Source organism: Pteropus medius, unplaced genomic scaffold (genome assembly GCF_902729225.1).
Source record: "Pteropus medius unplaced genomic scaffold, Ma_sr-lr_union100, whole genome shotgun sequence".
NCBI classification, from domain to species: Eukaryota; Metazoa; Chordata; class Mammalia; order Chiroptera; family Pteropodidae; genus Pteropus; species Pteropus medius.
This window is the reverse complement of record NW_024351647.1, coordinates 311,448-531,378: the sequence shown is the minus strand read 5'-3', so window position 1 is coordinate 531,378 and position 219,931 is coordinate 311,448. Positions and strand designations below refer to the sequence as shown.

The 219,931-nt window shown below is 41.0% G+C and overlaps 5 protein-coding genes, 1 long non-coding RNA gene, 2 other non-coding genes and 5 pseudogenes across 17 annotated transcripts in view; 8 read left to right on the top strand and 5 right to left on the bottom strand.

The window, feature by feature from the left end:
* Nucleotides 1-132: 132 nt before the first annotated feature.
* Nucleotides 133-4,901, top strand: VPS18 (VPS18 core subunit of CORVET and HOPS complexes). The gene is made up of 2 exons (XM_039843855.1): nt 133-2,047; nt 2,775-4,901. Exons 1-2 carry the CDS (start codon nt 158-160, stop codon nt 3,498-3,500), a joined length of 2,616 nt encoding a protein of 871 aa, XP_039699789.1. The 5' UTR covers nt 133-157; the 3' UTR covers nt 3,501-4,901.
* A 2,573-nt stretch (nt 4,902-7,474) lies between these two features.
* LOC120587166 (uncharacterized) lies at nt 7,475-12,673 on the top strand. The gene is made up of 2 exons (XR_005648883.1): nt 7,475-8,068; nt 12,485-12,673. It is a non-coding gene; the product is annotated as an uncharacterized LOC120587166 (long non-coding RNA).
* A 13,207-nt stretch (nt 12,674-25,880) lies between these two features.
* DLL4 (delta like canonical Notch ligand 4) lies at nt 25,881-35,177 on the top strand. Of its 2 annotated transcripts, XM_039843853.1 has the most exons (11): nt 25,883-26,345; nt 26,455-26,724; nt 27,233-27,290; nt 28,082-28,348; nt 28,780-28,840; nt 28,923-29,053; nt 30,557-30,726; nt 30,911-31,130; nt 32,289-32,991; nt 33,496-33,604; nt 34,137-35,177. In XM_039843853.1, exons 1-11 carry the CDS (start codon nt 26,280-26,282, stop codon nt 34,140-34,142), a joined length of 2,061 nt encoding a protein of 686 aa, XP_039699787.1. In that variant the 5' UTR covers nt 25,883-26,279; the 3' UTR covers nt 34,143-35,177. The 2 variants fall into 2 exon arrangements, with proteins under 2 accessions (XP_039699786.1, XP_039699787.1); XM_039843852.1 differs by lacking the exon at nt 34,137-35,177 and having other exon boundaries at nt 25,881-26,345; nt 33,496-34,100.
* A 10,174-nt stretch (nt 35,178-45,351) lies between these two features.
* CHAC1 (ChaC glutathione specific gamma-glutamylcyclotransferase 1) lies at nt 45,352-48,752 on the top strand. Its single transcript, XM_039843854.1, has 3 exons — nt 45,352-46,203; nt 46,618-46,653; nt 47,036-48,752. The coding sequence occupies exons 1-3, from the start codon at nt 45,985-45,987 to the stop codon at nt 47,435-47,437; spliced, it is 657 nt and encodes a 218-aa protein (XP_039699788.1). The 5' UTR covers nt 45,352-45,984; the 3' UTR covers nt 47,438-48,752.
* A 2,193-nt stretch (nt 48,753-50,945) lies between these two features.
* Nucleotides 50,946-51,067, bottom strand: LOC120587277 (uncharacterized; annotated as a pseudogene).
* Nucleotides 51,068-59,276: 8,209 nt separating this feature from the next.
* LOC120587308 (uncharacterized) lies at nt 59,277-59,392 on the bottom strand (annotated as a pseudogene).
* Nucleotides 59,393-59,753: 361 nt separating this feature from the next.
* On the top strand, nt 59,754-59,941 carry LOC120587257 (U2 spliceosomal RNA). The gene has a single exon (XR_005648900.1). It is a non-coding gene; the product is annotated as a U2 spliceosomal RNA (small nuclear RNA).
* A 263-nt stretch (nt 59,942-60,204) lies between these two features.
* Nucleotides 60,205-60,323, top strand: LOC120587275 (uncharacterized; annotated as a pseudogene).
* A 9,791-nt stretch (nt 60,324-70,114) lies between these two features.
* INO80 (INO80 complex ATPase subunit) lies at nt 70,115-174,894 on the bottom strand. 3 transcript variants are annotated; one of them, XM_039843851.1, is made up of 36 exons: nt 174,755-174,894; nt 156,413-156,598; nt 155,871-156,040; nt 155,712-155,779; nt 153,705-153,887; nt 151,591-151,711; nt 150,288-150,502; nt 145,344-145,397; nt 144,321-144,524; nt 141,968-142,163; nt 140,974-141,041; nt 139,968-140,177; nt 139,110-139,190; nt 138,231-138,326; nt 133,088-133,147; nt 132,543-132,685; nt 131,103-131,187; nt 129,998-130,115; nt 128,978-129,063; nt 126,372-126,539; nt 126,019-126,152; nt 124,757-124,824; nt 123,951-124,044; nt 122,934-123,105; nt 108,410-108,550; nt 103,387-103,612; nt 99,238-99,365; nt 92,159-92,253; nt 85,687-85,759; nt 78,998-79,156; nt 78,268-78,370; nt 77,359-77,447; nt 75,155-75,307; nt 74,725-74,884; nt 73,759-73,974; nt 70,115-71,711 (listed from the first exon to the last, which is right to left on the bottom strand). In XM_039843851.1, the coding sequence occupies exons 2-36, from the start codon at nt 156,553-156,555 to the stop codon at nt 71,494-71,496; spliced, it is 4,698 nt and encodes a 1,565-aa protein (XP_039699785.1). In that variant the 5' UTR covers nt 156,556-156,598; nt 174,755-174,894; the 3' UTR covers nt 70,115-71,493. The 3 variants fall into 3 exon arrangements, with proteins under 3 accessions (XP_039699785.1, XP_039699784.1, XP_039699782.1); XM_039843848.1 differs by having other exon boundaries at nt 71,494-71,711; nt 75,155-75,310; XM_039843850.1 differs by lacking the exon at nt 174,755-174,894 and having other exon boundaries at nt 75,155-75,310; nt 156,413-156,555.
* On the top strand, nt 121,749-121,867 carry LOC120587274 (uncharacterized; annotated as a pseudogene).
* LOC120587299 (uncharacterized) lies at nt 162,793-162,911 on the top strand (annotated as a pseudogene).
* Nucleotides 174,895-208,849: 33,955 nt separating the features above from the next.
* Nucleotides 208,850-219,931, bottom strand: part of EXD1 (exonuclease 3'-5' domain containing 1) — a 27,452-nt gene continuing 16,370 nt past the window's right edge. For all 7 annotated transcript variants that reach the window (XM_039843832.1, XM_039843833.1, XM_039843834.1 and 4 more), the window contains 5 exons: nt 216,870-216,974; nt 216,711-216,791; nt 214,511-214,654; nt 213,695-213,886; nt 208,850-210,311 (listed from right to left, as the gene is read on the bottom strand). In XM_039843832.1, the coding sequence (XP_039699766.1) occupies nt 209,670-210,311; nt 213,695-213,886; nt 214,511-214,654; nt 216,711-216,791; nt 216,870-216,974 (1,164 nt within the window). In that variant the 3' untranslated portion in view covers nt 208,850-209,669. The remainder of the gene's footprint in view (nt 210,312-213,694; nt 213,887-214,510; nt 214,655-216,710; nt 216,792-216,869; nt 216,975-219,931) is intronic.
* LOC120587258 (U6 spliceosomal RNA) lies at nt 216,454-216,560 on the bottom strand. Its single transcript, XR_005648901.1, has one exon. It is a non-coding gene; the product is annotated as a U6 spliceosomal RNA (small nuclear RNA).

The window sequence follows — 219,931 nt, the reverse complement described above, 5'->3', positions numbered from 1 at the left end:
GGACCATACTGACAAGTGATGCTGGAGGTCTGGGGTGGGGTGGGGGGTGGAAGGGCCAGGGGCTGAGGTTAAGTCATTGCCTGGGTAGGTGGAATCTGAGGGTGGTAGGGGCAAGGAGGAGGCTGAGGGTGGGAATGGCAGCATCCTTTAGGGTGCCATGCTCTCCCCCACTCCAGGTTCTCACCTGCTGATTGCTCTGAGCAGCACCGAGGTCCTCTACGTGAACCGTAATGGACAGAAAGTACGGCCATTGGCACGCTGGAAGGGGCAGCTGGTGGAGAGTGTAGGCTGGAACAAGGCACTGGGCACTGAGAGCAGCACAGGCCCCATCCTGGTTGGCACTGCCCAAGGCCAGATCTTAGAAGCAGAGCTCTCAGCCAGTGAGGGGGGGCTTTTTGGCCCTGCCCCAGATCTCTACTTCCGTCCATTGTATGTGCTAAATGAAGAAGGAGGTCCAGCACCTGTTTGTTCCCTGGAGGCTGAGAGGGGCCCTGATGGGCGCATCTTTGTTATCGCCACTACTCGGCAGCGCCTCTTCCAGTTCATAGGACGAGCAGCAGAGGGAGCTGAGGCCCAGGGCTTCTTAGGGCTCTTTGCTGTCTACACTGACCACCCACCCCCATTCCGTGAGTTCCCCAGCAGTCTGGGCTACAGTGAATTGGCCTTCTATACCCCCAAATTGCGCTCTGCACCACGGGCCTTCGCCTGGATGATGGGTGATGGGGTGTTATATGGAGCATTGGATAACGGGCGTCCTGACTCCCTGCTGAGTGAAGAGCATGTCTGGGAGTACCCAGAAGGGGTAGGTCCTGGGGCCAGCCCACCCCTGGCCATTGTCCTGACCCAGTTCCACTTCTTGCTGCTGCTGGCGGACCGAGTGGAGGCGGTGTGCACTCTGACTGGGCAGGTGGTGCTGCGGGATCACTTCCTGGAGAAGTTTGGGCCACTGAAACACATGGTGAAGGACTCCTCCACGGGCCACCTGTGGGCCTACACCGAGCGGGCTGTCTTCCGCTACCATGTGCAACGGGAGGCCCGGGATGTCTGGCGCACCTATCTAGACATGAACCGCTTCGACCTGGCCAAAGAGTATTGTCGAGAGCGGCCCGACTGCCTAGACACAGTCCTGGTCCGAGAGGCGGATTTCTGCTTTCGCCAGCGTCGTTACCTGGAGAGCGCCCGCTGCTATGCCCTGACCCAGAGCTACTTTGAGGAGATTGCCCTCAAGTTCTTGGAGGCCCGACAGGAGGAAGCTCTGGCTGAGTTCCTGCAGCGGAAACTGGCCAGTTTGAAGCCAGCTGAGCGTACCCAGGCCACGCTGCTGACCACCTGGCTGACAGAGCTCTACCTGAGCCGACTCGGGGCTCTGCAGGGTGACCCAGAGGCCCTGAACCTCTACCGGGAAACACGGGAGCGTTTCCGTACCTTCCTCAGCAGCCCCCGACATAAGGAGTGGCTCTTTGCCAGCCGGGCCTCCATCCATGAGCTACTTGCCAGTCATGGGGACACAGAACACATGGTGTACTTTGCTGTGATCATGCAGGACTATGAGCGGGTGGTGGCATACCACTGCCAGCATGAGGCCTACGAAGAGGCCTTGGCCGTGCTTGCCCGCCACCGGGACCCCCAGCTCTTCTATAAGTTTTCACCCATCCTCATCCGTCACATCCCCCGCCAGCTGGTGGACGCCTGGATTGAGCTGGGCAGCCGGCTGGACGCTCGGCAGCTTATCCCTGCCCTGGTGAACTATAGCCAGGGTGGCGAGGCCCAGCAGGTGAGCCAGGCCATCCGCTACATGGAGTTCTGCGTGAATGTGCTGGGCGAGACTGAACAGGCCATTCACAATTACCTGCTGTCACTTTATGCCCGAGGCCAGCCAGCCTCACTACTGGCCTACCTTGAGCAGGCCGGGGCCAGCCCGCACCGAGTGCATTATGACCTGAAGTATGCACTGCGGCTCTGCGCTGAGCATGGCCACCACCGTGCTTGTGTCCATGTCTACAAGGTCCTGGAGCTGTATGAGGAGGCTGTAGACCTGGCCCTGCAGGTGAGCTAATGAGTCTTGACCCCATCTAGGAAAGGGGCCTGAAGAGCAATAGCTTCAGAAGCTGAAGGGTTGGGAGGAGTGTGTGGCTGTGGCTAAGGGGTGCTGGCTTTCCTTGCAGAGAGGTGCTATAGTCTAGAGGTTAAAAACACATACTCTGAAGTCACAATTTGAATTCTGATTCTGCCACTTGCTAGTTTCTGAATCTCTCTGTGCCCCCAGATTATTCAGCTGCAAAATGGGGGTAATATTGAACTTCCCTCTTAGGGTTGATTAAAGTACTGTATATGAAAAGCACCCAGGATAGTGCCTGGTGCTTAGGTAAGTTCTACATACATACTGTCACAGTTGCAGAAGGGGAAGATGCTGAGTGGCATTTCTCAAATCATGAATTATCACCTTAAGGACTTACTGAATCAGAATGCCTGAGGACAGGACCCAAAAATCTGTATTTTGATTATGTTCCCCACGTGATTTTTAAATTCACTAATTTTGAAGCCCCGCAATCATAAGTTGCTTTTACATAGCTGTGACAGGGACAGCCCATTACTGACACAGATAACTATCCCAGGCCCCAGAAATCCTGCCTTGCATGCTGCCAGGAATGCTGGGAATCCTGCCTTGAGGCCTTTCCTCAGGCCCAGGGTCTCCCTGGGCATCTGTCTCTCCCAGGATCTCTGTCCTGAGTCAGGGAGGAGTCTTGACCTTAACACTCACGGTCTCTCCACAGGTGGATGTGGACCTGGCCAAGCAGTGTGCTGACTTACCTGAGGAAGATGAGGAATTGCGCAAGAAGCTATGGCTGAAGATCGCACGGCACGTAGTGCAGGAGGAAGAAGATGTGCAGACAGCCATGGCCTGCCTGGCCAGCTGCCCCCTGCTCAAGATTGAGGATGTGCTGCCCTTCTTTCCTGACTTCGTTACCATTGACCACTTTAAGGAGGCTATCTGCAGCTCACTGAAGGCCTACAACCACCACATCCAGGAGCTACAGCGGGAAATGGAAGAGGCCACAGCCAGTGCCCAGCGTATCCGGCGAGACCTGCAGGAGCTGCGGGGCCGCTATGGTACTGTGGAGCCCCAGGACAAATGTGCCACCTGTGACTTCCCCCTGCTCAACCGTCCCTTTTACCTCTTCCTCTGTGGCCACATGTTCCATGCTGACTGCCTGCTGCAGGCCGTGCGGCCTGGCCTGCCAGCCTATAAACAGGCCCGGTTGGAGGAGCTGCAGCGAAAGCTGGGGGCTGCTCCACCCCCTACCAAGGGCTCTGCCCGAGCAAAGGAGGCTGAGGGCGGGGCTGCCGCTGCGGGGCCCAGCCGGGAACAGCTCAAAGCTGACCTAGACGAACTGGTGGCTGCTGAGTGCGTGTACTGTGGGGAGCTGATGATCCGCTCAATTGACCGGCCATTCATCGACCCCCAGCGCTATGAAGAAGAGCACCTCAGTTGGCTATAGGAGGTGTCACCCCAATGGGTGGGCAGGCAGTTGGGAGTAGCTACTTGCTTCCTCTTGGGAAGGCCACACTAGTGTGTGCTCAGTCACCTGGAGACTGCAGGGCTATGACTGTGTTGAGAGGAGTAGAATTATAGCTGTGTAGCTGTCACCCACGAGGTGTCAACTCTGAGTGCACCTGCTGGCAGCCCATGTTGTTCTTCAGAGTTGTCTTAGAGCTGCTATTATGCCTAGCCATCAGCCTGCCTCCCAGTAGAGGGCCTTAGCCAGGAGAGGTCACAATTCTGACCGAATTCCTCTCTTCTGTGCATTTAACAGCTCATTTTTCCTTTTCATTCTCTGTACATATCCAATTCACCTTCTAGAGTGAGAGTTCCATTCTTCCTTTTCATTCTGTGCCTCTTCTCTCCCAGGTTCCAGAAGTGAAAAGACAGCCCTTCCAAATCCTAGGCATTTGGGGTGGTGCTGAAGGTGGGTGTGCTCTTGGGCACACTGTCTAGGGCTCCTTATGACGGGTGCCCTGGGCAGAGGGCTTCATAGAACAGTGAGAACTGATGGGGTGCAGAGCATTAAACTGTTCACACTGCAGTGGTGGCTCTGGGAGTTGATGGCTTTGTGTTGATGCTAGGCTGAGTGGTGTGTGAATGATCTCCAGGAGGGGGTGGGGATTGCCAGGGCCCTGCATGCTTTCAAACCTTGGCCCTTGCTCCTTCACCTGAATGTGTGACAGGATGATTTTGCCATTTTCTGCTCCCTTCCTTGTCGCCCTACTCTATCCTCTCTGACTCGAAGGTTTCAGTTGGAAATTATCACCAACCATCCTGTCTTGGAGCAGGGACTGTTCTTCCCTTTGGCCAGCAGGTGGTGCTGCTCCCCACATAATCCTTCACACTCAGGCTGGTGGAGGCACTGATTTCTCAAGTCATTTTTTCCATTAGTATTTCCTCAGCCTGTTCCTCCCTATTTGTCCCAAGAATTTTCTGGGAGCCTCCACTGCATAACCATAATCTAAGCCCTTCATTCTTCCTCCTTCCACTAGCCCTTACACAGGCTGGATTGTGCTTGCCTTTCTCTTTGCCAGCCTGGATCCCTGCCTTTCCAGGTTCTGCCCAGCTTTGATACTGCCCTACCACTGTCTTGGCATTTAACCATAATATTGAGGTCCAACATGGAGGTGAAACTGCCACTGCCACCATCAATGGCATTTAGAAGAAATTTTTTTTTTTTCTGTCTAGCTCCTGTGACCTGCTCCTTCCTCCAAATTATACTTCTGGGGCCTTCCTGTGACATCAGCTGAGCACCCTTTGCTCCATTGACTGGTGTTCACAGTCCACTGCCTGGCCCTATGGGTGTGGTCTATCAGCTGCCAGACTGAAATAAAATAACAAGTGAACGTTCCTGGAATCAGGTTGGGGTTCTAGCACCTAGCTGGTGACTGCAGTCTTTTTTCTCTCTTCAGTGGCCAAATCCTCTTTCAAGACTTATCTCCTGCAGTCCTGGTGGAATCTTGCCCTGTTGAGTTCCCCAACTAATAGAACAACAACAGGGTCTCTTCAGCGTCTCTGCCAACTTAGAGGGCTGGAAGCTGCTGATCTTCGATGAGCCTCAGACTCCCTATCTTCCCCCAGAAGCAAGAGTGGGAGTAAATGTGTGTGGAGGGGTCTCATTGGGAGGGTAGAGGGCATCATAATCCTGTTCCCTTTCCACTGTTCCAGAAAGATTTGGAGGGCTCCTGCTCCCTTCCTTTCCTTTATGTGGCCTAGGGCTCCCCAACACACCTAGTCATTCCCAGTAGAGGGCTCAGGGGTAGTGTCATGTCTCCCTCTCCTCCCCCGTACCCCCAGTGAGTATTAGGTATAAACTTTGGTCACTTCCAACAGCCTGGGGCTTCTGTCTTTGCACATAATGGGTACCTAATACATGTTAGTTAAACAAACACTGCCCTATTGCTCCCTCCTCCCAGAAGACTTGGCTAAGACAGCCTGGGACACCCCTGCCCCTTCTGTCCTTTCTTAAGCCTGCCCATCTGGTCCTAGGCTGCTTCCTCTTTCCTGGAAAAAGGCCCCAGGCTTCCCTGGCACTGACAGAATGGGGTTCCGTTAAGTCAGGGCAACGGGAAGCCACATCTCTTCAATCCCTGGAAACCAAGAAAGGTCTGGAATGAAGGGGAGAGAGAAGGCCCTCAGGGCCTTGGCCCAAAGCCTGGGGGAGGGCCGAAGGGAGTGGGGGTGGGGGAGCAGCTGCGTGGGCAGAGGCCAAGATGAATGAGCTGCTTCTGGAGCGGTCACTGGAAATAGGAGTGGCCACAGCAGTGACGCTGGGATCAGGGCAGGAGGCCTGTAAACAAGGAAGCCACCTGGGGGAGACGCAGGGCGGCCACTGGTCCTGCGGAGCAGGTGCTTCCTGAGGCCCGCCCTTGAGAGAGCCCTGGGGGGCCGCTCGGCCGAGTCCGCAGCGGGCACTAGGGGGCGCTGTCTACTGGCTTCCCGAACCCACTGGCTGGCTTCCACAGTTACTGGGGGAGTGGCCCTGGGAGGGTGTGCCTACCCAGCGTCTGAGGTCCGGCTTGCCCGCCGGGTCGCCCTCCCTTCTCCTGTCCCCAAGGCAGACTGGCCAAGGGCACCAGCCCTGGTAGGGAGGGAGCGGGGTTCAGAACCGGGCCAGACTGGGTGTGAGCTCATTCCCCCGGGACCACCAATTCTCGCAGTTCCTGCCCCTGCCCCCAAGCCTCTGGTCGCAGGCCCCGCCGGCACCAACTCCATTGGTCGCGAGGGGGCAACGAGGCTACCAGGCTCCAGGCTGCCCTGGGCGCTGCCCCCCTGGCGCCAGAGAAACAAAAGGTTAGAGGGCCCAGAGGGAGCTATCTGGCTCCCCCACCACCATCACCATCACCACCACCATCACCATCACCACCACCACCACCACCACCACCACCACCACCACCACCACGGGGCCGGGTGGGAGGGGACCAAGAGGGGCACACCTCCTCCTAATTTCCCCAGCTCTGCAGATTCTTCCGAGACACTTTCACAGGCGGAAATTCCCAGAGGTCAGAGGAGGGAAACAGTTAATTCTTTTGTGTCTAATGGGTCCCCCCCCTCACGCCTCCCCCAACTTCCTCCTCCTCCGCCCCCCCCCCTGTGTGAACAGGAAGTGGAGAGGAAAAGGTTCTGAGCAGAGCAGCTGGGAGCAGGAGGTAGGGAGTGGGCGGCAGGCTTGGTGCCAGCCCTGCCCCTCATGGTTACTTGCTGGAGGGCCAGACCTACTGTGGCCTGGGAAAGAACCTGCAGCCCCACTGGCGAGTGGCAGGGGAGCTGGGAGTCAGCCTAGAGTTCGAACCCCCCTCCCTCAGCCTGCCCTCACCCCCTGGGTGCTGCACTGGCATTGGGAACTGCAAGGCATCCTCTGCCCAAGACCCAGCTGCCCCTGCCACCGCAGCACCACCCCCCACTGCACGCTGGGCATCCCTAGGCTGGCAGGCATCTTCAGGCAGCCTCCAGTCCTGGCACTGGCTCCAGCCACTCAGCCCCTCAGCCCTGCCAGTTCTTTGAAGCTCATGCAGCGCTTCCTGTTTGGGGCGGGCGATGCCAGGGCCCCTCCCCCACCATTGTTCTGTAGAGACCATAGGTCCATCTGTTGCCCCATGGCGGGGCCCCTAGGCAGTGCCACACGGGAGCAGCACCACAAAGGACGCTGCTGGCAGCTTTGCTTATGTGGAGCGAGGCTGGGCCCTGCAGCAGGTTGAGGATAAATAGTGGTCAGAGGAAGCCCTGGGGTGGACAGTGGGATAGAAAGAGGATGCCAGATCTAGTTCTTGGATAGCTGGAACCCTCAGCTTTCTCCTCCACCTGGAACATGGAGATGATGATATTCAGGGAGCTATACATGCTGAAGCTACCAGGAGAAGGATACTATTCTTATGACCAGATTAAAAAAGGGTGGCCAATAAAAAGGGCACAATGGAGGGTTCTTCTTTCAAGGGAATTATTAGCCCCTGCTTGCTGGATACCCCCTGACTGTGTGCTTTCCTCTTCCTGAGCAGCTTTGCCTATTCTCAGCTTTCTCCTTAAAGTAACCCTTGAGCTGAGCAGTCAGGAATTATGAGATCATGGGAGGTTAGGGTGGCCCTAGGTTGGTGACCAGCACTGATGTCCACTGAGAACAAACCTGGGCAGGCCTGGCAGGAAAAGAGAAAGGGGCACTGGCCCCAGGAAGGTGGGTGCTGCCCCTGGTTCCTAGGCTGCCTGCCATGGCCAAAGCTCTGTTTGTGTTTCCCAGGTGTGGAGGCAGGTGCCGTGTATCTCTACAGCTCACCTCCCCTTCATGGCCTCATCTCACAGCTCTGACCTCAACCTGCTTCTTCCCACGGGGCTGGAAGCCCAGACATGGTTTTGCCCACTTCCCTCTCAGATCCTCATGTCCTGGCAGCCCAGGACATGAACTGCCTAGATCATGGCTCCCAGAAGGTCGGAGATGCAGAGACCTCAGATAGAGGCCATGGAATGATGTGGGACCCTTGTTCGGATAAAAACCTTCATGGATGTGCAATATCTGAGCTTCCCTGGAAGAAGGTGAGCTGGGGGATCCACACCTCTATTTTCTGTCCTTTTCTCCCCTATCCCAATCTCTAGGGGATGCCAGGGTACCCGGGAACCCAGTTTGAAAATCAGCGAACTGCCAATCCTACCTCCTAATTTTATAGATACTGAATCTCCGAGGAGAAATTGGTGGCTGGTGCGAGGCTCCATCCAGGATCCTGTCCTTTCTCCATGAGACTGAGCATCAGCCAGCAGGTCATCCCATGCCTACTGCGAGCCAAACACAGTTCTAGGCCCTTCATTGTGGTTGGTCTTCATCTCCAGCCAAAATTGGTTGTGCCGAGGGGCAGGGAGGTGATCTGGAAAGAGCAAGGGCAAGTCTCTGCTCTGCCATTTACCAGCTGTCAGTTTAATCTCACCCTCAGAACCTCAATTTCTTCACCTGTAAAATGTGAGTAAATATAACAGACCTTGAGAGGCTCAAGTGAAGCTTAGATAAGAGCAGTGCAGCACATCTGCCAGCTTAGCCCACGGCCTGGCACCGGAGCTTGCTTTCTCTTCCATTTTACTCTATGCCTCATTCCTTGGGCACTGGGACCCTTTGCAGCTCTTCCCTCAGAAACCCCTTTGATCTCTTTGGGAATCAGACTGGAATTGGAAGAAAAAGGCTTACATGAGAAGGTTTTTCTGGTTTCTCAAAAGATGGTGATTCTGGGGAAGAGAGGTTCAGGATTGGTATGAAAGAAGAAGCCCTCAGGCATATAGAATATGGCCTCTGAGGTGGGACAGGAGTGCTACGTTAGGAGACAGGATCCTGGTTTCCTGGAGGAGAGAGGGCACAACTCCAGATCCAGGAGATAGAGTAGGCTGAGGGTGTCGGCCCAGGCATGGTTTCTCTGCCAGTCTGCCCTCATGGTCCATCCCAGAGCTTGCACAACAGCCTGGCTGACTGGCTAGCTGGCACTCCTCTGGGAGCCTTAGGAAGTCCCCCTTGTCCCCCCTTGACCTTTGACCTCTTAGGCCTGCTGCAGGCCAGAATTCCAGGCAGCTGTCCTCTCTTTTACCTTCTGTTCCTAGCCATTTCCCTTTACGACTAGATAGCATTCAGAGACACCCCAAACCCTCACCTTACAGCTCATCCTTTCTCGTGCTCTTGGGGACAGACCAGTTGGAGCCTCCCCTCGGGCAGCTCCCTACATGAGCTAGTGGGGACCCTTGGCTATAAGCCAGCAGGACCCTTGTTTGAAGGACCCAAAACTTACAGGAAAGCACCCCCACAGCAAGTGCTCCTGAACTCCTAGGCATTCTCCCAGGTGCCCCGACTCCATCCTTGTCCCAAAGCCAGGCAGGTGAAGCCAGGAACGGCAGACAGAGCCTCCTCTCCCGCCATCCTCTGAGCAGTCAAAGTCCAAAGAACCCTTGATACTGTTCCACATGAAACCGTGTTGCGCCTGCGCCTGACGACACTCAGTTTCACAATCAAATAATTCCCTTTGGTTTTCTAGCGGAATTTTTGCTTTTATTTTTTAGGGTTTCTTGGCCTTTTTTTTAACCAATCCAGTCTCCCCTGGGGCCCCTTACCGTCATCGCACATCCCCCATTTCCGCCCCTAAGGGCCTCCTTTTCATCCCCTGGAATCTGGAAACCCTATGTGTGGGCAGAAACCCCCCAGCATCCCTCACAGCACCCTGGCCCAGCCTGGCCTCCACAGGGGCAGCCTGTTAGCTGGGGAAGAGTCTACACTCCAGGCTGGGGCTGGAAAGGGAGTTTCTCTTTGGACCTTCCCAGCTCAAGCCATGGAGAAGCCGTGTGGTCTAGTGGTTAGGGCTGGAACACATGGGTTCTGTCCCCAGTAATCTCTTTGACTAACGCCAGAAGCCTGGGAAAGTCCCCATGGTACCCAAAGGACTCAGTTTCCCCACTGGCTGAGGGGCTCAGAGCTAGCTTATCTTCTACCTACCTTGGTAAAGAGTTTTTGATCCAAAATTTTTGCTCTGTCACTTACAAGCTGTGTGACCTTGACAAATGGCTTAATCTTTCTGAACCTTAATTTCCTCATCTATGAATTAGAGACTATTATTGTACCTAACTCCTGGTTGTTGTTAGGGTTAAATAAGAAAACATATTCTCAAGAGCCTAGTACCATGTGTCCTGTAATAGCTCGACAAACAGTAGTTGTTATTGTTAATAATAAGTAGAAATACATAATGAGGTGGGGGTGTGTTCTCTGAGGCCTAGGCTGCCTGCCCCTGCCCCTCTTGCTCAGGCTGCCCTGTCCAGACCTTCCTTGGGCCTCCTCTGGCTCTAGAAGGGACAGGGATGCCTTACTATTTGTTGTGGATCAGGGCTGAGGCCCTGCTGCTCTCCCTGTCTCCATGACGACCCCAGCCCCTCCCCTCCTTCCTTCCTCAGGAGTTTTCTGTTTACTGTAAACAGCTGCCCCAGCTCAGCCCTAGCTGATCCTGTCCAGGGTCAGCCAGACCCTCTCTGAACTGGGGACTGGTTTGATGTGTGAAGATCGGGGCACAGTGTCCTGGGCTCCATGAGGCCTTGAACAGGCTCTGTTGTGCCACCTTGACTGGAAGGGAGGGGAAAGGACTGTCACCTCAGACCAGGGCAGCCAGAGCCTCCGAGACAAGGAGATGGAGTGTAATTGAGGAGGACCATGCTGAGGGAGCCTGGTAGAGAGATCACTGGCTTGGCCTTAGACTGACCTGGGTTCAAATCCTGACCTGGATTTGTTCACTGTGTGATCTAATGCTGGGCGTTTAACTTCTCTGAATTTCACTTAGTTTATTGATTTGTAAAATAGAGATAACAACACTCTCCTCAGAGGATTGGTTGCTGTGTACATTGGTGATAATGAATGTAGGTTATCATGGCATGTTGCTAGCTTGCCTTGATGATGGCTGGATTGATTATTTCATCCCTTCAGATTCTCTCCTGCTCGTGGGTCTTGCATGAGTCCTTGCCTATTCCTCCACCTAGCATGCCTCAGTCACACAAGCCTATAAGCATGTGTATGTATGCACAGAGCACATATACACATGCACACAGCAAACACATGGAAGCCTGGTAATGAAATAAAACTTGCAAGTGTCTGAGGCACGGGAGAGACTCTCCATGAAGTTAGAGGAAGAATCTAGCTGTTTCCTAACCCCGTACCTGGGCCCGAATGGACTGACGTTGGAGCTGGGACATCTGTATACACCAATATCACCAAGTTACCACAGCTGCCTAGCTCTCATTCCACTCAGCCTGCAGGATTGCACCCACCCTACCTGCCCAGCTGACCACAGTGCAGGAATACAGGGTACAGCTCCCCTTTCCTGGGAGTCAAGCTTTCAGGACAAAATGTCTGAGAGCAAGGCTCATGGCTCCCAGGTCCCCAGGGGCCCATGTTGGCTCCATTGACTCTCCAGCATCCTTGGAAGTGCCAACTTTTTAGAAGAGCCTTAAAGGGTAAGATTTAGACCTGCCATTTCCCTTACCACTAGAACCAGGGCAGGCTGGGGTTAGGCAGGGGCATTCATTGATTTGAGTCATTCTCCACAGGCCCGTGAGTAAGTGTGGCTCTGGATTTCCAGCTCCTACTCCCCACCAAGATACCCATCGGGGTCTTCCAGGGCTGGGTCCCTGTTGGTCCCAGGTGCAGCCCTGGGGTTCTGCCCTGAGCTCACCTCCCTCTGGAGCGCGGAGTAGCTGCTGGAGGCCTATGGGCATAGCCGATTCTGTTGCCCCAGTGTCCCCTTCCTAACTACTGGGCCTAACTCTGGAGTTTCTGTCCTCGCCCTGGCCTGGGCTGCATGAGAAAGGAGAGGAGCCCCCAGGACTGAAGTCAGCGCCATGGACAGGGCTGGAAATCCCCCACTTCTTACCTTGGCCAGTTGAGGAAACAGCCTCCCGGCAGAGGGCCGCCTCCCGCCAGGGACTTTTCTCCTGGGGGTGACACAGCATACCAGGCAGCGACTGGGACCCCAGCGGCACTTCAGCCAGCCTGGGGGTGAGGAGAATGTCATACAGGACCACTCTCTCCCTTGCAGGAGGCATGGCAGCCAAAGGTCCTAGAACTTATCTGGAACTAAAGCAGGTCCAAGAGGGTGGGCAGGGAGGAAGGAGGCCATGGGGGATGGGGGGAAGGTCCACACTGCTAGTGATGTCTGGTAATTTGATGAGGCCCAAGTGATTCTGCTCCAAGACCCTACCAGCCCCTCCTCCACACTCCCTTTCTTTACCTAGCACCTAATCTGAAACCTGCTCTGGTAGGATACATAGCCTTGCGAATCTCCCAGGGTGATGGTCTCCACACTTTTTTGATTATGAATATTTATGTATAGATTATATACTACAGTCAAAACACATAGTAAATGTTATTAAAGTTCAACTTATTTTTTAGATAAAAAATAAGTCTAATTAGAAATCCTCCTATTTTCCCCCCTCTCCCAATAGATGGCCTGGCTCACTCCTACACACAGCCCCCCATGGAGCCCACCACGCTGACAGATGAAGGCAGGAGAGCCTCTCAGTTTTCTTAATACTGCGCACCACGAACAACTGAGTAACCCACATCCAATGACCTTCTATTTGTTGTTGTCAACTTGAAAAGAAACTTGGCCCTTACGTAAGGCCCTAATGCTACAGTTGTGGTTATGCTGCAGCTCCTGCCCTAAAGGCCCAGGCAGCCTGTCCCTGGAACCACAGCACCCTGATATAGAAAGTGAGTGTTTATCAAGGAAGAATGTTTGCGTGCGTGCGTGCGTGCGTGCGTGCGTGTGTGTGTGTGTGATGTACATTGCTTGTGTGAATGTGTACCCAGGGTGTGCCACTCAAAAAGAACATCAGTGACAGCTTCTGTTTTCTGGTCTGCTGGTTATAGGGGCCTCACACAGGTCACACAGGTAATGAGACACCATTGACCCCTCTGACCTGAGTCATAAGAACCCCTGACATTGAATCAGATACTTTATCTCATCTGCGTCCTCACAACATAACTGTTTAGGTAGGTGAGGCAAGTATCAATATGTCCATGTTGGAGATGAGAAGCCCAAGATACAGGGAGGTGAGGAATTGCCCAAAGTCACACAGTTCGGCAGAGCTGAGTCTCCTGTGTGCTTCCACTCCTCCCAGCATATCTCTCATGTTCTGCAGCTGTGGGGTAGCCTGCCCTTTCTGCCCTATGGGTGGGAAGGCAAGCCTAGGCCCTTCTGCCTGTTCTTGGAAATTTGGCCCAGCCCATGTTAGCAAAGAGCAGGGGCCCCACAGGTAGAGGACAGGGGCCTGACGTTCCTGTCAAGGCCAGAGTTGCCCTGGGCTCCAACGGGTCCGCTGGCAGAGTTGCCAGGGCTTTCTCCATTTGAAAGCTCAGTCCTGTAAGGGTGGCAGAGGGGGAGGATGAAGGGAGGGCTCAACCCTCTGTCCCTTCCCCCCTCACTGACAGCTGTAATCTGCTTGGGAAAATCTCTTTTTTTTCCGCACAGGAAAAAATATTAGTTGTCCCGATAACAAGGAAAACAAAACCCAGCGCAGGGCATCAGAGACTTCCTGAGGCGGAAACAATGTCCAGGGCGCTCGGTGGAGCAGCCGAGCCGGGAGGTTGGGGGGGGCAGAGAGATGACACTGGTCCAGGCCTATCCGGCTGGTGGGGGAGGGGGGTGACAGATCGAGGAACTTGGAAAAACGATCTCCCCCCCAAAACCTTGAAGTCTGGGCTGTTGAGCAGTATCCGGGAAATGATTCAGGACCAGCACACGTCCCCAAACGGCGGCAGGCCCCTTTAGCTCAGGTGCTCTGAGTCCGCCACTCTTTCCTCCTGGTCTCCAGCCTCTTCTCCTGGGTGCTGTCCCACCCCTGGCCTAAGAGGCCTGGGGGTAAGGCAGGAGGGTCCCTTCCAGTGGGCCTGGAGAGGCTATGGGCACCCCACGAGCAGCATTCTCCCGGCTTCTCCCCTGGTGTGCCCATAGCTGCTTCCCTGGGTAACTTTCCATTGTGGACGGTGGAGCAGGGTGGGGCGTCAAGAAGGGGAGAGTGTCTCCAAAGGCCGCACCTGCAGGCCTCTGGTTCCTGTTTCCCTCTCTGCTCCAACACTTATGCTATTTGGTCCAGTGGGTGTAGCCTCTGAGCACTATGGGCTCCAGGGAGGGGCAGGTGAGGGCCTGAAATTTAAAGCCAGGTCCCTGAGCTCGCAGTAAACTGTATGTAGTTCTCAACACTGGCTGTACACAGGGTCACTTAGGAAGCTTTCAGAAAATACTAGTCCCTGCCAGGCCTCATCTCAGACGTTATATCAGAATCTCTAGTGATTCTTGTGTGTAGTCAGGGCTGAGACCCCTGCTCTATGACCCTGTGACCCTTTGGTCACTTGCTGTCTGGTGTCCTCCACCTCTACCATCAGCATTGTCCTCTCAGTTTCAGATTGGGGCCCCTCAGAAATTACCACCTAGCTGGTGGCCTCCAGAGGTGCCTGCAGAGTTCCCTGCCCAGCGGGTGGCCAGCTGCCCAACCCAGTAGCAGGGTCTGGGTTATCCCTGCCCCCTCCCTCTGCTCCTTCTCCTTCCCCCCTGGGCAATGACGCCTGGGGCCTTTGTTCTCAGCCAACAGGAGTGTGACCAGAAACCTACCCACAGCTTAATTACAGCCCCATTCACTGGCCATAGGCTGGCCGCCATCCATATTCAACCTGCCCAGCTTTCCCCGTTTAGCATCCCCCCAGCCCCACAGCCTGTAACCCAGGCAAGCCTGGCACAGCTCCTCCCCACATCCCAGGGTCATCACCAGCTTTGTTTTAAAGAGGACTCAAGGTTCCTTGCTCAGCACAAAACCTAGGGCCCTTAAGAAGGTCTGGGCTCTGAGTACAGAGGCTACGACTTTCCCCCAGCACTGGGGGTTCCTGCCAGGGTGCTGCTGATGTGCCATGCCAAATACTGGGCTTTCATGCTAACCTCTTTAAAGTCAGAGGCCTTTCCTGGTTCGTTTTTGATTGTTCATAAGCAAATACCAGTCACCTAGATCTGTGGGTGCATATGCACACGGAGAGAGCCACTGTCCTTCCTCTCAAAGGCCTTTTCAAGACAGAAGGAAGGGCTGTCATAAGCTATTACAAGATAGTACCATTTGAATTCCCCAAAACCTTCCCAGAACTCCCCACCAGCACAGTGTAGGGAGTATTGCAACCACTCCATAAATGTTGAATGAATATTTAAGTAGAGCAGAGTATGCCCTTCCTCTAGCAGTACGAATAAAGGGAGATATATCTCAGGGGTCAAGGACAAGATGGAGGTTCCAATTGCACAAAATGGGGAGGGGGAGGAAAGAATGAGCCAGGTCCTGCAGCCTAGCTGAAGAGAACTCACTAGGGTTCCTTTGCCCCCAGCTAGGCTTTTACAAACTGAGGAGCTTGCAAGTCTCCAGGGTCTGTCCAGAGGGCCTGTGGGGTACCACCTCTTCTGCCCGAGTCGTCTTGCCCTCCTGGAGAATCACCAGAGATCCTGAGAGGCAGGACCATAGAGCAGGCTTTTCCCTTCTAAGGGGACCTTCTCGGCCTAGAATTCCCAGAGGTCTCCCCTTTTCCTCTGGAGGATCCCAGCCCAGCTCCCAGCCCCCATCACAGCATTTTTCAAACAGGTGGAAGATGCTGTGGACAAGTGACCACCTGGCTGCCGGAGAGGGGAAGCCCCAGTGCATGTCCCTGGGGTTTCAATCTCCCCAGGGGGAAACGGTTTGGCCAAGAAGCTACTGCCTGCTCCCCAGAAGCTTAGGCTTTGACCCTTGGCCTGGGCAGTGGGCAGCAGGCTTCAGGAGCTTGGGGTGAGGGAGCTTCAAAGGGAGGGGCTCCAATCCCAGCTGCCTAGCTCTGGGTACTAACAGGCCACGCCGGGGGCAGCAGAGATTGGGGGCACCACCACCTGCTTTTCCTTGTTTTGTTTTCAGGGCACTAATTACTGTGCTGAGCTCCGAGCTGCCTAATGAGGCCGTTTGGATTTCCTGTTGTTCTGGCTTCCCAAGACCCTTAAAGGGCCAGCATCACACTAGGAGTGGACCTGGGTGGGATATTGACCACTCTGGTAAGGGTGAGCAACAGAGGAGCTATCCCTAGGCTCAGCCTGAATGCCAACGGCAGTGACGAGGGGTTGGTCCAGTACTTCCTGGCTGCTCTCACGCCCTCCATGAGGACCCGTTCAGAAGTGCTCATTCCGGAAGCAGGAGCTTCAGAACTGTGCAGCCTGGTCAGAGCATGGGATGAAAGGGAGGAGGAGGCAAGGAGGCTAGGGCCGAGGAGGAAAGGCTGGTGATGTCACCAGTGCCCAGACTGTGAGAACCACTGCAGCACCAGGCAGGAGGGAAACGCTGTGACGTCCTGCCCCCCTACCCCGCCGGAAAATAAACACTTGTTGTCTGAGAAGCCAGAGCCACTTCTGAAGGGGCAGGCTGGCTAGGCTAGCAGCTCAGAAACAGGCCTGAGCCCAGCTTTGAGCAAAGACCTTTGCCCAATGAGCCCAGCTTTGAGCAAAGACCTTTGCCCAAGGTGGATGCAGAAGTATGGTCAGGCTGCCCCTAACTCAGCCCCTCTGTGGCATACCACCAAATGGGGCTTGTAGGATGTATCTGACTTTTCTGCACCTTGACTCATCTCTGCACATGGAGGAGCTGAGCATAGCTGGGGATGCCAGGGAGCCCTTTTACGATGCTTGATGCAGGCTGCAGATGGACTGGCAGGTCAGGTGTGGGGGGGTGCCTCTCTGCCTCCTGAGTCTCCCTCAGATTTGAGACACAGCCTCAGCCCTAAGACTTGTTCCAAGTGCCCCTCAGGCTGCCTCAGACTGTGGGTCCCCTGGGCCCCAGAAGGACTGGCCTGCAGCACCCTCCCCCACAGACAGGGTGACGACATTGTTGTTCTTATACGGGGCCTTCCGCCTGGAGTTCCGGCTCCACTAAATGGTGGGAATGAGGGTCCCAGGGACAAAACCAGCCTGGTTCCCGCAGCCACCTCAGAATGGACGGAATCCCCATTGTGTGCGGGCGCCTTGTGCCCGCCCTCCACTTGCCCTAGCCGGACATGCCAACAAACAGCTCATTGAGCCTGGGGGAGGGGCCCAGGAGACAACAATGTCCCCCAGCGGGCCAGGGCAGTGAGCTCAGCTGGGGGTGGGGGCTGCTATGAAGGCCAGAGGGCGATGATCTCAGCTTGGGGAGGGCCGGTCCTTGTGACAGGCTGACCCGAGGCTGGCCTCCTTGGTGAGGTGAGGCTGAGAAGGGCTGACCAGGGCTGGCCTCACCCTGGCTGCCCCGCCCCGCAATACTGAGCTGGGAACTGACTGGTGCTTCTCACACTTAAACTGAGCTAGCCCCAGGGCACTAAGCAGGTGCAGCAGGGGGCCCAGCAGAGCCACCCCAGATCTAAGAGGCTGGTGGAACCTCCCTGCGATAGTGCCTTTCCAAAATCCCCTAAGCAAGGCCCAGCCCAAATAGAGCTCTCCCATACCACCAGTCCACACTGGCCACGGCACGACTTGGACGGACAAGAGGATGCACTTTCTATGACCAGAACATCTCAAGAGCAGGGATCAGCCTGGGGAAGGGGTGATGGCCCTGTCCCTGGAGGTATTCAAGCCCTTGGCTATAGAATATAGGGTTGGCTTAAGTGCCCTTGAGAGCTCTCCTCACCTTGAGCTTCTAGATATAAGGCCCCAGCTCATTCCCTCGAGACACCTCTGGACTCCCTTTGTGGGTTCCAGGCCTGAGGTTGGGTGAACCCAGGCCTGATCCAACATTTTATGCTCTTCCAGACAAGTCTGGGCTGCCAGGCAGGGCCTCAGGACTCTGAAGGAAAAGGGAGGAAGTGGGAGGGCTGGCGGGGAGAGTGGCATGGCCAAAGTGGCACCCACTCTCAGTATAGGAGTCAGGGAAGCCCTGATGCCAGTCAAGTTTACAGGGCTCTATCTGGAAATCAGGGGGTGAGATGAGAGAGCAGCTGCTGGCAACAAAAGTGTAGGGCCTGTCCCAGCAGGCCATCAGGGGTCTGGCATTCTCAGGTGCCCAGTCATCTCAGGGACAGGACCCAGGAATCAGTGCATACCTGTCCACCAGCCACACATGCAGAAAGACTTCTAACTGCCTCTGGCCTTCCCTCTGCACTTTCACGCTCCAGACCACCCTGTATGCCACTGCCAGATGGTGTTTGAACACCCTCCTCTGCTCAACAACCCACAGGTTCCCCAATGCCTGTCAGTCGAGTCTGAGTTCATCTGTCTGGTGGATCTCCCGACTCTAGCTGTCTAACCTCATGTCCAACCCCCTCCACATATGAAGTCTGCTCCAGCTGTACCTACTTCATTTCCACCCTGATCCTTTTCCTCTCTCCATTCTCCACAGGAATCCTCTCTTTTCTCTTTATCTAAGTTCTGCTCTTTTCTTGAGGTTAATCCTACTCCCCCACAAAGTCTCCTCTGACCTTTGGAGCCCTAGTCCTTCTCTGAACCCTGGTTCCACAGGTTGTCACATATCTTTTCATGGGCCTTGATTTCATCTGCACATCCATGGGCATCAGGAGCTGAATTCAATGTTCCTTTTGGCCTCACTGACCTTGGCCCAGTGCTAGGCTCATAGTAGACCTCAGCCACAACTGGTTGACTGATGGACCCAAACTTTGGGTATGGACGTGGGCACACACACAGACCCCAGGAAAGCTAACCATGGGGAGCCCCAGATAGAACACGATTTTTGCCTATATTCTCTTCTTTTGATAGCAGTTTAATGGGCTTGTCCGAGCTGTCCCCAGCTTCCTCCTTACCTAGAGAAGGGCCGTGGTAACAGGGACAGGGGATCAATCCACTTAGGAGAGGAGAAGAAGCAAGAGAGAAGGGAGTTGGCCACAGGACAACACAGGGTGGCAGAATGGCTCCAACAAGGAGAGTGTTCATGCTGCCCAAGAAGGACTCATGAGACTGGGCTGAGTGGGCACAAAAAAGGATTGAAGCCCAAGCCCTGTCTACTTCTAAATGTACAGAGTCAGCCAAGTCTGTTCCTGAAACCTCTGGTGTTGAAGACCCTGAGTATTCACCATGGCTCTGGAAATTCACTCTGAGCTCCCAGACCTTAAATCCAGCCTGCCCTTTTGCTGCAAAGTTCAAATGGCTGGACAGCTCCATTGGGCTTGTTTTTCTGAGTGGCAGCCAGAAGGCTGGGGGCAGAGGCAAAGTGTCATTGGCTCACAGTGGCCTAACATTGTCCAAAAATCTCCTTGGGGCTGAGAGGAGTACCAGGTCCTGGACTTCTTCCCTGGGGACAGTCTAGACACAAGAACTCTCTGGGTTGGAGTTTTTTTTGCTTACCACAAGCAAGGCAAGTTACTCATTAGCAAGCATCAACATGCAATTCTCATCAACTCCAGGGGAGAGTTCAACTTGGATTAACAACTGGGATACATAGTGTAGACACTGTCACAGGAAGTTCTCCCATATGTCTAACCCAAATCCTTCCTGCGACAATTGAAGCCTATTTCCTCTCATTCTGACTATGGTGGGAGAAGGAGACAGACAGCTGGTCACCATCCTCTCCTTAAGACCCATTACCTACTTGACCAGGGCAGTTAGGTTCCTCCTCAGCTTTCTCCAGCAAACAGTGACCTACCTACCTGCTCAGGCAACTGTTCACAAAGTTGGCACCTGCCCTTGGTTTCTTTCTCTGTGTATGAGAGTACTTGAAATATAGCACTTCCGGGTTCATGCCTGACCCTTCTTCTCAGGGAGGCTGCAGGGGACCACGGCCTGTCTGAGTAACCCCCACTCCCAGGTTCCTTGGGCTGCGGAGAAGGAGAGGTGCGACCTCACCCCCTATCTCTTGCTTGCTTCAAGTCCTGGGTGGCACCTGGGATCAGAGATCAGAATTTGTGTGAAGAAATTTGGAGAGGTCAGAGTTTCTTCCAGGAGATGAGTTGTTGCTCAGTGGAAGAAGGTGAAGGACACACAAGGACCCAGGGATACCAAGGGGTCAGGGACAATGCTGGGCCTGGATGCTAATGGAAGGCCAGGGCCAGAAGAGGGGAGTGAAGGCTGAGTGGGAGGGTGGGGCTGGAGAGAACTTCCCATCTGTGAAAGCTGACAGAAAAGAGAGGTTTCAGGGACAAATGAGCTGTACACTGGGGAGGGGACAAGAAGAGAGGACAGTGGACACAAGCACAGCCAGGGCAGAGGATGAGCAGGTGAGGAGGCTTCTACAAGGGAAGAAAAACCTTCCGGTAGGGAAGCCAGTCCAAGACCTAGGGCTGAGGGGGTGCCCGAACCTTTGTTTTCAACTTAGGCTCTGTTCTCCTCCCCATCCTCTGTCTTTCAGCACAAGTTGGCAAAAGGTTCTCTTTTGGCCCCATCACTCTCAGCAATGCCTCTGCCCTGTGCCATCCATTCTGTAGCCTTGTAAACCCCTCTCAGCGTTTTATCTGCTCTGAGGGATCTGGGCAGGAGGCAAGGCAGACTGGGCCAAAGCCTGAGTCTGAGGGTCTCCATGCAGAGGCTTTCCTGAGCTTTCCCTCCCTTCCCCTGAGCCTCCGTGCTCACTGGCTAGGGTGGGGACAGGAAGGAGCAAGGGAAGGGGAAGCTAGGGGCTCTGGGAAAGTTGCCGTGGAGGCTGCCTTAAACCCTGGACTCTTCTGTGGCTGGAAATACCCGCTGCATGGCTCCTGGCCCTAGCTTTCCAGGCATCCCCTGGGTTTGGCAAATAAAGCTGGGGCAGCTGCCGGGTCACCACCAAAGAGGGCCCTTGCCTCCAGCCAGCAGCTCTCCACCCTGCCCCTCCTCTCTTTCTTTCTTTCCTCCTGACCAGATTACGGGGGGCTTGGGGAGAATTTCCTTCCTACGCAGTTAAAAGTGGCTTCTCAGGTCAGGGGCCATCAGCTTCTCCTCTCTTGGACCCATTGCCTCTGCAGGCCAAAGCTGTTCTCATCCAGAAAGAGAGGGCCTGGTCCACACTATTACTCCAGCTCCAGGTGCCACCTGCCCTGGGATTCGGAAAAGGCAAAGGAAGAAGAGCATGGTGCTACCCTAGGCCCTCAGGATCCTGGGACCCAGGGAGAGAGGAAGTGGGAGGCCTTCCTAGTCTCCTGAGGAGCCAGAGAAGGCACTCTGTTTCATGCTTAATGGTCTCACCAACTTGGACTTACTTTCCTTGGTACATTTGGGTCATCAGTCATGAGCCATCAGCAGGCAGACAGTCCAGTCTGTGGGTTCCCTTGGTGACTTGGGGAGGGCTGAGTCCCCTGAGCTTCCAGGAGCCTCAATGACCAGGATAGTTCAGAAGTCGAACTCTGCTCTGAGACGCCACTATGAAGGAAGAGGGGTGTCAGCTTGAGACGTATACTTGGCCCTAGCCAGAGGGTCATTTCTGGAAGGCCAAGGCCATGGACAATTAGTTCTTCCAAACCTTCCTCTCTTCTCCAAGCCCATTCTCAAAACTCCAGTCTTCTCCCTCCAGGTAAGAACCTTGTCACATCCTCTTCCCATAAAAGACCCTCACACGTGAAGTTTTCCACAAGGTCCATCTCCTTACAATGACCTGCCTGGCTTCCTTATCTCTTTTTTTTCACCTTATCCCTTATGGCTGTTTGTATTTAGCTCTTTTTCCCTTCCTTTCCTTCTGGAACTCACTTACTGTAAGAGACCTCCCCTCTACTCCAAGTCTACCCCTGAATGTCAGGATGTCACCTGTGGGAAAAGAAATTAATGTTTATTGTATCCTGCGACGCATAATCAGATTTAGTCCCACAGTCACCCTCCCAGGTCACTATCATTATTATCCCCATTGCACAGATAAGAAAACTGAGGTGTAGAGTTAGATTACAAGCCCAAGACCACATGATTGGGAAGTGCCAAAAGCCATGTCCATGTCATGCTTATTCAGCGGACTCAACCACAGGTTGGGGAGAGGTCCCATTCTACCTCAACCCTCCCCATCTCCATCATGAAGGTTCTTCAGAATTCAGTGTCTCTCTGCGACCATGCCCCAGTTCCTATTCTTTCCTCTTTCTCTCACAGGGGCTCTCACATCTTACTATCAGCCACTGCATTCTGCCTCCCCTACCACCACCATGAAGCCCCCAAATGAGTCCTCAAGGCCACCACCAAGTCATCATTTTCCTCTCTTCTCCTGTCTCAGGCCTGTCCTATGGGGAACCTATCCTGTCCCTCGGGAAAGACCCAGAGCAGGCAGTTCCTTGTAGTGACTCCAGTGACAGGCGAACGAGGCCCCGCGGGGCGCCGCCTGCCGAGCGGGAATCCCGGCCCTAACCGCTGGCGCCCCCCGAGGGGAGGGGAGAGGGCGGAGGTGGTTCTGCGGCGGCATCTGTCCCAGGCCGGCGGGAAGCTGCTGCATTAAATTGTAAAATCGATTTATTGACCGGCAGGTGCGAGCAGCGGCAGATGGAGAGTAGCGCTGCCGGGGCGCATCTGCGGGGAGCGGCGGCATCGATCCTGGCCCCCCTCCGAAACTCGTCCGTCCTGGTCCTTTCTCGTCTGCTCTCTCCCAACTGCAGGGCCAAGGTCCGCGGAACAGCGGCGCCTAAGCGGCTAGCGTAGCTTGGCTCCCTCCACCTCCCCCCTCATGGCCTCAGGGCCCGGGCTGCGCCCCCACGGCTGGCAGGGCCTGCCAGCCCCACTGCCCCAGTTGGCACGCGGCGGGCCGGGCTGACGCGTGGCAGCGCCCTGCGGCAGATGAGGCACGCGCCGGCCTCATTTCAATGTGAATGGATCGAATGGAGCAGCCATGTGGCAGCAACAGTTTGCAAATCTCCCCGCCTTCTGTGCAGCTCCCTGGCCGCCGCTCCCTGCACGTGGCCCCTTCTCCACAGCGACCGCAAGTGGCACCCCTAAAGGCTTAAGTGCCCCGCCCAATCCAGGCTAACTACCCTGGCCGCTGGTCTGACCCGTGGGCGCTGTGGCCCGGCCCCCACCGCGCTCCTACTCGGGTGCAGTTTGCCCCACAGAGAGCGCTGTCCCGGGGGTGTAGGGGAGAGGTGGGGTGGACAAAACGGCGCTGGAGGCCTCCAAGCTGCTCCGCCAGCCCAGCGGAGGGCGCATAGGCTACCCAGTTGGGGGAGGGATCCCGAGGCCCTACGCGGCCCCTGTCGCACCCCAATAACCGGGGGTCAGTTTGGGGCACAGCTGGAAGACAACCTTGGCGCTCCTGCCGCGGAGTGCAGGTTCTGCCTGCTGTGGAGCTGTGTGCGGCCGTGAAGCGGAGAGGATGGCAAAAGCAGAAGGCTCCTGGGGCAGAAGCTGTGGGCCTTGCATGGAGCCAGGCCTCGACTCTGCTCTGGCTCAGGACTCTGGGCAGTGTTTCGGGTGCCAGTCGGGGTGAGGAACCGTGGCTCCTCAGAGGGCCCACAATCAGCCCGCGGGAGCCTAGGTCTGTGGGGCCAGCGTCTGGATAGCAGCAGGGTCCGCAGATGTCCACATGGGTCCGACTCCCCAGTGATTTGCAGCCTCCGATTGCCTCACAGCTTCCTGCTTCTGGGAGCTCCCAGTACCCGTATTTAGTTCTTCTGTCTGCAGTTGTCAGTGGCAGAAAAAGGGAGGAGCCCCAGTTGTGGAGACTTTGCATTTCGGTTCCCTGCCCACAGCCCGACCCTCTACTCATCAAATGTGGGCAAAGCTGGACCCCAGCAGATTGGAGCGCTAGTGGGTACTTAGGGACAAGGGAGGCATCCTAGCACAATAATGAACTTCAGATAGGTGCTTCATAAACGCCTTTTGATGGTGGTGATACCTTTCCTCCTTAGGTCAGAGGATTTCTACATCTCTGGGATCCCTTGCATTTCGTGTCTCTGAAGATAATGATGACACTTTTGTTTGGTCCTTGACTGCAAAGTGCTTTGGGGCATATAAATTCGGATGTGTTTGAGGGGTAGAGAATGTTCCAGATCTACTACTGTGAACAAGATGCCTCTTGTGGGACTGGATGTCTCTCTTGAGAGTCTGGCAAGTGCCAGCGCCAGAAAAGAACTAAGTTTTTATGAACTCTCAGACCAGAATTTGGGGGGAAGTGGACAGACTAGGTAGGGCTGGATGTCAACTCGAAGGAGAATGAGGGGCACTCTGCCACCCTAGGTAGATCCAGGGACCCGTAGAGTATGGGCGGAGAGAGGATGAGAAACCCACTTATCAGATTCACTGGGAGGCAAGCCCTGGGCTCCCCCCTCCCTAGGGCCTGGGGACTCCGCCTGCCCATAACCTACATTAACTCTGGAGCGCAGCCTGGGCCCATCTGCCGGCCCCCGCCCCACCTCAGTTCCCCACGCCAACCCGCTCGCGCCAGATGGTGGCTGGGAGGGGTGGCCGTGCGTGGGGGACCCCGGAGCCCGTCTCTTCACCTCGCCCCTCCCCCAAACCCACGCTCCCAACTCAGAGCTTTTTTCATCTCCTCCCCCCCTGCCCCAATCCCACCACCACCCTGAGTCAAAAAATCAGACCACCATGCCGCATAGGCAGCTGTTAGGCTCCTGACCCAAATTTCCCCCTCCATCTCCTCCTCCAGGGGCCCTCATGCTGCTGCGCCGCGTCCCTACTCCCCCCGCGCCGATCTTATCGCAGGACGACAGCCATCGCTGTGCGGGAGGGCTGACAGCTGAAGCTACAGGGCCCCCGCCGCCCTCGGCGTCGCAGAGAGAGAGCTCTCCGGCACCCTCGAGACTGGGAGAAGCTGGCCCTCCCCAGTCTAAGGTCTCCGGGGATCACGCCAGGTTCCGGGAAAGCAGCTGCACTGCCGCCGCTCGGAGAAGTGGGGCCACCCGCGGGAGCCGCGAAGGCGAGACGGGTGAAGCCTCCTGAAACTCAAATGAGTTCGCGCGCTTCCAGTTCCACTCTGCATCTCGCCCTATGAGGAGAGAACCCAGGTCTGCCCGGCCTCAGCCCTTCTTCACCTTGACTCTCCAGTGGCTGGAGCCAACTCTGGATCCAGGAGAGCTCCCCAAGGGAGCGACAGGACGCGGGAGGGGGCTTGGGGCTGCTAGGTTGGGGGGTAGATGGTGGGCGCGGGAGCAAAAGCTGAACCCAGGTGAGGGGAGGCGCTGGAGGTGGGGCCAGACCCTCATTACCATACAGCTGATGCCCCCCTTCTCCTACTTCGGGGACCACGCCCCCTTCCCCCAGCTCTGTGATCTGGCGTCTTGGGGCAGGCACGCGCCAAGCCAAGGCTGGGGTTAGAAGGGAGCAGGCACGCGCTGGACACGCCTCCCGCAATAAGAAGGGAGACGCCCACCAGGTGCAGGGAGGGAGCCCCTGAGTCTTAGACGCTTGGCCCCTCTCCTTGCTCCAAGTGGTCACAGAGAGATTAATGTGCCCGCTGGCTTCCCTGCTGTGCCGGGGACTCATGGTGGGTGGACGCTCGAAGGTTGAGGGCCGATCAGGCGAGGGCTCCCGAAGCTCAGTGAAGGAGATCGGAGTCCGTTGGCGCTGGTTTCACTTTCCGGATATAAGTCTTTTTTACCTGCTCGAGGGCTGCAGGTAACTAGCGTTGCCGCCAGACGCACTGCCCACGGGGACTCCCCAGTGTCTCCACCCGCACGACCATCCGGGAACCACTCGCTCACCTCCCGCCCCATTCTCCCGGCCCTCCAGTGATTCTCCCACTGCAGGGGTCTCCCCGCGTAACCCTGCGATTGCGGAGAACTGGTCTTCTCCGCACGAGCAGAGCTGGGGGACCCATAGGCTGAGAGCGGCACGGAGAGGCGGGGACCTGTGCCTGACTGGCTGGCGGGGAGTGGGGGGAGGCGGGGATGGCGGGGATGGCGGGGGCGGAGGCCCCCTCCGGGCGGCGCTGGGGCTGTAGCAGCAAGAGGCCCGGAGGGGAGGGGAGAGTGACCATGAGTGAGTGACAGGCTACGAGGAGAGGAGCCAATATATATAAGGAAGGCTCCCGAGCGCGCAGGTTTCAGTAGCGGCGCTGAGCGCAAGCTGCGAACACAAGGCCAAGAGCCGCAGCTCAAGCCGCCTCAGTGCAGTGTACCCGGGCACTAGCCGGCTTGCAGCCCCAGGATTAGCCCGAGGACACGTCCTCAGCGCGGCCGCCGCCCAGACGCCCTCACCTGGATTACCTACCGCAGCAATTTGAGCAGAGCTAGCGAGAAGGCGAGGCGGGAGGAAAGCCCCGAGCGGAGCCTGGTTTTTCAGAGACTCCTCCGGCGGGTGGACGCACGGGGAAGCAGCGTCCCGAACCGAGCCGGCTTCAGGTCGGGCGGGTGGAAAGAGCGACGCCCCAGGGAATGGCAGCCGCGTCCCGTAGCGCCTCTGGTTGGGCGCTACTGTTTCTGGTGGCACTTTGGCAGCAGGTAACGTCCCGCGCCCCTCTGCCCCCTCCCGCCGCGCTCGGGGCCTGAAACGCGGGCGTCCGCTGAGCTGATGGCTCCCCTCCCTCCTTCCCTCGTCCCTGTGCAATAGCGCGCAGCCGGCTCCGGAGTCTTCCAGCTGCAGCTGCGGGAGTTTGCCAACGAGCGCGGCGTACTGGCCAGCGGGCGGCCGTGCGAACCCGGCTGCCGAACCTTCTTCCGCGTCTGCCTTATGCACTTCCAGGCGGTCTTCTCGCCCGGTCCCTGCACCTTCGGCAGCGTCTCCACACCTGTGTTGGGCACCAACTCCTTCGCCGTCGGGGACGACAGTAGCGGCGGGGGACGCAACCCTCTCCAATTGCCTTTCAATTTTACCTGGCCGGTGAGCAAAGTCTGGGAGCGCTGGGTGGTCACGAAAGCCGAGAGAAGGGGGCTCCCTGGGACCAAAGCCCTCTCCCCAGATTTCCTCGCTCCTCTTCAAAACAAAACAAGGCAAAACAAGGGAAGTTCTTTTCTGATCCTTTTTTTCCGACTCTCTCACGGGACCTCATCCTCGGAAAGGCTCTCGCCACTCTCCTTCTTCCCAGTTTTACACTCTTTCTTCTCCCAGCTCTTGGGATACGGTTTCCATCACTCACCTTACCAGCGCTTCCCCCACCTTCGAATGGCTCTCGCATACATTCCCAAATCCCTCAACCCTCCTCCTACCCGGAGTTCTCCGCTTTCCTGTGCTCGCGCGCGATGCTGCACGCAGACCCGTTATGTTGACCCGGGCGCAGTAACTGTATCCTGCAATTAGAATAATTAAACCCGCTGCCGCGAGGCACCACCACCTCCCCCCTGCTCACCTCTCCATCTCTGTCTTCTCCCCGCCTCCTTTCGCTTCCCAGGGTACCTTCTCACTCATCATCGAAGCTTGGCACGCGCCGGGAGACGACCTGCGGCCAGGTGAGTAGCTCTCTCCGCAGCCACAGGGGGGCGACACGGCGCAGTGCCGAAAGAGTTAACCAGTAATAATAGGCGGGGGAAGTGCGGGGTCGGGGGGTTGGGGGGGCAGGACGCTTAGCTAGGCTGGGAGCTGCGCCCCGCGCTGGACGCTCGGATTCCGCCTGCTGCCTGGACTCTGAGCACAATTGCGTTTCCTGCGGGTTATTTTTGGCGTGGGAACGCGGGGAGCACGGCGGTGAGAAAAGGCCGAAGCTGCCAGCGCCGCTGACGGGCCCCTTCCTGTATTTTACACCTTTCGCGAATTCCGCTCCTTTGGAAAGGGAATAATGGCTTTGGGATGTTGTTCTGACACAGAGGAAAAGGATATTTCAGCAGCACAACAATTCTCACTTTAAAAAGGAAAAAGAAAAGCATTACCCATCTCTGAGGGCAGAACCCCTGAATGGGCACCAGAGGACCCCTTGTTTCTAGGGTCTTCCCCAGAATGGAGAGTTTTTCTTTTCTTTTTTCTTTTCATTCCTTTCTGTCTCCATTTTGACCTCTTTTCCTCTTTCCTCTGCCTATCTGGTTCCAGAACCCTGGGATATCTTAACATCCTTCTATTGTCCCCTCTTTGAATGATATCAGGCCCCCTGAACACTCACACACACAGGGGAACTAAGCAATGGGACCCTTGGGTTCCTCTGGCCTATGCCTGCTGGCAGGAGGGGGTCATCTGGACAACTGTTTTGATCCAGCAGTTGCTGGCACCCTTGGCTGCCCTTCCTTGACCTGGCCCTCTGCCCCTTCAGAGGCCATGCCACCGAATGCCCTCATCAGCAAGATCACCATTCAGGGCTCTCTAGCTGTGGGCCAGAACTGGTTACTGGATGAGCAGACCGGCCCTCTCCCAACACGGCTGAGCTACTCTTACCGGGTCATCTGCGGTGACAACTACTATGGGGATAGCTGCTCACGCCTGTGCAAGAAGCGCAATGACCACTTCGGCCACTACGTGTGCCAGCCAAATGGCAGCCTGTCTTGCCTGCCCGGCTGGACTGGGGAGTACTGCGACCAGCGTAAGCAGCCAAGCTTCTTCCTGCCTGCCTGGAGGGGGGAGGGTCCCCTGAGCAAAGAAAAAGAAAACGAACAGTGGCATCTTCTCACCACAGCCTGCCTCCCTCACAGCGTAGTTTTGGGTTGCCCACTAGCTGGGCCTCAGAAATAGCTGGGGATACTTAGAACAGGTTTGGGTTCAGATCTCTGTCTTTTTAGTGCTCCTCCCCCTTGTGCCAAAGCCCACAAGGACCCTGTTATTACATTCTATCTAGCCTGGACTCTCCTTCCCTGTGCCACTGGTTCCCTTTAAGACACCCATGGCTCCTCTGGAAGGCCAGGAGTGGGAAGTGAGCCCAAGAGAGCTGGGGCACCCCCAAAGCCAGGAGAGAGAAAGTGGGGCTTCAGAGTCATTGGTATCCCAACCTCACCCAGCCCTATTTTCTTTCCTCAGCTATCTGTCTTTCTGGCTGTCATGAACAGAATGGCTACTGCAGCAAGCCAGCAGAGTGCATGTGAGTAGGGGACAGGAAGTGGGAAGGGGGCATCCCCTTGCCAGGCCCTCAGATCATCCTCAGCCTCTCTTTTGTTCCACAGCTGCCGCCCAGGCTGGCAGGGCCGCCTATGCAATGAATGCATCCCCCACAATGGCTGTCGTCATGGCACCTGCAGCACTCCCTGGCAATGTACCTGTGACGAGGGCTGGGGAGGCCTATTCTGTGACCAAGGTGAGTCAGGGCAAAGAAAGGATGCAGAGGGGATGGGAAAGATGGGTAAGGGGTGAGAACCAGAGTTATCATCTGGACCCTAACTTGCTGACTACTGAGCTGGCTTTCTCCATTATTCTTCAAGGAGCTTGGGACTTTTAATGATCTTTACAACTGGCCTAGAATAAGTTGGTGGGTCCTTCTTCCTCAGGTGTTGGGGAGGCAGGGTGGCTGGAAAAGCCAGGAGATTGAGAAATTGGCAGCCTGGAGCTCATACTCATAAATTCTAATAAGGCCAAAGAGAGAGGGATGCTGGGCTCAGTTCCTCTTTCTACCTCATAGTTACCTATTAATCCCCTAAGTGTTTGCTTACCTGCCAGGGCTGTTTGAATAACTCTCCCCTAAACAGCTGTCTGGTGGGGTGTGCCCACCAGCTGCCTAGAGGCTGTGTGAGCTGGGCCTCTGGGTGGAGTGACATCTAACTGACTTCTTGGTGTGGGCTGTTTCTGCCTGAGCCCACACAGTCTCTTTCTGATGTTTGGTGGGGCCAGTCACTCTTCTAGCTATACAGGGATCTGCCAGCCCCAAGTGTGGGGGAGGGAGCGTTTATCTCCTTCATTCTGTGAGCCAACTGCAGCATGTTCCTCCTATTTTCAGGGTCAAATGGGAAGGCTGCTGCCATGGAAACACCAGCACAAGCTTAAGTAGGGTGGGCAGGGGGCTTGCCAGGATAGAAAGAACTTGCCTAGGACCTGAATTGCTGGCCAACAAGGGGTTGGAATTCAGCCCCTGTATTGTGTGTGTGTGTTGCTTTCTCCCCTTCTCCTCCAAACACACACACACACACACACACACACACACACACTTGCACACACATACACACACACACTCACACCCTGGTTCCTGCCCATTCTCTTTCCTCTGCCCACATTTGCTCCTAAGTGACATAGTCATATACTCATCACAGGCAAACACAGCCCTCACAGTCTTTATATTTACTCTGTCTGGTTCTCCTTCCTTGAACTTCTCAAATAAGAAAACAAATACTAATACTTCAAAATACCATTGTAACGAATTCCCCTTTAAAAATGCCTGATCACTACCTGTGGTGGCTCTTGCCTCCTCTCTACCATTTCCACCTGTCAAAATATTATCTCCCCTTCCAGGCTTATCTCAGCTGCCCCTCCTCCATGAAGCCTTTACTGACTTCCTCCTCAACACGTGGCCTTGCCATCTACTCCTATTCCTAACCTTCATTTTACCCTACCTACCGGTGTTTGTGAGCTTACTTGGCAGGCAGTTAGTTTTCTGTGTTTTTCACCTTTGATTTGCACTGGTCAGATGTGGTTCAAGGTACTTCAATGTACATGTTTTCATTAGGAAAGGAGGAAGGGTATTTGGGCCTGGAAGACTTTGAGTTGAGGCTTCTGGGCCAAACATGGGCAATGAACTTGTACTACAAGGAACCTGGAGGTGGGGACGATTCTCTTACTCTGCTCAGCTGGTTGGTTCCTGCCTCTACAGATCTCAACTATTGCACCCACCACTCCCCATGCAAGAATGGGGCAACGTGCTCCAACAGTGGGCAGCGGAGCTATACCTGCACCTGTCGCCCAGGCTACACTGGCGTGGACTGTGAACTGAAGCTCAGCAAGTGTGACAGCAACCCCTGTCGCAATGGAGGCAGCTGTAAGGTGAGGCCCAGGCCAGCACAGGAAGGCAGAAGTCTGGCCAGGTGGTGCCCCAAGTGTCCCTACCCCAGGCGGCCCATATATATGCAGCCATGGGCAGGCATTCTGGGCAGGTGGGGCCTAATTCCCAGCCATGCATCCTTGCTACCCAGGGTATGACTTTGGCCCCTTTTGGGTCTCTCTCCAGGACCAAGAGGATGGCTACCATTGCCTCTGTCCTCCGGGTTACTATGGCCTGCACTGCGAACACAGCACCTTGAGCTGTGCTGACTCCCCTTGCTTCAATGGGGGCTCCTGCCGGGAGCGCAACCAGGGTGCCAGCTATGCCTGCGAATGCCCCCCAAGCTTCACTGGCTCCAACTGCGAGAAGAAAGTGGATAGGTGTACCAGCAATCCATGTGCCAATGGTGCGTCCTATTGCCTTGCTAACCTGGTGTACCAGCTCTGGGGACAAGAGAGCCGTCTGATAAAGGAGGGTCAGGAGAGGAGGGAAGACTCGTCTGTCACTCTGGACAGGCTGAGATGGGTCCCTATCTGCTCTGGATGGTGAAGAGCTTGCTTGATTAGTAGGGTGGCTTTGGAAGAGGAGCAGGTTAGTACTGGGTGCATGCCTTAGGAGGAGTAGTGTGCACCCTGTGTGGCTTCCCTTCCTAGTCCTGTGTCAGAGCCCTGACTCTGCTGTGGTGGCCTCTGACCTTCCCCAGGAAGTCCTGGGCTAGAGAGAGGGATGTTGGAAGCTTTGTGTCGCTCTTTGAGGGAGGCTGGTGTGGTCAGGGCCCTGCTCCTGAAAGCTTCACCTCACCCCACGGCCAAGAGGAGCCTGGTATGGCACAAGGAATCGAGAATGTTCAGCATCTTTTGCAATGAAAAGCATGCTGGTTAGCTTTGTCTCCTTGGCCTCCTGGTGACCCCTGATGAGGCAGGCGGACAGCACCATGCAGAAAAGAAGCCTCAGGAGCTGGAGAGGGGTCAGAGGGCTGAGATGCAGTCTGCTATCTGGCTAATCACTTAGTTAGCTCCGCAGAGCCAGTTTCTTCATCACTGAATAGGAAACACAGTCTTCTGTGTTTCATGTGGTTACAAAGATTAAATGAAGCAATGATAATTACATTTATTTGAGCATTTACTATATACCAGGCATGTGCTTCTGCCATCATGCATCATCCCACCTAACCCTCAGAGATCTCCTATGGAGGGGATAGCATTATACTCTAATTAACAAATGAGGAAACAGAGGCTTAGAAAAGGTAAAGCAACAGGTGCCAGATCCCCAGCTAGAGATAGCTGAGATTCAAACCCAAGCATATCTGTCTGATTCTGTTGTAAAGCTCTGTGAGATCCCAGTAATTTTTATACATAAGCTCATAGAAGCGTAGTGACCAAGGCCACCTCAACTCCAGGTCTCCTGACTCTTTGTGCAGTGCTCTTTGTAGTGGGACCTGTAAATGCTGGCTGCATTCATGGAGGCAGGAAGACCTGAGCTCATTCCTGGGATGGAGCACTCACCCTCTGCACCAGAGAGGTTCCCAGGCAATTGCTGACTTGTGCCCTGTGTGTACCCACAGGGGGCCAGTGCCTGAATAGAGGCCCGAACCGCATATGCCGCTGCCGTCCTGGATTCACAGGCACCCACTGTGAACTTCATATCAGCGACTGTGCCCGCAGCCCTTGTGCCCATGGCGGCACCTGCCATGACCTGGAGAATGGGCTCGTGTGCACCTGCCCTGCTGGCTTCTCTGGCCGGCGCTGTGAAGTGCGGACACCTAGTGATGCCTGTGTCTCGGGACCCTGCTACAATGGGGCCACCTGCTACACTGGCCCCTCTCCGGACAACTTCGTCTGCAACTGCCCTTATGGTTTTGTGGGCAGCCACTGCGAGTTCCCTGTGAGCATGCCACCCAGCTTCCCCTGGGTGGCTGTCTCCCTGGGTGTGGGGCTGGTGGTGGTACTGGTGTTGCTGGGCATGGTGGCAGTGGCTGTGCGGCAGCTGCGGCTTCGGCGGCCAGACGACGGCAGCAGGGAGGCCATGAACAACTTGTCAGACTTCCAGAAAGACAACCTGATCCCTGCTGCCCAGCTCAAGAACACAAACCAGAAGAAGGAGCTGGAAGTGGACTGTGGCCTGGACAAGTCCAACTGTGGCAAACAGCAGAACCACACATTGGACTATAATCTGGCCCCAGGACCGCTGGGGCGGGGGACCATGTCCGGGAAGTATTCCCACAGTGACAAGAGCTTAGGGGAGAAGGCACCGCTGCGGTTACACAGGTGAGCAGCACCTGGAGGCCCAGGGCCTGGCCACGGACCCCTGCCAGGTACTGCCTGGGCTCCTCCAAGACAGGTGGGAGGCTGGCACCAGGCCCTTGACTGCTTTTAAGCAAATAGGGGGCTTTGCTACTGATCTTCCAATAAGATTTCTGCCAGGGGTCTTTTGTGCCTCTCTCACATTCCTTCATTTATTCATTCATTCATCCGTTCATTCACAAATGTCAAGTGTTCACATTGTGCCTCTTGTGACTTCCATCTTTCCATGGCATGGCTTGCCTCTAGTGGCAGTGCTAGCTTTTGCCAGTCCGGAGACCCTCCAATAAGGTTGGGGGTCCTGTGGCTCTTTTAGGGGCCTATTCCTAACTGCTCCCCAGTCCCCGTGTCTTCTCCCAGAGCTACTTCTGCCAGTGCCCTTTGGCTCTCCAGGGTCCAAGTTAATGCCCCCACCCTCCCCATAACCCTCTATCAATCCCTCCCTTAGCGGCCTGTCTTGTGTTCCCTCAGTGAAAAACCAGAGTGTCGGATATCAGCGATATGCTCCCCCAGGGACTCCATGTACCAGTCCGTGTGTTTGATATCAGAGGAGAGGAATGAATGTGTCATTGCCACAGAGGTGAGTATTGGGCTCATCTGCCCTTCCAGCATGTGTCCTCCTGCCTTTTGAGGATGGGAAAGTGGCCTGGTTACTCTTGACCCCAGGGGCCACTCTGGGGTGGGTCAGGACCCTTCCTTGGCAGGCCAGGTTCATTGTCTCTTGGGTCCCTGCTGGCCTTGTTGCCACAGAGGGTGTGAAACAGGAACCGTGCTAGTGAGCTGGGCCTGGTCTCTTCCCACTGTGTTAGTGCTGGGCTGGGCAGCCGTGGCACCTGGCCAGCTTTCAGGCACTGCTTCCCAGCTGCTGGGGGGTGAGGGTGGTTGCCTTGTGCCCCTCCTGCCCCTTCTCCCTGGCTTCCTCTATTGGCCCACCTTATGCGCACAGGCTCCCAGGCATGTGTGTGTGCTGGGGCAGAAAACCGGGTAGGGCTTCCCTACCTCCCCTTCACCTCACCTGCCCTGTTGGCTTCTCCAAGAGAGGTCTAGGGCAGCCATGGAGGGTGGGCTCATGCCATAGGGTAACCCATTCCCTCACTCTACATGCTCTCCAGGTATAAGGCAGGAGCCTCCCAGGACATCCCAGCTTTGCCCAGCAGCTAGACCTTCCTTCTGCATTGTTTACATTGCATCCTGGATGGGACATTTTTAATATGCAACGTGCTGCTCTCAGGAGGAAGAGGGAATGGCATGAACTGGACAGACTGTGAACTTGCCAAGAGATGCAGTACCTTGCACACCTTCAGGTGTTTGTCTGGCATCAGATTGGCAGCCACACCAGCCAGGGGAACAGAGGAGAGGAAAGGTGCCACTTGGACCTGTCCCGCCAGCGGTGGCCTTCAAAGGGCTCCTTTTGGGCTCTGACCAATTTTCCAGAGGGAGTGGCAGTGGCCCTGTGAGGCCTTGAGCTGCTGTGGCCTCTACTGGAATCTGTGTTTCCAAAAGTGCCTTTGGCCTAGGCTCCATGGTGACAGCTGGGTCCAAATCAGAGAGGAGAGAGGAGGCCAGTAAGGGCAGGGCCATCTGTGGGCCAGGAAACCATCGGGTGCGGCTCTTGGCAGGAGTTGCCCTGCAGGTGAGGTGAGCGACCGAAGCGAAAGGAGCACTTTCTGCCCCATGCCTCCAGCTACTGCAATATGGGCCTTGCTCATAACATCACCCAGCCTCTCCCTGGCCCAGGCCCTCTGGGTAAGGATGTTAGTAAGCCTTACCTGGCTTCCACAGCCTCCAGCCTTGGGTGTCTCTGGGTTCTTGTGAGTAGACAGGTGGGGGGCCAGCCAGGCCTTGCTGGGGAGCTCAGAGCAGTAATGCTGGAAATTCTAGTGAGAGAGAAATTGGGTGTCGTCATCACCTAGGCCCATTCCTGTGGCCTTGAGCTGGGGCTCTGCCCATGCCCACTACTGCCCCCAGTTGATCTTCAGAAATCAATAATATGAGTTTTTATTTTGTTTGGGTTATTTTTTTGTAGTTTATTTTGGAGTCTAGTATTTCGATAATTTAAGAATCAGAAGCACTGACCTTTCTACATTTTATAACATTATTTTGTATATAATGTGTATTTATAATATGGAACAGATGTGTACAGGAGTTTATTACTTCTTGGGTCCTGTCTTTGTGATGGCTGAGTAGATATCCTCTCCCACTCCTCTCTCTCCTTTTCATATTCCTGCCAGCTGCTCAACAAGAACCCCCAGGACCTATGCATACACTTGAGCTTGGCCTCTGTGCTCCAGGCCCTTGTCCCCCTCCAGTCTTTGGGGAGCCTGGCCTTGCCCATCTAGTCCTCAGTCTAGGCCAGCCTTCCCTACATGATGGTTGGAGGCTGGCTATGGCTCCCCATTCCTTTTATGCAACCAATACTCCTTGGGGCATATGCCCCCTGACCTAAATCTATCCCCCTTTTCTCTCCTCAAGTCTGAAGATCATGAGCTCTGGAGTCGGCCTAAGGGATTCAGGAATTTGGGGGTAGGGAACAATCCTGCCTGTTTTCTTCATTTCAAAAAGATTCCCTTCTTGGAGAATAGGGTCTCTGAACCATGATGACATCTGGGTCTTTCCTCCTGACAATTTTAGGTAGGCTGGCCTAGACTCAGGACTAGATGGGCAAGGCCAGACTCCCCTATTATTTTTCCAGCTCCAACAGGGCACTGGTCTTTGGACTTGGGTCTAGCAGCTGAGCAAGAGAGCTGAGTCTGGGCACCTGGTCTGCCCAGGGCTGCCGGAGTTTATTGAAGACTGCAGTGGGGGGAGTGGGGAGGGGTGGCCTTCCTTGGGTCCAGGTTTCTCTGGTTGAGGCACTAATGAAGGAGTTTCCAGTCTCGACTTCATGCCTGGCTTTCTCTAAGGCGAAAGATGGTCCTAAGCTGCCACAGTCCTCTCTCTACAACCATAGACATATCCCCCATGGAGAACAAATGATGAATAAAATGAGCCATTGACAAAAAGCTGAGCAGATGCTCCCAGCTCTGCGAGGCAAAATAGACCCACCAGATGCTCCCAATGGAGTCCAAGTATATGCAGTGCTATTCGCCTCCCTTTTGCTCATCCTCCTTGATACACATACAGCATGCTCGCCCCTGATCTGGGTGCCAGTGCCAGAGACATGAGAGCCAGAGACCTAGGCTCATCACACTCCCTGCACGCACAGGCTCCACGCCTCACTCGTTGCTCCCTGTTCCCCTCGCTGCATTCATAGGGTATCAAACAGGAAAGCATTCAGAGAACTGTTCCCACAGCCTGAGCCGGCAGCAGGGGGAAGAACAACACGACCTCACTCTTCCTGCCCAAAATGAAACAGGAAAGCGGCTCCCGGGCCCTGGGGGGGCGGGGGAAACTGGGCTGGGACACGAAGGCGAGATGACGAGGCTCCCATGTGGGGGACAGGTAGGACACCCGCAGGCCTGCACGTCCACACCACCAGGCTGTGCTGGACTGCACGGCTGCCAGGCCCTCAGAGAAGAGCCCTGGAGAGGAGCTGGCTGGCTAAACCCACTCACCAGCTCTGATACCCTAGACAGGGAGCTACAAGAGCCCACTATGCAGGCTTTCTGGAACAAGAAAGGATCTCTCTGTGGACTTGGTCTGGGAAGCTCCAACCTATAGCTCATGCCTGGTTCCACCTCTAGCAACATGGCCAAAGCTGGGCAGGCACTTGTGGTGTGAACAGGCCACAATGGAGGCCCTTCTCTCCTCAGGATTTCCAGGAGGTCACTCCCTGAGGCTCCAGCCCCTTCTCATAGGTAAGGCACCTAAGACTTTTCTGACCAAATGTCCAGGTGAACAGGAGAGGTCCCAGGCTTGGTAGAAACAAGGCCGGATGATAACTCCACTCACTATGAAGTGCTTTCCATGGCTTAGGAAATGCCCATGTTTAGTCTGCATGGGTATTTCAAAAGAGAATTCAGAGTTCCTTAACAGCCTGGAAGCAGTGCCCTGCCTACAGGATAAATCTGACCGCACAGTGACCTCCAGCTCTGAGGACAGCTGCTTTTCCAGGGCTCATTGGCTGGGAACCACCTGGATATTACTATGAGGAGGTGAGTCAGGGAAAGGCTGTGAAAAAGGAAGGAATGCCTTTATCCTGCTGGGTTCAGCCAGGGTCCCTCTGCTGCCTCAGGGCCATGGTCAGACTGGTCAAGGCGTAGAAAAAAAAAAGGACAGTGGCTCCTACCTATCCACATCCCAGTCTAGATAAGGCCACTAAACTCAGGTAGCATAGATGCTCCACCCCCGACGGGGACCCACATGCGGCACTCCTAGCCTCTCCGTGAGTCCCCAGGATCTGAACCTAGCCCTCCGCCCCACGTGGTCTGTTGCATTCCGGGAAGGGGATGGAAGTGATTCACTCAGGGAACTGTGACTGTCCCTTCCCGGGGAGAGGATGCGCCTGGGAGGTCCCAGCGGCCTCCTCTGGCTGGCCGCGCCCTCCCTCGCGCTCAGGGCGCACGGCCGATCTCGTTGGGCCCGGAGCCCCCAGCGCAGCAGAAGAGGCAGGTGCGGCGCGTTGGCCGGGTCAGCCCTCCACCTGCCGTGGCCGCCGGGCGCCCCGGAGGTCCCGGCTCCCCGCCCCCCGTGCTCTTTGTTACAGCCCGACTTCCTGTTTGCCGCCTCCCGACCTCGGCTCACTTCCCGGGCGGGGAAGCCGCGGAAGGCCGCGAGTTTCTTGGAGACTCCCTCGGCTGCTCGGCTCCGCCTCCTGCGCCTCCGAATCCCGCCCTCCGCCGGGAACGCGCCCGGGCCGCCGCCGGGCACCAGAGGGCGCTGCGCAGCCGTCTGGACTACGCACGGATGGGGCCGCAGGTCCCTCCAAACTCCGGAGTCAGCCCTTCCCCATTCCGGGGCCCCTTGGGAGCAGCAGCTGGACGTGAGCTCAGTTTTCGTCCTTGCCGTGTAGAGCACCCTCCAGGCCTTGACCCCTAAGCTGAGGGAGTAAATTGGAGAGAACTCAGTGAGACGTTTCCCTTTAAATATGCCTCAGGGTTCAAAGAAGCAGGGCCCCTTCGTGTCCTTTGAGTGGTCTGAGCAGCCAGCTCCCTCCCCACCGCTAGCTTTCAGTCCTCCGGCCATCCCTGCCCACAGGCATCCTGAATAGGAGGGAACGGGGTTGGGCTGAAAAGGACAGTGGGTTTGAGTCGCGATGCTGAAGCTCCCTGCCCGCACCACTTCTCATTGCCAGGTGACCTGGGACAAGTCCATACATTTCTTCATTCCCTCCACACTGTTTGTGCACCCTTTATATGCCAGGCATTGGCGATAAAACATGGTCACTGCCCAAGGAAGCTGTCTAGTTAATTATCTTAAACCTCTCAGAGGATAATACTTCTTGCACATTACTATGAGATTGAAATGAGTTAGTGTATGGAAGAGAGACTCTGGCTGTGGGAAGGGACAGCAGGACCCCAAGTCCTCAACAGTCCCCTTCCGCTTGGAGATCTGCCACAAGTGGCTTTTGCCACCTTTGCCCTGGCTTCTGGGGCCCCTGCATCCTTTAACACTCTGGCCAAGAGTGGTTTCAGCCTATTTCCCTCAAGGACCCTCCAAGGCCACGACAGGGTACAAAAAACCAGATGAAGCTAGGGCGAGACACAAAGTAACTGGCATCTCAAGAGTATGGATTTAGTGACAGGTTGGTTATGGGCCCCAGCTGTCCTGTGTCATGGCACCCCCTGCAGGGCAGAGCCAAAGCCCAGCCAGGCATGGCCTGCCTGTCTCCAGTGATGCTTCCTTTTGGCTCAGGTTGGAGGCAAAGCAAGCTCTGGGGCTTAGCAGAAAGGCATGTGCCACTTGGCTTATCTGAAGATTGATGTCCTTTTCCACAGGGGCAGATGTCTGGGTCAGGCCCATTTTACTAGGCCTGGTCTGCTGAGTTTCACCTCCATCAATGACTCCCTTCACTCAGTGCTTCCTCTTCTCTCTGGTAAAAGAGATCTAAAAGGTTCTGGGATCTCCTTCCCATTCTCAGAAGGGGATGGTGTCCTAGCTGCTTTCATTTAAGGGGCTGCACTTTCTTGGCTCTCTGTGGGCTTCAGAGTCTGCTCCCATTGTCAGGTCCCTTTTGAGCAGTCATACTTCTCCACATAGGCTATTTTCTAGGGTTCTCTTCTAAAGCCAGGTCCTACCATACTGCAGCATTTCTATGGGATCTGACATTTGACTCTCATCCCATAAGTCTCCTCTCTGTTCAGCCCTGTCACTCCACTGAAATGCTTTTACTGCAGTTCTCCTTAGCCCTGCAGCCAGCCACTTCCTGCCTCGACAAACTACACCATCCTCTCTCCTTGGAATTGGGAAAGAGGCCCCATCATGCCAACCCTCTGTTGGAGCCCTGGCCTCTCCTCTTCCAGGTAGACTAGACCAGGTCTGAATAACTGGAACCCCGGCCACCCTGGAGTGCCCAATCAGCTGCATCTTCCTCCCTCCTTGGAAGCTGGAAGTGGGCAGGGAGCCAGGTTATCCCACCATCCCATTAACATTTCTGTCAGGACATGGGTGAATCTTTACAGTCCCTGCTTTTGTGGACAGGAGACTAAAGTAACCTTCACCCCTTGGCTCCGGATTCATCTGGTATAACCAGCAGAGCAACTGTCATCTCTTCTCTCCCTTTTCTGAAGTGATCGTATTGAGGGATTCCGTTATTCTTTCTTGCCATTCTTTTGCCAGAGTGTTTGTGGGATGTATGTCCTTCATTCATATGGGCCAAAGACCTAAGGACACACTTATCTATCAGAGGTACGTGGGAGGCGTAGCCCCTCGGAGATAGTGGATTATTTTATTATTTATTTATTTTAGTACCCCTTGCCCTACCCAAGCATACACAGAAAATCTCTCTCTTTACTGAAGCACCTATTCTATTGATAGTGTGCTTGGGGCAGACTATCACTCATTCTGCCTTTTAAAAACAGTGCTTTGGTGCCCTATTTGCTAGGACGATCTGTGAATTGCATGGCAAGAATGAAGAGTGAACAAGCTGGAGGTTTCCTCCACTAAATCAAAAAATACCCTGATCACTTTCCTGACCCACCCAATTCTTCTGAGCTGTGTCAGATTGAGAACTAGGGTAAAAGAAAACATACTCTTCCTGTGTGTCTCATCTACTCTCAGTACTCTATTATAGTAGCAGGTCCCTGAGGTATGTCATTTTATTCAACACTGTTTTGTTATAACGTTAATGAAGAAAAAAAAAATCAATTTCTGGCCAGGACCACTGTCTGTGTGGAGTTTGCATGTTCTCCCCATGTTTGCATGGATTTTCTCTGGGTAATCCAGTTTCCTGTCACATCCCTAAGATGTGCATGTGAAATGAATTGTATCTAAATTATCCCAGTCTGAGTGTGTATGTGTGTGTGAGAGAGAGAGTTCTCCTGCAATGGAAGGGTGTCCTGTCCAAGACTGGTTCCCTCCTGGTGCCCTGAGCTGCCAGGATAGGCTCTGGTCACCCATGACCTTGAACTGGAATAAGTAGGTTGGAAAACCATCATCTTACTTGTTTTTATTAATCTTTCCTAAATGTATGTATAGCTCACATTTATTTCAATGCTTAATATTAGAAGCGTTTGGTGTTTTCATTTAGTTTAGTGATGTTTTTGTGACCAGAAATATGCCATAGTAACTTTACTCTTGTTCATATCAATTGGCCTGTGGTAAAATTGGTTTTGTTATATATCATTTTGCTTAAAGTTACAGTTTCCAAGAACTTATTGATGACTTTAATTGAGGACTTAGTGTACAACACTACCTCACTTCTGACACCAAATGTATGGGTTTTCCACACATCAAGCAATTCTACAACACCAGCTGGTTGTCCTACAATTAAACTCAATCCTGACACTATCTGCCTGGAGATAGCATCATATCTCACAGATTAACGGCTCAATCTCACAAGACTGTCCCCATTTCAGACGCCAACCACAAGTCTAGATTGTTACTTGCATTTCTAACTGACGAGTTATAGATTGGAGGTTTCCCAAACCCCCAGTCTGGGTTCCATTAATTTGCTAAAGTGGATCACAGAACTCAGGATAACAGTTTATTTACTAGATTAGGGTCCCCAACCCCCAGGCCATGGACCAGTACCAGTCCGTGGCCTGTTAGGAACTGGGTCGCACAGCAGGAGGTGAGAGGCGGGGAAGCGACTGAAGCTTCATCTGTATTTGCAGCCTCTCTCCAGCTCCAGCATCACCACCTCAGCTCCACCTCAGATCATCAGGCATTAGATTCTCATAGGAGCACCAGTCCCTGGTGTCAAAAAGGATGGCAACCTCTGTACTAGATTACCAATTTATTATAAAAGGATATATCAGGAACGTCCAGATGGAAGAGATGCATAGGGCAAGATATGTGAGAAGGCAGAGCTTCCATGTCCTCTCCAGGCATGCTACTCTACCAGCATCTCCAACCTGGAAGCTCTCTGAACCATGTTCTTTTGTATTTTTATAGAGGCTTCATTACACAGACACAATTAATTAAATCATTGGCCATTGGTGATTGAACTTAATCTCCAGCTCTTCTCTCCTCTGATCGCATAGTTGGTTTCCCCAGCAACTAGACCCCGTTCTTCGAGGCTTCCCAAAAGTTCTCTCATTAAGATAAACTCAAGTGTGGTTGATAGAGGCTTATTATGAGTAACAGAAGACATCTTTACCACTCTTATCACTTAAGAAATCCCCAGGTTTTTACGAGCTCTGTGCCAGGAAGAGGACAAAGACCAAATATATATATCTTATTATAAATCACAATGTCACAGTAGACTATGGCCCTACTTTAGACAGAATGGAAAGTAAAAAGTCTTGAGTAAAAATAATGAGCCAACATGCATTGAGTGCTCTCATACCAGATGTGTGCTAAGTTGTTTAAATCCTCATCAGAACCTGCGAGGTAGGTGCTATTTTTCCCATTTTACGGTTGAGAAAACCGAGGACCAGAGGCTGTGCCTGGGGTCACCCTGATGGTAAATGGTGGAGTAAGGCTCAAATCTGGGCAAGCTGGGCTTAGAGTCCATGTCTGGGAAGGTTTTTCACCCTGCTGGAATCATCGGCTTCATAAAACAACTTTATCATTTAGCATAATAAATAAACATGACTCTCTAGCTCTTCCTTGTTTCAGATAATTGTGAGCACTAGCACCAGGAGTTGATTGTAGTGACTGGAACGAGAAGTGAGAAGGAACAGATCATAAGGAAATGAGAAGTGACTGCCTAAAGGGGAACAATAAGGAAAGATTAATTTGGGAAAGGTCCAAAAAAAGAAAACCACCAGGTATGCATCATGTGCAAATCATGTGCTACTCTTCAAGGTGGAGGTCATGCTCTCATCACCTCTCATAAGCAGGTGGGCATGACATCTGTAGGTCCTTCCTGAGAAGATTTTAGGAGGAAAGATGGGATGGTTCCTGCAGTTGTTAGAAAGGAACCAGTTGTGTGGATGGTTTACTGCCTAGGAGTGTCCCACTGGGAGGGAAAGAGACAGATGGTGGCAAGGATAAGGAAGGAGTAAGAAAGAGAGATGTTCCCAGGAAGGTGGCCAAGACCTCTGGGACAACTTTTGTGAGGATTCCTATTTTGAGAGGGTCAGGGTTGAACCTGTGTCTTTCAGGATTCCTCCTCTTCTGAACCCCAGGGAGCCCAGATCGTTTTCAAGTAAGAGCTTCACTTCTTTTACCTAGTTTTGTGGAGAACCTTCCATGAGCCAGCACTATGTTGGTTCTCCCGCGTGTTCAAAGATGAAGTCTGCTCTCAGGGAGCTCTCAGGTTCATGGGCGGCAGAATGTTAAATGCCTATCAGCAAGTAGGCTCTGTGGTTGGACTACCTGCCTTCAGTCCCAGCCTCCACAACTTGCCATGTTACCATGAGTAGATTACCTAACTTTTCTGTGCTCCAGTTTGCTCATCTGTGAAATGATATTTATCTCACAAAGTAGTGGAGAAATTTGTAATTAGAATAGATGTAAAAACAATTAGCAAGCTCATGGTGAGCCCTCAATAAATGATTATTTCTGTTATAAGGTGGAGGGAACAGAAAAATAAACAGAAGTGAGTTAAGGAGTTGTGGGAGCACAGAGGAGGGAGTGTCTAATTCTGCCTGGAACAAGTGCTGATTACTAATGACCTCACCAAAGGAGTCATTAAAACGTGGGGCTTTGGTCCCGGTGGGAGGTCTCAGAATGGGCATCTTGAAAATGTTCTCCAAGTGATTCTGATGTGTTACCTGCTTCTTAGCTATTAGAAACCCATTAGCTACGCTTTAAAAGGAACTTTTTATTATTAAAAAGTATACTTCGTAAGCCTTAGAAAATAGAGAAAAGAATCACCCATAATCCCAATACCCCAATATATTCATGTATGGTGCCCAGCCCCATCTTTTCCTTCATGCATTTTGCTTTTGTTTTTAGTTTTAATCGTAGCACATGTGATAGTCATATTTTGCATTTTTACCTTACTATACAATCATAGGCATTTTTACTATATTGTTTTCATAATGGATTTTTATTTTTATTTTTAACTTTTTTTCCTAAAGAGAAATGGGTTATGTTCTCTTAAAAAAATCCAAGACAATCTGAATTGATATAAAAAAGAAAGTGCAAATCTCATAGTTCTACTACTTAGAGGCAATCACTGAACATGCTTATGTGTTCTTTCAAATTTTTTTCTAAGCAAAGAAATATATACAGACTTTTTAAGTTTAAAGAGTTACATCAGTCTATTTTATAATCTGCTTTTCACTTAATTATACATCATAGATTTCTATGTCAATAAATACAGGCATACGTAATTTTCTAATGACTGCACAGATTTAATTTTGTCTATATTAAATTTATGTAATCATCTATTGTTGGATATTTGTTTTCTCTCTGTGTGTGTGTGTGTGTGTGTGTGTGTGTGTGTGTTTCTCCACCATGTGGATTGACCATAATTTACTTATTGAGCTATTTGAGTTATTTAAGTAAGTTTTCTTCTTTTTTTTTTTTTTCTATAATAACACATTGAAAAATCTTCAGGCATATGGCTTTCCCCATATTTTGAATAATTTCCTGGAGTGGAAGTATTGGGTCAAAGGGCAGGGACATTTTATGATTCTTGATTTGTATCACTAAGCTGATTTTTCAAAGAGTTGTTTGTGAAAATTCAGACACTTACAGCAAGGTATCGTTTGTTACCAGTTTTCTGCCTGTCACTCAACCACCCAAAGGTGGTAGATGGAGAGGGGGGTATTCTAAGAAGGTAGCAGCAAAGGAGGTGTCATATGGACTGAAAGGGACAGGATAGAGAGCAGAGGGGAGAGTGAACATGGAGAATGGAGGTTAAAAGAAAGGAATGACAAAAAACAAACAACAATTTTTGCCTGTAATTTTTTCCAACCGGAAAAGTAATTCATGCTCCTTGTAAAATATCCACTTTTCCATAAATGTTTACACTTAATATTGAAAGTCTTCCTCTGCTAACAGTTTAGGTATGTACCTCCAAATTATTACTTTTTTAAATACACATAAATGTAGAACTTGTTTTAAAAGAACTAGCTTCATACTGTACACATTATAGTGCAACATTCCTACTGGAGAATATCTTAGACACCTTTGGAATGATTACTTTAAGTGTGCAGATAACTTTTTTTGTTTCAATATCTAATTAGAATTGAATGAGAAGCAATATTGTCCATTTCCCCTGCCAGAGGGCTCACCCAGACCTCCTCAGCAGTCCCATGAGGGACAGGCCTTCTGTTCTGTTTCCTTTTTCCAGCCAGAGATATCCGCAGGGGACAGCCCCTTGCCGCTCCTTAGGGGGTCAACCCCAGATGACCGGAGAGGATCCTTTATCGGGTCGAGAGACCGGTAGCTGCTCACCGCCCTCTGGGAGCCTCAGTTTGGCTCTCCCAGTCCGCCACTCCCAGAATCTCTGTGCCTAAATTAAGATTAACCCAACCACTGTTACAAGTCCCATGTCCCCGCAAAACTAAACCTATCGCCTCAAGACAGGGCTGGCCTGGCTTTCCTGTCCTTATGGCCTCTCCGCAGATCTGGCCACAAAGTGAGGGCAACAGTTCCAAGCGCTCTGACTGGTTCTTTCCCAGCCTCCTGGCCCCAGGCGTAGCCCTCACGTGAGGCTCGCAAGCTTCGGACTCAGCATCGTAGCCTCTGCAGAACCCTTGCTAGCCCCGTGACTCAGTTTCTCCATTTGCTCACGTGGGCCAACAGCGTGAGGCACCCGTGTGGAATGCGGAGGGGGCCTCCAATAGCTTCTCCAGAGTTCATGCTCCCAGGCGGAGCCCAGAGACAGGCATTTACACCGCCCAGAGCGCTCCTTCTGGCGGTGCCCTGCACTGGCCCTGGTGAGTTCGTGCTGCCTAGGGTGGCAGTGACTCGGCCAGGTGCACCCGCAGGACTGCGGAGGAGACTACTCGCCTGTACCGCCCGCCGCGGTTCATGAAGGGCTCAGGCCATGGAGAGGGCTGTCGAGGAGACTGCCGGTGCCCGCGTCCGTGCCCACTGCCTGCCGCCTGACGCAATCCGAGGCGCCCTTGCTGCATGCAGCCAGTGCTAGGGTAACCTCCCCCGCCGTTGCATCACTCCTGACAGGTTTGCTACAGAGGTGGAGCCGAACCAATCAGCGGGCGCGCCGGGGCGGGGGCAGACGGCTCATTTACCCATTTAGAGGGCGGCGCGGTTAACCGGGCAGCAAAACCCGAAGGTAATTGGCCAAAAGGGGATTTGCCCCGCCCCAATCACCGCGGCAGCTGGCCGCGGTGGGCGGAGGCCTGCCAGCCGGAGGGTTTATAAAGGGCCTTGGATGGGGCCGCGCAGCTGGAGCGACCAAGCGGTGCCAGGCCAGGTGTGCGCGTCCGTCGGTCCTTCCGTGCCCACGCCGGAGACCTGCCCCGGAGGCCGCTCGGGTCCGTCCCTGTGCCCGGCACCATGAAGCAGGAGTCCACAGCTCAGAACAGCCAGCCCGCCTTGCCGCCCGCGCAGTTCCCCCGGGTCGACGTCGACCCCCAAGCGCTGTGGATTTTCGGGTACGGCTCCCTGGTGTGGAGGCCCGACTTCGCCTACAGCGACAGCCGTGTGGGCTTCGTTCGCGGCTATAGCCGCCGGTTCTGGCAGGGAGACACCTTCCATCGGGGCAGTGACAAGATGGTGAGCATCCGACCATGCCCTGGGGAATAAGGGGTGGGGATGGGTTCAGGATAGTGGGTGCTGGTGCTCTGGAATGTCCAGGGCTCTCTGGGCAGACTGTGATGGGGGAAATGTGTAAACTTGTGCCGGGGCTTTGCGGCTTACATTTGTGTGCCCGCCCAGTGGATTACTGTGTGATGATGGCTGGATATGTGATCTTTTGGATCACCGTGTTAATGAATATTTCTGATTATAATCTGGGCCACTGTCATGTGTCTATTTCTCCTGCATCCATGCATCACTCCCTCTACTTTCCCCTGGATGAGTGGGACTCTCTGAGGCCTGGACTGGCTGGGTTAATAAGGGTTTTCTCTGGCACTGATGGTAGAGCTGATTTCTAACCTGTCTTTTTCAAAATCTTTCTTCTCTTCTTAGCCTGGGCGTGTGGTGACCCTTCTTGAAGATCATGAGGTAAGTGCCTGAATGAATAGAGGACCCTGGCACCCAGCACCAAGGGGTATTAGATATCTCTCTGGTTCAAGGCAAGGGTGGTCTAGCTCAGTGCTTCTCACAAGAATCTCCTGAGGATCTTGTTAGAACATGAAAGGCGTATTCCCAACAAGATTACAGGTGATGCCATTGGTTCTCAGACACACTCTGAGAAGTAACCCTGTTTACTCTGGGGCAAGACCACCTCGTCAACCCTTGTTAAGAAAGGGTGAATGTGGGCTTGATGTATTGCTACTAGATGGCTGATCAGCCCTCCTCCCACCTCCCTTATTGAGCATAGTCCTGGAGTGGGACCAGCAAGGAGCTGTTTGTGACTGACCCTGGTATACATGTTTCTTCTTAGGGCTGCACTTGGGGCGTGGCATACCAGGTGCAAGGTGAGCAGGTGAGCGAGGCCTTGAAGTACCTGAACGTGCGAGAGGCAGTGCTCGGTGGCTATGATACCAAGGAGGTCACCTTCTACCCACAAGATACCCCTGACCAACCACTCAAGGCATTGGCCTATGTGGCCACCCCACAGAACCCTGGTTACCTGGGCCCTGCACCTGAGGAGGCCATCGCTACGCAGATCCTGGCCTGCAGTGGCTTTTCCGGCCACAACCTTGAATACTTGCTGCGCCTGGCGGACTTCATGCAGCTCTGTGGGCCCCAGGCACAGGACGAGCACCTGACAGCCATTGTAGATGCTGTGGGCACCATGCTGCCCTGCTTCTGCCCCACCAAGCGGGCTTTGGCACTGGTCTGAGGGGCTGAGCCCCTGAAGGAAGTGCCTACATGGGCATGGGGACCAGGTCTCCACTCCTGTGCACATAGACTTGATACAGCTGGAGGACTCAGTGGACAGTGGGGGCTCCTTTCTCTAAGCCCCTACCTGTCTGTCAGCTTTCAGCTCTCTCCTGCCTAACACTGACTTACTACTTGAAACTTTATTACACCATGTTGGTGTGATGGGCAGGGTGGGGGGCCTGCCCTGGACATAGGGGCCCTGCTGAGCAGTGCCCCACTCCAGGCACATGGTGCCTGACCAGATTCCCCTCAGTGCTGCTGCTAAGCCCACACTACCCAAGCCTCCACCTCTCCAGAAAGCCTCTAAGAGCCTTGACCCTCTGCCCCCACCCCAACCATTCCTTAGCCCCAGAAATACCACTTTTGAAGGATCTCAGCCCACTGTTGGGGGACAAGAGGAAGTGAGGAGAGGGGGCCCTATAGGAACTGAGGCCCCTGTCAGCCCTGTTTATCCCCCCAGGTCCCCAGGACAAATCTGGATCTGGAGTCCAGATATAGCTGCTGAGGCTGGTCCTGGGCCTCTGGCCCATTTGGCTTTGTTTCCCTGTCCTGTGTGTCTGGGACAATCCTGTCTGTCTATTCCCGGGAAGTTTATCACTATAGGTCCCAGCACCATCCCTGTCTATTCCATAATATTATCCATAAACTGAACTCTTATTAGCTGCGCTGTGCAGGAATGTGGTTCTTTCTTCAAATGAGGGGTGGGGTGAGTGAGGTGGTGAAGCCCTGGAAGCCTCATGAGAGGGGAAAGGGTTCCCTCTTCATCTCCATCCCTCCCTCAGGGAGCAGGCAGCTTAGCAGGCAGGCCTGCCAGGTTACACCACTCCCATAGACACCCTTCATGTCTTAGTGCACACAAAGAACACCCTGAGTCATGCAGAATGCAACCCATGCATCTGTACTTGGCAGCCCTGTGAGCAGTGTCCTTGCCACTGACTTGGTACCCTGTGTCTCCTCCCAGCTTCTCTGAGGAGGTTTGCAGACTTGGAGCTCAGACCAGATCTTCTTCCAGTTACAGGGCAAGCTGCTGCCTCTTCCTGACAGGCTAGATCTCTGGCTTCACGCTAGAAGAACATGTGGATGAGGATAGGGTAGTGACAATTTCTGGGAGAGTGCTGGCACAGAGACCTGTGTTCTGGAAGACCTGGTAACCCTTTGACTTCTGAGTTCCAGGTGTTCACTGTTGCCTCCTGGGGTGAGAGCTGTGCCTTCTCACTTATCCTGAACTGCCAGGACTCCCACAATGGAATAAATTACTGGGGTGCCCTCTGGAATACTGCTTGTTCACCCCCTGCCTGCCCTCAGCTACTTCCCCACACTGGCCCCTGGGTGCAAATCTCTGCTGCCAGGATCTCATCCTGACCCTGGGCTCTGCAACTGGGAATGGCCCCTCAGTGGGCTCAGCCTCTGTTCCCGAACCTCCAGAATGGGTGTGGGGCCCAGATGATAGGCTTCAACAGCAGAAGAGCCTGGCTCTAACCCAACCCCTTCCCTCACTGGCCCAGTGACCTTCAGGAAAGTATTCAGCCCTCTGAGTATTATTTTACACTGGAACACTGTGTGGTATGTGTTGCTGCTGCTTTTGTTGTGGCTGGTGTCCTGTATTGATCTGGCTGTCCCTGGCAGGAACAGCTCTGACCAAGTTGAGCAGTGTTGTGCCTGAGGAGTTTGCCCATGTGTTGGCAGCCTTGTGCCTTGGCCATTGATGAGAAAAGTGTGGAGTCCAGCCAGCCTCTTCTGGGAGCTCAGTCAGGACAACAGAACAGGAGGAGGCAGTGTGTGGCAGGGAGCCCTGGGTGGCCGCCTCCTGGGCATCTGGTGCTGGGGCAGGACCAGGAGGCCAGTCTGGGTGCTTGGAGCAGAGCCCTGCTGTATACCAAATGGGGATGGGGAGGGCTGCTTGCTAGTTGCACATGGGTTCAAATTCTTCAAGCTATTTATTCAGCAAGTATATACTAAGCTGCTGTAGGCAAGGCACTGATCTAGGCACTGGGGATATAGCAGTGAAGAAAATCATCCTCCTCAAGAAACTCAGAGCCTAAAAACTCTAAATGGTGACTATTCAGTATGAAATATGCTGTGATGGGAGGAGAACAAGGCACTCAGCTTAGAAAGGGCTCCTGGCCTGGGAGGGGTGGTCAGGAAGGTTTTTTGGGGAGGGAATGATGAGGCTGACCCCTGAGCCTGAGAAGGGGTCTTCAGTGAACAGAGGCAGAGAATAGAATGTGCTAGAGAGGGAAAACAGGGTGAGATTGGCTGGCACAGAGTGGTGCGGGGGAGGGGCTGGGCAGGTGGCAGGACTGCAAGCCACATTCTGCTGGCTGGCCTGGTGAGCTGTGCTGTGGAGGCAGCATTCTTCCTGGGTCAGTGGGGACCTCCTGTGGATTCTAGGCAGGGAAGAGACTGCTTAAGAATGAACACTGGCTGCTGTGTCACATTGGAAGAGGAAGGTCAAAGGGAGGCCAGGGAGAGGTGTAGGTGGCCTGAGCTGAGCTGTGTCAGTGGGCATGGACAGGAGGGTGAGGTCAGCAGGATTTGGTGTAGCTGGTGATGAGGAGAGTGAGGGAGAAGGGAGAGGGCCAGGATTCAGAGTTGGGAAGTTTGGGGGTGATCTGCCCCATGTTAGAGTGTTTGAGTTGGGGGTACCTGTAGAGGGCAGCAGCATCTACATAGATGTTCAGGAGGCAGATGGATATGTGGGTCTAATACTCAGGAGAGAAATCTGGGCTGGAGTTAGAGATTTGGAGCCATACACATTGAGACGGTGCTTGATGCTCTGTGGAGTGGACAGTGGAGAGAATAAAGGGCCTGGGCCAGCCCCGAGGTCCCCATCCTTGGTGACCTGAGTGAAGCAAGAACAGTAGAGAACAAGATGCTCTGAGGTGGAGGAGAACGAGGAGGCCAGGATCATGCTGCCGAGATGTCAAGGACAATAAAGATAGAGGTGTCCACTGGATGAAATGCCGGGGGTCCTTGGTGGCCTCGGTGAGAGCAATTTCAGGAACAGTGGCGGGAAACCAAAGACAGGGACCATAGACAGCTCTCAAGAAATTTGGCTGCTAGAAATTTAGCTGCTAACAGGAGAGAGAAGCAGAGGGGTAACAGAGGGTATGCAGAGGGTGTAGGGGGTCTCAGGACCCCTTTACAGTTTAAAAATTATTGAGGACCCCAAGAGCTTTTGTTTATGTGGGATATAGCTATTGACAACATTTAATGTATTAGAAATTGAAGAGTTTAAAACATGTTTATTAAATTAAAAATAAAAATAATAAATCCATTACACATTGACATGTTTTTAAAGAAAAATGATTCTATTTTCCAAAACAAACAAACAAAAAATTAGTGAAAAGAGTGGCATTGTTATCTATTTTCCTTTTTTTTCTCTTAGGCGTAGCAACAACCCTTGGTTGACCTCACGGATTACAAGCACCTTGTCAGCTTACAATCCCCTACTTTTTATTTTTTTATGTCTACAGCACCCAGTCTTCCTAGGTGGTCTCCCATCCAAGTACTACGAACCAGGCCCAACCCTGCTTAGCTTCCGAGATCAGACGGGATTGAGCACTTTCAGGGTGACATGGCCGTAGACTTCTATTTTTCAAAACAAACAAATTTAGTAAAAAAGAGTGACATCGTAATGTATTTTAAAAGTCTGACAATGGAAGCAGCTGGATTCTCATCTGCTTCTACATTCAATCTTTTGCAGATCTACATATCCTATATCCATTGTAGAATCGTGAGGAAATGAGAGTAAAAAGGCAAATAACCTCTTAGTATTATTATGAAAATAGTTTTGACCCCGCAGATCCCCTGAGAGGGTTTTGAGGACCCTCAGGGATTCCTGTGCAATTTTTCTTGTAGAGTTTCAGAGTTAGCAGGGACCTCAGAAGCCATCCTGTCTATTTCTGAAGAGCATCCTTCTGGAAAATGGGGAGTGAGTAGGAAGGATCAGTCAATTCAGTCCCTGTTTATTGAGTCTACAAAGGTCACGGGCCCTGGAGCTCCAGCTGTGGGAGACAGCTAAACACAGAATCACTATCACACCTGGTCTAGGATGAAAGTAACTGCAGGAACTCAGGATGGGGCAGAGGTAGTCAGGTGTGGGAGGGCCTTAAAGAAGCTGCAGGAATCCACCAGGTAGAGGGGGCATTCCAGATGGGTGGATATGGCTTCAGCAAAGGAGGGAGGTACACGGTTTAACAAAGAGCTGTGTGAAGTGAAAGGTGTTGAGAACCAGGCTGAAGGCTACTTGGAGTCAGTTCATGAAGGAAGTTGTAGACTTAGTTTGGTAAGGAAGTTGAACTTTGTGGTGATGTGTTTTTTTTTTTTCATGTGTTTTTCCTCCCACGGAAGGATCTTTGTTTGTTTTTGTTCTTTTTGTTTTGTCTGCTTAGACTTGGTGTTCAGGCCTGGGTTAAAGGAAGCTTGTGCCTGTGGCAGGGGAAAAATAATTTTAAGGCTGCAAGACCTGAGGGGCACCTGTTGCAGCGTTTTAGGCAGGTGCTGGGGAAGGCTGAACTAAAACCAGCAACTGAGAATGTGGGGATACTTTCTGGCAGCCTGTGGGGAAGTGGGGGACAAACAGGAGGAAAGAGACAGGATCCCAGGGTTTTGCTGAGAGGGGGCATGGACGGTGCAGGGGGACGTGGGTGAACATCACTCTAGCCTCCATGCACCCTTCTAGGACTGTCAGGCTCCTAAGAGTTCTCCAGTTTGCCGCCCACTGCCCCAGGAAGGACCACATACCTCTGCGGGCTGTCGTTGCTCTGGAAACAGTGCAGCAGCCATGTGAGTCATCAGAGAAGCAGAGGGTGTGGGGAGATGGACCTCGCCTTTCTCCAGGCCTGGCTCTGAGGAGGTTCAGGTGCTCGAGGATGTTCAGGTGCTCAAGGTTGTGAGTTCATCTTCAGTGCCCAGGGACAGGTTAGGGGAGGCAGTGGTCACAGGGAGAGTGTCCCTGAGGGCCAGGTTTGGAGCACAAGGGCCAGCCTCCCACCGCATGGCTAGGGTGACCACATATCCCAGTGTGCCCAGAATATGTCTAGTTTACCCCTGTTGTCCTGGAGTAATTATTACTTTTACTCTCAAAAGTATCCAGGTTTGGACAGTAAATTGCATGGTGGCTGTGGGAACCGGGACGGAGAAGTGTTGCTTTTATCAGGTGGCTATCAAAGGGGTTTGACCAAAGCCCCTAATCAGGCCTGTCCTTTGCCCTCCTCGCCCATTCCCTGGACCCTCACCCCCAGCCTAGTGGCCCCAGGTGGCCACTCTCCTTTGCCCTTCTCTAGTTGCCCTGGAAGAGATTCCCCACCAGGCCCACCCTTCCTGTGTCAGGTCCACCCCTGCCCTCATCCCTGCCCTGGGCGTTTCCTTGGTCCTGAAGGAAATCTGACATATTTAGAGAGCTCAGCCACAGAACTGCTCTCTGGTCACTGGCCCTTCTCCTCCAGGAAGCAGAGGGCAACATCTGCACCCACACCCTCGCCCCCTGTGCTGCCCCTTCTCCTTAATCTGGACCCTGCATTATGCATGCTTTCTCATGCTCCGCCCCTCCCCTGGTGCTTCAGTCTTTTCTTTGGCTCTGTTCTGGATCCTGCCCCTTGCCCTGGCCCCCCAACCCTGCCCTAGCACCACCGTAAGGTGAAGCCCAGGCTAGATTTCCCCTCTCATCTAAGCTTAGTCATGAGACCCTGACTTCTTTCTCACACCTCTACATGTGTGGCTTCCTGTATTCCTCCTACCACCACCGCCCTCTTTCCCTGGATGGTTGTCATGACTGCCAAATTGACCCACCTTCCCCCGTTTTGTGTCTTACCTGGATAGTCATTTTCCACATAATGTAAAATGCAGCTGTAGCCACAACCCTCCACACTGACAAACTCTGACAGCCCTCATGGCCCTCAGGATGAAATGCCCTGTGACCCAGCCCCTGCTCTACCCTCCATCCTGCCCCTGGTGTCCATGCTGTCTGCTGTTTCCTCCTACCTCATGCTATTTCTGGCCACCAAGCCTTTGCTCCTACTGCTTTCCCTACACGACCCCTTTGTCCAACCCTCTTATATCCTTCAGAACTCAGTGCCAGCGTCATGCCAGAGCTGCTGCTGCCCTCGGCTGGTGGGGGGCCTCTCCTTGTGCCCACTCCCTCTGTTTTGTGCCCAGCATGTTGTATTGCTGTGATCTGCTTGCAGGTCTGTTGCCATTAAACTGGCCCCTTTTCCCTACGGCAGGAACTGTGTGTATTCCAGCATGTAGCACAGCTCTGGGGACCCATAGGAGCTCAAGGTACCTATGGGGAATGGGATTTAATGAGACACCCTTCTAAACACATTATCACACATCCTCAGAGGGCACGATCCTGTAAAGACTTCAGTCACAGCTGAGGGAGAATGCCAAGCTGCAAGCTGCTTACCCAAGCTAATATTCAGTCTGAATGTTTATGTGCACAGCCCAGAAATGTGGGCCTGGAAGCCACCAGGGCAAGGGTGGACCGGCCAGACATGGACAGCCCTAGAGTACTCCCAACCAGAGCAGTGCTGACCCATGCCAGTGTCAGTGGCTGCCATCCAGGCCTGGCCCCACTTCTTCAGTCTGAGAGAGGCCAATACACACCAAAGGAAGGATTGCTCTCTGGCAGGCATATGGGGACAGGGCCCACACCCTTGCTAGTCCTTCCCACTCTGGCACTAAGCTGGAGGGCTGTGTGTGCCTCTCTCAGAGGTAGTGCTTACTGTACTCACAGCGGGGGAGTTTGGCCTTCCCAGGCACAGCCTGAGGGTATTGATGACTGGGGGAGTGAGGAGATAGTAATATATCTACCTCTGGCTTCCCCTCCCTACAGTTAAAGCCACCAGCTAGGCACAGCCCCTCCTGACCTGAACCTAGTCATATCTATGCTAGGTCAGGAGGTAGGAGATGAGGAGTGTCAGACATATGAATGGCTCTGGCTGGGAAGGTTGGTAAGTCTACAGTGGGGAAAGCTGATGACGAGCTGCTCACGTGGAGTGCCTGAGTCATCCATTCACAGGAGTAGGCCTTCGCCCATGGGGGTTTCCACAGGAAAGGAGACCCAGTTCCTGTTCACAGGCCACTCGCAGCCCTGAGAGGCATGATACACACTAAACAGATGGGAGCTGACCTGACAGAAGACTGCAACATGCCTGTGACGTGCAGGATGTTTTCTTACCTTGTCTTGTACCCTCCATTCCCCTCATCCTGAAAGTCTCATCCCTGCCAGCTCCAGCCTGGCTAATTTGTCACTCAGACTTCAGGGCTCAGTTGAGATGTCACCTCCTCCAAGAAGCCTCCTTGAACCTCTTCGACCCGACCACCAAGACCTGGCTTGGGGGCCCTGCCATACGTCTTTGATACCTGTGCTTTTTCTCTTGCTACTTTGATAGCACTGTGTTGAATGAAAGCCCACTCACTCAGCAAGAGGAAGGCACTGATGAGGGAAGGATGGAGACTGTCTCCCCACAAGGGGGATGATGCTGCAGAGGGAGAGTGGGCTGGGGGCGTGCAGGGGAGGGGAGGAGACAGACCTACTATGACCAACACCCTGTCCCACATCTACCAGGACTTCATACCCTGGTCAGGGCATCAAACTGCTTTTTTTATTTCAAATAAAGAGGCTCTAGTCTCTGTTTTAAGCTCCTAGTGCTTTACCTCTCTCTGAGCCTCCATCTCCTTAACTGTAAAATGAAGAGCCGCACCAAAAACTAGTTCCCATCCAGTTCCAATGGCTCCTCTTTTTCAAGAGGGACATGGGTTTGGGGTCAGAGGGACTGGGTTCGAGAACCAGGGCTCCATGTACCCTGTGAGTCCTTGTCCAGGTTATTTAATATCACTGATCCACAATTTCTTCATCTTTAAAGTGGGACTGATAATCCCAACTACCTCTCAGATTCTTGAGATTAGATGCGCTATCAGGTGAAAAACACTCTATATACTGTAAAGCTCAGTGTGAATGTTGGTTATGATTATTATTTAACAGTATTATTTTTCACCAACACTTAATTACTTGAGTATCTCTAACCTCCTTAGAGTATAAACTCCATGAGGGCAGGAGCTGGCACCTCCCTACATGCTCAGCACAGAGCCTGGCCTATCTCAGGCACTCACAAATATTTGCTAAACAGATAAATGGATAAATCAGTTGACTTAGATGAATGACTAAATGAATGAACTCCACTCACTTAGCAGAGCTCTGAGGACAAATCAAGTCAACTGGGGTGGAGGCAGAAAGGGAACATAAAGAGGAGGCAGAGGAGAAAGGAAGTGCCCTCTGGGCTGCCCAGGCTCTGCCATGTTGGAGAGGGTGGGCGAAGAAAGGCAAGAGGGAAAATGACAGAAAACAAACTTGGGGCAGTGAGATGAGGCCCCTCCGTAGGAGCCCTCTCCCTAGTCATTGCTCTCCTCCACCTCTTACAGTCCTTGCCCTGCCAGCAAGCTGGGGAGAGGGAGGAGGAAGGAGGGCTAGTCAAAGCCAGGCCTTTCTGGTTTGTTTACTAATAGCACAGTCCGGGGTCATGATACAGCCAGCAGCATCTGACCCAGCTAAATATATCTCCTTTGCTGGCCTGGACCACACAGCCAGCCCCTGAGGGCCAGGGACCACCCACTCATCCCTCTGGGTTGGGCCTTGAGCCTCCTCCTGACCCCAAGGTCCTGTGTCCCCAGGGAGCCAATGGCCAATCAGGGTCCAAACCAAATGCAATCACTGGCTGAACCTAGGCAGATAGTTTCATTCAGATAGAGTCAGAGGGCTTAAGCGGGTAAAACACTAATTGTCCAGCAGTGGGACAACCAAATGGCTCTCTCTCTTTGATGACATGTTCTCAGTCATTATGAATATTTAGAAAGAGTATTTACTAATGTCAGGAGAACATTTTACTCTCTTTACAGTACTCTCTTAACATTACTATATAATGTTAAGTGAAAAAAAAGCATACAAAGTTAGATCATATTGTGAATATAATCATGTCTTTTAAAAAGCATAGAAATATGTCTGGAAAAAATCACCAGAAACTGTCAACACAGTTTGCCTCCCAGGAGGGAAATTGGGGGCCAGAAGATGAAATGGGAGAGACTTTTTCTTCTTATGCCTTTTTGTATGTTTTTGATTTTGAACTGTCCAAATTTACTGTTATTCATAAGTAAATAAGTCAAATATATAATAAAATAAAGTGCAGATCTCAAAAGAAAAGGGATATTCATAAAGAGGCACTCGAAATAGCACTCAGAGGTTAAGAGTGGTTATTTGGGTGGGGGGCCGTTCGGGGGGGTCCCTTTTCTACTCAGAGGAAAAGCTGGCCTTATGCCCAGATAAACCAGAATGTCAGACCTGCAAACTGGAGCAGGAGTCTATCAATGCTCAGAATCGAATTTGAGGCATGAAAAAAGACACACCTTTCTTAAAATATCTCCCCACGGTGTCTGAAATTCCAGCCCATGCCATTGCCTGAAATACAGCTTCTCTGAGGTCCCCATGAAAACGTTAAGGTGAGGAGAGGATTATGTTATATCACGTGAACTGAATTGAAATAGGGAGACATGCTATAAGAAAGCTTTGATTGTGGGAAATATCTTATTTTCTTTTTGCTTTTGAGTTTTTTCTGAATTTTTCTTAAAAACATATTTCTTTACTAATAGTGCTTGTTATAATTAAATATAAAATAACACATGATCATAGTAGAAATTTTGGAAAATACAGAATGGCATAAAGAATTTTAAAAATTCATTAATAATTCCACCATTCAGGAAAGTTAACTTCCTTCTAGTCCTTTCTCTTACTACTCTATTAAAAAAACTACATACGTATTAAAAAATCTACATACGTAAGTGAAAACATAGAATTGATCACAATTTATCTACTATTTTGTGTCCTATTTTTTTTACCTAAGATTAAATTGTAAGCATTTTCTTATGTCATCAAATATGCTTGAAAACATAATTTTTTAACTATTTTACTTTAAATATATTTCAGTCCTATTATGTGCAGAAACATTATCTCAGAAGCTTACGTAAAGTGGAACTTAAAAATTCTTGTACAAAGTAATAGGTTGTAGTTAAAAATACATATGACTATACCACTTTACAATATAATAGTCACATTTTTACATTTATTATACCATGAAATCTTTGCAAAATATCTGAGAGTTAGATATTATTGTGACGTACAGTACAATTGTACTAATGAGAAATCTTAGCTTTGGAAAGATTTATACAGTGTAATGTGCATTTGGTTAAAGCTTTACTAAAATCTTTATGTTATGAATACATACAAGACATTTTAAACAATGGAATTAACCAACCTCTCAAATATAATCCTTATTTTATTATACCAAATATTGTACTTTTCATTCAACAAATGTTTATTGAGTGCCTACTATGTTTCTTTTTTCCAGCTTTATCGAAATGTAATAGACAATTAGTTGCTCATATTTACATTGTACAATTCAATGAGTTTTTTCCAATTATAGTTGGCATACAATAATATATCGGTTTCAGTCGCATAGCCTAGTGATCAGAGATCCACATAACTCACAAAGTGGTCACCCCACTAAATCTAGTACCCTTCTTCCCCCTTATATATTTATTCCTACATCATTAACCATCTTCCCCACGCTACACTCTACATCTCCATGTCTATTCTGCAACTATTCATTTGTACCTCTTAATCCTTTTGTCTTTTTTTTGCATCCCCCCCAAATCTCCTCTCATCTAGTATCCCTCTAATCTCTGTATCTATGAGTTTATTATTGCTTTTGTTGTTTATTTTGTTCTTTAGATTCCACGTGTACGTGAAATCATGCGATATTTGTCTTTCTCTATCCGACTCATTTCATTCAGCGCAATACCCTCTAGGTCCATCAAGGCAATATCTTTTTTCATCCCCTTCCTTTTAGCCGGTGTGTGTCTTAATATGAAATGAATCTCTTGTAGGCAGCATGTGTAGAGGTCTTGTTTTCTTATCCATTTAGCCCCTCTATCTTTTGGTTGGAGCACTTAGTTCTTTTCCATTTGAGGTACTTATTGATAGGAACGTAGTTATTACCATCCTTACTCCTGTTCAAAAATGTGATTTTAATGGCCACTTAATAGTCTATCATATTGATGTACAAAAATATATTTAACCAATTCTATATTGTTTCCATTTGCATTGGCATTTGAGTTATTTCCAATTTTTTGCTAGGTTTGATTTTGCTGTCATGAACCTTTCATGTTAGTTGTATGTAATAGAAAATCCAGTTCAAATGGGTTTAAGCCAAATAGGAATTATTGGCAAAACTCAAAAGTTAAGAAGAAGAGAGCTTCGGGCAAAGCTCAGTTGGGGCTTCTGCTCCATTTCCCTACAGTCTTCCTGTTTTGCTCTTCTCTGTGTGCCAGCCTCACCTTCAGGTTGGCTTCTCTTCAATCCTGGGGCAACAAGCTTTCATGTTCATCTACGGGGATGGAGAGAGGCCTCAGAGCCTCTGCTTTGCTCTAATAGGCAATTTATGAAAGGACAGCCACGAAGGAGGGAAACTAGGCTCCGACTGCTTTGAGTCTGGGTTCCCTGCCTACCCTTGACCAAGTCATTGTGGAAAGGTGTGTGGGGGAGTGTTAGGACTACCCCTGTGGCTCTTGTACAATATGGGAAGGGAAAATGCTAAATAGACAACCAGAAATTGCCCTCTGTCTCTGTAGCCTGGCTACTCAGATTGGGGCCTGTAGACTGGCAGCCTCCATGTCACCTGGAATTGGAAATACAGAAATCTGAGAGACCTCCGCACACCTACTTAATAAGACTTTTGTTTTTATGCCTACAGCACCTGTTCTTCGTAGGTGGTCTCCCATCCAAGTACTAACCAAGCCCAGCTCTGTTTAGCTTCCAAGATCAGACATTGGGCTTGTTCAGGGTGGCATGGCTGTAGACCACGGACCGTGGCTCCACAGGGGCACGAATCCAGGACCTTCTGTGTAAAGCAGACGTGCTAACCGCTACACTATGGAACCACATCCAATAAGACTTTGCCTTTTAATAAGAGACCCACTCGGGAGATTGCGCATTAAAGTCAAGAAGCTCTGACCTACATGATTATTCTCTGAAAATAGATACCTAAAAGTAAAATGGCTGGGTTAAAGGGCATGGATATTTCTAAAATTCTCGATAGACGTCATCAGATTGTCCTATATAAGGCTCTATCACTTTGCATTCCATTCCCGCCTTGGGATTTGGGTGTGTGAGGCCTAAAGCTTATGCAATTTGGGAGGGCCCTCTTTAAGAAAAGGAGTACATCCCTTCTTGGCCTTTTGGCTAAGATCAAGTGTAGTATCTGTTCTTATCAGTTTAATATCTGATACATCCTCTATCCGAGGGCAATAGATTAAATGGATTTTTGGAATTAGATGGAATAGGAGCTTGCTCTGTTCACTCCATGCATCGTCCTGGTATTGCAGTATTTCCAGGAATAGTGCACCCCCTTTTCGGGGGAAAATATAGTTGCACAAAAATAAGACTGAAACTTCCTTTAAGAATGGCTTACACTGGGTTAAGAAAATAAACTGGTATTATATTAAAAAAAAAAAAAAAAAGAACAAAATTAAGTGCAAAAGTTAATATTTAGAATAACCAAACAGGAAAGCTGACAAATACCTTAAAAATCATAAAACAGAATTTCTAAAAAATATCAGTAGGTTGAAACATATGAAACTGCCATATTTGTAGGTAAAAAAAAGTTACATATGGTCTATGGCCATGCCATCCTGAACACGCCCGATCTCATCTGATCTTGGAAGCTAAGCAGGGTCAGGTCTGGTTAGTACTTGGATGGGAGACCAGCTAGGAAGACCAGGAGCTGTAGGCAGGAAAAACAAAACAAAATCATATATTGTTAAAAAGCAATTTTATGTTGTTTAACTTAAAACTTCTCCTACATTTTGGCTGCATTTTCTTTTTTTCTTAACAACTTTATTGAAATATAACTCACATACCATACAATTCAGCCTTTAAAGTGTAGAATTCAATGGCTTTGAATTCTATATAATGATGGAGGCATGCAACTATCACCACAGTCAATTTTCTGACATTTTTATTAATCCCCCCAAAAACCTTGAACTTCCTACCTGCTATTCCCTAAATGCCTCCAGCCCTGGGCAACTACAATCTGCTTTCTGTTTCTGCAGATTTGCCTGTTCTGGACAGTTCATAATCATATCATACATGATCTTTTGTGTTTAGTTTCTTTTACTTAACATAATGTTTTCAAGCTGCATCCATGTGTCAGTCCTCTATTCTTTTTTATTGCTGAATAATATTGCTTTGCGTGCATTTACCACATTTTATTTATCCATTCATTAGTCAATGGGCATTTGAGCTGTTTCCATTTATTGGCTATTATGAACAATGCTTCCATGAACATTTGTGTACAGGTTTTGTGTGGATATATTTTCATTTCTCTTGGGTATATACCTAGGAATGGAATTCCCAGGTCACATATTAATTAGTCAGGGTTCTCCAGAGATACAGAACCAATAGGGTTGGTCTATAGAAAGATAGATATAGCACAATTAGCTTGTGTGATTATGGAGGCTGACAAGTTCCAAGACCTACAGGATAAATCAGTCAGCAAGCTGGGACCCAGGAGAGCCAATGGTGTAGTTTGGTCTGAAGGCTAGCAGGAAGAGTTAATGTTTCCGTTTTAGTATAAAGGCAGGAGAAAACCAATGTTCCAGTTCAAAGACAGTCAAGTAGGAGGACTTCTCTCTTACTGGAGAGAGATTCAGCCTTGTTGTTCTATTGAGGCCTTCAATTTATTGAATGAGGCCCACCCGCATTAGGGAAGGTGATCTGCTTTACTCAGTCTACTGACTTAAATATTAATTTCATTCAAAAACAACCTCATAGGAGTGGCTCTGTAGTGTAGTGGTTAGCACATCTGCTTTACACGCAGAAGGTCCTGGGTTTGCACCCCAGGTGGAGCCACGGACCATACCCCGGGTGGGCCTGGCCCCTGGTGTGGAGAGGCCCCGCCTTCAGAGATCCAGCCCTTAAAGAAGGGAGATGGCAACATCTGTAGGTCAGGGGTGGAAGTGAGGGTGAGGGAAGGGAAAAAAAAGAAACAACTTCACAGAAATACCCAGAATAATATTTTACTAAATAAATGTCTGGGTACCCTGTGGCCCCATCAATTTGATGCATAAAATTAATCAATCATCATAGTAACTTTTGTTTACCTTTTAATTTTTCTCAGAAACTCTCAAACTGTTTTCCAAGGCACCTACAGCATTTTACAGTACCACAAGCAATGAGTGATTCCAATTTCTCCGCATCCTCATCGACACTAATCTTTTTTATTAATGCCATCCTAGTAGGTGTGAAGGGCTGCATATTCTTTGATTGCCTTTTCAAGCTATAATGATATTGCAATTTCACTTTCTATAAAAAGATTAGGTAGAAAATGTCTTCTCTATAGCATATTTGATATTCAATTGTTTATTATTGAGAATTTGAAAAGTGTCCTAGTGCCACCTCTGTAAGTTCCTTAGAGATGCTTGTTCAGGCCAGGTCTCTCACTGATCTCAGTAGGCATGGTTTCTCATGAAGGCTGGTCCAGCCAGCAAGGTCCTTGCTGCTCTAGTGCCTCCCATCATGCTAGTTCTTGGGTGGCTTTTTGGCCATAAAGCCTGGGTTAAGGTTGAGCAGGACTTGTCTAGATAATTCTTCTGTGGTCTCCAATGGGGTCTGGACACTGGATGAGGGCCGCCAAGGGCAGATTGTCACTGGAGGTCCAGGAACAGCCTGTGGACCACCTCTTCCAAGGCATAGAAGCGGGGTCTCTTAGTCTGGGGTGGTATTCCATGACACTCGTGCAAAGAGGGCCCATACAAAGTAAAGCATATTAAAGCTTAAACTACAATGTTTCACAAAAAATCAGCCTCTGATTCCACCAGGAGTTTGTAATAAAGTCTATTCCCTTGTATCTTCCCCCAACTCTGGCCATTGTCATTTAAAAACAAATCTCAGCTGATCTGATAGGAAAAGCTTAGACTCTATTGTTGTTTTATTTTGCATCTTTGATTATTAATGAGGTTGAACAATTTCACCATATTATTATTACCCTTTTGCATGTGTGTGTGTGTATGTGTGTGTGCATTTTCTATTAATGTATAGAGCCTACCACATAGAAGGTGCTTAATAATTAAATCTTGAATAAATACCTTTGCCAATTTTTCTTTGGGTATTGTATCCAAGACTAACAGCTGTCCGTTTAAATCTGTTCTCTTCTTTCATAATTGTATGGCAGCCTCCTTTGCAGTTAGATGGGTCTTTAGGTCTAAAGCTCTCTCTGATAGAATGTGAGCCAAAATACTGTAAGCCATTTAAGGGTCTAACTCTTAAGACAGCAGGTGAACCTCCTCCCATTTTCCCCCTTCTTTTAAGATATTTCTGCAAACCAGCACTGACCATGCAAACGAGGACAAAGCATGAAGACAGCAGAGAAACAAGATGAAAGAAACCCGAGACCTTAAGTATTTGTGTAGAACAGACATGAATTCAAACACTTATGTAAGAGAGAGGTGAATTTATATCTTATTTGAGCCACTGCATTTTGGGGTCTCTGTTACAGCAGTGTGTACTACTCTAACCAAAATAAGCAATATTATTTGGTCAGAGGATTTATGGCCCAACCAGTGAACATCTACAATTAGCCCCTAGGGATGGCCAGCCTGTTCCCATAAAGATGAAGCACGAGGGAGGGGAGGAGTTCAGGAGGTCAGTTTCAGTGACACTGGATTTTGAGATCACCCAGTTCAGTTTCTTTGCGGTCAGTAAACGCGAATGATGAACCACATTTGCTTACATTGCCTTCAAGATTGCCTTCCAGGAAAGAGTATGCACCAATCAATCTATCACCTAGACACCTTGGCAGAAATGTTCCTAAATATTAAGTTTATCAATACATTTTTTGGTTTTTAAGAATAAGAGAAAGATGGAGAGAGAATCAACAAGCTTTGGTGACTGGTTCAAACCAGAACATGCTTACCGAGAACACTTGGCTTATCTAGAACTCAGGTACTGGAGCCCAGAAGAGGACAAGAAGTCAGGCCAGACCGGAGGTAGGCACGGAAGCTCAATTAGATTATTCCTAGTAGAGCCCACCATTCCTGCTTCAGGGTACGTTTCATTGGTTCAGAAGTTCTGAATTAGGAAAAATGGTTCCCAAGCTCCCCCCAAGAATTTGGAAAAGGTAAGTTCGAAGAGGGAGAGCTGCTTCATATCGGCACAAAAACAGTGACGAGACACTGATCCTATTCAAAGCAAACTTAAGTGAACCGGTGAATTAGTGTTGGGCACACGGCAGTCGCATAGCAATGGGCCTGAAAATCAGACCTTCACAAGAACCAGGCCCTCAGGAAAGATTAAGATATGTTCAGTATTGTCTGTTTAAGAAGTGACAGTTATAAAATCTCTCAATGAGAGTTCTAGCCAAGACAAATCCCAGCGCTTCAAAGTGTTAAATGTCAGCTCTCTGAAAGACTTAGCTATTCAAAGATTCCAGATAACAGTTTATGTCACCCCTTCCAAATCCACTGGGCTGAGGGGAAACAGGGGACAACCCAATGGAATTAATGTAGGGAGGAGGCTAGAGAACTAAAGAGTTAAATAAAGCTACATTCAGAAACTGCAATATGCTGATCAGCTCTGCAGCCAGGCCAGGAGGACATCTGCAGAAAAAGGTAGCTTTCTGCTGGGATTGCTAACCACTTATGTCCCACACCTGTGCAGAGGAAACAAGAAAAACAGTTTTCAAGTGGTGCTCTACATAAAATAAAATTATTCATACTCCATGGCTAAAACCATAGGGAACCTATGGATTAAAGGCTGGGAACTGCCAGCAGGAGTTTTTTCAGGCTGCACATCCTGCTACATATTTTTACCTTTTCACGATATATACTTTTCGCCTTCCCCACTGTATGTCCATATCAAAGGAAATAGGTAAACGCAGTCCTTACACTGTAACTCACAGGAACTAAAGAAGGATATATAAAGTGAATTCCCCAAACAGTCGGGCCCCTCTCGGTGTCTCTCTCTCTCAGTCCCTTTCACTGCCTTTACTCTCAGTACTCTACTCGTGTCTCTCACTGCCCCGCTCACTCTCTGCCTCTGAGAGACCACACTCTGACTGTGGAGTGTTAACCCTTTTCTAATAAACTTTCCTTTTGATTCTAACTTTGGCGTGTGTATTGAAGTCTTTCCACACTCTCTGCCAAAGGATTCTCCTTTTCTCTTGGTGCAGGGCTTGGTCTCCCCTAACTTGGAGAAATTTGCCCTGTCCTGCATCAAAATTGCTACCCTCACCCGGCCCTCCCTCCTCCCACCCCCTGCCCCTCCCAAAAACTGCCCTCCTCAGACATTCCCATGCAAGTGACATCATGAATTTCAAGGGTGTGTCAACAAAAATTCTCAAAGCTGAGGTGTGGAAGGAGGAGAGACTTTATTTAGCTTAACAGTTTGCAAACTCAGGAAACAGTCTCAGGTGGAAACTGAAGAATGCGCTCCACCTAGACAAAGGGGAGGCTGCCTTTTATAGAGGAATTTCTGCCCAGGTTCCTTAATGGTCCAATTATATGCAACTGAAGTATCAAAATTCATAGTTCTGATTTGTACAAGTTGTGCGGTTCTGATTGGTTGGCATTGTGCATTCTGACTGGTCACTGTGGAGCAGTTCTGATTGGTCAGGGCAAGTCTCAGTCAATAGGTAGAAAGAGGAAACCAGGAACTCCCATAAGGATTGTCATAGGCGACAGGAGGTTGAAAGCCTAGTTTATGGCTTTCCCCTGAAATGCTGGCTGTGTGAGAGGCCTCTATCAGAAATGGCTGCTAGACTCTTGTTTTAAATTTGTGGCCAGTTGACCGTGAGAAGTCCTTTTTGGCAGATATAGTCCATCTCTAGGTTCACAGGTGTGAAGAATGGAGCTGCCCAGGGTCTTCCAGGAGATATCTCACCTAGGAAATGAGAAGGGAGCCCCTTCTCCCTTCTCTGGTAGTAGAAACAGCTGCAGATGGGCCTGATTAAGGGTAGGTTTTGTGGTTGTATGCTTGTGGCTGTAAAGAGAGTGAGACATTCTCCCAGAGAGCTCCTCTGGAGGGCCATCAGCTGGCTGGGGGAGCTTAGAAAACTCCCCACCAGCTTCTTTGACTCTCTGTGCCCCTGCTTCCTTTTTCCATTCAGATGCTGCTGTAGCCTAATCCTCAGTCCAGATCAGACCCAGAGAGGCCCTTGGGGCCAGGCATTCACTCTTGAGTTTTGGGTCTTAAGACAACAAAATCTCATGGGCAGGCAGATGCCTTTCTTAGAACCATTTATTACCATAGAGCAAGTACCTGAGCACATGGTTTCAAATAGCCAGATGCCCTGCTTTCTCTAGAACAGATCCTGTCCTCTGTGCCTTTCTGAAGGTGCATCAGGAAGATGGCTGAATTGGGCAGCCAGCACTGACCATGGTTGCCTCCCAAACTGCACAGCTCCAGCACACTCCAGCAGTCTCAGAGAAGCACGAGTGAGCAGCCAAATTTCTCCATGTCTCCTAGAAGGGCTTAGGACTTCGGTGAGAAAGACTAACTCCGAGGAAGCCGGCAGTCATGATAAGAGGACATATGCAGCAGAGAATACTGAGTCCAGGGAATGCAGACCCTCCAATATATGCCAACGATTAGACTACCTATCGGTGGAGGCCATATAGGACAGAGGGGCGGCAGCAGATCAGAGACCTTTTTTCATACCTATCATATCCAGCAGAGGTGCTGATGCAGGACGGGCAAGCACTGAGTCGGGGCTGAGACTGGGCCCGTACTGAGAGAAGAGGGTTCTTGGTGGAAAACATAGAAAGAATTCAAACAAATGCCAAAGTTAGAGTCAAAAGGAAAGTTTATTAAAGAAGGGGAAAAGCAAAGGCTAGAGAAAACAAACACAAAAACCCAAGAGGCAAAAAAGCCCGAGTATGGTGTGGGGGTTGGTGGAGGATCCAGTTTATATATCATTCTTTAGTTTCTGTGATTTACAGTTTAAAGACTTTGTTTACCCATTCCCTTTGATATGAACATACAGTGAGGAAAGATAGGGTATGCAGTGTGAAAACCCAAGGCTATGTAGCATGAAAAGCCTGCTGGCAGTTTCCAGCATTTAATCTATAGGTTCCCCATGGTTTTAGCCACAGGGAACGAACGATTTTATTTTACATAGAGCACCACTTAAAAGACGTTTTCCTGTTTTCCCTTCACAGTGTGGAGAAATGGGTGGTTAGAAATCTCAGCAGAAATCTTCCTTTTTTTTGCAGGTTTCCTCCTGGCCTGGCTGCAGGGTTGATCAGCATATCACAGTTTCTGAATATAGCTTGATTTAACATTTTAGTTCTCTTGCCTCCTCCTTACATTAGTGCTACCCAGGGGAGAAAGGTGCTGGAGAAATCATGAATTGACAGTTTTAAAATGAGAGAGAGAGATACAGAGAGAGAGAGAGAGAGATGCGCATATGGGACTGGATTTTCCTGAAAATGCTGGGATTTCATTTTCTGTCATCAGGTGGATTAAGACGAACAGCAGATAAATAAAGTTGTATTTCCTGCGCAGGCCTGCCTGGCTAGGGTGGGGGGCAGGGCATACAGAGATCAGAGTTTACTCTGACTGGCAGGGCTGGAGGTCCCTAAGAACTTGTTATTCCAGGTGTGGTCCAGGACTAGCAGCAAGGCAATTATTTGAGATGTCAGGTTTCATCCTAGATCTTCTGAAACATAATCTGCATTTTAAGATCCCAAGGTGATTTATATGCATATTAAAGTTTGTGAAACATTGCTTTAAGAGATGATTCAGGTTTCAATTTTTTTTTCTTACAGCTTAACTCCACACAAAATTTTTACCTAGCAGTAAAAGCAAGCAGAGCTGCTCTGTTCTATTTGAGACTCACACCCCTTTAAGCTCATCATTCACAGCAGCCCTTGAGGTACACACCTAAGCATCTAGAAAACTCCAGAGACCAGCAAAAAAGCCACAAATCTTGCCCAAGCTCCTATTTAACATTTAAGGCAGCTAAGATCCGTTTCTAATAGCATGTAGTCTGTTGTAAAGAACACAGGTGAAAGTGTGTAGACTGTACCTGCAAACCAGCAGTGAGGCTCTATGGATGGAAACCGCTGGTAGATGCCAGGGCAAGGATGTACAGAGAAATCCAGCTCCACAGTGCCCCCACCTCCTGCCCAGTCCAACCATCAGGACCAGACAGACCCAAGCAAGTCCAGAGAGTCCTGCGTGCTTCAATAAAGCTCTAGGCTGGAAATTGGGATAGTAAGACCCTGTATTTCCAGGGCTGCTCATACAGATCCACAATCTTAAAATCTACTTACTTAGGACTCCCAGAGCTGGCTCATGTGGCAAGGTGACCCTGGCTGAAGGGACAGCCCTCACTGTAATGCAGACCAGACCTGCACTCTAGGGCTAGGCTTCTAGGCTTCCTGAGGCATGCTTCTTTTAGCTAGGTGGTAACTCTCCCCAGATTTTTTCCATGTTAAGGGACTGGTTCCCTGGGTTCATAGGTAAGAGCTAGCTCACTTACATGGGAGATAGACAAGTCTTTAGAAAGATAGGGCATGAATCATAAGTTCAGACTGCACTCAAGTTGTTAATGAGCTTGAAGCCTTCACATTTAAGATTCAAGTCTCATCCCTCTACCCTCAGGGAGGGAGAGGTGAGGAGGGCCATTAAGAGTGTAAGTACCCCTCATTGTGAAATGTTAACTGTTTCCTCAGGGATTGGATTGAAAATGAGTAGAAAAGAAGTATGGTAGCATGCTCTGGGACAGATATGAAAGGAGGGCTCTGACCCCAAATTTATACCCTTTTCAGGAGAGCCTATTCACATCTGGGTAGAGCTGTGCTAGGATCTCAGTTGTCAGATCCCCAGAGAGGCAGCCACAACTGACTGACCTTTAGCAGGCTCTAGCAGTAACGTCACTGGGGGCCTTGCTTAGTAATAACAACTGGAAAGGACCCATCACAGTGGGTTTATTGACCAGAAGCTGCCGTGGTGACAACAGGGCAGGGTTAATTGGGAAACTGACACTGGTTTGTTCTGTGTGAGGCCTCAGTCAAGTTTACCAGCAAGAAAAACAAGACCCAGTGTATCTGACAGTGCTACTTCAGATCAACAAAATGAGAATGTTGACCCTGTGACTGGATGAGCAGCAGCTGCCCAGGAGCCCGCCTACCCTGAACAAGGGTATACAGAGCCAAGGCTCAGGTCACACTGCTAGCACTCTTGGGAACAGCACGAGCCCTGCTCAAAGGTGACGCAAGAGCCTATCAGTGTTTTAGCTCAGAGAAACACCAACCGCTAGTCCAGTCTGGGAATTCACGTTTTCCAACTGATCAAAGAGCCAAGTTTTCAAAGCCTGTATGTCTTTGGAATCCCTAGCAAAATATCTCTGCTTTTCTTCATGGTTCTTACAACTAACTTTGAGAACACTGAGTTCCTCTCAGTTTGTTTGTACAAGAGGTCCTCAAATAATATTTTGTTATAAGGTCGATGATAAGGTATCTATCTGATTTGTATGTTCTCCCCATGTCTGCTTAGGTCTTCTCTGGGTACTCTGGTTTCCTCCCACATCCCAAAGACATGCATGTTAGATGTACTGGCATGTCTACTATCCCAGTCTGAGCGCATGAGTGCTCCTATGTTCAGGGTTGGGTCCCCTCTTGTACCCTGAGCTACTGGGACAGGCTCTGGCTACCCAAGACCCTGAACTGGAATAAGTGAGTTGGAAAATAATCATCTTACATGTTTTTATAAATCTTTATTAAATGTATATATAGCTCACATTTATTTCGATGTTTAATATTAGAAGTATTTTGAGTCTTTATTTAGAAGTTTTGTGACATTTTTGTGACCAGAAATATGCCAAAAGAACTTAACTCTTGTTTATATCAATTAGTATATGGTAAAATTTTTCCTTATACTCATTTCACTTAAAGTTACAGTTCCCAAGAACCTATCAACAACATCAAGTGAGGACTTACTGTATTTCCATTGGCTTAACTGATCTAGTGTACTGGAACAGACATTTGCAGTTCCAGTACACTAGATCAGTTAAGCCAATGGAAATACAGTAAGTCCTGGCTGGCTTCTGGGGTTCATATACATGTATTTGTACATATATCAGTTTTAGAAACTGGGACCAGAAAGTTCCTATCAGTTGGAGCCTTTGCACACTGCCAGGATAACCTCTCACTTGTGGTTAGGAGAAAGAGCCTGTCAGTATTACTACTATGTAACTGTCTGATGGTGGACCAGGCCAAGCTGCCTACGTTTAAGTCCTAGAGTCTAAGTCCTGAGTCATAATGAGCCCACACCGTGAGGGCCTTGGCCTTGGCTTGCCAGGCATTTGGTCAAGCTTCCTCTCTGATGGACAGAGGCAAATTCCTAAACCCAATTAAGGATGCTACTGAGGAAACACACAGAAACATCCTCATCCCACTGACCACCTGCCCTCTCTGACCACAAGAATGATGCGGGGGCTGTCTTCCCTTTACCCTACCATTCATCCCACCAAGAGCCCTATATACCTCCAAGGAGAGGCAGCTGCAAAGACCACAGACACCTCAATTTACATAAAATTATCTCACTCCATTTTATTTAAGATTTTTTTTTCTCCAGTTAGTAAAAGAAAGATGTGTCTCTCTTTATACATATGTACAAGTTCAGTTATAAAAATAGACAGCACATTCAAAGAGAAAAAAGGCTTGGCATTTTTCTGATTCCCTCTAAATAGCATCTGTACACAGGAGTCTGGGTTTGGGTAGGGAAATCTTAATGATTTAAATTAAGTGACTCCCCTACCATCCTTACTCCAAAAAAAGTTTAAAAAATCAATCTATTTAAACTCAATTCCGCGATTTTCAGGTGTGCAAATTAGAGGCTGGCCCGCCCGGAAGCACCTGCTCCACCAGGGACATCAGGCTAGGGGCAGGCAGAAACACCTCCCATGCAAACACCACCCCTTTGCCTCTCTTGGAGGGAAGCCAGCTCAAGCTGGTGGGGCTGGGGCTGGGAGGGTCGGTGCTGAGCTTGCCCTCTCTCTATCCTCTCCTCTTCACTCCTGCTGTCCCTTCCTTTCTCAGTGCAATACAGACAGTGCATACAGCCAAGCAGGGGGCTGAAGGGCAAGGGTGGGGAGACTGTGCATTCAGGAAGGGCAAGGGAGTCTGTAAGAGGGGCAGTGAGGATGTCCTGCTGATTGAGGTGGCTCCTGGCCTCTTTACTGGCTTCTAGGAGTCCCAAGGTGGGAGCAGCTGTACTGTTGCTGGTGGGACCTGAAGGTTCTCTAGTGTGAACCATGCAGGACAGGGGAGGAAATGCTGGGAAAAAAACTGCCTCCAGGCGTGTTTCCTCTAGTCTTCTGTCACCCTCACAAGCCACTACCTATTTCTGCAGTCCTTGCTCTCTTCAATGGTGACACTGACAAATGGGGTTTGGAGACCTGGGGAGCTGCCCAAAGACTGAGGATGCCAGATACATGATTTCCCCCCTTCCTAGCCCTATAGGAAATCCCAGCCCTAAGAGAAGTCTCCACCATAGAAGGCTCTTCACAGCACTTTGTGGAGCCTTTGCAAGGGACATGGCCAGAGCTGAAGAGTAGAATGGGGACAGAGATAGTGTGCCTGATCATCTACATGGGGTCTATGTCAGGCCCTTCCCCAGTACAAGGTTTAAGATGTGGCTATCAAGTTCATCTGAGATGCTGTGGGGCTGATCCCTGTCTATGGGCCTTCTTCCTATAGGCAACCCCAGAGCTTTCCTCTTTAGACACAGGTGATAAAAGTGCTCACCAAAAACCTGACTGTCCTTCCCTCGCTGCAACTGGTCATCTCTTCCCTCTGACCTGGGATGTAAGATGTTGCACTGGGCAAGCCATCCAAAGACCATTTGCAGGCTAGGACTCTAGCCCCTGGTTTGGTTGAAGGAAGCTGGGGGCGCCCAGGTGGTTACCGTCCTCCAGAGGGATTGGTGCTTTTACCCTGTTTTCTGACCAGAGAGTCTGGGGCTAGGCTGCTGGTCAAGTGGAGGCTCTTGGGAGTCCCAGGAACGTTATTTCCTTTGCTCAAAGGGGAACTCAAGGGAGAAGAGGCGCTTGAAGGTCCAAAGTCAGCAAGGCCGGCAGGCCGAACAAGGGATGTCTGCAGAGGACTACTGGCAGAGATTCCTGTGGGGATGAAGACAGAGACAAGAAGAAGGTGAACATCAGTCCTGTCTGAGCTGCCTTGGCACCTGATCTTGGTTACTGGAGTCTGGGCTGGCAGTGAGGTCATGGGGGAACCCTCCCTGTCAACCTCTTAGCACATTTGCTTGCTCTTCCTATCAACTGTCTTTTCAGTAAAAGGGATGCATTTTTAAGAGAAATACAACACTTACTCAGCCCTCTCTATATTACCTCATCCACAAGGAGTAAGAAATCACCTTGGCTCTCAAAGACAGAGCATATGTTACATGTAGGGAAGCCAAGGGTGAGGGAAGAGCTGTAGCTTTCTAGGCACTAATATATTTTCTTATACATTCCTTCTTTCTACTTGAGACACCATTTGTGATTAGCTGCTTCTTAATTTCAGAAGATGTCCTCTACTCCCCAGTCTAGCCAGAGGGCACAAGGCTGCCCACTCTTTCCTGCACCTATACTCATGCAGTTCTTTTGCTGTATGTGGTCACCCCTGTTCTCCAAGCCCTGCCACTTCAAGGACCAGTTCAAATCTCCCATCTTCAGTGATGGCGTCCTGTGCAAAAGTGAACTCTTTTTTCTTGTATAAGCCAAATCCATTTATATTTGATAATAAGTTGTCCACTACGATGCTTCAATTGTTTGTATACTGGTTTTACTCTTAAAAAAATTGTAAATACTTGGTGTGGTAAGCAGACACATGTCTCTTTTCATCCACAGTGGAACTGCAGGTAATCTCTGAAGCAGTTCTTTCTCTTGTTTTCTATTCCTAGTTATCAAGCACTGTTGATTTTTCTTGTCGCACTCTACCCACTGTTGTCTCCTTAGCCTCTCCTGCCCCTCCTCAGTCCTGGTCTCCAGGAGAAAGCCTGATGAGTATCATGCCCTGCTTATCTGTGGGTGAGACTCTGCCATGGTGGTCTTGATTACTGTTTTCCAAAAATGTAATGAGGGTTAAGCAGCACTGGCCTAGACTATTATCTTCACATTTGTTAAATGAACAAATAAATAAAAGCTGAAATTCCTATGGTAAGAGAAAGGGGAGGTGAACTAACACTTATCGAGCACTTTCTAGTCAATAATGCCCTTACTTGCTATAACAACCCCATGAGCTAAATACTAAGCCCTTGTTTTAAATGTGGAGAGAGTTCTGTAAACAGGAGTACCCCTTCTACCACTCTCAGATGTCCTACGTTTCATTGCTACAACTATCCTCCACTTGTCATGGTCACAACAGCCACCTCAAACAACGGCCCCTTGTCATACACCTGATAAGCAATTGCTCATCAAGTCATGCCATGTCTTTCCAACCTTAACTCCAGTGCGTCTCTTCAGCACAGCCTGACTGATCTGCTCAGTGACTTTCCAATATGCCTTGGTCATTGCCGCTTCTCTGCTGCCAGTCCAAATCCTTCATCATCCTTCTCCTTCTTTTCAAATTACAGTCTGGGCACTTTGTCATAAGGTCCCTGGTTCCTCCTTCTGATCTACAACTACAACTAAGGTCTCCAATCCGCATTTTTTTCACTCAATACATACTGCCTTGTAATTGCTGTTAAACATATTCCACATACAGCTGTCCTTTCTCACTTCTATTATAAACTTAAGAGCAGGATCCTTGTGTTATACTCCTATTTACATAGCAGGTGCTTAATATCTAAGGTGATGAATCACATAGCTCGTTAAATGTTAACTATGCTAGCCTGGACTATTGAAATGTAACTACTGAAATATGGGTCTCGGGGAAAAAAAAAGAGTTCTCAAAGCAGGGAAAACCCTGATGGTTTAAAGCAGCAGAGTTAAAAAATTCAGCTTGCTCTCTTCATAGTTACTTCCACCTTGAAGGCGGCACTGTACTAAGTAAGTCCCAAGGACAAGGGGGAGGATCGGGACTGCTCATTGCAGAAGCAGAACCCAACATGGACTCTGGGAAGGAGCTTCCTGGCCTGGGGGTATCCTACCTGGCAAAATGCTCAACAGACTCTCCAGACTATCCCTGACCAGAATAAAGCCTGCAGACCTGCAGGGGCCTCTGTACCTTTAGACACGTTGTACCCGTATGCAGCATAGGCAGCTGCGGAGGCTGCTGCAGCCCCTGCTTTGGCTCCTGCCATTGCGGCAGCACTGCCCGCAGTGGACTTCCGGCTCCGGCCTTTCCCTGCTCCTTTGGCTGTGCTTCCTGAACCTTTAGGGCGGCCTCGGCTTCGGGCTGAGTGACCACGTCCTGCGGTTGGCATTTCCTGAATGGAAATTCCTGTGGGAACAAATGGGCCAAGAGGGGAAAAAAGTCAATCTCTTCATATGTTAACAGAATCTTCCCCTCACAGGGAAGGCTGGCTCTAAGGGTGTTTGTTTCAGGACTTCCAGGGAAGTCTATGTCCCCATTTTAATGGCTGGGTCATGAATCACACAAAGTTAGTAAGAATTCTAAATGGCTATAACACCCTGACTCCTCAAGCTGCTTTCTTTCTAGAAGAGTGGTTCCATTATTCCTGAATTTCTTCTCTAAATGAGAACATAACAAAATGAACTCCCAAGGACTGGCTACCTGAGATCCACCTGCACGCTTCAATGTGCTCCTGCCTTGGACGGCCAATTTTTACTCCCAAGTTTTAAACCTAGAAATACCTCAAGAAACTGCAGCAACACTGAGTCCAAGAACAAAGTGAGGAAAGACCCATCAAAGCTAACTAACTTTAATTAAAAACTAGCAAAAAAAAGAGGGTGAAACGTGAAAGATTGGGATATCTAGAAAACAAAGAAGTTTGAAAATTTTGTGAAGTTCTTAGTTTGCTTTCCCTAAATCTTCCTTTTCCCTTTTCACTTAATAGCGCTAATGAAAGAATGAGTGTAAAAAGTCTTTTTGCTCCACTCCACTCTTCTTTAAAAAAAAATAGAAAATGCGATTAACCTAGAAGGAATCAGGATCTCACCCACCACCAAACTAATGCTTTTGAGGCAATGGACCAGGCCCAAGTTGTATGTAATTTCTAGAATTACTTACCATTCACAGTGTCCGAGACAGATCCCGTTATGGAAGCGGGGGAGTTAGTGGCTCGAGACTGAGGGGCCGAAGAGGCTGGGTCATCCACGATGACCAGCATGTCACTGCTGCTCTCATCAGGGGGAATGGAACCAGTGTGCAGCTCACTGCTGATGGAGATCTAGAGGAGGAAGGGTCGAGATCACCACTACTCATGCCCACAGCCAAATGGCCCTGTACCTATATGAGGGCGTGCTTCTCAGGTCTTGCCACTGTTTCCCTCTCCTGCCTGGCTTCACTCCTGAGGGTTAGATTCCCTGCTCTGGCTCCAAAGAAGCCAGCCTGTCCTCAATTGGAATGTGCAACCCCCTTCTACAAGGCAGGAGGACTCCAGGAGAAGCAAAAGCTACAAGGTTAAGATAGTCCCACTGCTGCGATAAAGGAGCCTCACCTCACTGAAAGGGCTGGGCATGGCCGAGTCCACGCTAATGAAGGAGTCGTCCCCGTCAGCAGAGAGGTTGGAGTTATCAGCCGAGGGAACAAATGGGATCACCAAGTTCATACCCTCCTTTCTCCTTTTCCCATCCAATTCATCTTCCTTTTTCTTCTGGGAACATATAAATCAAGAAGTATGGATAAAGTATGAGGATAGGCACCAAAAGAAGAGTAGGTTGGAGAAGAAAGTGATGACAGAAATTTGACTCTTTGTGAACTTTCAGGTTTCATTTTTCAATTACTGTATTTTTAAGGAAGAAAAAACTCCTCAGGAAAGAGGAAAGGGATGGCTTTATAAGAGTTTATGTATATTCTACCATAATAACACAGAGTTGAAAAGTAAACCAGTCACAATGAACCAAAGCTGCACTGAGCCTAATCCTCATGGGGCAAAGTGTGTAGCCAGCTTCTGGCACGTCCAAGCTGTAGCATTTATCAGGGGTTGAATTAATGCGGTCCCACAAGGAAGACCAAATTTTCTGCACATCTGTTTTTACTCTGTCTTCTTTTTATTATGCATAAGGGTAATGAATGCTCTTATCATACCCAAGCAATAATGATGGGTTTTTGCCATTGTTTGGTCATTATTTCCTCAACTTACATGTAAATGCTTTTAAGGGCTGAGTGACTGAGCTATACCAAGCAATTCTAGAACCAAGTTCAGTAGGTTAGGGACCTAGATTAGGGATCTAGAATCACAGAATGTGCTTGGAAAATTCTGGGAATCACATCCACCCACGGTACCTAACTGCATTTGTTTCTACACCTATATGAGGGTTAATATGGTAGTCTACGTGTAGTTTGTATTATCATTGGATACATATCTGAAATTTCTATGCTCGTGGTAGAGATGGCGTCTGATGTAACCTCAGTAGACTCTACAATGTCCTGTATTAGAAAACTACCTTTTCTTCTTTGATATTGTTTCTGAATGTTAAAACTATTTCATTTCTAAATAGTAGTAAGTAATGGGTTGCAGATTTGAGGATGGAGTCATGACAGAGAACCTGAGGAACCGAGTAGAGATGGCAGCTCAAGCTAAGAAGAACATAATCCTTCGTTCCTGGGAGTTTTCAGCTTTGGAACTATAGTGTATACCAGGAGCATTCTTCAAGCTAGAAATAGTTCTGCTTAGCAGAAGGTACTATCAGGGGTGTGGATTTTACATTAGGAATATCTAGTGTATCTACTAATAGATGGTTATATATTATAGACAGGTTCTTAGGCTGCTGACCATCAGGGCCATATGGCTAAAGGGATATGGGGCCCAAAACAAGCTTTGATAAGGGGAAGAAGCCGACCTCCACTTCAAACAGAACCAATTTTAACACGTGGCTGGGCAATATGCCTCAGACAAACCAAATAGTCCAAGGGCCCAGAGATATAGAGATGCCAGAAAAAATTAGAAAGCACTTTCTGTAAGGTAATAAAGTAGTTCCAAACTAACGGTCCTTGGACATATAAGAAGTCTGGGAAATTAGAACGAATGGGCTGACTCCTGCAATAAGAACAAGTCCTGAAGGCCTCATTTCCGATTTACTTGTCAATAAAGACTAGGGATAAGGATTACTGATATAATACTTTAGTAGAAACAGCAAGATAGGGAGAAATGTAGGGGAATTACATCCCACTTTGCAGCTAGCCTGGTGGGCTCAAGCAGGAAATGTCAGAAAGGAGGCAAAAAAGAGTTCAAATCCTTGGTATAAATTAGAGAAAAAGAGATGTACAGATTGGCCAGCGATTTATTTTTCTAATGGTAGATGACTGAATGTTACACTAGCAGAATCATGGTAGAAGGATTCGCTCTAATGACCTCTTAGTCCCCTTCTAAGATTCCATGAAATCTAATAATGTAAATACATCCATCTTACCCACATTTAGCCTTATGATTTGTAACATCCTGACAAATGGTTTCCATAATTACATGTAACCACAGACAGGATGGGTGTGTGTGGGTGAGGAGTACAGATCTACCAAGGCTGAATTTCTCCTGATCAAATATCAATAAGCACAGAACTGCTACTTATCACACACAGCTGGAGCTTGATTACCAACCAGTAACCAAGACGATAAGCCATGTACTCTGAAGCCTTTTCTGTAAGTACTACCTCACCCCCACCAGCCCTCGTCAGCCAGCCCAAGCAGCCAAGCTTGAGATACCTTCTCTGCATACTTTTCCCGCTTGCGCTTGCGCTCTTTAACTCGGTTGGTTTCCTCCTGCTGCCGTTTCTCTTCTTGCCGAAGCCTTACTATCAAAATAAATTTTAAAAAAGATCTGATGAAGTATCTGCGGCAATCATAATCCTCATTCTGTGAAATTAAAGTGGCCATATCTTTTGATATTTATGATCCAAAGAATGGGTTCAATCTGTCCAAGACAGATAACCTGTGGTTTTATAATTTGGAGAAGAAATAGAGTTCTTGGATTCTTAATAGTTTTTGGGTTCGAATCATGATTCAGTTTAATTACCATGGGCCTTTCCTTGCCTTTATTCTTTTTCATTTTCTTTTCAGTCTTTCAATATCTCTCATTGCACACATCAAGTGTATAGAGTCTCGAAAGGTTTATAGAAGGTGGTGGCAAATGCAAGCACCATAAAAAAGGAGCTTCATCATATTTTCTTATGTGATGCTGTGGAAGTCCTCAGAGGCTCACAAAGTAAGTTGGAAATATATTATTTTCAAAAGCAAGAAATACATGGGAGAAGGATTTGTATGTTATAGCAGTGTGTTTTTCCATCTTCTCCACAGAAACATTTCTCTGGGCAGAACAAAGTAAATTTATTACTGCTCAGGAACCTAGGGAACTCGGCTTCCTGGTGTAAAATTATCTGAAGTCATATTACTTTAAATAATATATGTGAATTTTACTTTCTACTCCATAACACATCCTTGTTTAGGTTTTAACATAAAATACTCACACAAAAATGTTTCTTCCCCAAAACAGTCTTTGGCTTTGTTCACTCTGGGCACACAGCCAAGGGCCCTTTCCATTTTCAGTTGTATGAGGCCAGAGAAACATTTTTTGATGTTTAATGAGAGCATTAATAAGAGGTTTAGAGTACATACGTTTCTTCTCCAATTCTTCATCATCTAGAAGAAGACTAACCACCTCTTTGGGTTTCAAGGTATCTGGTTTGAAGTTCCCACCAGAAATCACCATCCGCTGAATCTATACAAAAGCAGATCAAAATGTCACAACCAGACCATTCCCTTATGGCAAATATCCAGAAAGAAAGAAACAACCTTCTCAATCTGATCCTCCAATGAGGCCCCTGGATTCCCTATTTCTTTTTATTCGCACAATTGGCTCATCCAGATTATTTATTCCATTTCCAACAGAAAGGACAATAAGAATGTCTTTGCTTGGGACTGCTAATTGATAGCTAGAGGATCCAATTATAATGAATCAAGATGGGGAAAAAAAAAAAAACACCAAATAATAATTTCTTTGTAAACTAGCAAATTTGGCATATACCTCAGAGGCTGATCAAATTGAGAGCACTAGAGTGAGAGCTCAAATGTTATCCCTTCTTCCTTGAATATGAAAGTATATCAAAGGTAGGGGCCATGACTGGTATCACCTCCAAATAAACAAGAGCTGAATCTAGGCTGTAAATACCATTCTGGTGGTAAAGGAATGAGAAATGGCCAGGGCAGTAGAGATTACTATTGTACAGGACCTGATTTTATTTTCTGTCCAGTAGAAATTTAGCCCCTTCATGACCAGTAAGGCAAGAGTCTTAGTCTAGTCAATATGTAGTACACAAGTATAGTATTTCCTTTGCCTTCTGCTTACCTCACTCTTCTCTTTGGCTCTCTGTAGAATGCGTTCTTCAATGGTGCCTTTACAGATGAGCCGGTACACAGTAACCTGCTTTGTCTGCCCCAAGCGGTGGGCCCTGTCCATGGCCTGCTGGTCCACAGTAGGGTTCCAGTCGCTATCATAAAAGATCACCTGCATAGGCAGGACAAGAATACAGAAAGACTGAGGTACTCTCAGGGCAAAATTAGGAATTGAGAGCAACCCAGCCCAGCCATTCATCTCTTTGGAATAGTTTGATGCCAGATTTTTACCCTATGGTATTAAGATGAGCAGATACCAATTTATAAAACCAAGCCATTCCTTCGCTTGCTCTTGGCTAAAGAGACATATTCTAGGGCTTTTTTTCAGGATTTTCATTAAAAGAGGGAGTGGCCATAATATTAATACTTAACACTTAGCACTTACTTTTTGTCAGTCATTATTCTAGTTGCTTAATGTGTATTAACTCATTGAAGTCCCATAATGGCTATGATTTAGGTACTATTACGATCCCACTTTATAGATAAGGAAACTGAGGCACAGAGAATTAAGAGTATTTATTCAAGATTACACAGCCTAAGTAAGCAGTGGGCTTGGGATGTGAGGAATGTGGAAAGCTTTTTCTTTAACACTAGGCCTACTTGGTAAGAGGCAGGCATGACTCTCCTGGCATTCTCAGGCTCTCATCAACAGGGTCATTTCTTGTCCCTTGAATTCCGGGGAAGAAATGTTTAAAGGTTCACTGGAAGCTAATTTTAGTTTGCTAAACAACAAACACAAACAACAAAATGTACTGCCCCTCTCCCACCTTACGAGTGATCCTAAAACCAACAGACTCCTGGGTCCTCAGCCTTGACACTATATTATCCAGTAGGACCTCCAGAAAGAAAGCCAGTTCAAAGTGGCATGCGTGTCTCATGCACCCTCCTCTATATTTAATCAAGTCACCAAATTCGGTCAGTGCTTCTTCAGAAACGAACTTATCCTTTCTACAGTCCCACTGTCCCTATCCCTATCCTGGAGTAGGCCCTCGCCACCCATGTCTAGCCCACAGACCAGAAGGCTTCCTAGATTTGTTTCTTTCTTCTTTAGTCTACACTGGGTACCACTGCAGACCACTCCCTCTCTGCCAGTTATGCTGTAACACACCAAGTTCAAACTCCTGTCAATAATCAGGCCTTGCTATAATGAACCAACTTCATTTCTATTCTTTCCTAACATAAATACGCCCCTTCTCTTTTGTCAGATAGGTCTCTTCAGTGTTCCTCACTTGTATTACATTTGTTTACACCACTTTTTGCTCAAGCTGTTTTTCTGACCTAGAATCCTTCAACTCACCTCTACTGGTCTTTTAAGATTCAGACCACTTCCAGAAGGCCTGCCTGATTTCTCTTGCCTATATAATGTCTCCTTTTCCTATTCCTCATGAATTTCTATTAGAAATAACAACAGCTAAAATCTGTTGAGCACTTACAATGTATGTGGCACTAGTGTGCATATATATCTCATTAAATTTTCACAAAACCCCTATATATTTCCTTTATCTTATAAATTAAAGAGACTGGCCTGAGCTCACAACCCTAACAGTCTCCTCCCACAACCTGCACTATTAACAATACCTTTTGTGGCCTACCCTGGTTCAACTTCCCACTTAATTACTATCGTCAATGGGTGTCCAATTATTTCATGTGTACTATTTAAGATATCTTCCCATCTAGTCTTATTTGAGCACAAACATGATTCCATCAGCACAAAGCATGATTCCATAGATACTAGTCAATTGATACTAGAATCTCAGGAGATTGATCAAAACTAGACAGAGCCTAAAAATGCAAACTGAAGAGCTTGAAACTGGTTCTCTATGATGCTTTTCCCATTGCTTAACACTATTTCCTAAGTAACTTATTTATTTTCTCATTTAAAAATAAAGGCAATTCAGTCATTCTCTGGAGAATTCAGACTTTGGTAAAGATGAACAAAAGGCATTAGCATTTTCAATGCTCTTGCTTCTACTAATAAGATCCCCCACTGGTGCTCCTTTTGTCTTGCTTTTATATAAAGTATAATCCCTCAATTTTTAGTACAGGTTAGAATTATTGGGGAGAAAATTATAAACTGCCTACCAAAGAAAAAAAAATCATTGTGAAAGCTTATTGTTAATTCAAGGTGTCCACAGACTTAGAATTTGAAAATACTAAATGCTTGTCACTTGTAGAGGAGCACAGCAAAGCTGACCACAGGACATTTTGGAGCTTCAATAAGATATATAAAATTCTAGGAAATCCAGCTTAAATTTTCAAGGAGAACAAAGGAAGAGAAGATAGAGTTAATGAAAAGGAGACTGCCAATTGGACTAGGGGGAAACATTCCTTGCCCAATATACCTAAAATGACTATATATGTGGAAAATGAGAATTGACATCACATCTAAAATATAGTACCTTTAGTTGTCCAAGCCTACGGCAATGGTTCAGCATGAATTCATAATGGAGAATTCTATATTATGAATCATTCCATAGGTGCTTCCTTAACATTTACATTTTTCCTGGAAGTCCCAGTGGCAACCAAATCTAATCCAACTTGGGTTCTTTTGAGCTCATAAACAGTAAGATTAAAGCCTAACAAGACAGGTTTGCAATTTAACTTCAATCCGCCCCTGCCCAAATTTAGTGGCTATTTAGTGGCCCTCCCCTCAAAATTAAATTTAAATGGATTAAAAGAGGTAAGAAATTTGGGAGGAAAAGAGAATAGTATAAGATTCTATTTAGAAAAATACTTACCCGGGCAAAAAGAATATGAAATATAAGCTAATAATTTAAAACAAGAGCAAGAATGAGACAATTAAAAACCAAGCTAGATGTATGGTTATTATCTAATTTGACAATAAAATGAACACAGAATCAACTACACATGAATTTGAGGTGGGGGTAGAGGTGGGGAATTGGGGAGGCAATGCCCATCACAGTGGGACAGAAATGACACCTGTATTTGGTAATCAGGTTTATGGAACTCAGTGAGACATTCTAGAGAAAAACAAATAATGAAATGATTAGAACAAGTGACTTAACTAGAAAAGATTAAAGCAAGTCAATCTATAAAGCGTGGCCCAGCAATGACTAAAGGGAAATATATGAATAGTCAGCATCTTCATGAAGTTGTAAACACCAAGCTGTACAGGAATGACGAGGGACAGATGAGATGGGGCGGAGGACCTAGCTAATAGGTCAGTGAGTAGTAGTCAAGAGATGAGGGACTGAAATGGAAAACAGGAAGATTTCAAGAGGAATAACTGGAAAAAGTTGGACAAATTCTTAGAGGGAGGAAATTTTTTTTTACCCCAAGAGAATGGGTGGAAATTCAGTCCCCTGGGAGGGCTGAAAGCTGTCCCATGTTGCTTCAAAGAACAAAGGACTTCTCATATTTGCTATCAAGGGACAAAAAGCTCATTCTCTCTCTACATATAAGCATTTAAAACAGGTCTGACACAGAAACAAAATAGTGCAGTTTATAATAACCCCTCACACTAAACCAAGTCAAATGCAAAGAGATCCCTACTTCAGGAAGAATACACAAAACACAACACAGAGAGTAAGGGGCAGCTGTCATTAATCACATGCTAAAATCATGTTTTTACTAAAAGAGTGGGCCAGAGTCCCATTGTTTACAAATACATGTTTATATATGCATTCCCAATCATAAGACATTGAGTTTTTCCTGACATTTTAGGCTGACTAACCTCTTCCTTGTCCATAAATGGTTCTGGGAATCTTCCAAAGCTAAATAAATCTCAGGTCAAAGGAAAAATGCTAGGCAAGCAGTTAAGCCTATTGTTTTTCTAACAATAACACACAGAGAGTATAATCTGACTTCACACAAAGCATTACCTAGGAATTCATTTCAATCTGTGGTCTCATTTTTCTGAGGAGTATTCCAGAAGGTTTTAATTTACAATGAGTCCCCAAGCCCTTCCCCCAAAATTAAATGTAAATTATTTTGGAATTGAGAACTGAGAATACTTAGAACCTCTCTTTAGCCCCCAGGATGAAAACAGAATTTCTATTTCTACTCTTCTAGCTATGGGTTAGGAGCCTATTTTGGTTCTTTGTGGATGGCAGGAGCTTTTTACCCCCATAAGGCAAACTATGTGAACAGTAGAAGTATGCTACAGATCTACCCCCTTAAATGTTTTTTTTTTTTTTTGATCATTCAAATGAACGAGTAGGGGAATTATTCCTTAAAGAAACCATAGACCAAACCTGAGATAGGCAGGTTGAGAAAGAATATACATTTTAATGAAATGAACTTATGCTCAACCTATCCAGGTGACCTCAACCAGCCTGAGTGACATTGTTACTTAATGTCTGCTAAGAATCTTGAACTTAACATACCCTAAACCAAACTCGTCATTTCTCCAATCAAACCCACGCCCCACCTCCAACCTTCCCGTTAATCAGTAATTGGTATCTCCATCACTCCAGCAGCACAGGTCAAACACTTTAGAGTTCTCCACAACTCCTGCATGTCCCAGACCCAATCTAGGAACAAATCTCATTGTCTGTGCCTCCAAAATATACGCAGATTTCACTATTTCTCACTACCTCCACTACTTTAATCTTTGTCCATTTCACCATCATCTTGTGTCTAACTCCTAACTGATCTTCCTGCTTCTAAATTTCTCCCTATAATTCTCCCCACTCTTATCCCTCCCCACCCCAAGCCAGAGGGGCACATTTATAACCCAAGCCAAATTATGTTAGTCTTCTGTTCAAATTCTTCCGATGGCCTCCCATCTCAAAATCCTTACCATGGCCTACTAAGCCTTATATGATCTGCTTCTCCAACACTCATCTCACATCACTCTCCCCCCTCATTCATTGTTCCACCTACATAGAGCTGACTGCTGCATGCTGCCAAGCATGTTCTTACCTCAGGGCTTTACACTTATCTCCTCTGCCTGGAATGCTCTTCATTCTGCCAGATATTTGCTTGGCTTGCTCCCTTTCTTTAAATCCTGGCTCAAATGTCACCTTATCAGAGAAGCTTTACCAGCCCATATAACACAGCAACCCTGATCATGAGGGGTTTTGAAATTTACCAGATGGAAGAAGAGGCACCCAAGAGAATGCTCTATGCTGAGGGAATAGTTTATGCAACAGTGTGATACAGTATGGTATGTTCAGGAAAACTACAAATCAATCATTATTTCTGGAATATAAATTTTATAAGGGAAAGTAGTCTGGCAATTAGACTAGACAGGGTGATAAAGGCCACAAAATGAAGGGCCTTGTATGCCATGTAAAGGAGCTTATATCTTATCTTGTAGATTATGGCAACTCCCTGAAGAGTTTTAAGCAAGGGAGTGGCATGGTTAGTAAAGAAGGATATAAACAGAGTAGATATAGGGCTGGGGGCTGAGAATGGAGTTCAACAGATCAGCTAGGATGAATCTTGTACTCATATTGAGAGTATGACTAAGTTGGGACTGAATGAAATGTTTACCGAGAACCAAAGGACAAAGAGAAAGATAAGTTTCTGCTACCTGATATGGGACCAAGTTAGCCATTACATCAGAGAACCTACAAGAACAGCACCTACCACCAATGACAGCCTTCCCTTAAGATGAACTGAGGCTGATGATGTGCACATAAGATACAGCAACTACCTAGCTATGCCCCAGTGTCCTCAGGCCCTGGAGCCCTGTCCCAACCTGGTTACCTGGCTAAAGAGGTTTAGATGCCAAGGGAGGTATGGCTGAGTCTTATGGTTGATATTCTACTTATAATGATATTACAGAATCTGGTTTTTATTCTTGAAAGTAGGCAGTTCTGTGGTGTACTAGTGAACAAGGAGAAAGAACGGACACAGCTTAGGAGTGGAGACTGGGAAACATGGGATCTAGTTGCAGCTCAGCTGCTGTGAGTCTATTCAAGTATCTCCATCCTGTACTTCGGTTTGCATCCTCATATTTGTGGGGATTCTGATGCTCTGTATTTCACAGAGAAGCACAACAGCTACATAAAATAACATTTTTAGAGTCATGCCTTCTATAAAAAAATTTCCTATTTATACAAGATTATGAAAACTGTTATTAAACATATTTGAATACTGGTACTAATTCTGAGATTCAAAGGAATATTCTTTCTTCTCCCTTTCAGATACTGAAGTATTCCTCCAAAGAGATTGAGTATGAAGATAGATAACTTGATGAAATGTCTTTTTTACTTTATTTTTTAAATTACCCATTTCATTATTCTCCAACCACCTTTTGAAGTTTGGGATACAAAAATATGAGTTTATCTTACTATGAAATAATGCATAAGAGTAATAAAAGAAAGCATCCTGATTTGTTCAGTTATAGCTCCCCAAACCAACCTGGTTGGGGTGACTAATTTTTTTTTCAGTCTGTTTATTCACTCCAAGTATTTGGACCGTATCAGACACATAGTAGGCATTCACTAAATATTTGTTGAATGAATGTGTTAGAAACTTATTCCAAAGGAATGCATAGAAAAGTCCATAAAATGTTCCAGTTTCAGGCAAAGCACGATTACTGTCATTTAACACAACAGAAAGCAAAGAAATAAAAAGTACGTGACAGAAAGCAAAGGGTAATACCAACTGAAAGACATACTTATAGTAAAAAACCTGCATATATATAAGGTGTATTGTGCTCTCATTACTTACTGTATCTGCAGCAGTGAGATTGATGCCCAGTCCTCCAGCTCGTGTGCTTAGCAGGAACACAAAGATATCGTTCCTGCAGAAGAGGGAGGAATATGTTAAGAGCACAAACTGAAAAAGAAAAATGGCATGTGGCATAAGAGAGGGATCTCTTGAATACAGAACAGAAGCTTGGGCTAGAAAGTTTTGGTGGTTACGCAGGCCTGATCTAATATTTCTTTGACACATTGTACAAAGGTGCTCCATTGCTAAGATCAAACCACGGCTGTCATCTTCCAATTTGTAGAGATACTTTTGCTGCCTACTAATACTGACAGGCAATATAATTACAAACATGTAGTAAATATAAAAGTAGGTTATCATGGCAGAAGAGGCCTCTCTCTATATTATATAAAACAGGCATATTTTTAACAAGTCGAACCATTTCTAGTTCATATAGAAGAGACAAATCAGTATTTCCTGGTATTCCCCCTCGTAATTTGAGAAGCAATAATTATAATTTCAAAGCACTCATTTTCAGCTGAAGAAAGTCAGTCCCAGAAAAATGATCTGAGGGCTAAGACCCAGGTCATGATTTCTATGTATGTATTAAGTTGAACTTAGGCTTAATTAATGAAGACAGGCTGGAATTAAATTACTTTTTGAAGAATGCCAACATAGTCCTTAAACAGATATGATTAGATACAGTTTTCTGTTGTTCTTTACATCATATTTCCTTTCACAGAAACCTAGAATTACAAATAAACTAGTAGATGCCACTGCCACTCATTCAGGCAACAACTATTTACTGAGTATCGTCCAGGAATAAGGCCCATGCTAGTCATAAAAAAACAGGCTTTGACTATAAGATTTATCTATGTACACACATACAATTAGGGGCTCAGTTTGAACACAGTTCTTGCATTTTCATGTTTCTGCCACTTGATGTTATTTTCCAGAACATTTCTAAGAAATTGCATTATACCTGTGAGCAAACTTTACAGTCCCCTAAATCAAGCTGCTAATCTCCTTTTTCATGACTATAATGAGGAATACAACTAGAAATTCATTTACATCAGTGTTACTCAAATTACAGGTCATAGCTATCACTGGTTATGAAATCAGTTTGGTGGATCTGGACCACATTAAAGAAATAAAGAAAGAAATATAACAGATTAGAAATATTGCAAATATTACAGGTCATAAGGACAAGTACGGCTTTGTGCACTAAATACGAAGGTACTATTCTGTAGGTTCAAGTAGGGAAAAAAAAAAGGGAAACACAGACATCAGGATGTTTTCATCTTTTGATGCTGTTCTTCCTTGACAAAGTCACTTAACTGCTGAAGGTGTTTCCTGGATATAAAATGGGGATGGCTCTGAATACAGCTGAAGTGACTAACTGATGACATATCAACAGCAAACATGAGTATCAGTGAAGGAGCTATTCTGAAATAAGCATCCTAGTTAATCACTAAGCTGGGTAGGTCCTCGTAGAAATCTGTCCATTATTCACATTGTTAAACACAACTTTCCTAGAGGTGGGCATGGATAACAGAGCATGTTCAGAGGCCTCTTGTAGGGCGTGAGTCCAAAAGCTCTGTACTCTTATGAAAGTTGTACTAGTTTATCCTTGAATAATACCATGAAGTTTAATATTTCGTAATTTTATTTAATTTATAAGATGTTATCTTTTATGGTTAAATCATAAATAAATCATACAGGGCAAACCACAAAGTTTAAAGGCATGTGCCAGTTTACAACACATTTTCCGATAGATGTGGGATGATGTAAATGGAAGCTTGATACCTCACAGCCCTTAGAAGAATACTTAACCACAAAAAGTCTTCAAATAAAAATTGAACTTTCTAGGCTGTACTCATCTAAGAATAATCCTTCCCACTCTAAGTCTGAGAAGACTGCTCTTCCCCTCTATATCCCTCTCCTACTTTGGCTGTTACAGAGGCAGGGATCAGAGGCTTCTCTCCAATATCTGTGTGAGAGCTGATGAGAGTCACCTAATGGTTAGGATTTTTTTGGTGATTCCTAAAGCAGTCCACAGCCTCAGCATGGTGTGGGGGCAGGGAAATGGAGATGGAATGGGGAGGGAGGTAGAAGGCAGTTGGGAACTACAATAGAAGAAAGGGTAGAAGCATAAAAATGGGTCATTTCTATAGTCCAGACAGCCAGAGATATAAAGACCCAGATACAGTAATCGCTTACAATTTTTTCTATATACAGAAAAAACACTAGCAAAAGAAATCTAAGTAAAAATAGATTACTAGCAAAACTTAGAAAATGGTGGAAAATCCTTTTTTATTTTGGATATTAACTATGTATTGAAAAGATGTCTTTTAATGATGCGGTAGATGGTAAATAGCAAGGTTTGGCTGCATTCAATTAAATTTTACCATGCTATAATGGAAAAAGAAGGATTACTGTAACCTTGGGCTGTTAAAATCAAAGAAATTAGTTCCCGTCTTGGATCATGTTGTTGTATTATTTATTAAAAAACCATCTAAATCAAACTGCTGAGAATTCCTTTCTACTTAATAAATCTGGTATTGATAATGTGATTTGTTTGGAGGCTGCAACTTAACGAAGAAAACATTCCAGGAGGCAACATGATGGTTTTGGTGCCCTCTAGGGGGCTGAAAAGGAATCTCAACTCAAGGTCTGTGTTGGAACAGGCCTTAGAGACCAGCTTCCAGGTGGTCTATGAAATTATGTGACAAAGACATGCCTAGGTCTCACTCTTAGTGAGGCCACTTTGCACTAAAATACCCAAATAGTGCTGGGCGCGTAGCTGACAACAGTAAAGACTTGCTGAGTGACTGAAAAAAAAGTCTGAATGAAAGACGACACTGGAGCTCTACAAAACTCTTCACCAAGAAAGAAAATTTCACATGTTTTCCAAAGGGTCACCCTGAGTGGTCAGATAATCAGGGGCATCCATTTGGTAAATGTCGTGAGGTATGAAGAAGTGAAGCAAAGGCACCCCAGAGCAAAGACCTGTGAATAGCTACTAGGATCACGCAATGGTCACATGTTCTTAATGTTGCCCAGTCAGGACATCCTGGCCAGTCTTTAGTCTCAGTGAGACTCTTTCCTGGAAGGATCCCTCATAAATAAATCTTGTATGTAGGGAATGTAAATGGCTTTTTATAGGAGTTCTTGTTTACTCTGGCTGACCTTTGAGCCACAGGGCTTTCCAGTTGAAACTACAATTTTTCTTTTGATGTCTTTTCATTAATAATAATGAAAATATTTGGCAAGGCAAGCTTTTTTTGTTTTTAAAAACACCTGTCTTTTCCCTACGTTGGCCTACTACAGCCACTCAAGTTTATAAGTTGAGAACTTTTTCCTCGTTTGGAGGGGTCTGCCTGATAAACTTCTGGTCTGTATAGGCACAGTTCATGTCTATACATGAGATATAGGAGATTATTTCCTAGTCATAATCTCAACTTTAATTATCTAGATCATTGCAGGCCGGGAAGGAGACTTGGATCTGTTATTCACTCTGCCTAATACTAGATGTAGGATGTTAAAGTGGTGGTAATTCAAATGTCGAATCTAAAAAAAAAACCTCACTGTTCCCCTAAGTCATTCTCAGCTGTGGGGTTTGAAATTTCAAGTAAGGTTTCCCATAAAAACTGTGAAAAATGATATATTTACCACGTAGATAACAGTACAATTTAATGGTAAAAATACTCTTCTTTTAGAGCTACGCTTTTCAAAACTACTGTGTGATATTAAGATTGCCCAAATAACTGCTTCATAAATTAAATAAGAGTTCTTATAAGTCATAAATTAGATACATCTACTGACATTTTCTACTATAATATACTGAGCTCTGGATCACATAGTCTAGTTTTCTGAGAACTGGGTCAGCTGTAGTTCTACAACTCAGAAGACTAAATCATTAGAAGTCAACATACTACAGCTCTGGTTGGAATCTAAACCAGCAGAACTCTCTACAAAGCAATCTGACAATATTCACAGTCTTAAATGTTCACTCAGTGATTCCCCTTCATTGAATCTATATTAAGAAAATAATCTAAAATAGTGACAAAGATTTATAAACAAAGATATGCTTTCGACATTTTAACAACAGAAAAGTAGTATATAATACACCCAGTGTAATGGATATTGGTCATTAAAAATAATGATTATATTTGCAACGACATGGATAGACCTAGAGGTTATTATGCTGAGTGAAATAAATCAGAGAAAGATAAATACCATATGATGTCACTTATATGCAGAATCTAAGGAACAAAAAGAACAAACTAATCAAAAACAGACTCACAAATACAGTGGACAATTTAGTGACGGACAGAGGGGAGAGAGGTTTGGGGCTAGGAGAATGGGGTGAATGGTTAAAGAAGTACAAATTAGTAGTATCAACTACTAGTTGGTTACGGGGATAGGGAGCACGGCATAGGGAATGCATTAATATGATGGCTAGATGGAGGGCCAGGGTAGGGAGCGAGCAATTGGGGGGATCATTTTATGAACTATATAGATGTCTAACCAATGTACTGCATACTTGAAACTAATTTAAATAAACAAATTTTGAAAAAGTAATGATTACAAAGACTTTTTAAATGATATGTGAAAGTGTTTATGATATAATGATAAGTGAAGAAATCAGGACACATAATCGTATCTATAATATGGTGTCAGCATGTAACTATAACCACACACATATTAAAGACGAGAGGAATATACCAAAATGTTAACAATGATGAAATTGTGGGTAATTCTTATTTTCTTCATTAAATATTTCTCAAATTTTCCTCAGTAGGCATTTTAATATGTAAAGATGCCAATTGTTATTAAAAAAAAAGTTTTGCTGTTAATGAGATCTTCAAATGTAAAATATCAAACATATTAGTGGAAAATAAACACAAACAGAAGTAGGTAAAATACCCATTACTTGGCTTTTCTTCTAACACACAACCCATGCCACCTCATACCAGTGTGACCACATCACAGAGGTGCTAGCATGCCTAGAGAAAATACAGGCAATCTGGGGGAAAACACAGTCTATAGATAACATAGTCTACAGATACTGTACATAAGATTATTGTCTGTTGGAGCTCCTAGGTTGGAGTAGATAAGGAGATAGTAAAATATATTTCATTTGATTTCAGAATCAAGAAAAGATGATCATTTGGTAAACTTTTTTGGTTGGGGGCATAACAATGTGGTGGGGCTAGAGGCACTATTATGCTTATACACGTCTCAATTCAATTTAAGAAACTGCTGATAGCTTCTGCTAGGTGAGAAGTTAGGTTAAGCCGTCCACACAGTTGCTCCAAGGTAACAAAGCGAAACAGGTCCAAAGCAGACCTTCCGCTCCACTGTTAGTTAAAAGCCACCTAAATTCAGATAGATGTACAGTTTCAACTTAGAAGTTATTGGCCTGAGTATACACTGTAACCCAAAACATCAGGATATTATTTCCTTACCCATGCTATATTGTATAGGATTGTGCAATAGCAAAAACTCTCAGAGGATATTCTATATTGAATTATGGATGTGTTTTATGTTAAACTGTTTTAAATTTAAAGTAAACCACACTTTAAAACTGAAAGAATTAAAAAATTGTAACCTAAATACAAATAGCTATGTGCTTAATTTTCTTCCCAAGAACTCAAAAGTTAAATATTAACAGACTACACAATTAAAGGCCAGAAATTCAGAATGTTATGATTTATAAAACATTAAGATCTATTTTATTCCTTAGTTGTCCAGGTTTAAGGAAGAAAATTAAGAGTGGAGTTCAGCAGACCTGTCACTAGCAGAGCATGGCTTTCTCCTTGGAGAGAGCAGTAATCGGACTCTGCTTATTACAGTGAGAACCTGCACTTAGGATAATTATGGCTCTGTAAGCCATGAGCAACCAGCAATCAGTATTTGAAATTTCATAGGCTCATTATCAGGTAGGAGAAGTGCTGTAACTGAGAGCTACCAGCTGAATAGAATGCACATTAGTGCAATCTGTCATACTGTACTGTACTACTATAATGCTAGAGGGAAAAGCATAAAAAAGAAAGTATTTTTTTTTAAACTCATACGTCAAACAGGTAAGCAAAATAAATAAAATAAAATAAAATCAACTATAAGTCAACATCCAGAGATAGCCACTGTTAACATTTAGCAATATAGCCTTGTGGACTTTTTTCTATAGATACATAATCCACATGAGGGTCTGGAGTCATAATCAGAAGTCATTTTATTGCCTCAAAAAACAAGCACTGATTTAGTAAGAAAGTAGATTTCAAACACAAAAATACCAAGTATTCATTTTCCCTCTCACATACACACAGATCTAAACTGCTATAGATAGATTTAGCTACCTCTTGAAATGGCAGGAACAACATATCATGATCACTTAAAAAACAAATGTGTCAGTATTTCTTTTAAAGTCATGATCTCAAGCACTAGAGGAAAGTCAAAAGAGGATTTCTGTAATTCCTATTAACATTACCTGTTCTGAAAATCAGCAACCATGTCCCGCCTCTCTGAGATTTTGGATGAGCCATCAAGCCTCATATAGGTATGCTTCCTGTAAACCATATATTCCTGCAAATCAAGAGGAAAAGATATAAACGCAGTCTGATGCAAATTCTGTATTCCATTTCCCACAAGCACCTAACTACCTTTTACTTCATCTATACTGGGGGCAAGTCATATCCAGAATGAGGTGAAAGCAACAGAATTTAATTTATAAAGGAGTTCACTGTCAGTGTATAAAAATTGAGGGTAACTTGAAGACTATATCTACTCTCTATTTCAAATTGGAAACTACTCTTACTCCTCCAGATTTCTGATTTTCATGAAAAACAAATACCCACCTATACACACAAAAAAACCCTAAATCTTCAAACCAAAATGGCTTTTCAATTACCAACCAGATGTTTCTAATAGCTATTGATTAAGTAACACTTGCCCTAACGTGTTTCTTCCCAGCAAATCCTTATTGACCAAAGTCCTTGAATTTACAGCCTAAGCTTTTTCCCAGCAGGGCACACATCACTGTTAAGGAAGGCATCAGAGTAAACATAAGACAAGGTAACTTTCCATAGCAGAGAATGTTCCTGACATAATGTGTAAGAGGAATTACAACTTTTAAGAACCAAGAAGAGGCTTTAAGAGATGTAATGGAGAGGACATATCTCCATTTTTAGAAGTACCAATTCCTCTTCCAGATAATATCCAAATAAAAAATGATTTCCTTCTTCTTTACCCTCTGATTATACGATTTATAGTTCAAAAGGACCATTTGTAGAGGAACTATTAACAAAAGCTCAACACAGCTGCCTAGTTAAAAGAAACACTATGAAACAGTTATTTCGGTTCTAAAATAACTTTTCCCTATTGAAAAAGGCTAATCATTTCTACATTAGGGAGATGCTTGTGCAAATTGGTCAAACATTCTTTGATAGCAATAATCTCATATGTAGCTCTTATCCCTGGTTGGGTATTTCAGCAAATGATGCGGCTGGTGCAGTGTATGTAGCAGCCTACCCTTAGAGCAAGTAAGTGCCAAAAATCCTTAATGGCTCAGCAAAGGTCTCTGGCTAGGATAGCTGTGAAGTGAAGCTGGTTGACACTGTAGACAAGTTCACTGAGTTTTGTGTGTGTGTGTTTTAACTATTTCCTTCTGTCTCCAGGTAATTCTTTAAGGGCTTTGATAATCAAAGAAGGACAGAAAATAGCCACAGTGAGCTTCAAGTTCACCTTTAGTGGTATTACCTTATAATGGAACAGGGTTATGGGCAGAAGAGTTGGGGTGTTTTGGATAAAATGGAATTCAGGAAAAAAGGTGAAAAATGATAGCATGATGATGGTATTTAAAGGCTCACTATACTTTGGCAGTTAATCCAATCAGAGAATATCACCATCCAGAACAACAAAATAATGAGATCATACAGACATCCCACAGATTAGGACTTTAACCAAAAGGTGAGCTTTTTGCACAGGCACTTTTTGCCTTTTAAAGCAGAACTTCTAACCTCAGTGAGAGCACTGACAAATGTATCTTCTTGTAGATATTGCATCACATCCCTTGTATATCGAAGTTCAGCACAACACCAGAGAAATTAATCCTAGACCACATTCAAGCTAACGCTGCTTACAGAGAGCCTGTTACTGAGGCAACACAAGTGAATCTTTTCAGTTTACTGCTTTAAGCCTTTGCTCTTCCACCCAGGGGAGTAGTGGGATTTCAGAAGGCTTATATTAGTTTAGATCCTATTTCAGTAAATAGCTTCAAAAACAGCAAGTAAATGGACATGGAAAAAGCCATTAAAAGCAGAATAGAAGAATGTCTACATCTTCACACCAACGCCACAGAATAATATCTAAAAGATAAAGAATGAGCTAAAAAAGCAATTCAATATTTCTTTCATTCACAATTTCTAGCTATACCAGAGTTCTTCTAGATGTCTGTTTAAAATTCTAGGCTGTTCAAAAAGATACTTAAGCAAATGTTCATTTGGAAAGAAATGTCTAATTTCTTCCAACTATTAAATTGCAAGAACTGTGCCCACTACCATTCCTAGTTCAGTTTTCCTATGATCCTAAAAACATCTAATAATTTAGTATAAAATTCAATGCTATTTGGTTAAAATAAAAATAAATTTTAATAAATGGTTTGATAGTTTTCCTAGTACTTTTGAAAATTAACTTTAAAAATCACTGATCTCCAAAAAAAGATCTCCACTTAATGAAAACATCAAAAAGTTTCGAAGATTCATCTTAAGAGCCTTGCTCAATAAATTCTTTTCAAAGCCAGCAGCTAAGATCTGGTTAATTAGAAATTGTCTATTTGCCGAGTTTTGTAGTTAGGTACCTTTTAAAGACAGCACAACATTTCCAGTCACCCCCCAACTCTCTCTGTAGTTCACTCCCATGACTGAGGACCATGGCAGAATGGTTACCACTTGCTGGATGGCTTTACTGTGGTTTGTAGGAACTGTGACAATCTTAGCACTCCTGTATAATAAAGAAGTTTTATGGGATAGCAAGACTAAGCATTATCCAGCCTTTCCTTACATTCGGCATCCAGCAGACACCAAGGGTCTCTCTCACTTAAATTGTACCAAGTGAGTGAAACATGGCATCCATCCTTTCCTTATTTAATACACAGCCTTTTGGAGCAATCTGCCTTCACACTACTTGTGTTATTTCCTTTTCTCCTGTACCATATGTTCCAGTCACAGTGAACTACTCTCCCCAAATATCTTCTACCTTCCCAACTCTGTGCCTTTTTACACCTGGCTTCCTAGTCTGGAATGCCTTTCTTCCTGTTGGCTGAAATTCTATTTAAGTTCAGATGTCACTGTCCATGTGAAGTCTCAAGTGACTTAGCTATCTTCAGCTCTGTTTATGCTTCTTTTTTGGCATTAATATAAGGGTATGCTTGACAGTTATTTTTGTTTGCAATAAACACACATGTACATACATAACCCCCCTCCACTAAACACATTCCTTGCAGTTACAGACCACATTTAACTAGTATTTACATCTGCCTCACACAGTGCCTTGCTCACAGTTGCTATGAAAAATAATTTAACTAAACAGAATAAATATTGTATGGTTGTAAGCTGACACAATCCCTTCTATCATTCTTAAGACCTAATGAAAATGCTAGTTAACAGTGACCCCAATTTGCTTTTCATTCCACGGGGCAGTTTTAGAATACCCAGCTTTTCAGTATGTCCAGAATCACAGCTCCCAAAGGTAACTTGGAGTCCTAAGAGAAGCCAGCTCACAAATGACAGAATGTCTGTTCAGTATGAATCCTTCCCTACTGAGGTACTTGCTGACTGAGCAAGTTATACAACCCATTGTCTCAAATGTCATCATTAGCTATGGATTATCTGGATCTAATTCTGCATTGCACTATTTTCATATATTAGTACAATTTAAGTTTTGTCTGGGTTTCAATACTTAACAATCACACCACATATAGCACCAGTTGGCTGACCCTTTCTAAGTACTTCTGTTGTACTGCATAGAAAATATTAAGATTTATTTCCTTAAACTACAGACTCAGTTGCTTGATGCAATAGGAATGAATCTCAAAAGAGACGACTCAGAGATAACACAAGTCATCTGTAGAAAGTTAAAAGCTCTCTGCAACTACTAGGATATGGTGGGGGGCAGGGTAGTGGAAAGGTCCTAAACTAGGATAAAAATCGTGGTGGTAGGAAAAGTTTTGTCTGACATTCAGCTAGATACTACCATCCCAACTGCATAGGGGCTGTCTGTTTCCATAATATCCCCACCAGCCAAGACCCTACAGGTGACTCAGTAAATATATATTAAACCCATGACATAACATTTAGTGATCTATCATATCCTCCCCTATTTATGTCCTTGACCTCTGTCCATGGCACACTAAAAATTCCTGGCCCTGAAAATTAAGCAGTCTCCTTTTTAAATCCCCCATCCAGAAATACTATTACCATGGGAAAGGATAAAACATTTCAGATTACAGAATTCTATTTGGAAGAAGATCTGATATATTCACAAGAAATTTAAATTAAAGTCAGATTTTTGCCCAAGAGAAGGAGGCTAGCAATCACTTTAGAGAACAGTGAGCAAGTACTAAGTGCCCATACTTAGTATTTCTCACAATATGGAAACCTGGCCACATAGAAGTATGTGAATTTTTACTGGCTTCTAGTTCTTCTGAGTTCCAGAAATTGACAAACAGATAGCCAGGCTAAGGCACAGAACAAAAAACCCGAAAAGGCTGTTGTATGAAAGAGATGCTGACATACTCTATACCTACAACAGAGCTTCAATGCCTGCTGTGAGTTCCTAACTCCAGCTCTATCGGAAGCTTTTCTTTCCCTTTTTGACAAACAGGGTACAAGATATCAAGGGCAAAAGAGAATCCTGAAAAACATTTTTTAAAAAATCTAAAACAGAAATAAAAACCACAGTACTTTGCTAATGAAGAAACAAGGTGAGGGTCAAGATATTTCTTTAAAGAAAAGATCAAGTGTACTCAAGGGAAAGCATCTATATAGAAGGACCTTTCTATAACATGGTCCTTAGGGTTCATGCACCAGGCAGTTTTAAAGTTGAAACAGGACTCTAATGAATGTTTACAGTAAAATATTCCATTATGATAGTGACTAAAAAACCCATAATACTCTTTGAAAAGGTAAAGAAATGTAGACCTAATCCTGCACTGTCCCAAGATCCACAATACATTTACATTTCAATAAATGATCAGACATGTACTAAGCACTGTGGGTACCATCACTCCATGCCCACAAAATAAATTTTATTTGAGGACTAACTTCTGGGAACACAGGCTGTAGTTCATTTAGGTAAACAATATTAAAACAAACAAACAACAACAACAAAAAGAAATGATCTTTTAGGAAACTTAATTTTGAAGGAAAAAGAATAGTATAGTATTAACGAAACTAGACCGGTTTCATTTTAGTTTTTCAGTAAAACCTATAAACAGCTGCAACATTTTCTGGCTTTAGCATCCTAGGTAGATGTTATACATATGACTAAGGAATGTAGCAGTTGTGAAATTCAGGCTTTGCATTTACTTTTCCCTAATTCAGAATTCCCCATAGAGAGATGCAACTACATTTAGAAAAGGTTTTCAACTGCCTTGTTTGCAAAGCCTACCCACAAAGTCCACACTCTGCCTACAAAAAAACCTGCTAGATTAGAGATAGGAAGTGACCCTGGTGGGTAAGGTTTACAGCACTCATCCTGAACAAAACTTATTACCATACTCTGATTTACTTATTTTATTAATATTTATGAGTACCTAGAAGTGTGCATTAACAGAATAAGGGACTAAAATGTAGGACTGTACCAAACTTAAACCATCTACACTCACCTTAATCTACCAGAATAAGCTTATTATTTTTTTTTATTTTTTATGGCTCACCCACTTTCCCTTAGAATTTCCCTTTAAAATGATTCAACTTTTAGGACTCTATAATATACTTATATAGCCTTGGAAAAGAAAGGTCATCACCTGTGTTACAAAATCCTTAACATATTGCTTTTTCTGTAATTCTTACCAGTGTAAGATCACTACTTCACCGAACTCTTCAGGACAAGGCAAGTGCACTTTATCTAAAAAGAGCCCCGCTGAAGGAAAATTACTCATTTTGTTTTGGCTGTTGGCATCATTTGCTTTGAACAGAATATTAAATATGCAGACAGTCCTTTTATTTTGAATTACTGCTGTTAGGACCTTTAACACAGTCAAGATTTACATCAAACAATGGTTTAATCACCTCTCTTACAGTGACTTACAATCACTTACAAGCAGTTTCCATCATTTAGATATAGGTAACCTACTCATAATACAAACCATAAATTGTGGCCTATTGACAGCATTCAGAGGCTGAACACTAAACTAAACATAAGACTTAGTGATTAAACTGACCTCAAATATCATTTATATCTCTAGCCAAAAGAAGCCGCTAGGTTATTAAAAAGGAACCTGCCACTAAATTTAAATAAACTCATTGCAAAATTAAGCAAGCCAGCCTTGGCTTCCAAAGAACCTAAAAATTCTTCCCTATTGCTATCTCTTCACTCCTGTGGTACTGATATAAACCCATTCCCTTATTCCTAAACAGTGATAATCATGGTCCAATTTCCACTTATTTACTGCCAACCACTCCGTGGAGTAGCAGGGTAAGAATAGGAAGCTTTAGATATATAAGATACATGGAAAAACATAAGATTATTTATACACTACTGACATCCAGGGGCTTTAGCCTCTTGACCAGTGTGACTCTCCAACTTTCTTGTACTGAAGATCTACTCTAGCAGTTTGTGATTATTTGTCCTCACTCTTTCTCTCCTGTTCTTATGCCTATCCATGACTTCCTCTCCTGTAAGTAACAAGCGACTACTCAGACAACAAGAAAGCAGAGAGAATGTCAACAGAGATAACTAAAAAAACCACAAGCTGCCTTGCACAGTGAGACACTGCTTTACCTTTCGTCATAACCCAGTGGTTGTTAACTTTGGTTGCATATTAGAATTACTTTAGGAGCTTTCAAATATCCTGATGCCTAGGCCACATTCCAAACTCATTAAATAAGAATCTCTGGGGATGGGACCAGACATCAGTATTTGTTACAGCTCCCCCAGGAGATTGTAATACGTAGTCAAGTTGAGAATCACTACATTAACTCAGGTTAAATAGCCACGTCCTGGTTTTTACAAATCGAGAGCTAATCTCAAATCTTGTTTTCCATACAGAAACTCATTGGGTTTTTCAAAAAGTTCCTAGGTTCCGATCTACTTTAAAATTAGGGAATTTCTTCCTCAGTAAAGGAAGGCAGTAAGGGGTTTTCTATTTCATTGGTATAAAGGAGGCGACAGAAATCCCTTGCATATTCTCGCATCTGCCAAGAGCTTCTTTTCCTCCTATTTAAGAGAATAAAATCACAAAGACAAGTTTTGAGTTCCAATTAAGCAGGACTGACATTCGTCAAAGATGTCTGATTTCTGAAAGTTAAATGTCAAGGTGTCCTAGGTCCCCAAGGTTCTTTCTCCTACCTCCAGCAGGTCTATCATCCTGGTCATCTGGGAGTAGATAAGGACCCTATGTCCTTGAGACTTGAGCCGAGTCAGCAGGACATCAAGGGCATACAGCTTTCCACTGTCAGTGATGAGGCTCTCCTTGCCTATGGAGAAGAGAAGGGAGGAGGGGGAAACTGTATTTAATTAAAGCAGCAAAATCACTCACTGCAAAGCTGTATGCAACCAAAATTACTACAACCAGAATGCTTGCCATCATGAGAGCAGGAAAGTCTCTACAGAAGAATGCAAAGCACTGTTAAATCATGACTCGGTAGTGCTCTGGAAAGAAATATCCTAGAAGAAGGCGGCGTAGGTTCCCTCCCAACTGACAGTTACCAATCAGACATAGGCATTTGAAAGCTTCCCTGCTCAGGGGACAGCAGGTACACATGGACATCTTAAGAGTGTGTCCATGTCATATCTACTGTGACCTGAGAAACCTGATGTTTCTTTTTCCATACTACCTCTAGATATTTGTTTCTGCTAATTCTGTGACTAAATGGTTTATCTCCTAAAAGCACGAGAATGTAAAGAAACAAAGGCTGCTCTTGCCTGCCCCTGGAGAAACTTAAACACCAAGAAATGCAAATAAACAAACCCACTTCTGCCTTTAAAAAAACAAAACAAAACAAAACTCCTTCTCCTGGATGATTTCTAATAGGTTGGCTGGTAAATGCCATTATTCTAAGCTGTAATTTGATAAGGACGTTAGGACTCGTTCAATTTTTCCAGAAAGATTGACTTTGGGTTTCTGTGAAATGAAAGCTGCTTTCACTCACTAACTTGTGCTGTCTCCTTCCTCTTCCCATTAAAAAAAAAAAAAATCATTTCAGCCAAAGATCTTTAAAGAACACTTAACTCACAAATTTTCATCTTATCCATTCAGTATCATTCAACTCCCATCACATTTCAGGAAGTAGAGTTTCCTGTTTGCAGACTGGTTTATAAACATGCCCTGAACAATTGCTGTTATTAAGAGGGGAAAGAGATGAGGCTTAAGGGGCTGGGAGATTTAAGAGTATATGTGGAAGTGACTGTGGCACACAAAAAGGAAGAGAGAAAGGCTAGAGATATTACATAGATGGCTGACCACTAAAAGTATAAAAGAAAACTGTTAAGAAAACATACTGTCTATCTTTAGTTTCTGGGTTTGAACCCCATGGTTGTTCCTCAGAACTGCAGGGCAATCCAAGAGTTCTCAACAGTCATTTTTCAGCTCTTGCCACTATTTGCCAAGTGTACAATTATTGTATAAACCAAATGAGAACGGATGTGCTGACAGCACTATAACAAATCATCAGCCACTCTGTTTTTGCTACAAAGCCACAGGTCCTGGATGTTTACTCCTCTGCACTGCAGCCTGCCTTTTCCCACCTTCGGAACGCTGCCAGGCCACATCTCTCCCTCTACTCTCCCCCCAGCACCCCCGATGTTGTGGCACACACCTTTGTTCAGCCTCTTTGTTTGGTCCTGTTTAGATTATTGAAATGCTCTTCTTTTTGTTGGTCTCTTTACCAACACAATCAAATGACTGCAGCTGGGACAGAACCAATTGCTAAGCTCCCCCTGGCACCAGACAAGAAGGCCTATATAAATTCCAAGTCTGATCAGGCAGTAAGGCTTTCATAACAACTTCAAGGTTTTCTCCTTTAATTGGATTTCCTGGGGTCCCTCAATTTTGATAGCTCCTAAACATTCCCCACAGAGCTACCAATCAGCTTGAGACAGTTAAGTTTCTTTCTTTTCTTATTAAAAGCACAGGAAGGTAGGGGGAAAAGTCCATACATTTTTCAGACATTGAGCAAGCATGGTCAAGCTAAGCTCATCAGATTTCTGCAGCCTGTTTACCGTCTCTCCCACATCACAAATATTTGTCTAAATTTTGAGAAGCTGCAATTCATCTCAAAATCATGATTCAATGGTTTTCACACATTCCTGCTTCCCACATCTACTTTACTTTGCTAACCAGAATTAACTGATGCTAGGATTTCGAAAGCTCAGATGATGATGATGTGCATACACTTAGATGGAACTCTGATGCACCTGAAAGAAGCAATAAGTGGTACCTGTTATTAGCTTGTTATTGTGTAGGTGGGGAGGTAGAAGTTGACAGACTGAATTTCTTTGAACTGCTCTGAAGGAAAAGGCCTAAGAAGAAAGAGACTTAAAGCAATAGCCTTAAAACACTTAAGCAATGAATATTTCTGCTTCTCTGGCAAGCATGCTAGATGAAGGAAGTCGGCCTGTAGTATTATGCAGAAAAACTGGTTTCTTTCTCTGTACACACCTGTGTCTTCTGGGCCTGGCACCGATTACCCAATTTTTTCAGAGCTACCAAAGTTGCACTGGACAAGAGCACAACTTGTTGCTAAGCAGGTGCAGAGCCAACAAGAGCACTAGTTTCTAGAACTTAGGCTGATTTTTCCCAGTCAAACCTGTGTCCAGCCCTTTCTTTAAAACAGCTCAAGAAATGTTGAAAACAGACATACTTTCTTGCTGTCTTTCCTATAATGCTACGGTTCGAACTTATAGTATTTTCACTTACATAAAAGTTCTTACTGACCAATATTAAAATCCTGCTCAGACATAAAGCAATGTATCCCATGGCAGTAAAATCAGGGTAACAGATTAATATCTCCTTTTACCAAGGAGATGAGACTTTTTTGAAGAGATTGTACATCCTTCAACTGGTGAAACATGGAGACACATTCAAGGTGTGAAATCCAGAAGATTTTGGTTAGTCTCTCAAAGAATGTGTGGAACAAACCCTTCTCAGGGAACAGAAAATGTAAAAGTCCAGAGAAAAGAAATATAAAATACACGTTCCAGTGACACTCCCCACCCCTCACTGCCCTGTCCCAAGCAGTCTACAGAGCACAATAGGGTCAGTGAGGAGCTGGTTGGTTCTCACAGTAAACAGCCAGTGAGGCTGGTGCTTTTTATCGATGCGAAAAGAACTCAGACACTTCCTGCTATTTAAACAAGGTCCATTTTTCTTTCAAAGAACAGGAAAAGCCACAAGAGATTCCCACAGCGCCAGCAATAAGCCTTCTACTCCTGTACTGGGAACTAAGCAGTCAGAATGAAAAAGGGAAAATGAAGAAATAGGTGTTAACTTACTTCTTTCAATACCTGTGCTCATCGTCTGCCTGGGATTCTGTGGTTTTCATACTTGCTAGATTCTATCCCTCTATTTCCATTAGTATTCAGGTGTGCTTTACGCTTGGGTTTTCCCCTTTTTCAACAATATACCTTCACTTACTGCTTTCACATGTACTAAGTCAGCTATGAGACTATTTATAATACTGCTCTTGTATACCTAAAATGGCATCTTCCAGTTCAAAGCACCCCCAAAGCTATTAACAGGTTGACCCAAGTTCTCTTGACACTAGACAAAGTTAACATTAAAATGGAAAAACCAGAACCAGCAGATTCTCTCTTTTGAATGCTTATTTAGCTCCAGTTAACTTCTGTTACATGCCAATAAGATTAATACGATCAAAGTATCAGAGAATGTGGACAACCAAAACTAACATAGTAGCTCTAAGCCACCACTCCAGTTTGCCAGCAGGTGTAAGCAAAAAACATGAGCCTATAAACCCTGTGTTCAATTTCCTTAAAAGCAGTCTCACTAAAGCAAAGATGAAATCCTAGTTTCCTCTCAACCCACGACCCTGACCCTGGGAGGTCTGGGAATCCGCTAGCCTTTTGGCACAAAACACACTGTTTTTCTTCTGGTTATCATTCAGATCTCTAGTGCTTTGGGCAGGACACTGTTTATGCTACTTAAACTAGGCTTTCTGTGAGTGACGACATTCTCATTCATCCCGCTGGCAAAGGCACAAGACAACTGTACTCACTCGACCTGGAGCCTTTCCTATCATGTATATTTCTACCCCGTCCCCTTTTTAAGAGTGGCATTCCTTGCTCAACTGTAACCTTATCAAAGGAGAGTATTTAAACACAAACCTAAAGCACACTTCTCTCTCAAGTCACAAATTACTTAAGTATTCTTACCTATATGTTACTAAGGGCAAAAAGAAAATAGAAACCCCCAAAACTTTGAATTCCATATATCTGAAACCGCAAAGCTGGGAACATATTTCAAGAGAAGGGAGGACTCACCTGGAATCCTGATGAAAGACCAGCCATTCTGAGGCCTAATGCTCCACAGTCCTCCAGCTGGCTCTGGGAAGAACTGGGATCGTCTATTTAGCCAGTCTGCTGCCAGTTCAGGGGCTCCATTTAACAAACACTGCTTGGCTGCCAGATTCCCTCCTTCCTTCAGCACTCGCCGCTCATATTCTGCACTTCGGTCATTGCAGTAAGAATCCAATGGCACTGCGGTGACCTGTAGACAAAGATTCAAATGAGAGGGCTTGTTCACATTTTCCACACCTTCTTAGCCTTTTGGGAACCTCCACTTTGAAATCTGACTAATGTGGATAATTCTTAGGTTAGTGCTTTTACTTTCCTTGTCCTAATGAACTAAGCTGTCCCTAATAACTGCCTTAGTGAGCTTTCTCAGGTAAAAGGATAACCTCTTATAACATGAACCAACAACAAACTATAAAGATCCAAAGACTGCTATAGCTTGCAGATAAACTGGGACACCAGGTTAGGAATAATTCTAACATAGATGTATGTGTCTGACTGCTTTACACCTCCCTTCATTGCTGGATGTTGCTTTTGGCAAAGTTCTGCTTGCCATACACAGGATGGTAAAGCCAGAAAGGGAGCTGGAGCTAGTCAGTCATCATTAAAGAACTAGGGTACTGGTGTGGCATATTTGGAGCTATCTTTAATGATTTTGTGGCAAATCTTCTTCTCTGCCAGGTTGCTGACTGACAAACAATGGATAATAAGAGAATCTTTCATGCCATGAAAGCTGGGGAATGGGGAATGGGAGAGCAATTGCCAGAAGCAGTGGACTCATTTCTTGGCTAGGGCAAAGACTATGCACAGATTCTTATCTCAACACAAGGTGTAACAACACTCAAATGCTGCCCCGCCCCCAAAGAAGGCTTCTGTCAATTTAGAAACATAGGCTTTATTCTTCTTTAGCTATCTGAGTCTGTTACTATTTTAATAAGCAGCTGCATATTCAGATGAGAGGAGCCAATAGATCTAGGTTTGTAACAAGCATCCCACTATCTCAGGCTGAGCCTTGAAAACATACTGCCTTGGGGTACAGTCAGCCAGCTTACTCTGGGGCTGCAGGTGCCTTTGCTGGGGACTAGAGAATACCAAAACCACAGAAAGAGCATCATTTACCAATAACCACAGAATATACTACTCTGCCTTCAGTGAAGCTGAACTGAGTTTGCTAGAAAGCAGTGCCATCTACAGTCCAAATGCAAAATTACCGAGGGTCACAGCAAGCTGGGCAGATAAAGCTCCAAAACCCAGACAGGTTTACACAGCAAATGGTTTATACAGACAGTACTAGGAGCAGGAGTACTAGGAGCAGGTTTTGATAGTCTCATATCACCTCTACTCTCTCCAAAAAGATTCTGTTCTCTTGCTTCCAATAACATTTTTCTCACTGAAAGTTGAGCATAGGCAAATAAACACTGAAATACAAAGCAAGTGGATAAAATTGGGTCTCTCCCTCAGATGGTTTGCCCTGGCAGTGGCCCTACAGATACTGGACCAGAGTAGACATCTATCATCTAGGGTACAAGTCCCAGAACTTCACAATCAACAGCTGCTATACTTCCATAAAAATGGTTAAGGAAGCAGTGGTCTGGACTACAGTTCTGTCTCAAACAGCATGCACTCTTGGATGAGTCAAGTATGGTCTATGATAGGGGTCCCAAACCCTTAGGCCACAGACTGCTATGAGTCCATGGCCTGTTAGGAACCAGGCTGCACAGCAGGAGGTAAGTGATGGATGACCGAGTGAAGCTTTATCTGTATTGGCAGCTGCTCCCCAGCGCTAGCATCACTGCCTCCTTAGATCATGAGGCATTAGATTCTCATAGGATTACCAGTCCCTGGTGCCAAAAGTCTGGGGACCACTGGTCTATGAGACTCATATTGGCCAATTTTACACTCAAAGATAACTACTGGATTTTAATTTGTAGAGCAGCAGAACTTATACTGGAATTATATATAAAGACTTTGGGCCCATATTCTCAAGATGAAAAATCGAAAGCTAGACAGCCCGAAGGAATAAGGGTAGAAGAGTGACATGAGGAAGAATACTTTCCCTGCCTAGGAACTTGTGCACTCTTAATAGTTTAAAATCAAACCAATTTTTTTCCAGTTATGAACTTTTATCTATCTTCTAATTTTCATTTTGCTGATATCCTTCCAAGTCCAGAACTGAAACTGGGAGATTTGCAGGGTACAGTTCTTAGTGAAATATTTTTTAATGTTTTGATAAGCTTCTTTGGCAAGAGCCCTGGATCAAGATATATGCAGAATCATAGAATGTCATGTTGTAAATACGTAAGCAGCGAACTCATGAGGTCCAAAAAGGGGCAAACAAGTCCATTTCTATTTAAATCCTGCTTTCCCAGGCAGCTCTCTCCTAGACAACTTCTATCCTTTCTGCTAACCCTGAATGGCCTTCTTGATTGCTCAGAAGCAGGGGGAGATGAAGCATGACATACCATTTTTCCTCCCCACAAATGGAAATACATACTCCCTTTAGTCCCACATGAGCTAACCTCTGTTTCTTGCTTCATTAACTTCCTAAACTATAGTATCTTCAGGGGCTGCCTCCTCAAGCATTTAGCGCGTCCTTCCTGGAGACATGTATGTTCCTGCTCTAGCTCTAGAAGCGTGACTGCTCCAAGCGCTACGGTTTTTTGGTAAGATGAATTCCAAGGATCTTAGTTTATTAACTCTGCAGAACTATTCCCTTGGCTAATGAGAAAAGAACTCCTGTTCCTTCTTTAATGGCACAGTTCTTCCTGAACTGACCCTAAAGTTTTCAGAGTATGTGTCAGGAAAACTAATTTGTCTTAACTCAAGGCCAAGGTTGACACTTCAAAGGAAATCAGTTTCAGCCATAGACTGGTTAGAAATCAATATAATTAAGGTATTTAATAAAATGTTAACTTTTTCACACCCCAGGTCTGATCTGAAATACTTTGTTTGTGTGTATATAAAATATCCAGACATGTTTAAACCTTTTTCCTGCCCTCATAACCATGGTGTAATTACTCCTATTTTCAAGTTTAGCACATGCTAAGTGAAGGAACTCTATAAATATGGGAAGAGGAGCTGAGTAGGATGCTGGGCAGGAACCCTTCAACCAAATGATAAAAACTTTCTCCTGCTCCCTGACTGCCACCACATCTTTATGCTGTTATAGTCCTCTTCAAGTTACTGTTTATTGTTCTTTAGGGAAACAGCAGCACCAGGCATGATAGTTTAGATTTCTGGCTCCTCAGAAAATAACACTCTGTAGTACAGTTGGTGTATGCATGTATGAGTATGTTGGGAGAGTGGGGCTATTCTTCAGAGTGGTTGGCTAGAGAGCTCCAAATGGTGCAAATAAAGGCATTTTTATGTCCATAAATGTAATTACAGTTCAAGACAGTTCACTTTTTATTGGCTCTATAAAACACTGGGAATATAAGAAGTAAAAATGTCTTGACATACTGCTCTTAAAAATCTAGACCTCCTCTTATCGTGTCTCAGTATATACATCGGATTAGGAGAGTGAGAAGGAAACAAACCACACAACTATGAAGCCTGAAGCCTGCTTTCTATGAAAGTACTTGGCTTTAGATGTTTTCCTAAAAAAAGTGCATTTCTCTGCACCAGCTTAACCAAGAATGCTTTGGAAAGACATACAAAATCTAAATACTTTTTGGATAGTCAAGATAAACCAAATGAAGTTGATAGTGGCATGGGGATCAAATTCACGTATCACAGGACGAACAGAAAGAAATCTAGGCAGGCAGAAATCAGTAGGACTAAATACTGTTGTCTCATGTCCATTCATCATCTTTCTTTGCATCCTCTGCCAAATTCTGACCTTTGATAATGAAGTAAGGATGCACGCTGATGTAAATCACTAAAGAAGATTCAAAAGGCTTTACTGTCTTTGAATACAATTATGTAAACAGTAGACTTGCTAGGATGCATGGAGAAAACAAAACAAAAAAAGAGAAGAGTAAGAAAATGTCAGCCTACTGAGAGTCTTCTGGCTAAATGAAAAAGGTGTCCCTTAGGGCAAAATGAAACAATCTGGAATAAAATTTGTTCTTTGCTTTAACCACAGAGCATGGTCATATCTCTACTCTGCTTCTCTGACCTTCATATACTTCTTTGAGGTTATAAGATAGCTTTTGTCTGGCATTGATCAGTAAGGACTGGAAAGAGAGTGTGGAATATGTAAGCAAAGTAAACAACCACAGGGTGCCAAGAGTAGCCTTTGTAGGAATACTGTAAACAATTACTGGAGTACCCTGTTTTGATAAATAGGGTATAGGAAGGATCCAACAGTTGCTCAAAGTTGAAACCACCATAGAAACTACCTCCAACCTGTAAGACGATGACTGCTGAATGGCGAATACTGCACAACAGTCATTTTTTCAGAGGGAACATACCTGTGAACCACAGTCCAGGCGGGGCTGCTCAGGAAAGTGAGAGAACACCAGACTAAGAAGGTTCTTGATGACAGAGTGTTATGTTTCCTTTTGTTATCTAGAGGCTGCACTCAGGCGATAAGGCCAGATCAAATCTCCCTCCCAATCTGGCCCCCTCCTCTGAAGAACCCTCAAAAACCTCAACACAGGTGACAAATGGCTCTCTCTCCTTTTCAAATATTCCACTGTCCCTGACCCTGCTGTTGGGTGGTAATCTACCTGACAGATGGCTTGCTCCCACTGTAGATTAGAGCCCCTAACTAAACAAGAGGAACTACATAGGAGAGACATGGTCAGGGAAAGAAGCCACTCCTACCTACCGTACAATTATTCTTAAACCAACACAATTCGAAGTGAGGAGTGCTGTCTTGGGAAAGCCAGGACTGTTGCATGGATGCTCTTTCTAAATACTGAGGATTTATATATTTCTCAAGGTCCAAATAGCTTAAAACAGTTCTGTTTAAAAAAAATAGATCCCTTGAAAACTGGTTTATTTCTTCAAATACCACCTATTTTTGTCTCTTCCCTCCTGTGGTACTTACTCGTGGACTGGCCACACACAAAAAAGATGGCATCTCAGTGAGCAGGCAGCAACGAAGCGAGGAGGTAGCTGATCTCCGCTGATGAATGACCTGGTCTGAGTAGCCACTCACTGCTTTACAGTGGCTGCTGAAAACCAGAGACTACAAAACAAAAATGCAAATTAGTGCCATTGACGCTTATATTTAATGTAATCAAAACCTGGGGGGAAAAGGGTCACATATTAAACATCTTATTTAAAGACATTCTTCCGGGTGAATATTATTAATTCTAGTAAACAAATACTATTTGGAACCAAATGTATTTTAGTCACAGTCCATGTTAATTTCGAGATGTAGTTTTATTAATATACCTTAAACGAGTATCATTTCTAATTCTATCTTTTTTTTGGAAGAGATACTGTTAATTGTGAATAACGACAGCAGAACTTTCATTAGACAAAACACTATGCCTGTATTTATGGGGGAAGTTTGGTTCATTTGTAATACCGTCGATGCAAACTCATGTCTTGAGTTAAAAACAATGATGACCAACAATATTTCCTTCTAAATTTTTCTTTAAGACAAATCTGTTTAACATCACGTGTATACTAACATAGTGCGTGTAGATCTAGCAAGGTAGGCAGTTTTACTTGATGACATCAATACAAGTGGTCAGGAATAGGAAACTACCATTTAAAAAATATAAATTCTTCATTTATATTATTGTATCAATAACACATTTTAAAAGACTGCACAACTCATTTTAAAGCTTCAGTTTACAGTCATTCATATGAAAGATTTAAAGTGTAGAATATTTATATACAAAAAATTTGTCAGGGGATTAGTGTTCTATATTGCAGATGCAGTTCTTTCTTCAGTGTTAGACATTTTATTGCTGGATCTTCATTCTTGATTACTTCTTTAATTGGTTTCTCAAATAATGCAAGTTGATAACTTAAATAACCATATAGATGAAGATAATGCATAAGGCAGTCAAATTTATACATTGTCGTAAAGTCAAGAAAACAAACGGCAAGGTGAACATTAACCAGGACCCTCTGCAGAAGAACAATAGTTATAATTCCAGTATCAAATCTCTTCAACGCTTCTTTGTTCAGTACATATTTTCTCCTAAAGTAAATGGATTCTTCAGGATCATAGTTTGAGAGAAGCCATGTCAAGTTGTCTAGTAGGACATGTGTATCATAATTTGCTTCCATGAAACAATCAGCATCTTCTAAATAATGGTCATGAACGAAATGAAAGGCTTTAACTGTTTCCAGCAGAGTTGGGCCATCTTTGGTAGTTTTTAATCACACTGTAAGGAATTCTTTACAACACTTTATTAACAATGGTAAGTCCATGTTGCTTTGATATGTTTGACTTTTTTCTCTAGATATTGAGGTCTCTATTATTATCTATAAAAGAATTTTAAACTTCTGACAGTTTTTCAACAATATCTGTCTTCTCTTCTTTATGTTGGCTGGCATCTACATTGAAGTTCATCCACTTCTACATGTTTTTATGTCCATTATTATCTGAATGCCTATTGTGAAGATCATTATAAAGATTATTAGACTGGGTGTCACCCTGTTCCTCCAGTACTGTATAGCAAGGAACATTACTTTAAAAACCCTACTACTGATGCATAGACAAAGGTAAAAAAATTCTCGTTTTTTGAAAGTGCATTTCTGATATCAGCAGTGGCTCCTTTTGCCCCACCCTCCCCAAAAGGAAAGAAGAGATAACAAGTATAGCAACCACTATTCATGACATCCAGCTATAGTAGTAGTCCAGGGCTGCTAGTAGGGGTGTCTAAATGCCACCCAGGTGGCTGAGGTAGCAGCAGTAGCTGACCTACAGACTTGAATTCTTTACTAACTTCTAAAGAAAAATAACTAAAGAATGTCTCTGTCAGGGATTTTAAAGTTACTCTCATTTTAAGTATTCTCTAATAACAAAAACCAACAGAAACCTGTATTTTACTTCATTCCTAGAGTATAAAGGTAAAAGATTAAAGAATATTTCCTTATCTTCTCTTCAACATTGTAGTTATTAAGGGATACAACTTTCACTGTAGGAAGTTCTTTTAATACAATATGTCATTTGTGATACATTTCTGGAAAAAGTCCAACGACAATTCTCTTTCTAGAGGTGGTCACTCCCAAATTAGAACATGTTCACTTATTGTATTAGGACCTAGGTTAAAATGAAAGTCTCATTGGAAATCACTAAGTCAAGGTGGTCTATAGCCTTCTAATTCCAGATGTAAAAAAAAGTAATCTACTAGCTCAAAATGTTCACTATACATAGCCTTAGCTTTAGAGAAACTCTAACTACTCCCAGTATATTTTACTTAATCTATATTTTTCTAGATTATTTTCTCTTAACTTTGATTCTATCTTAACTTCCTTAGTACAAGTGATCCTTGGTATTACAGTACCCATATTCCCATCATTAATGACATGAACTGCTAGACACAGAAAACTTTAACGCTTAATATGAAAGAATACAAAGGACACCTTAAATACCATTCCGTAAGATGACTGCGGTGGGGGTAGGCACAGAAAAGGAGGTTCATTACTTCTTTAGCCTATTTTAGCCTAAAACAAACTAGAAAAAAAAGAAAAAGAAGGTCACACTATGGGAGATGTGACTTGGTTATAATATGGTCACAGGTTTTGCTATTCTGCTGTCCCCTCCTCAGGCTCTTAAATGTCTCATTACATTGTAGACACTGGCAGCTGTGTGCATTTTGCTGCCAGCACCATAGTATGTACACAGCAGTTCAGTTAGGGGTTTTTTTGAGTCTTTTGGCACCAAGTAAAAGTCTTAAGCGAAAATAAGTAGGGCAGAATAATAGGCTCCACAGCTACACACTTCTTGCCACAGTAGAGCATAGAAACCACACAGATGTTTTCCTCTCAGATATAGACTTACTCATTTAACAAGGGGCCATACTTTGCTATGTCTTGTTTAAAAAGAATACTTATGTTAACATTAGGTCTATATTACTTAGAAATTAATTTTTTTGCTTGTGTTGTTAAATAACAACAAATTTAGATATAGAGAAAAGAAATATAGAGAAAATAAAAGAGAGTAATGTTTATACATCAACTGCTAGACTACATAGATTCTGTTTTCACAGATATTCTAAGTGACCAAACAAAAAGGAGGAAATAAAATACAGAAAAATCCTGAACACAATGGCTTCCGAGAGCTTTCCACAAAGGGTTATTGGCAGCTCTCATGATCTAAGGAAATGATGATAGATATAGATATAGATATTACAGTTGCAAATTAACATTTAGGGGAAGAGTTTTCAAAAACTCTGGGGGATTCTTCATCAATAGTCAGTCAAAGCTCTCTAAGCATTTAATAGAGAAAAGTGTTTAAAACTTAAAACACACACCACTCTTTTTAAAACAATTATGTTTAGATTCTTTTGTATATCTTAAATTGCAAAATCTGAAATGGCCCTGATTTCTATGAGGTTGTTGGCTCACTAGAGTTGTAGAGTATATAAAGCCTTCAACACATATGATGCCTAAGTAGCATTACCATGACAACAGTTTCACTGAGACTGAGATAGGAGATGGAATCAATGCTGGTACTCTTATTTCCATCAATCATCATTCTTAATGTGACGTTTAACTGGTTATAGCATAAAATCTGTTCTGCCTCCCCTAAAATATGGCCAAATGATATATTTCCTACAGATTGTGATTTCTGTCTTTATTCTTCTAAGCAAAACAAGATTAAAAAAGAAAAGAAAGATTCGTATGTGTGAGACCTGCACTCTTTAACCTCTGCAAAATCGTACAATAAAGGAGCTCTGGTTAGAGCCCACATTAGGGAGGTGTCTGAGAATTAATTCATGAAAGTTTTTAACTAAATACTATTTCTTCTTGTAATTCTCACCAGCAAAGCAAGGTGGAGTGCAATGAAATTAAGTGGAACATAGCATCACAAGAAAAGGAAATATCAGACAAGCACTCATGTCAAGTAAGAGATTTTGAAGTCCTAAACTTTGTTCAGAACACCCCTAAATGTCATCTGATCTGTGTTCTTAGGCTAGTTATTAGTTCCTTCATATTTTATCTATCATCCCAAAGCCAGTATTATGAGGATGGTACTTCCTTGAACTCTGTAACACAGAATTCAAATTTAATATTCACTGCAGGTTAAGAACAAGGGTTTTTATAGGCACAGTGTAGGGGGAAAAAGACGTTCTCACTGTCCAGATTTACTCACATCCATGGGGGGATGCGGTGGGGAACGTTATGATTGGGTTAGACTGCTGAATATGATCCATGTGATCTGAGAAAGCTTACCAAGAACAAGATGATAACATGTAATTAAGTCTACACTCATTACCTGTCCTCAGAGGAATTAAGAACAAAGCCATCACCTTGTTCTGACCATAGGAAGTTGCATTTAGGAGACAGGCTGCTATAACAGTAACTACTACTATTTATAAAACAAATGAAGGCACCAAAGAAACAGAATGAAGTATTTTCTGCATTAAAAAAACAAAGCTGACCCTTACTGCAATTACTCTTGAGATTTCTATACATTAGCTTTTCTCTGCTGGTATTCCTCAGTGCCAAGAAATGCCGGACAAAAATAACTGATGTACAATAAAATCAATGAATGATTAAACGAGTAACCAATCCCACTCACATTTCCCAACCCCCATGGAAAAGTTAGAACTTTTCACAAAATTCTATTTTAAATACTGAGTAAGATTATACATATAATTTTTAGGCTGAAGGACAGTCCTTCAGATGAGAATACACACCAAATTCCAAAGAGAAAAGTAACAATAATACAATGCACCAACACTCACTAAGTCATTTAAGCACCTTGTAAGTGCAAGGTGCCTAAAATAACCAGACCACAAAAACAAGAGGGACATTTATATAGTCCAAACATCTAAACTGCATTCTCACTGTAGGGAAAAAAAGGAATTAAAAAAAAAAAATGACAGAACTGCTTAAGAGTACTTTTTTTTTTCATGTTAAGTTTAAGTCTTTCTGAACACTGAAAAACATTCTTTGTGGTACAGAAATATCTTTTTGTTAATTATAGAGCTCTTGCCTGTATACACTAGAGTTTTATACCACATAAAATAGGTAATTAACAACTTTTGCATCCCCATCAATTGTCTCTCTTCTATGTTCAAGTTCCCTCTTTGCTGCCTTCTTCCTATTCAGTCTTCAAATCTGAGTCTCCTCTCTTACAAACTTAACTTTGACTTAACTCAACTGTCCCTCCTAGATACCTCCCTATTCTTTTTAATTGTCACACTTCATTGCCCACTCTCTACATTTTCTAACCAGAATTTTTTTCCCTGTAAATCCCTGTACCTGGGCCTTCTCTATTTTATCCACACTCATAAGATCAAAGAGTTCCTAATCTCACACCTAAGTGTTCGCTTTAAACTTGACATAGAATTTACCATTCCCTCTAGAACATCTCTTGAACTCTAGGTTTTAGAAGTGATTCCACCACTGCCAATGCTCATCCATATCCAAAACAGTCAGAGTCCTTTGCTCATTTCTTTATAATTTTTTTATTATAACCATTTCACAGTTGGGTTCATAGTACCCAATACTTTAAACTTTTGCTGAACATCTTTAATAAGGACCCCTGTGCCTGACGTTTCCTGATATCACACTCTGAGATAAATCTTCATCAAATGACAGAGATCCCCATTGGTATGCTATAACGACCTGAGTGATTTAGCAGCCTCCCTGAAGCCTGCTACCAGATTACTCCTTCTCATTGCTTATTAGTAGCCACCAAAACTTTATTCCCCCAGGACTACAACTGTAACATCTTTTAAAGAAAGTATGCCAGAAAAGGGCTACACTCCTGGTTTAATATCTAAATCTTTACAGAACTGGCAGTCAAAGGCTCCCATGACTTACTTTCTGGCCCTTTTTCTCACTACTTTCCTTTATTTTGGCTCAAATCTTTAACTTGGAATATCCTTCCTCCTATCCAGATTCCTACCACTCAAGATCCAACTTAAAAAAATACCATTTCTGTCTACAGGCATGCCACCCTGAACATGCCCGATCTCGTAAGCTAAAGCAGGGTCGAGCCTGGTTAGTACTTGGATGAGAGACCATCTGGGAATACCAGGTCCTGTAGGAGTTAAAGAATAAAAAATACCATTTCTATAATGACTTTTTCATCCATTTCAACCTAAAGTCATCTCCCATTCTGAATTTTAACACTAATCATTTACCATTAACCTGGCAGTTAATTATGCCTTCTTTCTACCTTTATCTTAGAAGTTTTTATTTTTAAAATCTTTCCAAGTTTGTGTGTATATTTTTACTATGTGCATATATGATTTTTCAAACCAGAAAATAGGGACCATGACTATTAACATACCTTGCCCACAGCAGACACTGGTGTATGGTAGGTTTGTAAACAACATTAATTACACATCTTTTTCCCTCTGCCGGAGTAGACTGGCATTGGGAAGAGGCTATTTTGAAAGCAGCCCAGACCAGTGAAAAAGAGGGGCACTAGACAATCCTCAAGCATTAAGCCAAGATCACATTCTAATACCGGACGTTTATTCGGTCAATAAGCTTTTCTCCCATATAAATTAATATGCCTATTCACTCAACTCCATTGGCCCTTGGGATTGAACAACTGAAAATAGAATGAGAGAGAAAAAGTGAAGTGTGCGTGAAAAAGAGTACTTTCTCCGGCAAATACTGGATCCTCCCCTTTTTCACCATTCCTTACTCAACAGGCTGCTTTTACTGTCCAAATCAGTGGTCTCCAAGAAAGCACGCAAAAGCTTCACAGTGTAAACAATATTAATATGTTAGTATGCTTATAATTTTAAATAAAATAATACATAGGTATTGGTGAAATGGGTCAAGAATGATTTAATAAAACGGAGACATTCAAAAAATATTTGGGGATCACTCACCTACACTATCGACATTGCTAAAAAGAGTTTAGAGTAAGATTTATAAGCTGATTCTAAAATTTACATAAAAATGCAGAGAGCCAAGAACAGTCAAGGCAATACAAAGCTAGAGGACCTGTGCTACCAGTTATCAAAACTCATTATGAAACTACAGTTATTAAGATAGAGCAGTACTAGCTCAAGGATAGACAAGTGGACTAATGGAAGAGAACAAAGTCCAGAAACAGACCCACACATATACAGCCACTTGTTTGATAAAAGTGTGGCTGCAGTGTAGTAAGGATGTGGTTTTAAATAAACAGAGCTGGGTCAAATAGACATAGATATCTATATGCACCAAAAATGACAACCTTAATAGAGACAAAAAAACCAATTCCTTATGGATCTGAATGTGAAAAATAAATTAAAAAAACTTTTGGAGAAAAAACATAGAGGATGAGGAGGAAAAAAAATGGCAAAGATGACAGAGACTCTGTTCATCCCTCTGGTGACCGAATCAAAACTGTGATGGAAACAAGGAGCAGCAAGCAGCAAGGAAAAATTGCCTGGGATCTTGATGAAGAAGCCATACAACTAGGGAGAAAGCCAAGTAATCACCCTGCAATGGCAGAAGGTAAGACAGGGCTAGGACGTGGAGCTGCCTTTTCTCTAGTGAATAAGACTAAAGCTGCGGCAGTGGCAGAAGCCTTTCAAAGGGGCCACATCCACAAGCAGATTTTCGCAGCGATGGACCTGCTCAATCTGAGCACCAGTGCCAATTTGGCTGCGCACAAGGGGCACCAGGGACTTACAGGGAGACATTGTCAGAGTGAGGGCTGAAGCAAGACTCGCCCTGTACAGAAGTGCCGGCGGTATCTATTGTTCCCTGTTGTACCGTCCCCGCTACCAGTATTCCTGACACAGTGCCACCATAGCCGTGACGTCATCAAACTGGATAACAGAGGTTGCTTCGCCCAGAGGACTCCCTGAAACCCCACCTCCCCCAGCTCGTGGCCCCATCCAAGCCACATCCAAGTGTATCCTTAGCAAGTCAGGTGCTCCTTGCTGAGCAGTGCCTAGACTCACTCTAGAGACAGCTGGCCTCAGTTTCTGGTGTGGCTTGAGGCAACTATAAGCACAGCATCTGTGGATTGCTTGCTGAGTCTTAACGAGTGGCCCCAGTGGGGTAGAGGCTTGGGCTAAATTTGGCCTGTAGCTGAACCCCTCTCGGGACTGTGCCACTGGACACCTACTTCACAAATTCGCACTAATAAGACCAGGAGACTTAGGAGCTTTGCTTAGTACATAGAAACAGACACGGAAAGGCAGCCAAAATGGTAAGACAAAGAAGTAGAAATCATATAAGAGAAAAGAACAGAGATCCAGATAATGAAGTAAAGTAATCTAACAAATCAGAGTTCAAAACACTGGTTATAAAGATGCTCAATGAACTTTTGGGAAGTATAGATAAATTCAGTGAGAACTTCAACAAAGAGATAAAAAAAAACACAAAAAGTAGACATTATAAAAGGGAACCAGTCTGAAATGAAGAACACATTATCTGAGATAAGAAGTACATTAAATGGAATAAACAAAGGAATAAAGGATCAAATGCCCTATCTAGAGGATGGGAAAGCCAAGGACACTCAATCAGAATGGCAAAAGATAAGATGTCAAGACTATAAAAATAATTTAAGGAGCATATGGGACAATATTAAGGCTCCAAATATTCGCCTGATTGGCATAACTGAAGAAAATCAAGATGTTGAACAGCTGTTTGAAGAAATAATGCTGGAAAACTTCCCTAGCCTGGTGAGAGAAACGGACACAAAACCCCAAGAAGCTCAGAGAATTCCAAAAACCAGGGATTCAAAGAGGCCTATACCAAGACACATCATAATTAAAATGCCAAAGGTTAAATACAAAGAATGAATATTAAAAGCAGCAAAGGAAAAACAGTTACTTACAAGGGAACACCCATAAGACTGGCAGCTGATTTGTCAAAAACAAAAACAAAAACAAAACAAAACTATGCAGGACAGAAGGGCTTGGCAAAAAATATTTGACAAGATGAAGACTCAGAATTACAATCAAGAATAATTTATCCAGCAAAGCTATCATTCAGAGTTGAAGCTTCCCAAACAAAAATAAGCTACCGGAGTTCATCACCACCAAGCTAGTATTACAGGAAATGTTGGAGGGACTCCTATAAGAAGAAAAAGCATGTATCAAAAACAAAAATAAAGAATAGTAACAACTACATACCTATCAATAAATATCTTAAATGGAAAAGAATTAAGTGCTCCAACCAAAAGGAAGAGTGGCTGAAAGGATAAGAAAACAAGACCCCTACATATGAACAGGAAGGGGATGGAAAAAGATATTGCTTTGATGGACCTAGAAGGTATTTAAGTCAGACAGAGAAAGATAAACACTATATGATTTCACTTATATTTGGAATCTAAGGAATAAAAAGAACAAACTAATCAAAAACAGACTCACAAATATAGTGGACAATTTGGTGACGGACAGAGGGGAGAGGGGTTTGGAGGGCTGGGAGAATGGGGTGAAGGGTTAAAGAAGTACAAATTAGTAGCTGATGGATGGTCACGGGGATGGGGAGCATGGTACAGGTAATGTAGCTAGCATTAATATACAGGCTAGGTGGAGGGTCAGGGGAGGGAGGGAGCAATTGGGGGGATCATTTTATGAACTATATAGATGTCTAATCAATGTACTGTATACTTGAAACTAATTAAAATAACTAAATTAAAGAAAAAAAAAGAATTATCTTCATGACCATGTTATAGGCAAAGATTTCTTCAACAGGACACAAAAAATGCTAACTTTGACTGAGGACAATACCACTGAGAGTGGAAGAAGTAAGCTATAGAGTAGAAGATATATGCAATACATAAAGAACTACAAAAGAAAAATAGTCTAATAGAAAAATTAGCAAGTGTCTTGAATAAGCATTTTATAAAGGTTATCAAAATGGCCAATAAGTGTTAGAAACAGTACTAAATATCATTACTCATAAGGGAAATATAACTTATAGTCACAATAAGATATCGACACAGAGAAGAGCTAAAATGAATAGTCAAACAATATATTTTGCCAAGGATGTGCTGCAACTAGAATGTCTCGTACACTGTTAATGGGAGTAAAAATTGGTGCAACTGCTTTAGAAAATTGTCTGGCAATATCTAGTAAATATAACCATATGCATACTCTATGACCCAGCACTGACTACTAGATATATATATACTCCACAAAATGCATATAAATTTTCACTAAAAGGTACAGTAATATTCATAGCAGCACTATTTGTAACAACAAAAACTAGAAACAACCTGAATATTTGCCTATAGTAACTCTTGTGGGAAGGGCATTGGAGAAGAACAGTGAATGGAAGTGGGCACAAAAGGGCTTCTGGAATAGAGTTCTGGTAGCATTTTGTGAAGTCATTAAGCTGTATGTGCACTTTCCTATATATGCATGTTAATATCTCTAGAAGGAAAGCCAATGCACAAGAGAAAAGGCTTAAAATTATTATTTCTCCCTGACTCTCTAATCTACTAGGCCTGTCATCTACTAAGGAAGCAAATAGTCTTTTCAGAATCAAGTTACTTGCCTCTCAGAATCATGAGTTCAAATGGTTACTAATTAATTGTTAGAAAAAAAAATTTTTTTAAACCTCCCAATAATTTAGTTAGGGTACTATTATCATTTCCAAGTTTTATTCTTACCCCCTCAACCTTTAAAGATGGACCCCACATTTATACATGAGCCATTTTCTAATCGTTAAGACTCTATATTTCCTGAGTTTCTAATTCACACTATGAATTATAGCAAATACCTCTCAAGTCATATTTTCAGGCTATTTGCTGAAAATAGTAAGCATAGTAATAAGTCTGTTTTCTGTAAAAATAAAACATTTTCTCTGATGTCACAGTAGTAGGATCTTCACTGAAGAAAAAAGGTCTTTCAGAGGATTTGTAAATTGTATTAACAATGCCAAAAGTATTTTTGTAGACCTCAATGACAGCAAACAAGTCATATCAGTAGTGAAAGGCACAAAGCACACACATGATGAATTTGTCCCACACAAAACAATAAACAAACAAAAAAACTCAAGACCTTATATTTAAAACCAATGGACAAATTGAAACATCAGCACAACTGGTAATTATTAAAGTCTCAGCACTGCTGTCCATATTTGATGAGTTATTTTTAAAAAGACTCAGTTTTGCCAATCATGTGTTTTTTAAAAAAAACTAAAAACTGGCAAGATCAGAGTAGACTATAAAATTTAGAAGTGTGGCTCTGATGTGTATATGTATGCTAAAACATCATGCATCTTAAGTTTTAACAGACAAAACCAATGTCCCCTAAAGAAACCTTTCTTGAATAAGAAAGACTCAGTTAAAAGAAACCAGTGTGAGAAACAGCACAATAACGGGGACAGGCATATTCTAACAAGGCCATTCTTAGGGGGTAGTTCTCATAATAAACTACCTTGCTCAAGTTTAAATTAGTTGGTTCTTTCAAAATTACTTATTTATCTTTGAATACCAGGAATATAACAGGTACATATCAGAATACTCTAAGACAGAGATGGATCTTGGATCACTAACTACATGTCAAGGTAACTCTGCAATGAAATGTGCACACTGCTCTCTGAACAACTTCTGGTATTCTCTTTCATATTCAGAAAATGAGACTCTTCCTTAAGTTCTAAAATGTCAGTTTCTTTCCTTTCTTAGTATTTCAAGAATGATTCAGAATCTTCTACATGGTGATTCTCTTTATCAAGTCTTGTAGCTATTCTAATATTGTGCAGTCATTTAATGCTATATTTTTCAAACCATGAGTAGTGAGGGTCATGAAATAATTTCTTTAGTAGGTTCCCACTAACATTAAAAGAGTAAAAGGAAAAAAAGACCATGGTACACTGTATATGTGGGTATTGTTTTGTGAATATTTTGTTTTAAAAATTTACGTATGGGTAATATTTGATATATCTACATACTTACCAGGTTGGTGATATAAAATATACTTGATTTGAGTCATGATCAACACTTCAAAATCCACACACATAATGGGCTTCATTATATTTTTATTAATTGTTACATGTGGAGCTTCAACAAAATAATTCTTTATCCAGAACCTAAGCTAGCCTTTAAGGCTAGATAGCATGTAAAGATCATTCTGCTTCACTGAAAACAGAGATTTCTTAGAATACAAACTTAGATCAACAAACTCTGGCAAAATACACTGCCTGGTTGGTATTTCAATACATGTAGGTTGGTGGTAAGGATGATGAGACCAAAAGCAGAATGGTGTCTCTACACAATATAATTTAGCTTTCAGCCACCTATGGCCCCCTGGCTCAGTAACTAAGTATACATTCTAAGCTACTACAAGAGCAAATGTCTATCCACAACACAAAATTTAAAAAGAGGAAATGGAACTGAAACTAACTTCAGTTAGATAAACTTTTAGATTTCACTACCAACTTCCCATAAAGCATAATGCGCACACGTGAATTTCTCAGGAAATGCATTAATTGGTTCAAGGACTTCACTGAACGGGTGCTCTGAATACACTACTATATTTTCATAAAACAGAAGAATACAAATAAGTGATGTGTATCTTTGAGTGTTAAATAAGATGCAGGTGTCTACATAATAGGGCATAATAAACTATTAGGAGGATGGTCCTTTCTGCACTAAAAATAAAACTAGTAAAATTCTATAACTGTAGTGTAATATACATTACCAAATGTAGAGAAATTGGTCTTGAGAGGTTAAGCAACATTTCATCAGACATATCAGTATTTCATGAGTAGGAAATCACTCTGCCACCACTGACTACATTATTTGAAACAGGCTGAAACCCAACTCTATTCTCTTTTTGCATTACTGATCTTATCTCCAGAGCCCAGAAAGGTATACAAAGCAATGTTTAAGAAACCAACTGAGAAAACAGAAGAGAAGGAAATCATATAGGTTCTTCATTGCACAGGAGGCACACACCAGATCCAGCCAAAGAACATCCTGCATTTGATAGCAGTTAAGACTAATGACCCGTTAAATGTTCTAGAGCAGGGGTCCGAACCCCCAGGTCACAGACCAGTACTGGTCTGTGGCCTGTTAGAGACAGGGCCACACAGCAGGAGGTGAGCGGCAGGTGAGCGAGCAAAGCTTCATCTGTATTTGCAGCCGTTTCCCAGCACTAGCATCACGGCTTCAGCTCCACCTCAGATCATCAGGCATTAGATTCTCATAGGAGAACCAGTCCCTGGTGCCAAAAAGGCTGGGGACCACTGTTCTAGAGAATACAAGGAAAATGTTTCTATCTTCTAATCTAGTTGAAGAACTATAACATAAACATACAAATCTCTTCTCAAAACTCTCCAGTGTCTACGGCCATGCCACCCCGAACGTGCCCGATCTCGTCTCATCTCGGAAGCTAAGCAGGGTTAGGCCTGGTTAGTACTTGGATGGGAGACCACCTAGGAATACCAGGTGCTGTAGGTGTTAAAAATAATAATAATAAAATAAAAAAATAGCTCTTAAAAAGAACTCTCCAATGTTACCCATTTCACTCAGAATAAAACCTATCACCTTATTTCCTGTCACTTTACCCTTTATCTATTCTACAATGGCCACCAATTATATGAAAAAGTACTCAACATCATTACTTTTCACAGTAATACAATTTAAAATCATAGTGAGATACCACTGCAAATTTAAAAAAAAATGGATGGCAAATACCAGGTGTAGGCAAGGATGATGAACAGCAAATCTTTCACACTGCTGGTGAAAGTATACATTATAAAACCATTTTGGAAAAATATTTGACAGTGGCTATTAAATCTAAACATATATATATACCTGAATGATACAGCAATTCCACTCCTGGTTATAAACCCCAAAGATATTAACACTTATGTTCATCAAAAGACATTATAAGAATTTACATAGATAGCACTTTTATTCATAATAGCCGCAAACTGGAAACAACTTAAATATTCACCAACAGTAGAATAGATTAATAAATTGTGGTCTATAATGCAACATGGATGAATCTTATAGATACAATATTGAGGGAAAGAAACCAGATGCAAAAGAGTCCATACTGGATAGTTCCACATACATAAAGTTCAAAAACAGGCAAAAATAATCTGTTCTGATAGAAGTAGAATACTGATTACCGTTATTTGTTGGTTTGTTCTGAACTAGATGTATTAAATGGGATGTAGCATGAGGGAGACTTCTGGGTACTAGAAATGTTCTACATCTTAATCCAGGTAGCTGTTACACAAGTGTATATACATGCATAAATCCAGAGTTGTACATTTAAGATATGTGTATTTTATAGTAAAGTTATATATAAATATATATTTAACACATACACAAATATACATACACACAAATATATACGTCTAGTATATATAGTAAGTCATAACTCAATATACTGCTCCCACTCCTCTGGGAACTTTCTGGCTCCATCAGGCCATCATTTATTATTACTCTCACTGATTCAAAGAAAAGAGAAGGGAGTACTACTACATGGATAATTGATGCTTAAGTAATTGCTTACCTTTAATAAAGGGCAGCTGCAAAGATTGGGAAAGGAGAGTGGAAAATTAACCCCCAGAAGGAAATCCTTGTTTCTCAGATATCTCTGCTGGCTCTCTCCTTCTGGCTCTCCCCAGGAGCGCAGCTGATGGAGCCTGTAGGAGGCTTTCAGAGACAGGAAAAGAGCTAACCATCTGAAACAAACCACAGCAGACATGCTTATTCAGTGCTCCATGGAGGTTTGAGGGTAGTTCATAGCAGCAAGGAACCTCGTCTCATTAACGTGTCTCTTTTGTAAATCTTGAGCATTTTCGAAACAGTTCTTTCCTACTTTGAGATAACGCCATTTCATACTGTTGTTCTATAAATTCTATCTTTGGTATGACTTGGTTTGCTACTATGAAAACTAAAATCCTCCATAAAATTCATCTCAGTATTGAGGAATATTCAACTCTATTACACAAAAATCTTCCTACTAGGGAGAGAGAGCCTTTCCTAATGAGGCCACTATTTATTATATAAATACAAGGTAATAAAATAAGTGAAAGCCATTATTCCAAATAAGAACATAAGAACACAGAGAACTAAGTTTCCCAGAATACTTAAGGCAGGCTATACTGTAATCACAACTAACGAAAGGAATCACCAGCCATCATTTGCCCTATAGAGACAAAAAAATATAGTAGACAACTAGAAATTAAGACTTGAAGACCACCTGGTAGCATTTGGGAGAAAAGTCTAAAAAGGTTTTATTTATGGTATATTGTGAGGCATCATGCAATTTTTAAAAAAATTTTCCCCCCAAAGTTTATTACCTACAAACAAGTAGGGGGTCCATAAGAATGAGACCCTACATGCAGTTATTAACTGATTAAAAGAAAATTATGACTCCTCAATTAAAATTTTTATCCTTAACAATAGAAAAAGAATGAGAGGCTCTCAAAGATTATAAATTAAATTATTTAATTTCATAGTATTCAACATTTGTCCTTGTTTATTCCCAATGGCTCTTTCATTAAACAATGAGCAAACTTCTCACCTGGCCAGAAGTCCCTGAAGCATGAGGTTTGCCATTTCTGCTGGAGATACATCGATAAAGCGAAGGAAAGAAAAACAGCTTTCTTCATTAACACCTAGAATATCAAAGGACAAAGTTAAACTCAATAGCAAACCAAGAGAGAATAATCAACTAAAGCCTGCTGAACTGCTGAATTTTGGTTTAAGAATCAAAACATAGTATAAAGGTTCTGAACCTCTGTTACTTTGATGGAAGTCAAGGTATCATTTTTTGTACTACTATCACAAGTAGAAGAGGCAGATCTATGAGATATGGCATACATGGGCCAGAGTGAAGCTGGCTCAATAGTTACCTTTGGGGTTTTTGGATCCTTGGCTAACTGCTCTCCTCTCTTTGTATCATGTCAGGAAAAAGGAAAGGTCAGAGGTGACAGATTCTGAACTTAATACTTAATACTTTGGACAATGCTCAAAGTTGAGCAGCTTCTTTTCCTTAGACTAATGGGGAGGAAACTAAGCCACGTTAATAAGAATCCTGCATTGTCTCTGCCAAGTTTCAAGAGTGTAAGCAATTCTTAAAGAGTCAGGTATAAAATAAAGAAAGAAGGTCAATGTAATAATTTTTTATTGCTTCCTATTATAGTCACAAATCATAGCGACTACAAATGAAGATGACTAATTTACTTAAATCTTTTCCAGACTTTATAAATAAAAGTCAAGCATGCAGGCAAACAAATACCAGTTCCAAATTAATCACTCAGCAAAACAAAGAGCAGCATTGTGGTAAATCCTTGGTATACTTTCCTTCCCAAAAATCAAAACACCTACCTTTTCTGTGAAACAGAGACTTTTGGATATAGTCTGGTGCAAATGGAGAAAGAAGAACCCTTAACCACCTGTAAAGTAAATAAATAAAATAAATCTAAACTCAAACATGAATATTGAGAAGTTAACTAGATTGGAGGTTCCAAACTAAACAGAATCTTTTAGGTTTGAAATTCTTTATACTTTTTGTTTGTTTGTTTGTTTACACCTACAGCATCCAGTCTTCCTAGGTGGTCTCAAATCCAAGTATTAACCAGGCCCGGCCCTGCTTAGCTTCCGAGATCAGACAGGATCGGGCTTGTTCAGGGTGGCATGGCAATAGACATAACTCTTTATACTTTTAAGAAGTTTGTTATTACCAGGAAAAAATTATGGCATAAAATGTCAAAGTATTAAATACTTAATAAAGGTATAAAAAGATAATATAAGTTCAAAGTAATTTCATTTTATTTCAGAGACTCACAAACCTAGCACTCTAATTTATCATATACTATATTTAATGAAAAGCTCTATAGAGCTTCCTCTGCCTATCTAGTTAAGTATTAGCCTAGAGCTATCGCAGATCTAGAATTCTTAAAATTAAACCCAAGAAATTTCTCAATTTCAGCTTCACTGTCTCAATTTCATTTTCATTAGGCTAAAGGTTGTTGTGATTATTTTGATAGTACTGTTTATATTGTTTCTCTACAGAAGGAGTTCTAAATCCATAGTTCTCAGATGTGATCGTGCATGAGAATCCTTTGGGAGCTTGTTAAAAAATCCAGAAGACACGGCCACCCTCACTCACAGGTGTAGAATGGACCTAACACACCTATTGTCTGAATGGAAGTGGTCTCTAGCATATTACAATTAACTACTTCACTTTTACTAAAATCTGTCATTGCTGATTCTGGGAAGAAGGTAAGTTTGGTTATTCTGAAATCCAATCAGTTCTCCTACAAATGCTATAATAAGCATAAAATGAGCCATAAAGCAAATTTCAGTTTTGGGGCAGAGACATTTGCTGATCTCTTTTGGTATGAGTACATTTTTGCACACAGGTGCATAGTCCTCATTTGAAAAGGGAATTAGAGGTGGCTAGGGCCTTTAAGGTCATCCAGTTAAACCCATAGCACACAACAGATTCCTACAAGATCTCTCAACAAACAGTTGTCCACCCTTTGTATAAAATCTCTTGGGAAACTCAAATACTCTCCATTAAATTTATCTTCACAAACCTCCAAATTACAAAAACATTCTTAAAACAGATATTAATATTTCCTCACCTGTCTCGTGAATGGTTGAAAACCCTGATCTGTCCATGACGATAGATAAACTTTGAAATCTGATATGGCTTTAGGGCAATGTGAAATGGAGACCAAGTTTCTTGTCGTTCAAATAACTCTGGGTGATTACACACCTAATAGGAAGGAAAATAATAAAACGATATTGTTATGTGCAGACACCACTGTATGAAATGATGGGAGACACAAACCTTGAATATTTACCGTTACAAATATATACTTTCTCATTTTCATTTCTTTTTAACAGCCTTTGTTTATTTGGCATCAAGGCTAGAACCTTTTTCTTGAAATGGTTTAAGAAAGACAACTCCAGGGCAGCTGACCTAAGCTCTTACCTTCCTAAATTGCATGACCAGATTCATGAGGCTGCTGGTGGTGGTCTGTGCTTGCTGGGTAGAGCCCATAGAAGACTGCAATAAATCCTCAATAGAAATTTTGTTCTTTAGTGCCTGATATAGCAGCTTTTGTCGGCTGGTCAGTTGGCAATACATTAGAATCTCAATCTAAAAACCAGTGAGAACATTTACATTTTGAAAAACAGCTTAAAAGAAAATTCAGTATCGGCATAAAGTTGAAAACACGTGCAAGTGAGATCATGACTGAAAAAAAACGATCTATATATCTCTAGAAACTCAGTATCTCTATAAACTTGTGATGTGGTTAATTATCTAGAAAAATGTGGTGTTTTTTTGGACTCTTCACTTGTCACTCATTCTACATGCTGTCTCTCATCGATTTCTTCCATTTCCAATAAACCAACCATCATCCATCATCACTGTGACTTACAATAAAAATATATTCCTAAACACCCTTAGCCCTATACTTTTAACTACTTGCTTTAACAGTACCACTCTGAGTATGCAGCAATGGCATATGTGACATATTAGAAAAACAATTATCTTTTCAACAATTCACTAAATTAATTAACAGCATTACCATTCACTCAGTTGCCCAAAGAGAAACTTGAGTCAGCTCTGATTTTTTTCTCTTTCTTATATGCCATGTTCTATCATTTCCTAAGTCCCTCAACTCAACCTGGAAATTTACTTCTAACCACCCTTTCTGACCATTCCCATTACTTTACTGCAGAATGTCATCGGATCTAACCTAAACTGCTATTACTTTGGGATCTTCCTGCCTTAGAACCAGTCTTTCCTGGTTCTAAGAAACTTTCCGTATAAATTTTATAAGGTAATTCAACTACTGAAAAACCTTCAATGTACATTATTGCCTATAAAATAAAATAAAGTAAAAAATTAAAAATCTCCCAAAGGCAGAGAAGACCTCCCATAATCTAACCCAACCTACTGTACCAGTCTGATCACCATGTCCACCATATACCTTAGTAACTATGGTCTGAATGTTTGCCAAATACGTTGCATATTTAAATGTTGCTCTACCTTTGTTCACGTTGCTCTTAATGTCTAGCAACCTCTTTAACATATTTTCCTAGTAAATGTCAACTTATTCCAGATCTAGCTCATATATCACCTCTGCTTTAATGCCTTCTCTAATGCTCCCTCACAGAACTACTCCTTTATCTATGTTCCCATTATAGTTCACATAGACAATCACTGTATCTCTAGGACATAATATTAGTTATTTATGTATTTATCTCCCTTGAAAATCTGAACAGAACCTTAAGGCTGCATCTTTATGTACCAGTGGCTGGCAGGCAGTGTAAGAGTTCAATAAATACATATATTATTTAATAGATTAGAAACATTAATGATGTTTAAGAAATTTACACTATGCATAGTGATAAGAACCATATTGTATCTTCTGATCACCTCCTTATTGACCACTAACAAAATAACAGAAATTAAGACACTGCTATTGTTTTTTAAGCCCTTTTTTGATATAAAAGCCTCAAGGATCTATTTTGTTAATAAAGTATTTTCCTTCTATCAGGTACATCTGCACGACAGTGCTATTTAGTCAAAATTAGCCAGTTTCATAAAACTGCCACCAAGATTTTTTAAAAAGGACTAAAACAAAGGTACACTTTTGCTCCTCTCTTTTAAGGTTTACATCTCCACCATAATCTTCCAAAGAAAGTTACTGACTTCAAAATGACCTATCCTTCTGACACTGATAGAGGAGAACCACCTGATATTATCAGGAATCTAAAAAGATGCCTTCTAGGCAGAGAGTAGAATTATGAGAAACAGGTGTACTCTATGGAAAATGGGAGTGGGAACTGTTAGGAAAAAAAAGAGGGAGAATATGGGGAGAATTCATAGGAGATAATAGAAAATTATGGAAGTCTGGTAAGAATCCAAATTATAAACCAAAATTACTGGCTTTGTATAAAAAAAAAAATAACCCAAAGCACATTAAACTTATAAATCTATTTGCACCACAATGATGCAATTAGCAAAATCTAGTATGTGGAAAATTCTACAGGACAAATGACTCTGTCTTCGACACAGAAATGCAAGACAAAAAAGAAGGGAGGGAGGGATTAAAAGATATTTAAGAAACATTTCACCTAAATGTTATATGTGGACTTTGCTTGGATTCTGATTTCAAAAATCTAATTATTAAGAGTATAATCACAGGGATCGTTTCATACACTATATAAATGTCTACAATGGAATGATTGTCTTTTTCAGTAGGGGTGATAATATGTAGTTATATATTTTTAAAAAGACCAAATCTTTTAGAGATACAGATGAAATTTTTCATAAACGAAATAAGACATCTGGGACTTGCTTCAGTATATAAGCTGAGGAGGGTAGTTCTAAGCTGATCACTGTTGAAGCTGTATGGTGGTTACAAGAAAGTTCATCATACTATTCTTTCTACTTTTTTTAATGTTTCAAATTCTCCATAATAAAAAGCATAAAACAAAACATTTATCAAGGAATTTTTTTCACCCTGAAACCCTAAGTTGGTGCCTATTATGGCTTAATAAATTCATGAGGTCTTATTTCCTTACCTTGTCAGACAATTCATTTTCTACATCTTTCTTGATTCTCCTCAGCATAAATGGCTTCAAAATCATATGTAAGCGAGAGAGTTGATCTGAAATGCCAGAAGCCCCCCCATAAATAATACATTTTTGTTGATTTAACACAAAAGAAAAATCATAATTATCTCTCACTAAACTGTTTTAACACCTTTTGGCTTAATGATTCTCTAAAAAAAAAAATGAAATAAATCTTTTTTCCAAGTAGGAAACCAGGGAACCTCAATTTTCCACAGCATCTTCCCATAGTCAACTAGGCAAAATGCATTTTGCTCTCAGTTACTCAGACCAACAAGGAGCACTTCATTTTTATTAGAATTCACCTTTAGAGAGTTTTAAAAACATTTTACCAATAGAGTTTGTATATAGGTCTAATGTAAGCTATCTCGGACTCCCAGTGTTCCCCCGAAATCATTTTTTCAAAGTGTGTCAGCAAATTAACAACTTGTAGTATAAAAAATTACTTAAGGATTTTCCTAATAGTAGATGTTACTTCATATGTCTATGTAATAAACACCTCATAACTCTCTTAAAAGATTATACTCGATAAGTTCAAAAGTATTGATAAACAAGGTTAAAAATGTTCACAGCAGGAACAAATCCTAACATAGATAGAAAATAACAAAAATGACTCTTCTAATATTTTCAGTCTTTATCACAGGAAAAAAACCCCATCACAAAGAATATAATTCTGATAGGAATTTTTCAGGATCTCTGTGGAAAATAAGAATTCTGTAAGCCAAAATGTACTTTATGACTGTGACTGTTTTGCTTTGATTAGCCAATACAGCAACATGACCTGAATTAGTCCTTTTTTGACTCTTTTAAACATAATCAAAGTACATAATTATTCTATGAAAGATAAAAATTCTCCCCCTGCCCCCGATCCTTCTATGTACACTAGAAAAAAAATTCTTCACATAGAAGAAAACGTACAACTATGTGGTTGCCTACACTGATAAGTAGAATAAAATTCATAACAGTACTCACTCTCATCAATGGTGGATTTGTTTTCGGCGTGGCTCTCAATGTCCTTGGAAAACCATTCATTAAATTCTTCATGTGAATCAAATAATGTTGGCATAATGAAATGCAGCAGAGCCCAGAGCTGGAAACAAAGGAAAAATGAAATAGCTGTAGAGCAACAAAAGACAGTGTGTGAGGATATAATGAGGGTTTGGAGAGAGAGAAAGAGTATGAAAGTTGCAGGTATGTGTGTTATGTTTGTCTAGATACATGTGTATGTGTGACGGAATGAGAAAAACAAAAAGAATGTTTAAGAACATGCCTCATCAACCAATCCTAATTCTATAAGGTACTATAGCGAAATGTGGTTATTTTTCAATTAATTTCAAACTAAGTCTGAAAGTGCAAATCCTCAGATTTTGCAGTGGTATAGTTTTAAAGATCTTATATATATTTAAACAATTCATTCCACAATTGATCACAATCTGAGGTAGCATAACTGGCTAATAAATACTAGATCAGGGTCAACAAATTATAGTCTGTGGTGCTAAGTCTGGTATTGTCATTTGTTTTAAAAATAAAGTTTTAGTGGAATATAGCCATACCTATTCATTTATGTATCATCTATGGCTGCTTTCACATGCCAATGGCAAGGTTAAATAACTGTGACAATGACTGTATGCATGACCTATGAAGTCTAAATTATTTACTATCTGGCTTTTTATAGAAAGCTTCCTGACCCCCGTTGTAGATGATCAGTTATCTTTCCTAAGGAAAAAATTTTTAGCTCCTCTCACTTTTAAAGAATATTACCTTTTCATTCTAGCATAAAAACATCTCTGCATTAGATGGGTAGCATTCCTAATATGGCCACTATTATATAAATACGAAATAATAAAGTAATTTATTTGCCTTATGCCAGAGAATAAACAAATAACAACAATGCCAAAAAAAACCCCACTTTTTTAATGTTTAATGAGCAAGCTATGTTGCAATTCTTCCTTTTATGTGGGGATTATAATTTGTACAGAGCAGTGACACTACAGGGGGACATGTAAAGAATTCTATTCTGTGCTGAAACCACTTTGTTTAATGCAGACGTAAAACTAAGATCTCTACTAGTGCCTACCTCTGCCATGGTGTTCTGAATGGGGGTCCCAGTTAGCAAAAGCCGATTCCGACACTGGAACTGCAAGAGGATCTTCCAACGAACACTGTCCAATAAGATGAATTGCAAATTCCAAGTTAGCAGTAAATCTTTCTTTACTCTACCAAGACCCCATATTTCTAAAAATGCTTTCTAAAAAAATAACACTCAAGTACTCCACCAGGTACATTATTGAAAAATATTATTCAATGAAGCTGAGGACAGGAAATTTCAGAGGAATTAACTCCTCTATACTGAAAATATGGTATTAGGGTTTAGGAAAAAAAGCTCTCACATAGACAAAGTAGGATCCTTTCTGCTTTGATAAACTCCTCTTTGTGTTGACACAAACCATTTCATCATAAGGTACTTATCTATAGAAGGAAGCTTTAAAATGAAAAGAGTACAGTATGAGGTAATGCCTTTCAGAGCATGGAAAGTTCCATGGAAAATATTATACTGCCAGTTAACATGGACCTTTAAGGAAGTCCTATGTGCTAAGAGTTAATAAAAATGTATCAAACCCAAGGTTTAAGACCACTGACTAAAACTTTATGGCTAAACACTCATTTACTAATCAGTTTGGAACCTTAAAAGTATCAGAATATTTTAAATATATAACTTCCAATAAAAGGATTCTTGGGGATCTAATAACCACCCAGAGACTAAGACAACTTGCATAAAGCAGACAGAACCTACAATCCACATAATATAACCTCTTATTTCCTACTAAGACCTCCTGTTTAATATAAACCCTCAAGAATGGGCAGATGCCCCTTCCTCCACAGAAAATTTAATTAAAGAACAAAGTTCTGTTAAAATGTCATAATTACTGACTAAAGATAGAAGCTGAGAAAAATCTTTGTATTCTAAACATTATGTTCCATGAAAAATGCAAAAGGGAATTTCTGCCTTCTTGTCATACACATGGCTGATGAAGAGACCACATCATGGCCATGTTCCTAAACCTCTCTGATCTTTATTCATATGTGTGTATATATTATACAGATACAGTTGACTCTCGAACAACATTGGTATGAACTGAGTGGGTTCACTTACATGTGGATTTTTTTCAATAAATACAGTAAATGTACCTTCTCTTCCTTATGATTTTCTTAGTAACATTTTTTCTCTAGCTTACTTTATTGTAAGAATACAGTAAATATAAAATACATAACATACAAAATGTTTTAATTAATTCTTTATATTATCAGTAAGATTTCCAGTTAACAGCAGGCTTTTAGTAGTTAAGTTTTTGGAGAGTCAATAGTTATACACAGATTTTCAACTGCAGGGTATGGAGCAGTAAGGGAAGGGGATGGCACCCATAACCACCATGTTGTTCAAGGGTCAGTTGTAATCATATACTATATATCTATACATGCTCAGTACATGGAGTTCGGTTTCTGCTGCTCATGTTACCTGGAACTACTCTTGAGTGCCTGAGCCTCGTCCAATACCATATACTGCCACTTGACACGCTGGAAATACTTTACATCCTGCACCACCAGCTGGTAGCTGGTGATAACTACATGGAAGGGGGCATCCTGAGTGTAAAGGGTCTTCTGTAAATATAAGAGGGGAAGGGTGAAAAGAGATACATAACAATTCATAATAAGAGAACAAGGAATGGATTGTATTTTCTAAGGCCAAGAAGTTCTAAAGATGTGCTTCTCCCATGTGGCAGATGTACAATAAATTAAACCATAACTTTTTAAAGTAGTCACCTTAATTACAAATCATGTTAAAAATAGTTTTCAGGTTACTAAACAAAAAAATTCTTACTTAAACATGGACTTCAAAACTACCTGATTGCCTTTAATAGGAAAAGCATTGTAAAAGAAAAAAATTGCACTCGCTTAGTGTTCAGAAATATATAAGATTTTATACATGAGAAATTATTCAAATCAACTGGAGAAATGATGACTGCATATGTCTACGTATATATGCAGTAAACTGAAAGTTACCTGACTCCAGAATCTCCTGATGACTTTTCTATCATGAGGATTTCCCCAATATGGTAGCACCTGGAAAAAAAACAATATATAGGTTATTTCCTACCGATGATCTTAAAAGTTATCATCACAAACATGTTTTTCAGGAAATCCTGGCACCTAGTACACGTTCCCTTTGAAGGTGAGCCTCTCCAAAAATTCTGGTTTAGAGATTAACAAATTGAACATAGTTTTCCTTTTGTTTTGTGTGTGTTTTTTTAAATTATGTTTTTTTAAGGAGATGCAAGGCCCAAAGAACAAAAACCACAGGGATTCTGATAACCGCCAACCTCGCTGGCCTTAAGTTGGGATCAAAGGATATATGTACACACTGGAAGTAAAGGTACATTACACAAAGACTTGCCTCAATAGGCACAGTCATCTCTTGGTTATCTTCAGAAGATTGATTCCAGGACCCCGTTAAGATATAAAAACCCATGGCTGCTCAAATCCCTCACGTAAATGGTGTAGTATTTGCAGATAATCTACACACATCCTCCTGTATATATAGATTTTTTGCCCAACTCACTTTGAAATCACTTTAACTTGATACAAAAAAGAGAAAGGTACAATATGAGAAAAATTACAGGCAAATTTCACTCAGGAACATAGATGCAAAAATTCTAAACAAAATATTTAAAAAACAACCAAAATGCAAAGTAGATTTAACATTATAAACTTAAATGTTATTTGCCATATTATCAGATTAAAGGAGAAAAATCACATGGTTATTTTAATAAATGCAGAAAAAACATTTAATAAAGTTGAATATATACTTATGATAAAAAAAAAACCTCTTTAGAAAACTAGGAATATAAAAAAATTCCTAATCTGATAAAAAATATCTACCAAAAAATTGATAGAAGTCATATCTTTATTGGTAAAATGTTGAAAGTTTTTTTAGGATTTTTAAATCTCATATATTTTATATCATCTCTAAATTACTTATATTGCGTAACACAATGTAAATACTTAAATAGTTTTTATACTGTATACAAGAAAAAAGTCTGTATATGTTCAGTACAAACACAACCATCATAAGCCTAACTACATCAGCAACAATGTGATTTTCCCCCCAAATATTGTCCATCTCTGGTTGGTTGAGTCCGTGGATGCTGAACCCTCAGATACAGAGGGCCAACTGTACTGAATTTCAGCTTCAAATCATCTCAATTCCTGACTAGATTAAGGGGACTTTGGAGTATTAATGCCCCAGAAAAAAAAAATTACTACTGGCAAGAAACCAAAACAAAACCCGAACACAGAATCCTTCTCTCTAGAATTATCTCTAGAATTTTTCCTATACAATGTCTGGCAGACAACAAAAACAAAACAAAACAGAACAAAAACGCAGACATAAAGATTAGACCACATGACTGAAAACCAACATGAAAAACAATAAAAGAAAGAAAACCACAGATCTAGATAATGAAAATAACCAAAAACAGACTTTTAAAAAGAATCAATGATGGGTTTAATAACAGATAGATGCAACTGAAGAGAAAATTAGTGAACTAGTTAATAGGATAGAAGAAAATATCCAGACTAAAACATGGAGAAACAAAAGAGTAAAAAATTCAGCATTTTTTCTGTGATTTCCCTAGGTGTGGCCTTCTTTTTACTCATATGTGGCTCAAAGTGCTTCTTGAATTTGTAGTTTGATGTCTTTTGTTGTTTTTTAAAAAATCGCAGCCAGATAAAAGCACAAATATGAAGAAAGGAATGAAGATCAATGAAAATAGTGAACATGTGAGTAATATAAATAAATCTAAATAAATTTAAAATGTATAAATAATAAAATGTCTAATGAGGTTAAAAAGATAAAATGTTACTTTTTAAAAAGTCAAGGATACATGTTATATTCTCCTGGGAATCTACTGAGGAGTAAAATGAATATATAATTAGCGAGCTAAGAGGGGAAGACAAAAAAGTGTAATAAAACCTAATCAATCCAAAAAAACCCAAGAAAGGAAAGAAAAAGGAAAGTTGAAAAGGTGAAATAAGTAGAAAGCAAATGGCAAGTCAGATTTAAATTCCATATATCAATAATTATATTAAAAGTAAGCACAAATATTCCAAATAAAAGGTAAGACTGTAAAGATATAAAATGGTTAAAAGTAAAAGGAAAGAAAAGATACCATGTAAAACACTAACCAAAGAAAGTTTATTTATTTAATATCAGAGAAAATAGATTTCAAGGCATGTCTTAAAGAGAATTTCATAATTAAAGGTTCAATTCACTAGGATTATAATTATAAATTTGAATAGATCTCAGAGCCACAAAATATATAAAGCAAAAATAGTCAGAAGAAAACCGAAATGGATAAATCCATAACTGTGGAAAATTTTCACACACCTTTTTCAGTCAGTAATAGGACAGGCAGACAAATCGGTAAAGATACAGAAGAGCTGAACGTATATACAAACCATACTCAACATCTGCAGAATATCTATTATTTTCAAACACACATGGGACATTTATAAAAACTGACTATATGCTGGGCCATAAAAGCAAAGTTCAACAGATTTCAAATGGTTAAAATCGCAAAAAACATGTTTTCTTATCACAGTGGATTTAGGCTATAAATTAATAACAAAAAAGGTACCTAGAAAAATCATCCTTTGTTTGGAAATTAAGAACCACACTTTTAAATAAACTAATGAGTCAAATAAGACTTGCAGTAGAAGCTGAACATTATTTTTAATTGAAAGACAATGAAAATGTGACTCATCAAACCTTTAGATGGCTATTGTCATGCTTAGAAAGCAATTAATACCCTTAAATGCATATGTTAGGAAAAGCTGAAAACCAACAATCTAAGCTCTATCTCAAGACATTAGAAAACTAAAAATTTACCAAAAAAAGAACATGAGAATAGAATAAATGAAATAGAAAACACATAGACTAGCCAATTCAAGGATGAAAAATGGTACATTAACTACATGAAAAATGTAAAGTGTATTTCATGGGAAAAAGGAGGAAGTCAAAGACATTGACCACACTAGAATAATAAGACAAATGTTACTCAGATATTTAACAAAAAAAAAAAATGAACTTTCACATGTTATCATCATAGATCTAAGTATCTTTTGAATGTAATGTAACTATAAGCGTGAGCTGAGTCTGCATCTATGTTCCCTAAGGAAGTGAACACATTTCTGAAAATCTAAAGGAGTAACGGTAATAGGAACAACAAATCAATAGAACAGAGGTCATCAAACTCTTTCTGTAAATGGCCAGGTAGTAAATATTTCCACTTTGTAGCCCAAACAATCTCTCTCACAACTACTCAACTCTGCTGTTGTAATGAGAAAGCAGCCGCAACTGATATATAAACAAAAGAATATGTCTGTGTTCTAATATGTATTTAAGTTTCATACATAATTGTTATGAAATTTTTTAAATCAATAATTAAAAAGTGTAAAAACTATTTTCAGCATGCAAGCTGTAAAAAAAAAAAACAGGTGGCAGATTCCTCAATAAGTCAAATACAGAATGACTTAGCATTTCCGCTCCTAAGTATATATCCAAAAGAACTGAAAAACAACACACATGTTCAAACAAAAACTTACACATGAATGTTCATACCAGTGCTATTAACAACAGCCAAAAGGTGGAAACGACCCAAATAATATCCATCAACAGAGGAATGGATACAGAAAATATGGTATATCCAGATAATGAAATATTTTTCAGTCATAAAAAGGAATCAAGTGCTGATACATCCTGTAATACAGATGAATCTGGAAAACAATATGCTAAGTGAAAAAAAAAAAGCCAGACAAAAAAGTCCATATATTGAATGATTCCAGTTATATGAAATATCCAGAAAAAGGAAGTCTATGGAAACAGAAAGATTGTGGTAGTCAGGGTCCTGAGGGAAAGGAGAATTAAGGAGTGACCGCTTAATGGGGAGGCTTCAGTTTGGGATGATGAAAAGATGCTGCAATCAGACAGCAGTGATCATTGCACCACACTGTAAACATACTTGATGCTACTACACTGTACACTTTAAATTGGTACATTTTATGTTATGTGTATTTTATCACAATTTTAAAAAATTGAGACAAGTGACAACTGAAATTGGCCCAAAGGCTATGTTTTACTGACTGTAAACTACAGTATCAAAAAGAAGCTCAACATGGAAATGAAAGCTCAGTTTCAGGTATAGGTATAAAGTCAAACGGGGAGGTAACAATGACATAAGTAGTATTATATTACCATCTATCGGCCAATGAAGGAAATGCCCCAGACACATCCCTATTCCTTACAAAATATAAGAAAAACATTTGCCTCCCATATCTCGAACATATCCTGTATGCCCTTTAAATGGCATGGAACTCATGATTATTATGGAGACTCAAATTCAATGAGATCATGTCAGTATCTCTTGATACAATCTCCAAAAAATTCTCACCATGCAATGTTATTATCCCTTTAGGAACAGAACACATATCTGACTCATTTCTCCCCTTTTACTTGCAAACAATTTAATAAATCCTACTCATTTTCTTATATCTCAACAAATTTCCATAATTAAACCTCTACTTAAATCTTGTCCATGTCTTACCCACTTTGATGTAACATACTTCCCTACTGATCACTTCCTACTTCAACCTTAATTCTTTTCCTCTGAATGAGTTAAAATCAACTTTCATATTATCTACCTTAGACATTACTAATCTGGACCAAGACTAAAGATCTGGCTTTGTAGGTTAAAGAAAATGGATTATTTATAAACATATTGGGCAGGGAGGGGACACGACAACAATGCCATAAACTACAGGACATATGCCCTGATGATCTGCCAAATATCTATGTTAAACCAGCAACGTAGATATTTTCTATTATGGTAGTTTGACCAAAAGTGTCAATTCATGTGGTCAATACAGCAAGTCACTCAAATTGGACTTTGGCTTTCTTACTTATGAAACATAAAGATGTAACACGACACTCTCTTACTGCTCCCATCAGTAACTTTTATAGGCAATGTATGCAAGTTATTCTGAAAAAAATTTCAAGATATTAAAAACTATTATAAACAATTAAACAAGGCAGCAAAAGAGAAAGTTTATTTTAAAGAGCAACAGAATTTTATGTTGGAGTAATTTTTACCTTGAATTTAGAAACAAATCTAGTAAATTCCTGATGCCAATTGTTAAGTGTAGAAGCAGGTGAAATTATTAAGAAAGGTCCCCAAATGTTCTCTCTCTGAAATAGAAAAACTGGGTTAGCCAACTGTAGGAAAACTAAAGATATTTAATTCAAAATAATAATTCACAACAAAAGCAATTTAATAGGAAATACATTATAACAAGAAAAATGTTGCCTATCTACTATATCTGCACGCTCAATAATAATATCCTATGTTAATAACACAGGCAAGAAAGAAGACTAAGAAATTACTGCCCCCACCACCTCTTATAGGTTCTAATTCATATCATTCACAAACACTTGCAACATACTGACTTGTTTGTCTTGCTTTCTCCTATGCTAGATGATCATTAACAATTTTACTATTATTTAATGGGTATAGAGCTTTTGCTTTTACACATATTTTCTCATTTAATTCTCACAAAATCCCTGTAAAGTAGATATTATTTCCATTTTGCAGAAGTGGAAACAACCTCAGAGTTAAAGTCAGGTCAAAGATGTTAAGTGAATTGCTTAAGTTTATACTACTAGTTAAGATGTGAATTCAGGTCTTCTGATCTAACTATACAGTATATTTGCCACTACACAGGTGGTTCTCAACTAGAGGTGGAGGTGGTGGAGTAAGTTTCCAAACCACACATGCTCACAAGTTGTCCTAGTCTTCAAAATCAAATTGTTTCATCATGCTGTGTCACTCTGAAAGGCTTTGAAGGCAAGGAGCAAGTCCTACTGTCTTGTATGCTACAGAGCCTAATATAGCACTTGATAATGGCTGATTCTCAATGGAAAATGATCCTAGGATCTAGAGAGAGGAAAATGGAAAGACTGCATCTAACTCACCTCAGCCAGATGGGCCAGAAGAGCAATGCTCTGTACTGTTTTACCAAGGCCCATTTCATCTGCAAGAATGCCATTAATACCCTGGAAAAGAAAATACAGTCAACACTTCTCACATTCCATCATACAGGGTTCAATCTACTGCCAAAAAGAAATAACCAAAATGTTGACTTGTTCAAACAAAAGTGATTAGAGATACCCAGCTTCAGCACTGTTTCCCACTGCCACAATAGGCAAAAGCCAGTTAGTTTTTCAGCTAATCTAATCCAGGCACAAAAGCAATCAATCAGGATTACCAAGACCACTTAAGACAAACTATATATATGATATACATATTCTCCAATAAAATCACCGGGTTAAAAATATAGAGACATTTTTCTGACTTTTGGCAAAGGATAAAGCTTTTTAAAAGGAATGAAATCCAAATGTCTAATCACTATGCTGTACATCTGAAACTAATATAAAATAATACTGAATTTCAACTGTAACTGAAAAATCAAAAAGGGGGGAGATGAAGGGGAATAAAAGTTTCAAACTTCCATGTATAAAATAAATAAGTCATGGAGATGTGGTGTACAGCACAGGAAATATAGTCAATAACATTGTGATAGCATTGTATGGTGTCAGATGATTGCTGGACTTATCCTGGTAATCACTTCTTCAGGTGTATAAATGTTGACTAACACCTGAAACTAATATAATATTGTATGTTAGCTATATTTTAATAAAAATATTTTTTTAAAAAAGGAATGAAACCTAAAACATTATCTCGTGCTCATTTCCCAATACACTGAACCAATGCCTTTAGGAAAACAGGTAACAAATCAAAGAGAATGGATATAACACAGTTCTAAAATTCACCTGTTCATAGAGATTGGCCAACCAATTCATGCCTTTCAGCTGATAACCTTTTAATTTGCCGTTAAAAATTGTGGGCTGTGGAATATCCTCACCAGCCCGGATAGATGGATTTGCCAAGCTGTAACTCTCCCCAAACCCACTGCCAGACTTGTTTGCTGCCCGTAGGGCAGCTGCTCGACTTTCTTTTGCATCTTCATCAAACGACCTTGTCTGGAAATAAAAATATATTAAAAGGAAAATATGAGGAAAAAATTAAATTCAAATAAAATTCATAATGACAACAGATCTATTTTGTGCTAAGTGGAACAAAATTTCTGATAGTATCTGACAGTATAATGTGTAATGCATTAAAGTATATTATTAATATTTTTAAATCAATTTTAAAGTTATATTAAAAATATGCAGACGCTAAGCCTTAAACATAATTACTCGCTTCATCAAGGAATTTATTAAAGTTTTGATATAAAATTTGGTTGGAGTTGGTGAAGACAAGGTCTATCCTTGACTTGGACTCTGTCAAAGTTATATATGGCTTCCTTTGCAGTATATTAAACTGTGTTTTCTTCAATCTAATTGCATTTTTTCTTATTTCATTAAATATCACGATATCATTAAGAAGCAAATTATTACTAAAGTGAAAGAAGATACTAACTTAGTTTTCTTATAGCTCTCTTAACAAGCAAAAATGTGGTCTTTTCACTGAATGCAATACTTCATTTCCTACTGCATTTCCCATGATTATTCAAGAAGACAAAAAATAATAGACACTGTCCTAGCTTTAAACAACACACTCCTAAATGTTAGACAAACGAATTCTTGCTTTCAAGAACTCCTACTGCTCTAAAACAGACACATCCCCTACCCAATACGCAATCACCTATACATACACACATTCGCCGATGTGTTTAATTGAAAATATTAAAACTAAAGGAAAACCACCCAAGTAAAAGGTTATGGGGTATTTCCAGGGCCTATTACAGTTTATCTTTTCATTTTTAAGACTCACCCGAGCTTGATGAATATGGTAAGCATTTTCAGCATTTTTCAGTGCCTGGGCTTTAAAATGGTTACTATCTGAAAAGGAAAACTTGCGGATTATTATATCTCATTAATGCGGTTCTTTAAAAGATGCAATTCACACCAACACATGTGAATCCCTGACTCCCCACTGTATTGATCCCTAGGCTCATGGAAGGTGAGGGAGAAGGCTCAAATTATTTGACAAAGGTAAGGACCTGGAAGTGAAAATGGAGGCAGAAGACTGCCGGGGTCTCCAACAGCCAAAGCCGGCTCACAAAAACCATCCAAAGACTGAGCTCCAGTCTCCTAATCCTGGGTTTCTTGCATGAAACAACGCCAAAGCCAGGAAAGCAAGACAGCAAGGATTCAAAATTGTAATACATTTATGTTGGATGAAACTATTCCAAAAGAAGAAATATAGACATGTGTAACCCCTAAGATACTCTGAAGCACTCTCATTCTCTTTTATTCTTAGCTCAAATGATCTTGATCACTATTCTCTGTGAAATTCTTCTTAAAACTTTATCTCAATTCCACCCTCCCCCTATGATCGTAAAACACCAAAAGTGATCAGTCTCTTTCTCATGCTTGACTTGTATCACAAAGAACCTTGTGAGAGATGATTTTCTCTGCTGAGACATGTTCACTGAATTCTTCTGATTTAATACCTTCTATTTCTACTAACAAATCAAAACAAAATATTCCCAAACTTGCAAGATCAAGTTTCCTTTTCAAATTCCTTTCCTTTCCTTTTCAAATTCCTTTCCTTTCCTTTTCAAATTCTTTAATCAAAGTTATTTTACATGCTTGTTTTATAGAAACATTCACACTTTTCCTACTCCAATACAATAAATTCACCTTTACAGATCAATATTACCTATAAACCAAAACAAAACTTGCAAGAATTAATAATGTGTATAACCTTAGATATGAAAAAATGAAGGGTACCTATTTCCTTTAACTCCTGATTCAGGACTCACCATAATCCTCCTGCGTGATGTTAACTACCACCCCTCCACCAATGTCAATTTGTCTCTGGGTAGAACTGTCTTCCAGTTTCCTTAGGATTTCTTCCTGGATCCCATCATGGCCCATGTCTCGTTTACGACTCATGAAATGGGCATACAACTCTGTCTGGGTGATTAGGAAGTTCAGTTTTCGCTGTTGCCGCTTAGCCTAAACAGAAAAAACATTAAAGTGAAAATAGTCACACCATCAATCACATACAAGAGGTAATCAGCAGAATTCACCAAACGTATATATAGTTTGCATATAATTCCTTTACAAATTCTTTACCTTTAGAAAGGTAGAAATTGCCTATGAACTGTTTTATAATAACCAAATCAGCAATACTAAAAGCAAATAATAACCTTCACTTATAGTCTAATAATAATCTATGTTTTTTGCTTTCCTTTACAATATGTAATCTTTTCTCCATTAGGCTTCTGTCTAAAATGCTTATTTCTTTACTATACTACTTTAGAGGCACTGAAATACCAACTAAATTCAAACAACAAACTTTTATTTCATAACATGGGTGGTACACTTTATTAGTTTTAAAAATGTAAACGTGGCAAAAACTCTGCTTTAACACGAAAAATCAAAATAAGTGACTATAAGTGACTAATAAGCTATAAATTATTCTGAAAGTCAATGCAGGAGGTATTGAGAATAAGAAGCCAATCAAAGTGGCGGGGGGTGGGGGGAAGCTCTCCAATACAATCTATAGTTCATCTGTAATAATGATAGCTACAAAATATGTACATAGACCAAATATATACACAAACACATACTTTTGTTAGTGTGAAAAAACTGAATTCCAAGTGCCTTTGAAATAACTTGATAAGGAAAATAATCGTTTTGTCAATAAATAAAATTATTCATCAAAATAAACAATAAAATGAGTAAACAAACACTCCAAAAGACCGAATTATATGGAATATAGTATACACAATAAATATAAAACTGAATCATTATTTTGCATTAACTATTCTATAATAAAATTCCTATGAAGTGTATTCAATTTATCCTTAGATCACCTCCCCAAAAGAAAACCAACAATAAAATATGGGACAAGGCCAAGAAAGGACACAAGTCTTAAAGTATGCTATAGAAAACTATTCTTTCTATCTGAGGTTTTAAAGCAGTTGACACAGATTCAAATTAGAAGAAAATTTTAAAGAGATTTTGAGAAAAAACTGAGTTTATTTTTCATAATAGATACAAATGTTCATGTTCCAAAGCTAAAGTACTATCAAGAAAACCTTCCTAAATTCAAAAAAAAAAAAAAGAGTAATGTTTCCTTTCACTCTAAAGAAAGCAACTCTATGTTTAAATGAACAAGGGAAATTAAAGGGACGATAAAGATCCATCACAAATAGTTTTTCAAAAGTTCAGAGAAAAATACACAAAAGTCAACATAACCACAGATGAAACTCTCATCAGTTAGCTATCAACATAATTGAGAGAAAATCTCACAAACCTAGATCATAAGCCAAGCCACTTACAATACTTCAAGATCTGTGACTCTCAAATGCCTCTAAACTCAGTAAGTATTCCCAATAGCACCCAATGTTTACTAACTCAATAATATGTTTATCTTCCATGTAAAGATACAGGTCACCAAAGGTGTGATAAAGGAGCGAAGGTCAAAAGCTCAGAAGAGGCTCTGCAGAAATACTACCTACATTCAAAGAAAGCATCATCCAATCCTTTGACTCTCTTTTTTCTCCAGATCTCACCTTTCTTTCCACTCATCCTAATTTGTTTACCAATGGCAACACAATAACGGTGTCATTGTATTCTCTTTTCTTGCTTCCTTGAACAACTTACTCAGCCTACATCTGCTGACATCAGGCTTAGCAAAAATACTAGCTGTAAGTTAAAATACCAAAAGAGGTGGTGGGGTGGGTCTCAGAAAACTGGGCTAGTTGTCCATTGTCCCAGTTTGGCCCTAAATGTGGCAACAAGCCTCAATCTTCCAACAAATCAAAACTGCAGCCGGCACCTGGAACCAAGCCAAGATAAGCTATAAACTGTTTTTTTGTTTTGTTTTGTTTTGTTTGAGGTCCTCCAGAAATATATAAAGTAATAAGGCTGCAAAGACTAAGGGAAATTAGCATAGAAGAGAGATGAAGGCCAAGGAGAGGGCCTTACTGAAAGAATGAAAACAGAACTGGTTTACTTGACTAAAATCACTATCCTCAAAGTTATATCTTAAAACATTTTTTTCAACAATTTCACTGATTAGACTTATAATTTATGAAGTGCAAAACAATCTCTCGATATAGCTGCAGCAATTAGGGTTTTCAAACTTTTATGCTATTGTCCTACCTCCCGCATTTCCTCATCCAATTTCCGTTGCTCTAAGGCTTCCTTCTCTGCACGCTTACGATGCTCCTTCTCCACCTTCTCGTACTTCTTCCAGTACAGAAGCATCTCCTTGGTGAGGCGGCGGGCACGAGGCAAGGTCTCCTTACAGTTTTTCTGGGCCTGTAAGGCAGCTCGACGTACTTCCTTCATGCACTGGTGGGCAAGCTACAGACAACAACATTATCACAATGGAGAAGGACGCAACACCAGGGCCAATGCTCCCTGGGCTCCAAATTACAGCATTCCTTAATCTGTTCAGTGCACACAATCTTCCTATGGCCATGTCTCTTTCTTCCCCAATCTGATTAATGTCCTTGTCGAGTACTGTGACCCAGTACCAGACCCTGAGGTAGTATCAGGAATGAAAAGTCTATAGGCACAATGCCTTAGAAATTGAAAAAAAAAAGTATAATGACTTGAGATGTGCGAGGAAGTTACAAAGTGTTATTACACACACTAATAATAATAGCTATCAATGGTTATTATATGCTAGGCAACATTCTAAGATTAATATATATTAATCTAATTTATTCTTCACAAAAACCTATAAAGTTTTTATTATCATCATCCTCATTCTATAGACGAGAAAACCAAGGATGAGTGACTGACTAGCCTAGGGAAATATAACTAGTAACATTACCTCATCTAATCCTCATAAGTCTCAAAGAAAGTTGTGTTACTTCTCCTAAGAGAAAGTATTAATATAACAGTTTCTTAGATGAAGAGACTGAGATCAGGACAATTCCATATCTGCCCAAGGAATCAGAGCGGACTATGATCTTATCCAAAAAGATTCAAATACCAGAAAGATGAAGAAGAGTAATTTTATTTATAAAACAGATTGAGAACATTTAGAAACTCTCTTAATACTATTAGATTCATTATCAACAGATCACAAGAGACAAAAGCAGGAAGCATGGATCTAAAGAACAAGAACACATTCCAGCAAAACATAAAATGGGAAATATAAAATTACTATTTTACCTTTCGGCTATTGGTGAGAAACAGGTTACGAGCTGAAGCTTTTTGCTTGTTGGCCTAAAATATTTAAAAACAAGATGTCATTTAGGATTTCTTTTTGAAAAGAGATTGTGCAGACTGACACTTAACTCCAGGGTTAAAAAAATAAAACATCAAGCCAAGCATATTCAAGATATACTGCTGACTCAGAATCATACAGAAAGCTACTAAAGCAGCATTAAAAAAATAAGCTAGTGCTGTGGCTGCCTTAGTCTTCTGTACACTTTTGGAAAGAATTTAAGTTATATTTAAGGCTTGAAGTGTACTAAAAAAAATGTAACAACATACCCTATAACCCTAGCACCATCCTGATTAAAACACATTGCTTTCCAGGGCTGATCTGCAAAGAAGCTGAAAAAGAAGGGCACTCAGATATAAAAATTGTTAAATGTAAACTAGCTTCCTAGTTTGTGATTCTAGCCCCACCTCTAGCCAGAGAAAGCTTGCTACCACTATTACTCAATTTCTGCCACCACTTAAGCCTCATCTTCTCCAACAAGAAATTCTGAAGCAGACCTAACACAAGGTGACTCAGCAACCTACAATCCAGTCTTGAGCTGCTTATTATGTCTTCCATTTCAGTTTAAAAAAAAAACCTCAATAAAGAAACAATTTCTCATGATTGTTTATTTGATGTGGGAGAAAACACAGAAGAGGCAGAGCTGAGTGGCATCACCTGAAGCCTCTTCACCAGGTACAAAACAGATTTCTACCATAATTTTTCTCATCAAGAATGGTCATAAACTTTCTCTAGAAATACTAATTGCTAGTGGGAAAAAAAAACCTAGTAATTGTACAATAGAGAAAAAACACTTTACCAAGGGATCCAAGTTAGTAACACCAATATTGGGATAGACATGTACCTGATATGATATACCTAGAGCACATCATTCCCCTGGTAATCCTGCCAAAAATGTATAACCCAAATCTAATCATAAGGTAACAGGATACAAACCCAAATTCAGAAACATTCTACAAACAGGCTTATTATATTCCTCAAAAATAGCAATGACATGAAAGATGAAGGCTGAGAAATTGTTTCAGATTAAAGGATATTGAAGAGACATAAAAACAAATGCAATATGTAGTTCTAGATTGGATCTTGGGTTGAATAAGGAAAGAAAAAAGCACTATGCAGTGGTCCCCAACCTTTTTTGGCACCAGGGACTGGTGCTCCTATGAGAATCTAATGCCTGATGATGTGAGATGGAGCTGAGGCAGTGATGCTAGCGCTGGGGAGCGGCTGCAAATACAGATGAAGCTTCGCTCACTGGCTGCTCACCTGCTATGCAGCCGGTTTCCTAATAGGCCACGGACTGGTACCGGTCCGCGGCCCAGGGATTGGGGACCTCTGCTATAAAAAACGTTATTGAGACAACTGAGGAAATCTGAAATATGGTCTATGGATCAGATCGTTTTTTTAATTGCACTGTGGTTATATATGAGAAGATGTCATTTTTCTTAGGAAATACACACTGAATTATTATGTTTAGCACAAAGTCTCAAACCTTCAAAATGGGTAAGAAGAAAGCATGTATTTATGTAACAAAAGCAAATGAGGAAAACAATTGCTGAATATAAGTAAAGAATACGTGGCAGTTCCTTGCATTATTCTTGCCATATATTTTTTTAAACTTTTTGTTTTGAACTAATTTTAGACTTACAGAAATTTGCAAAAAAATAGTACAGTTCCCTGACATCCCTCCCCCTGCTTTGCCTAATTTTAGCATCTTATATAACCATAGTACAATTAAGAAAGGAAATTAACACTAGTAAAATATTAATTAAACCACAAGTCTCATTTCAATGTCAACAATTTCCCACTGATATATCCTTTTATTGTTCCAGGATCTTATACAAGATCCCACATTATATTTAGTTATTTTTCTCCTTAGACTCTTCCTATTCGTCATATTTCCTCAATCTTTCTCTTTCTTGTCCTTAACTTTTGAAACACAACAAGAAGTTATTCTTTATAATGTCCCAAAATTTGTGGTTTTCTGATGATTGGAATGACATTATACATTTTGGAAAGAACACCACAGTGTATCACAAGGAGTTCATGATGTCAAAATTCCTATCATCTGTGTTGTTTACTTTGATCATTTGGTTAAGGTGCATTCTGCCCGTTTTTTACCACTATATTTATTTTCTTTTCCTTTGTGCAAGTATGTATGCTGGGGCAGATGCTTTGAAACTATGCAAATTGTTTCTCCTCTAACTTTTGCCCCCTGATTTTATCATTCATCAATGAATCCAGTCTGCAACATTTATTACTGTGGTGTCTGCCTAATAATTATTTCCTTCCTTCTATACTTATTAATTGGAATTCTACTGTAAGGAAGAGTTGTTCCTTCTACCTCGCCTTTTTGTTTATTCAATTATTTATTTATAACATAAATATTTCTTTTACTGAGTTAAAATCCAGTATTATTACATTTTATTGCTCAAATTATTCTAACTTTGGCCATAAGCAGCTACCTTCAGGCTGGCTGCGTTATTCTGACAAGCCCTCCATCTTTGTTCAAGCATTTCCTTACTTTCTGGCACCACAAGATGTTTAAGGCTCATCTTGTATTTTCCTCTGCCAAATTCTAGAATAAACTGCCTCTCCATAGAGCCTTGGTTCCTTTTATTAGAAAATAAAAAGTGTTAAGAAATTAAGATCTCCGTGCTAGGTATCCTCATTGTTACTAGGGTATCACTGCTCCTAGGCCCTTTCAGCAAAGAGAGCTAAAAAAAAAAAAATGTATGCATACTAATCCATGCATACACACCGAACTATCTTTCTGTATATATCTATCTATATCTATATAAAAAGCCATGAATTTATACTGCTATCTCTGACTCCAATGAAACTTCACAGGCTTCATTTTAGCTGTCTCCTTTTCCTTATAACTTCTTTCTTAAACAATGAGAAACTGGCTCTCATCTACAATATATTTATTTGTCCAATCCCAGTATACCTATAAAATAGTTTCTAAATTGCTAACTCATTTTCTTGTGAGAAACACTTTTACTGTGTCAATATGGCATTTATATCATATTAGGTCTTAGCCTTACATATCCAGTCAAAATACTTTTTCCTCAGTTACTTAGGTGAATTTTTTAATCTCCACTCACTGCAACTTGATTATGTTAACTCGTTTCTAATACAATTAAGTTCATTTGTTCCTGTTTTTATTCCATTTTGCCCACACATATTCCCAACCTCTGTCCTTACCTACATGCTGGTTGGTTTAGTTGTTTTGTTTATTTGGGTGGTATATGTCAGGAGTACGTAAATCATTATTGCAGTTCTAAAAGTCAGCCCTATACAAAAAGATGTACTCAAAGTCTCCCTCCTCTTCATCCCTGCCACCCTATTCCCATTCCTTCCCTTCTTTCTACCTTTTTCCCATCTTTCCTCTATAAGGAATCAATCATTTTAATTTCTGGTTTATGCTTCTTGAATCTCTTTTGCACAAATGGGCAGATACTTGTATATTTTCTTATATTCTTTTTTTTTTATATATGAAGGGTAAATATTCTAGAAACTTGTTTGCGTTTTGTTTTTTTCACTTGAGTATGTCTTAGAAATTACTTCAGAGCAGTTGAGAGTTCCTCCTCATTTTTTCTTTTTAATAGCAGTGTAATAATCCACTGTGTAGATACACGTTTGTGTAATTCAAGCCCCATATTATTTTGCCCCATATTATTTTGCAATTACAAATAATGCTGCAATGAATAACCTTGTTTACACGTTTTTATATTGTTGGAGGTTTAGCTTCAGGGTACATTCCTGGAAGTGGAAGTGCTGGTTTGAAAGGTAAGTACATATGTACACTGCCAGGTATTGCCAACTTTCCCTCCAGAACAGTACTCTCCAATTTTCATTCCTAGAAGCATGAGAGTGCTTATTTCCCCACAGCCTCTTTAACAGAATGTGCTGTCACATTTTTAAATTTTACCTGTGTGATGAGTGACAAATGGTGTTAAGGTGTTATCTGAATTTGTATGACTCCAAGTATGAGACACTTTGAATCTTTTTACTATGTTTGAGGGCCATTTTTATATCTCGCTTTGTGAACTATGTATTCATGTTGTTTTCCCACTTGTTTTCTCAACTTGTGGTCTTTTGTCCCTCGATTTTTAAGAGTTCTTTATATATTAGCAATATTACCCCTTTGACCATGGTATACAATGTAAATAATTTCTATTTCTCCCAACTTGCCAGTTATCCTTTGTCACACAAAACTCATTTTGTTTAATAACAAAATAAGTTAAATTTATCAGTATCTTCTTGAGTTACAGCTGGAAACTCTTTTCCTACACAAAGGTTAAATAAGAATGCAATTGTTTTCTCCTAGTATTTGGATGGTTTCATTTTTTACATCGAGATTCCTAATCCATTTAGAGTACATGTATGACACACAGATCTATTTTATCTTTTTCCAACTGGCTACCCAGTTGTCCCAGCACCACTTATTTAAAGAGCAAAAGGAATGTCTATATATTCTTCTCTTCAATCATTCCCATTTTCTTCTAATGCCTGTGATTATTCAGTAACATCCAAATGTTCATAAATCCTCTAAGAAATAAATCTCTGCCATTTTAATTCCCCTCTATTATCACCTATTTACTGTTAATTTACATTGCTATATGTAAGAAAATTGTGTATCTTCTTCAACAAGGTTTTTTTTTGGGTGGGGGGAACCAAGGAACATCATACAACAATTGTCTTGTGAATTCTGATCACATTTTAGAAAAATATTTAACCGAAGAGAGTACTTACTCAGCCTTCTCTAATTCTAACAGATTAGCCTCCTTTCCAGACTCTGTGAAGGTATCTAGCTCTTATAACTCCTCTTTAGTGGGCAGGGAGAGAAAACATTCTTGCCATTGCCTATTTAGGAGGCAATCACTCACCTTTGGTAGTTCCTTTTTCACAATGCTGAGCCATACTTTCCTGCGACGAGCATTAAGCTGCTCGATGGATAAGTGCTTCTTCTTGATTCCAGGAGGAGGTGCATCATGAGAGAACTTGGCAAAGACTTTGGTCTGGTGGTGGTGGCGACGAGGGGATTCTTCAGAGGAAAGTTCTTCATCCCTTCGCCTTTTCTTCTTCACTTTTTTCAACTTGGCTGCAAAAGAAACAGATTCTCAGAAGATTGCATTTCTTCCCTTCCACAGGAGACAGCCACAAAACCACCTCATCACTTTAAGAAAATTCAAGGTTCTTTCCTCATTCCACCAGCGGCTGGCAATGTTTATCCCTTTATCTAGCCAGGCCCATGAATATTCCAAGAGGAAGATCTTTCTACCTTAGAAAAGAATACTGGATACTCCCTCTGTTTACATGAAAGAGAAACAGAATAAAACCTAAGAACTGAATTTCTTTTGAATCTAACAATAAGAAAGGAAGCTTATGAAGTATCATGGGCTCAAGTAATGATCAAAAGGAAGAAAACATTTCTACTTGATAACAATGTAAGGTAACGAAAGAGAAATAACAAAGAAAAAAATGCATTAACTGATAATGACACTAAGACCTATGAAGAGAAAATCATACATGGAACAAAATCCTAATTAGAGGGGGAGGATGTGAAAGATGAGAAAACAGAGATTAACACGGAGGATGTAGGAGAAAGAAAAGAAGTCTGAAGAGTCTTTCTGAGTAAATTCATACCTTCAGGGGAATAAAGTCTGCCTTGTACAGAAGACTTTAACCTTCCCTTCCTATTTCCTTCCCGATTTCCAGCTGCTCACCAAGACAGGAAAGAACATTTCCTGACAAACATGTAAAACACTACAGAAGATCATCAGGAGGTGATCTATTTAAAATCACCACATATAGTAACAACCATAACTTATGCCCGAACACTTCAGGTTACTCTTCATAGTCTCCTGTGCATAGCCAACTTCTTCCATTCCCAGAACATTTTCGACATTTAAAGAATGTATAGAAGAAAAAAAGTATAAACTAATTAGCTTAAAATTCTAGCTAGAAATCCATAGTTCTTATGTCTTCATGATCCTAGAAAAGATCGTAAACCAAGTATAAAATAAAGTTAATAATATACCAACTAATTAGATATGAGAGACTAGTGTTTCCCAGGCAAAGCAAATTTCTGTCACATGAATTATATTCAAAGTCCAAATGTACCAGCAGGCCAAACACAATCCTGAAACTAAGAATGTGTAAATGTAGAAGGCAGGTCAATAAGCTCACCTTTAAGTTTCTTTTCATCCTTAAATTTCTTTTTTTTGGGTCCAAGTAGGTGTCGCTGTTGTTCATAGAAAGGGTCGTATGTGGATAGCAGGCCTGCACTGTAGTACTGGTATTGCTGCAACTGAAGCAGGCAAAGACAGTGATGCTTAGCTAGGCAAGGCCTGTGTTCTACACCACAGCCTTCAAATCATCTTTACTATAGAAAGCTGAGTCAAAGAGAAACCATAGCTCCTAAATATGGTATTCTTCCCACAAAGGGACCAATAAAGACTTAGTACATCAAAGTGAATTATTTCCTGAACTTCAAAACAAAATGGGTTCATCGGCAATGCACATGGCAAGTTGCTGGAAATAACTTAAGAAAAACCCTTCATGCTTCTGAATCTCCACCAGAATATTTACTTAGTCCTAACATATATTTGAGAGAGAAAATTCTTTGCACAAAGACCTCCTCTTGGCATTCATCAATAAGAAATAAACCGTATTTCTATTACCAATAGGTCCTCAGATTTTACTAAGGTTTCTGATGACTGCTATTCTGGCTTATAGTCTTATATTTGGCTTGAATAGTCATCCCGATTCTTCAATCTTTCTTTTCTCTTTTCATCTCCCACTAAGAGAGTCTGACAGTATTATGGATAGTATCTATGTTGCCAAAATTCTAACATATGAATAATCTATTTTCTTTCGTTCCAGGATGTAGTTAATCTTTTCAATCGTTTTATTTAAACTGACCCCCAAAGCTCATATTACTTCCATCACACTCACTACTAATGGACAAATATGAATAAAAATTAAAATTAGGTAGTCCACTGTTGGGTCTCTTTCCTGGATTACAGCCAAATGAGTCGTCCAAGGACTGAAACTAGAAGATTGACATGGAGAACTATTATTACAAGGTCCCCTGTCAAAGATCAAAATTAAATAAACATTTATCAAGCTGTATACTTAAAATCTGTGGACTTTCCCATATATGTTTTACTTCAGTTAAAACAAAACAAAACAAATATTTCATACAAGTACCTGAGTACTGTACCTTAAAAAGGAACTCTATGTCTTAAAACAGTCAGATTTCTTACTGTTTATCACTTCTACGGGTTTATGGCCTTTAGCATATTATTTAAGCTTTCTGAACTAACTTTAGACATTAACTAATTGCTGCAAAGATTTTAGATCTTCAAATATGCTATTGCTCATTATGTACAGAGTACCACATTTCTGTCAAAAATCAGAAGGCTTTAACAGCATTCAAATAGCTGCCATGTGAAACTATTATCAATCTAATGTTAGTATGTAAAGAGCAACTGAATTTTAAAAAACCCACTAGATTTAAAATGGTGCAGCCAGTTTGGAAAACAGTCTGGCACTCCCTTCAAAGGGTAAACATAGAACTACCATATGACCAGTGATTTATCTCTTAGGTATATACTCAAGAGAAATGAAAACACATGTCCACACTGAAAACTTGTACTTAAATCTTCATGGCAGCATTATTCATAATAGCCAAAAAGTGGAAAAAACTCACTATTCATAGATATGATTCTTAATAGCCAAAAAGTAAAAACAATACAATTAATTCATCAACTGAAGCATAGATAAATAAAATGTAGTATGTCCATACAATGGAATGTTATTTGGCAATAAAAAGAAATGAAGTACTGATATATGCCACAACATAAATGAACCTTGAAAACATTATGCTAAGTGAGAGAAGCTAAACACAAAGGACCTCATGCTGTTCCATTTGTCTGAAAAATCTAGACTAGACATTATTTAGAGACAAATGGTGGACTGATGACTGCCTAGGGCTGAGAGGAATAGGGAGAATGAGGGGCAATAGCTAAGGGGAGTGGGGTTTCTTGTGGGGGTGAGAAAATATTCTGGAATTAGACAGTGATGATAGTTAACACAACTACATAAATATACTAAAAACCACTGAAATGTATACCTTTAAAGGCTAAATTTCTTTGGTATATGAAATATATTTCAATAAAGCTGTCATTAGAACCACCACTACCATCAAAATATAAAGTTAAAATGATTTATCTTCAATTAATATAACTCAGAGGGTAAATTCCCAGCATGACAGTCTGAGATTTCTCTGAAACTCTCACCTCTTTATCTTTACTATACTTATTCTGGTGAAGTTTCTTATATTTGTGCAGCCGTAACATGTTATGAAGTTCTTCTCTGCTGAGATTGAGTTCTTCTTCCTCTTCTTCTTCCTCTTCTTCTTCTTCATCATCGTCTTCACTCTGAGAATCTGCCTCGCTGGACTCATCACTTAGCAGAATGCTCTGAAAAAGGGAGGAAATAGAATGGACCTTCTCCTATGAAGCATTTCTTTTTATAATACGAGCATTTTTTCCAGATGCCAAAACAATGACAAAAACAGCTGGAGAACATTCATTCCAGTTTCCCTATACTATTCTTTACCAATTCAACTGAAAAACAAAATGATACCAATTAAACCCAATGGGCACAAATTAAAGAGCACTAAAATGCGAATGCTATAAACATCAACAAGGCTAAATTTTTTTAAGTACTTACACTATACATAAGATAGTTTAACTAAATGTCAAATACCAAGGCAAAAAAAAAAAAACTAAAAAACTAAACAAAACAAAAAAAGACTTCTTTCTATAGGACAGAAAATACAGAAAGCAAGCTGTGATGGCTAATAAAGGAGAAACAACCCCAAAGCCACCAATGAGTGGGGAAACAAAATATTCAGATAATGAAATACTACTCATCTATAAAAAGAAATAAAGTGCTGATATGTGCCACAACATAAACAAACCTTGAAAATATCATGCTAAGTGAAAGAAGCCAGACACAAAAGGCAAAACATATTATATGATTCCGTTTATATGAAATGACCAGAAAAGGCAAATCCATAGAGAGAAAAAATAGATTAGTTGTTGCCAGAGGCTGGGGGTGCAGAGAATGGGAAATGACTGCTAATGAGTACAGAGGTTTCTTTCTGGAGTGATGAAAATGTTCTGGAATTAGATAGTGTTGATGGCTGCACAAAACTTTATGAATATACCAAAAATCACTAAATTATACATTTTAAAAGGGTAGATTTTATGGTATGTGATTACACCTCAATTTTTAAAAATGTGATGGCTAAACATAAAGATTTCTTCTGTATTCCCAATGGCTTCACTGATATGAAGCAAATCAGGCTTTTTACACACACGAGTTTTTAAAAGGGCCTAGTGATAGTAATAAGAGTATCTTTGTTACTTTGAGCTCTTCACAAGAAAAAGATGAAATAGAGAAATAATTAGTTTCAACAGAAGAAATGCTTTCCTTAACTCAGTTTGGCCAACAACAGTAATCTTCTAATAGTGGAAACCAGATTATTCTGCTCTTGTGCTTATAAACACTCCAATAGCTGGCTTACCACTGTCACTAGAGTAAACTACAAATTACTTAACATGGTGTATAAGGGCCTAAGTGATCAGGCTCAGGTCTCTAACCTCATCTTCTACCACTCCCTCACTCACTAGGCTCCAGCCACAGCAGCCTTCTTTCTTCTCTAAACATACTGAGTTGCTCCCTTTCTCAGGACTTCCGCAGTTCTTCTGATTGAAATGCTCATATCTTTAACATTCACATGGTTCTCTCTGATTATTCAGAAATTAGTTGAAATGTTACCTCTCTAAAGAAGCCATGTTTACTTATTTGTTTACAGGCTTACTCATTGCCTCTTTCCATTAGAATGTAAGCTCTATAAGGCAGGAACCATGTCTAGTCTACAATAGTACCTGGCATGTAGGATGTGCTCAACCAATATTTGGTGAATAAACTACTTCGGAACTGATAAAAAGTAAATTAATAATTCTGATTACAATGTAAGCCAGTGAGGACAAGGATCTTATCTAATATATATTTGTACTCCCTTGCTCTACACTGTGCTATGAACTCAATAATGTTTTTTAAAATGAACTTCATTGAGTACTCAAGACTTTTATTTCTTCAAAAAAACCACACCCAGAATAAGACTCATGTCTAGAAAAATCTCTGCCAATGTACCAAAATGAATCAATATCCTTTCCCTTTTATTTGCAATTTTAGTAGGTTATTTGAATTATAAACATTCTGCCTTCTCTTACCTTTAGCCACTTTCTGCTTTTCTTCAACTTAGAGAAGTTATATAAATTGCCTTTGTCAGATTTTGATTCTGTGTAAAGAAACATAAAAAATAATAAAATGAAAGGATGACTGCCCCAAGAGAACTGAGAGTCCAAAGAGGGATCTCACGACACACTAACCTGACTGTAGAACTCCATTCAGGGAGTATGTGCTTAACATTCCAGAATTGCTTGCTCCAGAAGTTTCACCAAGCAATGAATTTGGAGGTTCTTCCTTAACTTGTATTAAGGGATCCCCAGACTGGGGCAATAAAGGATTATTGTCATCCAGTCCATCTTCACTTTCATCACTATAAATTGAAGGAAGAATGGTAAAGCCACAGTCAGAGCTGACCCAAAATTATAATTTATGGTTAGTACGCTGAACATTTTATAGAAGAAACTGATCCTTTGAATAAGTCGACTGTCTTTTATTTGAAAGGAAGAAAAAAATACCAAACGCACTAAAAATCATAAAATATTTTAACCCTAAAATCTACAAGAATTTAGGAATCAGAAATGCGGCCAAACAGGAGACTTCTGGTCAAGATGGCAGGAAAAAAAAAAAATCACACTGAACTTACTTCAAGTATCCTTCTTGTTGTTATTTGTATCTTTATGAGGCATTTTTTAAAAGAAGGAAATATGGACAAACATTATATTGGGAAGATGGACTAGCATACCTAGAAATATTCCTGTTGAAGATGGCTGATGTTTGTCGCAAGAAATGGTCCAACCGGAGGGCCCTCTCCAGGTACTGAAGATAGAGGGGCTTTGCCAGCTCAGTGCAGCCGCCATCGTCCCCGGCACCCAACTCCGAGGCCATAGAACAAATCTGTCTTCATGCACAAGGGTTTCCGACTGCACGGCTGTTGAATGGAGATAAGCAGTGAAAGATGAACTACTATTCATTCTCTCTTTATCTTGCCTCCTTGCTATCAATGTGAAGAGAAATCACACCTTGTAGAACACATGCAAGACGACAATATGTAGAAAGATGATGATAAAAGTTCTTAATAGGCACTGCCTTCTAACGCAAAGGCAGAAGTTAAGAGGATAAGAAGATCAAAATACAGAAATACTGTCATATATCACAATGGAAATTCATATGCTTCTTTGAAAGAGCAACTTAAAATTTATATGTACTTCTTTTGCCCTACAATTAACAATTACATTAATCCAAATCTATACAAGTTCACTGTTGTACACATCACAGGGGAGCATCATCACATTGCTCTCAGCTTCATTTTCAAAAGAGATGCTCCCTTTTTTCATTTTGCATTTACATATGTGTGAGGTATTCCATTTACAAGAGAACAAATATATTGGCAGAGTATTTTATGCCATAAAGTATAAGATTCAGAAATAATTTAGAAAACTGGAGCAAGGAGAATAAAAGTGAGGATGGGAAACACAGGTATAACCTGAGCATTCTTTTCATTACCTTAAGTTGTTAAAGACAATGTTAGAGTCAGAATGTCTTCACTAGAGAAATAATCAATATAACAATTTTCCATCTTTCATATAACATCTTCTGCTTTCTACCTTGTTATCTTTAAAGAGTTAAGTGCCGAAGCCAGGATTAAATAATGTGATAACATAGATAAAGCAATCAACCATCTGACCTACAAAATTGACTCAATAAATGGCAAAGTATGTTTTAAAAGTTCATAATCTAACAAACTAAGGTATAAGCTTTAAAGGAAACAGTAATGTCTTTATCTTGAGTCATCGTCTTTTTATTATAGTTTTTTAAATTTTCCCAAAATAATCTTTCTACTCAAACGGAATGTCAGAAATTCTCTCCCCATTGAATTATAGATTTAAAACAATTTCTATCAAACTCCCAGCAGGCTGCTGCTTTTTTCAGAAATTGATATGCTGATTCTTAAAATTTACATGGAAACACATGAAACCAGAATAGTCAAAATAATTTTGAAAAAGAACAGGCTTGGATGACTTATACTTCCTGGTTTTAAGACGTCTTATAAAGCTACAGTGATCATGACAGTATGGTACTGCCATAAGGATGACCACATAGACCAATGGAACATATCTAAGAATACAGAGATAAACCCTTACATTTATGGTCAATTAAATTTTTTTTTTTATTCTAAAATAATTTTTTTTTAATTAAAAAAATGTCTTATCTTTCAATTACAGTTGCATTCAATATTACATTAGTTTCAGGTATACAGCATAGTGGTTAAACATTTATAAAAGTTACTAAGTGATCCCCCAATAAGTCTAATACCCACCTGACACAGTACATACTTATTACAATATTACTGACTATATTCTCTATGCTATACTTTACATCTCTGTGACTATTTTGTAACTGTCAATTTGTACTTCTTAATCTCTACCTTTTTCACCCGTTCCCCAATCCTCTCCCATCTGGCAACCATCAGTTTGTTCTCTATAACTATGAGTTTGTTTCTGTTTTGTTTGTTCATTTATATTTTTCAGATTTCACTTATAAGTGAAAACATATGGTATTTGTCTTTCTCTGTCTGACTTATTTCACCTAACACAATACCTTCTACGTCCATCTGTGTTGTTGCAAATGACAACATTTTCATGGCCCAGTAATATTCCATTGTCTATCAATGGCACTTAGGTCACTTTCATATCATGACTGTTGTAAAGAATGCTGCAATGAACATAAAGATGCACATATTTTTTTCAAATTAGTGTTTTGGATTTCTTTGGATAAATACCCAGAAGTGGGATTGCTGGGTCATATATATGGTAGTTCCATTTTTAATTTTTTGAGGAACCTCCATACTGTTTTCCATCAGTATGCTATCCCACCAACATCCTTTTCTCCACATTCTTGCCAACACTTGTTGATTTATTGATGATCGCTATTCTGACAGGTGTGAGATGATAATCTCATTGTGGTTTTAATTTGCATTTCTCTGATTAGTGACATTGAGCATCTTCTCATTTCTGTCTACCAGCCATCTGTATGTCCTCTTTGGAGAAATGTCTATTTAGGTCCTCTGCCCATTTTTTAATTGAATTGTTCCTGTGTTATGTTGTATGCATTCCTTACATATTTTGGATATTAACCCCTTATTGGATGTACCATTGGCAAATATCTTTCCCCATTCAGTAGGCTGTTTTTTTGCTTTGTTGGTGGTTTTCTTTGCTGTGCTTGTATCTGTTGTAATAAAGTGGTCTAGTTTCATTTTTTTTGCATGTAACTGTCCAGTTTCCTCAACACAATTTATTAAAGAGACTCTTTAATCCCACTGTGTATTCTTGCCTCCTTTGTCATAGACTGACAATGCAGGCATGGGTTTCTTTGTGGGCTCTCTATTGTTCCACCGATCTATATACCTGTTTTTATGCCAGTACCATCTGTTTTGATTACTATAGGCTTGCAGTATAATCTGATATCAAGTAGTGTGATATCTCCAACTTTGCTCTTTCTCAAGATTGTTTTAATTATTTGGGGTCACTTGTGGTTCCATATAAATTTTAGGATTATTTGTTCTAGTTCTGTGAAAAATGTCATTCATATATCGACAGGGATTGCATTGAATTTAGATTGCTTTGGATAGTATGAACATTTTAACAATGTTAATTCTTCCTATCCATGAGCAAGCTACATGCTTCCATTTATTTCTATCTTCTTCAATTTCTTCATTCAATGTCTTATAATTTTCTTTGTACAGGTATCTTACTTCCGTGGTTAACTTTATTCCTAGGTACTTTTTTCTTTTGATGCGATTGTAAATAGAAGTGTTTTCTTAATTTCTCTGATAGTTCATTATTGGTGTATAAAAATGCTATAGATTTCTGGATATTAACTTTATATCCTGTCACTTTACTGAATTCATTTATCAGTTCTAATAGTTTTTTGGTGAAATCTTTAGGGTTCTCTATATATATCAGGACATCTGCAAATTACAGATCTTTTTAATGTTTTGCTGAATTTGTTTTGCTAACATTTTTGTTGAGTATTTTTGCATCTATATTCATCAGGAATACTGGCCTACAATTTTCTTTTTTGTAATGTCTTTGGTTTTAGAATCAGAGTAATGCCGGTCTCATAAAATGAGCTTGGGAGCCTTCCCCTCTCTTCAATTTTTAGAATAGTTTGAGAAGAACAGGTGTTAATTCTTCTTTGAATGTTTGGTAAAAGGTTGAATGAAGGTACAGCTCTTATGAGATTAACTATAGCTTTAAAGCTTTTAAAGTACTAAAGCAATCTGTAGCAGGTTATGAGCTACAGCTTATACAAAAAGCTAAACTTTAAGGAAACAAAATAACTGAATTTCCCATCTCTGCTCTCCTGTAACTCAGAGAGTCTGTTGCCCGTTTAAACCTATTATGACTGAATGTGATTTACTGAATCAGATCCAGAGGTTATACTGATAATTTGCAAGGCTATAGCACAAATAGCACGATTGGGCCAAATAAATGAACTCTAAAATATTTCAATAGATAAAGGAGGTAAGACCAAAAAAAGTGAAATGTTATTTTCACATGAACATTAGAGTAACACTTCATTCACTCAGCCATTCAATTTCTGAACTCTAAGTGCAGTGTAAAAAAAGTATTTCCTTTGGAAAATTCAGTTTAATAGAGGAAGCAAGACTTGAACATAAATAACTACAATAAAAAGTACATGGGCAGTCACTTAGAGATGTATAGATAAAGTGCAATGGGAGATTAGGAAAAGGTGATTACTTATGAGTGTTAGATTATGTCAAATGTTATATGAGAATCTATAACCACTATAGACTACATTATCTACATATCTGCATCTCTGATGAGAAAACTGCAGGTTAGGTTATGGAAGACCCTTATATGTACGTATGACCAAAAGAAAATGAAAAGTCTGATGTATATGATCATATAAAATTTAATCCTTCCAACTTCGCAGAAAGAAAGCCCAGGCCAGATCGCTCCACTGGTGAATTTTACTAAACATTTAAAGTAAAATTAATACCAACTCTTCACAAACTCTTCCAAATAATAGAAAAGAACACTTGCCACATCATTCTGAGGCTAGTATTACCCTGATTCCAAAATCAGGCAAATATATCACAATAAAATTATAGACTTATATCCCTTATAATATAGACAAAAAAAATCCTCAACGAAATATTAACAACTGAACCCAGCAATATATAAAAGGGATTATACACCATTACCAACTAGAATTTATACTAGGAATGCAAGGTTGGTATAACAACTATAAATCAACCAACATACTATACCACAATTAAAAACAAAGGATAAAACCCACTTGATAATCTCAATAGACACAGAAAAATTATTTTACAAAATCCAACACTACTTCAAAATAAAAACTACTCAACCAGGAATGGAAGTGAACTCCTTCAACCTAATAAAGGGCATCTATGAAAAACTCACAGCTAACATCACATCTAATGGTAAAAGACAGAATGCCATCCCCCTTAAGATTAGGAACAAGACAAAGTTGTTCACTTTCACAATTTCTATTCAAAATTGTACCAAAAGTTCTAGCCAGGGCAATTAAGAAAGAAAAAAAAGAAAAAAGAAAAAAGGCATCTAGACTGGAAAAAAAAGAAGTAAAACTATATTTATAGATGACATGATCTTCTATATAGATAGATAATCCTAAGGAATGTGCTAAAAAAAATTATTAGAATAAATAAGCTAAGTCATCTTTTAGGATACAAGATCAATTTACAAAAAGCAAATACGTTTCTATACACTAACAATGAACAATCTGAAAATGAAATTAAGAAAACACTTCCACTAACCGGCAGCATTAGAAAGAACGAAATATCCCCTCACTATCTTTCCAAGCCTCTCTTGGTCCCTTCTCACTCTCTGTCTCTGAGAGGAGACCACACTTTGTAGAGCGTTACCCCTTTTCTAATAAACTTTCCTTTTGACTCTAAAAAACAAACAAAGAAAACCTAGGAATAAATTTAACCAAATACATGTACTGAAAACAAGACACTGTTTAAAGAAATTAAAGAACTAGATAAATGAAAAGACATCTCATGGTCCATGGATCAACTGATTTAATATTTTTAGTATGGCAATGATATACAGATTAAATGTAACACCTATCAAAATCCAAGCTTTGTTTTTTGTTTTTTGTTTTTTTGCAGAAATAGACAAGCTGATCCTAAAATATATATGGAAATGCAAGGGATCTACGATAGCCAAAACAATCTTGAAAATGAAGAATAAAGTTGGAGGACTCATACTTCTGATTTTAAAACTTACTGCACAACTGCAAGAATTAAGATGTGTAGTACTGACACAAGGCTAGACATACAATGAATGAAACAGAATTGAGAGTCCAGAAATAAACTCTTACATCTAGAGTCAACTGATTTCCAACAAGGGTATCAAAATAATTCAGTGAAGAAAGAATAGCCTTTTTAACAAATGGTGCTGTGACAACTGAATAGTGGTGGCATGCAAAAGAATTAAGTTGGACCTCTTCCTTACACTATACACAAAAATTAACTCAAAAAAATATCACAGACATAAATAAGAGCTAAAACTATAAAACTCTTAGAAGAAAACATAAGAGTAAATCTTCATGACCCCAGATGAGGTAATGGTTTCTTAGATATACCAACAGCAAAAGCAACAACAAAAAATAGATAAACTGGGCTTCATTAAAATTAACGTTAGTGCTATAAATGGAAACTCACAAATGGGAGAAGATAATTTGCAAATTATATGCCTGATATGGGACTGAGCGCGAGTATATATTTTTAAAAACTCTTAAAACAATAATAAAAAGACGGTAACCCAATGTCGAAAAAAGAATGTGAATAGACATTTCTCCAAAGAAAATATACCCATGGCTAATAAGGACATGAAAAGATGCTTTAACATTATTAAGCACCAGGGAAATGCAAATCAAATCCATGAGCTACTTAGCAACCACTAGGATGATTATAATAAAAAAGATAGATAATAATGAGTTCACAAGGATGTAGAGAAAATGGAACTTTCATATACTATCTCTGGTGATAATGTAAAATGGAGTAGCCAGTTTGTAAATGTTTGGCAGGTCCTCAAAAGGTTAAACATAGTCTATGGCCATGCCACCCTGAACAAGCCCGATCCGGTCTGATCTTGGAAGTTAAGCAGGATCGAGTCTGGTTAGTACTTGGATGGGAGACCCCCTAGAAAGACCAGGTGCTGTAGGATTAAAAAATTAAAAAATAAGGGATTGTAAGCTGACAAGGTCCTTGCAATCTATGAGGTCAACCAAGGGTTGCCTCACCTAAAAAGAAAAAAAAGGTTAAACATAGAGTTACCATATGATCCATCAATTCCACTTCTAGGTATAACCAAGAGGAATAAAAACATATGTCCACCAAAAGAAATTTAGATATGAATCTTCCCAGCAGTATTCACAACAGCCAAAAGGTGGAAACAACCCAAATGTCCATCAACTGACGAATGGATCAAAAAAATGCGATGTACCCATACAATGGAATATTATGACAATAGAAGGGAATGGAATACTGAGAGATGCTATGTGGATGAACCTTGAAAACATTAGGCTAAGTAAATAAGCCAGTCAACAAAGGCCTCATATTGTATGATTCCATTTATATAAAATACCCAGAAAAGGCAACTTCATAGCAACAGAAAATAGATTAGTGGTTGCATGGGGGTAGAGGGGAATGAGCGACTGCTAATGGGTAGTGGTTTCTTTTTGAGCTGAGGAAAATGTTCTAAACTTAGACTGTGGTAGTTGCTGCAATTTTGTGAATACAGTATACTAAAACCAATGAATATATTATAACCATATATACTTTAAATGGGTAAATTTTATAGACTGGGAATTAGATCTCAATAATGTTAGTCAAGTATCACTTCTGCACAGAAAAAAATACAATTAAAAAGTAAATGACAAATTGTGAAAAATATTTGCAACACTTTACAAATTTAAATCTCATACAGAGGGTTCTTACAAAATTCTAGCAGCAGTATAATACCTCTGGTACACAAGAAGCCACCCAATAATTTTTCTGTTTAAAGAAATTGTTACTATTATTATCCTACTTACAGATAAAAAACAAAAATTGATACGTTATAGAACTTGCTCAAGATCATGCAATTTAATAGGGAATGTGGATTAAAATCCAGATAATCTGACCCCTCATCTTTGACTGCTATGCTATAAGACTAGAAAACGTCTGGAAAGTTATATCCCAAACAACAGAAGGTGTTTATTCTAGAAATTGGACTAAGAGAAACCTCCTCTACTTTCTATTTTTTAATTTCAATTTTAATATTTTTCAAAATTCTTAACGTTATTTTTCAAATAAATTTACAAATTTATATATATTGAAAAGTACAGATATTAAATACAAAAATAGTTTGATGATACACAGATATATCAAGAATTGCTCATTACCACAGAAAGTTCTTTCAGTCAAGCTTTTTGCTTCTTCCCAGTCAATTCCTATCTCTTGCTCTAGAGGGAATTGTTCAGATTTCTATCACCACAGATTAATTTTGCATGCTCTAGAAATTTATACAACAAGAATCACACTGCACATATACTTTTGTTTTTTAGCATGTTTTGTAATTCATCCACGGTAGTATCAGTAGTTCACTACTTTTTGATGCTGAATCGGATTCCAGTATAAGAGTGAATAAAACCAAATTTATGTATTCACCTATTGATGGATATTTGGATTTTCGTTTCTTTAGGTAAATTCCTGGGAATGGAACTACTAGGTCAGAGGTATGTATATGTTTAACCTTATGAGAAACCACCAAATAATTTTCCAAAATGGTTCTATTTCACATTCCCACTAACAAAGAGTTCTAGTTGCTTCCCATCTTTGCCAACACTTGGTGATATGACATATCAAATCTCAAAATCACTGGTTTTAATTTGTACGTCCCTACTGATTGAAGAAGTTGAGCACCTTTTCACATGCTTATTGGCCATCTGTATAACTTCCTTTGTAAAATGTCTTTTTTACCACATTTGAAAAAAATTATAATTTTACTGTTGAGTTACAGGAATTGAGTTACAAGGGAAATGAGTTACAATTCCCTTGCCAGATATATGTATTACTACCACCATATATTCATGGATTATAATATTATTATTAAGATGTCAGCTGTCCCCTAATTCAACTCTAGATTCTCAATCAAATCCCAAAAGAGTTTTTGAAGAAACTGACAAGCTTAGCCTAAAATTTATACGGAAATACAAAGGACCCAGAAGAGTCCAAACAAGTTTAAAAGATGAACAAAGTTGGAGTATATGCTATCTGATTTCAAGACTTATAAAAAGTTAGAGTAATCAAAATGGTACTGCACTGGCATAAGGAGAGACAAATAAAACAATGGTACAGAATAGAGTCCAGAAAGAGGCCCGGTTACATGATCACACTGATTCTTGACAAAGGCACTAAAATGATCCAACAGGAAAAGGAAAGCTTTTCCAACAAATGTTGCTGGAACAATTGGAGATCCATATGTGGTGTGTGGGGGGGTGAACCTCAAACTCCTATCTCATACCATACACGAAAATAAAATTGAGAGATGAATCACAGACTTAAATGTAAAGGTAAATGATAAAGCTACCAAAAGAAAATATAAGAACATATCTTTGTGACCTTGGAATGGGTAAAAATTTCTTAAATAGGACAAAGACAGCACTAACCATAAAAGAAAATACTGAGAAACTGACTACATCAAAATTAGAAACTTCTACATTAAAAAAATTGTTAATCATTATTTGCTTGGTTTTACTCTTTATCAGTTAGCAAGGGTATTAAAAAATCAGTCTGCACTGGGCATTAAAACAATATGCAATCAAACTAAGTGGCTGCCTTTGCAACAACACACCAAATAAAGGTGAAAATTCCCAACACAAATGTCAGGTTTTTCATGTAAGTCTGTTGGGTTCCAACACTACCCAGAAATATTCCAGAAGATCCTAGTATATGTTCTCTTTTGCAGCTCTCAGATTAGGATTAAATTTCCAGCCATTATGTGCTCCTCTAGTACCAGTATGAGGGAAGATACTAAAAGCTCCTATAATATATGCCATACTTAACCAGCATCCTTTACTGGTGTAAAAAAAAAAAAAAAAAGCAAAAGTGTCTTTACCAACTCTCCAATTTTTTGAAGAAGCAACAACTTATTGTATACTTAATGGACAAATAATTTCTCTTAGTTCTCTTATTTGGATCTATACCATTGTGATTGTTCTTTACCCTAGGTCTTTCTGCATTACCTTATTACTTGTTGTTTAAAAAGCAAAGAATCAAATGCAATACCAGAAGTAGTTGGAAGTCTTAGTACCAGAATAATTCCCTTTGGTTCACAACGTGGATGCCTGTACTAATACACAAAGCACACAGTAACTGCTTTTCTTTGGTTTCCTTTTTTAAATAATTAAAATGGATTAAATGAGCAAAACATCAAAAATACAGGGGGGAAAATAATTCGAATACCAAAAGAGAACACATAATTCTGATGGTATAAATACTGATAAAAAACTTAATGAAATTCTCACTTAAATCATCTTTTTCCTACCCAATAAAATTTACTTGTATCACTACATTCAGTTGAAATAAAGGTTACCAGTGACTTTTTTTATTTTGCTAAATCTAAATTATGAAAATATCTTTTTGCAATTCTGTAAAAAATAATTGGAGGGAAAAGTTTTTCACAAATATTTTGAGAAAGAGTAAGAGTAATTAGGTTTGAGAGGGCATTCATTTCCTGCCCACCAAAAATTATACAACTTTAACAAAAACAAGTTCAATGGCTCAGCTAAAAAACATTTATGCATTCCCTGAAATGTTTCAAATAATCTTAACAAAAAAAAAGAACTCCTTCAAAGCCAGCCTCTGTTGAAAGTAAAAACTCTAGTTCTGGCATGATGGGCGGAAAGAAAAAAGGACCTAACACAGAATGAGAGCACACCAGTGTGAGGGGCTTTAATAATACGACCTCCTTTAATCCTCAAAATAATTAAAATCTTATTATCATTTGAGTTAAGTTCAATAATTTGCCCAAGCCAGAATTATAACTCATATCCATTACCACTGGCTCCAAAACTTGATTCTTCACTACCAGACTCTGCTATGACATAAAAATAAAAAAGCATCATGACTAGGGTGACCATATCTCCTAGCTGGTTTGCCTAAGACAGTTTAAGTTTATGCCTGTTTTCCTAAGCATAATTACTAACAGTCACTCTCCCTTTGCTTTCAAAAGTATTCACATTTGAACAATAAATATTTGGTCACCCTACACATGGCAAATAAGAGGTAAGTAAATCACAAAGCACTCTTTAAATATTCAAGTTGAACCAAAACTTTCCCTTCAGACCACTGAATATTTACTAAGAGACTACTATATACCAGATACTGAATTAAACACAAGGAGAAAAGAACTTGTCCTCAAGGAGCAGATGCTGATAGAGCCCTCTACGTGGAGGCCAGAAACCACCTGCTCAACCAAAGGGATCCTACAAAAGCATGAGAACAGTCTAGCAAATTAACAAGCCCAGAGTTTACCCAAAGTTCCAGAGATAAAAATAACAGCTGCATTTTAAATGGAATAAAGAACTCCTGACTAAAAAATAATGGCCCTTTCTTTCATAAATTTCTAAAATGGCAAAGAGAAAAATATTTTGGCCTACCTAACAGGTATATTGTGAGAAAGAAAAAACGCTTATATCCACATTTCCCCTTCCCAACTTTTCACCCTTAATGAAATCAGGATATTGTACCAAAAGAAATGTTACCAAGGTCAAAATAAAAAAATCAATTACAATGCATATGCTTTCTTCTAGGAAAGAACCATTTCAACTTCCTAGAAGAATATCTTTACCAAGATGGGGAACTAAAACATCTTATCGGAATTATAAAACAGCCTTACTAGCACAACTGCCTCCAGGGAGTTCTATAGTAAACACCACAGAGAGGATTTGGTCAAAGAAGTGTAATCCCTATTTATTAAGCATTTAGAGTCTAAATATTACTAACTCAAAAAATCCTAAGGGGAAGAAATGTTTCCTGAAGTAGCTGGTGAACCTTTCACATGGTAATTTAAAAAAATTTTTTAAATTAGGCTATGTTAGAGGTCCTAGGCTATATATTTCATCAGTCTTTTGGTAAAAAATACCCAATATGAATTAGTAACACTTTATCAAATTAAAAATTTGAAAACATTGCTAAAAATTCCTCTTACTGAAGAATCAGTGACTTTGATTTTCACAGCTAGATCCATGAAAACACTTACCTTTTTCAGGAAATAAGATAGCTGAGAAAAAAAAAAATCCTCCCGCAGAAGAGACGAAGGACTGCATTCTGAGCCCAGAAAATCTTGAGCAACTCAGTTCATTCCTCAGCAAAGGGAAGATAACATTAACTTACTTGATAGTTACTTGTGAAAAATAAAGATCCCACACTAAATGCTAGAAAAATTTAGTTACCAGTTCCGTATAGTTAACCCTCCATTACTACATGAGTGATGGTGAAAGGCTATTATTAAGAATAAAGGGCCATCTATAAACAACCGAAATTCCAATATCCACCTTTACATTTAGTTTTCCTATACTAAAAGTACATTCATTTATTAAATTACATCTTTAGGTCAATAGAGACTCTTAAATGTCAATTTTACATTATGGGTTATAATCTAATGCTGCTTTGTTTATCCTGCTGCTCAAATTGTTCCAGTTTTGGTCATTGGGAACTTTTTGGTCATTGGCTCCTGTGCTCCTTTGACATGTGCTCATCAATGTGAGGTCGTGGTTGATGTGTTATGGTGGTGGTGGTTGGAGCGCTTCCTTACTTTCTGGCACTACAAGATGCTCCAGGCTCATCTTGTATATTTCCTAGAATTGGCCATTTCTCCAAGTTCTAGTTCTTTTTATTGGATAATGGTATTAGAAACCAAGATCTGGGTACCAGGTGTGTACTCCTAGGTTTCTTTCTTTTAACCTTCTCAGCTGACAAGAGCACAGAAAAACATACTTGTATATAAACCCAAGTATGTACATTATCTATGAATATCTCAGTATGTAACCATTGGTATCTGTATTAAGCTAAACATGGTTTCATACTCTTATCTTCAACTCTAATCCATTACCATATGGATCATTCTAGCTTCCTTCCCATTTATCTATAAATTCTCACTCCAACAGTAAGAAGCCTGTCTCCTGCCATTTACTTAATTTGTTCAATTACATTATACATGTATATCAGTATCAGAATTAACTTGTACCCCCATGGGACACAATTTTATCAATTAGACTACAGTGCTTATGTGCAATTCTTATTTTTCTTAGATTCCACTCATTTCCAAGGTTATTTAGGTAAGCATTACTCTTCTCCCCTTTTGAGTAAGGTTGTTTCATACATGTGTAATACAATTAGATTCTCTTGTCACAGTCTGTCTACATTCCTTCCTGGGATCCTTGACTTCCTAAATGATTTTTGCTTAATTTGCACGCATTAAAGTTTACTCTTTGTGCTGAAAAGCACTATGGGTTTTGACAAATGCATAATGTTATGTATCTACCATTATGGTATTTAATAGAATAGTTTTGTCAAGCAATATCTTCACTGAATTAAATACTGCAGTCCTCTATGAAAGCAGCACGGTAGGGTATAAAGAGAAGCTGAAGTCGAGAGCTGTGAGTTTAATGCTATTGACAAGCCACTGGTAGACTTTAAGACTATCAGCAATTCTCTGTGTCCCAATATCCTCACTGTAAAATAAGGAGGTTCAATTAGATGATAATAATATATAACATTTATTAAACACTTATTAAACACTTAATATGTGTCAGGAATGGTGCTAAGCACTTCAGAAGTATTTATTTCTAACAACTCTATATATAAAGTGATACTATTATCAGCCCCCACTTAAAAGATGGGAATTGAGGCTTAATAATAACTTGTACAAGATCACCTAGCCAGGGAGTTACAGAGCCTAGACTCTAGAGTAAGAGTCGGCACAATATGGCCTGCATGTCAAATCCAGCCCATTGCCCATTCTTGTAAATCTAGACAGATATAGATGGTTTTTACATTTTTAAATAATTGGGGGGGGGAATCTTATTTAGTGACACACAAAAATTATATGAAATTACAATTTCAGTGCCCACAGATAAAGTTTTATTGGCAAACAGCCCCACTCGTTCATTTACATATTGACTATGGCTGCTTTCACATTACAATGGCAGAGCTGAGTAGCTGCAACAGAGAAGGTATGACCAGCAAGGCATAAGATTTATCATGTGACTCTTGATAGGAAAACTTTTCCAAGCCCTACTCCAGAAGCTTGGGCAATTATATTCTGAGAATGACTCTTAGAAGGACAAACTATTACTAACATTAGAATGACATCCTGGACAGAAATATTTTGAGGCTAAACTAAAAAGTTCTATGTTGCAATATATACCTCTTTGAGTTATAATATTAAATAGAAAGATATTTCTATTAACATCTACTGGTATTCATTACATAAAGATTAATGCATAACTATTTTCTTTATTGATATAATTTTCCTCTGCCTTATCTAAAAAAGATCTGTGGTATTTTCTACTAATAAAAAGATTCTGATTTCCATACTTTATAAATTAAAACTCTAGATTACTAAATTCCTGATTAAACTGTCACAATAAAATGGCACTTGTAATTATAGCTTACACTTGTAGCAAGAGCACTATGTGCCAGGTACGAGTCTAGGTATTTCTATGTACTCATAGATTTCTCTCACAATTATTCTCTATAAAGTAGGTACTACTATTATTCTAATTTAACAGATGAAGAAACAGGCTTAAATAGCTTTCCAAAGACCACACAGATAACAAGAGGGAGAGCTAAAATTTAAACATGTGTCATCTGTCTCTACGATCTAAAAGGGATTGGGCTATCCTACACTGCCATTGGATTATAATGCTTCTGTTAACAAGGTAGAGTAGGGCCTTTAAGCAAATGAAAAGAATATCTCAATACGTTAAAAAAATAAATTAAAAACAAACAAACCCTAAATACTAGTAATTCCTATCAGTACCTCAAAAGAAACATTTAGGTCTATACTAGTAATTCCTATCAGTACCTCAAAAGAAACATTTAGGTTTATACTTCTCTATGGTCACTTGAGATAATTGTGTTTATCTTTGCAGAGCCCCTCTGTACTCGTCAAATAGATACAAACTGTATCAATTCGCTGTACACCCCCCAGAGTCCACATAGTCCCTTGAGTGTGGTAGATGCTCAACAAATGGTTATTGAGAAGATCAAAAAGCATTCACTAGGTGTTCAATAAATATTTATTGAGTAAATGAACAGAATAAAGAGTTTCGTAAACCATTAGGTACAAGTATCATTAAATGGTTTGTTGACCTGAAATGAATTACGGCTGGATCACAAAAGTCCTGGCTTTGTAACCCTTAAATTATGTCTGGTCTGTTCTTGAGCCTTAGCCACCTTCTGTGCTAGTAAGTTTCATAAACAAACCAGTCATTACTCAAGCCTTGTCAAACAATATTCATCTTCCAAGACAGTTCTAATTTTCCAGGATTATTATTCGTTTTTCCTAATTCAATACAATTTAATCATAGTCCATCTCAGTCTTCATTATTCCACTGTAGAGTAAAATTTATCTTCGTATAAAAGCCTCACCCTTGCCTTCATCATTTATACTGCCATTTTTTGGAAACTTCCTCCTGCTTAATTTGCTCTTCCTTCAGGTACAATAATTAGAACTCATTCATTCAATAGCCTAAGAGTGGATGTACTGTGGCTTTGTACCAACTGTAACACGCAATCCTGGAGGCACCTTATTTGTTCTTTTACAAGGAATAAGAATGTTTTAGTACCATTACCAAAAGGTGAACTCTACACTTGAATAACCCTGAGAAAAGCCTATATGCCATAGATATTGTTTCTTCCTACTACTTAAGTTTCCCCTCTTCCAAATCAAAACTAAATATATGTCACAACCTTTGGTATGTTAATTTCTTAAAAGATGAAAATTTAACATTCATCAATATGCTTTTCATAGTTAATGCCATGTAATCTCAGAAGTGAAAATTATTATCTCCATTTTATAGATAAGAAAAACTTAAAAAAAAAAAGTTCAGCAACTTACCCAGTGATATAAGTGGGACTCAAACTCAAGTCTTTTTATGTCCAAAAACAATGTCTTTCCATTATGCTACCCGGTTTCTCCTTAGCTGGACTATCATCTGATTTTCCCATTAAATCACATTCGTGTTCTTGTGAACATGAATTTAAGAGTCAATAATAATCCTACTTATTTTGAAACCACTGGTTTGCCCCATATGAAATAACTCAGTTATGTGTCCCGGACACTCTAGCAGAGGCTCTTATACTATGAGTTTTAAACTACTGTTCCATGAACTTGCATGGAAAAAAAAATTACATCTTTATTTTCACTAACCTATAACTGAAAGTAGCATTTCTTCCAATTCTGAATGTAGGCAGCATACCACAGTGATATTTAGCAGAACTATCACTAGTCGTTATTTAACTCAATAATAAAAACAAATTTCTTATATTACAAATAATTTAAATATGTGAATTATACTTTATACATTTAAAAGTCATACTGAGAAGGGGTTCACAGGCTTTAGACTGCAAAAGCATCCCGAGCAAAAAAAAGTAAGAATCCTGCCTTCTTTAGAGACCATCGCCACAGGCTGTCAATCCTTGGTAGTGAAGATTTATAAAAGCATGTCACAGTTTACTCACCCATCCTCTAGTCCATTCAAAATAAGGACAGCATTTAATCCCAGAGATTTTTTAATAGCTAAATGTCAGTTACATTTGCTGTTTTTGATTTCCTACTTCAGATCTAACATGTATGGAAATCTCTCTTGTGTATCTATTAAACACAGGCATTAAGTGTCTTTGTGATCAACTTTTCAAACCGAAGCAAACCTACTGCATTATGATTAGCAAGTGAATCTAACACTTCTCTAACTAAATTTCTGATTTAACCTAAGAAATGGTCTGAATGTTTGTGTCTGGCTACCTCAATTCATATGTTGAAATCCTAACCCCCAAAGTCATGGTGTTAGGAGGTAAGACCTAGCCCTCAAAATTTTAGGATTAGTGCCTATAAAAGGTGGTTAGTAAGTATTGGTTAGTTAGTAAGTATTAGTGACTACGCTATTCTCATCCTCTACATGCTAAGTATTAAATTTTGTATACTTAAGATCCACCTTTAAAATCTGTCATCGAATTCACTTATGTTCCTACACAAACTCAAAGTTTCCGATTAACCCTATTCCGTTCTGACTACTCTAAAATTCACTGCATTCCAGCATTTATGTTTTGTGTGAACTTGTATGTTGACATAGTACTATGACAAAGTTTCATTAAGTGAAATTATAACACCATAGTTCATGGTCTGTTGCTTATACAACCACATTTCCACCTTGATATACTCAAAATGTTTTTTAGTCATAAACTTTTCTAATCATATTTGTGCTCTTTATAATTATTTCCTATCAAAAGACAGATCTTTAAAAATTGGTTTGGATTCTTCTGAAACAAAAAAATGTGGAGGAAAAGAACACAGTAAACTAAAATAATGAAATTAATCCTTAAAAATTCAAATGTTTTAAAATCTAGTAGCCATGCAACTTTACCATACGTAATCATCTCAAATTGTCATTTTATAGGAAGACCTTGTGAATTTCAAGCATAAAACACAATGTGAATGGAATATTATTTGGCAATAAAAAGGAACGAAGTTCTGATAAACATACATACGGAGATGTATGTTTATCTACAACATAAATGAACCTTGAAAACATTAAGTGAAAGAAGCCACCCATAAAAGGGTACATATTATGTGATTCCATTTTTACAAATACCCAAGATAGGCAAATTATAAAGACAAAATAGATTAGTTGCTAAGGGCTGGGGAAAGAGAAATGAGGAGTGACTGCTAAAGGAGCTTCTTTCGAAGGTGATGAATTAGATAATGATAGCTGTACAACTCTATGAGTATACTAAAATCACAGAATTGTACACTTTAAAAATGCTTTTTGGTGTGTGAAGTATAGGTCAATAACGCTGTTACTTTAAAAAATGAATAGCCACAGCTAGTAAACCACAATGAAAATTTTCTTGGGAAAGCAAATCAAGAAAGTCACTGATTGGAAAAGTTGAGCTGGTTACCTGCGATGTTAACGAGGTCAACCCCCTAATTACCTCTCCTACTCCTACCAACAAGTACAGGAACAAGAAACTATACAGTGTATGAATCAAAGAAGAGTTTGGCACAGTTGGCTGTTGTTAACTAAAATAGTGCCTTCCTGGGCTCTATCACTCCGAAACTGTAGGGGGCTTCCAACCTCGGTGATTACGGAAGTAGTTTTCATCAGCCAAGTTCAAGAAAGACTGTCAAATAGGATGACACTTGCCTAGAGGCCCTACAAAAGCTTAAAGATCAGAAAGTGTCACCTGCACACTTCTAAGTCTGTGCTCGTATTAGGCTACCCCCACCAAACACCAACAAGCAGCATGCACCACTGACCCATACTCCAACTTACTCCTCATAAATTAACACACTATCAATCTCTTGGATCTCATTTGCTTAAAAGGACAGGTGTGACACTCACAGGGTTTCCACTCGAGCCCAACCAGCCCCCGCCCTGCCCCACCCCACCCCCAAACCTACACACGTGTTAGCCCGACACCGCCCCACCGGGTCCCACGTGCACCTGGTCTAACACACTCCCCACGTGTGGGCGCCCCACGGGCTTCCTCGGCTGGCTGAGGTCACCGCGTGACCCCAGATCTCAGAGGTATGAAAGGGAAAGGACAAGGCCCAGGTCCCTGAGGTCCCAACCCTACCGAGAGTGTTCACACCCATCCTCCCCACTAACCCCAACAAATCCAAGGGCCGGGGGCGACGGCCCCTTTAAGACGCGGCCCAGCTGTCGCCCGCAGAGAGGGGCGCAACGGGGCCTACACGACCCCCCCCTCCGTTCGCCCACCCACGTCTAGTCGCCTCACCTCGGGCCGCCGGGCCCCGCCGCCGCAGCGGCGGCGGAGGGGGGGCGGGGTGCGGGCGGGGTCCGGAGGGGGGGGTCGCCCCGCGGACGATGGAGCCGCTGTTCGCTCTCTGAGGCCGTGGGACGGTGACTGCGTTGGGCGTGGACGCTCCTAGCCCGCTCCCTCGGCGGCTCCTGGGACCCCAAGATGGCGGCGGCGCTGAGGCGGCTGCGGGCGCTGGGCCGGCGGCGGCGGCGGCCACTTTCACTCACTGAGAGGAGCGGAGCAGGGACACGGGGAGCCATGGCGGGGGGGAGGAGAGGCGCCATAGCCAGGCCAGAACAATCGAGCCGCTACTCAGCTGGCTTACCCCCGCCCCGCCCACGCTCACTGATCCTCGCCAGCCCGCGGCCGCCCTCAGTGCCGCTGCTGTCGGCCTCGAACAGCTCGCACCCCGCCGCTGCCGCCTGAAGCCCCGCGTGGACCGGGGTTCGGGGGGAGACTCTAATCCATGCCATCTGAGTGCAGATTGGTCGGGGCTGGGACTGGCGAAGATTGCCGAAAGGCGGCGGAAAGGAGGAGGAGGATGTCATCGCTAGAGTGAGCAAGCAGTTCTCGTGGGAGAAAATGTCGCGAGACCTCCCCAGACCTGCAACTGCCGAAGAAAGGTTACTTTTCCCGGAAGTAACGTCAATCGAAACGGCCCGGGATCCTGGGAATATTCGTCCTCGCTCTAAGGAGGTGGGAAGGTGTTGGAAATTAGTGTGTTAGGGGCTACGGAACACAGAGAAGATCCTCTTGAAGCAAAGGATAGGTTCGGGTGTGATATTTTATCCTGTTTCTGACCCCTTTGGGCGGGGTTGTACATCGTCTTCGAAGTGCCCGTGTGTAGAGCACTCTTTTATACAGTAGGTTAGGGCACCGCTTTCGCTCAGAAACCAGACCACGATCCTATGACATAGGCAAGATACCCAACCGAAGGCTTTTAGGATTCAAGGACTTGGGAACAAATAGACCTGTCATCGGAAATGTCTCCCTGTTCTCACACCCACCTAGTGAGCCTCTGAAAAGGGAATAATTGATTTGTAGCAACTCCATAGTTTTAGCTCCATTTGCCACCCACATTTACTAAAGTTAATGACCTCAATTACCAGGATCTGTGATGAGAAGGACCTAGTGTAGCCTAACTGCAGATAAGGATTCGAACTTCCTGAAGATTAAGTATGCTTTTTCAGTTCCCTCAGGTCTCAAGCTTTAGTCATTTCAATCTGGCCATTAGTATTAAAACAAAACAGCATTTGCTTAAGGTCCTTAAGTAAACTTGTGCTAAATTCCCTGGACTTTAAAAAGTTAATTTTGCTTAATGGCAAAAGTATGGTATATGACACTTTGTGTAAGAAAAAGGGGACAGAACAAATACCTGCTCATTTATGCAAAAGAAATACAAGGATAAACCAGAAATTAAAATGATTAATTTCCTGTATGGGAAGGGGTGAGAAGAAGAGGGGGAATGGGAACAAGGTAGCAGGATTGATGAAAAATTGGCAAATCTTTTGTATTGGACTGGCTCTTAGAACCATAGTAATGTTTCATATACACTCCAAAATAAATACGTAAACCCAAGTAGAATGATACTGCGAGTAACAATGAGCTGTTTGGAGCATAAACCAAAAGGAAAAGAATAAAGAAAGGAAAGTCAGTAAGCTAGGGAGAGACTCAGTTGTTGTACAGTCCTTTAAAGTTCGAGTGTAGGTTGTCGTATTTGTTTTCTATTGCTTTGCTTACAAATTATAAACAGTTCTGTTGGTCAGAAGTTTAACACAGTCTCATTCTTTGCCTTAATGCTTTAGTAGATATGAGATTTAATCCACAATTTCTTTGTAGTTTGGATTAAGTTTGAAATATAACGTTTTCCAGAGATATCTTGATTTTATTTTATAGCTCACTGTAACATTTTCTATTTTCTATTAAAAAAGAGGAATGTCTTTGGCTTTCTTTAAATATTGTTCTCAATTATTCAATATGCAATACTTAATTTTATTAATGTTTAAAATTCATTAGAAAATAAAACATACGGAATATTATTTAATGATCATTTTGAGGAAACTGTAGTTGACTTAGGATATATACTTTATTTCTGCTAATCAAGTAATAACCAAAAATAAAAACCACAATGTGTGGAGATGATGTGGGGGAGACCCAAAACTGAATGAACTTAACTGTATCACAAATGAGTAACATAGTCACTCTGCGGGGGATGAGGAAGAAGTCACCTAAGTAACTGAAGGAAAAGTATCTTGACTGGATACCTAAAAATAAGACCACCTGAACTGTAAATAAGTGCTGTGATCCACATACTAATTGTTTTTCATGGGATGTAGGAGAGTCAACAATTTGAAACTACTAATGTATGTGCTAGAATTAAATATATTGTAAATCATGAGCTGGGTGTCTCATTGTTGGAGAAAAGTTTTTAAGGAAAAGGGAAAAGGGAAAATGAAGTCTGTGGTCTTGCATTGGAATCTGAGGTATCAGTATAAACTCGTGGTTTTTTGATATGTGTATGGTAGTTACAGAAATATAGATTAGTGTGTATGTGTAGATTAATATACATATATTTTCTAGTTCTGTCTGCTGAGAGTAGAAGTAATGAGGATACCTAGTATCCAGATCTTTATTTCTAAACATTCTCCAACAAGGAGAACCTTGGAAAAATTTCTGGGCTGAGGCTGGGAAAATACAAGGTGAGCATAGACTAGATAGACTATCTTGTGGTTCCAGAAAACAATACTCAATAAAGGATGTCACAAGAACACAGGAGCCAACCTGAAAGAGCTCCTAATGGCGAAAGCAACAAAATAACGATAGTATTGCAATATGACCCAGAGACCCATAGATATTTTTAACATTCATGCATCCATACTGATATAAGTAATTGGTTATTTAACTGAATGGGAGAGAAGGGGCAGATTTTTTTTTTAGAGTAGAATTTCAGTTTAATAAATGTAGAAGTAGAAGGAAAGTGATAATGAAAATCACCATTAGGCAACACCACAGTAATAACTTGCAGTCAAGATCCATTGATGGATACTAAATTGATGGGTGAAAATTTGAAGGGAAACAGGATTTGCATAGATTCAAAGTGTCTTATCCAAGATACATTTTAGCACAAAGGAAAAGATAGTAACTTTATTATGATGAAACTCAGAAGAAACCACCTTAACCAAGTGATCAACGTAAACACTTAGATCGTGAACCACTTGATATTTTGCATTGGGAAGGACACAACATCATTTCTATGGTATTGCCAAAAATACATAACCTCATTCCAATCATTGAAAAAAAAATAGATAATCTGAATTGAAGGACTGTCCAAAAAATAATTGATCAATACTTTTCAAAACTGTCAAGATAATTAAAAACTAGGAAAGACCTGGGAACTCTTACTGATTGCCAGAGACTAAGGAGAAATAACAAGTAAATGCAATGTGGAATCCTGGAAAGGATCCTAGAACAGAAAAGGAACATTGGTAGAAAAACTGGTGACATCTGTATAATGTCTTTAGTTCATAATACTGTATCAATGTTAATTTCCTTGTTTTGATGATTGTACTAAGGTTATGTGAGATGCTAACAATGGAGAAACTGGGTGAGGAATATACAAAAAATCTTTTTACACATTTTCTGTAAGTCTAAAATTAGTTCAAAATAAAAAGTTCTTTTTTATTCCATTTGACTTTAAACTATTCATCTCCATTCTTAAAACACTGTCTTCTCTTGACTTTGGAATCAATGTCCTCTTAGTTTTCTAGGAGACTCTTTTAAGACACTGTTCTAGATTCTGGTCTTGACAGATTAGGGAAATGCAGGAACTACATGAGAGTAGAAAAATATTTAAAACACACTCTCCTCAATGTCCTTACCTAACTTGAAATTACAGGAAACATAAGGGGACTTCGCTTCTGAGGAGCTAGGAGTATAAATTCAAGCTTTTCTCAGATGTAGCAGAGATGGCAACAATTTGAGCAAACAATACCATAAAGCTGCGCCCACCAATCACCAACTCCAGAAAAGGGATAGTTCCTACCATCCTGACTGCTATCCGGGATTCCAGGGAAAACAGGGAGGTAATGAGCAAGTGGTTATGCCTGGGGTCTGCAGCAAACACATTTTAAGCATTAAAGCAAGAGCCAGAAACTGGTAGTCTTTGGCCATAGCTGACTTCAAACAAGGTTTGTACTTTTATTTTTTTATTTTTCGAAGATTTTCTTGAAAACTAGAGAGATCTAGCAACACTAGTCCAACAGCTGAAAGGAAGTAAACAGTAGCTTCTCCCTATGGGCACAGTATGTCGTTCACCTGAGTCCCTATTACTCCCTGTAATACTGATTAAACCCAATCTACTGACACTTTCCATAACTACCCAGCTTCTGCAGATAATTCAGTTTGCAATTCCTACAGTAAAAGGTTTTTATTTTAATTTGTCACTCTCATTGAGGTGATTTTTGTTCTAATTAGTGTGGGTTAATACCTGCTGTTTTGAAAGTACATAAACATAATAACATCTAACATTTTAGCGCACCTATAATGTGGTGGGCATTGCTCTATGAGCAATACACATTTAACCTGTATAAAAGACTTTTATTTCCATTTTATGAAGAGGGAACTGAGGCTTAATGTTATAAAATAATAATTAAGGAACTTGTTCGAGCTCACACGCATAGTAAGCGATAGAGCAGAGACTCAAACGAATTCCGGTCTGCAGATGCCAAGTTCTGTATTCTTACACTATACCAAACATTTACCCTTATCACTTTCATTTGCTTTGCTTACTTGGTTGCCTATCTGTAATTTTTGATGCTATCACTCCTTTGTTTCATTTTTAAATTATGAAATATATACCAGCACAAAGCATAGAGAAAATATAATGAACATTTGTGCACCCACCACCAGATTTATCAAATCTTAATATTTTGTCATATTTGTTTTTATTAATAAAACATTACAAATATAGTTCATGCTATCTATACAGTCCTTTCCATCCCAGTTCCCCTCTCTTCCCCACTCCCAGAGGTAACCACTACCCTGAATTTATTATGAACAATATCTATCCATATTTTATATATATTTCCATAAAAATTATACTACACATAACTATCTTCACTTGCTCTTTTCAGTCAACATTATGTTTTTGAGATGTTTATGTTAATGTCTATGGCTTTAATTAATTTATTTTAAATTTCTATTATTTTTAAATGGAGGGCTAACTTCAGGTTCACAAAATTGGATTAATCATAATTTTTGATTCACGGTATATCAGAGGTCTATCTGTAAGTGGGTCCTTTTTATATAGCTTACTTTTAATATTAGAATAAGCACTTGGCAAACTCATTATGAAAAACAAAATATAGGACAATAAGTTGTGTTTAGCATATCACATCCCACACTTCCACCTTCTGCCTCCTGACATAACCATCATCCTTAGCCCCGTCTTCATCATTCTCTTGCTTTCTATTGGATCTATATATTAAAAGCATATATTTTTAAATTTTAGATGTTTTACCTTATAAAAAAAATGGTGGCACATAGTCTCAAAATATCTTCACACAGATACTTATTACAAAAGGTAAAATAGTAACTTTACGGTGAAGAAACCTGGTAGACACCATCTTAACCAAGTGATCAGTAATATTCTGAAACTGTTCCAGACTAATGAAGACTAAAGAGATATGACAACTGAATGCAATGTGAGAGCCATGATTTTGGTTGGGGATCGGGGGGTGGGACTATAAGAATATAAGTGGAACAACTGGCAAAATTTGAGTAAGTTCTGTAGATCAGATGATAGTAGTCTATTGATGTTAATTTCTTGATTTTGATAATTGTGTTATGTAAGATAATTCCTTGTTTTACAGACATATATACACAATTTGGGGGTAAAGGGTTATTATGTTCACCTCCAAAACTAACAATTTAGAAAAAAATATGTATATACAAAAAAATTATATATATGAAAGAAAGGGAAAGCAAATGTTTGCTTAATGTTAACATTTGGGAAATCTATATGATTGGTATATGACAACTCTGTGATATTCTTGCAACTTTTCCCTTTGCAACTTTTGTTAGATTTATTCCTAATTTATATTCTCAGATATTATATTGTCTTATATATTAATAAATAAATTATAAGAGTTGTCTTATCTTTTATGTTGTACGTCTTTCTTATGCGCCTGAGGTAGTCTCTCTAGGGTATATTCCAATGACTCAAATTACTGAGTCGTTAGGTATGTGCATCTTCAACTGAAAGTGCTCTATGAATAATAACAACAATAAAACCCCATACTAATGTAAGTTATCAGTAAACGCTTGAGAAATATTTGGTAAAGGAACTATCGCAATTGAAATGATGAGATGAATTTTATTACATGGTAGTTATGGTACAGCCAAGGCCAAACTAGAGGAGAGACTTGTTCAGAGTAGAAGATGAAATGTCTTGACAGTTTTAGCTGAGCATTGGCAAAAGACTCGAGTCCTCTAAGAAAGAAAAAGAGCTAGTTGTGGGAGGATCTCCAAGAAGTACAAAGAATTAAAGTGGAGAAGCTTGTTACTAAATATATTTATTTTCTTGCTATATTAAAGGATATAGCAAATGACCACTAACCCTAGATAGTATCTTCCATATCAAGTTTCTCAACATTAACGTCTACAGAGCTAGACTGATTGCTGGGAGAGATAAAAAGAAAACACGTTAAACATATCTGGTATTAATGTTACATATTTATGTTTATATTTATCATCTGATATGACACTATAAAGATGATAGTATTAACATCTCCTCTTTATAGATGACAAAACAGAACCTCAAGAATATTAAACTTAAGATCACGAATATAGTCATCAGAAAATTCAGGACTTGACTCAAGATCTCTGAATGTAAATCCCATGTTTTCTCCACTATATCACAATATTTGAAAGAAAATTAGAGCATCCTAGTGAAGAGCTCTGAAGTACAATGCAAGGATTTAGAATTCCTTGAGGCATGCTGGAGTTTTAAGTAGGTAAAACAGGCAAAGTACAAAGAAAAGAAATTAGATCTATTTAGTGGTCATGACAACGAACCCTTTTAAGTTGGTGTTAGAGGAGGATATAATAAAGATAAATAAATTTAACCATGAGTGTATAAAACGTGGCCTGCAGAAAGTTTTAAAAATAATTTTACATGTTTAGTTTCTTTTCTCCATTGTGGTTATTTTATAATAGAGAAGATATGACAAGGAAAATAAGACTGCTATGAGGATTGACTTAAATATTTATAGAAGAATACCTCCCCAGCAACATCCCCCTGCACTCCCTTCTTTTTTGTAGACAGTGCTAAACAAACAAACAAATGGAGCTTGAGAAGTGTTCTTAAATTAATCTGATAGTGGAGGTCCACATTTTAGCTGTTCAAGATACCCCCTAGCATGGTTGTCACTGAAATCAAATAAAAAATGATAATAGAATAGCCCAGAGGCCAGTTCTAGCCCAAATCTAAAGGTTCTGTCGGGCTGGGAGTGTTCTTCAGTTGGCCCTTAACAACCCTGAGTACCTGCACATGTCCCAGGCCTATACTAATCTGAATTCATATCACATATGTCTGGATCATACCTGGACAGATATTGGGAACAGGATGAACAACTACTCATTCATCTTTTCTCTTTACCAGTGCTGTACGTATGGGGAATGTTGTGTGTCAGATTTGCCAAAAGGGAGAAACCAGTCTGACTTCATGCCTGTGTTAAAAGTGACATAACTGGCAGAGGGGTGGGGCTGGGGGAGACAAAAAAAAAAGTGACATGACTAAAAGCCTAGAGCTGAATGATGCACAATGGACTCTGGTGAAGAGGGGTTCTTTGTCTAGTTTTAAAACAAGAGGCAAACCTAGTCATGGGTTCTAGGTTGTTTATACTACCAGCCCATTTTCTTCTCTCTGTCAGCAGAGGATTGGGCAGGGTCTAGAAGAGTACCCTGTCTTTGTTCCCCACTTGACACATGTTCAAGGCAAGTCCCAGGGAATGCAGACCTCCTATTCCAAGAGGACCAAACCCAGCTATTCTTAATAGGTTCGCACAGTCTATGCAATGCTTGAAGCATTCAAGCAGTTTTCCAACATCCTCTCCACCACAGTCAGGCCTTAGAAGTCCTGTTTGGTTTTCTGGCTCGTCCTTCACGGAGAGAGAGGGCAGTGCCAAGTCCCACCTCTCATTGGGGAGATACTTTGTTCCATTTCAGTCAACAACACACTTTCCACAGTACCCTTTGCCCTACTAAACTCCACATGGCTCTGGGATCATAAAAGCAGAGTTCCCAGAGGACAAGGACATTAACTGGGAGGTCCATCTGTGTGTTCCAGCTTTCTCTTAATGGTCTGCATTTCTCTGTTTTCTTTTCTCTGGACTTAACTTGTAAGTTGAAGGGACAGTTAGTGAGGAGGAGTCAGTCAGTAAGGCCCAGGAAAGCAGTGAATTCATGCTGGTAATGGGCTATCCAACAGACTGAGAGGTTAAGTCACCCTCGTTTTAGACATTGACTCTCATTATTCAAGACTTCTAACACAGACAGAACAAAGCTATCCAGAGTATAGCTTAATTGTACACTAATACATTCAGGGAGAAACCCAGAAGTTAATTGGAAACTAAGGTGTATCTATAATTGTGCTGGGGTAAGTTTTCTGTGTGTGTACAAGGAGCTTCCGGTCTGCAAGGGACTGAACTGGAGCAGTGGGTTCTGAGAGACAACCAGTACCAGAACTATGGGCTTGTAGAAAGAGAAAAACAGATTTCCAAACAGGTAGGGTGTTCCTCTGGGTAGCTAAAACAGTAAAACTGTCTAGCAGACACTAGAAGAAAGGAGAGATTTTTTTTTTTTTTAACCTTGAGGTGAAATAATTCTTTTGAGCCTGCCATAAAATCCAGACGTCATAAAGCAAAGAAGTCATAAAGGCTGATAAATACAAGATAAAAAAATCAATATAGCCCTAACCTAAAAATCACTGTAAGTCCCATAAAAAGCCAATTTCTTTAATATACAAAGAGCACTTGTATACCAAATTTTAAAAACTGACATCCCAATAGGAAAAGGGGTGAAGAAGAAAAAAATAGAATTCATTCATTTGTTCAATAAATATTTCCTGAATGCTTAATGTATGCAAGCATGGTTCTAGACACTGGAGATATGGCTTTGAAAAAAACAACAAAGAAAATAAATACCAAAGGTTAATAAACATACAAAATATTCTCAACTTCACTTACGATAAAATAAAAACTATTTTTTAAATTTAAATACATCTTTTCACTTACCAGATTTGCAAAGATTAAGCTTAGCACAGGCAAGGCTAAGGGAATATAGGCACCATGATATACTAATGAAGAAGTCTAAATTGGCAGCATCTTTTTAGAGGACTTTTACTTCTTACTTAACACATATGATATGTTTGAGCTTTTTTTTTTTTTACAAGTATCTATTATTACTCTTTATAATTTAAAAAAGTATTATGTTAAAAATGAAATCATAAAATACAACTATCCTTACTTGAGAGCCTTTGAAGCTTCCTGGTTTCTACATGTGTGAAGTTATAGTAAAACATTTTATTTTTCTATAGAGGCACATTCTTCTTAGCTTAAGTGATCAAAACTAATTCTAGATTTGTATTTTTATAATTTAGTCTTTCGTTCAACAAACACCTACTGAACTAACTGCTCTATGCCAAGCAATTACTAGCCACTGGCTATTTAGTGTGATGAGGGAGATAACAGATTAAATAATCACAGTATAACATTAAAAATATCACAGTATAACGTGTCAAGGCCAACAAAAGAGATATATACAAAATATTTAGGAAGCTAAGAGGAGGCATCAGTAACTGCCAACATAATTCAGAGAAAACTTTTCAGAGAAGATATTTGAGCCAGTTCATGAGAGAAGAGAAGGAGTTTGTTTTGCCAGTGGTTTGCTACCCAAGAAACAAATGGGAAATTAAAAGAACCACATCAACATCAAAGTCACTAGAGAGGTAAATTTACACAGGCCCACCACCACTTAAATTATAAATGTGAAATTAAGAAGGGAACCACTGAGAGTTGGAGAAGTGGGTACTGATGTGGGAGATAACCGCAGAAGGCTGAGCATGATCATGACATCAATAAATCTCTGATGAAATTGAGAACTTTAAGTACCCCAGATCATAGAGTCCTCACAGAAAACATGATTACAGGAACATTTCAGACTGACATAACTGATCTGATTATTGTTGCTAATAATGGTGACTATCAAGCTAGTATCTCAAGGAATGAGCAGACTGGTGAGCTTGGAATATCAGTCTGTATTTTTCTTTTCTTATAATGTCCTTTTCAAATTTTTATGTAAGGGTAATGTTGGCCACACAAAATGATTTGGAAGTGTCTTCTTTGTTCTCCGAAAGAGTTTGTGTGATTATTTTAAGGTCTTTTGATGGAATATTTACAGGGGAAATTAGATAATGTCCAGGATTGTTTTAAAATAATTTAGAAAAAAAAATGAATAGAAGAAACAAGAATGATGGAATTATCATGTTGATAATTCTGCCAGTTCAGTTATGGGTACCTAGGGTTCATTATATTATTTTCTGTACATTTAAGTATGTTAGAAATTTTTTGCAAGAAATTTATTTTTAAAAAGGGAAAATATTCTGTTTCGTATCTTTTGGCACACTCTAGTTGTAATCAGTCATGATCTTAGAAACTCAGTCTTCATTCAACCTACAGTGATAAAACCAATCCACCCTTCCCTGGAGGAAAAGACATAGGATTGCCCACTTGATTAGTGGACGTAGAGACAATCCAAGTCTTCAAACAGTGTTGTTTCCATGAAAAATCCTTATGGGTAACTTTCCATGCCTCGTTCTAGGGCATATTAGAGTTTGACTCTGGCAGCTTGTCCCCATTTCAATCGGAAATGCTACAAGATCTGGGTTTTAGCCAGTTTTCTTACTATATGTAGTGGCTTCAACAATTTCATATTTTCTCTTCTGGCTATGGGGTGGCTCAATTTTGTTAATATCATCAATCGGTCATTTTACACCTGTTATGTAAGCGAGAAATACAAGCTGGAACATTGAAGGTGTGTCCAAATTACACACAAAGAGACCTTTGGAAAAGTTTGGGAGGCTTACAAGTTCAAGGCATTTAAGGTTTTCTCTGTCTAATCATATGCTGACTACTAAGCTAACTGAGAAAAAACGTCAGACACAGATTTTTTTCATGTCTAGGCTATTGTGAATAATGCTGTAATAAACAGGACTACAGGTATCTACCTCTTCAAGATCATGTTTTCATTTCCTTCTAATACATACCCGGAAGTGGAATTGTTGGATCACATAGTACTTCTATTTTTTATTTTTTGAGGAACCTCCATACTGTTTTCATAGTGGCTGCACCAATTTATACTCCCACCAACAGTGCACAAGGGTTCACTATTTTCCTATATCCTCCTCAACACTTGTTATCGCTTGTCTTTTTGATAATAGCCATTCTAAGAGGTATAAGGTGATATCTTGCTGTGGCTTTGATTTGTATTTTCCTGATGATTAGTGACACTGAGCATCTTTTCATGTGGCTGTTAGGCATTTGTATGTCTTCTTGGGAAAAATGTCTATTCGGTTCCTCTGTCCATTGTTCAGATTGTTTTTTTTCTTTTCTACTGAGTTGTAGTTTTTGCATCCTATTTATGATATCTTTTTCTAACTCAAGATCACAAAGATTTTCTCCTGTGTTTTCTTCAAAAAGTTATATTTTGATTGTAAGGATTTAGTCTATGATCCATTTTGAATTATTTTATCTGTTGCAAGGCCAGAGTCAAATCTCATATTTTACATATGGAAGTTCAATTGTTCCCACAACCAGTTTTTGAAAATATTATCCTTTCTCCATTGAAACTCCTTGAAACCTTGGTTGACAATGAATTGACCACATATGTGTAAGTCTATAACTGGACTCTATTTTTTCTACTGATATATTTGTCTATTTTTATACCAATACCACGCAGTCTCAATTGTAGCTTAGAATAATGTCTTGTAATTAGATTATACAAGTTACTCTATTTTCAGAATTGGTTGGCTATTCTAGATCTTTTGTTTCTTTATGTAAATTTCAAAATCAGCTTATCAATTTCTACCCAAAAAGGCTCCTGGGATTTTCACTGGGTTTGTAGTGAATCCATTGATAAATTTGAGAAGAATTAATAGCTTAATGATATTGACTCTTCCATACATAAACAAGGTAGGCCTCTTCATTTATTTAAGTCTTCTTTAATTTCTCTCATCAATTGTAGTTTCAACATAGAAATTTTGCACACATTTTGTTAGATTTATCCCTAAGTATCTCATGTTTTTTGCCATTGTAAATGATATTTTTAATATTTTAATTTCCAATTGTTTGTTGCTATTGTATAGAAATGTTTGGTTTTTGTATATTAATCTTGTGTCCTACAACATTATAACATTCACTTATAGTTCTAGTATATATATGTATTTTTGTAGATTCTTTGGGATTTTTTACATAGATGATTGTGTTATCCTTGAATAAAGACATGTCACAGGGAGATAGGAAGCAACTAGAGGGGGATCCCACTGGCCAAATCTGGGACAATTTGAGCATCAAAATAAATAATAATAGTATAGGACTATTATTTATAATATAAGAATTCACAGCTGCTATAAATAAATATATAGATAAAAAATAAATGAGTGAATAAATAGTAAAGAAGAGAAAACTTTTCTTTCAGTTAAATGTAAATTAATAAATGATGAATGATAGGATTGGAAAATCATCATCATAATTGATTCAGACAAGTGTCATCAGTGTATGATCCTAAAACTAGTGGATGAAACTTTGAAGAATAAGAGGATAGTTACACAGTCTGAAAGTATCTCCCTACAAAATACTTACTAACCATAAAAGGTAAAATAGTAACTTCATCAAGAAGAAGCCTGGCAAACATCGCCTTAACCAAGTGATCAAAACTAACAAAGTTAACATCACTAGTAATGATAGTGACACCATGTGCCTTCTGCTGTGATGCACTGAAAATAATTCAGCATCACTTCTGTGGAACTATAGCTGAATTAGCATAACCCAAATCTAATTGTGAGGAAAATCAGAGAAACTCAAACTAAGAAACATTAACTCACAAAATTCTTGGATTTCCAGAAAGATGGAATAAACAAACATTTCCCTATTCCTCCTACTAATTACAACGAAAAACCCTAAACACTATATATAAAACAAACAAGACTCTGAAAGGTGGAGAAAAGAGAAGACTAACCACCAAGAGACCTCAGAACCCAAGGAAAGACATGGTGGCAGGTTCTCTGGGTCTTTTTTTTTTTTTGTCTCATGTATCAGATTTGGATCTAAAGAAGTTACAACCCTGAAACCAATGGGTATAGACCAAAAGAGCCCAAACAAAATCTTGCTTTTTTAGCTAAATGACCAGAAAAAGGGCAGCCTAGCAAGAGAGAAAATTTTTACACAATAACCACTTTACTCCAGCCAAATACACAGGAAAAAAATTGTGACCTAGCACACATCCATGCCAGCAAAGACTGAATGGGGAGCCTAGATTTCCACTCTTGCAGCCTGTAACAAGGTGTCCCAACACCCTTGCTAGGATGGCATCAGAAAAAGCCAAGTAGGAAGTTAGGACCTTCATCCTCATGTGAGAATAACAAGGACACTTACCCCATGACATCAGTGGAGACTATGTAGAAATCTGGGATTCCAACCCCCAGCCAGCAGTAATGAGGTGTGCCCCATTCAGATGTCAACAGAAACCAAGTAAGAAACCTAGATAACTACCTCCACCTAGCAGTAACAAGATGATACACTCCCAACTTTCCCTGCTGGAATATTGTAAGAGAAAGCCAACTAAGATAAGTTTAAATAAGACCCAGAATTTTATTTAAGATACAATATGAAAATGTCCAGGTTTTGATGGAGAATCACCAAGAACCGACATCTCAACCTGAATGAAAAAATACAATCAATAGAAGGCAACACTAAGATGACAGAGATGACACATTACCTAGTAAGTAAAAACAATTCAAATGACAGTGAATTTCTTATCAGAAACCATGACAGCCAGAAAAAAGTGGCACAATATTTTTTTCAGCGATGAAAGACAAGAATTGACAAATGAAAATCCTATACCCAGTGAAAATGTCCTTCAAGAATGAAAGGGAAATCAAGACGTTGTCTGGTGAAGAAAAACTAAAGAGAATTTGTTATAATCAGACCTATCCTAAAAGAATGGCTAAAGAATCTCTCTAAACAGAAAGGAAATTATAAAAGAAGGAACACTGGACTATCAGCAAAGAAAAAAGGACATGAAAAGTAAAACTACAGGTAAATATGGTAGGCTTTCCTTCTCCTCTTGATTTTATTTGACTTGGTGTTTGTTATGTTTGTTATACGTATTCCTCTTGCTTATGTTTGATAGTTGAAGCAAAAATTATATCACCACTATGGGCTGAATGTATGTGTCCCCCCAATATTCATATGTCAAAAACCTAATGCTCAAGGTGATGGTATTAGGAGGTAGGGCCTTTGGGAGATGATTAGGTCATAAGGGTGGAGCCATTGTAAATGAGAATAGTGCCTTTGTAAAAAACACTCCACAGAGCTCTCTAACTTCTTCCACCCTGTGAGGACACAGCAAGAAGTCAACAGTCTGCAACCCAGAAGAGGGTCTTCACCAGAACCCGACCATGCTGGTACCCTGATCTTGGACTTCCAGCCTCCAGAGGGTGAGAAAGAATTTTTTGTTGTTTATAAGCCACCCAGTCTTTGGTATTTTGTTGCAGCAGCCCAAACGGATGAAGATAATCAGTGTCTGATGTTCTAAATGTATGTAGAAGAAATATTTAAGACAACAGAGTACTGGAAGTTCAAGAAGTACAATGAGGCAAGTAAAGAAAATAAAAGGCATTCAGACCAGAAAGGAAGAAATAAAACTGTCCCATTTGCGGGTTTCATGATTGTCTACATAGAAAACCAAAGAATCTACTAAAAAAAATAAATCTAAATACTAATACGTGAAGTTGGCATAGTCTCAGGATACAAGATAATTATACAAAAATTAATTATATTTTTATATACTAGCAATGGACACATAGACACCAAAATTAAAATGTAATACCATTTAAATCACTTAAAAAAGAAAGAAATACTTAGGTATAAATCTAGCATTGTGTCCCATGAAGCACAAAGTTTTTTAATTTTGATAAGGTCTAATTCATATTGTTTTCTTTTATTACTTGTGATGTTTAGGCAATCATTACCTTATCCAAGGTCACAAAGACTAACTGAATCGCAAAAGCAAATCAATGGAAGAAAAATAGCCTTTTCGACAAATGGTGCTGGAAGAACAGGACATCCATAGGCAGAAAAATGAACATTGACCAAAGTCTCACACCACATAAAGATCTAACTCAAAGTGGATCATGGGCTTAAATGTAAATTGTAAAACTATAAAACTTTTAGAAAAAAATATAGCGGAAATCTTTGGAGTGTAGAACTAGACAAAGAGTTTTTAGATTTGAAAACAAACGCATTATTCATAAAAATAAACTGATAAATTTTATTTCATCAAAATGAAAAACTTTTGCTCTTTTAAAACCCTGTTAAAACTAGTGATTGTCAGAGGGGTGGGGGGTTGAAAGACGGGTGAAAAAAGTGAAGGGATAAAGAAGTACAAAAAACAGTTATGGGGATCTGGAGTACATACAGCATAGGGAGTATAATCAATAATATTGTAATGGCTATGTATAGTGCCAGATGAGTACTAGAGTAATTGGGGAATCACTTTATCAATTATATAAATGCCTAACCATTGTGCTATGTACCTAAAACTCATAACAAACAAAAACAAAAACTCTGTTAAAAGAATGAAAAGATAAACTATAGACTGGAAGAAAATATTTGCAAACCAACAAAAAACATGTATCTAGAATACATAAAAAATTCTCGAAACTTAACAGTGGCCCTTTGTCTTATCTAATCCATGAAAGCAAGATGAATCAACAGCAGTTCTACTAGAGCCACTTATAAAATTTCAGGCAAGGTTCTCATTCTTGCCACCTCTGTTCAAACCAGCACTATCTGATCTGGAAATATGGTCTCAATAAATGCTGTCAGTGTTTGTGCCAGTACACAAAGGATATAGGCTTCATCACATTAGACTAAATGATCTTCAAATGGACCATCGAAGACATCCGGCAGACTAAAGAAAAAATTCTAGCTCTTTATACATTAAACAAAAACTCAACAGTAAAAAGGAAACAATTCAAATAGCAAACAATCCATAAACAAAAGACATGAACAGACATTTCAACAAAGATATACAGATGACAAATAAAGACATGAAAAAGTGTTGAACATTAGCCATTAGGAAAATACTAAATAAAATCACAGTGAAATACCGCCTCACCCCATTTACACTGCTAAAATAACAGACAGTACCAAGTATTACTGAGGATTGGGAGAAACTGGATTACTCATACATTGCTATTGAGAATAAAGTGGTACAGCCACTTTGAAAAACAATCTGGCGATTTCTTAAAACTAAACCTGTAACTACCATATGACCCAGCGTTGAATACCTGAGCTTTTATCCCAGAGAAATAAGGACTTATGTTCACATGAATACCTATACACAAATGTTTATAGCAGCTTTATTCATAATAATAAAAAACAAAAAACAACTCAGATGTCTTTTAACAGGTAAATGGTTAAGCAAATGGTGGTAGAGCCATACCGTGGAATACTACTCAGCAAGAGGGAAGTATCGATTCATGAAACAACCTACATGACTCTCCAGAGAACTGTGAAATAACTTCTGTGTATATTTGATATTTTTAATAGTAAGATACGGGGAGGCGGCGGGGGTGGGGGGGGCGGGAAGCACTGGAATCAAATGGCATACATTCAGAATTTTTGAAAAATTCTAGGATTCAATTGCATACACACAATGAAAATATTTAACTGTCACTGGGCCAAGATTTTGATGAATTGCTACGTAATTCTTAATAATGAGAAGGGCTCCATAAGTGACCTTGTTAACTCAGACCTGTAAGTTTCATTTTTCCTACTTAGCATAGATTTCTCAAGTTCTTTTCAAATTCTCACTCCTCCTGATTCTTTTTCTGATTCCCATTTCTCTTTTGTTAATTCCAGTCAAATTGAATCTAGTCCTTTCTCATGCAAAAATCACATTCTTACATGAGCTGTTTCCTGCTTGTTCCAGCCCCTGCCCCAGACATTTATAGGCACTGTGAACCTCCTGTTATCTGTAGATTCCTCCCCACCAGTCCCAAATTAATGAGGCCCTCGCCTGGTACAATTTCTGTTCCTTTTTCTCTAGTGAGGATGTAGTCAGTTGCTGCTCTTGGCCTAGTATGAACAGTCTTGGATGTCTGCAGGAACACTGAATTGAGTCTTCCTGTTTACCCCTCAAATGTGCACGGCCAGTCTCGACAAAGACCTCTGCCCTGGGTCCCTGTTTCTCACTGCAGTTTCCTTCCATGGTTGTAGCTTGCCCCTGGAGCCTATTTTTTCAGTCAAAGCTCTGACCTCTTACACAGTTTACAACTATCTCTTTCCGCAGTATTGCTTAATTAGCTTGTATGATTCTCTCTCTTCTACATGTTGGCCAATATCTGCACTAATAAATCCTGCAACCATATCTTGACCTCTCACTCTGGAACCTTCAGAGATTGACCCCAAAGTTATGTCCTTTGGATACAATGATGGGGCTTCATCTTGGTCTCCCCCATTCTAAGGTCCTCACTAGAAGGTACCAGTATGCAAATCTGAGAGCCAGGTCATTATGACAATTATTTCCACACATTTTATTCTTCCAATTATAAGAGCCTTAAACATAAAAGCTATGTCTAATTTATCTTTTCATTTCTCACAATAGTTACTTAGCACATTGTTTGCATAGAGTAAATAAATAATAGACTGGTCAAAATATATAATAAATTAGAGGGCTTGGTGAATATTATCATAAATTGCTGGGGGAAAAAAATTTCATTCCTAGTCCAAATATAATTTGTGCTTGCTGAGCTTGCACCTACTTTTTTATTACATATATTCTCAGGATTCCCCCTAAACATATTGAATAACAATCTCTGAGATGGTGCCACAAGTCTATTTGTTGTGGTAGGTTGGAACTTCACATACAGCCAGTTTAATGGAACAAATTATTACAGGGTGCTCAGATTCTAGCACTAAATCGCCTACTCCAGAGGCCTTTTTCACCTTAGGGTATCACCTGGGAACCTTTCAAAGGCAGGTTCCTTGAGCCCAGCTCCAGAAACTCTGACTCAGAAGGGCTGGAGAGGAGGCCCAGAAATCTGCATTAAAAATCACCACACAGTTGTTTTGACACTGGCAGCCTTAGGGCAGACTTTGAAAAACGTGGACTTGAGAAATAATCTTCTCATCAACAGAAATTCCTGTCCTCTCCTTCTTTCTTGGTATGCCATTTGGTCTATCTGAGAATCTGACCTCTAAAACTGATACATGTTCCTGTGACTGCCTAGTGTGATCACCTGCCAAATCTCCTTGCTGACTTCCCATTGAATCCAGTTCCATTCTTACTAGCCTGCCATCTTGTACCACCTGCTCATCATTCATTTGTTCCTTATGTATTCCTCAAACATATGAAAATTGACCATATACCAGATATCTGGGCTACAAAGTTAAGCAAGGCCTCGTTCAGCCTTTAAAAAGTGCAGCTTTATGAGGGAGACAGACACAAAAACCAATCTTATGACTCAATGTAGTGAGTGTAATGTAGGGAGGAGGAAAGAGAATTAAAATGTTAATCAAGCCTCATTCAGAGACTGCAATATGCTGATCAGCCCTGCCCCAGGCCAGGAGGACACCTTCAGAACAAAGGAAGATTTCTACTGGGATTGCTAACAGCCCATTCTCCACACCTGTGAAGGGGAAACAGAAACCAAGAGTTATTCCCTATGGCTAAAACCTTGGGGAACCTATGGATTAAAGGCTGGGAACTTCCAGCAGGCCTTTCACTCTACATATTCTTTCCTATTCAGGCTACATACTCTTCCCCTTCCTCACTGCATGTCCACATCAAAGGAAATGGGAACTAAAGAATGATATATAAACTGAATTCTCTGAACACTCAGGGTTTCTCTTACTGCCTTTACTGTTTCTATCACTGTCTTTGTTTCTGTCTCTGTCCCTCTGAGTCCCTCTCAGTGCCTTTATTTTGTCCCTGTCTGTCTCTCTCACTGCCCCTCTCACTCTCTGCCTGTGAGAGGAGACCGCATTCTGCCTGTGGAGTGCTAATCCTTTTCTAATAAACTTTCCTTTTAACTCTAACTTTGGCGTGTGTGTTGAATTCTCTCTACACTCTCTGCCAAAGGATCCTCTTCTCTCGGTACAGGGCTTGGTCTCCCTCCACTAGGGGAAATTTGTCTTGTCCTGCATCAAGTGCAAAGATGGTAATAAGTATGGGGAGCTAAGTGACACACCTAGTATGGTGTGGTGTTGGTGTGGACATCAGAGGTTTCCTGAAGGACAGAATACCTGAGCTGGAGTTGAAAGGTGAGTAGGAGTTGTCAATCCTCTCTTTCTCAGAGAAGATTAGAAAACCTGTGAGAAACTACCTCAGTTCTATCAACCCAGATAAATCAGGCTTACCAGCTTGAAAAATGTTAGCAAATTAGCCATTATAGGTAAACACTATCTTACTTATAGAAGATAACAGCTGCAGTTTAAATCCTGAGTTCTATCTGGAACATACTCTCTGGGACATACTCTACAATTACTTAAGAATTCTTTCCTGGAATGTGGTGAGATGGGGAACTAAGAATACACATTTGATCATATATCCTTCCTTCTAGGTTTTATCATTATTTACCTAATGTGACATAAAGTTTTTTCAGTACACACCTCTCTTCAGATTCAAAAAGTATTAACTGTATGTTCATTGCAGAAAAATTCGATAAAGACCTTTAAAATCCATCATAATTCCACAATTCAGAGATGACTGCTGACAGTGTTTGGCTACATTTTCTACCCATCTTATTTTAATATAGATTTTTAAAAACCAAACTGATTCATTATTTTGATTATTGCCTTCTAAAACATAAGGTAGTGTGAGCATTTTTTTACATTATTAAAATTTTCAAAAGCATTTTAATGGATGTGTCATTTAGATTTAGATTTACCATAACTATTTCCATAAAAGCTAGGCTATTTCCAATTTTTTTCACAGTTAAAAATAATACTTTAGTTAACATCTGCATCTGCATTTCCATCCAAATTCTTAGAACTGCTTTTTAAAAATGGAGTTACAAAATCAAAGTTTGAACATCTTTGTATCTCTCACATTATTGTTAAGTTGACCTGTTGAATGATCATACCAGTTTCTACTGAGGCTATTTCTCTTATTCTCTTGCATGATCCTCTTTTTAAAATTTGTGATGTCATTCACATATAAAATTTACCTTTTAACAATGTACAATTGAGTGGTTTTTAGTATACTGACAGGCTTGTGCAACCACCACCACTATCTAAATCTTGAATGTTCTCATCACTCACAAAAGAAAATCGATGTCCATTAGCAATGACTCCTCAATCTTCCTCCCCCCAGGTACCTGGCAATCACTAATGTATTTTTTGTCTCTATGAATTTGTTCTACTCAACAAACATTTATGGAGCACCTTCTATGTGCCATACAATCTTCTAGATATAAAAGATATGTGTGGAAGACTTCTATGGAAAAAGTATAAAACTTTATAGAGAAGTGTTAAAGGAAACCCAAATAAATAGAGATACCAAAATCATGGTTCAGAATTCATGGTTTAGTGTCAATGTCAGTTTCCCCTAAAATAATTTGTAAATTTAATGCAATCCTAATCAACACTAAAAGTTTTGTGGAACTTACATGCTTGACATTTTTATGAATATACAAAAAAGCCAAGATACTTTTGAAGAATGAGTTGTTTTTGTAACCAAGATCTATTATAAAGCTATTATAATTAAGACAGTGTATTATTGACATAAGACAAATACCCAATAAACAGGGAGAACTCAGCAGCAGACATTGGCACTGTAGGCACAGTATCAATGCTAGATACCTGATGATGGGAGCAATACAGTTTTTCAATAAATGGTGCCAAACAATTAGATATCAATTACAGAAACTGGCAAAATTGGATCCATACTTCATACTACATTTAAAAGTCAATCCCAGGTGTATTACAGACTTAAAAGTAATAGGCAAAACAAAAAGAACGTAACAAACACAGTATCTTCAGACCCTTGGACTAAAAGGAGTTCTTAAACAAGATAAAAAAGCACTAGCTTTGAAAGAAAACAATGATATACTAGATATCACTAAAGTTAAAAACTTCTATTCATCAAAAGATACCAGTACAAATGAAAAAGGAAGTAAAAGATTGGGAAAACATTTGCAAACATATACATGACAAAGAACTCATACAAAATAAAGAACTCCTAAAACTCCTTAAGTAAAAGGCACTCAATAGAAAAATTGGCAAAAGATTTTAACAGGGTCTTAAAAAAATTCCTAGTCAATTAGTATATAAAACAGTATATTCATCCTTCTAGATATAAAAGATGTGTATGTAAGACTTCTATGGAAAAAAGTATAAAACTTTAATGCCAAACGAACTCATTAATACTTAGAGAAATGCAAATTAAGTCACGCCAAGCTACAACTACTTACCAGATTATATTACCTAAAATTTACAATGACTAACAATACCTACAGTCAGTGAGGATGTAGCACATTTGGAACTCTCATATACAGTTAGTGGATGTGTAAATCAGTGAAACCATTTTGCAAAACAGTTTGACATTGTCTAGTAAAGTTGAAAACACACATAACTAGCAATTTTACTCCTGCAGAATTTCATGCACATTCGCATCAGGATACATTTACAAGAAAACTCATAGTAACACTATTTGTGATAAACCAAATATGGGAACATTGATAGTAGTGGTAAATTGCACTACCTTTCCTTTGAAAAAACTATATATCTCTCCCCAATATGTGACTTGCCATGCCTCCTGTGGGAGGAGTATACACACCACCTAAGTGACTTTTGGCTTGGCCATGAGACATGTTTGGCCAATAGAATGTGAGCAGAGCAGACATAATATGTACTACATCCTTCCATAAGAGTCTTAATGAGTTTCTGTCAGAACTATTGCTTCTACCTCTGCCACAAAAACGCATGTCCCAGTCAGTTTGCTCCTTTAGTCTGTGTCCTGAAATGAGAAAACGTGTGGAAAAGAATGTAAGTTGATACAATTTACCAGTATTAAGAGCAAGAAACAAATATTTGTTATTGAAGTTAGTGGAACTGAGGGGTCGTTTACTGCAGCAAAGCTAATATACAACAATAAAGTAGATAAATTGTGGTATATGCCAAAAATGGAATACCATACAGCAGTGAAAATGAATGAGACATAGACACACACAATATATAATGACAAAATAATATTGAATAAAAAGAAGTCTGATACCAAAGAATACATGTAGTATGATTACATGTTCATAACGTTCAAAACAGGCAAAGCTACTTTCCCTTTGGGGAATTCACAGGTAGATGGTGACACTAAAAAAATGTAAGAACATGTTTGCCATAAAAGTCAGGATAATGAGAATTTCTGAGAGATGGGGAGGTGGAAGGGAATTGTGATGAAAAACAAATACCAGGTAAGATTCTACGGTACTGGCAATGTTCTAGCTCTTGAACTGTGTGTTCACTTTAGATTTTTCTTTAAACAGTACATTTTTATTACATAAATTTCTACGTATATTTCACAATAAAAGTTTTTTAAAAATTCCCTGCCATTGCTCATTTGTTCCTCTAAGTCTTCCTCGAAAGTTTCCAGTTACCACTCTCACCTGGAAAACACTATAAATTAATTTCGTAATTGAGATTTCACAAGATGCTAGATCAAAATGCTTTACTGATAGCCCTGTCTCAAATATCTAAGACTTCTTTTCTTCTCTTGTTCCTGGAATTTAAAATCCAAAAACCCCCCAGAAAACCACTCACGCCAGTCTGGCAAAGTCTGCTATTTATAATTCATCACTGCTGTTGATTAGTCAGAATTCCTTCATCCTTTAGAGGTTTACACATTTTTTCTTTTTAAATATTTATTCCACTATTTTATTTAACATTGAGATCATAGTTGCATGATGGTGATTTCCAGAAACATTTTTTGAAGTTCACGTATTTATTCCTCATTCATCTCTAATTCTCATTATGTATTCAGCATCTGCAGTGTAGAGATGAATGAAGATAACAATAACGCACCATTGAGAGTTTGTAAAAATTACAATAAATAGAATATTTAATCCATGTCATATAATGAGAAGCACTACTAATGCACAATGCTTTGATTTCCCTATTGTTTTTTAAACATTAAAAATGAATCATACAATATTACTGGTGTTTACATTTCATGACGACTGGGCCTTTTTTTCAATTACCGAAGGGAGATTTTCAATGTACATTCAGCTTTTCGGTCTCTGCCTGACTTTAATTTACTAATTCCTCCTTGGTTATCAAGTTTTTCTAATCTCATTTATAGAATATCACTCCAAAGACTATTTCCTTTCCTATAGTTATAATTCATTAATATGCCATTTTCCAAAATGCTATTATTGTAAGTTTTCCTCATCTAATTTCAATGGCATCTCTGGAAACAAGGCTTCTTTTATAACTTCATGCATTCCATGGGTTGCAAGGCACAGATAAAACAACATAAATCTCTGCAATACAATTTCTTGTTTCTGGTAGAAATCACAGACGATTGTGGTAAGTACTACAGGTACCTTCTTATGACATATCTTCCTCAAAAATTATGTGGTATACTCTTGTATCAGTCAGGATCTAATTATGAAAACAGAAAGTACCCTAAATATTTGAAATAGGGAAAATTTAATGCAGGAAATTAATTACACAGCTGTTGAAGGAGATGAGACGCCAACGGTGGATGGTGAAGCAGTCCAGAGATTTTCAACAGCAGAAAGACTACTGCACTTTGGCTGGAGGAACAAAGAGAAGTGGTATTACTAGGGCCAGTAGAAGCTGAAACCATGGAGAAGCTGAAAGCATGGCAGAACTGTCAGGCTAGTAATAGAGCCATGGGAGAGATGCAATCGATGTTGGAGATGTACCTAGGGCAAAATGGGGGTGCTGCGTGAATACCTTCCCCAGTAGCTGGAATCATGAAAAACAGCAGAAGCAGCAGAACAGAGAAAGGACAAGAAGTGAATGGACTAGGGAGAAAGGGAGATTCAGAGAAGTCATAACATTTGTCTCCAAATAGCCAAATGGCTACTAGTAGGGAGAGGGAATAGATTTATTCTCTATGGCACCATAGGAGGATCAACAGATGGAAAATTAAAACAAATTTCAACTCAAAATAAGGAAGAAGATTTAAATAAGCAGTACTGTCTAAAAAGGGAAACAGTTTGCCTTGAAAAGTGACAACCTTGGAGTCCATAATTTGGTACATATTTTAAAATGTTACAGATGGAATGTTTTCCTACAAGTTCTATGTGATGCCATTAAAAGCCACAGGAAAATGTTAATAGAATCTAGGTGGTGGGTACATTGGTGTTCACTGTAAAACCTTGTGACTTTGCTGCATGTTTGAAATTTTCTATAATAAAATGTTGGAAAAACATCACTGAAGTCAGCAAGACATCTAGGTCCACAAAGTGGAATCATCTATTTATAAATGTATTTGGTATCTGTTACTGGGTAACAAATTACCCCAAAACTTAATACTTAAGGCAGCAAACATTTATCTCACAGTTTCTAAGGATCAGGAATCCAGTTTAGCTGGGTAGTTCTGGTTCAGAGTCTCTCATGAGGTCACAGCCAAGCTTTTGGCTGGGCCTGCAGTCATCTGCTCGCTTGACTAGGGAGGATGTGCTTGCAAACTCACTTTTGTGGTTGGTGGCAAGACATAGTTCCTCAGAGGATGATGGCTGAAGTCCTCAGCTCTTTGCCCAGTTGACCTCTCCATGAGTATTCTCCTGACATGTCAGCTGTGTCCCCTCAGAACAAGTGATCTGAGAGAGTATACCCAAGAAGGAAGCCACAGTAATAGACCTTTCAGTGAAAAGTATATACTAAGATGCTGGGAAGATGGAAGCAATGGTTGTGGTGGCATAGTTTTTAGATCTTCCCAAATTCCCCTACTTAAACCCTATAATTAGATAGCAAAACCTCAAATCCTTGGACAATATTTTCTTTCTTTTTTAAAAAATAATTAATTAATTTTCTTTTTATGGTGACGTTGGTTAACGAAATCCAATAAGTTTTAGCTGTACACTTTAACAGTAAGGCATATATATATTTACATTGTCCTTGGACAATATTTTCAGTAAAACTAGGTAACAAAGTATCCCATAAACCTGAAATTACAAGCAGGTGGGGACAAACCACTAAGAACTATTGGCATCCATTTAAAAAAAAGCAAAGGGAAACAATGGGAGCGTTTGAAGTCTCTCAGAAGAAAATCCTAAAATAGTCAATAGGAATTCCCTAGAAATCATTCTAATAGCAAGTGAGTGTAAGGCTCTCACAGTATGAAGGGCTATACAGGCTGGAGCAGTCTAGATCCTATATTCTGAGAAATAACCAGTCACGGCTCCTTTCCAGGGTAGGGTCCCACACTGAGAAGAAACTGCTGGAAATGGAATTGAAACTGAGCAGGGCAGGGACAACAAAAAAGAAGGAAAGAGTAAGTCCTGATGAAAGTGGGGTAAGAAACTAAAGCCAGGATATCTCAGAAAGCAAACTACCCTCATTTTAACACTATACAAAAACAACAAAAGAAGGAGCTCTGAGAAGTTAAAAAAGACAGTTGAACCAAGCCTCCTTCCAAAATTTTAGGAAAATTGGTTTCACATAAATATGGGTAACGGAAAAGTGTGCTACTCAAATTCCATACAAGTTCATTATAAGAAAAAAGAGAGAGAATAAGGAGCATACTAACATCCCAATGAAATAATGCAAGAAAGAAATACTGGAAAAAAAAAAATTTAACATGCTAATAATGCACTAGTGTATAAAAAGCTTAAAGGCATTAAGAATATTATTCAAGATACGAAAGAACGTTAAGTCAGAATTAGAAATATTCAGAAATTAGGTGACAGAAGCTCCCAAAGAACTAGAAATATAAAAAAAAGACCCAACTAGAATGAACACAAGAGCAAATAAATACAATGGGTATATTAAGAAAAAGTAGATAAAAAAGAACATTCTTTGAATATAAAAGAAATGAAGAAAATTAAAGAACTTGAGAGAAAGTGGCCAATATTAAAGACAGGCAAAGAAAATCCAACATATGGATAATGAAGTCATTAAAGAATAAAAATGAAGTAAGAGGAGAATAAATACAAAAAATATAATTTAAAAAAGCTTTTCTAAAATTTAAAAATACAAGCTTAAAACTACATGTTGCAAAACTGCACTGTATATCTTAACAATGGTGATCCACAATGACCAATACCAAAATATAATCTAGTAAAATTATTTGGCTTTAATGAAAAAGAAAAATACTTTGGGCATTTTGACAAGACCACATGACATAAGATTAGAAATAAAATTAAATTAGCATATTTAGACTTCAATAGAAATATTCTGTGCCAGAAGAAAACGGAATAACCTATTTAAGACATTCAAGGAAAGAAAATATGAATCAAGGATTTTATGTCTAGCAAAACTTTAAATATAAAGGCCACAGATAAATTTTTACATCATGCAAGAAATCATGCACCAATGAGCCCCTGCTAATGAATCTACTAGAGAAATATCTTCAGACAATCAAAATGACTAGAGAGTCATTGACATAAGAACCAGTGGTAAACATTAACTATATATCCTTGTAGAACTAAGACTTAATAAAGGTAAAAGAGATTATAGTATGTAATAGATTAAATATCTTTCATATGTGTATTACTCTTCATCCTACCAACTTCTGTGTCCCTATCAAATTCAAGCATTCACCATCTCCCACCTAAATTAAAACAAGAGTTTTTAACCAAGTCTCCCCCATACATTCTTGCCCTCATTTCAGTCCATCCTCCAATTTAAACCGGGATGATTTAAAACATACATTTCTGATCATCTTAGTTTCTTTTTTTTCCCCCTCTTTAATTCGCACCCTCCACCCCCTACTTCCATCCCTGACCTATGGATGTTGCTGTTTTCCCTTGAGAACTGGATCTCTGCAGGCAGGGCATCTCCTCCCACACACTTGTGCTGTGCACTTGGGGCCTGGTGCACCCCCCGGTATGGTCCGTGGCTCCACCTCGGGTGCAAACCCAGGACCTTCTGCTTGTAAAGCAGACGTACTAACCACTACACTATGGAGCCACCCCCTTTCTTACTTTCTTATTCATAATTTTTCAATGGTTTCCTTTAGGCTATAAGATAAAATTTAAACTCAACAAGGCATATCCTCAATTCCCCCTTCCTTAGGAGGTGCACTTAGATTTCTTTTGGAAATTACCTTTTCCCCATTGTGGGCAGTGTTGGTTAGGACTATAAATCAGAGTGCCCTCGATGGGTGGGTCCATTGAGGTCAACACAAGGTCAACTATATTCTCTCAGGATTTTGAGTCAAATAATGTAGGAATGAAAAAAAAGGAATTGGCTCTCATTCACTCTGACAGTTAAGTAGTTCCTGTTGCCTAGAGTTCCGCAGCTACCTTTGATCCTATTTCCAAGCCTAGTTCTCCAGCTTTCCCGTCAATTCTGTGAGCTACTCTCTTTCCAATAAATTCTCTTTTTGTTTACATTAGTGAAGACAGTTCTTTTGCTTGTTACCAAAAAGCCATAACAGGCACATGGATCCTATTTCCCAGCCTCACCTCTCACCATCACACGTATGTTTTCCTCTATTGCCATTCTGAATTCCTTGTAGTTCTCTTACCCAAAAAGCACCATTACCCTACCTCTTAAGAAGCCCATTGACACACACCTCAGTTCCAGGGCAAGTACTACGTCCTCAAAAGCTACTCTGCCTTTCCTGTCCCACCCCAACTCCAACTTGAATTTAACTATTGTTTCAATTTAAATTTTTGTACATGTCCCACCAGGCTCTAAGTTCTTTGAGAGTAGGGATTGTGTCTTTTTATCTCTGATTCCCCAAGCCAACCCAGCCAGAGCCTGGCTCCAAAAGGTATTCCAAAATAGTTAATTGCTAATGAATACATGAATGAAGCCTACTATGTGAGACACTGCAGTAAGGCAGCTTTACAACCACAGTTCAGTGTTCTCTATTTTAAAGGCAAGTACACATACTCATACATGTAATATTTTCCTTCACATTTTACTTCTTTTAAGATTGCCTTCTCATAACGAGGAGCTGAGGAAGAGTTTCCTTTCTCTATAAAGATTTTGCTATTTTAATGGCTTCTGGAAAAGCAAACTATGGATGGCATCCCAACAAGTTACACAATAAGGAACAGAACTTCTTTCCCTCATTCCTGGAATTTGCCGTTTGGCCCTTTCTAAGGATGTTTTCATTAGAAATTGTTTCCATTACAAAGCTTTTTATTTAAAACATTCGGATTTAGCCATCAGGTGGCTTTCAAGTTATAAACAAGAATGTACTTTGGGGAATTTGAGAACTCCAGAATGTGGAAGTATCTCACACAAATCAGAGAGGCTATTGTGGCAATGTGGAGAGAGATCAGCAGCTTTAGGCTTAAGTTACTGGCACTTCTGGTTTACATCACAATTAAATGCCTTCCATCAAATATTACATATCAGTTTACATTCTAGTTCACTGAGGTAAAAAGAGGGGGATTAAAGTATTAAAAGTGGATGCCTCTGGGAAAAATTACTGAGATGGGGAAAGGATAGGGCAAGGAGATAATTATTTTCATTATAAGCCCTTCTGTGCTATTTATTTTATAACCATGTGCATATATTACTGTTTCTTTTATTTTTTCTACCTGCACTATAAGCACTTTATATTGTTCCTTTTTAAATTTTGTTTAAATTTTATCTGACTATATTAGCAACATATATTTGCTTCTTCTGTTCATTGATATCATTTAACAAAATACTTTAACCCTAATGATTATTTATTTCCCCTATATCGACTAGACCAATGGTTTCCAAATGCTTTTAAAATAAAATTTATTGGGCATAGTTTATGCACAATTAAATCCATGTACCGTTCAATGAGTTTCAATGAATGTGTACTACCATGGTAATCAAGATAGAGAACATTCATATTACCTGAATGTATGTATTTTGCTTATGCATTCATTCATGAACGGACATTTCCATGTTTTAGCTATTGGAAATAATGCTACTATAAACATGGGGTGTAAATATCTCTTCAAGACTCTGTTTTCAAGTCTTTTGGGTATAAACCAGAAGTGGAATTGCTAGATGATATGGTAATTCTATTTTTAAGTATTTGAGGAACTGCCAAACTGTTTTCCACAACAGCTGCATCATTTTACATTCCCACCAATAGCGCACAGACATTCCAATTTCTCCACATCCTCATCTACACTTGCTATTTTCAGTTTTTTGGTACTAGACATCCTAATGGGTATGAGGTGGTATCTCATTGTAGTTTTAATTTGTATTTCTTTAATGATTAGTGATGCTGAGAATCTTTTCATGTGCTTTTTGGCCATGTGCATATCTTCTTTGGAGAAATGTCTGTTCAAGCCCATTGCCCATTTTTGAATCAAGCTGTATTTTTGTTGTTGAATTTCAGGAGTTCTCTATACATTCTGGATATGAATCTCTTATCAGATATATGATTTACAAATATATTCTCTCATCCTATAGGTAGCCTTTTTACTATTTTGAAATGCAAATTTTTAAGAAGTCCAATTAATTTATTTTTCCTTTTGTTGCTTGTGTCTTTGGTGTCAGTAATAGGATTTTTAATAAGAACTTTATTAAGTAGAAGTCCCTTGTAATCCTAATTTGCTGACAGTTTGATTGTTTTTTGTTTGTTTGTTTTTTACCATGAATGGATGTATAACTTTGTCAAAAAAAAATTTTGGTAGTTATTGAGATAATCAGATGGTCTTTTTCCTTTATTCTGTTAATATGACACATTACATTTTCATGTTAAACTACACTTGCATTCCTGGGATAAAATCCACTTGATCATTACATATTATCCTCTTTATAATGTTTCTGGATTCTATTTACTAATGTTTTGTTAAAAACTTTTTCATCTTTGTTCATGAGGGATATTGGTCTATGGTGTTCTTGCAATGTTGTTGTCTGGTTTTGGTATCGGGGTAATGCAGGCCTCATAAAATGAGTTGGGAAGTGACCCCTTTTTTATTTCCTAGAAGAAGTGGTATTATTGCTCTCTTAGATAGAAATTCACCAGGAAAGCTATCTGGGTACAAAGTTTGCTAGAAGAAAGGTTTTAAATTATGAATTCAATTTGTTTACTTGATTTAGGTTTATTCAGATTTCTATTACTTCTTGAATAAGTTTTGATAATTTGTGTTTTTCAATGAATTTGTCTGTTCCAACTGAGCTATTCAATTTGTGGGCATAGAATTGTTCATAGCAGTCCCTTGTTATCCTTTTAATATATGTAGTTTTTGTAATGATAATCTCTCTTTCATTCCTAATATTGATAATTTGTGTCTTTTTTTTCTCTGGGTTGGTATGGTTAAAGGTTTAGCAATTTTATTGATCTTTCCAAGGGATCAGGTTTTGGTTTTATTCATTTTCTTCATCCACTTTTAATTATGATATTTTGATTGATTTCTACTCTTATCATTATTCATTTCATCCTCTACTTATGCCAAATTTAATTTACTCTTCTTTTTCTAGCTTAAGGTGAAAGCTGAGATCATTGATTTTAGATCTTTCCTCATTTTATTGCATAAGTATTTCAAGATATAAATTTTCTTCTATGCTTATCTTCAGTTGTTTTTGTTTGTTTGTTTGTTTTACTACAACCAACAATTAAAGCACACATGCCTCAGGCATACAACTGAGGAAAAAAAAGTTTCACAAAATGATACTTTCCCTTACCATGTGTAATGCACTCTGATATTTTCTATTCAATTCCATTGTTTAAAAAATGCTGTTCATGCCTGACTAAATTGAGGCATAGCCTACACATTTTATTTGAAATGACATATTATTTTAAGATTGGGTTGATGATTATGCCATGATTACAATTTGACAGTTCTTTCTGTTTGAGGAGTTCTATTATAGAGACAAAAGCTCAATTCCTACGAGTATGTGAAATAGAATGTGTTAAACTTTGTCTTAGGGTAAACCTAGCAATTTAGCTAAGATTTTTATTTCATATAATAAACATAATCTTCTATAATATCCCTAATGAGAACATGGAAGATATTTTAAAGATATCTCTTATCATGAGTATATAGATTATGATTTTTTTTTTAGGGTTTCTATGATTAAAATATTTTACCCAAAAATTGTCCTTACTTAGAGACCAGGGATTCAAGTGTTCCCAACATTTATGTTCTCATTAATCATCATAGCATGCAATGCAGGTAAGTTATAGAAAGTGACAATAAACCTTTCAGATTTATGGATGAAAAAGAATTTTCAAAGTCAAAAGTATGCCATGCTGCTCAAGAAAAAAATCTAATGCTCTCAATGGTGCATCATTTCTACAAAAATTGGAAGTGGCAATGTAATTAATGCTTTTGTAAAATAACTTAGCAAGAGCTGCAAAAACATTCTAAAAACAAAAACAAGAAAACCTCTTTGACCTGCTAATTCTATTTCTAGAATTTCATTCTAACAAAGTGATTCAAAACATGGAAGAAACTGTGAAAAAAAAGCGCAAAGTAAGGAATTGGAAACAACCTCAAAATACCAAAATACAGTTAAACCACACTGCATCCTCTTAGAAGTATTACGCCGTCATTAAAAATCTTTACAAAGGTTGGGTAACAGTAGGGGAACATTCACAAGGCAGGCTACATATACGTATGTGTATGGTTACAACCATATAGAGTGAAAAATCTGTGCACAAACACTGGAATTAACAAAAATGTTACCTGCTTTTTCTATCAGGTTAGAGAAATAAGAGTAAATTTTTTCTTATTTTCCAAATTCTATTTAACAACACAAGTTTTAAAATGAAACATCTAAAAAAATAAAACATCTATTAAAAATATTAGCTGTTAGGATTATAAAATGGAAAAATAAATGATATAAAAAGCACAATAAATGTATTTATTGTATAATTGTGACTGTGTTTCAAATATATATGTGAGTAGGGAGAGAAAGAATGAGAGAAAATCGAGAGAAAAATGCAAAAATGTTGGGAAGGGTTGTACAATGTGGGATGATAGTTATATTTTTCCTTTTTCTAAATTTTTTATAAAGCGTTTGCTTTTATAATACAGTGTAAATGCCTTTTTGATAAGTATACCTGGCTAGTCACCCCCAAGCTCTCTAGTTTGCTCTAGGCCTCATCTCAGTTTGCTGCAGGACCCTGTCAAAACAATGAGATGCCAATAGGGCATTAAAATTCTATTGCGTCCTTTTGGGATTTATCAAGCCCACATCCAGACTGGAGGCGATGCTGCTGCAGTGATTTTTCACACTGTAGTTAAAAGAACATTGAATGACGACAAGCAAGAAACACTTGATGTATTCTTAGTGCTGCATTTTTGTTCAGGGAAGTCATTTATCTCTGTTTTCTAAGTCCCAAACTAAAAAGTTCAAATTACTTGTAGGAATATTTAATTGTTGGTCATGTACAGAAAGGTCAGATCAGAAAGGTCAGACCTGAGTAGGATGCAAGGGAATAGTGTAGACTGAAGCAAAAATCCCAAGAGTTTGGGAAAACAGTTTGTATGGTTTTATGAGCTCTCAATTAGAATAATATGGGATAAAGAACTTGATGGATTTGGGACAAGAACCCAGCATTTCCCAAGATTCTGGGCAAATTTTAGACAAAAAAATCTGAGTAATGGCACAGAGGGCTAGCAACAGGCTTGAACGACCCCGGGACTTTTTTACACTCTATCTAGCAAAAGACAGAACTTCATGATAGGATCTGACTGCACACATGAAATTTAGATAGGCACTCCAGGCTAGATGAGGATGTGGAGAAAAATGGGTTCCAAGAATACAAGTGTTGCCCTAAGAAAATACTGTAATGAAACCCAAAGGTTCATTTAGTTCTGGGAGTCAAAGGACTTCTCAAATAGCATGGTACAATTGAACTTTCTAAAGCGAAGGAAATGTTTTACATCTGTGATGTTTGATATGATAGCTGCTGGGCACATGAGAATATTTACTGAATACTAGAAATACGGCAGGTGTAACTGATGAACTGAATTTTAAATTTTATTTAATTTTACTTAATTTAATTTTAAATTTAAATACACATGGCTAGTGGCTACCACATTGAGCGGTGCAGCAAAGGACCAACACAATCCCATTGTGTGTTTTTTTAAAAGTATAGTAACAAAACATATATAATAAAAGAATTCTTTTTTAAACATGAAGAATATAATGTTTACATTTTTCTTTGTAACTTGTATGTATATATGTTGTGTGGGGTATAAAGCTAAATCAATTCCAGGAATTCTACAGGAATTCACGCCCTTACTGGAGTAAGCCTAGATTAACCACATTCTGGGCTCAACCTGAAGTTGCATTTATCCAAGATGAACCAGAAACCTCCCTGGCCCAAAGTGACTTTCTAAGCTAAAGACAAAGTGAGACGCAGCAAATGCAGGGCTGAGCTGACTGTTCTTGGGCTTACCATCATCTTAATGTTAGACTAGATCTGGGCTCTCGAGTTTGGAAGGGCACAGCTCTTTTGGTGGAACTCAGAATCAACTGGTGCAGACAAGGATGTTCCTAATCATAGACGGTCCTTAAGTTTTCCCTAAGTGCAATAAGTAATATAGTCCTGAAAAAGTCATATTATAGATTTCTAAACTAGACTCTAAACCTAGAAATCCAGACATATTCCAATTTATTCCTACCCTGACGCAAATAAGAAAAGAGATAACCTAATACCAAAACAAATTTATTGGTTATTACACAAATGAATGTGAGAAACTTGAAAGTATTCAATATAAAAAAAGGCTCAGTACAAACTACCTTCTTTTCACCCTAAGAAAGTATACCAAATCCAGGCAAATAGAGTAGAATCAAACTTCAAGTTTACATAATAGACACACTAAAAAGAAATCTTGCTATGTTAGAAAAATGGACAAAATCTAAAAGTAAATGGTCTAAAAAAATTAAAACTGGGATATTGATTCCTATAATAACATTAACGATTATTTGTCTATGAGACAGACAAAGCATTCAAAATCCAAAAATAAAGTTAATATTTTTTCAGCTTTATTGAGATATAATTGAAAAATTAAAGTTAGTATTTTAAAAATGAAAAGAGTACTAATAAAGTTTTCAAGTATCGATTATTTTTAAACTTATGGCAAAGAGTTTTACTAACCACCTTCAAACAAAAAAAGACAACAAAATTTTAAAAGTATAGATTCTTCCAGACATTAAGCCTCCAATTTTTTCCTTTTTCAAATCCTCTAAATCCAAATTATGAGAAATAATTCACTTTGGCTACTGGGAACATTTCTGCCCTGTGACATCATCAGAAAATTTATTTCTTCCATTATTTAACTTACTCATTTCCATCCTAATCAAACCCCAGGAATGTAGGAATAAGTAAGAGGATATAATTTTCCCCAAAGCCTATGACAAAGCTTAACTAAATTTACAACATGAGAAACTTAGGCACTGAGGAAAGCCCTGATGGCTGGTGAAATGAGCCACTTTAGTGGCCTCAAGAACAAATTATAGATCTCTTAAGGCAGATTTGAAGGATTTATCCAGGAATCAGTCTCCTCCAAGGGAGGAAGTGTAGAAAGCAGAGCTTTTCTAAAAGGATGAAAGGTGTCACTTGGAGACTCTCTGGTTTCCTGAGGAAGAGAAGGAGACACAGAAATATCTTGTTTGGTGCACTTTAAATCTTCCTTGTTTTCCTCCATCAGTAACTGTTCTATCTCCTCCTTCAAAGATAAACTTGTCTGAAACTCCTGTTTCGGTATCTTAAGGTGTTCTTTTTGATTTATTCTCTGATCCTCCGACCCCTGTGACTCAGGGCCAATCACTTTGTCACTGGTATCCTCATTGGCTTCTTCCTTTATGGTAGGTAAATGCAGAGGTTCTGTTGTAGTTTGTTTACTTTTAGCTTCTTTCAGTAAATTTACATATTTATGGGATATAAAACTTGGAGCTTTATCTAGCCTAGAATTTTCACAAAGTAAGAAACCTCTTACTTTTCCCTCTTTCCCTGCTGTCTCTGTCATTGATTCTTTTGGATGTAGCACTGTCCTTACTAGGAGTCCCTGTGCATTCATCCTGTATTCTTTTGCAGCTCTCTCTCTGCGCTGCTTCTGGAAGTCTTTGAGCTGAAGTAGTTCCTCTGGAAGCTCCATACATGTAGGCTAAGAAAAGAAAATAAACACAAGTCCACTGTAACTAAACTTCTGAATATGCTCCTTAAGATCACTTCTGCAGTACTTAACAGTACTTGGCAAGTGAGATTCTATTCAAATGTGTTCTTATAGTACCCTCTAGTGTCTTCAACTACAGTAGTAGTATTTTTCAAGTAAATATTTTGGATCCAGTTTTGTGTGTGTATTGTGTGTGTATCAAAATTATACAGTAAAAAGTAAGTCTCCTTTTTCAACTGTGATTACACAAATACTAACTAAAATAATAGATATATTAGGAAAATTTCCTCTTTGATAATGAGGCGAATAATTTTTCCCAGGTTATTTGCCTTTTGACTTTGTTCACAGTATTTTTGCTATACAAAAATTTTAAAGTCATATTTATTAATCTTTTAAGAGTTCTGAGTATTTCTGTGTTGCACAGAAAAACATCACCCCCATACAATTCAATAGCAAAAGAGAAAATGGTCCAATTAAAAATGAGCAAAGGACCTGAATAGACATTCGAATGGTCAATAGGTATATGAAAAGATACTCGACAACACTAAACATCAGGGAAATGCAAATCAAAACCACAATGAGATATCACCTCATAACTGTTAGGATGGCTATTATCAAAAAGACGAGATAATAAGTGTTGGCAAGAACATGAAGAAAAGAGAACTCTTATACAGTGTTGGTGAGAATATGAATTGGTACAACCGTTATGGAAGACAGTATGGCAGTCTCTCAAAAATATTAAAAATAGGGCTACCAGATATGGACGTCTAGTAATACCGCATCTTGGTATATATCTGAGGGAAATAAATCACTGTCTTACAGAGATATCAGCACTCCCATTTACAGTGCATTATTCACGATAGCCAATATATGGAAACAACTCAAGTGTCTATCAATGGATGAATGGATTAAGAAGGTGTAGGAAAGACAAATAGACCAATGGAACATAAAAATAAAGAAGATTCCATTTTTTGCAAAAAAAAGTGTGGTGTGTGTATATACAGCCATAAAGAAATGAAATCCTGCCATTTGTGACAACGTGGATGAACTTAGAGGATATTATGCTAAGTGAAATAAGCCAGAGAGAGAAAAACAAATACCGGATAATATCGCTTACATGTGGAATCTAAAAAAAAAATGATTTTATAGAAATAGAAAATAGAATGATGGTTGTCAGGGTTTGGAGAAAGGGGGAAATGGGAGGATGTAAGTCAATGGTACAAACTTTCAGCGATAAGTTCTGAGGATACAATGTACAGCATAGTTACTATATTAATAATTTGGTATTATATACTTGAAAGTTGCTGAGAGTAGATCTTAAGCATTCTCACCACACACACAAAAAAGTTAACTATGTGAGGGGAAGGATGTGTTAATTATCTTGATCTTGGTAATCATTCTACAAATGTATATGTATAGCAAATCATCAAGATGTACACTTTAAATGCATACAATTAATTTTGTTAATCATTTTTCAATAAAGTTGGGGAGAGAGGAAAGCATTCCCTACTGTGAGATCATTTTAATTGTTTTTTTCCAATAATTTTATAATTTCGATTTTTTACATAAATACTTGATTCGTGGAGTTGGTTTTGGTGTAATGAAAGAGACAGCAATCTGACTCTGATTCTCTTCCCCCACAATAGTCAATTGCCTAAGGCTGTTTACTGAATTATTATCTTTTTCTCATTGATAGGAAATTCTACCTTTATCAAAACCATACTGGTAGATATATATTGGATCTATTTCTGGGTTCTCTACTCTGTTCCATTGATCTGCCTACACTGTACCAGTTGCAAACTGTTTTATTTAGTGTAGACTTATAATATGTTTTGATATCTGACAGGACTTATTTATGCTTATTGATCTCTATAACCTCTACAATCAAAGTTTCCCAAAATAATGCTGGTGTTAACATTTTTCTTGAAATAGAGTTAAATTCAAAAGTTGATTTAGGAATAATTAATAGCTAAAAATAGTGTTCCTATTCAAGTTCTCTTTTATGTCATTCATTAATATTTTAATGTTTTCATCTCTAATTAGACTTATTTCTAGGTAATCTATCTTTTCGTTAGACTTATTTCTAGGTAATCTATCTTTTTGTTACAGTTATAAATTGATGTTTTCTTCCATTATATTTTCTAATTCTGTATATGGATATAGGAAAGTTATTAATTTTTATGTTATATTTGTACCCACTTTACTAAAGTGTCTTTTTGTTTGTGGTTGTCTTTTGCAGTTGATTCTCTTCAGTTTTCAGCTATATCACAGGAATGTCATAATTCTAATTCCTCCTGTTCAGTTTTTATAGTTCATCTTTTAAAAAATTACATTGCCTAATAGCTTCAAAAATATTAAAGTAGTGGTGATAGTCACCATTTAAAATTTTTTCTTGATATTAAATCAAGAATGTTTTTAGTGTTCTCAGTTAAACATTACATAGTCTTGAGATCTATATATCTTTTATCATGTTAAAGTATCCATTCCAACTTTAATCAGTACTGTATGTGGAATAACATAATTTTCTAGAACTAAATAATGAGAGCAAAAAAGTTATAAAGTTGTCCTTGGTTTTACAATGATAAATGAAAAACATTAAAATTCTTCAATGGAACAAGATATGCAAGGATTTTTATGTTGTTCTTTTTTTGTTAAACAGTGAGAGCAAAATACGAAAAAGTTATAATTTTTTTCAGCATTTCTGAGATAATCATAATACTTTCTTGGCTCTAGTAAAATGGAGAATTTTCTGACATTGAACCATGTTCATAATTAGAATCTAGTGAAACATTAAAAGTATAATATATGTAAGTGGGGTTTGTACCCAAAATGCAAATATTTTATTTAGGATTCTGCATCAGTATTTCTAAGTGAGAATGGTTTATACCAGCAGCCTACAAATTTTTTATGTAAGGAGCCAAATAGTAAGTATTTTAGGCTTTGTGAGCCGCAAACTATCTCTGTTGTATACTTTTTCTTTTATCCTTTTACAATCCTTTAAAAACCATAAAAACTGTTCTGAGCTTGTGAGCTGTACAAAAATAAGTCATGGGGCAGATTTGGCCTTTGGGCAATAGTTTCCCAACTTGTGAGTATAGTTTTCTTATATTGTTGGCTTCATAAAAGTAACTGATGAAATCTTAAATTTATCCATTCTTTGACAGAAATATTTATTGGAAACATAATTTAATGTTATGAAAAAGTGCTCAAGGAAATTATAAGCCCGAATTATAGCCCCTTCAGAAATATTTATCATCAAGTTCTGCCTCATGTAATTTCCTGCAGCTGTGAAGAGTAGGTATCACTGTGACCTCGATGAGGAATAAGGCAGAAGTGGAAGTCCTCAAAATGCAGCCACAGAGAGCTGCACCTACCTCCGTGCCTCCCAGCCGGTCTGCAGAGCCTTCTCGGTAAGTGTTTAGGTACCCATCCACCAGAGTGGTTAGGTCAGACATCATCTCATCCAGGAGTACCAAGCGAAGGGGTAGCAGGTAGGTGGCTTCCAGGGCTAAAATTTTCAGTAAGGAGGGTGAAAGAGGTCGTGTGAACCACACTTCTGGATTTTCCTAGAGACACCAAAATAATTTTCTCTGAATAGTAAGCAAAATCTTAAAGATAATAACTGTTTATTTAAGTGTTGCTTAACTTAAAACACTATTACTATCATTTTCTTCAATTATTATCTTTGCTTTCATTCTATGGCTAGCCTTCTGAGAACACACACACACACTTTGTGTATACAGTATGTGGGAGTGGGGAGATTCAGGGGAGACGGGGAGAGGGGAAGTGAAAGACAAAAAGAGAGACAGAGACAGGGAGACATTAGGACTTCTCATTTAAAACAAGAGGCAGCAAACTTGCTTATATGACCAAAACTGTCGCCATGTGGTCATAACCCAAGTTTGCATGTAAGACTATCAGGAGCCAAAGAAAATCTACCTTACTTTCGGAGAAATAATTAGGATAATTTTTGTTCCATCACCTTAGTCAAAATTCTCAATATAATCCCTTCTTGTACCAACTTAAAAATTTACTTCAGAATGCTTTATAATTGATATACAACAAATCTGGATCTTGGCTCTTATCAACTTGAGACCACAAACAAACTGTTCCCATTCGGCACAACTAAGATTTTAGCAATGCTCAATTGCTTATATGACAGCTATCATTTCTCGTTCTTTAATACTCACCTGAATCAGTTTTTGTCTCTCTTCCAGAAAGAAGAGATATTTGGGGGCTACTTTAAGGTGTCTTATTAAACTCTCCTGTAAAGTACTGATGCAATTTGGAAGAAAGCCACCTGTTTCCATGGAAAATTGAAGGACGTCTGCCACCTGTGGCAGTAAAAAAAGACAAACAGACAAGTCTGTAGAATACACACAGTGATCTACGTCCTGGCAGAAATAGTATAAATATAGTCAGAGAAATGTCTTTAAATACATTTTCCCTAAGAACCCACATGATAGGCAATGTCATCAGAAAATTTAAAGTTTTTCAGTCAACTTTGAAAAATTAGGGAGAAAAACGAAAAAGTATCACCCAACTTTAATGTGTCCTTGTCTATTTTTTTTCCATTTCTTTTATTTGCCTGCCTTATGGTCATTTACTACATTTTGGTGTCTTTGGGGAACGGGGAAAGAAAGATAAAATTCAAGAATTATTTTATTACTTATTAGCAACTCTGGTAAAATTTTGGTAAGGAAAGCTAATAAAATTAAGAATTGAAATAATTCTTTATCTGTGTGTGGTAGGGTAAATAATGGCCCTTAAAGATATCTACGTCTTATTTCTAGAAACTATGAATGTTATTTTATATGGCAAAATGGACTTTGCAATTATGATTAAGTTAAGGGTCTTGAGATGAGAGTATCTTGAACTATCCAAGCGTGCCTTAAATGTAATCACAAGTGTTTTTATCAGAGGTAAACAAAGGGAGCTTTCACTACAGTCAGAAGAGAGGGTGATATGACAATGGCAACAGAGACTAGAGTGACGCATTTTGAAGATGGAGGAGTACAAGTACAAGCCAAAGAATACAGGTAAGAGCTGAAAATGCCAGGATAACAGACTCTCCAGAAGAAACCAGACCTGATAGCACCTTGACTTTAGCCCAGTAAAAACAATTTCAGACTTCTGATCTCCAGAACTGTTAAGAGAATAATTTATGTTGATTTAAGCTACTAAATTTGTGGTGATTTGTTACAACAGCAACAGGAAATGAATACACCATGTTAAAAGAAAAAAAACAGGAAAAACTCAATTTCTGCTTCTTGCAATATGAAAATCTGAAAAGAAAAACATGAAAAGATATGCCAATATCTTCATTACACAATACATATGGTGTCTAATCAAAAAGCCTTATGGCCCCGAGGGAACAATGAGCAATTCTCTTACATTTTGGAGTAAGCACAGAAGCAATCTCTGAGAGATCCTGAAAGAAGGCCCAAAGGAACATGTAAACACGAGGAGTGGCATAAATTTATTATGAGCGGATACATAAAGAGCAAACTTGAACCACATATAACATAAAATTGGCCATCGTTTTAGTTTAACCCCTCTCCAAAGGCTCAAGGCTTATATATTCAAGATCTCCCTTTCACTGACATAAACCTAGAAGAATCTTAAAAAAACATAATGAAAACTGTAGTTTTACTGCTCTCACAGCCAAATCAGCTCCAAGTGCTAGCATAGTCTAGAAATTCCTCATTTCTCTAGGGTCCTCTAGAGCAGAGAAAAATCATATATCTTCAGGCTATTCTGGGCCATAAGAAGCTTTTAGTACATATGTGGGACAACCTGTATCCCTGAGCTAGATGCCACCTAGCCACTAACCTTAACTGATAATATATGTGGTAAAGGCAGAGATGTGATTGCTCACTTCATACTAAGCGTCCCATGTCAGACTTCTGAAAAATCCTCAAATGGTTTGTTTCTAAATGTTACAGAGTATGGAGCTTGCTCCTTATTTGACAAATTCTGGAGCAAAATGAAGGGGAAAAATCCTAAATACTTTTAAGTAATTTTTCTGAAGTGCTTTTATAGTTCATCAAATATTCTTTTTTAAAAAATTTATTCATTTAAATTAGTTTCAAGTATACAGTACATTGGTTAAAAATATGGAATGCAAAAATATATATATATGGAACACTTCATGAATTTGCATGTCATCCTTACGCAGGTGTCATGCTAATCTTCTCTGTATCATTCAAATTTTAGTATATGTGCTGCCAAAGCGAGCACCAAAAGTTCTTGCATATTGTACAAATACCTTACAGAAGTGGGCAGAAATGGGCACACACACAATAAGACGTTCAACCACTCATCGGACAAGGCCTGTGTTCTATAGGAGCCATGCATTCCAGATTGAATTCAGTGTTTCCCTGCATGTACCTGTGTGTCGAAAACATTATTCAGTAGAATTCCATACTGATGAGAGAGGCAATCAGAAAGCCAACGACAATCATGGATAACCTAAGGAATCAGAGGATAGAGAAGTAATTAGAACCTGGCTGCTGGTTTACTAGCAGAGGAATCTGTTCACATACTTACCTTCAAAATTCTTTTGTCTTCTAATACCATCTGAAGTCCATTGTTGAAAGCACGACTTCCCAGAAGGAAAATATCGAATAAGTAAACTCGGCTATTTGTAGCCACCTACAATAGACCATCCAGACATACATGTTAGGATAAGGAAGAACTAGGGGAGGGGCTCTGAGGATCAAGAAAGGCATGTGATAAAATATTTAACATCCTCACTTTTAAAGTGAATAATAAGTATTCAATGAAAGTTTGGAAAATAATTCTCTGCTAGACTACAAGCTCTATGAGAAAAGAGATTATGTCGGATTCACCACTACACATGCAACAACTAGAACAGAGCCAGGCACGTGAATGGCCGTTATACATTTCTTCAGCGAATCAATGCATGTCATACAATACTCCCCTCCATTTTTTTGTATGCAAATAAATATACATGGCTCTAATAATATGCACTCAAATCAATATCCTGCTTTCCCCATTCATAAACTTTCAAACGTTTTTCCATATAGTGCTTATCATCAATTTTTGGCAGCCACATTAACAGTTATCAGATGTACTGTAACATCTGTTATTAACTATGTAAGTGGTTTTTGATTTTTCGCCATTATAAATGATACCAAGATGAATAAATGAATAGGTTCTCACATGTTTTTTCTTCATATTTTGAATTAATTAGGATAGATTCCTAGATGTGGCCCTGAGAAGTAGGCCAAAGGATATAAAAAAAACTTTGACTCTCAACAAATATTTGCTACCTTCATCTTAAGACATATCATTACATCTGAAAATATCTTCATTAATTAGCTATTCATTAACCATTCATTAATTATTCACTTTAATAATTTCAAATTAAAGAAAAGGAGTGGGAAATACTGACAGAATGGAAACAGAGTATGAAAAACAAAACAGAATAAACAAAGAAACAAAAAAATAAAGGTTAAGGAATTAAATGTGCCGATATTAATAAAAGTAAGGAGCTGGGAATGGGGTGTGGGTGGGCTGGAGGAGAAGTAAGCCTCCAAGTTATCTCCATCAATTCCCCACTATTCCTACAGAGGACAGAAGATGTATTCTCTGGATAAATCTAACCAGAGAGGCTCTAGGGCTGGGAATGTAAGACATAGAGGAGGCCTTGGTGGTGGACTGAAAAATGAAAGTTTGTACACTGAATAGTGAGCCTCTGTATCTCTTCCCCTACAGCTTTGAGTCCTGAAAACTTTAGCCTGTATTGGAACAGGAGGATATAGGGCTCCAGGAAAGATGGATTCAGGAGAAAAATGCAGCACAGGTTAGCAGGATAGTGGTAAGCACGTGGAAAAACTATACTGAGGGGAAGATATGGGAAAGCTTAGTCACAGGTGCAAAGAAAACAAGACTACTAAGATGAGGCAATTATCAATTCTATGAAAAACAAAAAGGTATGCAAGAAAAGAAACAATCTTACTTGGTACGGCAGCGAGCAATAGTTAACACAGTCATAATCACATATAGCCTGATTCCTGTCTTAACCCAAATTGGTATATAACTAAATTAGGAGTATCCCGGGAGGTGTGGGTACTATAAGGGAGCAAAATATTTGTTTACCACAATAAAAGTTAGTAATTTGTAAAACTGATTAATAGAGAGTAATAAGCATGTTGTTAGAAAAAGAGAAATAATAAAAATATTTCAACATGTTAAAAGTAGTTGCCTCTGTACTTTTTTGTGTCTGGTGCCCGTTTTTATGGCTGCTGCCCAGGGGATGTCCCTTGATCACCTGGATCTGGTGGCTGGGGGTGGGAGACTTACATTCCTGGGTCCCCATGGGACTCTGGCAATCTGAGAGACAATTCTTGGCAAGTACCACCCCCAGGGTACTATACAGACAGTAAACTGGGGAACACTCCCCAGTCTTTCTGTTTAGGAGGCCTCTTTGCTTGTCTTGGAGCTTCAGCCTGAGGGGCAGGCTTCAGGCTTAGCACACATTTAGTGGCCTGCAGAGCTACTCTCAAGAAACGTAAGCTGTGGACTCTATCTTGGTGCTCTCTCTCTACCTTGCTCAAGCTTGTCAGTATCACCCAGAAAAGAGCTTATACATTCATCTGGAGCCCCAATTTTTTTGACTCCCATTCAGGGGACACCTTCAGACTGCCGGCCGTGGTGGCCAGCAAGGCTTACACTTACAGTCCCACAGGACTATATATATTTGCATACTTTTAAAAGTTTGTCTGAGGGTCTGGCTTCTAAGCAGCCTGAATCTAGGTGCTGAGATCTTCCCCTCTGGGATGATGACAGGTCTTGGAACATACAGAACTACTGGAAGCTATTAAAAATACAATAGGCTGCTTGGACAAGCACAGAGGTTTGAGAGACAAACAGGAGTTGAGGCAGGCTTGAATGACAAGGTTCAACTCCTGCACAAGACCACTCTGTCAAGACTGGGAGAGGCTGCTGTTTCATCTACTGTATAGAAACCAACAGAGAGAGTCAAGCAAAATGAAGAAACAAAGGAATATGTTCCAAACAAAAGAACAAGATAAAATCTTAGGAAAAAATTTTAATGAAACAGAGATAAGTAATTTACTTGATAAAGAGTTCAAAGTAATGGTCATAAAGATGCTCGCTTTACTGGGAAAAGAATGGGTAAACATAGTGAGAACTTTAACAGCGAGATGGAAAATATAAGAAAGTACCAAATAGAAGTCACAGAGCTGAAGAATACAATGGTTAAAAAAAACACACTAGAGGGGATTCAACATCAGATGAGACAAAGCAGAAGAAAGGATCAGTCAATTTGAAGACAAAGCAGTGGAACTCAACCAATCAGAGCAGCAAAAAGAAAACAGAATGAAAAAAATGGTTTCATGAGACAATATCAAACAGATTCACATTTGCAACAAAAGGCTCCCAGAAAAGAATAAAATAAAAAATGTAAATAAAATAATATTTATCAAAGTGCTTTGTAAACTGTAAAGTACTATACAAATGTACTCTGTTTTAATAATCCTGTTATTACATTCTTCTTTTTTTTTTAAACACCTACAGCACCTGGTATTCCTAGGCGGTCTCCCATCCAAGTGTTATTACATTCT

What these genes read in the sequence shown, in the direction of transcription:
- CHAC1 (XM_039843854.1), top strand. Translation starts at nt 45,985, where the DNA reads ATGAAGCAGGAGTCCACAGCTCAGAACAGCCAGCCCGCCTTGCCGCCC. An exon ending in ATCGGGGCAGTGACAAGATG is followed by an intron (nt 46,204 to 46,617) that starts GTGAGCATCCGA and finishes TTCTCTTCTTAG; the next exon opens with CCTGGGCGTGTGGTGACCCT. An exon ending in CCCTTCTTGAAGATCATGAG is followed by an intron (nt 46,654 to 47,035) that starts GTAAGTGCCTGA and finishes GTTTCTTCTTAG; the next exon opens with GGCTGCACTTGGGGCGTGGC.
- INO80 (XM_039843848.1), bottom strand. Translation starts at nt 156,555, where the DNA reads ATGGCCTCGGAGTTGGGTGCCGGGGACGATGGCGGCTGCACTGAGCTG. An exon ending in ACCATATTCATCAAGCTCGG is followed by an intron (nt 140,178 to 140,973) that starts GTGAGTCTTAAA and finishes TTTTATTTCCAG; the next exon opens with ACAAGGTCGTTTGATGAAGA. An exon ending in GGGAAAAGTATGCAGAGAAG is followed by an intron (nt 75,311 to 77,358) that starts GTATCTCAAGCT and finishes ATATGTTCCCAG; the next exon opens with AAGAAAAAGGAAGATGAATT.
- DLL4 (XM_039843852.1), top strand. Translation starts at nt 26,280, where the DNA reads ATGGCAGCCGCGTCCCGTAGCGCCTCTGGTTGGGCGCTACTGTTTCTG. An exon ending in AGGCCTATTCTGTGACCAAG is followed by an intron (nt 29,054 to 30,556) that starts GTGAGTCAGGGC and finishes CTGCCTCTACAG; the next exon opens with ATCTCAACTATTGCACCCAC. An exon ending in CAGCAATCCATGTGCCAATG is followed by an intron (nt 31,131 to 32,288) that starts GTGCGTCCTATT and finishes GTGTACCCACAG; the next exon opens with GGGGCCAGTGCCTGAATAGA.
- VPS18 (XM_039843855.1), top strand. Translation starts at nt 158, where the DNA reads ATGCTCTCCCCCACTCCAGGTTCTCACCTGCTGATTGCTCTGAGCAGC. An exon ending in CTGTAGACCTGGCCCTGCAG is followed by an intron (nt 2,048 to 2,774) that starts GTGAGCTAATGA and finishes GTCTCTCCACAG; the next exon opens with GTGGATGTGGACCTGGCCAA.